The sequence below is a fragment of the Narcine bancroftii genome, chromosome 9, assembly GCF_036971445.1.
Source record: "Narcine bancroftii isolate sNarBan1 chromosome 9, sNarBan1.hap1, whole genome shotgun sequence".
Classification (NCBI taxonomy): domain Eukaryota; kingdom Metazoa; phylum Chordata; class Chondrichthyes; order Torpediniformes; family Narcinidae; genus Narcine; species Narcine bancroftii.
In genome coordinates this window covers 112,130,420-112,418,777 of record NC_091477.1, presented here as the reverse complement: position 1 = coordinate 112,418,777, position 288,358 = coordinate 112,130,420, and the positions used below count along the sequence as shown (strand labels likewise).

The 288,358-nt window shown below is 41.1% G+C and overlaps 3 protein-coding genes across 14 annotated transcripts in view; all 3 read left to right on the top strand.

The window, feature by feature from the left end:
• The window catches only part of xrn1 (5'-3' exoribonuclease 1), a 91,803-nt gene extending 81,778 nt beyond the window's left edge, over positions 1-10,025 (top strand). For 4 of the 6 annotated variants that reach the window (XM_069897361.1, XM_069897362.1, XM_069897360.1 and 1 more), the window contains 5 exons: positions 461-574; positions 704-815; positions 2,291-2,445; positions 3,945-4,258; positions 6,607-7,315. In XM_069897361.1, coding sequence (XP_069753462.1) covers positions 461-574; positions 704-815; positions 2,291-2,445; positions 3,945-4,253 — 690 coding nt within the window. In that variant the 3' untranslated portion in view covers positions 4,254-4,258; positions 6,607-7,315. Of the gene's footprint in view, positions 1-460; positions 575-703; positions 816-2,290; positions 2,446-3,944; positions 4,259-6,606; positions 7,316-7,862; positions 8,097-9,846 lie in introns of those variants that run through there. The other 2 variants (XR_011344344.1, XM_069897359.1) reach the window with 2 other exon arrangements.
• A 2,629-nt stretch (positions 10,026-12,654) lies between these two features.
• gk5 (glycerol kinase 5) lies at positions 12,655-87,854 on the top strand. 2 transcript variants are annotated; one of them, XM_069897356.1, is made up of 16 exons: positions 12,655-13,081; positions 32,594-32,687; positions 39,263-39,338; positions 42,059-42,152; positions 45,336-45,467; positions 52,565-52,640; positions 55,759-55,820; positions 57,169-57,242; positions 58,644-58,704; positions 59,806-59,932; positions 61,372-61,476; positions 67,625-67,719; positions 74,451-74,554; positions 77,806-77,865; positions 79,062-79,195; positions 81,934-87,854. In XM_069897356.1, exons 1-16 carry the CDS (start codon positions 12,953-12,955, stop codon positions 82,089-82,091), a joined length of 1,581 nt encoding a protein of 526 aa, XP_069753457.1. In that variant the 5' UTR covers positions 12,655-12,952; the 3' UTR covers positions 82,092-87,854. The 2 variants fall into 2 exon arrangements, with proteins under 2 accessions (XP_069753457.1, XP_069753458.1); XM_069897357.1 differs by lacking the exon at positions 79,062-79,195 and having other exon boundaries at positions 81,934-82,109.
• Positions 87,855-94,465: 6,611 nt separating this feature from the next.
• Positions 94,466-277,876, top strand: LOC138742653 (transcription factor Dp-2-like). 6 transcript variants are annotated; one of them, XM_069897350.1, is made up of 13 exons: positions 94,466-94,848; positions 124,311-124,423; positions 141,747-141,813; positions 214,001-214,104; positions 222,421-222,542; positions 232,134-232,181; positions 246,049-246,211; positions 251,368-251,511; positions 254,505-254,573; positions 258,365-258,516; positions 261,137-261,303; positions 275,367-275,457; positions 275,772-277,875. In XM_069897350.1, exons 2-13 carry the CDS (start codon positions 124,412-124,414, stop codon positions 275,965-275,967), a joined length of 1,335 nt encoding a protein of 444 aa, XP_069753451.1. In that variant the 5' UTR covers positions 94,466-94,848; positions 124,311-124,411; the 3' UTR covers positions 275,968-277,875. The 6 variants fall into 6 exon arrangements, with proteins under 6 accessions (XP_069753451.1, XP_069753450.1, XP_069753453.1 ...); XM_069897349.1 differs by having other exon boundaries at positions 251,365-251,511; XM_069897352.1 differs by lacking the exon at positions 232,134-232,181 and having other exon boundaries at positions 94,468-94,848; positions 251,365-251,511; positions 275,772-277,872.
• The last annotated feature ends 10,482 nt before the right edge of the window (positions 277,877-288,358 follow it).

The following is a 288,358-nucleotide window of genomic DNA, read 5'->3' as shown; positions in this document are numbered from 1 at the left end:
TTTTAAACAATTGGTTAACTGTGATGCCCAAGTACAATAAAACCCCTCATATGTTGATTGGTAGATGCCGGTTAAGTGAATTTTATGATGGTTTGAGGTTGCGTGATTGGCAAATGGCAAGGAGTGCCAATTTTAAACTTCCGTGTTTTTTTTTAACGTATTTATTTTCCGCTAATTTATTTTGCCAGTTGCTTGAGTTCCAGATAACGGATTTTACTGTAGTAAGTCTTTTCATGTTTTAATATATGTTGTAAACTAAAAGCAAATAGTTTATTTTCCCACTGCTAATTGAAATATTACAGGAAACCAAATGCTTTCAATTAGTGGGAAAAGAAACTTGTATATAAGATGCTTTGTCAGAAAATAAGAAACTTTGATGCCCAACAATATAACAATTTGAAACATGCTTCATGTGTTTTATCATTTCATTTGTGTTAATTATGAAATGTTGTTACTCTAGGGCTTGAAGGTTTGCCAGGTGAAGTTAGCCAATGGTTTGCTTGTGCATGGACCTCAGTGCCACACAGACAGTGAAGCTCAAGAAAAAGCTGCAGCATTTGCATTACAGCGATTGGTATAAGCAACAATTTCCTTTGGCTTATTTGAACAAATATTCCACAAAAAAAAATCCAATCTCTTTAAATGTGGTCATTTTGCTTTCTAATTAAGGATGAATATTTCTGTTTTTTTAAAATTCAATCAGAATGCAACTGGGCATAATACATCCCTTGCTCCGAGCCTGTTTCCTGGGTATCAGCCAATGACAGGAAATGTACCTCCTCGAGCTGTTCCACCATCCTTTAGTCAGGCTTCAGGTAACCAATGCTTGAATTAACTGGTTGTTTCCAGTTGGGTGACTTGATTTTGGATTTGAATAGCCAACATTATTTGAAATATTTACAATCTTTTTGTTTGAAAAATTCATAAGATATTGCACAAATTCACAACTGTTTATCTCTTGACTCATGTTAGGAATTCTTGCTTGCATATGATAATCAGCACATTTTTTTCTTGGACTTTTATGTCTAAATCCCCCTTTTTTTTCCTGCCATACATTAAAGCTTATTTGTGATGTAAAAGGAGAAACTGCTGTCAGCAGAAAAACAAATTACAGATGATGGAATCTTAACCAACATGGAAGTGCTGGGGGATCTCAGTGGGTCAGATAACATCTCTGGGTTGAAATTAAAAGTCAATCTTTTGGGTTAGGACCCTTCATCGGGACTCAAGTGGGAAGTGGCTAAAAGGTAATGAGATGGTAGACAAAAGGTGGAAGAGGTGGAGAGACAGGGAAGAGGAGAGAAACTGTAGGGGGGAGGAAGGTTAGAGTGAAAAGTGAGAATGGGAGTAGATCAAGGAAGGATGGAAAAAAAACCAGATAGAAGTAGGGGTTACTGAAAATTCAGTAAAATTACATTTACGCTATTGAGCTGAACTTTGTCCAGGAGGAATAGGAAGTGTTGTTTCTAGAAGTTATGTTTGGCCTCACCATGGCACTAGATGAGACCAAAGACAGACATTTCAGAGTGAGAATATTGAAGGGAATTGAAATGGTTGGCTATTAGATCCACAGACCAGTTGCAGATGTTCACTGAAACCATCACCAACAGAGCAAAGGTGTTAGAGAGGCTAGAAGCAATATGTCTGTTGCATCTATTGATTTTAAAAAAGATTTTAGATCTATATATATATATATATATATATATGGAGTTAACATTTAAGGTCCAACACCCTTCATTGGAACCTGAAGCATTAGTTCTTGTTTCTCTTTCCACATGTGCTGCCTCACTTGCTGAGTGTTTCCAACATTTTCAGATTTCCATCTGCAGTTTTTGTTTGTGTAGTTTGCATATCATTAAAAAAGTATGCATTTTTTTTAAATTGTTCATTACATGCATCAGTTTATAGAAGGTAACTTTCATGACAGGTTAGGAGATTATGGAGCAAAGCACCAGCAGATGATATGATGCAGACTGTTTCCATTCCCATTGTATTTCTGTCTGCCGTGGTTTGGTACCTGCCATGTTTGATCCAGAGGAAATTTGACCTCTCATTTTTTTCTTGGGAGGGAAGATATAAAATTTTCAAACCATTTGTGTGTGTTGTATTAAATGTGGTAAAGAGAACTGAACCCAGGATTACTGAATTCAAGTGGAAAGTGACAGAGAATGGAATCAGTTGTGTTGAAATTAAGTTGGGAATGTAACAGCAAGAAAACCAAGATAAAATTTGAAATATCTTTGAATGTCAACAAATCTTTAAAATATGTATCTTGTGTATAATTCTTTAGGTGGTATAACGCCTTTGCCTCATGGATATGGTCCTGTGCCTTGGACAAATTTGATTCCTCCCCAGCTGTATAATAACTTTCAGGTCCCATATTCAGGAAATATCTGTCCTGGAGGAGTGCTAATTGGTACTCACAATCAATTTGTTCCTTTACAGGTAAGTGACCTTTAGGTTTAAAAATTAATTCTGATTTCTGGAGAAGGAGCACGCTAGAGGAAGACGTGTTTAGGATCTTGGGAGAAATCAAATCTGAAAGCACACCATTTTTTTTTTTAAAAAACCTGATCTCCCCTAGGTCTGAATCTCTGAGAGCAATGATAAAAGCATCTTGTTGCACTAATATGTGTACAGACAGAATAGGAACACCATGATTGATGGTTCTGCCTAACAAGAAGGAATATCCACCTCGTGATGAAAATGACTTTGGACTGAAAATAGGGTTGATGAAGTATCCAGTTATTTTTAATACATCCATATCCATTCACTGAGCAGGAGTAATTAAAACTCTTGAAGGGAAGGTTGAGAATCACTGCTCAAGACCCAATTGTTACTGAAATATTTTGCTTGAGAAAAATTGTCATTGACCCATTTCCTTTGGAGTTATGAAACCATGCACATAACGAGTCAATTAGGAACGAATAAAACAGTGGTTTACAAACTTTTTCTTTCCATTCATTTACCACCTTAAGCAATCCCTTACTAATCACAGAGCACCTATGGCATAGGGAATACTTAAAAATGGTATGTGAATGGGGGGAAAAAAAGTTGAGAACCACTGATATATAACTTTCACCTTTTCATTTGCTCAATATATTGCAACTTGTTTTCATTTTTGACCTAAAGGCATAATGAACTCTTAACACTTTCCTAAAATTGCACAAAATGATTGAATAGGTTATGTGCTATAATGCCCTACACTTTGCAAATCGTAATTAAGGCTGCTATCACAGGATTATGTATTTTAAAAGGTGTGACGAGTGAATTCTGGACTATTTGCATGTTGGAACATTTACAGTTTATAGTAATTTATAAGAAAGCTGAATTTTACCCATTGGGTCAATTTTAAAAATTCCAAAATAGATTGTAGGAATTCATCTAATATCCTGTTTCTGAAGAGGTTGCTATCCACATAATATTTTGAAATGTGAAATTTGTAGTTTTTTTTTTAAATGAGTTTTCAAAATTTGCACCTTTTCATCCAAGCTGCCTTATCACAATACTAAAATTTAATGTATTATGTTTGCTACCTACATGACTGGGAGGTATTTTTATTTCTCTAGGGGTGTGAAATGTATCTTTTCTGAACATAAATATTTGGTTAGCTTTGTCCTGCAACAATACTCGCATTTCTGACTTGGACCACTCCATGTTCATGTTACTCAGTTTAGCACTTGGGTACAGCACACGTGGCCACTTTCACATTTGTCACTCGATTGAGATCCTGCCAAATGTCATGAAATCTCTTAATTGAGATTTTGCAGAAAATAGCTTGTTGCGTATATTTGTTACATTTATGATGTCATTTACATTAATGGCATTTTTTTTATGATTCTCCCAAATGACAGTTCCCCTTCCTACCAAGACTCCAAAATATGATTTTGTTTTTTCTGTTGTGAACATTACATGGTATTATATGCATTTTTCTTATTTACAAGGTCACAAAGAGGAGGACAGCCTTTAATAAGACATATGATGAAAAGGAATTCTGTCCTTCTGTTCAGCAAAAGCTGAGTCAACCGGCAAGTAAAATGGAGTGTTCTAACACATCACATGGGTCTCCTAGTACCAGCACCTCAAGGAACTTCATTCAGCCCAGCCAAACACCTCTTGAGCCCCAGGGTAAAAGAGTTGTACAGACTGCCATTCAACCTCAAGGGCAGCAACAGCTAGTAACAGGTTCCTCTGGTAAACGCAAGCAAAGAAAAATTGCAGTCAATTTTGGAGCTCCTCGGTTCCCCCAGTAATTAAGGTGAATCCAATTAGGCTTTTCTGAAATTTTTTTTAACATTATTGAATGTTTCCATTTTCTTCATGTTCATTCAATGATGTGCTTTCATAAATGCTAATTAATATTGTCATTAAGCTTCAATTATTTTCCTTAAAAGCTGATGGCTTCATGGATTCTCTTGCCTTTATTTCGGACATTTAAAAATTAACCTGTCTTTTTGGAATTCTCCCATCCATCACTCAAATTTAAATCAAATCACTGAAATGCAACTAATGCAAAAATCCATTTGCATGATTAAATCCTTCAGCTGTGATCAGTTTCCAGTATAGTCCATAAAGCACTGAAGTTTCTGTTGTTTTGAACTATATTTATTTCCTCTTTTCAGTATCTACTGTGATTTCAAATTATGAGACTTATTTGAAATCTAGAAATAATGGATTTTTATCATTATCTGTATCCATCAGCTCAATTAAATACTTTGTAAGACTTTTTTAAAGATTTAAATCATACCATGAACTATATTCTACTTTTTAAATGAATGATCTCATACTTTCAGTGCTAGGATGGAGACTTGGCAGAATGCCTGTTTGTAATATTACTTGTATCAATGATTAATTGACTGGGTGTGGGGAGGAACAGCAGATGAATCATTTGCCACCCATTATGTGCCATTCCTGATATTAAGTTCTGCTGAAATGACTGGAATTGAACTGGGTGGATTTTTTTTAACCAGGCAACCAATTACCTTTCAGCTCTGTTGCATTCCTAGCCATGTTTGGTTTCCTGTCACTGGACTTTTCACATTGAGGTCAAAATGGAGGAGAGTGACTTGTGAATGATCTTGTCTTGAGAGGAAGTTTTGCTCACAGAAGCAAAAATCATTAAAATCACTTTAAATTGGGATTAAGAGCAAAGTATAGAAAAAAAAACATAATTGTTTTTCATTTATATATACAGGCAATATCAGTTATCCACAATACCTTATTAAAATCATTATCCAGAAATGGAATTTTTACTTCTGAGCAATGTTATATTTTCACAAATTCTTGCATGGCCTTTATGCTGGACATGAATCGGGCACAATGAAAATAGAACTCCCAAATTGCAAAACGATTGACATCATATGGCTTTCCCTAATATAGCCTTGAGCAACCTCACAATTAAGTTAAAATATTCACTATGTTTATCACATTGGATGTTTTCCCCTATAAATGTACAGAATAAAATTTTCATTCCAACTAAACCTGTCAGTAATAAGGAGGAGTTTTGCCAAATTTTATAAATTTTTGAGGATTAATATTTGTTCATTACATAAATTGTGGTGCTACTAAATTATTCAACATTTAATGCAAATAGGTTGTTGGCTGGTAGAAAACTAATAGAAATTTGAACCTTGCATCTTTATACTCTGTACCTTGATTTGGAAGATTTAGTTTGTTACTAATTCATTTCTTTATGGGCATGGTGTTCTGGCTCAAACTGGCTCGTGTGTACAGTGTTCTTAACTCTGAAGACTTTTATAGCCCTTTGCCTCAGCAAATTATTTTTTTACAAAAAAAACTCAGATTTTGAACAAATTTCTGTCAGCACCATTTGTTCATTCAAGGTGCCTTGCCATTTGGCGTGGCCAATCGGCATGACCGATCCAGTCTCTCCATCCATCATGGTCTCTGACCCTCTGAATTGCAGTTGTTGCTTCCCCTGTTTATAACATCAATAATTATAACAGAAACTGGCCACATTATTAGGGCATGAGTTCACGATTCCCAGTGAATGACTAAACTATTAGCTTATTAAACCAAGTGCTTAATTTTTATTTTGTCAAGTATCTATTGCACCATTATTCATTTTATGTTCAAAGAAAAGTTTCTCAAGCTGAGTTTTGTTTTGCAAAGCATAAAAATTGTATCCTTGATGCCACCAAGAGCCTTTTTATGTTTGTGTCTGTGGTTTTTTTTCTATAACTATATCAGTGAAGGCTGTACTGGATCTGAATGCTGAAAAATATTGATCCATGCTCACATGGTATGCTTTAATACATTTTCTTAATATTTGGCTTGCTTCTTTTGCATCTTGTCTCATATATGAGCACTATCACCTAGTTTTCTGTTCAACCCAATGGTTGCACATGGGAGAAATTAAGAAATTCAATAATTATGATAAAAATGTAAATACTTCATTGGTGTTTGATATAACCTGAAGCTTTATTTTAATACTCATTTCTTCAAATCTGCTAAAAGTCCTGTGTAATTAGAAATTTTAGATTGGAGAAACATGGTTTGAACTTGTAAAATGTTATAGTAACATCTAATCAAATTGGTCAAATACTGTGATTGAATGCTTGTAAAAATTGGTTCATCTTTCTCAAGGTACTCCTTATCAATTTTTAATGTCACCCGAAGTCCTATAGTTTGTCCACATCTGCCCATGGTTTGTGAATCGCCATCAACAGTTTGAGGAAGAGCTGCCTCCCCGAAATGCACAATCGCAGCAACATGTGTGACCTTGCTTAATTTTATAAATCTCATGTAAATTTTAAATTTATACAATGCAGTCATTTATGTCCATAGTACAGTTGTAGCAAAAGCTTGATATGTACATGTACAGCAATGTATTTTATACGAGTTAGAAAAAAAGAAAATCAGCTTCTGGTGTAGATGTTGTAGAAGGGTTTAAAGATTGTTTTATAGAAACCAGAAAAATCTGAAATTGCTGCCTGATTTCAAGGTTCCTATTCTTATACCTTCATTTTAGATACAACAACCATTTTATCAACAAGTGACACAGACATTTTAATGTTAATCAGTGTTAAAATTGTATTTCTTTTGAGTGCTCTTGATGCTTCATTAAAGGTTTCCCATGTGGATCAGACTGATTTTAAAATTGTACAGTGAAAGAAAGGTGATGGCAGCATATTCATCACACATTAATAAATGTGGACTTTTTAACATTTTGTGTATTAAACAATGGAGCAGTGACTGGTTAATAAAACAGTTGAATTCAATGTTGCACTTTCTGCTCTGTAAAGGCGAGCTCAATATTGACAAATAAAGCATTTGTAACAAGTGTTTAAAATGACATGCTGATTTTATTTTTGTTCAAAGAAGGAAAAAATCAACTTTCTTTCAATCTTTTGTCCAGTTATTCAATTTTATGTTCTGAAAAATCATTGCACTGCAGATTTAGCTATAAGTTCAGTTATTCTCAACCTTTTTTTGCACTCGCATACCACCTTAAGTAATCCCTTAGTAACCGAAGAGCACCTATGGCAACCTATGCCATAGTTGCTCTGTGGTTAGTATGGGATTACTTATGGTGGTGTATGAGTGGAATTTAAAAAAAAGATTGAACATGACTATTGAATTGTTTAGTGTGTACCAAAGTTCAGTAAAAGGCCTTGTTTTGCATGTTATCCAAACAAGTCGACATAAATTGTGTATTAAGTACAAGCAGGTAGCGCAATAATAAAACAAATGTGCAGGAATAATGTTACAAAGTAAAGGGTATGGAGAAAATGTGCAGTTCAAACAATGCAAGGGGATCTGTGACCAATGAGAGGTCCATTTAAAAGTCTAATTACAGGAAGAATCTGTCCTTGAATCTGGAGATTCACTTTTTTTTTCAGGCTTGAGTATTATGGAAGGGAGGTGTTAAGAAGATAGTGTGAGCGGAATGGATCTTGATGCTGAGACAGTGGGAGCCATGGACGGAGCTGAGGGAGGGGAGATTCATTTGCGTGATGGCCTGACCTATTCCCATCTCTGCAATTTATTGTGGTCTTGTGCACCATCAAACCCCAAAATGCCACTGTTCTGCCGTTTTCTTTCCACTGAATAACTGAAAACAAAAATATTAAAAGGTGAGTACACCATCTGCTATCTTTTTCAGCAACTCCTGTAGGTGGGATAAATCGGGACGTGAAAGCATTAATATAATCTACTCTCTTGAGGGACTGATCTCGGGTGATGTATTATGGATTTAAGAAAAATGCTAATTTGGGGGGGGAAAAAATCCTTGATGACACTTCTTGCATAGATAAGGTAGGTGATCAGTCTTTTTTTCCTCAAGGTGGAAATGTCATATAATTGTAGACAAGGAATTAAAGTGAGACGGGAATAGATTTGTACAGCCAGTTTTTTCTTAGTGGTGCATGTTTGAATAATTTTTCAGGGCAGTTTAAGAGGCATTTAGTCACTCATGAGCATCGAAGAGGAAGATGATGTTCATTGTCATTCACAAGTATGATGTAAATATGCACTGAAATATAAAACATCTACAGGCAGGTAGGATTTGTTTAGATAAGCATGTTCAGTGCAGACATTGAAGGCCTGTTGTATTGAGCTTTTCAGTTTTAAAAAGCTTGATAGATTTTTGGAAACAGTTCATTGATCAAGTAGGATTGTGACAGAGTATATAGATAAGTTTTTTGGAGATACATTGGGAAAGGTTTGTTAAAGTAGGTTACTTACAAACACTTTAAAACATCTTATTTGAAATACTGGAGCTCTGTTGTACAAAAAGGCAAAAGATGAAAGATCTTGTCAGAGCAGCAGATTGTCTGGAGCTGTTCTAAGAGGGTCGTGTGGTTTGGCAAGCAGAGAAAGTCAAACAGGCTTTCTCTCAGAGAGAGACTCACAGAGATCACTTTTACAGAAGGGTTGTGAGTTCTTAATTCAGCCTGGTCAAAGCCCTTGTGGGTCATGCAAGAGGAGAGGATTGGCTACCTAGTGTTTCATTTGGAAAAAGGGAAACAAAAAGGAATTCTGTGGTGACCTGAAAGAAAGAGGTTATCATCTGGTGAACTCTGAAGGTGGCAAGTTTCATCAGCTGGACACTGGAGTGGCTGATTAAAAAGGAATCCATTGTCGGTGTCCTGGAACAAGAAATCTCTCTCTCTGTAAACCGACAAGAACCTTCCTGAGCAGTAACCATTTACCTTTCAAGCACCAAAGCCTGGTGAACTTTATACATGTTAAATTCTGTACCCAGTATAAGAATTGCCTGCAAACAGTGAATTTGGAAGAATGAGAAGTGAGATTGGACTGTGAACCAAAGAACTTTTCTGAACTTACACACACCTTACATACACTTGTGCTTAGAATTAGAAGGGGGTTAAGTTGGGTTAGTTAAGTCAATAGTGATAAGTTAGTGTGATTCTCTTTTAATATTTAAAGATAATTAAAAGCAACTTTTGTTTAAGTAACCATTTGTCTTGCTGAATATCTATTGCTGCTGGGTTTATGGGTCCTCTGGGCTCGTAACAAGATAAATGCACATCAGGTATGGGAAACTTTTAGAAGTATTGCCCCTGCTTCTGTTGCTCAAATTACATGTATTGCTGATACTATTTTAAACATGGTTCTCTTGTCAACATCTATTGAAAAATAAAATCTCGCACGTGAAAATGAGTGGTCATGAGATCATCAGTATTCAATCCCCAGTTGAATATCGAAATTTCATATGTAATTTCTGCCTCCATTCTCCTAAATTTAAAAGTCATGAATATAGATGATTTATTCCTTCTGAGGTTTACCAAAATTATAGCTTTTGCAAACTTGCTGTTCAAGAATTGGAAATTACAATAATTTTACAATAATTCTCTTCTAAAGGAATGTGAATCTTTGAAATTCTCTACAGCAGCAGCAAGTGCAGGGTCTGCATAAAAAGGAAGAAGGAGAATTTGTGAAACACAAGAACTGGCACTGGAGAGATAAAGGTTGGAGAAGATAAGCCTGTATAAAGGTTGGAGAAGATAAGCCTGTATAAGGGTTGGAGAAGATAAGCCTGGACTATGTTGAATGGGGGGGGGGGGGCATGCGGTAAAGGGGCTGAATAACCTCCGGTCCTGTTTGTGTTCTGAGTTCATGGCATTTAGTACTTTGTGCCCATGGTTGCTATACTTTTCAAGGCTGAACTTTTGGGTCAACTTGTTTGTTTAAATTCTCTTTTTCTGTGTAGTTCTCAATTTTTTCTATTGCACAACTTTCAATATTTTAAATAACGATAGGTGCAGCCTGTATGAAATTGCACAACCTTTATGGGCAGGACATGGCATTTTTATTTAAAAAAAACCAAAAATATACTTTATTCACAATAAATTATTGATGAAGAAAACCATTTAAAATGTTTGATGCAGTGGAGAAGGCCAATGAACGCAAGAAACTGAGGGATGCTGAGCTTGCAGCTGATGTGCAGCAACGTGGCTGGAAGACAAGGGTCCAGTCGGTTGAAGTCGGCTGCAGAGGATTTGTAGCCACATCAACATAAAACCTACTCCAGGAGATGGAAGTACGAGGAAAGATACACCGACAAGCAGTCAAAGATCTATCCAGAGTTGCTGAAAAGGGAGCCAGTGCCTCTGGATGAGGAGAAAGGATTCCACCTGGGCTCCCAAGTGAGTTAATTGCATCTAAGGGGTGAGCCTGGGACACCGGAATTCACTGCTGAACCCTCCAGAGGTGCCGTGGGTCTATCAGCGAAACACTGAGGAAGAAGGGCAGCCACCTGATAACCCAGACGATGCCACCACTCACTTGGTTACCTCGCAGAGTCTGGGCAGCAAGTCTCAGGAGTGTCATAAGGGATATTAACATCTAATCCTACTAACATATACATTCTCATCAATGTACATTGTTATCTCAAAACACATTATCACCAATGTGGCACCATATCGTTGCCATTAGATGTACCTTGTCTAAAAAAAATTATAAAGAAAAACGTTCAAGTCTTTTTACACTTGTTACGAGCCCAGAGGACCCCAAAACCCAGCAGTAATAGATATTCACCAAGACAAATGGTTACTTAAACAAAAGTTGTTTTTAATTATCTTTAAACATGAAAACAGAATCTAACTCTAACTTGACCCCCTTCTAATTCTAACCGCATGTGTACGTAATGTGTAGAAAAGTTCTTTGGTTCACAGTCCAATCTCACTTCTCGTTTCACTAAGTTCACTGGTTGCACGCAATTCTTATACTGTGCACAGAATTTAACCTGTATAAAGTTCACCAAGCTTTTGTGCTTGAAAGGTAAATGGTTACCGCTCAGGAAGGTTCTTGTCGGTTTTCAGAGAGCGATATTTGTTGTTCCGGGACATCCACAACTGATGTACATCTATAAGTCACCTCAGTGTCTTGCTGATTAAACTTGCCACGTCAGGGTTCTCCTGATGATAACCTCTTTATTTCAGATCACTAGAGTTCCTTTCTGTTTCACTTATTCCAAGTGAAACATTAGACAGCCTGTCCTCTCCTCTTGCATGAACCACAATGGCTTTGACCAGGCCATCTTTCAAAATGGGGCTTTCCACAAGCTTGATCTGGCTGTACACTGTCGAAGTGATCTGTGTGTGTGTGTGTGTGTGTGTCTATCTCTCTCTGAGAGAAAGCGTGTTTTATTTCACTCTGTGCTTGCAAAAGCACATGAGCCTTTCACAACAGTAAGCTCTCTCCCAGACAGCTCTTTCATCTGTTGCTTTTTGCATTAGTAAAGTCTCTTGAGCCCTCTCCAAAAGTTCTTGCAAAAGCTGCGGAGCCAACATGTCCAGCATAAGCAGAGCTCCAGTAGCTCAAATAAGATCTGTTTTAAAGTATGTGACCCACTCTAACAAACCTTTCCAATTTTATCTCCAAAAAGAACATATCCCTATACTCATGTCAGTCAATGTCATCAAGGTAAATCATCAGGGGGATAGACAAGGTGAAGTCTGATTACTTGTTCGCAATGATGGGGGAGACGAGGACTAGAGGGCATAGTTTAAGAATACAGGGTAGGCCCTTTAGGACGGAGATGAGAAAGCATTTTTTTACCCAGAGAAATGTGAATCTGCGGAATGCTCTGCCCCAGAGGGTGGTAGAGGCGGATTCGCTGACTACGTTCAAAAGAGAGTTAGATAAGACTCTTGTGGGTAACAGAGTTAAGGGTTATGGGGATAAGGCTGGAAAAGGGGTACTGATGGTAATGATCAGCCATGATCTAAAATGGTGGTGCTGGCCCGACGGGCCAAATGGCCTACTCCAGCTCCTATTGTCTACATTTGGTAAAACTTAACCCCTCGGTTAAGTGAAAAAAACCCACAAATGCTGGAGAAACTCAGCCTCCACGTGGCAAAGATGAAGGTAGATCCAGAAACGTGGGTGATGGAGCTTCACCTTTGCTACATGAAGGCACTGTTTGACCTGCTGAGTTTCTCCAGCATTTGTGGGGGTGTTTTTCCTTTGGATGGACACTGTTACATTTGGGTTCTCTCCCCTTTGCCGCCACCGTGGCTCCTTGTTTCTCCCCTGTCGGTGAGATCAGGGGCTTCCCCGGTTCTTGCGCTCGCTCGCAGGCGTGGAGTTCGCGGGGGCGGGAGGCTGCGTGTCGCCGCCCACGTCCCGCTCCGAAGCCTCCTCCCCCTTTAAGAAAGGTTGCTCGGTGACGCGGGCGGGTCAGTTGGACGCGGGGTCCGCGAACTCAGCACGTCGCCCCTCTCCCGGAGCCTTCCCGTTGATTCACCGGACAGTGGGAGGGAGGGGGGGGGGGAGGAAAAGCCCCCACCGTGAGGGGCGCCGCTCCCAAGACCCAGCCGAAGTTTGTCGCTTGATCTTCCCCAATTCTCACTTGGTTCCCCCCCCCCACCCCCACTCGGTGGTTATTTCCCCTCCGACAGCGGCGACATGGCTCGGCGACCCCCCGCCCAGTGAGTCCCCCCCACCCCCCCTACAAGGCGCGGCCATGGGATCGGCTAGGAACGGGTGGCGGCGCCGGGACACCTACATCGTGGCCGTCGATGTGGGTTCCACGTCCGTCCGGTGCTGCGTGTACGATCGAGCTGCCAAAATCAAGGGTTCCAGCAGTAAACCGGTAAGACCCCCAGGCTGGGGTGGGGGAGGGGGTGGGGGAGGGGGAGGGGGTGGGGGTGGGGGTGGGGGAGGGGGTGGGGGTGGGGGTGGGGGAGGGGGTGGGGGTGGGGGTGGGGGTGGGGGAGGGGGTGGGGGTGGGGGGCAGCTCGCTGCCTGTCCCTCATTGCACGGGTTGCCGGGGGCTAAGCAAAGTTGGATTGCGTGCTCCAAGCAGGTCGCCCCGACCTCCTCTCAGTCGCGTTATAGCGGGGCCGGTTTCTCTGTCCTTCTCTTGATTGGATTCTGTCTAGTTCCTGTTTCCAACACTTGAACGCTCTTTATGGCCCATCCCGCATGAATGAAGCGCAGAGCCCGACTCTGATGGCAATGCAGTGAGACCCTCTGGAGCTGCTTTCAGTGCAGTGCTTCTCAACCCCCCCCCCACTTGCATTGCACTTATGCTCTGGTCATGCTCCTGTGAGGAGGGGTGGGGGAAACAAAAGGTTGAGATCCACTGCTTCAGAGAGGGCTATTGTCCAAGAGCTTCCTAGATTTAGACCCAGTGTCAGTAAAGGGATGGCAGAGCAGTTCCAAATCTTGTACTTTTTGCATTTGTGTTCTTGGGCGTTGTCAGGATGGTTGAATACCATGGAAGTCGAAAGCCCCTTTCACTCTCAAATCGGCCGTCCAGTGTCCTGGGATAGGAATGGGGTAGGGTTTGGCCTTTCACACCAGACCGCTCCTAACCGGGACACTGGACGCGTTCACGCTTGCAAGGGTCCGTCCTGCCTTTAATCGGAAGTGCCGGCATGACGCAGCACACGAAAGAGAGAAGCGATTGCCCCTTTCCACGCTTGCCCGATCTCGACGCCGGTGTCCGCCGGCGCCAGGGATGGTGCTAAGGGTCGAGGCCGGCGATCCTCGGCATGAGATGGCGTCAACTGACGCCGTCATTGAGCAGATTTTGCTTTCACACTTGCCACTTTAAAGGCTGATTGGCGTTCGATTCCTGGGATCGCGGTCAAGTGTGAAACGGGCTCTCGATGCAGCCCTGGAGAAGGGAGAGGAAGGGATGTGGGTAGTGGATTTAGATATCAGTCAAATATTTTGCTTTATTCTCATGATGTTGATCATCAGAATTCATTATTTTGAACAAGTCATGAAAGGTATTTTGTGGCAGTATCACAGCATTGATATAAACCACCTTACAAAATCTATAAATATTGTGCAAGAAAAAGAAATCGAAGTAAGGTGGTGTCTGTGGTTCATTGTTCATTCAGGAACCTGATGGAGGAGGGGAAGAAAGTGCCGCTGAGTACTCATCTTCAGACTCCTGTTCCTTTTTCCTGATGGTAGCAGAGTGAAGCAGGCATGACGTAGGTGGTGGGGTCCTCAAGGATAGAGGCTGCTTTCGAAAAGCACCGCCTCTTGTAGATGTCGATGAAGTGAAGACTGGTGGCCTTGATGTTGCAGGCTGAGTTAATAATTCTGGCGTTTATTCTTGTCCTGAGAGTTGGCACCTCCATACTAGACAGCGATGCAACTAGCCAGAATGCTCTCCACGGTCCACCTGTAGAAATTTTCGAGAGTCTTTGGTGTCACACCAGTTCTCCTCAAACTCCCCACAAAGTATAGCTAGCTGTTGGCGAGCCCTCGTTGTGATTGCATCAAAACGGAGGCTTCAGGACAGATCCTCAGAGATGTTGACACCCAGGAATTTGAAGTTCTTGACCCTATCCACGGCTGACCCCTCGATGAGGACTGGTTCGTGTTCTCCACGATCATCTTGAGTTGTTGTTGTAACACCACTCAACTAGCCGACCTATCTCCCTCACTTCCTCATTGGTGTGAACTCGTCCAGGTGAACGGATTGTTCACCTGGTGTGGTTTGAACATTTTTTGCCGTGCTGGAGGTGAATTCAGTTGCCACAGGGTATCTGGCATTTTACCTGCTTTTTTAGTCTCTGTATTAGTTAAATCAGGTTATTGTAGTGAAACTGTAGAAAAATAGAAGGTTATGAGGTAGAGAAGGTTTAGTTTTTTGTGTAGGTTTATGTAGGTCAGCACCACATCTTGGGCTGAAAGGCCTGTACTATGCTGTAAAGTTCCATGTAAAAATCTTTTTTTGTGTGACCTGGGCATTTAAAAAAAATTGTTGCTCTCGGATGCCATTTTGGCTTAAATGTTGACAGGCGACCACATGGTAAAAAGCAAAGTAATGAGATTAATTGTGGCAATGGTAAAACTGGATTAAGAGGAAAATCATTCATTCCCAGTGGCTTTCTGCCATTCCAAGAATCACTCAGTCCACAGCCAAGCCTGGGTGGTGCTCCCTTAGCCTGGTGCTGCATACGAGTCTGTGGTTCATTGCGACTCTCCACTATGTTTTTGGGAAATGACTTGGAGATGTTTGTGACACTGATGTCGAGGGGAAGTGTCTAGATTTTACTTCTTGAAAATGCTCCTTCTGTACTGGCTCTAAACAGCGTGTAGGAATGGTCTGGCTTATTTTTTGAGGATCTGTGAAGTGGAATTGATAGGTATATAAAATTATGAGGGGTAGAGCTAGAGTAAATGCAAGCAAGCTTTCAACTGAGGTTATGGGTTAAGAGTAAACCATTTAAGGGGAATATTGAGTGAGTTTCTTAACGCAGAAGTGGTGAGATCGTGGAATCAGCTGAAGTGAATGTAGGCTCAATTTTGACATTTTTAATTTAGACATGCGGCCATTTCAGCCCATGAGCCCGTGCAGCCCAATTACACTCCATTAACCTATACCCCTGGTACGTTTTGAATGGTGTGTGGTCATTTAGTGACAAACTAAACTCACCAGTCATTGTAATTGAGTTAAGACCAACTGCCTTACTCAACTCTGATGCGAGTTTTTTAAACACCTGCACTCCCTGCGGCTTTTGTGACGCTCGGGCCGGATATGGCATCATCTCTGACGATTCACTGCAAGCGCAGTACTCCAAGGCTTCCTGTTCTTGCCTACTTGAATCTCCATGAGCCAGTTCACTGTTTAGCGCGGTTCAGACCACTACAGGCCCACCTCCCCCAAAGAATTGATGTTAGAAGGTGATGATCCCATTTTGTATACCCCATCCACCTGCTTAGGTGGGCAACCGCTCTGTGGTGTACATGCAACCGTCACTGGTTGCCGCAAGTCCACATGTGCTGGCTTGAGGTGGTCAATTGTGATTGTCTCTTACTTCCCTCCCCTGTCCACTACACACGTTACGCTGTTGTACCGAGCACTCTGAATGGGTGCTGAAGAGGGGTACGATGCATATCTCTTGTATGAATACATATTCACAGTCCTTGAGGACCTTTGGGATATACAAATGGTTGTACCATGCCTTGAGGTAGGAACAGGAGCCAATGTGCTGACTTTCTCACGCAGCCATGTTAGGAATGCTGTGGGTGAATCTGTCTGTCCTCTTTCCGCTGGCATGAACACCCCTGGTACAGTAAGCGGCGCGCCATACACCAGCTCAGCAGAAGACGTGGCCAGATCCTCTTTTGGTGCCGTATGAATGCCCAGCATCACACAAGGCAACTCACCCATCCAATCAGGGCCTTTTGAGGCGCGCCATGAGGGCTGACCTCAAATGGGGGTAGAATCTCCACTAGGCTGTTGGATTGTTGATGGTATGCCTCAGTGTGATGCAACTGCCTGCCGAGTATCTGGGCTGGTGCCGTCCACAACGTTGATGAGAATTGTGGCATCCTATCTGAGGTTATGTTCACCGGCAACCCAAATTGAGCCACCCAGTTCACAATAAAGGCTTTGGCGCACAATGTGGTGGAGGTGTCTGAGACTGAAACAGCTTCCAGACACCTCATAAACTTATCGACCATTGTCTGAAGGTATCTGGCACGTCGCGATGGTGGTAGTGGTCCCACGATGTATGGTCGTGCATGGTCAAAACGCATATGTACCAGGGGAAAAGAATGGAGCGGTGCTTTTACATGCCGCTGTGTTTTTGAGGTCTGACATTGAACACAAGTTCTGGTCCAGTGTGCAACCTGTTTCCTTAGGCCGTTGCATACAAATTTTCCTGCTACTAGTTGCGTGGTGGTTTGAATGGAAGAGTGTGCCAGGCCATGTATCACAGCAAATACTTGATGTCTCCAAGTGTGACAGAGTATATAGATATGTTTTTGGGAAAATTGGGAAAGGTTTATTAGAGTAGGTTACTTACAAACTCTTTAAAACTGATTTTATTTGAAATACAAGGGCTCTGCTAATGCAAGCTTTTGCAAGGGCTTTGGAGAGTGCCCAAGAGACTTCACTAATGGATTGTTGTTTACAAAAGGCAACAGATGAAAGATCTTGTCGGAGCTGCCTTCTGTCTGGAGTAGAGCTTGCTGTTCTAAGAGGGTCATGTGGTTTTGCAAGCAGAGAGAGTCAAACAGGCTTTCTCTCAGAGAGAGTGAGAGAGACACACACACACACCAATTCTGCAGTGTTACAGGCAGTAACAGAAGCTGGGACTGGGACAGGACAAGCTGGCAAGCTTGTGAAAAGCCCCATTTGGAAGACGGCCTGGTCAAAGCCCTTATGGTTCATGCTGTCTAATGTTTCACTTGGAATAAGAGAAACAAAAAGGCACTCTGTGGTGACCTGAAAGAAAGAGGTTATCATCTAGAGAACCCTGAAGGGGCAAGTTTCGTTAGCAAGACACTGAATTGGCTGATGGAAGTACATCAGTTGTGGTTGTCCTGGAACAACAAATCTCTCTCTCTGAAAACCAACAAGAACCTTCCTGAGCAGTAACCATTTATCTTTCAAGCACTAAAGCCTGGTGAATTTTATAAATGTTAAATTCTGTGCACAGTATAAGAATTGCCTGCAACCAGTGAACTTGGAGGAATGAAAAGTGAGATTGAACTGTGAATCAAAGAACCTTTCTGAACTTACACACACATTACATACACATGCGCTTAGAATTAGAAGGGGGTTACGTTAGGTTAGTTAAGTCAATAGTGATATGTTAAAGTGTGATTCTGTTTTCATGTTTAAAGATAATTAAAAGCAACTTTTGTTTAAGTAACCTTCTGGGCTCGTAACAATAGGAATAAACATACTCCTGATTGTGATGAGCTGTTTGCATTAACAAAGCTGGAGCAAATAAATTATCGTGTGCTGAAAGAGGAAAAATGTATAGTTTGGGTGTTATTAATTACAAAAGAGTCTGGAAAAACAACCAACTGAAAAACCTCACAAAGATAAGCGTATACAGAGCCGTTGTCATACCCACACTCCTGTTCGGCTCCGAATCATGGGTCCTCTACCGGCACCACCTATGGCCCCTAGAACGCTTCCACCAGCGTTGTCTCCGCTCCATCCTCAACATCCATTGGAGCGCTTACACCCCTAACGTCGAAGTACTCGAGATGGCAGAGGTCGACAGCATCGAGTCCACGCTGCTGAAGATCCAGCTGCGCTGGATGGGTCACGTCTCCAGAATGGAGGACCATCGCCTTCCCAAGATCGTGTTATATGGCGAGCTCTCCACTGGCCACCGTGACAGAGGTGCACCAAAGAAAAGGTACAAGGACTGCCTAAAGAAATCTCTTGGTGCCTGCCACATTGACCACCGCCAGTGGGCTGATAACGCCTCAAACCGTGCATCTTGGCGCCTCACAGTTTGGCGGGCAGCAACCTCCTTTGAAGAAGACCGCAGAGCTCACCTCACTGACAAAAGGCAAAGGAGGAAAAACCCAACACCCAACCCCAACCAACCAATTTTCCCTTGCAACCGCTGCAATCGTGTCTGCCTGTCCCGCATCGGACTTGTCAGCCACAAACGAGTCTGCAGCTGACGTGGACTTTTTACCCCCTCCATAAATCTTTGTCCGCGAAGCCAAGCCAAAGAAGAAAGAATGACTAAAGTTGTCTGTTCTGATGAGTAGGGTAAATAGTTGATCTCATTTGCTTTCAGTACTTTGAATGCCAAATTTAAGTTGCCTTCAAATGACTAACATACTTCTGATTATAGCGGCTGATGGACTATGTGATGCCATCTGTGGAATGCTGCATTGGAAATGATGTATTTTGGATCTAGCGTTTGATTGTCACCTCATGATGGGAGCAATGTACAAACTTTGAAGAGGCTGCACAGGAGATTTACCAGAATGCTGCTAGGATAAGAGAATATGACGATAGGTTAGGCAAACTTGGGCTTTTATTTTTGGAGCAACAGAGGATACAATGCGATTTAAGTATCTGGCACTGATGGGGATTGGTAGATGTTGCATAAGTGTATTATCCAGTTGCCTGAGACCTAGTTTTACAATGATTAACTAATACTCCTGCATCAAGAATAAGCTTCAAATGACAAAATAAAGACACTATGCAGGTTATGAACGTCTGACTTACGGACAACCTGTACTTACGAATTGTTCCCCAACTCACGAACACATTATGCCAATGCATGAATACCTCACGAATGCCCCTTCTGGTGCAAGATATCGATGGAACAAGACTTAATCATGATTTTTTTTCTTTGCATGGAAAGGTCAAATATAAACTATATACTAAGTGTTTGTACTAAATACGATGACTAACTAGCGCTAAATAAGAACCATTCTAACTTGCGTACAAATTTGACTAAAGGACAGACTTAGGAACAGAATTCATTCATAACCTGGGGACTGTCTGTACTATACTCAAACGGATCAAACTTAACTTACATGAATATATAAACTTTGAAGCATGTTTCTTTATTTTCAGTCACATTCTTTGAAAACATTTAGCCATCATTGCTGACACACTACAATATTTCAAAGAACCTCTGCCCTCGGAATGTTTTTTTTGCCTTGACCTCAGAACAGGCCAGATTAAATGTTTTTATTCAAGAGCGTTCTCAGTGAAATATGGAGAAATGTTCAGGATGCTTCGTGCTCTTGGCATTATGTTTTTAGGATTTTCAGCACCTGCTGTCTTTTTGCTCCCAGTTTGATTGATTGTTCCATCTTACAGGTGTCAAGGCTCATGATAGACTAATCCAGGTGGATTTATTGGGTCATCCCTGGAGCTCACCTAACCCTGCTGGTCTTTGAGCACACAGCTACACTCAATCCAATTTTATTCTCTACATTTGGCACGAAGTGCCAGTGATCGAGACCGGGGTTCGAATCCTGTGCTCTCTGTAGGGAATTGGTACGTTCTTCCTGTGTCTGCGTTGGTTTTCCCCAGGGGCTCCGGTTTTTGCCCACTGTTTGAAACGTACTAGGGGTGTAGGTTAATTGGGTATAAATTGGGCAGCATGGACTCATGGGCCAAAATGGCCTGTTACCATACTTTATGTCTAAATTATTTTTAAAAAATTCATCATCTCCACTCCACCCCATCCCCCAGATTCTACTATTCACTAAAAGACTTGGCTTTTAACCCGCCAGATGTCTTTGAGGGACGAAGGAACCCTACTCATTCTCAGGGAAAGCATGCAAATTCCACCCAGACTACACTCGAGGTTGGGGCCGAACCCAGGACCCTTGAGCTGTGAAGAACTACACTACTCTGACCTGTGCAGATTGTAAACTTCCAGCAAAAGCAACAGATCTTTGAACATCATCTCATCCAAGTTCCTTCCAAATTGCAATTTTCTGACAATTAATTGCATTGCTGTTCCTTCATTGTTACCAGGTCAAAATTCTGGAGCCCTCTCAATCAGCATGGCCAACACACAGAGGCCAACACACAGACTGAGAGTTCAGGACCATGCCAGTGTCAGCTAAAGGGCAATTGGACAAGACAGATAAATGCTGATCTTGCTTGTGCGATGCCCACCATTGGTGAACAAATTTTTAAAGCCACTCTATTCTTTCAAAACTAGTTCTAAGCATCCAGAGAGATGGGCCTCAGTCAGGAATAATGTTGGATTGTGTAAAATAACAAATTTAATGTTGACGCTGGCATCAGAAAGGCAAACTATAGATCCAATTGAAATCTAAAGGAAAACTGAAAGAACCTCAGGGTGAAGGTTGCTTCTTTAATTTGAGCATAATCAGGAGTACAAAGTCCAAACTGTTGGAAGCCATTATTTACCAATGCTCTCTCTTTGGCTTGGCTTCGCGGACGAAGATTTATGGAGGGGGGTAAAAAGTCCACGTCAGCTGCAGGCTCGTTTGTGGCTGACAAGTCCGATGCGGGACAGGCAGACACGATTGCAGCGGTTGCAAGGGAAAATTGGTTGGTTGGGGTTGGGTGTTGGGTTTTTCCTCCTTTGCCTTTTGTCAGTGAGGTGGGCTCTGCGGTCTTCTTCAAAGGAGGTTGCTGCCCGCCAAACTGTGAGGCGCCAAGATGCACGGTTTGAGGCGTTATCAGCCCACTGGCGGTGGTCAATGTGGCAGGCACCAAGAGATTTCTTTAGGCAGTCCTTGTACCTTTTCTTTGGTGCACCTCTGTCACGGTGGCCGGTGGAGAGCTCGCCATATAACACGATCTTGGGAAGGCGATGGTCCTCCATTCTGGAGACGTGACCCATCCAGCGCAGCTGGATCTTCAGCAGCATGGACTCGATGCTGTCGACCTCTGCCATCTCGAGTACTTCGATGTTAGGGGTGTAAGCACTCCAATGGATGTTGAGGATGGAGCGGAGACAACGCTGGTGGAAGCGTTCTAGGAGCCGTAGGTGGTGCCGGTAGAGGACCCATGATTCGGAGCCGAACAGGAGTGTGGGTATCACAACGGCTCTGTATACGCTTATCTTTGTGAGGTTTTTCAGTTGGTTGTTTTTCCAGACTCTTTTGTGTAGTCTTCCAAAGGCACTATTTGCCTTGGCGAGTCTGTTGTCTATCTCATTGTCGATCCTTGCATCTGATGAAATGGTGCAGCCGAGATAGGTAAACTGGTTGACCGTTTTGAGTTTTGTGTGCCCGATGGAGATGTGGGGGGGCTGGTAGTCATGGTGGGGAGCTGGCTGATGGAGGACCTCAGTTTTCTTCAGGCCTGGAAGTTACCAATGCTACTTTGCATACAAATCACATGCTTTGAAATAGTGTGAATCCTACTTTTCAACCAAGAAGCAATATGCGATTCATTTCTGTTGGTGGAACTGGTTTGCAAAATGAGCATTTTTAATATTAGCATTGGAAACTTTCCCTTTTCAATATCCAGGCCCATTTTGGAGCCTTATCCCAAGCCATGCAGGGTTAATGCAGTGCTGTCAGCAAGCCCTGAAAATTTCATTCAGCTCGTGTTCAAAACCAATTCCATCTTAAAACCATAATATGCTGATTAGCAATAAAAAGTTTTGAAAATGTAAAAGATTTTAGACCTTTGGGTCCAGGAACGATGAGGAGCTGTAACACAGTGTATCATTGATTAGTCACTGTAAATAATGCTGTGCATTCAACGTAAGTACAGGGAGGAATGTTTTCCTTCAATCTTGTTCATCTGGAGAAAATTGGAAAACGGAAAGGAAAGAATTAATACGATTCTGCCTTTTATAAGAGAATTTGAAAAGTTACATTAATATAACATCAATCATTTGCTTCAGCTAATCCTAAAAATTGGAATTGTGACATTGAATAATTAGTTATATGTTGGATGGTCGGTTGGAAAAATCACTTCAACTTCCACATAGGTTGCTTGAATCTTCCAGCATTTAATACATGTGTATAATAAATTACATTCATTCGAATAGATGTAAAAATCTTTGCAATGTAATGTGGAGCTCTCCACTGTTTTGAAAGATAATTGGAATTCCTCTTGGACCTGTTACGAAACGAGGTTGAAATTCTGCTCCCACGGGAATTTTGCTAAGAGAATAATAACCCTATTCATCAATGTGAAGCTGTTTGGAATTTTTGATCCAGATTGGGGGCATCTTGAAACAGTTCCAGTTGTGTGAGGGATCAAGGTTAATAATTTGGTCAAGGCCCTTGCTGCTTGGTTCCAGTTGTCAAGTGGTAAGAATTTATAACCTTTTCATAATACTGACAAGTGACAGCTTATGAAAGCCTAAACACATTGCCTACTTAAAGATTTCACAGCGATTCATTGTTATTAATATTCTCTGAAACTATGTAAATGTTAAGCTGATTTACAATTTTTGATGAATTCCTGGAGGCATGAAGAGCTAAAATTTGTAATGCTGAATTCATGGCTTCCTAAAAGCCAGAAGTCCCACTGTTTCTCGGCTTTACTCAACACTATACCCAGCATTGCTCAGGTTATTGTGGCTGGAATTCATGATTTCGTTTGTTTCCATGCAGTCAGATTTTATAATGCTCCTTGTGAATGAAATAAAATCTAGCTTAAATACATAATTAGGAAGACTGTAACTGTATATAATAAAATTATCTAAAGTATACATTTATTTGAAGTGCTTCAGAATACATTATATTTCTTCTTTTGAAACTGTTGTAAAAATGGATAGAATATTTTTAGCTCCAGCAGTGAAGCAAACAGCGTATGGCTGAGCATGAGAAAAGCTTTGTGTTTCAAGATTAAGGCCAACAATTGATGGAGATGGTTTTTGAGCCTTGTTCAGAGCAAAACAAAGCTGCACATAGATCAGATGGCTTCGTATCTGAGGGATGAAGATATTTTCCTCAACATTGTCACTTATTATCATAGCCCCAATTACACTTAAGCCATTTTTGAATTGATGATCTTGTCGGAGCATTGGATTAGTGGATCCAGATTCCTGAGTAGCATCACTGGAGGTCCTCCTTTTAGTTCAAGATTAGATGACGTCATGTATCGAGGATTTTTATGACCAACGGCAGCTTACGTCATTTGAACAGCTAGGGAATAATTAGGATTTGTCCAATCAAACTTTCTTCAGTTCTTTATTGAGGGATAATTTGGGACTGTCTACGGCCCTGCTCCTGTGTAGTGACATGGAGATTCTAATTTGGAAGGGGAATATGTGCACGCTCATTGCTATGGTAAGCCGTGCATACACGCAAGTTAAGGGGAAAGGTGGGAGACAAACTTGGCACAACAATCCACAATCAGTGCTGGTCAGACTTGTGTCTCGACAGTAATTTTTTATTTTTCACCCAGTGAACCTTAACAATCAAAATATGTACAGACGTTTCTCATTAAATATACACAATGGCATTTTCCCCCTTTTCCCCCCCCCCCCTTCCCTCACTCCCCCCTTCCCACCTGTCTTGGGTAAACTTGTACCTCTCACTTTGTTTGTTTTAGATTGGACACAGTGTTCGAGCTACCAAAAGAAAATAGACACACACACCGAGAGAAGTTCAGTTTATACAAGTCTTTATTACTAAACCTAAAGCCGAAGTCACACTACAATATGCAAGCCCTTCCCAATTGTACTTAAGAATGCCTGGACTAGTCCCAACTGCCGAAGCGAGGCAACGACTGCACACTTGTAGTAGGTCGTCGGGGCGCCGGTAGCAGCTTCTCCACCTCCCTCGACCGGGACGTTAGCTGGACTCTTGAAGTTCTTCTTGTTGCTGAGAGATGTTACCACCTCTTGGAGATTCTCAAACTTCAGCAGTGGGACCATGGCTTATATTTCCCAAAAGTTGTTTACTTCAGATCTTATCTCTTTTTGAACAAATGATTTAATTATCTTCAAGGTCTCCTGACAGTCTGCGACCAACAAAAGAAAACTGCAACTGGATAATAACTACGGATTCATATGCATCCCCTGGGCCCCATAGTGTAAATTAGATAATGTCTTCTGATTCATCTGCATCCTGGGCCCCAGGTGGAATTTAGGTTAAATTATGCATCCTGGGCCTCATGGTGTAAATTAAGATGATGTCTACTGAATTCTAAAAACAACCAGGTTCTCAGCCTTGCAGAAGCAAAGGCTGCAAAAGTAAAAAACACGGTTTAAATCTTCCATTACACCATCCCCCTCCAAAGCCAATAAATATTCAACATATACAATACAATAAAACCATAAAATAATGTCTTCACACAAAGGAAAAAACAAACCAGAAAAATATGTCATCTACTTTTATACACTAAATCAAATAGTTTTATCTATTAACATTTTAGGGTATGGAGGTCCAGGGCAAGCCCTCTCTGTTATGTTCCATGTATGGTTCCCAAATTTGAACAATGTGACTTTATTTTTTAAATTGTATGTTATTTTTTCCAATGGAATATATTTATTCATTTCCATGTACCATTGCTGTACTCTCAGGCTCTCTTCCATTTTCCAAGTTGACATTATACATTTTTTTGCTATCATAATAAATCCTTTTTGTGCTTTATCCAATTTCAGGCCTAATTCTTTACTTCTTATGTTACTTAAAAGGAAGATCACTGGATTTTTTGTAATGTTATTTTTTGTGATTTTATTTATTATCTGATTTAGTTCTTCCCAAAATGTATTCGCTTTTGTCCATGCCCAAATTGCATGTATTGTTGTTCCCATTTCCTTCTTACAGCGAAAGCACCTATCTGATAATAAAATTCTTTTAATTTTTGGGGCGTGATATATAACCTGTTTAACCAATTATACTGTATCATGCGTAACCCTGTGTTTATTGTATTCTTCATAGTTCCAGGACATAACTTTTCCCATGTTTCATTTTTTATCTTTATGTTTAAATCCTTTTCCCACTTTTGTTTAGGATTATAGGTTATTTCATCATTTTCCTTATCTTGCAGCTTAATGTACATATTCGTAATAAATCTTTTAATTATCATTGTGTCTGTCATCACATATTCAAAGCTGCTTCCTTCTGGTAATCTCAATCTGTTTCCCAATTTATCCTCTAAATGAGCTTTCAGTTGATGATATGCAAACATAGTGCCATGAGTTATTCCATATTTATACTTCAACTGTTCAAATGTTAATAAATTATTTCCCAAAAAACAATTTTCTATTCTTTTGATTCCTTTTCTCTCCCATTCTCTAAAGGAAAGGTTGTCTATTGTAAAAGGGATTAGTGGATTTTGTGTCAATAACAATTTTAGTATTTGGTAATTCATTTTTTTCCTTTCTAAGTAGATCTTCCATATATTAAGTAAATGATGCAATTCTCGTGAGCTTTTATATTGCACCAGCTTTTCATCCCATTTACAAAGTATTTGTTCTGGTACTTTCTCCACTATTTTATCTAGTTCTCTCTTAGTCCAGTCTGGTTTTTCCCTTGTCTGGTAAAAATCTGATAAATACTTTAATTGTGCGGCTCTATAATAATTTCTGAAGTGTGGTAACTGCAAACCACCTTGGTTATACCTCTTTGCTAATTTATCTAATACTACCCTCAGTTTCCCCCCTTTCCACAAGAATTTCCTTATTATTCTCTTTAGTTTATTAAAGACTTTCTCTGTTAAGGGAATTGGTAACGTTTGAAATAAGTTTTGTATCCTTGGGAACACATTCATTTTAATGCAGTTCACCCTCCCTATCAACGTTAGCGGTAATTCTTTCCAATGATCTAAATCTTCCTGCAATTTCTTTATTAGTGGCTGATAATTTAGTTTGTACAAGTGGCTTAAGTTATTATCTAACCTGATCCCTAGGTATCGGATTGCTTGTGTTTGCCATTTAAATGATGATTCTTTTTTAAATTCTGTATAATCTGCGTTACTCATTGACATCACCACTTTTCTTTGTGTTGATCTTGTACCCCGATATTTCTCCATATTCCTTCAATTTCTTATGTAATTCTTTTACTGATACCTCTGGTTCTGTTAGGTATGCTATGATGTAATCTGCAAATAAACTGATTTTATATTCCTTCTCCTTTATTTTAATCCCTTTTATTTTGTTTTCTATTCTTATCAGCTCTGCCAATGGTTCTTTTGCTAAGACAAACAATAAGGGTGATAGTGGACATCCCTGTCTAGTTGATCTACTTAATTTGAATTGGTTCGATACATATCCATTTACTGTTACCTTCGCCAGTGGTCCATTATAAAATGCTTTAATCCAATTAATATATTTTTCTGGGAGATTGAACTTCTGTTACACCTTAAATAAGTAGTTCCACTCTAACCTGACAAAAGCTTCTTCTGTGTCTAAAGCAACAGCCACCATTGGTTCCTTATTTCCTTGAGCTGCATGAATTAGATTAATACATTTACAGACATTATCCACTGTTCGTCTTTTCTTAATAAATCCAGTTTTACTATTTTAGGTACTCAATCGGCCAATCTGTTTGCTAATAATTTTGCTACTTATTTAAGGTGTTACAGAAGTTCAATCTCCCAGAAAAAAATATTAATTGGATTAAAGCATTTTGTAATGGACCACTGGTGAAGGTAACAGTAAATGGATATGTATTGAACCAATTCAAATTAATCTGAGTTAAGTAGAGATATTGGTCTATATGATGCTGGTGTTAATGGATCATTTCCCGTCTTTGGTATTACTGTAATTATTGCTGTCTTACATGAATCTGGCAAGTTTTGTGTTTCTTCCATCTGGTTCATTACTTCCAGGAGAGGAGGAATTAATAACTCTTTAAATGTTTTATAAAATTCTATTGGAAATCCGTTCTCTCCTGGCGTTTTATTGTTCAGCAGCTTTTTTAATATATCCTGTAGTTCCTCTGTTTCAAATGGTTTTATAAATTTGTTTTGTTCCTCTTCTTGCAATTTCGGCAGTTCAATTTTAGCTTAAAAACTCTTCTATTTTGTCATCTTTCCCCTCGTTCTCAGTTTGGTCTAATTGTTCATAAGATTCCTTAAAGTTTTCATTAATCTCCGTTGGGTTATATGTGATTTGTTTGTCCTTTTTCCTTGATGCCAATACAGTTCTTTTAGCTTCTTCTGTTTTAAGTTGCCAGGCCAATATTTTATGTGTTTTTTCTCCCAGTTCATAATACTTTTGTTTTGTTTTCATTATGTTCTTCTCCACCTCGTACATTTGTAATGTTTCGTATTTTATTTTTTTGTCCATCAGTTCTCTCTTTTTCTTTATATCGTACCTTTTCACTAGTTCCTTTTCTATGCATGCTATCTCCCTTTCCAACTGCTCTATTTCCCGATTGTAATCCTTTTTCATCTTAGTTACTTACATAACTTATTATTTGTCCTCTAATGTAAGCTTTCATTGCGTCCCTTAGTATAAATTTATTTTTCACCGATTCTGTGTTTATTTCAAAATATGTTTTAATTTGGCGTTCAATAAACTCTCTAAATTCCTGCCTTTTAAGTAGCATGGAGTTTAGCCTCCATCTATATGTTTTTGGTGGGATGTCCTCCAGTTCTATTGCTAATTACAGGGGTGAATGATCTGAAAGTGGTCTAGCTTTATACTCAATTTATACTCGAATAATATGAATATTCCTTCTCTTTTGGATGCTGTCTCCTACATATATCCATAAGTTTCATTTCCTGCATTGATTTAACCATAAATTTGGCTACTTTATTCTTTTTGCTTGTCTTTTGTCCAGTCCTAACCAACAATGGATCCAAATTAAGGTTAAAATCCCCTCCTATCAATATATTTCCTTGTGTGTCTGCAATCTTCAAAAAAAAATTCTGTGTATATCTGACACTTTATCATTACATACCTCCCTGCTGGATCTATTATTCCCTCCTCTATTTTGATTGGTACATTTTTATTGATTTATATAGCTACACCTCTGGCTTTTGAATTATAGGATGCTGCCGCTACGTGTCCTACCCAGTCTCTCTTTAATTTGTTATGTTCCACTTCAGTTAGATGCGTTTCCTGCACAAATGCTATATCTATTTTTTCTTTTTACAGTAAATTTATTAGCCTCTTCCTTTTAATTTGGTTATGTATTCCATTAATGTTTATAGTCATATAGTTCAACGTGGCTATCTTATATCTTGTTTACACCTCTTTTCCACTTCCTCACCACCTCCATCCCCCTTTTTCCCTTTTTTATCTTTTAGTTTTCCCTTTTTAAACTCAATGTATGACAACACATTTAAAACATAAAATATTCCAACAATTCCCACACCCAATAACACCTTAACCCCAAATGCACCCCTCTTCTCTGAGTTGCCCTTTATCCCTTGCTGGGCAGCCATAACTTCCCTTTCCATTTGGTTTGCGATCTTGCTCACAAGCGTCAACTGATTTCGCAGTGACAGTTATTCTCGACCCCCCGCCCCCCGAAAACATTTTTTTTATATACATATAGCAAAGCTCTCTCTTTTCTCCCCCTTCCTTCCTTCCTTCCCTTCTCTTTTCCATCTTTAGTTCTTTACATATACATTATTTTTACATCTTTATATATACTGTATCGCAGTTCTTCTTTCTTGTTACATCTCTTCTGCTCTTCTTCTGTCCTGCAAACACTCTGCGAATTCTTGTGCTTCCTCCGGATCCAAGAACAGTTTGCTCCCCAGGTATAAATATTTTAAGTACGGCTGGATGTCTTAACATAAATTTATATCCTTTTTTCCATAAAATCTTTTTTCGCTGTATTAAGTTCCTTCCTCTTCTTTAAGAGTTCAAAACTTATGTCTGGGTAAAAAAATATTTTTTTGTCCCTAGTATTCCAACGGCTTATTATCTTCTCTAACTTTGTTCCTTGCCTGCTCCAATATATCTTGTCGTATATCTTAAAAATTTTACTAAGATGGATCTTGGTTTTTGATGTGTCTGCGGTTTCGGTGCTAGTGCTCTGTGTGCCCTTTCTATTTCCATTTCTTCCTGCATTTCTGTCATTCCCAGGACCTTCGGGATCCATCCTTTCATAAATTCCTTCATGTCTGTGCCGCCTTCATCCTCCTTCAGGCCCACTATTTTTATTTTGTTTCGCCTACTGCAGTTTTCTGAGATAACAATTCTTGTGTCTCTTTAATTTTTTTTGTCACTTTCTTCCAATCTTTCTGTTAAATCATTTACTTCCAATTCTACAGCTGTTTCCCGCTTCTCCACGTTTTCTACTCTTTTCCCTATTTCTGTCATGGCCAGTTCTAAAATTTGCATTTTGTCTTCTACTCTTTTCATCTTTCTTTTAATCGCACTAAATTCTCATGATAACCAATCTTTTAATAATCTCATTTGTTCTTCAATAAAGGCTTTATCTATAATCTGTCCATCTGTTTCCCTGTGAAGATCTTGGTCGTCTTCTTCTTCTGTGTCAGTACCTGTGCTTGTGTCTTCTTCTCTTCTTTGTATCTGTGTCTCTTTTTTCCTGATGAATTACTTCTATGTCTTTTTCTGGCCTCCTCTTGCTGTTGATCTTCCTTTCGTGGGCTGTCTGTCTGACCTGCTGTTGATTCTCTTGATGTCTGTCACCCCTCTGTCGTTCTTCTTTGTCCAGCTCCTCACTCCTTTCCTCTCCATTGTTTTTATCCTCCAGCTGAGCGCCCTGATGCCGGGCGTCCCTCAGCTGTTCGTGTTGTACCTGCCCGCTCCTTGGCTGAGCCCCCCTCCCTCCAGTGTTCACTTTTTCCTTTGATAGTGCACTGTGCACTTTTGTTTGGCTCCAAGAGCCATTTTTGGAGTCCACTGGTTGGGAAGTCGCGACTTCGCAGGGCACTCACCAACCTTGGCGATCAGCTGCTCTTCACCACTGCAGGTCCCTGCTCCTTCGTGCAGGTAAGGCCTTCTTCTTTCTTCTTCGGTGATTTTTCTTTTTTTCCCGTTGTTCTTACTTTTTCTTTCTTGGGTGCCATCTTCTTGTTCTTCTCTGTAACTTGATCTTCTATTTCTTGAGTTTTTTATCCTATGACCCTTGTCTTTTCCAAACTTTTTTTCTTTTTTTTTCTGGAGAGGGCTGGTTCAACCCAACCGGCCACTACTCCATCACGTAACTCCCCGTGTCTAGACAGCATGACAGCAGTTGTTATACAGATTGGTGCAATATAATTTCCTGTATCAACTGTACCTCACCACAAAAATTACATAAATCTAAATCAGAAATTTTGGAAATGTGTTTTAGGTGTGGAGAGTGGAACCTTTATCCATTCAACCTGGTTGTGTACAAAGGTGAGATCCTTCTGGGAGGACCTGGGGAACATTCTGAAAAAAAAATTACAAAGGTGGATTTTCCACAGGATTTGGAATTGTACCTTCTAGGAAACATGGACATGAGGTTTGAATTGTCTACATACCAAACTTAGTTTGTGATGGTCACCTTGTCAGTAGCCAGGAAGTATATAAAGGTCACATGGAAGTCCGACTCACAACTATATTACATGATGGAATATGGAAATTCAGAGTTGTATTCCCCTGGGGAAAATCATCTACAATTTAAGGAGGAAATATGGCACATTTGTTAGGATGTGGCAACCCTATCTGCATCACATTGGTACGCAGATATAATTATACCCCTTGTGAATAAAGGAAATGCAACAATCCGTGCCAGTAGTGAAATGATTGAAATCAATGAAGTGGGCCTTATCTTTTTTATTTTGGGTTTCTTTGGGTTTTTCTTAAGTTCCTTTAAGGTTTTGTGACTTTACCGATATTTGGTTCTTTATGTTTGTTTAATTTATATAATCTTTTGCTGTATTGGGGTACGGAAGGGAGGGGAGAGGGGTAGGGGGAAGAAAATAAGACTGTTGTATACTATTGATGAAAGAGATTGGGTTGTTTGTATGAGTCTTTGAAGATCAAAAATAAAATGTTAAAAAAATTAGATGATATCACACCAAACAGCTATAAAAATTCAAATGTAATCTCTCATACAGCCAATAGATTTGTATTGGGCAAAAGATATGGGAAACTCCTAAAGAAGGTGCTTGTAGCTGCAGTGCTTTTGTGGTTTTAGTCCACTTGACTTTCTGGTCCATGATTTCCCTGGAATGTGGATTAATGAAGGATGGGAGCACATCTTCGTAAATAGACTCACTGGGATTGGCCATAAGATGCTTATTCCTTGAAGAAGGGCTCAGGCCCGAAATGTCAGCAATTTATCTTTGTGTTTTTATGGATGCTGAATGACTGACTGACTTCCAACATTTTGGTGTGTTTTTACAATCACAGTGTCGTGTTTCACTCCACATGCCTGATAATCTGTGAGTACAGTTGAACTGTACATAATCATCCATTTACACCCTCATTTCTTCTGATGGAAAGAAAGTCATTGGAGAAGCAGCTGGGACATTGCCCTGAGGAGATCCTCAGTGCAGCAAACGGGAAGTCTGCAGATACTGGAGAACTAGAGCAATGCACAAGATTGCTGGAGGAACTCAGCAGGTCATGCCACATCTATGGACATCCATACTGCCATTTTGGACCTGAGCCCATCTTAAAGATCCCTGAAGATTGACTTCCCAAAACAGTCCTCTATGAATGTGTGGTGGCTCCTACAATGCTTTCTCCTTTATGGTCATTGACAAGCCTTACTTGGGTTTTTTTTGTTGTCACTCTTAGTTAAATGCCACGTGTACACCAAGAGCACTTATGTTCACCTTACCTGCGGAATTTAGTTCTTGGTTCCCAAATTGGCAATTGTATCTGGAACTGAATGGTTGGTTCTGTCAGAACTCTGAGTTTGTCATTGAAACTAATAACACTGTCACAAACACATTGGCACCTATGGATTTAAGCTAACTCTAGTTAGCTAACCTGAAATAATTAGTCGGACAAACTGCTACATGCTGACAATATTTTCTCATTTTTATGATTGCCAATTATTTTTCAAACAGATAAAAATGTTGTATCCCAAACCTGGTTGGGTTGAAGTCGATCCTGAAACAATATTTGAACAGTTTGTTGGTGTCGTGAAAGAGGCAGTGGAAGGTAAGGGAATGATTTTAATCAAATAGTCTTTGAGGTTAGTTATAAAGAACTCAGTCTTTGCAAAATTTCCTCTGCTCTTCAATTTACTTCTATGATATTCCCAACCCTTGAATAAAATAAATCCTCTAAACTTAATGGCTTGCTAGCCTGTTTTAAGGTACAATTAAAAGCAAACTATATGGCTAGATCTTGACTCAAGTTGCCCACATTTTGGACAAGGGAATGTTTCCTCCACTGTAGGATATTTGTGAGTCAGATAGAATTTCACAATTGTCTTGTGACATTGGGTTTTATTTCAATTATTTTTACTACTTCAATTTAAATTTTTCAGCCTCCATGGTAAGTTTTAAATTCATAAGAAATAAAAGCAGGAGTAGACCATCCAGCTCTGCCATTCAATGAGATCATGGCTGATCTGATGATAGGCTCATCTCTACCTACCTGCTTCCCCACCCCCCCCCCCCCCCCCACACCCAATAATCCCTTAACTCCCCAATCTTGTCTTAAATATACATACTGAGGCAGCCTCCACTATTTCAATCGGCAGTGAATTCCATAGATTCATCACCCTTTCGGAAAAGCAGTTCCTCCTCATCTCCATTCAAAGTCTACTACCCTGTACTCGAGACTGTCCCCTAGTTTAGACTCCCCCGCCAATGGGAACTTGCCTATTTCTATCTTATCTCTGCTTTTCATAATTTTATAAATTTCTACAAGATCTCATTTTTCTAAATTCTAGCGAGCACTGCTTCAGTCAACTCAGTATCTCCTCATAGGCTAGCCCCCTTATGTCTGGAATCAACCTGGTGAACCTCTTCTGGACTGCATCCAAAACCAGTACATCCTTCCTCACGTAAGGAGACCAGAACTGCATGCAGTACTCCAGAAAGCATCCTCACCACCATAACCTTCCTACCCCTAAATTCAATCCCTCTACCAGTTGTTAGGTAAAAACATCATGAGCTGGGAATGTAGAGGGAGTCACCCAGTGCTGGGCCGTAACAAGATGCAGTTGTGACCTTGTACTCTCAAGATAAGAGTGGGGATGACAAATTGATGTGCAGGAGGCTAGCAGAGAGGGACAGCAACAGTTTATTCATTGGACAATGTCATGGTATGATAATTTACTAAGTACGTATCCTAAGGTATATAAAAAAACACCACTTGCTGATAATGGCAGAATGCGCCTTCTCCAACTAACATTGTTAGTTGCAAGTGTTACAATCCGGCAATAAAGAACAAAGAACCTTGATTTCGACTCAGTCTGGTGTTTGACTCACTCATTCATGAACAAAGCAGACCTAACACAGTGAAAGCCAACATTCCATTTGCCTTCTTGATAGCCTGCTGAACCTGCAAACCAACTTCCTGCGATTCACGCACAAGCATTCCCAAGTCCTTCGACACAGCAGCATGCTGCAATTGCTTGCCATTTCCATAATAATCCAATTTTCCATTTTTTCTTCCAAAGTGGATAAAATTACATTTCCAACATTCTACTCCGTCTACCAGACCCTCGCCAACTCACTTAACCTATCTGTATCTCTCTGCAGACTCTCCGTATCCTCTGCACAATTTGCTTGTCCACTCAATTTAGTGACATCAGCAAACTTGGATACATTGCCCTCTGTCTCCTCTTCCAGATCATTAATGTATATTGTGAACAGATGCGGACCCAGCACCGACTCCTATACACCACTGATTGTCAACCAGAAAAACGCCCCTGTAGCCCAACGCTCTGGTTTTTGTTGGTTAACCAATCATCTAACATCACCCCACCCCCTAACTCTATGCATCTTAATTTTACGCACAAGTCTTATGCAGTACCTTATCGAAAGCTTTCTGGAATCCAAGTAAACAATGTCCATCTGCTCCTCTCTATCTTCTGTGCTCGTTATGTCCTCAAACTCCAGTAACTTAATTAAACAGGACCTGGCTTTGTATTATTTGTAAATATTGCTATTTCTTCTTTAATGATAGCTTCAAGCATTTTCCCAACCACAGATGTTAAACTAACTGGCTTATAATAAGTTCCTGCCTTTTTAAAAAATTCATGTCACACTGTAGTGTGTCAAGCAATGATGCAGACTTGTTTTTCAATCTTAATGCACACTGGCTTGGGAGAGGCTCCCTTTTATTCTGACATCTGCATCTGGCCATTTTCCCTTCTGGCCTGTGCAAGGTCAGGAGCTCACTGTGTGAAAGAACCTTGGATCAGATTCCTTGTTCAACTCTATTGGACAGTCTGCTGAAATCTGGATTTAACCATCTGGTGAGATTGAGCTAACAAGCATGACTTGTTACCTCATCTGCATATTCTAAAGGTTCCAAAGATTCAAAGGTGCCTTTTATTGTCAGGTAATAATATTTTTTTTCTGAAATAAGGTCTGTGTTTTAGGTTATATTGAAGTAATGTCAAAATAATCACGAAAGGCCTGATTCTTCAACTTTCACTGCATTTATTGTGCAATTGGTGTGCACAGATTTCACACGATCTTCCAATTGCAATTACAGAAAGCAAAACCCCAGGATCATGAAGAACCTACTTTATGGTTCAATGCTGCAGTTCAAGTGACTCCAAAAATAAAAAGTTTCATAATTATTTCATGAAATCATTTCTTGAAGCTGTTCTTTTAGAAAGACAAAATACATGTGCTTTTGGGAGGAAAAATCTGGAAGATTTTAGACCTTGTTGGGGGAAAAAACACTCCTGATTCTGGAAATCTGGACTGAAAATACAAACTGTTCTTGAAAGCTTGTTGGGCCTAATCCAAAGGGATTCTGCTAATTGCCACCAGTTTTTGCTTGTTCATGCTTGCCTTGGATGGATGCAGGGGACTGGCTGATCTGCCCTATGCACCTGGGGAAGCATCAGGTGAGCAGTACCAAGATCTTGAGCCATGTACTGGCGAGGGCTCACCACTCCCCTGTTTCTGCCTACATCGCGCACCAGTGATGTCCCTGGCAGGTTTTCAGAGGAGGTAAAGTTGCCCTTCTTTCAAATATTTTTACATGCATTTATTTAATAAGTGATCTTGAAGGAAAGTGAGTTCTCCAGTTGCTTTTGAGACTGCAACATGACAAGCTGGCAGGCTTGTTGAAAATCTCATTTTGAAGACGGGTTGTGAGTTCTGAGTTCAACCTGTTGAAAACCATTGTAGTCCTTTAAAGAGGAAATGGCCGGCTAGAGTGTTTATCCTGAAATGAGGGAAACAAGAGGAACTCTGGTGACCTGGAAGAAGAGGTTATCATTTGGAAAACCCACGATGGGGCAGGTTTCTTCGGCAAGACACTGAAGAGGCTGATCGGAGGATATCTGTTTGTGTCTGTCCAAGCAACAAATATCTCTCTGAAATCCACAAGAACCTTCCTGAGCAGTAACCAATTACCTTGAAACACCAGAGACTGGTGAAAATTCATAAATGTTCAATTCTGTGCACAGTATAAGAATTTCCTGATACTGGTGAACTTGTACTTAAAGCAAAGAACTTTCCTGAACATATACACATCACATACACATGTGCTTAGAATTAGAAGGGAATTAAATTAATAGTAATGTTAAAGTTTGATCCTGTTATTATGTTTAAAATAAAATTAAAAGCAACTTTTAAGTTGCCATTTGCCTTGGTGAATTTCTATTGCTACTGGGTTTTGGGGTCCTCTGGGCTCGTAACATCACTGATTATCTTTCAACACAGTCAATTGTTTTTAAGATTGTATTTGTTGATTCAAATTATGGAACAGTTCTCTGGTTAAGAATTTAATGACATTGTATGGAGAATTTTTCTCTCATTTCAAGATAAGCATAAAGGACTCAGTTTTATCAAACAAAAATACAGTATTAGCTTTCATTTCCAATTCTAGTTGCAAGTTAAAGAAAGAAATGTTAATGATGTATTGTGGAAACTCAATATAGGAGTTATTCTTGTGCAAATAAAGAACTTAAGCAAGTTATTGTAAACTACTGCTATATCATCTTAATTCCATACAGGTTTTTACCAGCTAAACAGCTTCATGACAAAAGCTTACAAAATATCCTAGTTTCCTGATGTTTTAACTTGGGCTCAGTGAGTGTTGTTATGAGCCCAGAGGACCCATAAACCCAGATGCATCCACCAAGACAAATTGTTACTTAAACAAAAGTTGCTTTTAATTATCTTTAAACATGAAAATAGAATCAAACTTTAACTTATCTTTATTGACTTACTTAACCCCCTTCTAATTCTAAGCGCATGTGTATGTAATGTGTGTGTAAGTTAAGAAAAGTTATTTGGTTCACAGTCCAATCTCACTTCTCATTCCTCCAAGTTCACTGGTTGTAGGCAATTCTTATACTGTGCACAGAATTTAACATTTATAAAGTTCACCAGGCTTTGGTTCTTGAAAGGTAAATGGTTACCGCTCAGGAAGGTTCTTGTCGGTTTTCAGAGAGAGATTTGTTGTTCCAGGACATCAGTCACCTCAGTGAGTGTCTTGTTGACGAAACTTGCCCCTTCAGGGTTCTCCAGATGATAAACTCTTTCTTTCAGGTCACCACAGAGTTCCTTTTGTTTCCTTTATTCCAAGGGAAACATTAGACAGCCAGTCCTCTCTTGCATGAACCACAAGGGATTTGACAAGGCCGTATATGGTTATATGATTATATGAAATCAAGCACTAACAACCCATTTTCCACGTGGGGTTTTCCACAAGCTTACCAGCTTGTCCTATTCCAGTCACTGTAGCACTGTAGAAGTGATTTCTCTCTCCCTCTCTCTCTCTTATCAGCTCCACACTTTTACAAGAGCTTTGAAGTGCGCTCAGGAGACTTCACTAATGGATTGTGGTTTACAAAAGGCAACAGATAAAAGATCTTGTTGGAGCAGCAGATTGTCTGGAAGAGAACTTGTTGTTCTTAGAGGGTCATGTGGTTTTACAAGCAGAGAGAGTCAAACAGGCTTCCTCTCAGAGAGTCACAGAGATCACTTCCATAGTGTTACAACCAGCAGAAGTAGCTGGGACTGGAACAGGACAAGCTGGAAAGCTTGTGGAAAGCCATATGGAAGACAGCCTGGTTAAAGCCCTTGTGGTTCATGCAAGAGGAGTGATCTTTAGTTCATTCGCACATTGTCATTCTCTTCTGGAAAGTTTTGGATAAAGAAGGTGGAATGCATTTGCAGAAGTTTATTTTCAATATTTGCCACTTTCCCTTTCCTCATTGAAGGAATATTTTATTTGTAAATCATGGAAAATCAATTCGACTCTCAACAGACCAAACAACATCAATGGAAAGGGAAACAGTATCAACGTTTCAAATCAAAGACATCATCAGAACTGGAAAGTCCCAAGTTTTAAGTTAGAGTTTGGGAAAGAATGGATAGAACAAAGGGAATATTTCTGATAGAGCTATGTGTGGGTGGTTGTTGTCATCATTTATTGAAGCTCTGGTAAATAGAGGGCAGTCAGGGTGAAAGAACAAATAAAGTGAAATGTCAAAACACTGAAACGCAGACTTCTACGAGATTAGTTTTGACCAGTGAGTCAGGGGAGCTAGTTCAGAAAGAAAAATATCAGTATTGCAGGTGAACAATCATACAGCAGATCTGGATAGATCTGATACAGGCAAAGTAAGTTACCTGAAGAGGTAGATTTCACCATTGGAAGCCTGGAGCATGCCTAGACAGTAGAGAAGTGCTGATCTAGATCCACGTTGTTCCTTGTAACAGTATTATAAGCACTGGTCACTTTAATTTTCCCATTAAGACCTCTAGGGCCTCCAGCACTGTTATCCCGATTTCAATTCTGACTAAGGGCGTTCAACTTGAATTGTTTCTTCTGTTCATCTTTTCAGATTTATCGTCAGAGTACATACTTTTATGTGACATACAACCCTAAGATTCTTTTTACTGTGAGCAAGGCAGAATGATCACTCACTGGCAGTGTAAACAAAAAACCCTGACTCAGCGTACACATATAAAGAAATGTTTAAAAAAAATAACTGTACAATTCAGAGAAAAAAAATCAATAGAGTCCAAAAGTGCAAGTCTTTAAACAAGTCCCTGATTGAGTTTGTTGTTGAGGAGTCTGTTGGTGGAGGAGTAGCAGCCGTTCCTGAATCTGGTGGTCTGAGTCATGGAACCTATACCACTTTCCTGATGGTAGCAGTAAGAACAGAGCGTGTGCTGGATGGTGTGGATCCTTGATGATTGCTGCTGCTCTCCGACAGCAGCATTCCCTGTAGATGTTCTCGATGGTGGGGATGATTTTACCCATGACTACCTTTTGATTGGCTTTGCACTCAGGGGCACAGATGCAACCTGAGTGTGTCCAATGACTTGTTTTTATTACAGATTTCCAGCGTACCTTGTTTTGATTTTTCTCAAATTAGGACTAACACAGATTGCTTACTTGGCGTTAGATTCCAGAGGAAGAGCTTTCTGTAACAGAGCATTTTACTCTGAAACTCTTTTTGCCCTCCTATGCCCAAAAACATTGGTCTCTGCATTGAAGATCTACAGCTTCTGTTGAGCTTTATATCAAAATTTTAATCCTGTTTCAACTTGCAATACTGAATCGTGTTTACTTTTTATTTCTAGCCTCAAAATTGCACATGAAACAGATAGCGGCAATGGGCATTTCAACGCAGAGAGCAACGTTTGTTACTTGGGACAAGTAAGTGAAGAGAATAATGTTCCTATTGTAAGTTTAGGATACTCTTGGGTATCTAGCTTCAGACCCGCAGTTACAATGTTTTGGAAAAAAAATTAGCTGGCTGAGTTTTTGTGATGGTTATGGAATGAAGGGAACAAAAAAGTTTCAAGGCAGGCCTTTTTTAAATATTTTAGACAATTTCCTGACATCTTTCCAAATAAAGTTCTTTCTAGCCCAAAAATAATTTGTGGAACACTTTTAAAAACAGTGATTACTTAGCTTTTTAAAATCTTGCATGTGGCAAAACAGTAACATCTTCAGGCTTCAACATTGTACAGAGTTCAAGAGAAACATTTGGGAGGCGTTGGAATTTGAGATGAATCCACACGAAAGAGGCTGGTTGTAAATGATGCTATGGGAAGAAATGAAATGGATTTCATTCAATTGTCTAAGTGAATGTTTAGAAAAGTTTGATTTACAGTACTACTTACTTTAATTCCTTCTGTGTCTCATTGTAATATTTTGGAGCCATAGATCGTTGCAGCACAGAAACCGGCCCCTTCGGCCCTTCTAGTCTGTGCCAAACTATTATGATGCACCCCAGCCCATAGTCCTCCAAACCCTCCCATCCATTGACCTGTCCAAATTCTTCTTAAATGTTAAAATTGAGCCCACATTCACCACTGCAGCTGGTAGCTCGTTCCACACTCCCACCACTCTCTTTGTGAAGTTCCCCTTGTATTCCCCCCTAAACTTTTCCCCTTTCACCCTTAACCCATGCCCTCTGGTTTGTATCTCACCTAGCCTCAGTGGAAAAAAGCCTACCTACATTTACTCTGTCTAACCCCCTCATAATTTTAAATACCTCAATCAGATCTCCCCTCATTCTCTGATGCTCCAGGGAATAAAGTCCTAAACTGTTTAACCTTTCCCTGCAACCCAGTTCCTTAAGTCTAGTTGTCTGGGCAACATCCTAGTTAATCTCTGCACTGTTTCAATCTTATTGATATCAATGTGATAATTTTGGATTTATTCACTCAATAGTGACATATGATGACAGCAGCTGTGGAGGCCGTGGGGAAACTGCATGATTCTTCCAGATTACATTGTTAATTCCCGTAATGCATACTTCTGACCCAGAAGTTGCTTTTGATTGGCATCTCCATATCACCTTTATAATTTAATTCTTGGGCAGGCCAATAGTGAGCATGTTTTGCCATTCAGTTTGATGATGATTGACCTATTCCTGAGTCTGGCTCCATTCCTCTCACCGAAGAATGGCCTCGGAAATGTCCAAATATCTCCATTCTCTTGAGGGAAGAGAAGCTCAGTTTTCTGTCTTCTTTTGTGTGAAGAAATGCTCAGTTTAATGGAAGCGTAGTACTAAATATAAACGTGCTCCACATTCGTGATTCCCTTGCCAGAAGAACTTGCTCTTCTCTGTGGATTCTGTTTCTTTTCTGCATTTTAAATGCCCCAAGATTCCCCCCCCCCACCACCGCGCTCAAAGCAACACATGCCAGATTCATGTAGCTTCTCTGTACGCTCTGGTTTTGGTTTGTTTCAATGTTGTAAAATGATCCTGCCCAATGGAAGTTAAATAACACATGCCATTTATGCACCTCCTTTTCATGGAATCAAACCAGCTAAATTTGCTGCCCTTTGCAAATTCTTTTTGGAATTCTGTGAACTGTTGCATAAGCAGATTAGCAGAAGAGGAAAAAACTAGTTAATATACTTTCTGCCCAAAGAAAATGGTTTGTTAGTTACAATGTAGCATTACTTCAAATTGTACAGCAAAATATTTAACCTTTTGCACAACAGATGGTCAGACTTGCAGCTGACTTTTCAAGGGTAATAGGCTAACCTTCAGTTGTCTATGGGACTGTCAGTATAAGTATCTGCCAAAGTTGCACAGTGGGATTTGACCTTTACTGTGTACCAACTAAGTAGGCAATGTGCAGGCCTGGGTACTTCCTTATGTTATCTTCCTAAAGGAGGGTGCAAAGCTTATGCTTGAGTTTTACTGTTGGTGATGTGTACATTTTGGATGGGTTTTTTTTCAGCCCAGCCTGCATATTTAACAAATGATTATATTTCTTCATATATGCATGCATATATGGAAGAACATAAAACATTACAGTTGTGCCAACCTTTATAAACCTACTCAACAATCTAAACCTTCCCTACCTTACAACCATCTTGCCTGCAACTGGAACATGGGGTCCACATACCTTGTGTTGGAATTAATGATGTTGTGCTTTCTATTTACCACCATTAAGATGTGAGTGCTAAATCTTTCCAGTTCATTCCAGAAAGATACAGCCTTACTGTTATAAACTGTTATATTTCGGCCCACAAATCCGTGCCACCCAATTGACCTGTACTCCTGTACTTATTTCTTCCCTGTCTAATATTTTTTCCCTAACCCCCCCTCCTTTCTAGTAGTTTCTTTCTGTCTCTTTTTTAAAATTTTAATTTTAGATAAGACAGCACAGGAACAGGCCATTTCGGCCCACAAATCCGTGCCACCCAATTGACCTACAATCCCTGGTACGTTTCAAACAGTGGTTGGAAACCAGAGACCCCAGGGGAAAACCCACGCAGACACGGGGAGAAAGGACAAACCCCTTACAGACATCTCTCACACCATCTGTCCTGTCACCTCTGGGACTCTCTCTTAGTTTCTGTTGTAAGAATTGCATTCGCTTTACAATTCCCATGTTCTGTCTCTGTTACAGGAGAACAGGAAAACCTTTTCATAACTTTATCTGCTGGCAAGACCTTCGAGCAGTTGACCTTGTCAGATCGTGGAACTCATCATTTATATTTTGGGTAATGCAGTCAAAGTTTAATCTCTGGGAGTTTATGGATATGTTTGCTCTTTTTTGCCAGTCATAATCAAGAACATTAGAAAAAGCCACATCAGATGCTGAAACTCTCTCTAAGTCGATAATATTTTGCTTGCATAAAATTGTACAGGATGTAATTTTGATGTTTAAATAGTATAAAAGTTATTGCACACCCCATGACTTTAGATAGAAATTAGTCAAACTCTGGCTTCAAGTTGCTTCTTTTGGCTCTCCAGAATTTTACAGCAGTGGCATCGAGATCCTGTGGTAACTCCTCAAGTGAATAATGGAGAGAGCTGGCGAGCTGCTTTGTGATGTAGGTGCATTACATGTTGGCCACCAGGAAATAAAGGTCTAATCTGCGCACAGTGTGCAGTATCCAAAGTCAGAGGCCTGATGATGTAGACCCGAAATATTGACTATCCCTTTGTCTCCATAGCAGCTGCATCGCCCGCTGAGTTCATCCAGCAGGTTTTTCTTTTTCTGTCTCTCAGTGTTTCTTCATGCTGGGATGTTGTATATAAGGATAGAGCCCCTGATGACCAAGCTCCAACTAGGATCAGGCCCACATGATGTACCCCTGCTGTACTCCTCATGTGTCATGATTACTACCACTACTAGCCTAAAGCTGTGATGAATGTTTGCCGCCTTGAGCCCTCTAATAAACTGGTGTTACTACCATGTCCTTTCACTGGTGGTCTATTCTACTATGGTGACTGGGCTACAAGTCATGGGAGCTAAGGTTCTGGCCATGGACCACTTTGATGGCTTGCTGACAGCTTGTGATGTCAACATTCCTTTCTATGGTTTCTAAATGGCCTCCTGATGACCAGTTGGGCCAAAAAAGTCAGTTTGAGTGCCTGAGACCCAGTGATAAGTATGGGGGAGGGTGAAGGCAGCACAGAGATCAGATGCCTCTGTAACGGAGTGTTGCTGACCTCACTGGAATGGACAGGCGCTACTGCTGCAATTTGCTGCCAGCCAGCAAACCTTCAGGCTAGCTTTGGCATGCTTCTGTTTATTGTACACAATGTGGGTTCTCGACTCTACGTTATGAACTGAAAGGAAAGGCTGATTTGTGGCTGACCAATGAGAAGGAGATAAGATTGCTGAAGAGTCATGGTAGAAGTATCCAAGGCATTAGTGCCATGGTGCATCTTTCCCATATCCGTCTGCCAATCTCTAGGTGCATTGTGTGAGGGGTGATGTTATTACGGTCCTGATTGATGAGATATTTTACTAGGACTTCCTATGCAATTTATACTTACCTACCTAAACCCTTCATTGGATGAAAGCCAATTCCATCAGCTAGCAAGAAAATAAATATTTTTTAAAAATCTTATCAGCTGGTTTCTGCCAATTTAAGAATGTTTTGACCACTATAAAATAAGAGATGTTTGATGCATAGAATGAGCAAACGCAGAGACACTATGTTGTCTCACCTGCTGGCATTTTAGTCTCCTTGAGTTTTCTACCAAATTTTAATCTTGTATTGTGTTTTACTTTACACTTTTTTCACGGAAGTTTCTGAACCATTTTAAGCCTTTATCAGTTAGTTGCACCTAAGGAGAGCTACAGCTCAAGTCACTCTCATCAAGTTATTTTTGTACACTGTTGTCTTTCATGTACCCAGTAATGCCGGCTCTCATTCCTTTTGCCCCATTTTCTCCTTATTCACTCTCTTTCACAGGTAGATAGAGCCATAAAGAAAGTTTTTCATGCGTTGACCTTAGTAAATCAAAGTATTGAGTACAGGAATTGAGAGGTTATGTTAAAAGTGCGTATGACATTGGAGATCCCAAATTCGGAGTATTGTGAGCAGTTTTAGTCACTTACCGACTGGAAAAATATCAAGTAGATTGAAAGAGTGCAGAGAAAATTTACAAGGATGTTGTCAGGGCTTGATTTATAGGGAAAGGTTGAATAGATTAGAACTTTATTTCCTGGTGGGTTGGAGAACGAGGGGAGATTTGATAGGGATGTATAAAATTATGAGGAACTGAGTTAGGGTAAATGCAAACAGGCTTTTTCCACTGATACAAGAACTAGAGGACAGGGGTAAGGGTGAGAGGTGAAATGTTTAAGGGGGACATTATAGGTAACTTCTTCACTCAGATGTTGGTGAGTGTGTGGAATGATATGCCAGTAGAAGTGGTGGATGCAGGTTTGATCACATTGGAGAAAAATTTGGATTGGTATGTGGTGGGAGGGCTACGATGGGAGTGTTGTTGGCTGATGGTCATTAAGGCAGGTTGCTACCCTCTTCTTGATTGATTGACGCCTGTTTGAAACAGGTGGGTAACACACCCTGCTGGAGTGAAATATTGAAGACACCCGTGAATAAATACGTTGGTAAATCGATCAACACAGATTTTTAATACTCGGCCAGGTACTCCATCCAGGCCGGATGTTTTCCTCCAATTCACTCTCCTGAACACAGCGTGCAAGGGATGTGGTGGTGAGGAGGGGTAGTTCTTCACTGCTACTGTCCTCAAATTGGGCGCAGAAGGCATTGAGCTTCTCTGGGAGCAAAGGTTTTCTGTTTGTCACCAGATTTAGATCTGTAGCAGGTTATGGCATTTCGGCTCACTGGATGCAAGTTGATGGGACGAGGCAGAAAATAGTTTGGCATGAACAAGATGGGCCAAAGGACCTGTTTCTATGCCGCAGTGTTTTATGGAAGATCCCATTTTATTATTTCAGCTTAGTGCGGGATTGAAATTTGCTTGTTTTCCTTCTCTGATGAGACATATTCCTACGTTTTATAATAATGAGACCCCATCATTCTCTTTTTTTGATAATTCCTCCAGCAGGTAAAAGAATTTTTGGAGAGACATGTAGGACTCGATCCGGAAAGTTCCTGATTATGATTATCCTTCAGCAAAATGTTGCATCAGATCGAACTGTAGCATTGGTCTGCATCAAAATTGCATAAAAATAGGAGGGAGGGAGGGAAGGGAGGGGGGAAAAGGGGAGAAAATGACACTGTGTATATTCAAGAGGGAAATGTCTGTGTGTAGTTTGGTCAGTATGGTTCATAGTGTGAAAAATAAATTTTAAAAAATTTTAAATTGCATAAAATTTATCAAGACATTTGACCTTGACTCTGAATTGGGCATTTTTTTTTCAGAATAATTGAATTTTTCTCTGCTTTTTTTTTGTGCAGTTAATTCATCAGTTCAGCTCCTTGCTCCATTCTTTCTCCAGACAGAAACGCTTCTTAGCTGCAAGTGTGATCCAGTTCTCCACTCAGCACGTGTCCCTTCGTTTAGCCTGGGTCCTCCAAAATATCAAACAGGTAAGAAATGATGACTTTGGAAGTTTATTTGTTCTAAGAGGACTGAAAACATTTGTTCCATATGCAGATTGGTTTCTTCCATACTTCAACTGACCACATAATATTTGTGTTGCGTGAAGTGAAAGGAAAACAAAGCTTTCACTCTGAGAGTAACGACTGGGTTGTAATTCCAGAACAAACAGATGTATAGGAAATCATTCTTTTTGAACTTGTAAGAAGGAAGAAAACATGAACATATGTTTTTTTTTATTAAAAAGATTCTTCCCTGGACCCCTGAAATGAACTGTGGTTGCCAGTGAGAATGGCTGTGCTAAACCAGTCATCACGGTCAGGTATTAATGTAAAGAGCTTTCATTTCTGTCATCGTTGGGATGTTTTGAAGGTCATTCCTTCCAAAGCATCAGATCGGAGCAAGAGTCAGCCATTCAATCTCTCATGCTTGTTCTGCCATTCACTGACATGTGAATAGTATTTTACATGTTGGTTTTCTGCACAAGTCCTATTCCTTTTTCCATTTTCCATCAAAAATCCCATTAAATTCTCTTGAAAATACGGAACATTCACAGCTTCAGATAGGGAATTTCAAATCTTCACTGCTTGTCCCGTGATGAAGATTCTTTTTACCTTTAGTCCTGAATAGTTGCTCCCTTGTTTTAAGACATTCTCCCTGGTACTTGGTAACAAGCCAGGAAAAATGTGTATTCAAAATATGGGAGAACAGGCATCGTCTACTTAACTTCACCTCTCCCAGCCCTCCAACCCAGAAATAATCTGGTGAAGCTTCATTACCCTTCCTCAAAGACAAGAGTGTTCTTGCTTATATTTTGCTCTCATATCTTTTGAATGATCTTAATGGCTTCCTTTTACAGTTCAAATGGATTGCATTCTGCACTAAAAGTGTCAAGAAAACCCTGCCCAAATAGCACCAGCATGTAACCTGCCATACCAGAGGTCTCAGCACACTCTCACTGCTACACCAAGAAAAGGAAGGCCTTCCGTTCCTTCCCGAGGCCACATTTTGGCAAGTCGGATCTCCTGGCTGTGCTCCTTCTGCCTTCATACAGGCAGAGCCCAAAGAGGAGGCTCTGGAGATCAGGACAGCTAGAAGGTGGTCACAGGAGGCTTAAGAACGGTTACAAGACTTCTTCGAGTTAGCAGATTGGGTGGTATTCAAGGGCTTGGCTGAGGATCTGAATGATTACACTGGGGCTGCCACAGACTTTTGTTGTAGATGAGTGTGTCCCCACCAAGCCCTGGATGAACAATGAAATCTGGAATCTGTTGAGAGCCAGATCACAGGCATTAAGTCTGGAAATCCAGATCAATATAGAAGGTGAGGTATGACCTGAGAAAAGCTATCTTCCGGGCGAATACTGGATGAAAATGAAAACAACAAGGGACACCTGACAGCTGTGGCAGAGCCAAAATGCCATAACCTGCTACAGATCTAAATCTGGTGACAAACAGAAAACCTTTGCTCCCAGAGAAGCTCAATGCCTTCTGCGCCCAATTTGACGACACTAGCAGTGAAGAACTACCCCTCTTCACCACCACATCCCTTGCACACTGTGTTCAGGAGAGTGAATTGGAGGAAAACATCCGGCCTGGATGGAGTACCTGGCCGAGTATTAAAAATCTGTGTTGACCGATTTACCAATGTATTCACGGGTGTCTTCAATATTTCACTCCAGCAGGGTGTGTTACCCACCTGTTTCAAACAGGCGTCAATCAATCAAGAAGAGGGTAGTAACCTGCCTTAATGACCATCAGCCAACAACACTCGCATCAGTAGTGATGAAATGTTTTGAAAGGCTGGTGATAAAACATATCAGTTCCAGTTGGCCTATTGTAGTCACAGGTCTATGGTGGATCCCATGTCACTGACTCTACACAAAGCCCTGGAACACTTGGACAGTAAAGATGCGCACATCAGGATGTTCTATATCGACCACAGTTTGGCATTTAACACTGTCATCCCCTCAAAACTGATCAGCAAACTCCAAGACCTGGGACTCAACACCCCACTGTGTAATTGGATCATGGATTTCCTTAACTCCAGACCATAATCAGTGAAGAATGGCAAGAACGTCACCTCCACAGTCTCCATCAATACTGGAGAGCAGCAGGGCTGTGTTTTTTGCCCCTGCTCTACTCACTTTAGACCTATGATTGTGTGGCTCAGTACGACAATAACACCATCTCCAAATTTGCCGACGATACCACTGTAGTGGGTTGTATAAGAAAGTTGATGTGTCAACCTACAGGAGGGATATTGAAAACTTGGCCGAATGGTGCACCATCAACAACCTTGCACTCAATGTCACCAAGAATCTAAGGAGCTGATTGTTGACTTCAGGAAGGGAAAGCTGGAGGTGTACAATCCAGTGATCATTGGGGGATCTGCAAGGGAGAGTGTGAGCAAATTTAAGTTCTTGGGAGTCTCTATCTCGGAGTATCTTTCGAGGACCTAACACACTAAAGATATCGTGAAGAAAGCACATCAGTGCCTCTACTCCCTCAGGGGTTTACGGAGGTTTAGTATGACACCAGAAACCCTGGCAAATTTCTGCAGATGTGTGGTGGAGAAGTGTGCTGATCGGCTGCATCACAGTCTGGTATGGGGACACCAGTACCCCTGAGCATAAAGCCCTGCAAAAGGTAATGGTCGCAGCCCAGGACATCACAGGCAAAACCCTCCGCACTATGGAGAACATCTACAGGGAACGCTGCAGTCAGAGAACAACAGCAATCTTCAAGGATCCTCACCACCCACACAACACCGCTCTGTTCTTGGTACTTACATCAGGAAAGAGGTATAGAGTTGCACCATCAGGTTCAGGAACAGCTGCTTCATCATCAGACTCCTCAACAAACTCAATCAGAGACCCATTTAAGGGCTCTTACTTATGCACTTTATTTTTTTATTCTCTCTGTATTGTACAGTCAGATTGTTTTAATTCGTTATCTTGTTTACATGTGTACGTTGAGTACAGTTTTTTGCGGCACTACCTATAAGTGGTAATTCTGCCTCACCTGCAGGATAAAGAATCTCAGGGTTGTATGTGATGTCATGTATGTACTCTGACAATAAATCGGAAATGTGCAACAAAGATCTGAACGTGACTGATGTACGTGCCAATGCTATGTCCCAACATTTATGGTGCCCTAAAATAAGGGAATTACGTATATAAAAAGAAAGTGCTGTAATTTGGGATCAAACCAAAATGTATACATTTAATGAAATCTGGAATGTTTACTTCAATCTCATGTGAATGATTTGATTGCAAATTTAAAACTGTGGAGCACAGGGACAAATATAGGGGGAAAAAATGTCTTTGTCCCAAACATTAAAATACATTTAGGAAGATCGTGGACTGTTCTTGTAATAGTAAAGACTTCAAAACTTCCAACGCTTCAATGATTGCATTGGCGCTAATTCCTGCACTCCAACAGAGCTTGAACATTTCATTGTCCTTGCTGCCCATGTCAACCCTACTGTGGTTATTTCCTGTGTATGATAGTTGACATCTGTGTATGTGGCCGATCTTGTAACTCGTGTTCAAAAGCGCACAAGCTCTTCAATATCTTTATCATTAACATTAACGGTAGTCACATTTACTTCGTGATTTCACGCCACAGTTCAAACTCTTGGTGAAATTAAAAATAGGTGCACGACAATCTGTAGACACTGGGGTTGAAGTATGTTAGGTCTGCTTTGTTCAAGAATGAGTGAGTCAGACACCAGACTGAGTCAAAATAAAGGTTCTTTATTACCGGATTGTAATACTTACAACTAACAGTGTTAGTTGGAGAAGGTGCATTCTCCCGATATCAGCAAGTGGTGTTTTTTTATACCCCAGGATACGCACTTAGTAAATGATCATACCATTACACTGTCCAATGAATAAGCTGTTGCTATCCTTCTCTGTTAGTCTGCTGCTCATCATTCTTGTTAGTGCCAAGCTTATCTTGAGTGTACAAGGTCACATCTGCATTCTGTTACTCCTTAGTACTGGGTGACTCCTTCTCCGGTCCCATCTCATGATGTTTTTACCTTACAAGTAGAAACACAAAACGCTGGAGAAACTGTTGATCAGTGTCCTTTATGTAGCAAAGGTAAAAAAGACATAACCGGCACATGTAGGTGCAAACCGCAATGCATGTAGGTTTCTCTGCTTGTCGGAATTTGTGAATGGGTGTGTATCTCTGCTGCCAGAAAATGTTACTACTGCTGAGTTGCGTGCAAAGGAATCCTGTGAGAGTGGAACAAAATCATTCATTCAAGCAATTTTCTTTCCCCACTGGAATCTTGAAATGACCTCTTTTATAACCATTGAATGATCAAGCTTCCAAAAATATAAAACTGTGATTTGAGACAATCAAAAAATCTTCATGCAAATCATCGAGGGCATTTAAGGATTTGCCTCTGGGGTGGAGGATTTTTACACATGTTTACACGTTTCCTAACATTATATGGGCATGACTGGGAAGGCATTTATTTTCCATCCTTGATCATATCTTCACCACAGAGTAGTTTTATTGGCCAAAACCCAACTGGCGGAAGTTCACACCTTGACGAAGGGCTCAGGCCTGGTTCCTGTTCCTCTGGAATCAGTGTGACCATGAGTTTCTCCAGCACATTTGTGTATTGCACTCGACCCCAGCATCTGCAGTTTTGTTTAACTGGCTAACGTTTTCCATCTGTGAGGAACACTAGTGAACCAGATGGACTTCTATAATCTTCCATTTGTTTTATTGCGATCATGATGTTGAGCTTTCATTGTTGAATTTAAATTCGCGGTTGCCCTGTAGGATTTAAACTTGAATCCCTGGATTCACCTGGACAATAGACAAGGAGTTATTATTCCACTGTTCCCCAAATAAGTCCAGATGTACAGAGATGTATAACCAACATTTCGGGCCTGAGCCCTTCGTCAAGGTACGAGCTAAAAGCAGCCAGATGCCTGAATAAAATGGTAGGGAAGCAGGGGCGGGGAGGAGCATGAGCCAACAGCCAGAAGGCAAAAGGTGGACATGGTCAGGAGAGCTGGAGATGCCTTTGTGATGTCCTGGCTCATTCTTTCAGTTTCACCCACTCCCCTTCTCATCACACCTGCTCAGAGCATCACAGGAGTACAACACCCGCTCTTTCATCTCTCTCTCTCCAGGATCCTAAACTCTCCCAGATGAAGCTTGCATATTACTTCCCGTTTAGCAGTCAGGGTTCACAGTCTGCTGTCCTCGCAGGGATGAAATCGATTGCAAGTTATGTGATCAACGCCACCCTGAATATCCAGTGGTCCTTTTACTCTAATTGTCCATCCCTGCCCCTCTGTTTTTAGTCTCTGGTCTGCTGCAGCAAAGCCTAGTATCTGAGGAACAGCCTCTCCTTGCACTTTTTAGCTCTTGGGTGTGGCAAGATGGTGTAGAACAAAGACGTGGGATCGGTTTCTCCCTCGCAGGACTAATTAATGCCCGAATTGTAAAGACTATTTAAAAGTTTAAAAAGTCTATTAGACAAAGTATTAAGTGTTGGGGTTGCAAAAAATGAAGAAAGGAACAGGTCGGAAGCAAAAGAAAGTTATTAAAGTTGTGGGAAAAAGTGAAAAATCTGGGCCTACCGAACAAAAAGACCACCAGGATCAATTAAGTATGGAACCCAAATCCCAGAGGACATCTCCAGAGGAACTTGGAAGAAGATCGACCTCTCCGAGGATCCAGTCGACGAAAGATGGCGCCGACGTCAGTCAGGATGTCCGCAGGCGCAATGTGGTTAGCCTGGCCAGGGGTGGCGAGTCAAGCGGGGATGCGCTGGGGTACGGGCGGAATAGCGCTGCCGGCAGCGTCCTGACGTGCGCTGACGTGCCAGCGAGTGCATGTTATCACGCAACGGGCCCTATGGGTGTGTGCCCGACGTTGCATTTCCACGAAGTGTTGGACCAGTTCCATGATGCGGGGGGGACCTGCTCCATGTCAGGCTGAGGAGGTCGGCCCGACGTGGACTGGGGTCCAGACCACAGCAGGGTGGCCAGAGAGGATGTTTTAAAACCAGAAGATGAAGACCAAGTTGAATATTTGGATGAAGAGGACCAGGAATTGTTGCTGATGGCAGCTGAAGCAATGGAAGGTAGGCCCAGAACTACAAAGGAGGCTTCTCCTTTTAAATCTGTCACTTCATCTACACTTTGGGTTCGAGCCATTGGCCACAGCAGCCAATGTTTGAAGAGTTAACAAACCAGAATGAAAATATTATGACCTATATAAACACTGGCTTTCATAATATTGATGAACAATTTGTTGAAGTGAAAGGCAAAATATCTGATGTGTGTGGAGAAATCGCTGCTATGAAAGGGGATCTTAATAAATGTTTGCTTGCAGTGGTCGAACTCCCATTTTAAAAAGTTGTCAAACCTGCTGTGCTTACATACCTCCCTCTATACGGGTGCTGTGCATTCCAGTGTGTTTTTATATGTTCCATTTCAGGTTTCCACCTCTGCAGTGTTTTGTTCCCACAGTATTTTGTATCTTACAGTTTGAATGTTGTCCTTTTTATTTTTCTCTTATTTCCTCTTTCATTTTCGTTAATCTCCTAGTTAAAACCGCTGACAGATTACGCAGGATTAATAAGTCTTTGCCACCCTCTTGCAGCTATTACTGCCATCACATATCATTCTACCTCTCCTTGTCACCTGATCATACATATTCTGGTTTGTACTCTCCACCCTGCCCCTTCTCTACAATTAAAAATTTGGGTGCTCTCAGTTTTGATTAAAATCTATTGGCCTGAAAAATTGTCCTCTTTCTGGTTACATTTGCACTGCCTGAACTGCAGACTATTTATGGCATTCATTGTTCATTTAACTTTATCATTTAACTTTCAATTCCTATCATTTGTTTTGCATCCAATGTTTTTATGGGATTATGCAACCTAGTTGAGGATCTCTTGTATTAATCCATTGTGGTTTGGGATCATTTTGGTGAAATGCATTTTGACATGATGCGGGCCTGTTGAGTTTATTTATCAATGCAGGACCAATGGTTCTTTTCCTGAGGCTCTGATATTTCTAAATAATTCTACTGAAGATGTTTCCTTGCAGGTTCAAAAGGCTGTAGCTGAAGACAACTGCTACTTTGGCACTATTGACACATGGTTGCTGTACAAACTGACAAAAGGTAAGGCTGGCCTTGAAGACTAAATGTTGGGTTCATCAAAAGAACTTTGAAGCCTTAATTCAAAACTTTAATGGATTAAAGCTAATTGTTCTAAATTATGAATTGAAAGCATTTTGTTGCTCTGCACAGAAGCAACACCTTTAATTGAGCTTCACGTGTCTTGGAAAAGTGTTTGCCTGTGTTGAAGCCTTCTGATTGGCTCATTTCTCTAAGCTTAATGAACCAAAAACTTAAAAACTAAGTGCTTACAATACTTCATTATAGTAAAGCAACAACAATATTTTATCTAACTCTTTAGAAATTCTAGTGCTTCGACATCTGATACACTGGGGTTCCAATTTCTATGATCTCTACAACTGAGATGGAAATGTTATTGTCATACAGTGTAACATCTTTCAATAAAAAGCAAGCTCAAAGAGTGTTGAGGTATTAATAGAAATAATATCTAATAATCCTCAAAACCTGCTGGTCCAGTACCATCAAAGACTTGAATGTCTCAGATTATTAGTTTTACAGTATTTGCCAGAGCTCCAAAGATTATTTAGAGAAGGCTGGGCAGTGGAGCTGTTGTAATGGTTCGTGTAGATCCCACAGGTTAAGAACAAGACCAAGGTCGAGGTACAAAACACATATTTACTTTGGGGATGCAGATGGAGCAACAGGGTCAAAATGCTAAATGAACCTAAACATACACACACAATACACTTCAGATAACGAGAGAGAAACCGACAAAAACTGGGGAAATGATTCATATACATACAATCATCAGTCAGAATCAAGGTGATACTACGTGCTCCCACCCCTTGACTGGTATAGACACGGCTCTAACTACTTAACCTCTGGACTCGCCTCAACCCAGTGTGAAAGGTGATACTCGCGAGCCATGAGGGGGTCTAAAAGAGACCGAACAAAGGGGAACACGGTCCTTTATAGCCCTGCAGCAGGTATTTTGGGGGGGGCAATTACTCTGGGCAGGCTGGACCCCATTGGCTGCTGTGGCCAATGGCTCGAACCCAAGTGCAGGGGTCAGCTTAGATGATTCACCTGGGTGAAGGTCAGGGCTGACTGTCTGGACTCCAGCACCTAGTAATTTAAATGGGCCAATGACGAGGGGCACCTTGATGGCTTGGGGTGAATCTGACTTTGATTGGCATGCGATGCCTCCTCAATAGGAGGGCAGCACCGCCACCATACGGTGGCCACAACCTCTCCATTACGATTATCTAATAATCCTCAAAACCTGCTGGTCTAGCACCATCAAAGACTTGAATGTCTCAGTTTATTAGTTTTACTGTATTTGCTAGATTACCGGGAGAAGGCCAGGCAGTGGAGCTGAGTGGGAAAATAGATCAGCTCATGATAAAATGGCAGGAGAGTCTCGATGGGCTGAATGACCTATTTCTGCTCCTATGTCTTAATGGTGTAGCCAATAAAAGTCCCTTGGTAGAGAAAAGAATTCCACAAATGGAAGATGCTAGATGGCCCAGCATTTCAATGTGTCTGTGAATGTCACATCCCGTCAGCCGTTCATTGAGAGAAGTTGTTAGACACGTCTGATTTTTCCGCTTGGCACCTTGAAGAGGCTGAATGGATTAAAAGACTGAACATGTAACAGAAAAACATTGTTGGAGCTGGTGACCAGTAACACTTTTGCACCATTCCTTTTTATTATTTCACCCAGATACTTAACTGGAGTATTATGCAGTTTTGGTCCTAATCAAAATGTATTTGAAGTATCTACCTTCCATTTTTAAACTATATTCTACATTTGTGGCCATCGAGGCTGGCTGTTAAAATTAAGATTTTTTTTATATGCCCCCGGTTAAAGTTTGATGTGAAGACCATCTGCAGATTCCAGACCAAGTTCCCCGATCTGTAGGTCATCGTTCCTTTATCTTTCCAAGTCAGAGTCCTGGAACTCCCCATCAAAATGTTTAAGCAGGTCGGCTGCATCATCTCAAGGGCAATTAGGTGTAAGTGCTTAAGCCACCATTGCCAGGTCCGATAAGGTGTACAGCCAAATCCTATCCAGTAGTCATTCACGTAACAACATTCTGATGTGACCGAATAGCGAATCGTGTATTTAATCTTTTTTTTAAACATCATGATGAGTGAATATGGTGAGGGTGATGGTTTGGCTAATATCTTGGAGTTTCTTTAGATATGATATTTGGAATGTTTAATCATCAAAGCATAATGTTAAACTGTATAACCAAGTTAAAATACAAATTGGATAGACTCGTGATTGTACAATACAATGCTGTGGTCAGAACACAGCATGAACACTATATCCAGTTGTGATTGTTGAGAAGTACACGAGGCCTTTAATTTTGGAGATAATTGGCTGCCTTGTGTAGAGATAAAACGTAAATGCCACGAGAGAGCTGCTACTTCATAGTTCCAAAGAGCTCTTGTTCAAATTGGCCTCAGGTGCAGTCCATGAGAAGTTTACACATTCTTTTTGTGATTGATGGGATTTCTGCCATGAGCTCTGGCTTCCTCCCTCATTCGAATGACCTGCTGGTCTGGTATTTGGTTGGTGTTTATTATTCCTTTTTGTGTGGGTTAACAACCCAAAATAAATCTGATTTGTTGTTAGGGAGAGAGAAAATTAAGTTGCAGGGGTAAGCAAAATAAGGAAAGAGGGAAGCGAACCATTGATTATTCACTGCTGGGAACCAATTTGGACCAGATGAGCTGGAAAGGCCTCTGTTGTCATAGGTGCTTGAATTGCCATGGCAAAGAAGACTATGGTAAACGGACTAGTCCAGTAGATGGGTCATTGATGGACATCATGAACATGGTGGGCTTGTATGTTTTTAAGCAAGCAATGAGAACTGCAGCCTAGAAAAATAGCAAATGAGAATTGAACTCAAGATGGTATTAAAGGTAGGAATGGGAAAGCTTCATCTAGAACGGAAATCTAGTCAAACACTGCTTCAGAGTGTTCCCAGCTGGAATAAGAAAAGTAATGAATGCAAATATTCTGGGAACAAAAAGAGAATTGAAAACAGAAATGTATGAATGAAGATCATCTCCTAATTACCTTTGTTTAGGCTTGAGTATTTCACTTATCTGTATTTGCTTTCCGTTAACTGGGTTGTCTTTTTAAATGTAGGTGCTGTATTTGCGACAGACTACTCGAATGCAAGCACAACAGCAATGTTTGATCCATATCAGGTATTTTAATTCTGAATTTAAAATCCTGGTTATCTAAGATTTTATTTTGGATATGATTAGGATTTTTCAACAATATGGTACACTTAAAAAATGTCGTAAATGTTGTTACAAGCCCAGAGAATCCCAAAACCCAGCAGCAATAGATACTCACCAAGACACATGGTTATGAAAACAAAAGTTGCTTTTAATTATCTTTAAACATGAAAACAGAATCACACTTTTACTTAACTAACCTAACTTCTAATTCTCAGCGCACATGTATGTAATGTGTAAGTTAAGTTCTTTGGTTCACAGTTTAATCTCACTTCTCATTCCTCCAAGTTCACTGGTTGTAGGCAATTCTTGTACTGTGCACAGAATTTAACATGTATAAAGTTCACCAGGTTTTGGTGCTTGAAAGGTAAATGGTTACTGCTCAGGAAGGTTCTTGTTGGTTTTGAGAGAGAGATGTGTTGTTCCAGACATCCACAACTGAAGTACTTCCACTTCAGTGTCTTGCTGACAAAACTTCATCCTTCAGGGTTCTCTAGATGATAACCTCTTTCTTTCAGGTCACCACAGAGTTCCTTTTTGTTTCCCTTATTCCAAGTGAAGCATTAGACAGCCAGTCCTCTCCACTTGCATGAACCACAGAGCTTTGACCAGGCCGTCTTCCAAAATGGGGCTTTCCACAAGCTTGTCAGGTTGTCCTGTTCCAGTCCCAGCTGCTATTACTGGCTGTATCATTGTCAAAGTGATCTGTGTGTGTGTGCCTCTCTCTCTCTCAATTGCTGCTTTCAGGTGCCTAGGGGGAAGCACTTAGAATTGGACAATATACCTCCCTGAGGTGGGTTGAGTAAGGGCTCCTTGGGGATGGGTTTTCCGCTTTTAGGTGACCTCCCAACAGCCACATTCGGGTATTTTAGGCAGCTTTACATTCAGGTATTCTGGCCACCTGAAAGCGGCTACTGAGAGAAAAAGCATGTTTGACTCTCTCTGTTTGCAAAACCACATGACCCTCTTAGAACAGCAAGCTCTCTTCCAGATAGCAGCAGCTCTGACATGCTCTTTCATCTGTTGCCTTTTGTAAACAACAATCCCATTAGTGAAGTCTCTTGAGCAGTCTCTAAAGCTTTTTCAAAGGTGTTGAGGCCCCGACATGTCTAGCATTAGCAGAACTCCAGTATTTTAAATAAGATCTGATTTAAAGTGTTCGTATGTAACCTACTCTAACAAACCTTTCCCAATTTATCTCCCAAAAACATATCTATATACTCTGTCACAATATGACATGTATAAAAGTCTTTATTTTAAATAAAGCCCAATTTGTAGCATCAAGTTAGCTGTGATTCATGTTTTATCATTTCAGTTGTGCTGGAGTGGATTAATTTCAAATTTTCTCTCTTTGCCTGTGTCTATTCTCCCTCCGGTGAAGGATACCAGGTAAGAATCTTGATTGGTTTCTGTATCATGTTCTTTGCCCTCTACAGTACAGTAAAAATGGTTGTGGACACAAGATAAACCTCAGACACTGGAATCTGGAGCAGCAAACAATCTGCTGGAGGACCTCAACAGATCGAGCAGCATCAGTAGAAGAAAAGGATTGTCAGCGTTTCAGGCTGCAGCCCTTCATCAAGTCTTCAAATCTTGAAGAAAGGTTGGGTCTAAAACATTGACAATTCTCTTTCTCCCACTGATGCTGCTCGATCTGTTGAGATCCTCCAGCAGATTGTACTTGCTGCAGTATAAACAGTTGCTTACCATGGAATGAATGATGGAAACAGGTCTGAAACTTGGACCTTTGGACAATGCCTTCCAGGAATCTGTGACCAAAGAATGAAAGATCTCCTGAATCATGATTCACCAAGTAATAAGGATCAAAGTGTAATTATGGCGATTCTAAATACTGTGACGTGCCACTTAAGAACTTCGGATGTGTCTCGTTAAGTTTTATTGAATTTTCCTTGTTGGATTTGTAAATGAGAATGTATGAAGCTAGAATTCCTTTTTAAAATAGATCATAATCAGGCACATTTATTATTGAGCAATGAGGTATTTGACCTTGGCATTCTGATGTGTGTGAAAATGTTTTATTTTACCATTTTTATGAAGAAAAAGTAGGTAGTTTAGGGAAATTATGTATGAGGTTGATCTTTAGGCCACACTGTTCTGCATTGTGAATTGCATAAACTAAACAGTACACCTTTAGAATGTCTTTTAGGATTAATTTTATATTCTGACATTTGGTCTCTTCTCAATATTGATATCCTGAGACTATTTGCTTGCATCCCCCATGTTGTAAATTTGTTTAGTTATGACACTTTGAACTCGTAATTAAAATATTGTAAGGTCCTCTCTTGGAATGATTCAGAAGCTGATTTACAGTAGGAACTTAGTCTGACATGATCCCCAGTTGCTATTCTGATTATTAAAGTCTGCTGATACCACCATGCTTTTGATTTTTGCACGTTGCTCGAAGGTCAGCATGTTGCTGTAACTCTTGCTTTTTGAAGATGTAGAGAATATCCCCAGTTACATATTTGTGTCCTCTTTGTTTATGAACTTGCAATCAATTCATTTTGGCCTTGTCTGCTCAAGGACAGACCATCTTTCCAACATTTTTCTTCTGATCACCCCACCTTTTTACTCCATCGAACCTTGTAACCATTCGCTTTCTCACCACTTTTTGCCCACTTTCTGTTACTGCCTCAACATCCATTTCCCACATTGGCATCATTTTTAATCAATGAAAATTATGCTACTTCGATGAAAAGGCTCCCCACAGTTTGACATTCAAACATTTGCATAATGTAATTCAGTGACTTAATGTACTTTTGCTTTTAGTAACAATTTTGGTGAAACCGATCGAAGTATATTTGGCACACCTATTCCAATAATGGCCTTGGTGAGTACTGATGTATATTTAATAGTCAAACAATTTCCTTATTGGCTATGGTGTCCTAGCATATTTTCTAATTATCAAAAAAATAATATTCTGATTGCTTGGATCGATAATTATGTATTCAAATCAATATAACTGCCCTATTACAGATTCTATGTAGTTATTACAATCAACCTCAAGTTAACAAATTTATTCAATATATTGCATTGTAACTTTTTAAATTGTTTAAAAATATCAGTGAGAAACGTTGACTCCTTTAGTTTCCACGTTATGGTAATCTGATAATTTGTAGAGATTTTTAAATTGTTTAAAAATATCAGTGAGAAACGTTGACTCCTTTAGTTTCCACGTTATGGTAATCTGATAATTTGTAGAGATTCTGTTGTTCAGTTTTTTTTCTTGACTGTGATACTCTTGTCTATTTTGAGTACTGCCATGTCCATGTCACTGAATGCCTTCAGAAGTTACTTTCTGAGCTTCCAGACACCCCCGCACCTCCCTCCATCTACCCATTATCCCTTTCCCCATCTGGTTCCAGCCTCTTTTGCATCTCTGGTTTAATGTCGATCCTTCAGTCCTGAAGGAACCTGTTGCCTCCACAGACGATGCTTGGCCCAGCATTCTGCTTCTAGTCTGAACCACCAGCTTATTTTGTATCTTTTCTGACACATTGAATGGGAGGGTGAGGAGGTGATTGGTTGATGAGAAAAAAATCAGAAATTACCCTGGAAACAAATTCTATCCTTGTGGTTCTTGTAAATGGAATGGAAATGAATGATTTCTGCAGAGTGAAGATTGGGAACTGTGACATCGAAACTTGATCTTTGGTCGCCATGCAAATTGATGAAGTGATGGCTCCCAATCAAACATGGCTCCATTTGAATGGCGTAGTTTAGTTTAATGGAACTGTATGTGCAGATGCAAGCAAACGGGCATCTGATTATTTGCGAGCATTTAGTGGAGAAAACCAAACTTTAATTTCTTCCATGTGCCGTAGTGTACATCAAGGAAGATAAGAGCATTGCGAAAAACTGAAGGTGTAGTTGCAGAAAGCAGATGTAGCATAAGAGTAGGCATGTTAAATATTGTTTTGTCCCTTTCCAGGCAGCAGATCAACAAGCAGGCATGTTTGGGGAATGCTGCTTTGAACCAGGAGATGTGAAGCTCACTATGGGAACGGGCACTTTCATGTCCATCAATACTGGAACCAAACCTCATACTTCTGTAACAGGTACATTAAACGTTCTTCATTGCTACTGCAGACTAGAAGATCTTCATTAAAAGTTGTGCAACAGTTGCATGGAGAGATCCATACATAGTCTGAAGTCCAGTCCATGTCAATATTCTCAGTAGTCTGGGGTATCTTGGACTGCACACGTGCAAGAATCTATCACCTCATAGATGCTCCATGCACAGAACATGTCATTTCCTAAGGAGCAAAATAGGCAAGCTGCTGGAGAAATTCAGCAGGTCGAGTGGCTTCGGTTGGAATCCTGCAACTGTTGAAACATCAACAGTGCTTATTCTCCCACTGATGCTGTTCAACCCATTAACTTTTTTTTGCTCCAGATTCCAGCATCTGCAGTCTCTCATGTGCCTTCAACCCTGGTACAAGCGATTATTCTGCAAGATTCAAGTCAAATGGAATGGTTAGTCCAGAGATTATTTTGTACAATAAAACTCCCAGTACCTGGCACGTATGGGGATTAGTAGATGCTGGATAAGTGAATTCTCTGGTTGCCTGAGATTGCATGTTGTGCAATTGGTGAACTAATGGTGAGGCGTGCTGATTTTAAACTTCCATGTTTTTTTACCTATTTACTTTGAGTGATGGATTATTTTTGGCGGGAGGGTGGGGGCGGGGCACCAGTTCCTGGAGACCTGCTGGTTATTTGAATTCCGGATAACAGGTGTTTTACTGTATTTGTTTTGATGACAATGCCTTCTGTAGCTTCCTAGGCATTTTCCTTTCCTCTTAACTTTTGGTACTCTCTGCATAATGGTTGACAGAGCTCTCAGCCACATGTTCCATTCACCATATCTTTTCTCTCATCCTGAATGGTTCCGCACCTTCACCGTCAGAGGATCATCCCTTTGTAGTTTGCGCGATCGTAAATGGGATGTCATCTCCAGGTGCATTTCCTCCTCCCCTTTCTTTCCAACATTTCAAGAACAGTTCTATTCATAACATTCTAAAATATCCAGGATCGGAATTGACCTGTTGGATGCTTTGATTATTCTGTTTTCCGCAATTGAAGTAGGGGTGGCACAGGTAGCGTAGGGGGTCTGCATGGTTAATCTGCGTGGCTAGTGTGGCGGTTAGCGCACCGTGAATACAACGCTAGCGGCAAATACATTTGCACTCTTCCTCCTTCAAACTCCCGGGCTGAATTTGAAACTCAGACCTACGACTGAGAAAAGTGGGATGTGAGTGGAAAGAAAAAAGGTTGAGAACCACAGATCTAGCAAGTCTTTAATCCTGAATGATCATATCCAATGGTTGCCTTCACTCAAACAGTTAGCCGCTATGATTAGACATTCAGCAGACCTCAAGAATTCTTCTTGAGATTTCTCACAAATGGTTCTGAGAACTTGGGGTTGGTGACAATCTTCGTTCAACATGGAGCACCAGATTACTGATGGGCTGAAGCTCTACTTTTATCATTGCAGGAATTTATCCATTGGTTGGCTGGAAAATTGGATCTGAAGTAACTTACGTTGCAGAAGGAAGTGCTGCTGATACGGGTAAAGTGATCCAATGGGCACAACAGTTAGGTAAGGACCTGCATGGCTGCGACGTATGGGTTTTTCTCTATGGAGTGCAAAGAGGATGTTTTCTTTAAATTTGATATGTTCTCATTGTGATAGTTTTTAATATTTGAAATTGGCTGTTTAACCAATATGTATTGGATCATAGTTATTTTAAAATAAGATTATTCTTTTTGCTTCGATTTCAATTGTTTGGTTTTGTGGATTTTTTCATCCAAGATGAGGTACAGAATGTGCATGCAAGGAAATGTAGCTTTTTCCATTCGTAATTTCCCAGATTTTTCAACCAACGTTAGATTCATATTAGCTTTTGTAATATTTACCAAAAATGGGAGCCTTCTCCACAGCCGCAACATTTGAATTATGTTTTATGTATAATCAGGTTTGTACGTGTGACATTTTATTTCTGCACCAGTTCCTCTGGATAGCAATGTCATTGATAATTGGTATAAACAAATCCGTGACACCCAAATTGAACGACAACCCCCGGTACATTTTGAACAGTGGGAGGAAACCCACGCAGACACAGGGAGAATGCACAATCTCTTCACAGACAGCAGGGGATTCAAATTCCGATCGTTATGGCTGAACTCGTGTTGAGCGAACCACCCTGCCAACCGTCCTGCCCTGCTATGCTAACCAGGCCAATTTCTTTTGCCACAAAATGCAAATGCATTGATGTTTTATGACTTGACTCATTTGAAGTGCTGTCTGCTTACTAATCCCTCAAAGGTGTTTTTTTTTTTTTTTGCAACAAATTCGAATTCCCTCTCAAATATTATTTGCGCTTTTATTTTTCATACCAGAATGTGCCACTTCATATTCTTAAAATTTAGCACACATTTTTATTCACATTCCATCATCCATTGCAGAAGTTATTTTGTTCTCAAAATTATGTGACAATTCCAAACTTATGATCTGTAACCTGAACATATTTTTTGTATTCCATTCGCACTCAACAGATGAGGTCTCAAAACAGAACCATTTGTAACTGCTGCAAGACTGTCCTCCCTCTTGCTCTTTCAACCTGTTTTTAGTTTTTGTTTTCTAGGCATTCACCTCTTTTGATATTTTCCACAACCTTGTGCTTTCCAAAAGCTCACAAACACCAAACTTCATTTTGCCTGTTCATTTTATCTGCAACTTATTTAAAGACATCTTTCCAAGTTCATTTGGCATGGTTTCTGAAATTCCATATGCTGATTTTAGTTTTTTCTCATTCTGGTGCTTGATTGTTTCTTCTTTGGAAAACTGTTTTTCTTGTAATTATATGGGTTACTTGTTCTCTCCAAACCTTCTATCATGTAACATTGAACTTTGTAATGACCAGAACATAGAGCAGTATAGGCCCTTCGGCCACGATGGGTGTACTCACAAATCTAAACCTTCCCTAGCTCGTAACCCTCTATATTTCTTGCACCCTTAATCCTGTTTGAGTCTTTTAAAATGTCCCTATTATACCAGCCTCCACCACTACCACCCCTAGCATCTCTTTTCATGTATCCATCACTCTGCATTTTTTTAAAAAATACTTACCCCTGACGTCTCCCTAAACTTTCCGGCTATCATTTTGTACTGATGTCCTCTGGTACTTGCTTCCCCCATCCAGGGGAAAAAAAGGACTATCTCACATGTCTATGCCTCTCATAATCTTGTAGACCTCTATTAAGTTACCTCTCCTCCTCCTTCACTCCATAGAGAAAAGCCCTATCTCTGTTAACCTTGCCTCGAAAGACATATTCTTCAATTCAGGCAGCATCCTGCACCCTCTCCAAAGCTTCCACATCCTTTCTGTCATGAGGTGAGCAGAACTGAACACAATACACCAAGTGTGATCCAACTAGAGCAGTGGTTCTCAACATTTTTCTTTCCACATATTTCTTTCTTTCTTTGGCTTGGCTTCGCGGACGAAGATTTATAGAGGGGTAATGTCCACGTCAGCTGCAGGCTCGTTTGTGGTTGAAAAGTCCGATGCGGGACAGGCAGACACGGTTGCAGCGGTTGCAAGGGAAAATTGGTTGGTTGGGGTTGGGTGTTGGGTTTTTCCTCCTTTGTCTTTTGTCAGTGAGGTGGGCTCTGCAGTCTCCTTCAAAGGAGGTTGCTGCCTGCCGAACTGTGAGGCGCCAAGATGCGCGGTTTGAGGCGATATCAGCCCACTGGCGGTGGTCAATGTGGCAGGCACCAAGAGATTTCTTTAAGCAGTCCTTGTACCTCTTCTTTGGTGCACCTCTGTCTCGGTGGCCAGTTGAGGCGCCATATAACACGATCTTGGGAAGGCGATGGTCCTCCATTCTGGAGACATGACCTACCCAGCGCAGATGGATCTTCAGCAGCGTGGATTCGATGCTGTTTGCCTCTACCATCTCGAGTACTTCGATGTTGGTGATGAAGTCGCTCCAATGAATGTTGAGGATGGAGCGGAGACAACGCTGGTGGAAGCGTTCTAGGAGCCGTAGGTGATAGGACCCATGATTCGGAGCAGAACAGGAGTGTGGGTATGACAACGGCTCTGTATACGCTAATCTTTGTGAGTTTTTTCAGTTGGCTGTTTTTCCAGACTCTTTTGTGTAGTCTTCCAAAGGCGCTATTTGCCTTGGCGAGTCTGTTGTCTATCTCGTTGTCGATCCTTGCATCCGATGAAATGGTGCAGCCGAGATAGGTAAACTGGTTGACCGTTTTGAGTTCAGTGTGCCCGATGGAGATGTGGGGGGGCTGGTGGTCATGGTGGGGAGCTGGCTGATGGAGGACCTCAGTTTTCTTCAGGCTGACTTCCAGGCCAAACATTTTGGCAGTTTCCGCAAAACAGGACGTCAAGCGCTGAAGAGCTGGCTCTGAATGGGAAACTAAAGCGGCATCATCTGCAAAGAGTTCACAGACGAGTAGGTCTTGTGTCTGGTGTGAGCTTGCAGGTGCCTCAGATTGAAGAGACTGCCATCCGTGCGGTACCGGATGTAAACAGCGTCTTCATTGTTGAGGTCGTTCATGGCTTGTTTCAGCATCATGCTGAAGAAGATTGAAAAGAGGGTTGGTGCGAGAACGCAGCCTTGCTTCACGCCATTGCTAATGGAGAAGGGTTCATAGAGCTCATTGCTGTATCTGACCCGACCTTGTTAGTTTTCGTGCAGTTGGATAACCATGTTGAGGAACTTTGGGGGGCATCCGAGGCGCTCTAGTATTTGCCAAAGCCCTTTCCTACTCACCGTGTCGAAGGCTTTGGTGAGGTCAACAAAGGTGATGTAGAGTCCTTTGTTTTGTTCTCTGCACTTTTCTTGGAGCTGTCTGAGGGCAAAGACCATGTCAGTAGTTCCTCTGTTTGTGCAAAAGCCGCACTGTGATTCTGGGAGAACATTTTCGGCGACACTAGGTATTAATCTATTTAGGAGAATCCTAGCGAAGATTTTGCCTGCAATGGAGAGTAGCGTGATTCCCCTGTAGTTTGAGCAGTCTGATTTCTTGCCTTTGTTTTTGTACAGGGTGATGATGATGGCATCACGAATGTCCTGAGGCAGCTTTCCTTGGTCCCAGCAGAGCTTGAAAAACTCATGCAGTTTGGCATGCAAAGTTTTGCCGCCAGCCTTCCAGACCTCTGGGGGGATTCCATCCATACCTGTTGCTTTGCCACTTTTCAGTTGTTCAATTGCCTTATATGTCTCTTCCTGCGTGAGGACCTCATCCAGCTCGAGCCTTAAGGGCTGTTGAGTGAGTTGGAGCAGGGCGGATTCTTGGACTGAGCGGTTGGCACTGAAAAGAGATTGGAAGTGTTCTGACCATCGGTTGAGGATGGAGATCTTGTCACTGAGGAGGACTTTGCCGTCTGAGCTGCGCAGCGGGTTTTAGACTTGGGGTGAGGGGCTGGACACAGCCTTTCTTTGGCTTGGCTTCGCGGACGAAGATTTATGGAGGGGGTAAAAGTCCACGTCAGCTGCAGGCTCGTTTGTGGCTGACAAGTCCGATGCGGGACAGGCAGACACGGTTGCAGCGGCTGCAGGGGAAAATTGGTTGGTTGGGGTTGGGTGTTGGGTTTTTCCTCCTTTGCCTTTTGTCAGTGAGGTGGGCTCTGCGGTCTTCTTCAAAGGAGGTTGCTGCCCGCCAAACTGTGAGGCGCCAAGATGCACGGTTTGAGGCGATATCAGCCCACTGGCGGTGGTCAATGTGGCAGGCACCAAGAGATTTCTTTAGGCAGTCCTTGTACCTTTTCTTTGGGTCACGTCTCCAGACTGGAGGACCATCGCCTTCCCAAGATCGTGTTATATGGCGAGCTCTCCACTGGCCACACAGCCTTTAGAGCCTCGTAAAAACCCCTGGTTGCTAATGTCTGCGCTGAGCTGGGTTCGTTTGGCGAGGCTGGTCCACCACTCATTTTGGATCTCCCAGAGTTTGCGCTGAAGATGGCTGCATGTGCGACGGAAGGCTCATTTCTTTTCAGGCCAGGACGGCTTTGCAAGGTGAGCCTGGTGGGCAGCTCGCTTCTTTGCCAGCAGCTCCTGGATTTCCTGGTTGTTTTCGTCGAAACAGTCCTTGTTTTTCCTGGAGGAGAAGCCCAGTATCTCTTCAGTGGATTGCAGTATGGCAGTCTTCAGCTGATCCCAGAGGGTTTCAGGGGATGAGTCCGTGAGGCGGATTGCATCCTCGAGCTTTGCTTTGAGGTTTGCCTGGAAGTTTTCTTCGTCTGACTCTAAGTTTCCAACATTGAACCTCTTTCTGGGGGCTTTACTGTTCCTGGACTTTGGCTTGAAGTGAAGGTTGAGCTTGCAGCGAACAAGCCGGTGGTCAGTGTGGCATTCCGCGCTGGGCATGACCCCGGTGTGGAGCACATCTCGTTTGTCTCTTTCTCGCACCAGGACGTAGTCCAGGAGGTGCCAGTGTTTGGATCGGGGATGCATCCGGGTATACCACTTTAAGTAATCCCTATGCCATCGGTGCTCTGTGATTAGTAAGGGATTGCTTAAGGTGGTTTGTGAGTGGGAAGGGAAGGTTGAGAATCACTGCTCTAGACCCAATTGTTACTGAAATATTTTGCTTGAGAAAAATTATCATTGGTCCATTTCCTTTGGAGTTATTAAACCATGCACGAGTCAATTAGGTACAATTAAAACAGTGGCTTTCAAACTTTTTCTTTCCAAGCATATACCACCTTAAGCAATCCCTTACTAATCACAGAGCACCAATGGCATAGGGAATACTTAAGTGGTATGTGAATGAAAAGAAAATGGTTGAGAACCACTGAACTAGAGCTTTATGGAGCTGCAACATGACCTCATAACTTTTAAACTCGATCCTCCGACTAATGAAGGCCAACATGACATAAGCCACCTTGACTTTGCAGCAACCTTGAGAGATGTATGAATTTGGACCCCAAGGTCCTTCTGTTCTTCCACACTGTTAGGATCCTGCTATTAGTCATGTACTCTACCTTCAAGTTTGACCTTTCAAAATGCATTACTTTACAATTATTCAGATTGAACTCCACCTACCACTTCTCTGCCCAACTCTCCTGCCCAGTCTATATCCTGTTATAACCTATGATAAACTGCACCATCCATCGCACCTCCAACTTTCGTATCATCTGCAAACTTGCTGTCCTATCCCTCTGCTTCTTCATCCATGTCATTTATAAAAATCACAGAGCATGTGTCGCAGATCAGATCCCTGTGAAACTCTACCAGCTACCAATCTCCAAGTAGAGTATGTTCCATCCACTACTAACCTCTGCCTCTTCTCCCATTTTTTTCAATCAAGGTTGTTCAATGTATCCTGGCAGCCACTTTCCCTTCCTTTACTTTGGTTAATTTCACTATTTATTGTATCTTGTTTGCAGTCATTTCACAATATGTTCCCTCCCCAATATTCTGGGAAAGAGAGCAAACTATTCACCTCTTCCACATTGTCCTATCAGTTGGTTAGACCTGATTGATCTATACCTCAGGTTTCATTTACTTGGCTCCATCTCCTGTGATGACATTTACAAAAAACCATCACAGCCTTGAAAAGGGAAGTTCTCCTGACATCCTTGATCTTTCAGTAAGTCTTGCAATTTTTGTTTTTGAGATTATTCAGCCTAAAAGAAGCATCTTTTCCCATATCTATGGTCTGGATTTGAGACTGGATGAATAGGCCTGGTGTGCTATCTCATCTCATCCTCTCATTGTCCCAGGATTTTTCTCCGATGTTGATGAAACCGGAAAGATGGCACAGGAAGTCCAAAATTCAGATGGCGTATTCTTTGTCCCATCGTTCAGTGGATTGCAGGTAAATCTGCACACGAGTTGTCCTCTTCGTACTGCACTCACTCCAAAATGTTGGTAACTAACTTGGTGCAATTAATGACTCAAGGAGGCTGTGTTTAATTGTGTGAATGTACCACAGTGGGTTTTGGAAGTTAGTAACTGAAGGGAAATTAATTAGATTTATACACATCAAAACACTGTAGTTGCTCTGCATCTTTCATTGTTCCTCTGTAACACCAACAATATTTTTTATTTTTGAATCTGCTCCAAAGACCACATTTTTCTTTTCACTTTGCATTTTTATATGAATTCCACTGTTTTTTCTTTGCCGATTTTCCTGCACTTTGGGCATTCTCTAGCCTAGTAATATTTGAACTATCCAGCTTGCTTATGGGATTTAAGTTCTTTTCCTCACTTCTGCAGATCCCTGTTAGATTAGAAACGTTTCCCCATACAGATTCAGTTTTGATAGGAAGGGACCAGTAAGAAAAGGCTTGGTAATAAATGCTGTATCGTGACCTCCTACTAAAATATTTGGGGATTATTTCCCCAGAAGATGTATTGAATACGCTAACAATAAACTGGTGCTCAAAGCAAAGCCAAAGGTCAGTTTGGTTAGCATGATGTAAGTAATCAAGATTGAGCTTATTTCCCCATCGCTTGAAATTGTTTGAATATTCATTATCACAATTCTGATCTTTTTGGTGTGGGATTTTAGACATGGAGTTACAGTAATATTTTGATTAAGATTTTTGATTCATCCAAATGTCTAGAACACAGAGCAAGTCAGAGAAAGAATGAAATGTTAAAGTTCATCAATCTGTTCAGCAGGATTGCCCATCCTATAAAGCTGTAGTTTTCAACCTGTTTCTTTTCACTCGCATACCACTTTAAGTAATCCCTATGCTGTAGATGCTCTGTGATTAGTAAGGGTAGGTGAGTGGGAGGAAAAGGTTGAGAACCCCTGTTCTTGACCCAATTGTTACTGAAGTATTTTGCTTGAGAAAAATTGTCATTGGCCCATTTCCTTTGGAGTTATGAAACTGCGCACAAAACGAGTCAATGAGGGACGATTAAAACAGTGGTTTTCAAACTTTTTTTTTCCACTCGCATACCACCTTAAGTCATCCCTTACTAATCACAGCACCTATGGAATAGGGATGACTTAAGATGGTATGTGAGTGGAAAGAAAAAGTTTGAAAACCACTGTCCTAAAGTGTTGTTGTAGAATTGTGAACTCCACATCCCTGTTTAAATGAGACAGTCATCACTTTCTCACCTTCATTCAAGATATTGGAATTCCTTATTGAACACTATTACTGGAGCAGAAAATCAGAAAGTCTCCAGCAGTTCAGAGTAACTCAGGATGGCCAATATTCATTGTCACGTTGGTGTTACCTGCATTCCGCGAGCATCGTATCGTAGGTCCAACAAATTATAAAGTAGTTGAATATTTGTGATGGGTTAACACCAGTTAAAATCATGGTTGATGCATTTTTTTTAAATGATGGGTTTTATTTTGTTCTTTATTTTTAAAATTCTCATCCCTTCAAACTGGAAGGAAATGGATTCTGAATTTGAAATGTACAATACAAGGTCATTTCTGCCTTAATGTGCTGACGCAGTGTCAACGAAATACTTTTTAGTGAAGTATGACCATACTTTCTAATCTGCTATGCAAATGCACAAATGAGTGTCTAAATTAAGGTCAAAATACATTATCCCTGCAAAAATGTATAAACACCATCCAGACCTCATGATTTGTGATTACAATTCATTTTGTATCAGTATTTTCCTTCAGAAAGCAAGTCCTACATTGGAAAATCAAAAGGAAGATGATCTGATGGGCATTCCTATTCACTTTCATTTTGAGGCATTTTGGGAGCTGCCAACGCATTGCAAGATTACACTGAAAGCCAGTTGATTCTTTATAATACAAATGCAATGCTGGAGAAACTCAGCTGGTTTAACAGTGAACTTTATACAGCAAAGATAAAGATATGTAACCAACGTTTTGGGCTTGAGCCCTTCAAGTTAGCCGTGCACCTGCCTACATTTTACTCATGCCTTGATGAAGGGTAATGATGCTGATTTTGCAATTAGCAGTGAGATAAATTGCACTTAACAATGATGTCCAAAGTATTCTTCAGAGCACAAATCTCCTCTTTTACGGTACAAGTGTGGAACTTGATGGCAACTGGAGGGGATGTGTCGTATTCAGTGACAAGGCAAACTTTAGGAGGGTTTATCAACTGATCAGATTTCTCACAGATGACAAAGCAAACAGTAAAAAAAAACAAATTACATTTAAATATCGAGCAGAAACAAGTAAAAATTGGGATTTTATATAGGAGAAACTCTGAAGCAAAACACAAACCTTTGAACGAAATTATTTTAATCAAATTCTGAATTTTGCTTAAACTGCTTTTAATTCTTTCTCTAATATTATCACTTTGAAAGTGAACATCCTTGAAGGTACCAGTAGCCTTAAGCCATGAATGTGCACAATTGAATCAATTTGCTGTTTGGGGCTATTATAATCATCCAATTTAGTGTTCATGTGTATGTAGATCATGGAGGGACAGGATGTATGTAGGACTCAGAATCAAACTATTTTTGGAGGAGTCACGTGATGGAGTAGTGGCCGGTAGGGTAAAACCAGCCCTCTTCAGAAAAAAAGAAGAAAAGACAAAGTTCAACAAATATAAAATATAAGAAATAAAAGATAAAGTTGCAGAGAAGAGAAAGAAGATGGCACCTAAGAAGGAAAAAGTAAAAACAATGCGGAAAAAAGAAAAGTCACCAGAAAAGAAAGAAGACCTTACCTGCAGGAAGGAACAGGGAGCTCTGGTGGCGAAGAACACCCGTTCTCCTCAGAAGAGGTTGGTGTCGGCCCTGCGGAGTCGCAAACCCCCGACCGGTGGACTGCAAAAATGGCTCTCTGAGCCAAACAAAAGTGTGTAACTGTGCATGCGCGAGGAGTTGCGCATGAACAGTGCGCAATCTAAGGTAAAAGAAAACACCGACGGGTGGGGTGCTCAGCCGAGGAGCGGCGCGACCAGCTGAGGGATGCCCGACACTAGGGCTTTCAGCTGGAAGATAAGGAAGGCGGCAGGAGAGGGAGTGAAGTATCAGGTGAGAAAGAAAGTCGATGGGGTGAACTGCAAGAGGAGCAGCAGCAGGAGAGCGGATGAGCAGCTCAGAAGGAGAGGACCAACAGCAAGAAGAGGCCCAGCAAGAAGAGGCCCAACAAAATGATATAAGCAACTCATCAGGAAAATCAGAAGAGACACAGATACAAAGAAGAGAAGAAGACACAGAAGAAGAGGAAGAAGTAGACCAAGATCTTCACAGAGAAATAGACGGTAAAACAGAATATAGATAAAGTTTTTTTTTGAAGAACAAATGAAAGCATTAAAAGAATGGTTGTCATTAGAATTTAGTGCAATTAAAAGAAAAGTGAAAAGAACAGAAGATAAAATGCAAAGATTAGAACTAGTCATGACAGAAATAGGGAAAAGAGTAGAAAATGTGGAAGAATGAGAAACGGCTGTAGAAATGGAAGTAAACGACTTAAGAGGAAAATTGGAAGAAAGTGACAAAAAAAATTAAAGAGACACAAGAGTTGTTAGCTCAGAAAATTGATATGTTGGAAAATTATAGTAGGCGAAACAACATAAAAATAGTGGGCCTGAAGGAAGAAGAAGGCACAGATATGAAGGAATTTATAAAAGAATGGATCCCAAAGGTCCTGGGAATGACAGAAATGCAGGAAGGAATGGAAATAGAAAGGGCACAGAACACTAGCTACGAAACCGCAGACCATCTTCGCTGTAAGAAAGAAACGGGAACAACAGTACATGCAATTTGGGCATGTGAGAAAGTGGAAAAGTTTTGGGAAGATCTAAATCAGGTATTAAATAAAATCACAAAAAGCAACATACCAAAAAATCCAGAGATCTTTCTTCTACTAAGTAATACAAGAAGTAAAGAATTAGGTCTCAAATTGGATGACGCACAAAAAAGATTTATTATGATAGCCTCAGCTGTAGCAAAAAAAGGTATAATGTCAACCTGGAAATCAGAAGAGAGCCTGAGAGTACAGCAATGGTACATAGAAATGAATAAATGTATTCCATTGGAAAAAATAACGTATAATTTAAAAAATAACCTCACAGCATTCGAACAAATTTGGGAACCGTACATGGAACACAACAGAGAAGTCCTACCGCGGACCTCCACCCCCTAAAATGACAGAAGGAGAAGAAGACGAAATGAACTGACCCAGTATGTAAAAGTAGATGACACAAATTTCTTGTTTATTTTCATTGTGTGATGACATTGTTTAATGGGTTTAATGTATCATATATGTTGAACATTGAGTGAGTGGGAGGGGGGGTGAAGAAGGGAGGGGGGAAAAGGGGAGAAAATGACACTCTGTATATTCAAGAGGGAAATGTTTGTGTGTATTTTGGTCAGTATGGTTCATAGTGTGAAAAATAAAAAAAATTTAAAAAATCAAGATCCATCTTAGTAAAATTTTTGAGATATATGACAAGAGAAAATATACTGGAGCAGGCAAGGAGTACAATTAGAGAAGATAATAAACTATTGGAATACAAGGGTCAAAAAATATTTTTTTACCCAGACATAAGTTTTGAACTCTTAAAAAAGAGGAAGGAGTTTAATACAGCAAAATCGATTCTATGGAAAAAAAGGTTATAAATTCTTGTTAAGACATCCAGCTGTGCTTAAAATATTTATCCTGGGGAGCAAAACAGACTGTTGTCGGATCCGGAGGAAGCACAAGAATTTGCAGAACACTTACAGGACAGAAGGAGAGATGAAGAGATGTAACAAGAATGAAGAACAGCGAAAAAATATATATAAAGATGTTAAAACAATGTATATGTAAAGAACTAAAGCAGGGAAAAGAGAAGGGAAGGAAGGAAGGGGAAAAAAAGAGAGCTTTGTTATATGTGTTTTAAAAAAAAAGTTTTTTGTGGGGGGGAGAGAATAACCGTCACTGCGAAATCAGTGTGCGGATTGCAATCCAAATGGAAAGGGGAGTTGTGGTTGCCTGGCAAGGGATAAGGGGCAACTCAGAGGGGGGGGGCATTTGAGGTTAAGGTACTATTGGATGTGGGAGTTGTTGGAGTATTTTGTGATTTAAATGTGTTGTCATACTTTGAGTTTAAAAACGGAAAACTGGATGAAAATGGGGAAAAAGGGGATTGTGGTGGTGAGGAAGCGGAAATGAGGTGTAAACAAGATATGAGATTGCCACGTTAAACTATATGACTATAAACATTAATGGAATACATAACCAAATTAAAACGAAGAGGCTATTAAATTTCCTGAAAAAAGAAAAAAATAGATATAGCATTTGTGCAGGAAACGCATCGAACTGAAATGGAATATAAATTAAAGAGAGTCTGGGTAGGGCACGTAGCGGCAGCATCATATAATTCAAAAGCTAGAGGTGTAGCTATTCTTCTTTCTTTGGCTTGGCTTCGCGGACGGAGATTTATAGAGGGGTGTGTCCACGTCTGCTGCAGGCTCATTGGTGACTGACAAGTCCGATGCGGGACAGGCAGGCACGGTTGCAAGGGAAAATTGGTTGGTTGGGGTTGGGTGTTGGGTTTTTCCTCCTTTGTCTTTTGTCAGTGAGGTGGGCTCTGCGGTCTTCTTCAAAGGAGGTTGCTGCCCGCCGAACTGTGAGGTGCCAAGATGCACGGTTGGAGGTGATATCAGCCCACTGGCAGTGGTCAATGTGGCAGGCACCAAGAGATTTCTTTAAGCAGTCCTTGTACCTCTTTGGTGCACCTCTGTCTCGGTGGCCAGTGGAGAGCTCGCCATAGAACACGATATTGGGAAGGCGATGGTCCTCCATTCTGGAGACGTGACCCACCCAGCGCTGTTGGGTCTTCAGCAGCGTGGATTTGATGCTTGCAGACTCTGCCAGCTCGAGTACTTCGATGTTGGTGATGAAGTCATTCCAATGAATGTTGAGGATGGAGCGGAGACAGCGCTGATGGAAGTGTTCTAGGAGCCGTAGGTGATGCCGGTAGAGGACCCATGATTCGGAGTCGAACAGGAGTGTGGGTATGACAACGGCTCTGTATACGTTAATCTTTGTGAGGTTTTTCAGTTGGTTGTTTTTCCACACTTTTGTGTAGTCTTCCAAAGGTGCTATTTGCCTTGGCGAGTCTGTTGTCTATCTCTTTGTCGATCCTTGCATCAGATGGTGCAGCCGAGATAGGTAAACTGGTTGACCGTTTTGAGTTCAGTGTGCCCGATGGAGATGTGGGGGGGCTGGTGGTCATGGTGGGGAGCTGGCTGATGGAGGACCTCAGTTTTCTTCAGGCTGACTTCCAGGCCAAACATTTTGGCAGTTTCCGCAAAACAGGACGTCAAGCACTGAAGAGCTGGCTCTGAATGGGCAACTAAAGCAGCATCCTCTGCAAAGGGTAGTTCACGGACAAGTTGCTCTTGTGTCTTGGTGTGAGCTTGCAGGTGCCTCAGATTGAAGAGACTGCCATCCGTGCGGTACCAGATGTAAACACCATCTTCATTGTTGAGGTCTTTATTGGCTTGTTTCAGCGTCATGCTGAAGAAGATAGTAAAGAGGGTTGGTGCGAGGACGCAGCCTTGCTTCACGCCGTTATCAATGGAGAAGGGTTCGGAGAGCTTATTGCTGTATGACGTTGAGCTCGGTATTCTCATTGCTATGATGTGTTTTATTTTGGTCAGGCTCCTTTGAATGATCCTTATGCATGTGCATCATTTATGGGACTGAAGCCTTCAACGACCAAAGTTCATCTTGTTCGAGCAATATTGGAATCTATAGCCTTCAGGTGCGTATAAAAGGAAGCCAAATTTATGTTCATTTAAACCCTTCTGTGAGAGTAAAAGTACTTTTCTGTTCAAATAATAAGTTACTTGGCTAAAATTAAAAAGGAATATATAGAGGCAAATCAATTAGAACAGGATATAGGTAAATTAGAAAAAGATCTACAAAATAATCCTTAGGAAGAAAAGAAAAATGCAATGAATTAATAAAAAATACTTCAATATAACACTATCCAGACATTTATAACAGAAAAATTAATTCAAAGAACTAAACAGATATTATGAATTAGAAGAAAGAACTCAAAAGTTTTTGCATGGCAATTGAAAGCCGAACAGACATCTAGAGACATTAATGTAGTTAAAAAATCTTCGGGGACTATTACATATAAACCACAAGGGAATGTTATTCTGGATTATATCATTCTGAATCAGTGCATGATGAAAATAAGATTGTTAAGTTTTTATCTCAAATTGCTCTACTTAGTCTGAATGAAGGGGAATGAAAGATGTGAATGTAGTATTTACATCAAGTGAAATTAGCGAGGCAATGAGTTCAATGCAAAATAATAAATCTCCAGGAGAAGATGTATTTCCAGTGGAAATTTACAGGAAATTTAAAGATCTTTTAATACCGTAGGAACATAGGAAGTAGGAACAGGAGTAGGCCAAAAATGGCCCTTCGAGCCTGCTCCGCCATTCAATAAGATCATGGCTGATCTAACTCCACCTACCTGCCTTTTCCCCGTATCCCCTAATTCCTCTATCATGTTAAAATTTATCTAACCGAATTTTAAATATGTTTAATGAAGCAGTCTCAACCACTTCCCTGGTTAGAGAATTTAAATTATGCTATGAAGGTACGATCTCTGCCGGAATCCTATTTAATGGCAATTATTACTAATCCCAAAAAATATCCATGAAACCAGCATCTTATAGACCAATTTCATTATTAAATGTTGATTATAAAATATTAGCTAAAACATTAGCAAATAGATTCCAAAATATTTACTGAAATTAATACATATGGATCAAACTGGATAAGTTAATGGTCGGAAATCTGCATATAATGTAGCGAGGCTCCTTAGTTTAATACATTTGGGTTAAAAAAGGTGAGACCTGAGTGTGGCATTCACTTTGGATGCTGAAAATACATTTGACAGATTAGAATGGGATTTCCTCTTTAAAGTTTTAGAGAAATGTAAATTTGGTTGAATGTTTATTGATTGGGTTAGAATGATATATTAAAAAAACCTATTGCAAAGGTCATGTCAAATAGACAGATTTCTACATCTTTTGAATTAATGAGATCAAGTAAACAAGGTTGCCCATTGTCACCAACTTTATTTGTTTTAACAATACAACCATTAACTAAATTAATAAGATGAGATTAAAAGACTGTGGTTATTAAGGTGAAACAAGAAGAATATAAAGTAAATTTATTGCAGATGATGTTTTGATTTATTTAGTAGATCCTTTAAATTCTATGCAACAACTTAAAATTAGAATAAAGTAATATGGAGATATATTGGGATATAAAATAAATTGGGAGAAGAGTGAAATCATGTCTTTAGTTAATGGAGGTTATCAGAAATGTAAGGAAGTCATTGAATCTAGGTGGCCAGATCTTAGAATAAAATATTTAGGTATTCACGTTCAATCAGATTTGAGAAAAAAAAAACTTAAATTGAATTATTTATTTATTAAATAAGATTTGGGAAAAATGGAATATGCTACCTATTACTTTGATGGATAGAGTAAATTGTGTTAAGATAAATGTTTTTTCTCGAATACAATATAATCAATTCCAATTCCTCGAAAAAAAATTTAAGGAATTTAATATTTGTGTTAGAAAATGTTTATGGAAAGGAAAAATGGCTAGGGTTTCTTTGAAGAAATTGATGTGGAAATACAATTTAGGAAGTTTACAGATCCCCAATTTTATGAATTATTATGAAGCAACACAGTTGAGATTTATTAATGTAATGTATAAGTTAAATAAAGCTCCAGCTTTATAGAATTTGATAAAATAGGAGAAATAGATCCACAACATTTGATTTATAAATTGAATGCAAGATTATTAATAGCAAATAAACACTCATGCTGAAAGATTTGATTGAACTTTGCAATAAAATTGATAAAGAGATTGGAGGAGAGGTTTAATGTCTGGAAGAACACCTTTATTTCAAAAGAGAATTATTCCATTTTCTATGGAAAATTAATTTCTTAAAATTTGGCAAAATTATGGTATTAAGAAAATTAAAGATTGATTTGAAGCCAGGAAATTGATTACTTTTAGAAGAATGAAGGAAAAATTTGAGATATTAGAACATTCAAAATTTTGCTATTATCAATTTGAGAGATTTTTTTGTCAAATGTTTGGCCAAGATTCAGTATTACCAGCAAAGACAGACGTAGAATTATTATTAAGTGCTGGGATGTAAAGAAATTTATTTCAGAGATGTATAAATTATTACAAAAGAAGTCTCAAAAAGGAGTTCATAAATCAAGACATAAATGGGAGGTAGATTTAAATAAGTAAATAGATGAACGTAAATTGATTCAGATATGCAGAGAGAGTAAAAAAAAGTACAATAAATGTGAGATATCGGTTTGTTCAATATAATTTTATTCATCAGTTATATTTAACACCACAAAAGTTACATAATATGTGTTATATTTATTCAGGTTTATGTTTTAGATGTGGACAAGAAGTTAGTACATTTTTGCATTCGACTTAGTAGTGTTCCACAATTAAACCTTTTTGGCTTGATTTGGGTAATTTATTAGAACGAATAACGAGTTAGATTCCCACAGGATCAGTTTTTATTGGCAGATGTTAGAGGAATTAAACCTAAATTAAATTTGAATATATATTAACTAAAAAATTTTTAAATTGCTTTGGCAATGGCTAGAAAATGTATTGCCATATCTTGGAAATCCAATATTGACTTGGGAATGAAGAGATGGCATGCAGAAGTTCGGAGTTGTATATCATGAGAAAATTACTAAAATTTAAGAGATAAATATTTTTTGTAAATATAGAGCCCATATTTACAAACTGTTGGTATTAAAATTTAAATGAATCTTGAACATTTCCTTTCTCCTATGGGTCCCACATGTATTTGGATTAAGTTTGAAATATTGTGATATGTTTAAGTGGTTTTATATTAAATAAAACATTTTTTAAAAAGTATAATGTTACATTTTCTCTCATGCATTTCAGTATTCAGTGATATTTATAACATTTCTTCTACAGGAACAAACAACTCCATGATACAATGCTGCGAGAGATCAACGTTCCGATTAAATGTATTAGGTACACTCCATTTCAATGTCAGAACACTTCATGCATTTTTGCATAATTATATGCATTTTATAATGAACTTGAGAAAAGATGTGAAGTTTGGAATGCAGCTTCTGCAAGGAGTCAAGCAAGCAAATGGCATGTTGGCCTTTCTTGTAAGAGTTTTTGAATACAGGAGCAGGGAAATTCTTGCTGCAGTAGTGTAGGGCTTTAGTGAAGCCACATCTCATGTATTGGGTACAGTTTTGGCCTCCTTATCTGAAGGAGAGCATTCTTGCTCTTGAGGGTGTGCAGTGCAGGTTCACCAAACTGAATATAGTTAAACAAGTAGGTTTGCAGATGCTGCGATTGTAGTGCAATACAAACAAAAAAAAAAATGCTGGAGAAACTCAGCAGGTCAATGCGGCATCTATAGGAAGTAAAGGGTAACCACTGTTTCAGGCGTGAACCCTTTGTCAAGTTATGAGCTAGGCTGATTCCTTGGATGGATTTGTGTAAAGTCAGGATAGACTTGTGTTATACTCAATGAAATTTAGCAGAATGTGAGGGGATCACATTGAAACATATAAGATTCTGACCAGACTGGACAAATTAAATGAAGGAAGAATGTTCCTGCTTTTGGGGAAGTCGAGATCAAGGGGTCAAAATCTAAGAATGGGCTATGTTCAGCCATTCCCAACAGGGGCCACCGCACATTTAAGGGCTGCCACCAACCAAAATCATAAAATATTTTTTGTTATTGGTATTGGAGAACAATGGGGGGGGTGGTGGGGAAACAACTAAAGTTGACTGCTTCACAGGGAAGGAGCAGAGTCCAAAGGAGGCTATAGCCAAAACAAAATGTTGAGAATGGCTGGTTTAGGGGTGAGAAGAGGAGAAACTTTTTCATAGAGCAGTGAATTTGTGCAACTTCCGACCACAGAAAGTTTTTGAGGCTTATTTGTTAGATGGTTTCAAAAAGGAGTCAGAGGTGGCCCTAGTCGCCAAAGGGATCAAGGTTTCTGGAGAGAAAGCAGGAATAAGGTTCTGCAGTTGTGTGCTTATGGAGACTTTTTTCCATGTTTCTATGAACTTGCTAAAATTGGGAAACCATTAAGGAAAATTTCCAGCTTTAATAATGCCATGTATGATTTCTATTTAATTTTTTCATGATAAATGGGGTGAATCTTAATGTTCTTTTTGGAGATGAGCTGTTTGATTGTTTTCAGGGCAGATGGTGGGATATGCAAGAACGATTTTATCATGCAACTTACTGCAGATCTGCTTCTCTGTGAAATCGAGAAGCCAAAGAGTGTGGACATGTCCTGCCTCGGGGCAGCTTTTTTAGCTGGTCTTGCAATTGGTACGTCAAAAATCCTGAGCTTTGATATTCTATTTCTTTTTATGTTAACTATTATTTTTGCAGATCAAACTTATTTATCAAAGTATCCACTGTTAAGTGCTTTGAACAGGAAAGGTTTTAACTAATGCTGCAGTCCTGATAACTTGACAATGTCAATGTTCAAATTTATTGTCTGAGTAGATTCATGGCATCACATACAACCCTGAGCTTTTTTTCTGCAGGCCAGGTTTATTCATTTCTATACCGGTAACTGTGAACTGTACTCAAACAATCTGACTCTGCAAATGCAGACGTAGGTATAAATGCAACACAGTAATAAATAACAAGGCAAATGCGAGTCCTTAACCCTAAGGACTCTGGCCATTTTTAACCTTTCATAATATATACTGTATTCCGGACTGGGTCCATGGGTAAACCTTTACAGTACGAACAGCAGTGCGAACCACCTGATGGTTGGGTATAAAACCAGGACACTGAATATATGCGCTTGTTGGTATAGCCAACGCTCTGTGGTCTGGCAACTCACGTGGTCTGGCATGTTTGAATCTGCTGCCATTAGTACAAATTCCTCACAGACAGTGCGGGACTCGAACCCCAGTACCGATCACAGGTAGTGTGCTAACCACTACGCTCTCCATGCCACTCCACAGTATTATTTCCTGTTATAAGCTTTTATCTTCCTTTGATATGTTTGCTTAGGGGTCAATTTCTGTTTTCCAACATTCTCTCTGGTCTGCCAAGTCCCAACGTCGCCAGATTACAGTACAACCTGTCGTCCTGCAAAACCAGGACTTGGAGTCCAAAGGGTTAAATTAATCTCTGAGTCTATTGTTCGAGTCTGATAGTTGAGGGGTAGCAAATATTCCTGAATCTGGAAGTACGAGTCCTGTGGCACCTGTACTTCCTCTTTAAAGCAGCAGCTAGAACAGAGCATGTCCTGGGTGTTGTGGATAATTGCTGCTTCTCTCCAATGACAATGTTCCATATAGATATTCTTGATGAAGGAGAGAGTTTTGCCTGTGATGTGTTGAGCTGAGTCCACTAACTTTTGCAGGATATGTTTTGCTCAGATATATTGGAAACTAGATACCAGGCCATGGTGCAACCAGTCAGTATCCTTTCCTCAACACATCTGTAGAAGTTTGACAAGGTCTCCGACGATGTACCGAACCTCCACAGATTCCTGAGTTGCTGCCATGCTTTCTTCAGAATAACATTTATATGATGGGTTCAGAACACGTCCTCTGCGATAATAACACCCAGGAAGTTAAAGTTGCTCACTCTCTCCACCTTAGATTCCTTAACGATTATTGGATCATATGCCTCTGGTTTTCCTTTCCTAAAGTCTACAATCAGCTCCTTGGACTTGTTGACATTGAGTGAGAGGTTGTTGTTAGTACATCATTCACCCAAGTTTTCAATCTCCTTCCTCGTGCTCTGACTCATTGACCCCTTTTGTACAGCCCACTACTGTGACATTATCGACGAATGTATTTGGTGGTGGTGTATTTGGCCACACAGTCATTTAGAGCAGGGGGTTAAGTACCTATCCTTGTAGTGCTCTCTTGGTGATGGAGATTATGGAGGAGATGTTTTTGCCAATCAGAACTGACTGGCATTTAGAGGTGAGGAAATCCAGGATGCAATTGCACAATTGTGGCCTATGTCTAGGAGTTTACTAATTAATTTTGGGGGTTGATGGTATTGAATGCTGAGCTGCAATAAATGAAGACTATCCTGACATATGCATCTTTGCTGTCTGCAAGTTGCAGGGTTCATTCACTAATGAAATGTATGCAGTACAAGAACTGAGTGGATCAAGTGTTTGACTTCAGTGCATTGTTTTACCAGATACTGCTGTCCTGTTAAGGGTTAGGGTGGCACAGTTGGTGTAGCAGTTAGTGCAATGCCTTTACAGCACCGGTGATTGGGACCGGACCAGGGTTCAAATCCTGCTCTGTCAGTAAGAAGTTTGTACATTCTCCCTGTGTCTGCTTGGGTTTTCTCCAGGGGCTCCAGTTTCCTCCCACCATTCAAAAATGTACAGGGGTGTAGGTCAATGGGGTGTAAATTGGGTGGCCCGGACTCGTAGGGCCAAATTGGCCTGTTACCGTGCTGAATGTCTACATTTTTTTTCAAAGGTTGACTGTCTTCAATAAAGTGCTTTGTTGTTGGGTTGGGTTAGGGTTATTTGCTTTTTCATGTAGCCACATCAAAGAGCCTAGAGATAATATAACACCCTTGACAATAAGATGGTAAATAAAGAAAAAGCAAAAATAACTGCAGATGCTGGAACGCTGAAATTAAAAAAAAGTTCTGGAATACTTGGCAGAACAATCATCATCTGTGTGGAAAAAGAGTTAAATTTTAAATTTAATTAAAAAAATATTTGCAGCACGGTAGAAGTTGATTCCGGTCATTTAAACCAGTTACAACCAAATTAACCTACAATCTCTGTACATTTAGAAGAATGGGAGGAAACTGGAGCACCTGAAGGAAATCCACAGAGGCACAGGGAGAAAGTGCAAACTCCTTTCAGACAGCACTGAATTTGAATCCGGATTGCTGGCACATAAACGGCATCTCGCTAACTGTGCCACCCAAAGTTAAAGACTGACTGTGGTGGACAGGGCACATGTGGATCGTGATGTTCTGATGAAAAAGATTGCACAACATTAATGTGATTTAGATTTCTTTTGCAAAATCGGTTTTATTAATATTGTTGAACGCTATTGCAGGATACTGGAATAGCCGAGATGAATTGAAGAAGATTAGAATTGTAGACAAGATCTACAAACCACAAACTTTGCTGCATCACTATAAACCCACAATACAGAACTGGGAATTGGCTGTAAGACGATCCATGCACTGGTACAATAAAACAAAGCAAGAGTGAATTTTTACTTGAATAAAAGAGGTCATTCACGAGTTTTCTTTTGTAAAGATTCCAAATACACTTAACAAAGAGCTTCCCTAGATAAAGCTTGCATTTGGTAAATCTAAGGAGATGGTACTGAATGTCTGTAATTCTGCCTTCAACTTTGTTGAAGAAATTGTTGTGGAAATGCATGCAAGTGTAAAGCCAATTGTACCTGCTACAATAGGCAAAATATTGAAATCTATATTTCATTATTTCCAAATAATTTCAGTATCATCTCATTGTGTTTAAATGGCTCAGTGTGGTGAAGTGCAGCCCAGGTTGGTGAAACCTGTGTGGGAGGGGGTAGGCATTGTTAACTCTCAAGCTTGTGACCATTTGGTGGTTTGGGTTCACATGCACACAATAAAGACCACTTTGAACTTAGCATTCAAAACCTTTACTGGAAACCACCCACTTTTCATGTGGGGGGGGGCTCCTCCTTCACTCCATCGCCCCGTCTGACCCGGAAAAACATAATACTGAAGTCTGCCCCTGTGACATCATCAACAGGTCAAATACCAAACATTACACCACATCCCCCTCACTTTAAGTTCAAAGTTAACCTTAGCTGTGGTTTCTGCTCACTTCAATTAACACGAAAAACGTTCACAATACACATTTCCTTGAACTCTTTTTTCCGTCTCTCATAGGTTAAGTCTCTGTGTTCTTATAACTTCTCTACCTGACCTCATTCTCATGATGGCAGACGTACTCTGGGATTTTGTTGCTAGAGACCTATTTCTGTAGATTCTCGCCCTGAGACTCTGGTGCTGGTATAGACACGAGATGGTGACGATTCCTCCTCAGTGTTCCTTGTGGTCCGCTGACCAGGTACAACTGTGGGCCGTGGTGTATGGATGTCACTGTGCCTTGTGCTCTTGCATCAGAGATCCAAACATGGTCTCCAGGTGACAGCTTTGCAAGGTCGCTTATTCTATGCTGCTTATTGAAATGTTTTGCATTTATCCATCTTTTTTCTCCCTCCATGTGCTGGAATTGTAGCAGGTCTGGGAGAGCCAGCTGCCTCCTCTCTGGAAGTGTAGGCACTGGTGCAAAGGCGCTGTCCCATGAGTAACTGGGCAGGGCTATAGCCGATGCTCAGAGGTGTGGCTCTGTAAGCCAATAAGGCACGATAGGGATCTGGCCTTTTTAAGCAAGTTTTCAACAGTTTGAACAGCACATTCTGCCTCACCATTACTCTGGGGATATTTAGATCTGCTGCTTACGTGCTCAAAGCCATAATCCGCCGCAAAGTCCTTCATTTTGTGTCCAGAGAATTGTGGCCTGTTGATACTTAAGGTCTCTGGAATGCCATGTTGTGCGAAAGTAGATTTCAGATGAATAATTACATCTGTGGACCTTGTTGGATTGAGCTGTGCTATTTCATATCTAGAGAAATAGTCCACCACTAGCAAATAGGTGCTGGTCTGAGAGTGAATAGATCTGCACCTAGTTTTTTTGCCAGGGCCTGTCTGGAAGTTTGGTTGGCATCAGAAGTTCTTTTGAATTTGCCCTTTCCTTAATACATTCTCTGCATTAAGGACAAGCTCACTTATGTGATTGCTTAGACCAGGCCACCCCACTGTCTGACAGGTGCGTACCCTGCACTTTACTACCCCCGATGGCCCTCGTGTATTTTCTCAAGTACATTATTTCTCATGTTAGCAGGAATAACTAATTTTGCGTCCATTATGGACACTTAGAATTTTTCTCTCATGACAGTAGTGTTGAACTAGTCCCTGTAGCTGGTTCCTACCTGGCTAACCCTCAACACAGTATCTATCTGTCGGGAGATTGTCCAGCACAGATTCAATGTAGATATTAGTTTCTTCCATGAGGTCACTGTCGGCACGTGTAGCACCATCTATGAGTGTGGATCGAGAGAGTGTGTCAACTGTCGTGAGGCTTTTTTCAAGTGTGTGTGAGATCGTCTCATCAAGTGCGTCCTGAACCTCTTGTATTCGAGGTGACAGCAAGTTCAAACCCTTACCACCTAGTAGACTCAAGAGGTTTGTGGTCCGTTTCCAGCTTGAAATGTAGTCTAAGGATGAAATCACTAAATCTATCACAGGCCCACGTCAGTGCTGGCACCTCCTTTTCCAGTTGAGCTCTGTGTCTGTCAGCGACCTGGAAGCATAAGCGACTGGTGACCAAATGTCTCCATCCTTTTGTAGCATCACTGCTCCTTGCTCATCAGATGAGGTGTCAGTTGATATTCTCAGTTGCTTGTTAGAGTCGTACAGCTGAAGGACTGGTGCAGATGAGAGCTCACGCTTGAGGCTGCAAAATGTCCTTTGTTGCTCGTGACTCCAGCACCACTGGTTCTTTTTGGACAGCAGGTCTCTCAGTGATTTGTCCTTTTCAGCCAGGTTTGGTATGAACTTCCCTAACTGATTCACCACACCAAGCAAGTCCTTGAGTTCACTTGTGTTCGTTGGCTCTTTCATGTCCTGCACAACTCTTGTTTTATCTGGGTCTGGCCTCATGCCATCAGAAGAGATGATATATCCAAGAAACTTAACCTTCTCTTTTCCCAAACTCACATTTGGACATGTTGAGAGTGACCCCTGTTTTTTCTGCTCCCCCCAGGACAACATTGTCCCCAGCTTTGTGCTGGTCCTTTGTGGTCCCCGAGATGAGAATATTGTCCATGTGACAGACAACCCCTTCCAGATTTGTGGTAACCTCAGTCACCATCCTTTTCTGGAAGTTTTCTAGGGCAGAGGAGATACCAAAAGGCAAGCAGTTAAAATAGTAATGCCCAAATGGCATGATAAAGGTGGTATAGAGAACTGATTCTTTGGACAGGGGAATCTGCCAAAAGCCCATGTTCACATCCAGCTTAGTGAAATACTGTGTACCTGTGAGCATGCCTAAGGTTTGGCCTACCTAAGGGAGGGTAAACTTTACATGCTACACTGACCCATTTAGGGGTGTCAAATCTGCAGACACCCTCTTTGTTCTTTTTTGGGGCTACCACCATGCCACAACACGATTCTTTTGGTTTCTCCACACGGCCTATTACCCCTAGATTTTCCATTCTCTCTAGCTCTCTCTTCACTTTGCCCATGAGTGGCAATGGGACTTGTTGGGGCACTTTAAGAAAAAATGCTTAATATCAGGTTTGAGTTTAATGATATAAGACTTCTGAATCGGCCCAAGTCCCTCACAGAGTTTAGGATATGTATTTCTGACCATCTCTTGGTCTGTGGAGTCAACTCTGGCTACTAGCTTGAGTCTCACTGAGGCTGGTCTGCTCAGTAGTGCCATCTGTAAATCTCTCACCACAAAGACTTCCTCTATGGTGCTCCTCTCTCTGTATCAGTGTGTTTCAGTAGCTGACCCTAGGACCATCAGTTTCACTCCACCCGGACCGTAGAGCAGTTTCTGAGCTTTATCTAGCTTACCCTCTCCGTGTATGACTCTTTTAAATACCTGCTCGGGATTGGCTGTAACGTCAACCCCAGTGTGGATTTTGAAGGTTACCTTACTGCCTCCTATGTTGATGTCAGCCATCCATGGTTTCTCGCTGGAAGCCACCTCTCCTGGAAACAGTCCATCCACGTCCTTCGCAACCTTATTCACTGTGGTGGTTGACCTACAGACTTTTCCCATAATGTCCTTGTTTACCACAATTGTGGCATTCTGCACTCTTGGCTGGGCACTGAAATGCTGAGTGAAAAGGTGATTTACCACATTAGGGCCTTCCCTGCTCTGCACTGTTTTCTTAAATTTTGTTGTCCCTGTGTCGTTCCTTGGCTTTGTATTTGTGCTGTTTTCCCCCTTCATGTGCACTCATTTCTTCTCTCAAGTCAGTCTGTTGCCATTTTATTTCCTCCAGCTGTGAAGTCATTGTGAGGGTGAGGTCTTTATCAAGACCTTGTGAGGGTGAGGTCTTTATCAAGTTGCATCTTCTCTGACAGTGATGGATCTCTAAGACCCACTACTAATCTCTCTCTCAAAAGTTCATCATGTAGATCTCCATACTCACAGTTCTCTGACGGTACATACAATGCTGCGATGAATGAGGCAGTTGTACTCTCTTGACCTGTTCATACATCACGTTTTTCTTTGGAACGAAATGTGTCGAAACCTTACTGCATCAACACTGGCACTGCGCATTCGTTAAATCCAGCCCTCATAAGCATGTCGTCAGCTTTGACCCCCCCCCCCCCCCCCCCCCCAATACTAGTGTATTCACTCCTAATCCACTTCTCCCACTCCAGTGGCTTTGAGAAGTCGGAGGGTTCCGGAGGATTCATGATAAAAGTCGCCATCAGAGGTGCTGAAGTTCCCGGTTGGGGCGACTCCACGTGTCCCGGCTCGTACTCCACGCTGCTTTTTTTTCCAGCAGGATGTTTGTCCTCTGGTCCGTGGCTCAAAGCACCTCCACTTCTGACACCATGTTGTGTTGGGTTCATATACACACAATAAAGACCACTTTGAGCTTAACGTTCAGAACCTTTCCTGAAAACAACCCTGCAGTACACTTTTCATGCGGGGCCTCACCTTCGCTCCATTGCCCATCTGACCTGGAAAAACACAATATTGAAGCCTGCCCCTGTGACATCATCAAAAGGTCAAATGCCAAACGAACAACATTACACCACCGGTGACAGATTTTTGCCTTTCCTCATTGTAGACTCTGTTAAGGAAGAATATTATGAAGCAGCGGGCAGATTTTAAACTTTGAATCCAAGTTTGCATGTCTATTATGAATGTATACCTGATTATAATTCACTGTACTGTGAAGCATTTTAGAACTTGAAAAGATTGCTGAAGGTGTCTTTATCGGACAGCATGTCATGTATGCTTGCAAACTGCTCTGAGTACTTGAGTTTTTTAATATATTCTTCAAATTATAACGTTAACATAATGAAAGTTTACAAATTGCCAATGTGTGCCTTATTTAAACCTTTCACTATACAGATATGATTTTGTCTTTTGGGAAAATATCTTGGATTATAAAATCTTAATAAAATAACTTGCCATAAAACTATTTGGAAAGGAGTAAAAATGCCTAATGTTTATTTCACTGTATTGTATGTTGAAGAACAAAATCATATTTGTAAAGAAATCACATTTTTTAACTAATTAAGTCATCTTAAAACGGTTGAACTCCAGTAACTTACTATGGAAGAAGGCAACTTGTGACGATTATCAATTTTATGGTTTAATTTTTGGGGTTATGAAATCTGTTTGAAGTTGTGACTTAATTTTCTACTCTTGTTCCTGATACACTAACTGAAAACTGTGGCCAGTTGATGACTTTCAGTTCTATTTTGAGTCAGAGCATTCTGTAATTTTTTTTTGCTGTTCCTCGATTTATGCTCCGTATGTAATAATACTTGTGTGTGGCAGCATTACAATAGCGAGTGCTGTTCCTTGGAAGGATTTCGCCTGGACTATTCAAATACCTTTGGAATACTGTGGTTCTGGTTATTCCTTATTGTAAATGATTCTGTCTTAAATTTAAAGTCAGTGCACCCACTCAGGGCTGCTGTCGTGGAACAACTTGAACCAAGTTCAAAACACCAAATACCTTGTCTCTATCTGGCCTCTGGAGAAGAAGTGTGTTTTTTATTTTCTCTTCCTATAGCCCCTGTGCACCATGTATTTCAATAAATGTCAATTAATTTACATATGCCTCAAATGATCAAGTAAAATGTTTATCTAAATTGGTATACAATTTAAGATGAAATTTAAGTTGTAAGATTAAATGGCTCTGACTTGAACAAAGATTTTCTCTTTTCTTTCTTATTGTAATGTTAATTAGATTCAAGAACATAGAACAGTACAGCACAGGAACAGGCCCTTAAGTCCATGTCTGTGCCAAACATGATGTTCAAATCAAATGAAAACTTTGATTGCACTTCAACCTCTTCGTATTCACATGTCTATTGAGAAGTCTCTAAAATGCTACTGTACAAGCTTCTTCCACAACCCAGCCCTGGTAGTCTGTTCTAGGCACCCACCCCTTTTTTTTAAAGAAATTTCCCCACATATCTCTATTAAACTTCGTTGAGCTTGAACAGATCTTCTCCAGAGTGTGACACTTAGAGCCTGTGGAAAAGATTGACAGTCTTCCCCAGTGGTTTGCAACCTTTTTCCACTCATACCACTTTAAGTAATCCCTATGCCATTGGTGCTCTGTGATTAGTAAGGGATTGCTTAAGGTGGTCTGTGAGTGGGAAGGGAAGGTTGAGAATCATTGCTCTAGACCAATTGCTACTGAAATATTTTGCTTGGAGAAAAATTGTCATTGGCCCATTTCCTTTGGAGTTATGAAACTGAACATAACGAGTCAATTAGGTACGATTAAAACAGATTTCCAACTTTTTCTTTCCACCCACATTGAGCAATCCCTTACTAATCACAGAGCACCTATGGCATAGAGAATACTTAAAAGTGGTCTGTGGATTGAGAAAAAGGCTGAGAACCACTGGTCGACCCTATCAATGCCTCATGATTTTATTGACTTCTGTCAGCCTCCAACCCAAGTTTGCCCAAACTTTCCCATTAATCCACACCCTCTAAACAAACCAATGTCTTGGTAAATCTCTCCTGTACCTTTTCCAAAGCCTCCATGTCTTTCATGTAACGGGCAGCCAGAATTGCACACAGTATTTTAAGTTTTGTATAGCTGCAACACAACTTCCTCTCTTTTGAACACACTGAAGGAAAATATGCCATATGTTTTCTTTATCAACATATCTACTTGATCAGCCTCTTTCAAGGACCTATAGACCAGGACACCTAACCCTCTACATATCAATAGTCTTTGAGTCCTTCCATTAAGTTTTTCCATTGCATTTTACTTCCAGAATTGAACACCTCACTCTTGTATGGATTTAACTCCATCTCTATAACTGGCCTGTTGTATTCTTTGATAATCCTAGCATTTGTCGAATTTTGTAAAGGGCTAACCTACCCACCCACTTTTTCATTTGTCTTTTATACATCACAAAGAACAGGGTCCAAATACTAATCTATCCAACTCTCCACTGGTCAGGGCACTCCAGCCTGAATAATGCCCTTCTATACCCTCTGTTTGTTATTTGGGTTTGTGTGGGTTACACAGGTTAAGAATCAGACCAAAGCTGAGGTGCAAAGCACATGTTTAATTTGGGGATGCAAATGGGACAACAGGGTCAATATGCTAGGCAAACCTACATACAATACGCAAGGGGTAAAATGTACACTGGATAATGAGGAAGAAACCAACAAGACTGGGGAAATGACATGAATACTCACATTCAACAGTCAGGATCAAGGTGTTTACATGCCCCCACCCATTGACCAGTATGGCCACGGCTGTTGCTACCTAACCTTAGGACTCACCCTAACCCAGTGCGAAAGGTGATATTTGCGTGCCATGAGGAGTCCAAAGAGGCAGAATGAAGGGGCATATGACCCTTTATAGCTCTGCAGGCAGTACTGGGGTGGGGGGTAGGGGCGGGCAATCACTCGGGGAAGGCTGTGCCCTGTTGGCTGCTGTGGCCAAAGGCTCATAGCCAAGTGCAGGTGCTCAGTAGGGGTCAGCCGAGGTGATTCACCTGGGCCAATTGGGTGAAGGTCAGGGCTGAGTCCAGGCAGGCTGCCTGGACTGCAGCACCTGGTGATTTAGGTGGGCCAATTGCAAGGGTCACCTTGATGGCTTGGGGTGAGTCTTTGACCTTGATTGGCGAGTAGTGTGTCCTCAGAACAGGAGTGCAGCAGCGCCACCAGGTGGTGGACACCTGCCTCTCCATTACACTTGCAGCTGAAAAGATGAAACATTAACAAGTCTCCGGTTCTCTGGGACCTTTCCTGTTGTGAGTAAGGAATGTGATAGCTCTTCATGAACCATCAGGAAATGATGCTACCTACCATTACCATTTATAATGCTGCTGTACAAAAACACTCAATGCAGGGAGCAAGAGTACAAAAAAGGCTTGGATGTATATTTTCTAAATTTAGACATATAGCACTGTAACAGGCCATTTTGGCCCACAGGTCATTTTGGTCTGTGCTACCCAATTAATCTATAACCCCCCACCCCCCCCCCCCCCCCCCCCCCCAGTACATTTTAAATGGTGAGCAGAAACCAGAGCCCCGAGGGAAACCCACATCAACACGGGAAGAATGTAGACAGACAGCAGAATTCAAACCATGGTCCCGATTACTGACACTGTAAAGGTGTTGCACTAACCGCTACGCCAACTGTGCTGCCATAAATACACACACACACTGTTTTGTGATTTTCATTTGCCTTAAAACTATTCAAGGCCAATGTAATTTGAAATGTTGTCAGTGCAGCAACATAAAGCACATGGAAGCAGTTTGCACATTTCAAGTTCCAGTAAATAGCAATGTGATGGTACCCAGATTTGTTTTTAGTGCGCTGTCACCTGATGAATTGGTGTTTCTCATATTAAACGGTATGTGGAAGAGGCATTGAAAGTACTCCTGAACAAGTGTCTATTACCAGGCGTGGGTAGATGGTACTACCACAGACGAACCAAGCAAACTGTTTCAACGTCGGCTTCGGTTGAACTGTGGAAAATTGCTTGGATACTTTTCAACCAAGGGCAGTATGGTTGGCGTACCGGTTTGCGCAATGCCATTACAGTGCCAGCAATTGGGACTGGGGTTCAAATCCCACGCTGTCTGTAAAGAGTTTGTACATTTAACCCGTGTCTGCGTGGGTTTTCACCAGGTGCTCTGGTTTCCTCCCATTATTCGAAATGTACCGGGGGTGTAAATTGGGTGGCACAGACTCGTGGGCTGAAATGGCCTGTGACCATGCTGTATGTCTAAATTTTAAAATAAAGCCACTTAAAGGCAAGTCAGCTCATTACTGTCCAGTCTATTCCTCACCAAAATAAAAGGCATAATTTAACGTGCAATCAACTGACACATCGTCTCATTTCACTTACTTGTTCATTTCCATTTCGGTCTCTGAAGCGACGTCATGACAGCCTTGACCAAGCTCAGACCAAGGAAGAGGTGAAGTGAGAGTGAGCTCTGACATCAAGGTGGTCACGTGATGGAGTAGTGGCTGGTCGGGGAAAACCAGCCCTCCACATAGAAAGTTGGGGGGGAAAAATGGCAGAAAAACAAAGCTGAGGAGTAAAACATAAAAAAAGTTGCAAGATAAACAGTATAAGAAGAACCTGAGGATGGCTCTAAATAAATAAAAGACTACAACAACAAGTAAAGAAGGGGTGAAGAAATAACTGGGGGGAAAAAAGTGAGCAGGGAGCATCTACTGACATTTTTCATACCTTGATGAAGAGCTCAAACCCAAAACGTTGCTGAATTTCTCCAGTATTGTGTTTTTACACCAAACAGGTTGAAGCCAAACAGGTACATTATTTAGAAAGAATAACTCCAATAGGATACATTAAATTTTCCTATGAAAATAGATAATAAATGCAAAAGATCAATGATAAATATTCACTGTTGTAGTAGAGCAAGAAAAAACCCATTTACAATGGTGCAGATGTTGGAGCCTGAAAGGGATGATTTAATGCTGCAATGGGACCTGTCTCCATCACTTCTCTAGACAAAAAAAAGGCTATCCAAAAAAAGTTTCTTTTTCTGAAGTCACTCTTAATTCTCTTTCCCTTTATTTTATACCTTTGGCCACTGCTTTGACTGCTCCACCAATGGGAATGTTTTATAATGAGGTGACCTGAACTAAACATGGTATCATCAAGTGGACTTGTGAATACCCTGAGCTCTTCTTGCTGACTGCCATGGAGAAAGCCATTGCCATGTCCTCTTCCCAGAAGGCAATGTGCTGATCCCCAAAACACAGTGCACATTCCTTGTGTCAAGAGGTCTGATGGATATTGATTTTCTCCCTGCATTAACTTCAAGAAAAATGCAGGAAGTAATGCCTGCCACAATGCATGGCCTAATTTGACCTCACGAAAACCTTTGAATCAATTGCAGGAGACTATGGTCCATCCATCTCACATTTGGTTACCTGCAGAAATTCATCTCCATTTGCACCCAAATTGAGATCCACAACTAACCTAATTGCAGTGTAGGATGATGTCATGCAAGAATGTACCATTGCCCCTGACACGTCTGTCAATCTGTCTAATTTTAATTGTGTACCGACCTCCAATTAGCTTCCTGTTAAAGTGGAGCTAACTTAGAGAACAAATGGGAGACCGGGCAATCCATGTCACCTCCACGTCAAAACTAAGGTCAATAAGCTGTGTGTGCTGATGACACTGATGTACTCTATTGTCCAGTAGCCAAGCTCCAAGCCCTCTGTTACTGAAGAATTGTAAGGAATGCCAAACAAAGTTGTTCTACCAACCTTGCAATGGGTTTGAACACCACTTGACCCCTGACAAAAAGAGCCAGGAAGAGATTCTGGAAAACATGGCCCATATTCTATATCTTCGTCACCGTGTTCAAGGAGGTTCACTGCATTCTCAAGAGCAACTAGGGATGGACCAAAATCAACGGCCTTGCCAACAATGCCCAGATTCCAAAAATGAAAAAAAAAAGGCATATAGAACTGTGAACAGCAAGAGACCATGGATCCCAATGTGGCCTCAACAAACCACCTCCAAACCCACAGAGGAAGTCATCCTGGAATCTGAGCAGATGTCTTAAGAAGGAGATAGTGTGAACAGTTGAGTTCACTTTAAGAAGATAAATTTGTTTGTGTTAGACAACAGAAATCTGAGGACTGTTAAAGTTTAGTCTGAGGAAATATTAGCAAAGATTGGGGTTGTCACCTTCAGAACACATGAAGCTCAGAGCTGTTTCAGTTAGTTTTAATAAATGAGAAGGGACCCGTTATTCTGAACAGAAAAAGGCCATTTCCCTCAGCAAATGCCAATAATTATTGGTGCCCCCCCCCCCTCCACCCCCATGATGCAGTCCACACTTTCCTCTACATCCGTAGAAGTTTGCCAAGGTTTGGATATCATACCAGACATCTGCAAACTCCTGAGAAAGCAGAAGCATAGGTATGCTTTTGAGTGTTGGGTCTTGGAAAGGACCTCTATTCACTAATTTATTAGTCAAGTTTATCATCATCTGATTGCACAAGTACAACCCGATGAAACTGGGTCCTCAGTTTAAAACGTGCAGACGGACAATACAAATGCAGGATAAGTCTTCATATATACAATTTAATAAATAAATACATAACATTGTTTTGGAAATATGACAGTTTTGGATGATTAGTGAAAGTAGTCTCTTTGGTCATTCAGAATTCTCACTGCCCAAGGAAAGAAGCTGCTCCTCAGCCTGGTGGTGCTGGCTCTGATACTCCTTGCCCCTCTTTCCCAACAGGAGTAACTGAAAGATGCTGTGTGTGGGGTGGTCGGGGCCCTCAACAATTTTGCACGATTTTGCAGTCTTCTCAGGAAGTGCAATTGCCGTTGCATCTTCCTGACAAGTGAGGAGATGCCGTGTGTCCACTCTGCGTTAGCGTTCTACTTTATCTAGAAAAGATACATAACCAATGATTCAGGCTTGAGCCCTTCATCGTGGTATGATTCATACATATGGTTCACACCTTGAAGAAGCATTATGTATCTTTATTTTTGCTCATTAAAGTACACTGTTTGACCTGCAAAGTTTCTCCAGCATTGAATCACAGGGTCTGCGGACTTTTGTGATTTATTACTCCTGCATGAATTTTGTTTTTTGAGTGTTAATCAGAATGAACCTGCTTCCAGTCCTACCTCATGCAGTGCATTCATTGCACTCCCACTTCCTGCCATTTCCCTGTGGCACCCTGGCTTTGCCCCGCACCACTTGTGGCCAATTTTTCTGATGGACCCATCACTCCTGTCCGCTCTTTGTGCAGCCCTGCATCCGGTAAGAAGGTGCCAACGCTCAGGACAAGAAAAAGAAACACTCCAGCCAACGGGCACCAGTCTTCACTCCATCGAGGGCGTCTACAAGAGGTGGCATCTTAAGAAAGCAGCCTCTATCTTCAAGGACCCCCACCACCCAGGCTATGCCCTCACATGGGTTGGGGGGGGGGGTGGGAGAAAGGGGACAGGAGGAGCCCAAAGACCAGCACCTGGTGGAAATGGGACACCTTCTTCCCCGCTGCTATCAGATTCCTAATGGACCCCGCCGCACTTTGACCTGGTTTTCCTGCCCTCTTCATTTATTTATTTATTGAGTAGGTTGGCGCTGCCGCCAAACAAGGATTTCGCTACATGTCCCTGACCCCTGACCCCCCCGGCCCTGGGCCTCCGCGCGCCTTCTTTGTATCCATTCGATTCAGAGGACAGCGTCGGGCGCCGGCGGAGCCAATAGGCTGAGAGCTCCGAGGGCAGGGCATCGGAGCGGCCGCCCAATGGGAGGCGGGGGCGCGCGGCGGCCAGGAGGCGGGAGCGCGAGCTTGGATGTTGTCAAGCGGAGCTCCCTCATTTTGGGTTCGTGTCCCCCCCCCCCCCCGGTTAAAAAAGCCCCAGGAAACTCGGGCGCCCGTTTCCCGAACCCCTTGGAACAAAATTCTGAGAGTTGCAAACGTTGGAAAGGAATCTTTTTAAAAGGCAAAAGTTTTGACATCGGAGTTTCTATCCCCCCCCCCACCGTTCATCGAGTTGCCTGAGGGCTGGTGGGGGATTCCCCCCCCCCTTCCCTCCCCACGACCCCCCCCCCACCCCTCTCTCTGCTGGAAGCCTGTCCGTGTGGAGCGGCGGATCGGTGACAGATTGTGCCAGCTGATCGCTGCCAACTTGCCGGAGAGGGGACGATGATGGTGAGTGACTGATGCGGTTCATCTGCTGGGGGCGGGGGGGGGTCCGTGAGGATGGAGGAGGGGGGGGGACCCGGGTCTGTGAGGATGGAGGAGGGGGGGGACCCGGGTCTGTGAGGATGGGGGCGGACCCGGGTGTGTGAGGATGGAGGAGGGGGGGGACCCGGGTGTGTGAGGATGGAGGAGGGGGGTACCCGGGTCTGTGTGGATGGAGGGGGGGGGATCCGGGTCTGTGAGGATGGAGGGGGGGGATCCGGGTCTGTGAGGATGGGGGGGGACCCGGGTCTGTGAGGATGGAGGAGGGGGGGGGGATCCGGGTCTGTGAGGATGGAGGAGGGGGGGGGACCCGGGTCTGTGAGGATGGAGGAGGGGGGGGACCCGGGTCTGTGAGGATGGAGGAGGGGGGGGACCCGGGTCTGTGAGGATGGAGGGGGGGGGATCCGGGTCTATGAGGATGGAGGGGGGGGATCCGGGTCTGTGAGGATGGAGGAGGGGGGGGACCCAGGTCTGTGAGGATGGAGGGGGGGGATCCGGGTCTGTGAGGATGGAGGGGGGGGATCCGGGTCTGTGAGGATGGAGGAGGGGGGGGACCCGGGTCTGTGAGGATGGAGGAGGGGGGGGATCCGGGTCTGTGAGAATGGGGGGGGGACCCGGGTCTGTGAGGATGGAGGGGGGGGGGGACCCGGGTCTGTGAGGATGGGGGGGGGATCCGGGTCCGTGTGGATGGAGGGGGGGACCCGGGTCCGTGAGGATGGAGGGGGGTCCTGGGTCTGTGAGGATGGAGGGGGTGACCCGGGTCCGTGAGGATGGGGGGGGACCCAGGTCCGCAAGGATGGTGGGGGGGACGGGGGGTCCCAGGTCCTCGAGGACGGGGGGGTTGGACAGGGGGACCCGGGTCCGCGAGGAGGCATCATGCAGCCCGCAGGGGAGACGCGAGCCCGCGCGGTTCATGCCGCGAAAGAAACTCAGGTTTTTGCTGGTTCATCCCGATGTGGTTTATTGTTGCCGATAAATGCATTCCTTGCCCTCAATGCCAACCTCTCAAACTTGCCCTAGGGTGAAAATCGCCCCTATTGCTTTTCTTGTTGGGAACAGTCAATCGGTTCATTGCTAAAATAACTACTGTAACCTTGAAAAAACACACACAAATGGTGGAGAAACACAGCAGGTCAAACTGTGCCTTTATGTAGCAAAGGTGAAGCTCCATCACCGACGTTTCCCTTATTAAATATACTTGCAATGCCAGTCCAATTTTGCCTGTATGACATTAACGACACGTTAAAATTTAACTGCTAATATTATAGATCTTGGGCAAAGACAGTACGAAATTATACCAAAAGTGCATAACTTTTGTAGGCATTAAAGGCGTTGGCAGTTGATGTTACAACTTGCTCATTTTCCTAACGTGAAAATAAAAATGCGTTATTTTAAATCTGTGTATTTTAACATTTATTGTTAGCTGGCTGAAGTTCATCTGAGTAAGCTTGCGTTTTACATTGTTTTGCTCATCTTGGGGGTCTTATTTCTTGGCAAGGCAACGAGCTTCTTTGCAGATTGCAGGAGTTTCTCCAAGTTGAGCCTGTTACCATGAGATTAAAAATAAGTTGTTTCTTCTGTCAAAACATTCTGATCAATGTTGACACCGTTTTCAAAACAAAACATAGAATAAAATATCAGAGGGTGTACGGGGTGGGGAGGACCAGTAAGTATGTTAATATGATTATACTTCCTGATTTAATGTCAGTATCACAGTTTTCTGATTCATCTTCAGCAAGATATAGTATGTAAATTCACAGGTGTGTCATTACTCTGGTGGGATTAAGCAAGATCAATTGCCTCATTGGTGCAGGGATAAGAGACCTCGACTTGCTTCTCAGCTTTTGATCACCTTTGGAGTCTGTAGTTGCCAATTTTCAACATGAGGACCAGAGTTGTGCCAATGAAAGGCAAGGAAGGCATTATGAGGCTGAAAAACAAGAATAAAACAGTAAGAGACCACCGTCCAACTGTTTGGAACATCATTAATGTACTGTTAAGCTCAGTAATCACAAAGGGACTGGTTGGCCAAAGAAGTCCCTTTATTGCTGATGACCGGAAAATCCTCATCATAATGAAGAAAAATCCCCAAACCCATCTGCCCGACAGATCAACAAACTCTTCAGGAGGCAGGTTTAATGTGTCAGTGACTACTGGTCCACAGAAGACTTCAAGAACAGAAATACAGAAGCTGCACTGCAAGAGCAAACCACAAGTTAGCCATAGAAGCAGGATGGCCAGATTACAATGTGCCAAGAAGTTTTTAAATGAGCCTATAGAATTCTAGGAAAAAAACTTGTGGACAGATGAGACCAAGATGAACCTGTATCAGTGATGGTAAGAGCAAAATGTGGAGGTGTAAAGAAACTGCCCAAGATCCAAAGTGGTGATGGTGAGATGTTCTAGCCTGGGCACACTTATCTTCATGGATGATGTAACTGCTGCTGGCAGTAGCAAAATGAAAATTGTGAAGTGCATAAAAACATCTCAAGTTCGAGCAAATGCCTTCAAGCTCATTGGATGGCGCTCCATCCTACAGCACGACAATGATCCCAAACGTACTGCTGAAGCAACAAAAGAGTTTTCCAGAGCTAAAAACTGGAAAATTCTTGGATGGCCATCAGTCATCTGATCTAAATCCAATTGAGCATGCTTCCATATGTTGAAGAGAAAACGTCAGGGGACAAGCCCCCGAAACAATCAGGAGCTGAAGATAGCTGTAGTAAAGGCCTGGCAGAGCATCACCGGACAAGATACTTTACATCTGGTGATGTCTCTGAATTGCAGACTTCAAGCAGTCATTGCATTCAAGAGATGTGCAAAAAGCACTCAACATGAGTACTTTAATGTACATGCTGTTGCTTTGTCCCAAACATATCCCTTGATGAAATGCAGGAATTAGGTATAAAAGGTGTTGTAATTTCTACATGGTCAAACCAAAATGTATACAAATAAACTTGAATAGAATCTGGAATGTGTACTTTAATCACAAGTGAATTGTTTGATTACAAATTTAGAACTGTGGAGCACAGGTACAAATTAAGGGAAGAAAAAATGTCTTTGTCCCAAACATGGCAGGCACTGTTTGGGACAAAGTTGGAGACAGCAGGTTCTGTCTCCAACTGTTGATGTCTTTAACCAAAGATGTTAGCTCAGAATTATTCCTATTGGTGCTAAAGATTTTACAAGCTGGGCTAACTCAGCCTAATTTTAAGATTGAAGCTGAAACATTTGTCTTACCTTTGGCCGCTTAGAACATTAAGAGTGGTATTTTGAAGTCAAGTATAATATCTCTGGGTATTTTATGTGCTTGCTGAGTTGGTGTCAGGGTATGGGCATTACAAAACTTTGTACAGAACTAGATAAAATGCTATATTTGAGGTTTATTTAATGGACAATGTCTTTAGGTCAATTGGAAAGGATATACTTACCAATATATTCAGTATACGTTCATTAGGGTTTTTCTCACAAAGCATTTCTTAATGGAAGCTTTAAAAGAACCTTGTGAATAAATTACTTTTCAAGAATTTGGCAGGGGAAAGTAAAGCATACTGTTGGAGCCTCCTGGAGCAAATCATAGTATTTTGATAGGTACTGACTCTCCAAGGGGTTGGTAAGACAATCGAGTTTTATTGACAGCATCTTTCAGCTACTTCTGTTGGGAAAGAGATACAAGATATGGGTAATGCCCATATCCTGACACCAACTCAGCAAGCACATAAAATACCCAGAGATATTATACTTGACTTCAAAATACCACTCTTAATGTTCCAAGCCGCCAAAGTTAAGACAAATGTTCCAGCTTCAATCTTAAAATTAGGCTGAGTTAGCCCAGCTTGTAAAATCAAAACCAGACCACCAGGCTGCGAAACATCTTCTTCCCATGGGCAGTGAGGCTGCTGACCAACTGATGAACTGCTCATACAAGAATATTTATTTCTTTTTACCTATGTATATTGGTACTCCACATGTATTGTTTGTACGTGTTATGTCTGCATGTTTTTGCACTGAGGACTGGAGAAGCTTTTTCATCAGGTTGTATTTGATAATAAACGTAAACTTGGTGCTTACCAGCAGATTGAGTCAGGAGTTGGTTGAAACAACAGGTTACATGGCAAGAAAGGGTACCAGCCACTGGTTCTAAACTTATCAGGTACTTTTATCTTGCAATTTGATGTGTTGACCATCAGTGATTGCTCTGCCAAGAGTTTGAAATTGGAGCCATTCAATATTCATCAAGTGAAACTGCATACATGTTTAAAACCAACTCTTAAGGTGGGGTTCCTTTTGAGATTTAGATATCATAAATTGTTGTAATTTTTTACAACATGAACTTACCCACTGATAACTTTTGCACAGGTTTTAATGGAATAGGCAAGCTTATTCTTATCAATCTCACACGTATGTTGATGCATAGCAAGGAATGCAGTTCAAAGTGATTGTGCCATTGGAAGAATTATATCATGGTGGAAGAACCCATCAGGTTTATGGGGGATCCAAGTCACTACACTGGTTATTATATTTATTTGTGGTGAAGAAAGTGCTTTATTTGACAGGAGAGTAGTGCTAAGTTGGTGCACCACTGGCCCATATATGCTTTGTGGTGCACAAACCTGTCAGCATGAAATTTTACTTTCCTAGTTTATATTTTGTGAGATTACACAAACTAGGATAGTATTTACTCTAATTCTGTCAAATTAGAGGAATAAAAGATGAAATAAAATGTTGATTATGTCATGATCTAACAGGGATATTGGAGGAAAGTTGTTTCGGCTGGTATCTTGGACATATTAAAAATAAAGGCATGCTTTTCAGGACTGAAGTCAGGCTATAGTTCTGCACACAGGGCTATAGACTGTAAATAGCAGTTAATACTAAGTCAGTTAATTTTGAATCCGAGTGTAAGAATTTTATTCAACGTTTCTGAGGGAGATGGGAAAGGGTGGGGGGTAGCTTTGAAAGGCTACAGTCGGACTAAATCGTAAAACAGTCCCCTGTTCCGATATTGCCCTTCAAGTGCCAAAGAAATGTGTATCAGGAAGTTGAAAATGTTAAAAGAACTTTTAACATGTCAAAACAGAACGGTAAAATGCTGGGAGCACTTGACAATTCAAACAGAGATCCCACGCATAGATTTAGAGGGTTGACCATATATTTTAAAATAAATCCATGGAAGATTGGATGCAGTGGAGGGAAGGCCAGGCTGTTTTGCAAACTGTACTTTGCTGATCTTGGACTTAATGATGGCGTTTTGCTCTGGACCAGGTGGCATTCTGGAAATTTGACACATGTTGCCAAAAAACTGATGCTTTACTGTTATCAACTCCCACCTATCTTTCTTGATGGATCCAGTTAATTTGTTGTTGGGAAGTAGACTTACAACTGTAATGGTACCAGTATAATTGAAAAATCTGAATAACTAAACCTAACATATACAGTTACCAGCTGCATAAATGTTGCAGTAACCACTAACTACCTGTTACGGATCATAAGCTGATGCAGCCCAGCTGCGAGTCATTTGTTTTTGAAATTTTTATGCTTCAAAATTTGTGGTTGCAAAAACTAGATACCAACACGATCCTCATTGACCAAGTAAAGCAGATGTTGCCTTAACGTTTTTCTAATGAAAGCTGTCTTAATTTTCCTCATTTTATCCTGTACCTAAACTCCTCAATCAGAGACTAATCATCTCTCCATGTATTGTTAACCATATAACCGTTTACATCATGGAAACAGGCCATGTCGGCCCTTCAAGTCCGTACCGGTTCACTTGAACAACTCCACTAGCTCCCTCCGCAAACTCCTGAGGAAGTAGAGGCTTTCTTCCATGTCTCACATCACAGGTAATGATCAAAAAAAAGATCTATGCAGAAACTGCTTGGGAGAACTAATAAAAGAAAATAAATATGTTTTGTATTTCTTGAACTTTGTATTTTCTTCACTTTATTTCTTCTTTTCTGGAGAGGGCTGGTATCTTTGATCTGAAACCGTAGTCAATGTTGAGTTCATGATTATACAAGGAAAATGTACTGAAGTGGTTTCCCACCACCTTCTTCAGCTGCAGTACTGAAGGATGGGTAACCCTGGCCATTGATCAGCAGATTCATCTGCCCATCTCTGGGTATTCTTCCTGAAGTAGGACTTTTGGACTGACTCTCAAAGATGGAGCTGCACCTTGACACAGGTGTCGGGAGGGGAAAGAAAAATGGGTGGGTGTTGAGAAGAGTGAGCATTTAGCCATCAGCTTTCTATAGCACTATTCATGTACAAGACATTTTAAAACATGAGAACCAATGAAGCACTTTGGCTATTATAACAAAGGATATGTCAGTCCACATAAAGCATGCTCCACAAACAAGAACTCAAATATATTAGAATATATTTTGGATTTCAGATTTATTGTCAGAGTACAAATATGACATCACATTGTGAGCCTTTTTCTGCGGGCAAGGCAGAATTACTACTTATTGGTAGTGTAAAAAAAGTACACAATGTACACATGTAAACAAATAAAGAGCTGTAAACAGGTAATGAATGTAAACAAACTGTGTAATACTGAGAGAATTTTTTAAAAAATCAATAAAGTGCACAAGTAAGAGTCCTTAAATGAGTCCCTGATTGAGTTTGTTGTTGAGGAGTCTGATGGTGGAGGGGTTCCTGAACCTGGTGGTGCGAGTCTTGTGGCACCTATACCTCTTTCCTAATGGCAGCAGTGAGAACAGAGTGTGTGCTGGGTGGTGTGGATCCTTGATGATTGCTACTGCTCTCCAATGGCAATGTTCTCTGTAGATGTTCTTGACGGTGGAGAGGGTTTTGACTGTGATGACCTGGGCTGTGCCCACTACCTTTGGAGGGCTTTATGCTCAGGGGCATTGATATCCCCATACCAGACCATGATGCACCCGGTCAGCACACTATCCGTCACACCTCTGTAGAAATTTGCCAGGGTTTCTGGCGTCATACCAAACCTCCGCAAACTCCTGAGGAAGTAAAGGTGTTGATGTGCTTTCTTCACGATGCCATGAGTATGTTGAGTGCAGGAAAGATCCTTTGAGATAGTGACCCCACCTCTGAACCCCCAGTGATCACTGGATCGTATACCTCTGCATTTCCCTTCCTGGTCAACAATCAGCTCCTTGGTTCTGGTGACATTGAATTCAAGGTTCTTGTTGTGCACCATTCAGCAAAGTTTTAATTCTCACTTCTGTATGCTGATTCTTCACCTTTGTTTATACAACTCACTACCATGGTGTTGTCAGCAAATTCACAAGATATTTAAAAAAATGTTAGTTATATCGCCAATATACATTGGCTAAGGATTTGAGGACAAAGAATGTGTTCTCTTCAAAATCATGGCTTGGAATAATTTAAGTCCATCAGTGAGGGGAAGTTGGACTTCAGTCGTATGTCAGTTTCTGGTTATAAATCACCACCAAAACCCAGCCTGTCTAACTCAGTACTGCACTGCACGACCAGCCGAGATTTTATGCTCAAGCTTCTGGAACAAAACATGAACCAGAAATCTGAATCTGAATTTATTGTAATAAAAAGAAATCTGTTGTTTTCGGCAGCATTACTAGTGCAAATATTGCTATAAAATTCAATTTAAATATGAATAAATTTGCAAAAGATAAGAGAAAGTGAGATAGTGTCTGGGGTTCATTGTTCATCCAGGAATCTGATGGCAGCGGGGCAGAACCTGTCCTTGTGCTTCTGAGTGCTCGTCTTTGGGCTCCTATCCTTCTTTCCCAATGGTAGCAGAGTGAATAGGGTATGGCCTGGGTGGTGGGGGCTTTTTTCTTAACTGACTGATATCTGTGATGGCACTGGCCTAGTTCACAACTTTCTACAGTCTTTTTCTATCCTGTACATTGGCTCCTCTACACAAGATCCTGATGCAACCAGTCAGAATGCTCGCCACAGTACACCTGTAGAAATTTGCCAGAGTTGACAGAAATAAGAATACTACCAACTAGGTGCCATGAGATAAAAGTAAGTCCATTACTATTGCTGGTTGCCAAATGTTAGTGGTTGTATGGTAGCACTAGGTTGGGATTTGGTAAGGAGCTTTGAAGTGGGTTTCATTAAGGACGTAAGCATCGGAAATGCTTTAGATGTGACACCAGTCACGTAGGTCAACAGTAGAACCCGTTCCTGGCATGGATGTTGTCGAACAGAACCGGATGAGTTTTTGAGGATTCATGCAAAGTTGGTGTGCAGATGAGTGTGCATGAAGAAGGTCGAGCAAGTTCAATGGACTAGGTAAATGGAAGTCGATGATTAGTTCCTTAGATCTGCGTGTGGAAGTGAGAGGGAATGAATGTCAATGCACAAGTTCGAGACTTGGAAGGGTGATGGATAGTTAGGACTTTAAAGTGAGAGAACAAAGAGAACAGGCTGTTCTAGGGTCAAGGTGAATGAACAGCCAGCCATTGGATGCTGCAGCCCATTTGGCTGAGCCTCTCTCCAATGGACGTAAAAGATTCCAAAGCTCAATTTGGAAAGGAAGGATTGAGGTGTTGTCTGCACTGAGCAAAGTTGCATTCACTTCAGGCACAACATGTCTTCAGATAGGTCAGCATCGACTCGATATGTCAACACTCTTGTGTCTATATATTTAGGCTCTATTTTCCCTCTCACGTTCCAATAATTTCTAGTTAATCTCCTCTACCTTCGTGATGATCTGCTTGGTTTCATAAAAACATGTCTTCTCGATTGACCGATTCAAATCAGACTGGCAGCTGTCAATCTAGGGTGGGGCCCTGGATACCTCTCTCATTTCTTGAGTGACTGGGAAGACTGATACACACTAACCAAAGGCTTTGGTAAATCAGCTGAGCTGATTGTACTGGGATCAATGTTATCTGAACTGCCTCAGAAACTGTTCCATCTCATCATTGAATTGTAAACCCTCTCCATCATGAAGCAACATTGGGCCTTCTTTCTGGCAGTTTTCAGCCTGTTGGATCTGAACCAACTGATTCCTAATGTTTGCTGTAGCTGTGCCGCTCTATTTATTCTTGAAAACTCCAGTTCAGCGGAGATTGGCTGGTCTTTGTTGATGTTCAGCAGTATTCAAGCCATCAAGAAAAATCACCTATTGCTGAGATGATTGACATGCCCCAACCCAAGAGCTGTCTCTTTACCAGATGCAGAAGCATACATTGGATACCTAGTCACTTTTTTCAAGAATAGGAGGGAGTATCTTAAGGATCTTCCTGCTATGTAATTTAGTTTAATTTTATTTTTAAATTTAGACATACTCTTCAGCACGGTAACAGGCTCTTCTGGCCCACGAGCCCATGCCGCCCAAATATACCAATTAACCTCCAATCTCTGTACGTTTTTGTAGGGGGGGAAGAAATCCACACAAACAAGAGGTAATGTACAAACTCCTTATAGACAGCACATATTCTGATCTGGTGCTGTGATAGTGTTTCATTATTGTTACTTGGTTTTAACTGGATTCAGGGGCAACACAGAAAAGTGAAAAGTTGAAGATACAATCCATAAGAAAGGAATTTCACAGATAATAGGATGTCAGAGTAGTTTGGGTTTATTGCTAGATCCTGTTAGCCTGTATCGGATTCTTTTTATGCCAAGGAGTATGAACTGATGAGCAATTAAAATCAGGTGAGAAGTGCCCCAGTTGTGGGAACCACAGAGATGTTGGAAAAGAAAATGGTGGTTCGTTGAAACCAGCTTTTCAAGCTGTACAGTGCTCTGGGCCTCCTTTGCACCTGTTTTATTAACTAGACTTAACTGCTTCTAATTTTTAGGCAAGATGTTTTGACCATGACCATTGGCAGTACAATTAATTAACAGCCACTGAGCAAAAATACTAAAGAATGATTCTTAGTTGCAATATTATATCCATCAAGTTACAATGTAGATTTCAGTGGATGGGGGAATTGAGGAAAATGGTAAAATACTTAACAGGCAAAATCTGATTCCATGTTGGGAGTTCTGAAGTGCAGGTTCAATTAAATGTTGATGGGAACAGAATAGTGCAAGTCCAAACTATACAACGATTTACATGTACTCCCGACTTGTGGCCTATGTGACTTGCATCCATCCACACATATAAAATTTATGCAGTTTATGTTATATTTGATGAACTGTAACAGGGATACAGGGGATGTAAGGGCCTGTTATAGTTTGTCAAATATAGCATTTGATTAAAAACTTTGCTTTAAGACTTCAATATTCCATGCGTGCGGGCAAAATTCCAACTTGCATCCATTTCAAGATACAATCAATCCCTAGGTCCCAATTATGTTTGTAAGTTGGGGCGTACCTGTACTTTGATTTTGATTTGCATAGATTTAGTGGAAATACAGAGGTTATTCATCTCATTCTGAAACATAAAGTGAACACAAATGTACTCATAACAAGAGCGTTATAGATCATTTGAACAGTGTAACTGGAAACTTTCAGTCATTGGGAACAACTGATGAGAAATATAAAAATGTGCAATTAAAACTTTAATTCTCCTTCTGGGACGCACATGTTGTTGGCAAGACCAGTATTAATTGCACATCCCTGATAGCTTTAGAGAGGGTCATGGTGAACCACTGCATACCTTCAAGTGAAGGTACTCCCATGGCATGGTTTGGTAGGGCATTCCAGGATATGGATCCATTGGTGATTATGTTCCCAAATCAAGATCGCGTTTGACTTGGAGTGGGGCCTGCAGATGGAGGTGACCCAGGACCTTGGTTACAGAAATTGCTGGTTTAGGAGGTGCTGTGGGGGTAAGTGGATGAGTAACTTCCATGCATTTTGCAGATAGTGCACAATGAAGCCTTTATACACAGATGGTGAATGGAGTGACAATCTAGTGGGCTTCTTTGCCCTGGATGATGCGCTTGTAAATTTTTGGAGTTGCATTTTTCTGGACAAATGAAGAATACCACAGTAAAAACACAATGCTAATTGGAGGAACAACGCTTAATTTTTAGTCTGGGCACTCCAACAGGATGGCATTGACCGGCTTCTCCAGTTTCTGCTAACCCACTACCCGTTCTCCATCCTTTCCCATTCCCTCTGTCTTTTCTCCAGCTCTCCACCTCTCTCCATTCACAGAGCCTTTGTTTGCTGGTGTGCCCTCTCTCTCTTAACCACTTGTTTACCTCCTGCCTGTGGGACTGTGTTCCTTCCCCCCACCCCCCCCCCCCCCCGCCTATCACCCCCACCATTTTGTTCGGTCGCCTGCCTAAATTTGGCTTATAGATTGATGAAGGGCTCAAGCCTGAAAAGTTGGTTATATAAAGTACACTGTGTGAACTGCTGAGTTTCTCCAGCATTTTGTTTTTACTTCAACCACAGTGTTTGTAGACTTGCGTGTTTTCCATCATGCTCCAGACTTGTGCCTTGTGGAAAAACCTTGGGGTGTCCGGAGGTGAATTTCTTGATACTGTATACCCACTTTCTGATTTGCTTTTGCAACTATAACATCTGTATGTCTGGTCAGTTTGAGCTTTAGATCTCCAAGGTATTGATTTGGAAATATGAGTTAGCGGTTCGACTTTTTCTTGTTGAAGATGATCATTGCCCGGTTCTTTTGTGATTGAAGATCCACTCCTTTCAACTTTGAGCACTTCCGAGTTTTGTTCAACAGGGAGGATGCTAAGTGGTATTTAATGATAATAAATTTATAGATATTTGCATTGTGCACTGTACATTTGCACTAAAATTCTTACATGTTACAGCCGAACAAAAGTCTATTTGTTTTTTTTTTAAAAACTAAAATAGTCTTCGTAATTGAAGTAAACAAGAGGCAATAAATACATTAGGTTATCCTAATGCCAAAAAGAATGATTTTTTTTTAAAAAGTGCAGAGGTGTTGGTAGAGTTATTGATTTGTATAACAAGGGGAGATTCAAGATTCTGATCGCTGTTGGAAAGAGATTGGTCCTGAACCTATAGATGCTGGTCTTCAGGCTCCTGTACCTTCTGGTCAAAGGTTGCAGTGAGAAGAGGCTGTGACCTAAGTCACTGGTGCACTAACTGCTACCTGATGGTGCTGCACATTTTTCTTTACAAACAGCTTTTCAATTGTTCAGTCTTCAGCACTGAAGAATATCAGTTAGAAAATGCAGAAGTGCAAGGTTCATTAATCTGTTCAATGTGAGTGCATACGAGGTATTCACAAAAATTTTGCATTTGACTAGTCAGCAGTTTCTATTGGACAACACCAACTCCCTTTAAGTGCAACCATTAAATCTGAAAAATAATGGAAAATATTTATTCACTCTGGAAGCCAATAGAAAACAACAGTTTGCCAGTGTTTTATCTAGAGGGAGCTTGCATTTGCTATCAGCTCGATCACAGAAGTCAGGAAATTCTTGGACTTTCTGCCAAGCTTGCATTTTGTCCCACTCCAAGAAATCACACGTCTGCTAAGTATTATTTTCACCCTTACCTACTTTAGAGGCTCAAAGGAACGTTTTTCTAACACGCTTTTTGAACCTGAGGGCATGATATTAAAATAGAGTTAATAAATAAAATGCCAGTATCTGTTTTTGAAGCAACCCTTGAAACAAATAACAAACTTCTGCTAAGATGCAGACACCAAAAGACGTGCAAAAATCACATTTTCCCGGAGAAAAGGCAACATTCTAAATATTGAATTTTTTCCCCCTTGAACAGAAGTATACAATAAATATGTAAGTAACAAAAAGAAATCCCAGGACACCAATTTATTAATTGGTGTAGTCTTTTTAAATCAAAGGTGATTAGTTCAAAACACTGTAAATTGCATTTTGTTTTCTTGGTAAAATTATTTCTGACTTAATTAGGGATGGACAGCAGTTTGAAAGAAATTGAATGGTTGTTTGAAAAAGAGAGTGCTGGAAGTGGGATTTGATTATGCAGAGCGAGGGCAAACACAGGTGAATGGTCCAGTATTTTCTTTGGTTTTGCAGACTTGCTATGAATAGACCTAATAGGGAAAAGTACACCTCAACAACATTTCACTTTTAAGATAGTCTTTAGAACATTTTGCCACCTAGGTGATGCATTTTGAAGGGCAAACCAGAAAGCTGAGAACAAACTTAATAGTCAATTACTTAAGAGTGTGGATAAACAGAGGGATCTTTGGGGTCCAAATCCATACATTCCTCAAGGTTGCTATACTGGTTGATGGGATAGTCAAGAAGGCCTATGGAATGCTGGGCTTCATTAATAAGGGGATTGAGTTCAAGAGCAGTGGGTTCATGTTGCGACTCTACAGATCTCTGGTTAGACTACACTTGGAGTATTGTGTTCAGTTCTGGTCACCTCATTATAGGAAGGATGTGGAAGCTCTAGAGAGGGGGCAGAGGAGATTTACCAAGATGTTATCTGGATTGAAAAATAAGTCTTATAAGGCAAGGTTAGCAGAGCTGGAACTTTGGAGGGTAGAAGGATGAGAGGAAACTCAATAGAGGTCTACATGATTATGAGAGACATAGATAGGGTGGACAGCCGGTGCCTGTTTACCAGGGCAGAAATAGCAAACACCAGAGGACATGTGCACAAAGTGAAGGGGGGAAGATTAGGAGAGACATCAGGTGTAAGTTTTTAAGCAGAGAGTTGTGGATGCCTGGAATGCCTTGCTGGGGATGGTGGTGGAGGCTCTTAGGCATGTGGATGTAAGAAAAATAGAGGGTTACGGGAGGGTTTCGTACTTTCTTTTAAGAAATATATGGGTCAGCACAACATCAAGGGCTGAAGGGCCTGCAGTAGCATTGCATTCTGCACAATCGAGATCCATGGTTTCCTGCCTTGCCTCTTTCTCACTGGCACCATTACAAAGGTGTGGGGCTGGGGGGGTGGGAGGAAAGAATGGTAAGAGGACTTTGGATTAGTGAGTGTGCAGAATGGGCTCAAATGTAAAAGAAAAAGTTGGTTTAGGACAAGGGTGAAAGTAATAAATTCTTATCAATTGTACAGGTAAATTTCTTACCTGTACAAATGTATTGCAAACATAACATTGGACTCTTTCTTAATGGGATGCCATTTTCACTTCTGATTGGGGCGTGAGCGAGTGAGAGAAATGTGGGGGGGGGGGGGGGGTTAATAATGGTTCCTCAAGTAAGTGAAAGATTTTAGGATAACTGTTTATGGAAAAAAATCACTCTTGTACAAAACATCTGGTAACTAATAATCCTAATTAGAGGAGGATGATGCCTAAGGTTGGTTGGCTAATTATCTATATTGTGGATTTATCCCAAATGATCAGTGCATATGCTTGGAGGTTTGTGCCAATCTCCATCAGCACCGTGGCACCATAGGGTTGTAAAACTTGCCCACTGCTCGACTTTATACCTGTGACTGTGTTTGAATGCATTTCTATTCCAAGCGGATACCCTTCATTCTGAAGTGGTGGCCTCTTGTCCTCTACTCTTCCACTATGGGAAATACTCTGTCCATACCTTTCAACATTCAATATGCTTCAATGAGATCCTCCCTCATTCTCCTAAATTCCAAATGATGTCAAGTAGTCCTCGTATGATAACCCTTTAATTCCCAGAATTAACCCTTTCCAACTATACATTATGTCCATATAAATTATATATGATATACATCTGGATTGGTATCATATCATAAAGAAGTAATAATACATGGGCTCCTATTCCAATCCAAACATATAGTGAATAGTAAAAAAGAAAAGGAAAGGAAAAAGTAAAGAAAAATGGTTGATCATAAAGATTTAACCCCATCCACCAACCAAGGTTGAAATTGGTATTCAAGCAGACTTGAAATCAAGCAATGGCTTCTGAAGATCCAACAAAATGTGCGCATTTACTGCATCCCCTTACCTTGATCATTTCAATTATGAAAGTAAGCTATAAATGGACCCTGTGTAATCAAAAGAGATCTTAATCTTCCTATCATTATGTCTGATTTTTTTTTTCTAAACCTGAAAATGATGTAACCATTGTCTATGGGTAGGTAGAAAGTCCTCTTTCCATTTAAGCAATATCCCTCTTCTACCCAGTAATATAGAAAATGCTAAGACCTGTTTTTGGTTAGACATTAAATATATGTTTACATCAATAGAGAAGCCAAATATTCCAATAAATGGACATAGTTCTAGATTGATCCCAAAAAAAATGGCTGAAAATGTTCAGAAAATAACTGTCCAATATTCTGCAAATTTGGGTCAAAACCAAAACATATGTATCAAAGAGGCTTCAAATCTTTTACATTTGTCACACAATGAGTTGATATCTGGGTAGATTTGAACAAGTTCAACTTTAGAAAAGTGTACTCTATGCACTACTTTAAATTGAATCAAACTATGCCTAGCACATAGAGATGAGTCATGGATAAGAGCCAAAATTGAAATCCAGTCTTCTTTTGAAATAGACATATCAAGATCATTCTCCCATTTAGTTTGATCCGAATTAAAGAGACTGTTTTTAAATGCAATATTTTCTAATATAAGGCTAATATTGTACCTGTACAAATTGTAATTCAAAAAGTTCATCTATGAAATTCAGATCTGGGAGATATGGAAATACTGGAAATTTAGAATGAATAAAATGTCTCATTTGATATTATCCAAAAAAGTGTCTGTTTGGCAGATTAAATTTCATCATCAATTGTTGTAAAGATGCAAAATAAAATCCTAAGTTGACTCCAAATCTTCAATCTGTGTCTCATCATCCTCACTGGGTCAATACATAATAAATTGATTGTTTTAGCTAATATTTACACTCCAAGTGTAAATGAACAAGCATTTTTTCAAAACTGATATGATGGTGGACAGTCATTTTGGAATAGAGAGAGGTAAAGGTGAGCCCAATATTGCCCGTCAGGGAATACTCATAACGGATTTCAATTCTGTTTCCATCCAATTGGGGCAGTCGTCTTTAATAACAAACTGTAAGAACAATAACATATTCCTTATGTTCATTGCCCAATAATAAAATCTAAAATTAGGTAACGACTGTCCACCATCATATCAGTTTTGAAAAAATGCTTGTTCATCTACACTTGGAGTGTAAATATTAGCTAAAACAATCAATTTATTATGTATTGACCCAGTGAGGATGATATAGCACCACATTCTACATATGTTGCTATTATGGAGTAGAAATGGGAAATTTGTTGAATTAAAATGGAGACACCCTGATTTTAGCTTCTGAAAATTAATGGTAACATTACCCTGCCCATTTAAACATTAGTCTATCTTTATCTGCCTTTTTTAATGTGTTTTTCTTGAAAGAAAGTAATATCTGCCTTTAAATGTTTATTATGAGCAAGTACCCTTCTCCTTTTTGTTAGTCCATTCAGTCCATAGAATAGAACAAAATAAATGGATGTATTAGGACATTTAATCTTTACTCCAGAGACTGGAACTGCAAATCATTGCTGCAAAACAAAAGATGAAAAAGAAAATTGTTAATAACAACTTTGAACCTTGAAAAACCAAGCAAATCCCTCCCCTCTTTGAAGGTCACTGAACGAAAATGTGACTGGCTCAAAAAAATCTGATGCCAACCCCTTTACTTCCACTCTTATTGTTACTGCTCTATATTAAACATTTATTTCTTCCCTATAATAAGACCAAAGATATCAAAACCTGCTAGTGTCTAAAAAATATTCAAATTCTCCTTTGCATATGTCCAATTATCTAGTAACAGTTAGTCTGTAAAATATCACTTTTAACATGTAACATTCAATGTTAAAATATATAAATATTTTCAAGAGAAAAATATTTGAACAACAAAACCATCTATCGCTAGTGAACAACTTCATATAAAATAGTTTCACATTACTTTTAAATATAAGCAAATATATCTCCTGAAAGTAAAACGAACGAAAAAGCACTGGTGCATGTGCCCAGAGAAATCAATGATTGGTAAAACCGACAGAAATAATAACGTTCAGAGCAGCAAAAGATATCTTCTACTGCTATAAATGTATAATTGATTAAATATGTAAATTAAAAATATTTCCCAGATATGGTCATTTGCCTTATACAAACATGTTACTTCAGAAGACCAAAGAAAGTGAGAGAAAATAAATATCTTCTCTTTTTGAATTGAAATTAGCCAGTTTCACGTATCAAAAGTTCACTCATTTTGGCGTTGACGGTTGCACAGCAGTCTCTCGTTTCACAAATTTCCAAACCTTTTCGGGTGTATGTAGAAATATCTTCTGATCTCCTTGGCTAATCCTCAATTTTGCTGGATAGAAGAAGACATGTTTGAAATTGTTTTTATACAGCTCCGCCATAACCTCATTGTAGGCCTTGTGCTGAGCAACTACTTCTGGGCAGTAATCCTCCACAAGTCTAATATATAGACCTTGAAAAGTTAGATTTGTGTTCATGTGCGGTTCTCAAGATTAGCTCCTATTTTTTCATAACGACGGAAGTGTAATGTAACTGCTCTAGGATATTCCGAAGCATTCTATAAAGATAAGGAGTGGTGTGCCCTTTCCAGCTCAAAATCATTTCCAACCACTTCAACTCCAAACCATTCAGTAACTCTGTAAAAAAATTTTTTATCAGTGTTTACCCTTTTCAACATCCTCCTTCAGACTTAAAATACAAATATTATTTCAATGACTCTGTTCTTCCAGTGTCAACACTCGACCTTTTAACTTTTTGTTATCAGCAATCAAAGCTTTATTTTGTTGTTCAAGTTTATGCAACCTAATTATTTCATCGTGATGCCATCAGCTTCCAATGCAGTCAAATGTTCTTCTATTTGTGATAGTGAGTCCAAAACTGTATCGAGTTTCTTTTCAATTTCTTTGGCCCACATTTTCAAAGCTTTGTTAATATCCATTGACCGCTTTCCAATAATTTTGGTAGCCATTTCAAACGTCAGAGGAGTGTCCTCTTCAAGCTCAGTTTTTCTTCCTCCATTTCTTCCCCCTCCTCCTCACTTTCTTTCAGGTTTTTAAATTTAGGTACTTTGGCTATTTTAGGCATGAGAGATCTTCTAGTAGTAATTGATGGTCTTAAAAAATAAAAACTTAAACCAGTTTGGTTAATTCAAAGCAAGTAGAAACATAAACAAATTAGTCAGAGCTCACAACCACACCTCTTCACAGCATCGGGTCGCCAGAGGAAGTCTCAGTACATCTTTTCCGAAATGAGAAGCCTAAAACTACTTGCAATACTCCAATTAAGGTCTCAGCAGTGCCTTATAAAGTCTCAATATCACATTGCTCTTGGAAAGAATGCCAGATTCGTAGATAGAATGAAAGCCTTTTTATCTAATAAAATCATTTAATTGCATTTCTGCCATATTGGAATTTAGTTAATGAGAACATGATTTTTAAAAAATAGCAATCATGAGTGCATTGCATGTATATCGCAAATAAGTAGGTTAATGCTCACGCACCATTGACTAGTTCCAATGCAGTTTCTTGAGTGGCTGTAAAGCATCCAGATAAAAAAATAAACAGGTAAATATTAGAAATGAGTAGGCAATAAGAAATCACTTGGATTAGACATAAGAAAAAGGGAAAGCTTCAATACAAACTGACCTTCTCTTTTTTGGATGTCCCCTCAAAGTGATTTCCCATTGATAATCTTGGTCAGAGAAGTGCTTGAATCGAAATTAGGAAAGATAAAGTTAATTTTGTGCTGATCTGTCGTTCGGGTTTATGGACTTGGTAAAGATATTTTGATTGGAAACCCAAAATTTTGCTGATGCCAAAAACACAAAATTGCTAATCTTCATGCGTCAAAGAATATTAATAGTAGATGTTATACTACTAATGATCCATTTCCTTTTCCTGCAAGCCCGCATTTTTTTGTTGCCAAATGCTACTTTATCTTATATGTTCTAAATTAGTTTTGGAGTATGTTTTTAAGCAGAAATGGAAATTGGCCAGTTGTCTCTGTCTGTCAAAGGAAGTAGTGAATGAGAAGTGCATTCTGTAATCACGAGCAACTGTTGCATTGGAATGTGAGAGTCTTTCTTTTTAAAAAATTTTTTAAAAGTTCTTGGTGTGAATAAAGCTGTGCTGAGGTCATTGGAAGCTGATATGGATGTTCTTTGTTCAGTAGTGGAACTGAAGCATCGCCTGTAGCTTAATGAGCAATGACAACAGGTGGCATGCTGCTGTCAGACACTAGAAACCAAAGGTAACGGCCACAAGGGGTTGCATATTACTTGGTGACGAGATCTGCCTTCATATTTCAATTGTCCTTTGAAATATAAAGTCCGCTGATGCAGATATTTTTGAACGAGCAGCATTTCCTCTAAAAGCATTCTGCAAGAAACTGCTTTCGGGTCCTTGTTTTTCTTCAACTCATTTTCATTTTAATCATTACAGGTTGTGATGTCTATGACTAATACTTCTTGCTGTGCACTTATAAAAGTCCGCATCCAAATGCAGGCAAGATTGTTATAGCATTTATTTTATTTCTGGGTGAATAAACAATTTTTTTTTTGCTAGTTTTAGAGATAGGAGTGGTTAGAGGAAAATAGCAGAAAGTGCTTTTAAGATACAAAGTACTTCATTTTCCCTACATTGTCAATTAATTACTTTCTGCGTGTCATGCCATTAATTATTCCCCTAGTTTTGATCGGAAGCCAATTTTCTGAAAATCTGTGGCACTCAGGAACTGGTCATTGAGAGGTAGCCAGGGAAACGCGAGTTGGTGCCTTTTGATGTATTCATACTCCTCATTAGAAAAATACCTCTCCCGTGTTTGGTTTCTTTTTGACACTGGCGGCTGTGTCCAAGGTAATGCTGCAGAAGCCCTTGTTGCCATCCAGTCACAATTATACAAAACACAGTCGTATGCATGCCGGAATTGTCTAACATTTTTTTTTTGTTTTTACCGAGTTTCAGGCATGAAAAATACAAGAAATTGCAGATGCTTGGAATCTTGAGCAAAAAGAAGCTAGAGACTCAGCATGTCAGGCAGTATCCATGGAGAGTCAAAATTTCCAGAGGTCAGGAGCCTTTTTGTCTCAAAAGGATTCCAACCCAAAAAGTTGACAATTTTTTTTCTCTTTGGATGCTGCTTGATAGGTCAAATCACACCAGCTTCTCATTGTTTGCTCATGTGATACAGTGTAGTATCAGGTTATTTACCATCAACATTGGATTGAGAAAACCCATGGAACCAAGAGGATTATATTCATTTATCCCAGTTTGAAACAGAACCATAGAAACCACAGGACAGAAACTGGCCCCTTTGGCCCTTCTAGTCTGTGCCAAACCATTTTTTTTTGCCTAGTCCCACTGACCTGCACCCAATTTATAACTCTCAATACATCTCCCATCCATGGACCTGTCCAAATTCTTCTTAAATGTTAAAATTGAGCCCACATTCACCACTTCAGTTGGCAGCTCGTTCCACACCCCCATCATGATTTGTGTGAAGAAGTTCCCCTTAAATTCCCCCTAAACATTTCCCTTTCACCCTTAATCCATGACCTCTGGTTTGTATCTCACCTCCCCTCAAAGGAATAAAGCCTATCTACATTTACTCTGTCTAACCCCCTCAGAATTTTAAATATCTCTATCAAATCTCCCCGCATTATTCTACACTTCAGAGAATAAGACCTTCTTAACCTTTCCCTGTAACTCAGTTCCTGAAGTCTGGGCAACAACCTAGTAAATCGTCTCTGCATTCTTTCAATCTTATTGATATCTTTCTTGTAGTTAGGTGACCAAAACAAAGAAGATTGAAATAAATCTACATTTTGTTACAGGCTGAAGTTAGGTTCTTTTGAATAAATTCTAAAGGAAAGCATAAAATACGACTTTAAGTTGCATCATTTCCCTGTGTTTACAAAGTTTTCTCCAATTGCAAAGGGAGATCATTGGAAATACAGTGCAGATCTTCAGAAGATCCCCACTAAGCTCAATTTTGAAATCCAGGCAATCCCCTGCAGATTTTCAGCTCAGTAATTTTGATTTGCGTTTTGTTGAAACTACATTCTATACACATTTAGAAGCCTCTGATGCACCCTAATAATGCAGCCATGTTTGAAGAATCATTGATTTGTAAATCAACATTCATTATTTGAGCCCACTCCCTTCACAAGGCTAGATCTCATATTCCAGCTTCATTGACCATCTGCTCAAGTTTTTTTTTTGATTCAGGAAAGATAATGGCAGATGGCGAGGTCAGAAGGTTCATGTTCCTCTGTTACACAGTGTGTTCTGTTCATAAAAATGTGTGGTGATTGTCTATTGCTCCCAGCACCTCGTGAGGTTATGAGAACAGCCGCAATTCTCGGGCTGTCTGCTGTAGATCAAATCTTCCGGGTCATTGGAAATAACTCGATTTGTTTGCTAATGGCCCATCACGAGCAGAACAATAGGGACCATGAATGAATAAATGCCGATTGTGCACTCCAATATTGAATACCGCTTGGTACTGTATCATCTAACATGAGCTTTGTTTTCTGTGCAGAGTTCTACATTCTGCAGAGTAGCTGAACGAGATTTAGGACCATGTCTGTGGCTATATTATTGTTTATGTTCTGAGGCTCTAATTTCTAGCATTTGCAGTCTCTATTGGGTATGTATACTGAGACTAAAATGCAAATGGAATCTCAAATTAACAGACGAACTTGGCTGTTTAGTGTACAATTTGCAGAACATTTCAAACAAGTTTAGACAACAGTGTACTGACTGGCTGTATCACGGCCTGGTATGGGGACACCAATACCCCAGAGCGTAAAGCCCTGGAGAAGTTAGTGGACAAATCCCAGGACATTACGGGTAAACATTCCCCACCATCAAGAACATCTCCAAGAAACGCTGCCATCAGAGAGTAGCAGCAATCATCAAGGATCCACATCATCCAGCACATGCTCTATTCTCACTGCAATCATCAGGAAAGAGGTGTGGCTGCCTCAAGATTTTGCACCACCAGGTTCAGGAACAACTGCTCCCCCTCCAGCATCAGACTCCTCAATGACAAACTCAATCAGGGACTTATTTAAGGACTCTTACTTTTGCACTTTATTGGGTTTTCTTCTCTTTGCACAGTCAGTTTGTTTACATCTCTTTATTTGTTTACATGTCTACGTTTTTTTTGCACTGCCAGTTAGTGGTAATTCTGCCTCGGCCGCAGGAAAAAGAATCTCAGGGTTGTGTGTGATGTCATGTATGTACTCTGACAATAAATCTGAATCTCAATTTTATAAATTTGAGGGCTCATTTGATGTAAGATATTATCATGTGTATTAATATATCATTGGTCACAAATTTCATGGAATATGAATAACAGCACACAAGATAATGATTTATTGTCTAAAGAAAAACCTATCCTGGGGAGGAATCACTTGATGGAGTAGTGGCCAGTAGGAGAATACCAGCCCTCTCCAGAAAAGAAGGAAAAAAGTGAGGAAAAAACAAAGCCCCAGTCACACAAATCACAACAAATAAAAAATAAAGGTGTGGAGAAAATGGCACCAAAGAAAGAAAAGCCAAAAATAATGGGAAGAAAAGAAGAAAGAAAGACGCCGGAAGAGAAAGGTGAAGGCCTAGTATGAAGAAGCAGAGACCCGCCGTGGAAAGAGGAGCCCACTCCCTGAAGTCAGTGGAGACCCTGCAGGGTTGTGACCCATCGAATGCAGGACTGCAAAGATGGCTCACGGAGCCAAACAGAGGTGCGCAACCGCACGTGCATGAGGAATCGCGCATGCGCGGTGCGCATGACAAAGACATCACCGATGGGAAGGGGGACCAGCTGTGGAGTGGAACTCTACAGCACGAACAGCTGAGAGAGATCCGACAGCAGGGCTCCCAGCGGGAAGATACAGAAAATAATGGGAACGGGAGGGGTGAGAATGAAAAAACGAAACCAGAGACACAACAGATGACCAGCCCAGAAGAAGAGGACCAACATCAAGACACCATTAAAAAAATACCCAACAAACTGAGACAAGCAGCTCAACAAGAAAGTCAAAAGAGACACAGACACAAGGAAGAGAAGATACAAACCCTAGAGCAGACACAGAAGAAGAAGGAGAACATCAAGCTCTGCACAGAAGGTAAAATGAATGGACAGTACATAGATTTTTTTAAAAATTTCAAGAACAGATGGAAGCATTAACAGAATGGCTGACACGAGAATTTAGTGAAATAAACATTAAAATGAAAAGTACAGAAGAAAAAGTGAGTAGAATAGAGCTGGTCATAACAGAAATAGGGAAAAGATTAGAAAATGTGGAAGAACGAGAAACAGCCGTAGAAATGGAAGTGAACGACTTAAAAAGAAAATTGGGATAAAAAAATGAAAGAAACACAGGAGTTGTTAGCTCAGAAGATGGATATAATGGAAAACTATAATAGGAGAAACTATATAAAGATAGTGAGCCTTAAGGAAGATGAAGAAGACAAAGATATATGCAGGAAGGAATGGAAATAGAAAGGGCACACAGAACATTAGCCCCGAAACCACAGTCACAACAAAAACCAAGATCCATTTTAGTAAAATTCCTGAGATATGCGACAAGAGAAAATATATTGCAGAAGGCAATGAAAAAAATGAGAGAAGACAAAAAAAATCCACTGGAATACAAAGGTTAAAAAAAATTTTTCTACCCAGACAGAAGTTTAATACAGCAAAATCGATCCTATGGAAGAAAGGCTATAAATTTATTTTAAGATATCCAGCAGTGCTTAAAATAGTTATCCCGGGGCCGCAAAACAGATTGATCTCGGATCTGGAGAAACCATGAGAATTTGCAGAACGCCTGCAAGACAGAACGAGAGATGAAGAGATGTAACAAGAACAAAGAATGACGACAAACTTCATATAAAGAAGAAAAATAATGTATAAGTAAGAACTAAGGAGGGGAAGAAAAGGGAAGAAAGGAAGTAAGGGGGGGAAAAGAGGGTGAGCTTTGTTATACGTGAAGATAAAAGTCTTTTCTGGAGGGGGTTGGGTTGGAGAGAATAACAGTCACTGCGAAATCAGTTGACGCTTGCGAGCGGGTTCGCAATCCAAATGGAGAGGGGAGTTGTGGTTGCCCTGCAAGGGACAAGGGGCAACTCAGAGAGTGGGGGAAGGACATTTGGGGTTAAAGGAATTCTAGATGTGGGAATAGTGGAAATATTTTATGTTTTAGAAGTGTTGTCTTACAGTGCGTTCAAAAAAAACCAGAAATGGATATGGGGGAAAGGTGGTGGTGAGGAAGCAGAAATGAGAGGTAAACAAAGTATGAAATGGCCATGTTGAACTATATGACTATAAATATTAATGGAATACATAACCAAATCAAAAGGAAGAGGCTGTTAAATTTACTGAAGAAAGAAAAAATTGATATAGCATTTGTGCAGGGAACACATCTAACTGAAGTGGAACATAATAAATTAAGGAGAGACGGGTAGGGCACGTAACGGCAGCATCATATAATTCAAAAGCCAGAGGAGTAGCTATATTAATCAATAAAAATGTACCAATCAAAATAGAGGAGAAAATAATAGATCCAGCAGGGAGGTATGTAATGATAAAGTGTCAGATATATTCAGAATTTTGGAATTTGCTCAATGTATATGCACCTAATGAAGAGGATCAAAAATGTATGCAAGTTATCTTTTTGAAGATTGTAGATTCACAGGGGAATATACTGATAGGAGGGGACTTTAACCTTAATTTGGACTCAAAGATGGATAAAACTGGAAAAAAGACTAGCAGAAAGAACAAAGTAACCAAATTTATGGTTAAATCGATGCAGGAAATGCAACCTTTGGATATATGGAGGAGACAACACCCAAAGGAGAAGGAATACTCATATTATTCGAGTAGACATAAAACATACTCAAGGATTGACCTGTTCCTGTTGTCAACCCACATCCAAGGGAGAGTTAGAAAAACGGAATATAAAGCTAGATTGTTATCAGATCACTCACCCCTGTTATTAACAATAGAGTTGGAGGACATCCCACTGAGAACGTTTAGATGGAGATTAAACTCCAAGCTACTTAAAAGACAGGATTTTAGAGAATTAATTGAGCGACAAATTAAAATGTACTTTGAAATAAATACGGAATCAGTGAAAGATAAATTTATACTATGGGGTGCAACGAAAGCTTTCATCAGAGGGCAGATAATAAGTTACGTAACTAAGATGAAGAAGGACTACACTCGGGAAATAGAACAGCTGGAAAGGGAAATAGCAGGTACAGAAAAAGAATTAGCAACAAGGGAAGATACAACAAAAAGAAGAGAATTGGCAGACAAAAAAATAAAATATGAAACACTACAAATGTACAAGGTGGAGAAGAACATAATGAGGACAAAGCAGAAGTATTATGAGCTAGGAGAAAAAAACGCACAAAATACTAGCTTGGCAGCTTAAAACAGAACAAACTAAAAAAACGGTATGGGCATCAAGGAAAAAGGACAAACAGATTACATATAACCCAACGGAGATCAATGAAAACTTCAAGGAATTCTACGAGCAATTATATCGAACTGAGAACGAAGGGAAAGAAGACAAAATAGATGAGTTTCTAGCTAAAATTGAACTACCGAAATTGCAAGTAGAGGAGCAAAACAAATTGATAAAATCATTTGCAATAGAGGAAATACAGGATATATTAAAAAAAAACTACCGAACAATAAAACACTAGGAGAGGATGGACTCCCAATAGAATTCTATAAAACATTTAAAGACTTATTAATTCCTCATTTCCTGGAAATAATGAACCAGATTGAAGAAACACAAAACATGCCAGATTCATGCAAAACAGCAATAATTACAGTAATACCAAAGAAGGGGAAAGATCCACTAACACCAGCATCATATAGACCAATATCTCTACTCAACTCAGATTATAAGATAATAGCTAAACTATTAGCAAACAGATTGGCCTACTGTGTACCAAAAATAGTAAAACTAGATCAAACTGGATTTATTAAGAAAAGATGAACAATGGACAATGTCTAAGGCGGTTGCCTTAGACGCAGAGAAAGCCTTTGACAGAGTAGAATGGAATTATTTATTCAAAGTACTACAGAGGTTCAACCTACCAGAGAAATATATTAATTAGATTAAAGCATTATATAAGGGACCATTGGCGAAGGTGACAGTAAATGGTTATTATCAAACCAATTTAAATTAAGCAGGTCAACTAGGCAGGGATGTCCAATATCTCCCTCACTGTTCGTTAGCTATAGAACTGATAAGAACAGAAAATAAAATAAGAGGGATAAAAATAAAAGAGAAGGAATATAAAATCAGTCTATTTGCAGATGTATACTTAACAGAACCAGAATTATCAATAAAAGAATTACATAAGAAATTGAAGGAATATGGAGAAGTATCGGGGTACAAGTTCAACGCAAATAAAAGTGAAGCGATGCCAATGAATAATGTGGATTTCACAAAGTTTTTAAGAAAGAATTACCATTTAAATGGCAAACACAAGCAATCCGATACCTAGGTATTTAACTAGATAATAATCTAGGCCATCTATACAAATTAAATTATCAGCCATTAATGAAGAAATTAGAAGATGACTTAGATCATTGGAAAGATTTATTACTAACACTGATGGGAAGGGTAAATTGCATTAAAATGAATATCTTCCCAAGGATACAATACCTATTTCAATCGTTACCAATTCACTTAACAGAGAAATTCTTCAATGAGCTAAAGAAAATAATAAGGAAATTCTTATGGAAAGGGGGGAAACTGAGGATAGCACTAGATAAATTAACAGAATGGTACAAACAAAGGGGCTTACAGCTACCAAACTTTAAGAATTATTATAGAGCAGCACAATTAAGATACCTATCAGATTTTTATCAAACAAGGGAAAAACCAGATTGGACCAGATTAGAGGTAGATAAAATAGGGGAGAAGGTACCAGAACATATACTATATAAGTGGGATGAAAAGCTGGTGCAACATAGGAATTCACCAGTACTGCACTATCTGCTCAACATTTGGAAGAAGATTCACGTAGAAAGGAAAAAAACAAATTATCAACTACCAAAATTAATATTGACGCAAAATCAACTAATCCCTTTCACAATAGATAACCTTTCCTTGAGAGAATGGGAGAGAAAAGGGATCAAAAGAATAGAAATATATTTTTTGAGAAATAATTTATTTTTTGAACAAATGAAGTACAAATATGGTATAACTCATGGTACAATGTTTGCATACCACCAACTGAAAACCTACTTGAAGGACAAATTGGGAAGCAGGTTGAGGTTACCAGAGGAAGCAGCTTTGAATATGTGATTACAGACACAATAATAATTAAAAGATTTATAACAAACATGTACATCAAACTGCAAGGGAAAGAGAACGATGAAATAAGCTATAAACCCAAACAAAAGTGGGAACAAGATCTAAACATAAAGATAAAGAATGAAACTTGGGAAAAGCTATGCTCCGGAACTATGAGAAATACAATAAACATGAGGTTATGCATGATACAATATAATTGGTTACACAGGCTATACACCACGCCCCAAAAGTTAAATAAATGGGACCCAACAGTATCAGATAGATGTTTTTGCTGTAAGAAGGAAACGGGAACAACAGTACATGCAATCTGGGCATGTGAGAAAGTGGAAAAGTTTTGGGAAGATCTAAATCAGGTATTAAATAAAATCACAAAAAGCAACATACCAAAAAATCCAGAGATCTTTCTTCTAAGTAATATAAGAAGTGAAGAACTTGGCCTCGATTTGGATGAAGCACAAAAAACATTTATTATGATAGCTTTAGCTGTAGCAAAAAAATGTATAATGTCAACCTGGAAATCAGAAGATACCCTGAAAGTACAGCAATGGTACATAGAAATGAATAAATGTATTCCATTGGAAAAAATAACATATAATTTAAGAAATAACATCACAGTATTCGAACAAATTTGGGAACCATACATGGAACACAACAGAGAGGTCCTACCGCGGACCTCCACCACCTAAAATGACAGAATGAAAAGAAGACGAAATGAACTGAAAGTTTCTTGTTTACTCTCATTGTGTGATGACTTTGTTTAATGGGTTTAATGTATTGTATATGTTGAACGTTTAGGAGGGAAGGGAAGGGCGAAAAAGGGGAGAAAATGACACTGTGTATATTCAAGAGGGAAATGTTTATGTGTATTTTAGTCAATGTGGTTCATGGTGTGAAAAATAAAAAATTTTAAGAAAAAAGAAAAACCTATCCTTCTACCATCTTACTGAAGCCCCAGATTTTCAAAGCCTCAAGCAGATTTGCAAACTGTTAATAATTTCTATTGCAGTAAAAGTTGAAGCAAAACAATTATTTCATCTATGCAAATAAATAAATAAATGTTGTTTCATGAATATGAGAGTTTTGGATAGTGAGTTTGAGCAGGTCCTTTGATCGTTCAGCGTTCTCACTGCCCGTGGGAAGAAGCTGTTCCTCAACTGGTGGTGCTAGCTCTGATCCATCTGTATCTCTTTGCCGACAGGAGGAGTTGAAAGATGCTGTGTGCAGGGTGGAAGAGGTCCTTAATGATTTTGAGCACCCTCTTCAAACGATGATCTCAGTAGATCACGTCACTTGGGTTGGGGGCGGGGGGGGGGGATTTATTTCAGAGTCTTCCTGTCAGACTCCAGAGAGGATGTATATCAAAGAATTTCATAACTGACTATGAATTGCCCATAATAAGAATGGGTTAGTCATATATGAATATAGCATCTTTGTATGATAACTGGTTGCTTGACTGGTTGAGAAATTGGAGCATAAGCATGAAAATATTTCGGCACTCAATAAGTAATCTACAGAGTTCATCAAAACTGTCCTGCATTTGGGTTTTGAACTGCTGTGTGCTAATATTTAATGTAGTTTAATCAGGACAGTGAAAACTTCCTTCATGGTTGACTGTTTCCTCTCTCCGAGGTACTTGATCTTTACTAACCTCAGTGCATCCCATTGAGTATTAAACCTCAGCAGTTTGCGCAGCACTGTTGCTGTGACCAGGGTTTGAATCCCGCGCTGACTGTAAGGAGTTTGTCCTTTCTCCCCGTGTCTGCGTGGGTTTCCTCTGGGTACTCCAGCTTTCTCCCTTCATTCAAAAATGTACCGAGGTTGTAGATAAATTGGGTGTAATTAGCTGACACTTGGCTCGTGGGCTGAAAGGGCCTGTTACTTGCCGTATGTCTAAATTTTTTTAATTTAATTTTTTTTAAATTGCAATTATAGTGATTTTTTTTATCCATCAGCAAAAAATGCTAACACCAATGCTTTATTCTCGAATTATGCCATAACATGAATTTTATTTCTACTGACTTATTCATAGACACAAGTTTGACTACTGAGCAGGAATTCCTTCCTACATCACCTTGTCTCTCTACCTGTCTTTTCTTTATGTAAAAGACTGATCACACTAAATTTCTGTTTTAGTTATGATTCATGCCAAGCTGATAATACCCCGAACGTTTTTGACCCAAAGCCATTAATTTGGTTTCACTGTTGTACTGGTTATTAAAGCAGAACCTTGTCTCCCAACAGGATATTCCCATGGTGTAAAAGAAGTCACGTGTTAACGTGTGTTTGCGGCTGAGGGTCTTGGAGAAATTTGGATCCAGAGCACCCGGTTTGGTGCAGGTACAATGGCAAAACATGTAAGTAACAGCCTATCTATTGTAAGGTAAAACATCATGAGATGGGACCGGAGAAGGAGTCACCCAGTACTAAGGAGTAACAGAATGCATCATTGTACTTACAAGATAAGAGAGACATTGATGGATTGAGAGGCAGGAAGCTAGCAGGGAAAGGATAGCAACAGTTTAAGAGAGACATTGATGGATTGAGAGGCAGGAAGCTAGCAGGGAAAGGATAGCAACAGTTTTAGTCATTGGACAAGTAATGATATGATGTTCTAAGCATGTATCCAAGGGTATAAAAAATCACCATTTTGCTGATAACGGCAGAATGCATTCTCCGACTAACTTTGTTAGTCGCAAGTGTTACAATCCGGTAATAAAGAACAAAGAACCCTGATTTCGACTCAGCCTGGTGTTTGTCTCACTCATTCATGAACAAAGCAGACCTAACACTATACAGTGGGATCTTGGTCAGATGAAGGTGTGACAGGATAGTTAATTAACCAGCTCCTTGGACATTTTGCCTTGTGTGGCCAAAAACATTTCTCTGCTGTGATGGTGATGTTTCTCGTGTGAAGTCATGTGGCAACATTTTTGCAACAGATACTTGTTAAAATGTAACTTCCTGAATTAAGTTTCCAATTCTTTGTGTTCAGCTGTGGCAGCAATTCAAATTTTGTTTTACCTTACTACTCTTGGCCAATGAGAATTGCACAAACTTCTCCCAGTCATGTCAGAGCAGAAGAAGGTGCATCGGCCTAGATTTTACAGTCTCATCAGGTTGCCTAAAATTTTTTGCATTAAATATAAACCTCCCCACTCTCCACATCACTCATAACCTCATGAGCAAACCCACAGTTAAGGGTGGTGCTGTTGCAGTCTGGCACTCCGACTTCTACCTTTCCGTGGCCAGATGACAGCTCTCAGACACCTCTTCTTACTTACCCTTGAACAGGTCCCCACCAAAAAGGATAGCAAGGATAAAGATACATAACCAAAGTTTCATGCTTGACCCCTTCATCAAAGTATGATATATCATTGAGGCGCCTGCAAGCTCACACCAAGACACAAGAGCAACTTGTCCGTGAACTACTCTTTGTGGACGATGCCGCTTTAGTTGCCCATTCAGAGCCAGCTCTTCAGCGCTTGACGTCCTGTTTTGCGGAAACTGCCAAAATGTTTGGCCTGGAAGTCAGCCTGAAGAAAACTGAGGTCCTCCATCAGCCAGCCCCCCCACATCTCCATTGGAAACACAGAACTCAAAACGGTCAACCAGTTTACCTATCTCGGCTGCACCATTTCATCGGATGCAAGGATTGACAACGAGATAGACAACAGACTCGCCAAGGCAAATAGCGCCTTTGGAAGACTACACAAAAGAGTCTGGAAAAACAACCAACTGAAAAACCTCACAAAGATAAGCGTATACAGAGCCGTTGTCATACCCACACTCCTGTTCGGCTCTGAATAATGGGTCCTCTACCGGCATCACCTACGGCTCCTAGAACACTTCCACCAGCGTTGTCTCCGCTCCATCCTCAACATTCATTGGAGCGACTTCATCCCTAACATCGAAGATGGCGGAGGCCGACAGCATCGAATCCACGCTGCTGAAGATCCAACTGCGCTGGGTAGGTCACGTCACCAGAATGGAGGACCATCGCCTTCCCAAGATCGTGTTATATGGCGAGCTCTCCACTGGCCATCGTGACAGAGGTGCACCAAAGAAGAGGTACAAGAACTGCCTAAAGAAATCTCTTGGTGCCTGCCCCATTGACCACCGCTAGTGGGCTGATATCGCCTCCAACCGTGCATCTTGGCACCTCACAGTTCGGCGGGCAGCAACCTCCTTTGAAGAAGACCGCAGAGCCCACCTCACTGACAAAAGACAAAGGAGGAAAAACCCAACACCCAACCCCAACCAACCAATTTTCCCTCAACCGCTTCAACCGTGTCTGCATGTCCCGCATCGGACTTGTCAGCCACAAACGAGCCTGCAGCTGATGTGGACATTACCCCTCCATAAATCTTTGTCCGCGAAGCCAAGCCAAATAAAGAAAAATAAAGTACATTGTTTGACCTGCTGAGTTACTCCAGCATTGTGGTTTTACTTTAACCACAGTGTCTGCAGACTTTAATGTTTTCCTTATTTGTTATGTTATTGTTATTATTTTAAGTCAGATGTAAAGTTTACCTGAAATCCAGCCTTCAGCTTTTGATGTTATAATACTCCCAATTAAAATGAAAAACGTCTGAATCATTTATGTAAACTTGGTTAATGTGCCAATGCATAGAACATTTGAGATGAATTCTTTCTATCTGATAGCTTTACACATCAGGAATTGTTTCTTGAATCAGAGCCACACATAAAACTGCAACAGATGACCTCTAAAGAAAAAGGGGTAAATTTGAAAAAATTAAAATAAGATTTAAATTTCTGTAGTGTCTTTTACATTCCTTTCAAAACATCCCTGAGTATTTAACACTTCCTTCCCCCAATCAATCCACTTCTGTATAATGTTTCCTGGATCCATTTCTGTCAGGTTAGCCCTGGTATCATCATTTGGTGAGTAAAGCATAGTCCTATATCAATATTCTTCTTGCTATCTTCTTAATTCTAATGACCAGTTTTGTTTTACATTTAGCAATGGAATAAAGTAACCCCCTAAATCTCCTCTATCCCCTACTTGGTATTTCTCTCAGATCATCAACTGGGTGGGATTGGTGATAATTGTTCCAAATCTGAATTTCTATCTGACTTCATGGCAGTAAGGAGAATGAAAAATTTCAATCTATGCACTTTCAATAACTAATCCAAGCTGTAACCAGGCATTCCTTTACTTGCTCTCATCAGTATTTATGTGAAATTATTTGAATTAAACATTACTTGTTTTTTTAATAGTGAGAATGGTGAAGTTCTCATCTTATTAAGCTTTTAATGAAAGTGTGCAGAATGATTAGTGGTAATTTCTTGAGATTGGAGGTGTAGTCATTATTAGTTGCCTGTAGAAAGGTTGGTCATGCAATTAACACAGAAGAATGTATTTCTGGTGCTTGTTGCAAAGGAAAAGTAAAAACACAATTCTGGAGAAACTCAGCAGATCAAACAATGGCAAAGATAAAGTTACATAACCAACATTAAGGGCTTGAACCCTTCATCAAGGTATGGAAAAATGTTGGTAGGCGCCTGAACAAAATGGTGGGGGGGGGGGGGAGAGGGTAGGAGGAGGAGGAGGAGCACAGACCCAAAGGCAGGAATTAATAGGTGGATAAGGGAGGGACAGAACAGCAGCAAGCAGGGTGAGGAGGATTGGCTTTGTGAATAGAGAGGGAAGGGCAGTGGCGCACTTAGGGAAAGTAGCAACTATGGCAAGTACTGAAACACGCCCCCTACCCCATTAAAATTTACTTACTTGAACCATCCCTCACAACATCACGCCATCCACTTCACCTTTCCTACCTGTGCTCGCTGCTGTAGAACCCTAACATGGTGTTGGATATATTGAGATGTTGGAAAATAAACGACACCTTAAAAAACACAGCAGTCATTTCAATTAAGAAAACCCTCTGCCTACTTCAAAGGCCAGCATTCGCTGAATGAAATCAGGGAGTGGTATTCCCTGGGGTGGAGTGGAGTGGCCAAAATTAAAGGTGCTGAGTGGCTGTCACTGTCCCCACGGGCGTCCTCTCTTCCTTTCGGTGGAAAGGTGACTCTTGGTGCCGAGTACCTGGTGGGAGAGAAACAGGAAGATGCCAAAGCCCATGCTCACACTTATCCTTCAGCGCACACTTTCCTCAACCCTGGGTCCAACAGGGGGATGCGGAAAGTTCGGATTTGGGTGTCAGGAGCTCCGGTGCAAGCTAAGGGAAGGGTTCAGACCGGAGTTGGGCACCGCGAGCTCCAATGACTCCCAACGCTTGACTCCAAACCTTCCCCTCAGTGGTTGTAGTAAAAGTATTAATACTAGTTATTCTCTTGTTGGTCTGAAAAGTATTTTGTTTGAAATAAATCAGACAAGGGGAGTTGGGGGAGTTGGGGCTTGGTGTGGGGTGGAGGTGAATAATTTCCAGACTCTGCTGGTGTGTGCGGGCCATAAATTTACTGTTTTTACATCATCATTAAAGGAGAATTGGTGCTGGATCCCTCAGCCCTCAGAGAATGCTCAATGCTGGCTATAATAGGAAGTCCACATCAGAATGTGTGCAGATTTCTGTGGTGAGCGAGGATTTCGGCAGCGAAGGGGATGCTGAACTGGAGCCTCTGAAGCACAGATGGGTCAAGAGAACCAACACTGAGTGGCAGAGGGTGTCAACAATTCTTATAGTCAATGAGCAACCTGCTCCTAAACAGCACATATGAGCTTGTTTTTAATCTTCTACTAGGATTGGTGGGTGAGGTCAGTGGCGCTCCTCTCTCCCTTTCAAGTGGCGCTCAGGGCACGAGCCCTGGCTGGCATATCCTAGATACCAAGCGGATGGAGAGTTAAGAGAAAGAAGACAAGGGGAAAGGGAAGGGAGGGAGAATAGAGAGAAGGCTCGCAGAAAATGGAGAAGTTGAGGTTAATGCAGTCTGGTTGGAAAGCGCCCGGACAGATAATCTTTTATTTTGAATAATTTATTTATACATTTTAAACCACAATATTAATTACATTTCATTAAATTCATAAATTATTTCAGGAAGTAATATATCTGGTATTTAAGGAAAAATCACCCTCCCCTCCCCACAAAACCCCTAGAAAGAAAAAGAAAAGAAAGAGCTACTGGAGAATGCCAAGGGAATAAAGCATTTATATCATAAAGTCTAATATTGGAGGTTACCAAGAAGTGAGGTCTTCAGAGTTTATCAAATGTACAAACCACATTTTGTAAATATGGGTGCCATATTTTCCAAAACAAATGGTATTTATTTAATAAACTATAAGTAATCTTCTCTTATGGCATACAACTATGAAGTTCTGCATTCCATCTTTCCATACCTAAATCCATATCTGACTTCCATGATATTGCTATGCATTTCTAAAGCAATATGCGCAAATTCAATTTGATACATAGTTAATTTTAATTTAGGTCTTATTACCTTAATGTTACTCAATAATAATAACATCGATCCTGTGGGAACTTGACCCCCATAATCCGTTCCAAAAAATTATCAACTTCCAACCAAAAATATCTCACTTTAGGACACTGTCAAGTAGAATGCAAAATTTCCAATCTCGGATCCACACCTAAAACATCAATCTGATATAGCAGGATTTAGCCTATTTAATGTTTGTGGAGTCAAATATAACTGATGCAAAAAAATTATATTGAACTAACCTATATCTAACATTTATAATTTTTATCACGTTCTTACATAGCTCCATCCAGTCTTCCTCATCTATTCAAATCCACTTTCCATCTTAATCTTGATTTATGGACCCCTATTTTGGGGGATTTCCTTTGAACTAAATTATACATTACAGAAATAAATTTATTTACATTACTATTACAAATCAATAATGGCAATTCATTCTAACTAGATAACGTCAAACTCAGACCTCTTTTACCAGACAAAATGGCTTTAACTTGATAGTAACAGAAAAAGTTATTAGGTACATTAAATTTATTCAACTGTTATAAATTTGCCAGTCTCAAAACAATTCTCTATCTTCTTTATACCCATCTGCATCCAAGTCTTCAAAAATTGATTATCCGTTGAAAATAGAATGTCAATTTTGACAGAGGGACATTTTTCGAGATACTAAACCTTTCATAGCTATTTCATCATCAATTTTCTTCCATAATTCAATCAGATGTTTCAAAATAGGAGTTTCCCTATTTGCTACCCACAATTTAAAATTCCATTGATAGATAAAATCCTGTAAATTTATTTCTCCCATCTTACTAAATTCTATATTGACCTAAGCAGGGATTTTATCTAAACTAAACAGCACATTAATAAATCTTAATTGAGCAGCTTTGTAGTAATTCTTAAAATGGGGAAGTTGTAAGCTCCCTAGTTCAAACTTCCAAGTGACCCAGACAGATAATCAAGTATTGTTCCTCCAATTTGCAGTTGGTCTCGGTGGGATAGGACCTAAAGCTATGAACAAACATGTGAGTATGGGAGTGGGACGCAGAATTTCAATTTTTCAAAATGGCAATAATTTCAATTCTGCGTTCCACTCCCACACGCGCAAGTCTGTCATGTACGATCCCACCAAGACCACCCACAAACTGGAAGAACAATACTTGATTATCTGTCTGGGAACTCTTCAACCAGATGGCATTAACATCAACTTCTCCAGTTTCTGCTAGCCTACTCTCTGTTCTCCTTCCCTTCTCTTTCCCTTTGTCTTCTTTCCTCCAGCTCTCCTTCCACAGAGCCATCCCTCCTCCCCTTGCTTGCTGTTATGCCCTGCCTCCCTATTATCTCCTGCTTTTGGGACCTTGCTCCTCCCGCACTCCTCTTCCACTAGTATTTCGTTTGGGCTCCTGCCAACATTTTGTTCATTCCTTGATGAAAGGCTCAAGCTCGAAATGTTGGTTATCTTTGCTCTATAAACTGTTGGACCAGCTGAGTTTCTCCATCATTGTGTTTTTACTTCAACCACAGTGTCTGCAGACCTTCGTGTTTTACTTCTGCAATGGAGAGATAATTTGCTAAAGGAAGTACCCAATATTGGCCTTTCAGAGTTTGAGTATGTTCATCTCACAACATAAATAGAATTGTAGAATATAGAATTTCATATTTAGATAAAACCAGATGTTTCCTTCATTATGATTGTTTTATGTTTAAGAAATGTGGGTGTTACAAATTAGATTTTCATTTTTGTAAAAATTTCAAAAATATTATTCATATTTGCAGACACATGATGCTGCACTTTAATGTGCCACCATTCTCCATTCAAGCTGAATGATTCTATTTTTGTTTTCCCTTTGCAAATATTCCATCAGTGATTTAAATTCTAGGAGATTTCATAAGGCTTCCAGGTTGAGTGTGCAGTTCCAATCAGGCCTGAAACAAAAACATTTGCTCACAAGGTTTTTTTTTGTGGACAGTCCAGTTTTAGGCAGACAAAGAGGGTGTTTTTAATGGGTTGTAGTCTTCCAGCAGCAGTTTTTTTTTACTGTGTGTGTGTCATAGATTGTGCAACAATTTATAATAGAATCTTGACAAAAACAGCTGATTCTCTTTCCAGATCTTGGCAAATGTGCATTTAAGAAATAGATAGATGATAATTTCATAAGTCACCATAGATATTTCAAGGGGAGAAATGTGGTGCCGATGATATTCTGGCTGTGCATGAAAAATCAGGCAATGAGACTCTTCTAGCAAGATCTTAGTGCTTGTTTGAATGGTCTGGTGATGAGGCATTCTACAAATGTCCTGAGTGAAACACGAAAGTCTGCAGAAGCTGTCATCGTGGTAAAAACACTCAGGAATGCTGATGGAACTCAGCCAGTCTCGTAGCGTCCATAGGTAAAGCTGTATTCTCGACATTTCGGGCCTGAGCCCTTCTTCAATGTGCAGACCACACTGGCTGATTGCTTCATGGTCAAACCTATCCTCCTGCACAAGCATTTCTATACAAGGGACATGTGGTACAGCAGTAGTGTAAAAGAATGTCTGTGGCAAGATGGCAAGTCTCATCTTCACAACTAAATCAGATGCATAGTGTGACTTAGTATTTGCAAGTCCTAGGTCTGTGGACGGTTTGATTCGACCACAAGTAGAGGAAGTCAGGAAGAGGGCGGTGCTTGTAAGATGAATGTGATCTGTAATGTATTGTTTCTATGTTTTCAACTTTCTAACAATCAGATCATGGACATTTGTAAATGCTGTAAATGGCCTTTGACTAGGAGTAGCCAGAAGAATGCCAGAGTGCACCATGGGCAATCCGTCAGGTTCCCTCAGCTGCGGCCTACTCATTGCATACAGACCATGCTATCTCATTGAATAGCAGCAGCAGCACTGGCGTGGTGTTGGGGACAAATGTAAAATCTTCGTCCGCGAAGCCAAGCCAAAGAAGAAATGTAGTCAGAGAATTATACTGCGTGGAAACAGCCCATTTGGCCCAACTTGCCGACTAAGGCACTAATCTGAGCAAATACCTTTCGCCTATAACCCTCCAAACCCTTGCAATCCATGTACTTGTCTAAATGTCTTTTCAACATTGCAACTGTGCTCACTTCTCCAGCTTCCTTTGACAGCTCTTTCCACAGACCCTACATCCTCTCTCTCTCTAGTCCCTATAAACCTTTTCTATCTCCCCTTACAACTATGCCCTCTAGTTTTAGACTCCCATGCCTTAGGAAAAAGACTATGAACATTTATCTGTTCTATGCCCCTCATGATTTTATATGCCTCCTATAAGGCAACCCCTCAGCTTCCTATGCTCCAGGGGAAACCACCGCAACCTATCCAGCCTCTCCTTTTTACTTGAATCATCTAGTCCCAGCAACATCCATGTGAATCTTTAAATTTTTTTAAAAAATTCAAATTAAATGGTAACAGGCCCTTCTGGCCCATGAGCCCATGACACACAAATATACCAATCAACCTACAACCCCCTTATGCTTTGAAGTGGGGAGAAAACTGGAGCACCTGGAGGAAACCCATGCAGACATGGGGAGAACGTGCAAACTCCTTACAAACAGCACTGGATTTGAACTCTAGTCGGTGGCACTGTTTCTACGCTAACCATGCCACCCTAATTAGACATACAGCATGGTAACAGGCCCTTCTGCCCCACAAGCCCATGGTGCCCAAATACACCAATCAACATAAAAGTCCCATATGTTTTGAAAGGTGGGAGGAAACCAGAGCACTCGAGGAAACCCACGCAGACACTGAAATATATTAATTCTTTACAGGCAGCGCCGGATTCGAACTCTAGTTGCTGGAGCTGTAATAGTGTTGTGGTTGACCTTTCTCTGCAATTTCCAGCCTAATAACATCCAGCCAATAGTTGGGCAACTAGAACTGTACACAGCACTCCAAAAGTGGCCTCACCAAATCTGTACAGCTGTAACATGACTTTCAACTCTTGCACTCTTTGGTCTGAGCGAAGGCAAGCATGCTGAACATCTTCTTCACCACCATGCATTTGGGTATCATGACATTTATCCTGAAATCCAGCATTATGCAGTCCAATTGTTAAATCTGCTGTTGTGTTCTACATTTAGCTCGAGTTCGGCGGGCAGCAACCTCCTTTGAAGAAGACCGCAGAGCCCACCTCACTGACAAAAGAGGGAAAACCCAACCCCAACCCACCAATTTTCCCTTGCAACCGCTGCGACCGAGCCTGCCTGTCCCGCATCGGACTTGTCAGCCACCAACGAGCCTGCAGCAGACGTGGACATTACCCCTCCATAAATCTTCGTCCGTGAAGCCAAGCCAAAGAAAGAAAGGGCAAATGTATAATTGCAGTATTTTTGCCCTGAGCTCTCAGAACCTTGCATATGCATTAAACATAAACTTTACTCCTTAATTCTAGATTTATCCATGAGGGGAAAGAACATCTTTTCAGCATTACCCTTCAATAGTCCTCTGAATCCTATAGTAGAAAGCTCACCTTCATTCTTCTAACCTCAAATCACTTGTCTCACAATCCCTTCATCCCAGAAAATGAATCTTTGAATTGGGTCCTGAAGTGAGTTACAGTTGCAACTCTGATTATCTGAAATGTTCGGGACTGGGCCTATTTTGGATATTTTTGGATAACTGGTCATTTTTTTAAAAACAGCCCAACAGCAACAGCAAATCACTTGTAACAGTGTTTAAACAACATCAAACAACGAAGGAAGGCTTTTTATGCATGAAATAATGTTTAATTCTCACCAATTTTCAACCTATGTCAGTTCTGCTCCGAAAAAATTTCGGATAACTGAGGATTTCTGATTGTTTCGGATGTCCTCATTTATCCGAAATTTTTTGGAGGTGAAATGACATCATTTTTGGGTCCGAAAAAATTTCAGATAACTGAGGATTTCTGATAGTTTCGGATGTCCTCATTTATCCGAAATTTTTTGGAGGTGAAATGACATCATTTTTGGGTCCAAAAAAATTTCAGATAACTGAGGATTTCTGATTGTTTCGGATGTCCTCATTTATCCGAAATTTTTTGGAGGTGAAATGACATCATTTTTGGGTCCAAAAAAATTTCAGATAACTGAGGATTTCTGATAGTTTCGGATGTCCTCATTTATCCGAAATTTTTTGGAGGTGAAATGACATCATTTTTGGGTCCAAAAAAATTTCAGATAACTGAGGATTTCTGATTGTTTCGGATGTCCTCATTTATCCGAAATTTTTTGGAGGTGAAATGACATCATTTTTGGGTCCAAAAAAATTTCAGATAACTGAGGATTTCTGATTGTTTCGGATGTCCTCATTTATCCGAAATTTTTTGGAGGTGAAATGACATCATTTTTGGGTCCAAAAAAATTTCAGATAACTGAGGATTTCTGATTGTTTCGGATGTCCTCAGTTATCCGAAATTTTTTGGAGGTGAAATGACATCATTTTTGGGTCCAAAAAAATTTCAGATAACTGAGGATTTCTGATTGTTTCGGATGTCCTCATTTATCCGAAATTTTTTGGAGGTGAAATGACATCATTTTTGGGTCCAAAAAAATTTCAGATAACTGAGGATTTCTGATTGTTTCGGATGTCCTCATTTATCCGAAATTTTTTGGAGGTGAAATGACATCATTTTTGGGTCCAAAAAAATTTCAGATAACTGAGGATTTCTGATTGTTTCGGATGTCCTCATTTATCCGAAATTTTTTGGAGGTGAAATGACATCATTTTTGGGTCCAAAAAAATTTCAGATAACTGAGGATTTCTGATTGTTTCGGATGTCCTCATTTATCCGAAATTTTTTGGAGGTGAAATGACATCATTTTTGGGTCCAAAAAAATTTCAGATAACTGAGGATTTCTGATTGTTTCGGATGTCCTCATTTATCCGAAATTTTTTGGAGGTGAAATGACATCATTTTTGGGTCCAAAAAAATTTCAGATAACTGAGGATTTCTGATTGTTTCGGATGTCCTCATTTATCCGAAATTTTTTGGAGGTGAAATGACATCATTTTTGGGTCCAAAAAAATTTCAGATAACTGAGGATTTCTGATTGTTTCGGATGTCCTCATTTATCCGAAATTTTTTGGAGGTGAAATGACATCATTTTTGGGTCCAAAAAAATTTCAGATAACTGAGGATTTCTGATTGTTTCGGATGTCCTCAGTTATCCGAAATTTTTTTGAGGTGAAATGACATCACTTTTGGGTCCAAAAAAATTTCAGATAACTGAGGATTTCTGATTGTTTCGGATGTCCTCAGTTATCCGAAATTTTTTGGAGGTGAAATGACATCATTTTTGGGTCCAAAAAAATTTCAGATAACTGAGGATTTCTGATTGTTTCGGATGTCCTCATTTATCCGAAATTTTTTGGAGGTGAAATGACATCATTTTTGGGTCCAAAAAAATTTCAGATAACTGAGGATTTCTGATTGTTTCGGATGTCCTCAGTTATCCGAAATTTTTTTGAGGTGAAATGACATCACTTTTGGGTCCAAAAAAATTTCAGATAACTGAGGATTTCTGATTGTTTCGGATGTCCTCATTTATCCGAAATTTTTTGGAGGTGAAATGACATCATTTTTGGGTCCAAAAAAATTTCAGATAACTGAGGATTTCTGATAGTTTCGGATGTCCTCATTTATCCGAAATTTTTTGGAGGTGAAATGACATCATTTTTGGGTCCAAAAAAATTTCAGATAACTGAGGATTTCTGATTGTTTCGGATGTCCTCATTTATCCGAAATTTTTTGGAGGTGAAATGACATCATTTTTGGGTCCAAAAAAATTTCAGATAACTGAGGATTTCTGATTGTTTCGGATGTCCTCAGTTATCCGAAATTTTTTTGAGGTGAAATGACATCACTTTTGGGTCCAAAAAAATTTCAGATAACTGAGGATTTCTGATTGTTTCGGATGTCCTCAGTTATCCGAAATTTTTTGGAGGTGAAATGACATCATTTTTGGGTCCAAAAAAATTTCAGATAACTGAGGATTTCTGATTGTTTCGGATGTCCTCATTTATCCGAAATTTTTTGGAGGTGAAATGACATCATTTTTGGGTCCAAAAAAATTTCAGATAACTGAGGATTTCTGATTGTTTCGGATGTCCTCAGTTATCCGAAATTTTTTTGAGGTGAAATGACATCACTTTTGGGTCCAAAAAAATTTCAGATAACTGAGGATTTCTGATTGTTTCGGATGTCCTCAGTTATCCGAAATTTTTTGGAGGTGAAATGACATCATTTTTGGGTCCAAAAAAATTTCAGATAACTGAGGATTTCTGATTGTTTCGGATGTCCTCAGTTATCCGAAATTTTTTGGAGGTGAAATGACATCATTTTTGGGTCCAAAAAAATTTCAGATAACTGAGGATTTCTGATTGTTTCGGATGTCCTCATTTATCCGAAATTTTTTGGAGGTGAAATGACATCATTTTTGGGTCCAAAAAAATTTCAGATAACTGAGGATTTCTGATTGTTTCGGATGTCCTCATTTATCCGAAATTTTTTGGAGGTGAAATGACATCATTTTTGGGTCCAAAAAAATTTCAGATAACTGAGGATTTCTGATTGTTTCGGATGTCCTCAGTTATCCGAAATTTTTTTGAGGTGAAATGACATCACTTTTGGGTCCAAAAAAATTTCAGATAACTGAGGATTTCTGATTGTTTCGGATGTCCTCATTTATCCGAAATTTTTTGGAGGTGAAATGACATCATTTTTGGGTCCAAAAAAATTTCAGATAACTGAGGATTTCTGATAGTTTCGGATGTCCTCATTTATCCGAAATTTTTTGGAGGTGAAATGACATCATTTTTGGGTCCAAAAAAATTTCAGATAACTGAGGATTTCTGATTGTTTCGGATGTCCTCATTTATCCGAAATTTTTTGGAGGTGAAATGACATCATTTTTGGGTCCAAAAAAATTTCAGATAACTGAGGATTTCTGATTGTTTCGGATGTCCTCAGTTATCCGAAATTTTTTTGAGGTGAAATGACATCACTTTTGGGTCCAAAAAAATTTCAGATAACTGAGGATTTCTGATTGTTTCGGATGTCCTCAGTTATCCGAAATTTTTTGGAGGTGAAATGACATCATTTTTGGGTCCAAAAAAATTTCAGATAACTGAGGATTTCTGATTGTTTCGGATGTCCTCATTTATCCGAAATTTTTTGGAGGTGAAATGACATCATTTTTGGGTCCAAAAAAATTTCAGATAACTGAGGATTTCTGATTGTTTCGGATGTCCTCAGTTATCCGAAATTTTTTTGAGGTGAAATGACATCACTTTTGGGTCCAAAAAAATTTCAGATAACTGAGGATTTCTGATTGTTTCGGATGTCCTCATTTATCCGAAATTTTTTGGAGGTGAAATGACATCATTTTTGGGTCCAAAAAAATTTCAGATAACTGAGGATTTCTGATTGTTTCGGATGTCCTCATTTATCCGAAATTTTTTGGAGGTGAAATGACATCATTTTTGGGTCCAAAAAAATTTCAGATAACTGAGGATTTCTGATTGTTTCGGATGTCCTCAGTTATCCGAAATTTTTTTGAGGTGAAATGACATCACTTTTGGGTCCAAAAAAATTTCAGATAACTGAGGATTTCTGATTGTTTCGGATGTCCTCAGTTATCCGAAATTTTTTGGAGGTGAAATGACATCATTTTTGGGTCCAAAAAAATTTCAGATAACTGAGGATTTCTGATTGTTTCGGATGTCCTCATTTATCCGAAATTTTTTGGAGGTGAAATGACATCATTTTTGGGTCCAAAAAAATTTCAGATAACTGAGGATTTCTGATTGTTTCGGATGTCCTCAGTTATCCGAAATTTTTTTGAGGTGAAATGACATCACTTTTGGGTCCAAAAAAATTTCAGATAACTGAGGATTTCTGATTGTTTCGGATGTCCTCATTTATCCGAAATTTTTTGGAGGTGAAATGACATCATTTTTGGGTCCAAAAAAATTTCAGATAACTGAGGATTTCTGATAGTTTCGGATGTCCTCATTTATCCGAAATTTTTTGGAGGTGAAATGACATCATTTTTGGGTCCAAAAAAATTTCAGATAACTGAGGATTTCTGATTGTTTCGGATGTCCTCATTTATCCGAAATTTTTTGGAGGTGAAATGACATCATTTTTGGGTCCAAAAAAATTTCAGATAACTGAGGATTTCTGATTGTTTCGGATGTCCTCAGTTATCCGAAATTTTTTTGAGGTGAAATGACATCACTTTTGGGTCCAAAAAAATTTCAGATAACTGAGGATTTCTGATTGTTTCGGATGTCCTCAGTTATCCGAAATTTTTTGGAGGTGAAATGACATCATTTTTGGGTCCAAAAAAATTTCAGATAACTGAGGATTTCTGATTGTTTCGGATGTCCTCATTTATCCGAAATTTTTTGGAGGTGAAATGACATCATTTTTGGGTCCAAAAAAATTTCAGATAACTGAGGATTTCTGATTGTTTCGGATGTCCTCAGTTATCCGAAATTTTTTTGAGGTGAAATGACATCACTTTTGGGTCCAAAAAAATTTCAGATAACTGAGGATTTCTGATTGTTTCGGATGTCCTCAGTTATCCGAAATTTTTTGGAGGTGAAATGACATCATTTTTGGGTCCAAAAAAATTTCAGATAACTGAGGATTTCTGATTGTTTCGGATGTCCTCATTTATCCGAAATTTTTTGGAGGTGAAATGACATCATTTTTGGGTCCAAAAAAATTTCAGATAACTGAGGATTTCTGATTGTTTCGGATGTCCTCATTTATCCGAAATTTTTTGGAGGTGAAATGACATCATTTTTGGGTCCAAAAAAATTTCAGATAACTGAGGATTTCTGATTGTTTCGGATGTCCTCATTTATCCGAAATTTTTTGGAGGTGAAATGACATCATTTTTGGGTCCAAAAAAATTTCAGATAACTGAGGATTTCTGATTGTTTCGGATGTCCTCATTTATCCGAAATTTTTTGGAGGTGAAATGACATCATTTTTGGGTCCAAAAAAATTTCAGATAACTGAGGATTTCTGATTGTTTCGGATGTCCTCATTTATCCGAAATTTTTTGGAGGTGAAATGACATCATTTTTGGGTCCAAAAAAATTTCAGATAACTGAGGATTTCTGATTGTTTCGGATGTCCTCATTTATCCGAAATTTTTTGGAGGTGAAATGACATCATTTTTGGGTCCAAAAAAATTTCAGATAACTGAGGATTTCTGATTGTTTCGGATGTCCTCATTTATCCGAAATTTTTTGGAGGTGAAATGACATCATTTTTGGGTCCAAAAAAATTTCAGATAACTGAGGATTTCTGATTGTTTCGGATGTCCTCATTTATCCGAAATTTTTTGGAGGTGAAATGACATCATTTTTGGGTCCAAAAAAATTTCAGATAACTGAGGATTTCTGATAGTTTCGGATGTCCTCATTTATCCGAAATTTTTTGGAGGTGAAATGACATCATTTTTGGGTCCAAAAAAATTTCAGATAACTGAGGATTTCTGATTGTTTCGGATGTCCTCATTTATCCGAAATTTTTTGGAGGTGAAATGACATCATTTTTGGGTCCAAAAAAATTTCAGATAACTGAGGATTTCTGATTGTTTCGGATGTCCTCATTTATCCGAAATTTTTTGGAGGTGAAATGACATCATTTTTGGGTCCAAAAAAATTTCAGATAACTGAGGATTTCTGATTGTTTCGGATGTCCTCATTTATCCGAAATTTTTTGGAGGTGAAATGACATCATTTTTGGGTCCAAAAAAATTTCAGATAACTGAGGATTTCTGATAGTTTCGGATGTCCTCATTTATCCGAAATTTTTTGGAGGTGAAATGACATCATTTTTGGGTCCAAAAAAATTTCAGATAACTGAGGATTTCTGATTGTTTCGGATGTCCTCATTTATCCGAAATTTTTTGGAGGTGAAATGACATCATTTTTGGGTCCAAAAAAATTTCAGATAACTGAGGATTTCTGATTGTTTCGGATGTCCTCATTTATCCGAAATTTTTTGGAGGTGAAATGACATCATTTTTGGGTCCAAAAAAATTTCAGATAACTGAGGATTTCTGATTGTTTCGGATGTCCTCATTTATCCGAAATTTTTTGGAGGTGAAATGACATCATTTTTGGGTCCAAAAAAATTTCAGATAACTGAGGATTTCTGATTGTTTCGGATGTCCTCATTTATCCGAAATTTTTTGGAGGTGAAATGACATCATTTTTGGGTCCAAAAAAATTTCAGATAACTGAGGATTTCTGATTGTTTCGGATGTCCTCATTTATCCGAAATTTTTTGGAGGTGAAATGACATCATTTTTGGGTCCAAAAAAATTTCAGATAACTGAGGATTTCTGATAGTTTCGGATGTCCTCATTTATCCGAAATTTTTTGGAGGTGAAATGACATCATTTTTGGGTCCAAAAAAATTTCAGATAACTGAGGATTTCTGATTGTTTCGGATGTCCTCAGTTATCCGAAATTTTTTTGAGATGAAATGACATCACTTTTGGGTCCAAAAAAATGTCAGATTACTGAGGATTTTGGATAATCCAAGTTGTACTGTACATCCCTCCTTAAACAAGGAGACCAAAATTGTGTGGAGCACTCTAAGTAATCTGTGATTCTCCAGGATTATTTGTCACAATATTTAAGTATTCCAGTGTCATGGTATGCCTCATGCTGTTCCCTGCAAAGTGTGTGTTGTTTTTGTTATAGGTGCTGTTTAAGTGTATGTTGTTGATGTAGGCACTCCCTACAATACATCTTAAATTATGAACCATGGGATATTCTTTATTGGAATCTAATAATTATTCATTAGGCACTTTTACACAGCCACTGAACATCAGAAAATTTTTGGAAAATTTCTGCTCCGGTGGCAGTGTAAAAATGTCGGGATGGAATTTTTAATGCAAATTCCATCCTGTAATTTTTCCACTTTACCCCACACATTTTTACAGAGTGACTGCCGTGTAAATTGACCGCAGCCACTCTGTAAGAAACACGCCTAATGAATACGACGTTCCCCTCCGACAAACTCCGCAACACAGAAAGGCCGTGTGAAAGTGTCCTAAGAGTACCTCTGTGTAAATGACCACATCAGGACACAACGGAGGTAAGTATGCTGATTTTTTTCGGAATAAATCCGAAGTTTCTGTGTAAAAATGCCCATTGACTTAGATAAAAATTCTACTGACGAAACGTAAATAATTTGTGAACTATTCTTACTGTAAACTATTCTATTCTTCACTTTTTCTTTAGGTTGCAATAATAAACACAAGTGAGGACCTGAAAGAATATATAGACCAGAATCTTTTTTCAGTAAAAGGTGAGTAGAAAAGATCAATTTGTGTCAATTTAATTTGAAAATCATATCAGTTGTTTGTATGAATCAATCAAAATTTTAATTTGAATTACCATATGCAAGTCTGGCTTCAGCTGAAGTGTTTAAGGGTTTTTTGAACCCGGAACTGTTTCCGAATTTACTTCTTAGAAATAATGCCTTCACTTGAGTTTGCATTTGGAAGCTTGATGAGAATTGGATTATATTATGGCAGCACAGTGGTTCCAATGACTTGGGTTTCATTCTGACCTCTGTCGTGTTAGTATGTTCTCCTTGAGACAGTTAGTGATGGCATTACATTCAGCAGGTATACCGACTAAAAGTGAGCCAAATGGCCTCCTTTTCTCTCATCATTAACAACGGAAGTGAAGTTTAGGTGTAAGTATGAAGTTTAATACAATCACACCTCAGAGGCTGGTGGATAAACTGTCGTCGCTGGGACTGAACACCCTTCTCTGCAACCAGATTCTGGACTTCTTAATGGAAAGACCACAGTCTGGGTCAGCAACAAAACCTTAAGCCCCATCACTCTGAGCACTGGTGCACCTCAGGACTATGTGCTCAGCTTGTTATTGTTCATACTTCTGATCCGTGACTGCACAGCCAGATGCAATTCCAACAGAATTGTCAGAATTGCGGATGATATAATAGGAGGTGCCCTCATCAGCAACAACTTTAAGAATAATTACAGAAAAGTGATTGAAAATCTCCTAAGATGGTGTGAGAGCAACAATTTGAGTCTCAGTGTGGACAAGACGAAGGAGATGATTGTGGACTTAAGAAGGATGAAGGTCAGCCATTCTCCACTAAAAAAAATGGAGAGAGAAGAGCACAAAGTTCCCTGGCGTCCATTTCAGTGACGATCTATCCATGACTTCTGACACCTCATTTGTCAGGAAGGCACAGCAGCGCCTACATTTCCTAAGGTTACTGGCCCCCGTCTTGACAACCTTTTACAGGACTAAAAGTGTCCTCTTCCTAGACACCTTATTCTGGCCAGCTGCCTGCTCTGAACCTTTTTACCTCCAATTGCCGCCGAGACATCAACCTTTTCAACTTTACTTCCACCTTCTCGTATTCCAACCTCATCCTTCAGAAAACACTTCCCTCTGCAACAATCCCAACCTCAGCATCAACTTCACAACTACTTTGACTATACTTCCTCACACACTGTCCCCTCCAAGGATTCTATCCCCTTCTCCCAATTTCTCCGTCTCCGCCGTATCTGTTCCCAAGATGAGGTCTTCCAGTCCAGAGCTTCTGAAATGTCTGCCTTCTTCCACAAAAGTGGCTTCCCATCTACCACTATCAACCCAGCCCTCACCCGCATCTCCTCCATTTCCTGCTCATCTGCCTTTACCCCCTCTGCCTCCAGAAGCAACAAACATAGAATCCCCCTCATCCTCACCTACCACCCCACCAGCCTCTGCATCCAACACTTTATCTGCTGGGATTTCAACACTTACTACAGGATCCCACCACAGATGCATTTTTCCTTTTCCACCCCTCTTGGCCTTCCACAGGGACCGCTACCTCCATGATTCCCTTGTGTACTCATCTCTCCCCAGCACCTTCCCCTGTGGTTGCTTGCATGAGGTACAACATTTACACTCACATCTCCTCCCTCACCACAGTCCAGGTCCCCAAACAGGCCTTTCACATGAAGCAACCCTTTACTTGTACATCCAGAGGACTTACTGCATCCGTGCTCCTTTTGTCGCATTCTCTATATCAGAGATCGGTTGCAGATTGGGAGATGGCTTCGCTGCGCAAGCTCCTCTCTGTTTGCAACCTCCCAGTGGCCAACCATTTCAATTCGGAGTCACACTCACACGCTAACATCTGTCCATCGTCTTCTGTACTATCCCACCCAGACCACCCACAAATTGGAGGAACACCTTATTTTCTGTCTTGGCATTCTCCAGCCAGATGGCATTAGCATTGACTTTACTGCTTTCTTCTAAACTTGCTTGCCTTTTCTTTCCCCTCTCGCTTTCCAGTTCATCCATCCACTCAGCCATCCCTCCTTCCCCTCATTGCTGCTGTCCCCTCCCTCCTTTCTCCACCTATCATCTCCTATTTTGCCTCTCCCCCGACCCCCACTCTTTTGTTCGGACACCTGCGGCATTTTCTTATACTTTGATGAAGTGGTCAAGCTTGAAATGTTGGTTCTGTATCTTTACCTTTGCTACATAAAGGACCCAGTTTGACCTGCTGAGCTTCTCCAGAATTTTGTCTTTTTACAAATGAGAGTCCTGTATGGCTGAATTATTCTGTGGTAGGGGGGCTGCATCAGACTGGAAGACTATACAGAGGAACATTAAAACAGCCAAGAGGATCACTACGATCTCCCTTTCCTCTCCAGCCATTGACTGGGAGTGTTGTCCAAATAGAACTCAAGTAATTATAGAAGACCCTTTCCATCCAGCGCACCGTAACTTCAACCCATTACCAAGAAAATCAGGACTGCCAGCCTGGAGAATAGCTTCTTCCCACAGGCCATGAGATTGATGAACAGTATCCTGTAACTGTGAAAATCATCTCAAATATTTATATTTTGTTTGATTATTTATGAGATCAGTATGTACTGTGTATTGTCTGTTTTGCACGTGCACCGTGGACTGGAGAGATGCTGTTTGGTCAGGTTGTATATGCACAATCGGATGATAATAAGCTTGAACTCAAAGTGAAATTCATCATGTTTCGTGATGAATTACTGTTAGCTTAACAGTTACTCTCTTCACTGTTTTTGCTCGAGGAGTCAGAGGTGTATATGTTCAAGACTCAGAACATGAAATCTAACATAAAGCAGAAAATCACACAAAAAAAATCAATTAACACATTACATGAAACTAGGGCCAACTCTTAAGAACAAATGGTGTGATGCGTTTTTGATCTACACTCTTCATTGGAATCTTTGGTGTCTTTAGCCCCTTTTACACAGCCTCTCAAGGTGGGAATATTGTGCCTTTATTGCACCACGTCATTCTATGTAAAATGTACGAACACAGATTGAGGGGGGGGGGAGTCATTGTAGTCCCGCCTTTAAGCTGGCAGTGGAGGAAGTCACAGCACAGAATCACATTATGCCGGCGTTGTTTGGTTCAGTGTGTGAAAAAAAGAAAATCCAGCTTAATGGCAGTATTGTGGGATCTGATTCTGTGCCACATCTGACCTTGTGCAGAGTCTGGGAGCCAGTTTCCCTTCGAATGACATTGGGGAATCACAGCAAGACTGGACTCTGCTGGTTGATGCCAAAGCTCTACTAAGTCCCAGATTATCTGTTTCCCAATGCATGCATGGAAATCTGGGACTGACTCTGATCTCATCAGATGGCTATGAGCAGTCCCATTCAGAATTGCCTGCAAATCAGTACATTTTAGCCCATTTAATTATGCATAATATAGGAATTCCAAGGGTGAAGTTTTAATCCATATGCATTTCATTCCTCTGAAGATGAGAAGGGAAGGTGATTGAAAGAAACACCATGACTTTTTATGGCATCTGAAACATGATAACATTAATGAAAAAAGGCAAGTTGGGAGATACACTATTTAGAGAATTGCAGATTAAAATCAGTACCAGAGAGATGTTCCCTAATGATTGGAGATGGAGAAAAAACATTATGGTGAAAGGAATGAACTTGTGCAAATAGATGAATATATTTTAAAAAAGCAACTTGTGTATGTATGCCCTTTTCATAATATCAGTGTTCTTTGAAGCTTTACAATCAATGAAAGTTAGTAACTGTTGAATTATGGAGAAACAGCAGGCAAATTGAATATTCAAAATTCAAAAATAGTGTCATATTGCATGAAATTGTTTTTGTCTACTGTAACGTAGGCAGATTCGCCATCGGCACAAATTGCCTGAAGCGTCTCTTACAGTGAGAGAAAGAGAAAAAACAGAGAGTTCCCCCAGAGTCACCGTGTGTCCATGGATATGCCTCCAGCTTTCCCGCAGCCCACAGAGTCCAGTCCAGACCATCGGCACCCAAGCTCCAGATTCAAACCTCTGATATGATTAGGAATCCTTCAACACCATTGGCACTCTCTCGCATCCTGGTTCTGATATCCGGTACCCCTTCAGCCAGTTTTGAGCCAGTCTCCAGCAGTCCGCAGCCTGGCGCAAGTCCCTTGATCATAGTATCCATCACCCTGCAGCCTCCATGGATTCTTCACCTTGAGTCACCAGCAGGCCCACTGGCTGTATGGGTCTTTCAGCTGCAGGACCCTTCACTGGTCCACTGCTGTGGTAACCAACCTATGAGTCATCTCCTCTGCTTCTTCTCAAGGCGGTGGGAGAGGGTATGGGGGGGGGGGAAGGGTTAGTCTCCCCATTTTCTGATGCCCGGCACAAGTCCTCCATTTCCCTGGAGTCTGCAACCCCTCATGGCTGCTCCCGATCATAGGTGCCGCCATCTTGGGTTCAGAACCCACAGTCGCGAGATTTTAAAACAAAACTACCCCGGCGATTTTGATGGGCTGTTCAAAGCCTGTACAGAGCTGTCACCAGTTGGACTGAGTGGCTGGATCCTACGGGAGCACTGTGTTTCCACTCTCCACAGGTCCACACCAGTGGCTGCGCTGCCATTTTTTAAAGCGCAGAATATAACAGTGGGCAGATAATTTGTTCTTTAAGAGATAAACACTGAAAGAAATTGTACTTTTCTTTAAAAAATACCTTTGGTTTATCATCTTTCTATTGACATTGAGCCATACATATTGACACTAAAACATCCTGAAAACAAAACGGCAAAGAAATGAGAAGTAGAAGAGAAGAACCATTTATCAGGCACAAACATGATGAACCAGGTTTCCTGCTTCATGTGATAGCTTCTGAGAAAAACTATATTAGTAACATGAACACCATATGGTTGGCATGACTTGGGTTACTGTGGTGAAGTTGTATGTTAAAAGAAGCTGAAAAGGACCTGGAAAACAAGACATTGCCTACAGAAATCTTAATTTTCCTAGAAAGTATTAAATGAACATGTAACTCAACATCCAGGACTTAGTCATGAATTGCAAAGTGCAAGTATCTGTTGCTTAAGTTCAACTGTGGGCATTAGTAATTGATAAAGTATGATATTTCCTCATGTTGCGTCCAGTGGGATACTAATAAAACAATCACTTTATGCTGAATTAAGAACCCCCCACATTGGGGTAGGAAAGGTGGAAGATGAGTCATCTTTAGGAATTCAGTTGAATGTGGAAGCCAGTCAACCTTTTCAGCCTCTAATGGCAGTTTTGGTAATCCATTATCTGAGCCAGTCAGCTTTATACTATTCGAATACATGGTTTAAGTAACACATTTAAGCCTGGAGAGGTAGATTTGTTTTTACGATTGGACTTCTTTCAAGTCACTTCAGATAAAGTAGAAGGCAATGATCCGTTTGGGGGTGAGGCTGCTCAATAAACAGAAGTGTACCAGTGCTTTACTTTGACAGGCTGTCAGAATCAGAAATTATTGTTATGAACACGTGTCACAAAATTTGTTGTTTTATGGCAGCATTATTGTGCATTGCAGGTACAAAAATTGCTATAAATTAAATTTCTGTAAAAACACTATTTATAAAAAAAAGGGAAAAAGAAGAGAAAAAAGTGAGGTTATGTCTGAGGCTCATTGTCTATTCAGAAAGCTGATGGCAGAGAGAAAGAAACTGTTTATATACCAATGGGTGTTCATCTTCAGGCTCCTGTACCTCCTTACTAATGGTAAGGAGAGGAGAGGGAGTGGCCTGGTTGGTGAGGATCCTTGAGGATAGAGGCTGCTTTCCTGAGATGCCGCCTCTTGTCGATGGCCTTAATGGAGTGATGACTAAAGCGTATGATGGCGCTGACCAGGTTCACAACTCTTAGTAGCTATCTCCTCCGTACCAGACATTGATGCTGTGTTATTTTATATCGTTAAAACTCCAGCAATAAGCATATTGGAAGTCTTTAAGTCTTGCCTTTACCAAGTTCTGTGCATGTTGTTTAGATCCTTGTAAGAACAACAAATTCTGGAGGAAGCAATGGAGGCAGATGCAATTACAACATTTAAGAGACTTTTAGATAGGGATGTGGACAGGAATGTTTAGAGGGATGTGGCCAAGAGTTTGCCATAATTTTGCTTTCCAGTAGATTCCTGAGCCCAGATATCATTCGACACCATTTTTTAAAATTGCCTAGAATAAGTTTAAACCAGGTTTTTTTTAAATTTGCATATGGTAAATGTACAGTATTTTTTAATGACATTATGTGGGCAGAATCAAGACTACTATATAAAAAAAATGATGAAAGCTAACTGTGCATTGAACAGAAGGGTTGTAGTGGATGATGCTGCTCTGCCAAATCTCAGGTGATCAACCTCTCACTGTTCAACTGAATTGTTGGTTATCAGATTCATGAATAAAAAAGCATAATAAAATAAGGAAATTAACTCAGACTCACCACAGTTAACTAGTATGTCCCAAGGCTCCTTTACTTTTTCTCTCCTTTGCTGGAGAGAAACAATGTATGTAATTAAGCACATAGAAGATGTCTCTTGAAAATAAGTATTCACACCATGAAATTTAAATTGCTCAGTTGCTTCTGTTATTTGGCTCAATATTGCTTCCAGTTTGCTTGCAGCCAGATCTCTCAAATTCTGTAGTGAAAAGATGAAAAACCAGTTAATTTGTCTTTGGCAGTTTTTATTTTGAAAGGAAAACATTTGACACAGACTGGAGCAAGTTTGCTGTTAACTTAGCCTATCTGCCATGTGTAAAGGAACGATTCCCTCAATGCCAGCTCCTCTCTGGGGCTCTGTCCGAGTGCAGCGAAAGTCTGATCAGCTCGCACTGTTAGGACTTTGTTAATACTGGGCTCAGAGAATTTCCAGCATGTTGTTTTATTTGCATCACCCCAAAGCACATTGCTCTGATCAAGTCATCAGCCCCACTGCAGGCCTCCTCTAGCTGATTACCCTGTTCTGGAGCCTCTGATATCGATACAAGACCACATAGTTGGTGTGGGATAAGTATTGGTTCACACTCAAACCCTAACTGTCCAATGCCTCCATTAATTTTAAAGTCCTGAATTAAGACACCTCACTGAGTATTGTCTGCAAACACCACATTGTTGTCCAGATTGTGGATCTAGATGACAAGCTACTCTGGTCCCAGCACCGATCCCTGCAGCGCACCACTAGTCACAGGCCTCCAGTCTGAGAAGGTATTGTCCATGGCCACTCACTGGCTTCTCCCGCACAGCCAATGTTTTTGAATATTTTAATATGAGATTTCACATCCATAGTACAGAGAACCTATGGATAGATGTTAAAATTCTCAAAGATCTTTCTTTGGCTTGGCGGATGAAGATTTATGGAGGGGGTAAAAGTCCACGTCAGCTGCAGGCTCGTTTGTGGCTGACAAGTCCGATGCGGGACAGGCAGACACGGTTGCAGCGGTTGCAAGGGAAAATTGGTGGGTTGGGTTTGGGTGTTGGGTTTTTCCTCCTTTGTCTTTTACACTACACTTAAAATCATAAATGCCTGAAGAGGGCGCACAAAATCAGTGAACCGGTGTGGACTTGAAAGGCCAACATGGCCTGTTTCCGCTCCGTAAATGGTTATATGGTTCTATGGTTATTGTTGATTTGACACTAAACCATCTTGGTAATTATTGCCTATGATATTAGGTGTTTTCATACCGCAGGCAAGCAGTGTCCCTACTTTGTCCCGGAGAAATTTCTAGGAATTCAGGATCTTCCAGGCCTTTCACACTGTGGTCCAAATTCCTGGGAATTTGCCCTCCCCTGCAATTTAGGGGGAGTCCTCCCCCAACTGCTTATGCATTATGTGCTCACCAGAGAGAGAGTAATTTTCCCCCTCCATCCGTCGATTGCCCACCTGCTCCTTCCCTGCTTGTCCATTGGTCTCTCGCCTGCCTGCTCCCTCCCTCCTGGCCGTCAGTCAGTTGTTCGCCTGCCTGCTCCCTCCCTCCTGGCCGACTGTTGGTCGCTCACCTGCCCACCCCATCCTTTGGGGCTGTTTTGGCACGTTACGATGGTGGCACAATTCGGGATAAATGGCAGACTTCATTTCCCATAATCCCTCGCGCAAATCAAACTGCTTTGGGAAATACAGCTGCATGAGGGATTATGGTTAATGAGGATGGCCATTCATCCTGCATTGTGCTGCCGTCGCGATGGTCCGAAGCGGCCCGCTGTTGTCAGGCGGTAAGCATATTTTAATTTTAAATTTAATTGCCTACGTGACACAGAATGCAAGCGCTGACGTCACAAGGCTTTCCTGCTTGGCCATTTGGCTCTTCACACCGCAGGGAGAGGGTGGTCCAGGAAAATTTCCCGGGGAAGTTCCATTTTACATTGTGGTGCGAAACAGCATATTGTGTACCATGTGAGATTTAATACTGCCTGGGCTGATATCTGAGAAATTTACTTCTGATTTTCTTTTTCAATCTTTTTATTAACATTTCATAATATAAGCAGCACAAGGCTGCCCCTGCCCCGACGTCCCGCGGTGGCTGCCCCTGCCCTGACATCCTGTGCCGGCCACCCCGCATCTGATCCACGACTCGGCTGTAACGTGGTAATGAAACCTTGGACTCCACCTACCGCGTTCTAACGAGGTTTTACTGTACTAAATTTGAAGAAATGTGGAAACCATTTATTGATCACTTTCATGAGATATAACTGGTGTTATTCTATGAATTAACTCTTCCTTTCCAGACTTTGATTCATTCTATGCAAATAAACACTTCTCAATTTTGTTTTATCAAATGATTACTTACAGTGCCCTCCATAATGTTTGGGGCAAAGACATTTTTTTTTCCTTTATTTGGTCCTGTGTATAAAAAGTGCTGTAATTTCTACATAGTCAGACCAAAATATATACAAATACCATTTAATAAAATCTGGAATGTTTACTTTAATCACGTGAATTATTTGATTACTAATTTAAAACTGTGGAGCACAGGGACAAATGAAGTAAAAATATCTTTGTCTCAAACGTTATGGAGGGCACTGTATTTGGATACTTTTAGCCAGCAAGAACAGATCCCTGTTTTATTACAGAAAGGTTTGCAAGATTAGATTAAATTGTATTTTCTTTATTTTAATACGTTTTGAGCAAATGTTTTAATATCTTGACTGCTATTTTTTTTCTGCCCAGTGTATAAGGAGTTCTGATATTCTAGCCATCATTCATTCCTCAGTCACCACAGTAAAACTCCAATAATCCAGCATTCTCATGACTTTGGGGTCAAACTATTGGAGAGCCAGCTCTCCAGCGCATGACGTCCTGTTTTGCGGAGACTGCCAAAATGTTTGGCCTGGAAGTCAGCCTGAAGAAAACTGAGGACTTCCATCAGCCAGCTCCCCACCATGACTACCAGCCCCCCCACATCTCCATTGGAAACACAGAACTCAAAACGGTCAACCAGTTTACCTATCTCGGCTGCACCATTTCATCTGATGCAAGGATCGACAAAGAGATAGACAACAGACTCACCAAGGCAAATAGCTCCTTTGGAAGACTACACAAAAGTGTCTGGAAAAACAACCACCTGAAGAAACACACAAAGATCAGCGTGTATAGAGCCGTTGTCATACCCACGCTCCTGTTTGGCTCCGAATCATGGGTCCTCTACCGGCATCACCTACGACTCCTAGAACACTTCCATCAGCGCTGTCTCCGCTCCATCCTCAACATTCATTGGAGTGACTTCATCACCAACATCGAAGTACTCGAGCTGGCAGAGTCCACAAGCATCGAATCCACGCTGCTGAAGATAAAACTGCGCTGGGTGGGTCACGTCTCCAGAATGGAGGTCCATTGCCTTCCCAAGATCGTGTTATATGGTGAGCTCTCCACTGGCCACCATGATAGAGGTGCACCAAAGAAGAGGTACAAGGACTGCCTAAAGAAATCTCTTGGTGCCTGCCCCATTGACCACCACTAGTGGGCTGATATCGCCTCAAACCGTGCATCTTTGCGCCTCACAGTTCGGCGGGCAGCAACCTCCTTTGAAGAAGACCGCAGAGCCCACCTCACTGACAAAAGACAAAGGAGGAAAAACCCAACACCCAACCCCAACCAACCAATTTTCTCTTGCAACCACTGCAACTGTGCCTGCCTGTCCCGCATCGGACTTGTCAGTCACCAACGAGCCTGCAGCAGACGTGGACATACCCCTCCATAAATCTTCATCCGCGAAACCAAGCCAAAGAAAGATTGGATGTTACTTTTTGTTACCGTGCACATATTGGCAAAAAACAAATATATGCTGGAGAAACTCAGCGGGTCAGCATGTTTATGTTTCACTGTTTTTAGATGTTGCAGAATAATATAATAATTGAACCCAAATCCATGGAATTTGGTGAAATGCAACTTTTAAGATTCACTTTTTAGGTTCGAGTTTGTTTAACAAGCTAAAACCAACTCCATCGCCAGCCATACAGCGACCTACATTCTGGATCCCTGCTCTGACGGCAAACCTACCCACTGTTCCTTACCTCGTAGGCACAAGCCATTCTCACAATAATGTACGGCTAACCTGGCGAGTGCTCTGATACAGTGACTTGGAGTTCTAGCGAGTGAGCCAGACCAAACCATCAGGACTTTTGAAGAATCAAATACTGGATTATTCTCAGGATACACTTCCCAGTCTTTTTCTTTTTTTAGATTAGGTAGGGTTTTATATAATAAAAAAAGTCCTTTTTTCCTTGAAGAATTCTGTTTGAGGAGTTGAGAATATATTCATTAACTGTGGTGTAATACAATCTATTATATAATATGATGTCATGTCGTGATATTTTTTCCCTTTTTGATTATATACTCAATCTCCTCGTATTATTTGCCTATAATATGATTAATAAAAAGAAAGGATTCAGGATTATTAGAATTTTACTTGTAAGCTTGTGTTCATTTCATTACCCTGGACAAAAGAAGGATAGTGATATCTATCATTTTTTAATAATTTTTTAATTTATTGCTTCACTACAAACTTAGGAGATATCTAACAACGTGGGCTTACCTGAGCACATGTGGGTTTTTTCATCATTTCATCCCTTCCCTCATCCCTTTCTCTCTTAGAGAAAAGCCTTAATTTTGATGACTGTCCTGCCTCATTCCACTGGAAACTGGGTACATTAAGCAGGTTGGGCAGCAACTGAGCGGTGAAGAGATGTTAAAGTTTCAAGATGACTTTTCTACAGAAATGAGGAACTTGGAAATCTGAAAGTCTGCAGATGCTGTGATTGTAGTCAAAACACAGAAACGCTGGAGGAACTCAGCAGGTCTCGCAGCGTCCATAAGAGGTAAAGATATATTACCGAGCTTTCCTCAAGACTTAGGCCTGAATTGTCAGTAATAATATCTTAATTTCCTATGGACGCTGCGAGACCGATGAGTTCCTCCAGCAGAACTTGGAAATCAAGCATGTTTTAAGTTTCAGAAAAGTGGATGGTGCAGGAAGAATGAAGGGTCTGATCAAGAAAAACAGTGGGAGTGGTGCTGTCTAATTGAAGGTTGTGATCATGTGATCTGTCAAGAGGAAATGCAAATAGAAGGAGGTAAATTAAGGATTGACAGAAGAGCTGAAACTGTGGATATAACAAACTGGAAAGGGTATTGTTATCTGAAATTCTTGACTTTAGTGTTGAGTCCTGAGGGCTGAAATGTGACATGTGGCTCAATGTGACTGCTCAATAAGCTTCAGAAAAGTGCAAAAGGGCATGTCTGAGAGTGTGAAATTGAATTGGAAAATTAACGCAATAGACCTCTGAAAATTTATAGTCACCCTTCCAAACTGAACAGAAATGCTCTGCAAAGCAGTCATTACATCTGCATGTAGAGCAGTTGTCAGGTCACTTGTCTGAGTGTTACTGCTACTTGTCGTTGGGCGGGCGGGAACTAAACTGGCTCCACCACCAGACTTGCCTGGTGCAGAGGGTGGCTAGAACCCATGCAGGATGAAACGCAAGACCTGTCAAAGGATGGACAAACCCTCTTGCAGGGTCAACGGCCATCTAGCAAACACGTGCCGTGAAGCGCAGAAAGGGCGTCCCTTGCATCAAAGCTCAGTCTGGCCATTCACTGCAACAGAACGTTCCCCAGCCGTCTTGGACCTCACCACGCCACTGGATCCAGGAGTGGATGTCAAGTGGGTGGGTCTGGACCTGTGCCACCCCATCTCACCTAATTCCATTCACACACGCACTCTTCCTTTCTTAGGAGTGGGGTTGCTAAAGATTGCCCCCCTTTTTTTAATGCATCTTCCTCTATCACCAACCCTCTGAACCCACAGGCTTATCCTCATTCTCCTGGAGTTTCATCTACAAAATCATCTATTGCCTTGTTCTTCAGGCATCAGTGTAATTTATAGTGTGGAATAACCAGACTACCGTTAGCTCCTCACTAAAACTTCTATCGACCGCATTATCTTAAATATTTTAGTATTTCTCGGTAAATTAGATAAGAAGTCAAGTTTATTGTCATTGATTGCACAAGTACAACCCAACAAAACACCCTTCTCTGGTCCTCGATACAAAACATGCAGACACACAACCAGGCGTTACAGACAACAATAGTATGAGAGTCTCGGATGGTAAGTGTGAGGAATTCTTTTGGTCATTCAGCATTCTGACTGCTGAGGTAAGAAGCTGTTCCTCAGCCTGGTGGTGCTGGCTCTGATCCTCCTGTATTCCTTCCCTCAAGTAGAGCAACAATGAAAATCCACCTGATTTTTGCTAAATGTCAACCTTGATCGTGTTTAGTAGTCTCATGTGAAGGATATGCTGCTTTTTAAAATGTGGCAAGTCTGTGAGAAACTGGCAGGTTCTGTCTTTTGTGACCATATTAGTCAGGAGACTTGTTTGCTCTCTATATTTACTAAACCAGAAACTGAGCTTTGATGGATGCACAGGAAAAGTCTCCATCTGGATTTTTTTGATCTTTCATTTTTTTTTTGCAAGTCTTTTCAATCTAATAATATCCTCCCCCCTACATCACTCACACTTGTGTGTCAGGAAGCTCCACAGCTTGGGAGCACATTGAGAAAATAGGCTACAAGATATCTCTCAACTAAGTTAGTAAAATCATTCTTGTCCCTTGTAAAATTAGTTTCTTTGTTTTGCAACTGTTGTTAAAAAGTTGCTTGCAGCTCCAAAACATCCACTGAAAGGAACAAATTCTGATTACTGTGTGAGGAAATCTTTGCCATGTGTTTAGACTGCACATCTGTTAAAAAAAAAATGATGCACGCTCTTTCTTTCCACCCCAGAAATAATGTGAAGCTCTTGGACAAGTTTTGCTTTGTGAATGTGAGTTTTTCTTGGTCAACAAGTTAATGTTTGCCAGTAAAAAAAATTTTAAGTTACTAGTTAGAAATGTTACTCGAGTTAAATGCTTTCAGAATCTTTGATACAGTTCTTATATGGAGAAAACCGTTTTGTTGCAGATACAAGCACATTAGCAAAGTGTTGCAGTGGGTATGACCTAGCGACAGCATTTTGTTGAGTTTCTGAATTGGTCAGCAATGCAGACCAATCAGTGCACTGACGCAGATGAGTAATTTAGCTTCATCATTTGCTGCTGAGCTGATAGGTGGCAATTGGAGCACATAAACGAATATAATTTTTATTTGTGTGGAGTCTGCCCTCAAAAGTTATAGAATTTGACAGGACATTAAAATGCTCTTCAGATTAAGTGAGTTATGATCAAAGGAAGTGCAGGAGGTACAAATACAATGCTGGAGTAAGTCAGCTGGTCTATAGCAAAGATAAAGATAAATAATTGACATTTCGTGCTTGAAGGTCTGAAAAATTGCAGGCAGGCACCTGAACAAAATGGTAGGGGGAGGTGCATGGTCCCAAAGACAGGAGGTAATAGGTGGATAAGGGAGGCAGGGCACAGCAGCAAGCAGGGGGAGGAGGGATGGCTCTGGATAGAGAGGGAAGCAGGTGGAGAGCTGGAGGAAAGAAGGGAAAGGGAAGGGAGGGAGAATAGAGAGTCGGCTAACAGAAACCAGAGAAGACAATGTTAATGCCATCCAGTTGGAGAATGCCCAGACACAAAATTAAGCGTTGCTCCTTCAATTTTCAGGTGGTCTTGGTGGGATAGTGCAATGAAAGATGTTCAAGATAAATGAACTGTGTAAGAGTCGTGTGTGTGAGAATCTGTACAGCAGTGACCATTTTGAGAGATGGATGAAGAAATCAGCAGTTAGTTTTACATTAATGTTTATTCCTGCCTTCTTTTGCTTGACAAGTTAAATCAATTATTGTGTGTACAAAGTATAATTTCCAGATTCATCTCCATAACAACATTCGCACTGATTGAAAAATGAACTAAATTGAGACAAATTCATTAACTTGGGGATGATGTTCTCACAAGAAAATAAATGGCAGCCAGAAAAGGGAAACACTATACACCCAAATGCAATTTTGAGGTTAACTCTTAAATGGTAGAAAACGTTGAAGGAAAATAATCTACAGAGGGTTGTTAACTTGGCCTGCGACATCATGGGCATCAGCCTTCACTTCATTGAGGACATCTACAAGAGGCGGTGTCTTAAGTATACAGTCTCTTTCCTCAAGGACCCTCACCACCCAGGCCATGCCCTCTTCACCCTGCTAGCATCAGGAAAAGGTACAAAAAGCCGAGCACTCAGTGGCACAAGGATTCCTGAATGAACAATGAACCACAGACTCTGCCTCACTTTGACTTTTTTCTTGCACAATTTGTTGGTTTATTTTGTAAGGTGGCTTACAGAAATGTTTGCACTGTGGTGCTGCTACAAAACAACGAATTTGTTCATGACAATAAATTCTGATTTATTTATAGGCCACCAATAGTTGTAATGTTGGGCACAGCATAGCTCAGCAAATTAGAGGTGCATGTAATGCAGCAGTAATGTGAGTTTAATCTTTATTTTGACTAAAGAAGTTAAATTGGTGTTAGGAAGACCTTTATAATGAGAAGATTTGAATATGGGGGTGAAGATATTTTAATGTAATTATGTAGAGCCTTGGCGAGGCCACTCTATTTGTGTGATTGGTCAACTGTCGTCCTCCTGAAGTCTGTATTCTCCACTATACATTAATGGTTTCATTGTGGAGAGTAATGACGTTCCATGGCATGCATATAAATGATGACCTTATCCTGAACTCACAACGCCTCACTTGTCAGGAAGGCGCATCAGCACCTACACCTCCTACAGAAGCTGAGGAGACCAAGGTTATTGGTCCCCATCGTTTACAGGAGCCCATTTGACAATGGCCTAATTAGCTGCATTATTCTTTGGTTTCTTTCTTTGGCTTGGCTTCGCGGACGAAGATTTATGGAGGGGGTAAAAAGTCCACGTCAGCTGCAGGCTCGTTTGTGGCTGACAAGTCCGATGCGGGACAGGCAGACACGATTGCAGCGGTTGCAAGGGAAAATTGGTTGGTTGGGGTTGGGTGTTGGGTTTTTCCTCCTTTGCCTTTTGTCAGTGAGGTGGGCTCTGCGGTCTTCTTCAAAGGAGGTTGCTGCCCGCCAAACTGTGAGGCGCCAAGATGCACGGTTTGAGGCGTTATCAGCCCACTGGCGGTGGTCAATGTGGCAGGCACCAAGAGATTTCTTTAGGCAGTCCTTGTACCTTTTCTTTGGTGCACCTCTGTCACGGTGGCCAGTGGAGAGCTCGCCATATAACACGATCTTGGGAAGGCGATGGTCCTCCATTCTGGAGACGTGACCCATCCAGCGCAGCTGGATCTTCATAAGCGTGGACTCGATGCTGTCGACCTCTGCCATCTCGAGTACTTCGACGTTAGGGGTGTAAGCGCTCCAATGGATGTTGAGGATGGAGCGGAGACAACGCTGGTGGAAGCGTTCTAGGAGCCGTAGGTGGTGCCGGTAGAGGACCCATGATTCGGAGCCGAACAGGAGTGTGGGTATGACAACGGCTCTGTATACGCTTATCTTTGTGAGGTTTTTCAGTTGGTTGTTTTCCAGACTCTTTTGTGTAGTCTTCCAAAGGCGCTATTTGCCTTGGCGAGTCTGTTGTCTATCTCATTGTCGATCCTTGCATCTGATGAAATGGTGCAGCCGAGATAGGTAAACTGGTTGACCGTTTTGAGTTTTGTGTGCCCGATGGAGATGTGGGGGGGCTGGTAGTCATGGTGGGGAGCTGGCTGATGGAGGACCTCAGTTTTCTTCAGGCTGACTTCCAGGCCAAACATTTTGGCAGTTTCCGCAAAGCAGGACGTCAAGCGCTGAAGAGCTGGCTCTGAATGGGCAACTAAAGCGGCATCATCTGCAAAGAGTAGTTCACGGACAAGTTTCGCTTGTGTCTTGGTGTGAGCTTGCAGGCGCCTCAGATTGAAGAGACTGCCATCCGTGCGGTACCGGATGTAAACAGCGTCTTCATTGTTGGGGTCTTTCATGGCTTGGTTCAGCATCATGCTGAAGAAGATTGAAAAGAGGGTTGGTGCCAGAACACAGCCTTGCTTCACGCCATTGTTAATGGTACAGTAGCTGTAAAGTATCAGTCCGGATGGAAGTCTATGCAGAGGATCATTAAAACAGCTGAGAGGATTACTGGGTCTCCCTTTCTTCTAGACAAGAATTACTGGGACTCAAGGAATTATAGAAGACCCTTTTCATCCAGTGCAGAGCATCTGTAACCACTGTCATCAAGAAAGCGGTCAGGAGCACCAAAAGAAGGTCTGCCAGCCTGGGGAATAGCTTCTTCCCAGAGGTGGTGAGATTGATGAACAGTATCCTGTAACCGTGAAAGTCAGCCTAAATATTTTTACCTATTATTTTGAATATTTATGTAATCGATATGCACAGTGTATTGTGTGTGTTTTTGTGCTTGCACCATGGTCTGGGAGAGACACTGTCAGGCTCTATATGTACAATCAAGATGATAATAAACTTGAACTAACAGTATCATCTACTGCTCTTTACTTTAAAAACAATTATTTGCCAAAGAGGGTACAACAGATGTTTCCTAGACCTTTTCTAGGTATGATAAGTAGACTCAGCCTGTATTTCCAAGAATTTGGAATGAGGGGGTCACATCAAAATTTGTGAAATTCTTGGTGGGCTCAATTGGCTGGAATAGTGGGTAACCGTGGGGAAAAGATTGGGAAATGAGGCGAACAGTGGTGAATTGGTGGAAAACTCCTGGGGTACAGTGGGGAACAGGTGTGGAACAGACTCTCCCAGCCTGGAAAAAAACCATCTCAGAATAAAAGATTGGTTGTTTAGGACTGAGGTTGGGTGGGGGGGGGGGGTGGTGGGTGGGGGGCGGGTGGGGGGAGGTTTATAACACAGAGAAGGGTGAATTCAAGATTCTTTTATTGTCATTTAATAAAACAGATGTAATATTACATTAAATTGTCTTTAGTCTTCCATAAGACACACAAAGATTCAAAAGTAGCAGAAATTGCCTGGCACCCGTGACAGGCAGAGAAAGAGAAGCAAAAGACAGTTCCCACCCCCAAGTCACTGTGTGTCCATGGATTTGCCTCCAGTGCTCTCTCAGCCACACAGCATTCAGTCCAAACCATCGGCAACTCTGCATTCCATTGGGATACCCGATACCCCTTCAGCCGGTCTCGAGCTGGTCTCCAGCAGCCCGCACCCTGGTGCGAGTACTTTGACTGCAGTAATCCACAATCTGCAGCCTGCATGGGTTCCCGCCTCGAGTCACTAGCAGGCCGCTACCTGTGTGTTCTTCACCCACAGAGCCCCTCACTGGTCTGCGGCCATAGTCACCATCCCATAGGGTCATCTCTGTTTCTCTTTCTCAAACGTGGGGGAAATCTTGCTGTTTTCTGGTGCTCTGCACTAGTTCTTCGGGGAAGCAAAGTCTGTAACCCCCCCCCTTAAGGCCGCTACTGAACTCAGGCGCTTCCATCTTGGGCCCAGACTTCATGATCGCAGGATTTTAAAATAAAGCCTGTACGGATGAGTCAGTAGTTGGACTAGATAGTAGAACCCTGTGGAGGAGTGATGTGTGTCCACTCTCCGCAGGTCCACACCAGCGGAAATGGTGCCTTTTTTTTAATATTTGGAATTCTGTACTCTGGAGGGTTGTGGAGGCTGTGTGTTCATACACACAAAAATTGTTAGATTTCGGGATACCAAGACACACGGGGTTAGTTCAAGAAGTCAGAAGATCAGCCATGACAAATGGCAAAGGGCCAAATAACCTTCCTTTATTTTTCTTTTGTTCCTATGGCCATACAAAATGATTAAATGCATGAAACAGCTGGAAGGCTACTTACAGGTGTAAATCAGGGCTCATGCCTGTTTGAGGACCTCTCCTTGCAATCCCAAGTACAGATGTATGGTGCATATACACACACACACACACACACACACACACACACACACACACACACTCACAGAGTGACTCTGTTTTGCTTTTACTGTAAGGAGTGCTGTGCCACACTAATGGCAACTGCCTTACGGCAGGCAGAAAGCTATTTTGTGAGGTATATATTCTGTCTTTGGTTTGGCTTGGCTTCGCGGACGAAGATTTATGGAGGGGTAATGTCCATGTCAGCTGCAGGCTCATTTGTGGCTGACAAGTACGATGCGGGACAGGCAGACACGGTTGCAGCGGTTGCAAGGGAAAATTGGTTGGTTGGGGTTGGGTGTTGGGTTTTTCCTCCTTTGTCTTTCTGTACTATTACACGACAAGAAAAAAATTACATGAGAATGAAGGAATCTTGAATAATAGAGGGAGGCCAACTGAATATTCTGGTTTGTACAACTTGTACCACTCTAAGCAATATTATTATTTCTGCTGTTTTCTTGAACTTGATAACTCAAGTGCAGTTGAGTGCTGCAGTGGCAATCTCATTGAGAAATTTTTTTCAAAATGTTGTAAGCTGGTCATGTGCATATCCCCACTGAAAATTCTTCCACCTCTGGCTCCTCTCAGTTGTGACCATGTCCTTAAACATGGTGACACCAAAATAGACCATCATGAACTGGAAACATTAATGGAGGGTGTCACCATGTATGGATAGCTGTTTTCTGGAGGAGATGGAGAAAATGCAATATACCTCTGAACTAAGTTTAAACCATTAACCCTCTGGACTCTGGCCATATTTAACCTTTCATGATATATCCTCAGGTCTGGATCCATAGGTAAACTACTGTATGAACACCAGTACGGTGGTTGGATATCAAACCAGTCCTGGAAAACGGGGACAGGGAGTATATGTGCTTGTCGGTAGTCCATGAAAACAGGGACATAGAGTCCAAAAGGTTAAATAGTAATTTCAATGACTAAGGCATATTAAAGTAAATGGTGTCAAGCGACCAATAGGGGAAAAATGATTCACAGGATTTGCAAGATAAAATGTGCTCAGATGTGTAGTTAAATCAGTTTGATTTTATCTTTTTATTGCTTGTTTAAGGTAGGGAATGTTCAATTTTTTTTGTTGCCGATTCCTATTTTGTATAAAGTTTTCTAAAGAAGATCAGGTCAAGAAGGTTTCTGCCTCCACTGCCCTTTCAAGTAATGAATTCCAGATCCTCACCATTTTTTGGTTATTAATTCAAGTTCAAGTTAATTGTCACATGAATCAAGGTGCAGTGAGAAATTTTGTTTCATCAGTCCAGTTAGTCAACACATAAAGAATACAGCAAAGAAAATGCATTACAGAAGTGCAGAGTTATATGGGGAAATCAGTTAGTACAGTGCAAAGACAGCATCATTTTATTAGTGTGAGGTTCCACAGTGGGAAAAAGCTTTTTCTTGAACCTGGTGGTGTTTGATCTCATAGTCGCATATTTTCTTCCCAGTGGAAGGAGAATGTGGCCAGAGTGAGATAAGTCTTTTAATATGGTGCCAGCTTTTCTGAGGCAGCAGGAGGTATAGATGGGGTTGATGGAGGGGTGTATGATGACCTGAACTATCTTCACAACTCTGCAATTTCTCACAGTCTTGGGTGGACCAAGTCCCATATAGGATGCTGTCAATGTGCATCTCATGTTGAGAGACAAAGGTGACACGCCAGATTTCCTCAGGCTGTTGTGACGTTGAGATGATGATGTGCTATCATGGTCATCGTGTCAACATGGGCGGTCCAGGATAGATCATTGGAGATCTTTACTCCTCAGAAATTATAGAGGATTTCTATATCCACTTCAGAGCTGTTGATGTAGACCAGGGAGTGAGTTTTGCCATTTTTCTGGAGGACTCTGACCAGCTCCTTCATCTTGATGACATAAGAGGATGTTGTCCTGGCATTGAGCCACCAGTCTTTTTTTCATTTCTAAATTGTGGTTCATTTTATGTGTTATTTTACATAGAACTTATGTAACTGGGGTACTCAGACAGAGTGAATACAGTGCAGCGTGCTTTAATGACCGTGGATGTGGTCATGTCGGGGCAGGGGATGGCAAATGGGAAATGTGAGTACTCGTCCACGATGCTCAGGAAGTAGATGTTTCAATTTGTGAAAGGGAGTGCCCCTTGAAGTCCATGCTGAGACATTTAAAAGGGTGAATGGCCTTGATGAGTTGGGCTCTCTCTGGTCTGTAAAATTGCCACACAGACCAGGTAATTGTGAGTCAGTTCTCTGTCTTCCTCCACTGAGTAGGGGAGGTTACAGGCCCTCACAAAATAGTAGAGCCTTGTGATTCCTGGGTGGTAGAGACTATCATGGAGGCAATTGACGCACCCTGGCATAGATTCTCCTGGGCATCGGGTGGCTCATTGAGCTTGCCCAGCCAGTACAAGATCTCATAATTGTCATTTTTTATTTTACCCCGCTGTTTATTGTTAAACATAAAAGCGACGTCTCTCTGATCTGTCAGCAGGGTGGATGGTCTGCCGGCCAAGTCGTGCCTCCAATGGCGCATGGCCTGCACTATAGCTTGAGCCTCCTTCTCAATGGTGGTGTGCCTGCATTCGGGGCTTTGGAGGGAGCACGATAAAAATGCCACTGGCCTACCTGCTTGGTTCAGTGTGGCGGGCACAGCAAAGTCAGGGGCATAACTTTCCACTTGAAACGGGATGGATTCATCAATGGCATGCATCCCTGCCTTGGCAATCTCATCCTTGATGCCCTCAAAAGCCTTACGAGCTGCCACCGACAGTGGAAAAATAGTGGTTTTCACTCGGGGTTTAGCCTTGTCTGCATTTTGGGGATCCATTGGGCATAATATGAGAAGACCCCCAGGCACCTTTTTAAAGCCTTGGGGCTCACAGGAAGAGGTAATTCCAGAAGAGGCTGCATGTGCTCAGAGTCGGGGGCGATGTACCCCAGGATTGGCAGCTGCTTGGTGCTAAAACATGCAACTTTTCTTATTATATGTGAGATTGAGGGCCTTTGTGGTGGCCAGGAACCTCTGCAGATTCTCGTTATGTTCCTTCTGGTCATGGCCGCAGATGATGACATTGTCCAGATATGGATACATGTAGTGTCATCCATCCTAAGATTAATTTCCCTTTGGAACACCAACATCCCAGTCATGAGGCCGAATGGGACCCGTAGGAAATGGTAGAGTCAGCCATTGGCCTCAAATGCCATGTACGGCCAGTCTTTTGGGTGAATCAGGATTTGGTGATACACCGATTTGAGGTCTTTGGTAGAGAAGGCCCTAAACTTGGCAATCTCGTTCACCATATCAGCTGTGCGGGGCAAAGGATAGACATCCAGTAAGGTGAACCGGTTGATGGTTTGACTGTAGTCTATCACCATATGGTACTTCTCCCCACTCTTCACCACCACTACCTGTGCCCTCCAGGGACTGTTACTCGGTTCTATTATGCCCTCCCCCAGCAGCCGCTCCACCTCCGTCTTAATGAAATCCCTGACCTCGGGGCTGTACCGCCTGCTCTTAGTGGCCACAGGTTTGCAGTCCAGGGTGAAGTTTTGGAATAGCAGAGGCGGAGGGATCTGGAGGGTGGCCAGTCTGGAGATTTGGAGCCCGGCCTGGTGTTTGGGTGAGTGATTGGGCCTCTTTGGGGGGAAGGGAAGGATCTCTTGGAATTAGTTATTACTGATGCGGGGGGGGGGGGGCACCAAAATGCATCAGCACATCCTTAAGCTGGCCCTGGAAATCTAGCCCCAAAATGACAGGTGCACAGAGGTGGCGCATCACCAGCAATCTGAAGTTCTTATATTTTGTGCCGCTCACTGGTCATGTTGCGGTTATGGTCTTGGAGATTTACGCAGAGAGGGATTTGGAGGCTAGTGCTACCTTGCACTTGACTGGGGATACGTTCAGGGAATAACGTTCAGCTCTGCCCGGGTGTATGAAGCTCTTGGTGCTTCCTGTGTCAAACAGGCAGCCAGTGGTGTGTTCACCATCGACCATCCCAGTTGGTGTGGTCTATTGTAGTCCAGCACGATGGAAGCCAACGTCAGTTCACTGTCCGAATCGCTGCTGCTATGTTAGTGGGTTGGCTGCCTGGGAAATTGTGAAGATGGCCTCCCCCATGGATCGCATGCAGTGGAGTCCGGAAGTGAAGCTGGATGTGACATCTCTCCATGTCATCACGCCCTTGGCCTGGAAGTTCGGTTCTCAGCAACCGGAAATGTCAACCCAAGATGGCGATGCAGGTCGTGGTCCATACACAGCACTGCTAGAGAGGGGCTTAGAATGACATACCCTGGTATAGTGTCCTTTCCTCCAGCAGTTCGCACTACGGGCTAGGCAGTACTTTCACGGGTGTTTGCTTCGGCACCTTGTGTGCTTGGCGAAGGCAGTGGCAGTCAGAGGCCCTGAGTCCCAAGATGGCGCTGCCCATTCTCCCCACCTGGTGACCGATGGCCCGCTGAGTAGGTCACCGCATTTGTTTGAGCAGTCTCCATTGCTCGGGCCATCTGTACCACTTCCTGTAGAGACTGATCACTGTTCTCCAGGAGTCGTTCCCCTATTTGATGGGAGCGGAATCCAGTGACTATAACGTTGTGGATGAGCTCCACCTGGTGGGTCACCCCAGTCACATCCCAGCTCCAGCACGGCCCTCGCGAAATCATTGACCAATTCACGCAGACCCTGGGTGTCAGGAGCCAAGCTGGAAGCGTGCATACATCGCGTTCCTTGGGGCTCCATACTGCTGTCGGAGTAGGGCCATTGCCTCTTCATATTCAGTGCAGTCGTGAATTAATTGGAATACTCAGTGGCCCACCGCTGTGAAGAGTAGGTTGTAACTTTACGGAGGCTTCTGGATCCTTTGGATTGATCTCCAGCTTCTCCAGTTGGATTGCGTGGTCCATGGCACTTTAAAATTCCTGATCAATAAATTGTGGCATGATCAATGACCACTCGCAGACACGAAGTAAGAGTCAAAGACTTTATTGATCAGAAGACCCAGACATGCCTCGACGTGCTGCTGGCTCACGTCCAAGGCAGTTATGAGGGAGGAGACTAGGGCTCTCAGCCTTTATTAGGGGATCTTATGGGGTGGGGCGAAAGGTACAGCAGGTGGGCCAGCCAGCCCATCCCAGTGAGGACATTCCCGGAGTACTGTCTTCCGCCACATGCCTGCAGTTCAGTTTAGACTGCAAGTGATCTGTGAAAATGTTTGGGTTGTGAGGTAAAATTTCGGAACGGGAATTCCCCGTACGATCTTTTTAGACTGCATTCTGGAACATTTGGAATGACTGTGTAAAAAAATATAATTGAGATTGTGCCTGCAACAGTGGCGTTATCTGCAAATTTATAGATGGGAACCAGAGTGGTACATGGATGTGCAGCGAGTATACCAGAGGAATTCTACCTATTAACTTCAATCTGGCTTGTGGTGTAGTCTCGTTGCTGAGGAAAGTCGGTCTTTCCTGTTCATGCAGACTTGCCTCTCATAATTATGCATGCCTTGATTAAAATCTTTCAATTTTTTCAAATAAAATAACCTTAATTTTTTCAGACTTTTGTTCTAAAAATTGCTCTCATCCTGGGCGAGTTATATAACAAGAATATTTCTATTCAGCAAACATGCATTCCTACTGGTTTCCTGATTGTGGACCGAACATCTGGGCTCACCATTGGTTATCAGCTGCCAATAACGTGCAATAAAATAAGTCGAGGAAGATGCATATTGATTCCTTTTGAATGAACCTTTGAGCTTGCACTAATTGCCACGTTTGCTAATTCTTTGTTAAATATGGTGTGGAGTCCACTCAGTAGTTTTTGCATAGTGTGTCACTCATGTTGTTTGTTGCAGCTTTGCTCATTTTCTCATGTTTTGCATATTTTTCTCAGTATGTTGTTGCCAACCATGATATTTAAACAGCTCTAACTAAAGAGACAAATTACATCTTTTGTGATGCATTATTCCTTTTTGAATGGCCCATCTGCCTGATTTCTCATCTCCTTTTGTTCAGCTCAGAGGACTTGCTGTCATTCGTTTAATTCTTGCCTCTCAGATTGTGCTTTTCTTCTTGATAAAGTTCTCAATAACTAAGAAAGAAATGTTTGTCAATTAGAAAAGTGAATCTTCGTCTGTTTTAATTTTTAAGCCCATTGGTGGGGGGGGGGGGGGGGGGAGGAGTACATCGTGTCATTTTTTGCACCAGATTCCAACATCTCGTCTCCTTTGTGATTGTTGGAAAATCCCCATTGTACTTGTAAGTAAAAATTGAAGCATTGGAATGCGCAGCAAATAAACTAGTTGAACAAGAAAGTCTGCAGAAGCTGTAATTGTGGTGCAATGCACAAAAATGCTGGAGAAACTCAGCAGGTCACAGCGCGCCTATAGGAAGTAAAGGGTAACCAACGTTTCGAGCCTGAGCCCTTCAACAAGGTATGAACAAAAAGCAGACAGGCACCTGAGTAAAAAGGTAGGAGAGGCGAGGAGGGAGGAAGGGATAGGAGAGGAGTACAGGCTAACAGGTAAGAGGTCTTAGGTGGATAGGGATGGGAGGGTAGAAGAGAAAAAAGCTAAAAAGTTATAGGGGAGGGGTAGCTGTCTGAATGGAGAGAAGGGGTGGGAACTTGAGGAAATTGAAAGAGGGATAGGGAGGGGTTTGACAGAAACTGGAGAAGTCGATTTTGATGCTGTCTTGTTGGAGAGTGGTTGTTCCTCCAATTTGCAGGTAGCCCGGTTTTGACAGTGCAATATGCCATAGTTGGTGTGGAAATTAATGTGGAATTAAAATGGTTGGCCACTGGGATATCAAAATTCTAAAGATCCAATTTATTGACATGTAATAAAAACAGCATCATATTACACAAAGTTGCCTTGCAGCAGACAGATTGGCCATTGGCAGAAATTGCCCTGAAGTGTCTCTTAAAGTCAGAGAAAGAGAAGCAGAAGGGTCACCCCCAGAGTCACGGAGTGTCTGTGAATTCGCCTCCAGTGCTGCTTCAGCCTCTCAGCCACACAGTCCAGTCCAAAACATCAGCAACCCAAGCTCCAGATCTGAACCTCTGAGACGATTAGGAAGCCTTCAGTGCCCTCAGCGCCCTCTCGCATCTCGCAACTGATCCCTGTTATTGCAATGGACAGAGTGAAGGTATTCAATGAAACGATCTCCCAGTCTGTGTCCAGTCTCTCCAATGTAGAGGAGGCCACAACGGGAGCACCAGGTACAGTAGATGAGTCCTGCCAATTCACGTGAGGCATTTCTTCACTTGGAAGGACTGTTTGTGGCCTTGAATGGTGGTGAGGGAGGAAGGGAAGAGGTGTGGGTGGAGGTGTAGCATTTCTTGCAGTCACAAGGATAGGTGCCAAGTAGGCAATAGGTAGGAAGGGATGAGTGGAATGAGGGGGTCCTGGAGGGAGCAATCCCTATGGAAACTGGGGAGGAGATAAAGTGTTTGGTGATGGGATCACATTGTAGGTGATGGAAAATGCAGAGGACAGATAACATGTTGGATATGGAGGCTGGTGTGGTGGTAGTTGAGAACAAGGAGAATTCTGTCCTTATTGCAATTCTGGTGGAGCCAGGACAGATGTGCGAAAAATGGAGGAGATGTGGGGAAGGGCTGAATTGATGGCAGTTTTTTGAAGGAGGATACATTTTTTGAGGAAAGAGGCCATACATCTCAGATGTTCTAGAATGGAAGACCTCATCCTGGGAGCAATTGCGACAGAAACAAAGGAATTTGGAGAAAGGAATAGAATCCTTACAGGGTGTGAAGAGGTAACTGTGGGAGATGGTAGATTTATGGAAAATATTTGTAGAGTTTGTCTCCTGAGATGCTAGAGATGGTAATAAACTATAATGATATTTGCCTCCAAATGGATCTGATCATATTGAATGGCGGAGCAGGTTCGATGGGCCATTTTTGGCCTACTCCTGTTCCTACTTCCTATGTTCCTATGTAAACTGTAGAAACTAGGAATGATTGCTCTCTTAATTTTTGTTTATATTTAAATATTCAATAAAAAAAATTAGTGGAGGAGAATATCGTCTTCTTTTAAATTATGAGATACAGGACAGTAACGGGACCTTCCAGCTCACAAGCCTAAGCTGCTCATATGCTCCTGTGACTACGTCGCTGCATCAGTGCTTCATACCAGCTTTATTATGTGAGCTACACAACCCATGTAGACTACACGAGGAAGAACCATGCACTGAACTTTTACAGCATCCCTTCACTTCAGTGACATTAGATGAGTTCGATTAGATTGATGGTTCACAAGTATAAAGGTAAAGGCTCCATTATTGACACATAATACTACATTTAGAATGTAACATACATGAACTTCTTTAACTTTTGTCTACTGTAAGGCAGACAGAGAGAGAATCACCAGTTCCTAGGCAGTCTCCCCTCCAAGAACTGACCAGTCCTGTGCCTACTTAGCTTCTGAACTCAGACAATCCCAGGCATATGCAGGCTAACATTTATTAGATGGTGAATTTACTAGAGGAAGAGGAAAATGCTGACAATTCCAAATTTATCAAGGATGAATTTCTATGTTGTCTAAAAAGCCTGCTCATTTGAAAATGTTTCAGCCCCTCTGTCCAGCCTTTTGATTCTGCATCGATGACATGGATTGATAACAATCCAGGAATCAGAATCTTTTTCCTGGGGGGTGGGAGAGATGGGGCCTTACAGGTTTGTGTGCAGCTGCATCAGGATTTATTGCATATTCCAGTTCAGAACTTTTACAATGTGAACCCAGTGTAGAGCCCATCGAAAGAACCAAAGACATGTTGATCCAAACCAAGGCTTTTATTAACTAAAAGAGTGGAGCATATCACAAGTAGGCTGACCAGTCCAGAATGACCTGGTCTGGCTAGGAGCAATCCTTTAAGACCTGCCAGTAGGTGGCAAGGCTTTTATTAACTAAAAGACTGGAGCATATCACAAGTAGGCCGACCAGTCCAGAATGACCTGGTCTGTCTAGGAGCAATCCTTTAAGACCTGCCAGTAGGTGGCAAGGCTTTTATTAACTAAAAGACTGAAGCATATCACAAGTAGGCTGACCAGTCCAGAATGACCTGGTCTGGCTAGGAGCAATCCTTTAAGACCTGCCAGTAGGTGGCAAGGCTTTTATTAACTAAAAGACTGGAGCATATCACAAGTAGGCCGACCAGTCCAGAATGACCTGGTCTGGTTAGGAGCGATCCTTTAAGACCTGCCAGTAGGTGGCAAGGCTTTTATTAACTAAAAGACTGGAGCATATCACAAGTAGGCCGACCAGTCCAGAATGACCTGGTCTGGCTAGGAGCAATCCTTTAAGACCTGCCAGTAGGTGGCAAGGCTTTTATTAACTAAAAGACTGGAGCATATCACAAGTAGGCCGACCAGTCCAGAATGACCTGGTCTGGCTAGGAGCAATCCTTTAAGACCTGCCAGTAGGTGGCAAGGCTTTTATTAACTAAAAGACTGAAGCATATCACAAGTAGGCCGACCAGTCCAGAATGACCTGGTCTGTCTAGGAGCAATCCTTTAAGACCTGCCAGTAGGTGGCAAGGCTTTTATTAACTAAAAGACTGGAGCATATCACAAGTAGGCCGACCAGTCCAGAATGACCTGGTCTGGCTAGGAGCGATCCTTTAAGACCTGCCAGTAGGTGGCAAGGCTTTTATTAACTAAAAGACTGGAGCATATCACAAGTAGGCCGACCAGTCCAGAATGACCTGGTCTGGCTAGGAGCAATCCTTTAAGACCTGCCAGTAGGTGGCAAGGCTTTTATTAACTAAAAGACTGGAGCATATCACAAATAGGTCGACCAGTCCAGAATGGCCTGGTCTGGCTAGGAGCAATCCTTTAAGACCTGCCAGTAGGTGGCAAGGCTTTTATTAACTAAAAGACTGAAGCATATCACAAGTAGGCCGACCAGTCCAGAATGACCTGGTCTGGCTAGGAGCAATCCTTTAAGACCTGCCAGTAGGTGGCAAGGCTTTTATTAACTAAAAGACTGGAGCATATCACAAGTAGGCCGACCAGTCCAGAATGACCTGGTCTGGCTAGGAGCGATCCTTTAAGACCTGCCAGTAGGTGGCAAGGCTTTTATTAACTAAAAGACTGGAGCATATCACAAGTAGGCCGACCAGTCCAGAATGACCTGGTCTGGCTAGGAGCAATCCTTTAAGACCTGCCAGTAGGTGGCAAGGCTTTTATTAACTAAAAGACTGGAGCATATCACAAATAGGTCGACCAGTCCAGAATGGCCTGGTCTGGCTAGGAGCAATCCTTTAAGACCTGCCAGTAGGTGGCAAGGCTTTTATTAACTAAAAGACTGAAGCATATCACAAGTAGGCCGACCAGTCCAGAATGACCTGGTCTGGCTAGGAGCAATCCTTTAAGACCTGCCAGTAGGTGGCAAGGCTTTTATTAACTAAAAGACTGGAGCATATCACAAGTAGGCCGACCAGTCCAGAATGACCTGGTCTGGCTAGGAGCGATCCTTTAAGACCTGCCAGTAGGTGGCAAGGCTTTTATTAACTAAAAGACTGGAGCATATCACAAGTAGGCCGACCAGTCCAGAATGACCTGGTCTGGCTAGGAGCAATCCTTTAAGACCTGCCAGTAGGTGGCAAGGCTTTTATTAACTAAAAGACTGGAGCATATCACAAATAGGTCGACCAGTCCAGAATGGCCTGGTCTGGCTAGGAGCAATCCTTTAAGACCTGCCAGTAGGTGGCAAGGCTTTTATTAACTAAAAGACTGAAGCATATCACAAGTAGGCCGACCAGTCCAGAATGACCTGGTCTGGCTAGGAGCAATCCTTTAAGACCTGCCAGTAGGTGGCAAGGCTTTTATTAACTAAAAGACTGGAGCATATCACAAGTAGGCCGACCAGTCCAGAATGACCTGGTCTGGCTAGGAGCAATCCTTTAAGACCTGCCAGTAGGTGTGGCTACACTCTCAGCCAATCACAGTCATCCTACACTACCATCTGTACATAGAATCTGTACTATCACACCCACTGCCATGGAAAGCAACTTATGCTCAATTAATCACAGACACTACCTCATTTTCTCTTCCCTTGCAGGAACTTATTTATTTTTAATGTAATTTATTGCAATATTTGCACTGCAATGCTACCGCAAAACAACAAATTTTGTGACATGTTGAAGGCAATAAAGTCTGATTCTCAAGTGTATAAAAAAGCAAGAGGCCATGGGTGTAAGGTAAGAGGTAGGTGTTTAAAAGAGGATTTGAGGGGTAGGTTTTTATTTACAGAAACCAAAATACAAAGCACTGATTTGGGATCAGAGGTCCAAGATGGCGGCACAGTAGCAGCCCATAGCGGCCTTTGCAGACTTGGTACTACTGTAACTTTTTAAGTAAGGCACTGTGCATAACTTTTAATTGGAAAGAGATGGATTGTAGAGTACCAAGAGACATTGCTGCAATATGGAAATCGCCAAGAAACAACAAACCTTCGAGAAGAAGCTGCAAAGTTGTGTGGCCTCGACTACTGTGAAGACCAATCCTTTGGTGTAGGGACTGAGCCTCTGTAGTGGGGATGTGGCCTTCAGTTTTCAGCATCACAGTAAGGACCGAGCCTCTGCTATGGGCACAAGGCCTCCAATCCTCAGTACTGCTTTGTGGTGGTCCACCACCGGCCTACTGCAGGGGGCAACCTCTGTACCTGCAGGAATGTACCACCACCGGCCTACTGCAGGGGGCAACCTCTGTACCTGCAGGAGTGCACCACCACCGGCCTACCACAGGGGGCAACCTCTGTACCTGCAGGAGTGTACCACCACTGGCCTACTGCAGGGGGCAACCTCTGTACCTGCAGGAGTGCACCACTGGCCTACTGCAGGGGGCAACCTCTGTACCTGCAGGAATGTACCACCACTGGCCTACTGCAGGGGGCAACCTCTGTACCTGCAGGAGTGCACCACTGGCCTACTGCAGGGGGCAACCTCTGTACCTGCAGGAGTGTACCACCGGCCTACCGCAGGGGGCAACCTCTGTACCTGCAGGAGTGCACCACTGGCCTACTGCAGGGGGCAAGCTCTGTACTTGCAGAAGTGTAAGGGGACAGGACAACACCTAGCCGGCTGCCAATCAGTCGGCCTGAATGGATCAAGCTCCACCCGGTCGGGTGTTAATCACCCTCCGGGATATAAGCCTGTGCCGGCCTCCCGGGTCCTCACACTGAGTTGCTGCAGCCACAGCCAGCCTGGCTCTGTGGAAGATTTTGTGGATTAAAGCCTGTTGTTCAGTCTTTACCTTGTGTGTGTCTGATTCTGTCTAACAGCACACCACGTGCTTGTTGCTGGTAGCCGAGATGGGGACGTCGTGCTGCATTCTGCGGAAGGTGTGTTGTGATGTCCGAAGCAGTGGTGTTGTGTGCCTGGTTCAGGGCTCCTGGAGGTTGTGGTGTCTTGGAACGCAGAGCCCTTTGGTGGATGGTGTTGAGGCTCCTATGGATTGTGAACTGTGTGACAGTTTCTGCATTTAGCTATCAGACTTTTAAAATCTAGAGTCTAGTAGAATTCCTGCAAGTTTGGTCCATGATGGCGGAGCGGCAGCTTCGGTCCTGGTGGTGGTATTTTTACTCAACCTAACAGACTTTTAAGATCCAGAGTCTATTATATTGTAGATTGTTTCTACTGTGCCTATGGTCTAGATTTTCTTTTGTCAATTATCGTTGCACTATTTTTTAATTCACTCTATGTAGCTTTGTCTTGCATAGAAATAGTGTTATCTTGTATTGTCTAATGCTGTTTTGTGTAGTCTCGTGTGGCTTAAAGGTAACACCATGGTTTTTGAAAAAACGTCTAGTTTTTTAACTGCAATTTTAAAATGACAAATAAAGGCAAATTTGAACTTGAGGGAAAGCTTGTGTTTTTTACACAGTGGTTAATATTTGAGGAGGTAATGGAGTCAGATATAATTATGTTTAAGCTACATTTAGTCAGGCTCTTAATTAGGCAAGGCAGAGAAGACTATGGATCTAGAGTTGGCAAATGGGGTTAATGAGATGAGCAAAAAGGTCACCATGGAAGTGGTGGGCCAAAGAGCCTGTTTCAATGCTCCATGAACTCTATTTGTCTAATATATGCAGAACACGAGGGCCAGCCTCTTTCTTGTAATATTAGTTGATTGCAACTTCACTTGACCACAGTGCACATCAGAGCTTTGGTATGTCACCAAAGGCTTGCAAATTTTTACAGGTGTACTGTGGAGAGCATTCTGTTTGCATCACTGTCTGGTACAGTGCACAGGACAAGAGAAAAGAGAACTTTGAATTCGCCCTGTGCTATCATGGGAACCATCTTCACTCCCTCTAGGACGGGGGTGTCAAACTCAAATTCACGGAGGGCCAAAATTAAAAACTTGGACTAAGTCGTGGGCCAAACTAAATATTTATTGAAAATTTTCAACAACATCTGCATGTTTTCTCTTCTTTCAACATATCTAATGTTAAACTTTTTTTAATTAAAATAAAAGTTTAATAATAGTTTTGGTTAAACTCTTTCCAGAAGAAACATTAACAAATGAGAAATAAAATATTCAATAAATAATATTTCTCCATAGCCTTTAAGCTCCTTTTCAATGTATTTTTTTTCACAAGCCAACAAGTCAAAAAAATAACAACTTGCTTCAATGAAAATCCAATCTTTCAACTATGAACAGTCCAAAGTTGACCAAAGAAAATATTAATCCAAGCTTAGCTTGCTCCACTGTGATTTACTCTGATGCACCTGGGTCTAAACCAGATACTTGGCATCTCTTTTTGATGCAAGTTCATCAATCTCTGGGGTCAGAGTTTGCCTCCCACCTGTCTTGAAAGGTCCTGTTTTCTGTCTTTCGTTTGGCCATTTTTCGTAAAGGGTTTATTACATGTGAGTTAGGCGACAGGTTACAGATGCTAAGGAAAGTAAAGAGAGGAGGTGGGGGCGATTAGCGGGTTGACAGGCCGGTGCCAATGCATTTGCAAAGCATTCTGGGATTTGTAGTATTAGCTGTGCATGTGCTATACTGGCGTGGCGGCCAGTGGGCCAGCTCTAATACATATCTGATATGATCTTGCGGGCCAAATATAATTATATCACAGGCCAAATTTGGCCCGCGGGCCTGAGTTTGACATGTGTGCTCTAGGACATCTAGATATAGACATGACATACATATAGCACGATAACAGGTCATTTGCTGCCCATGAGTTCGTGCCGCCCAATATACATCCCATTAACCTACACCACCCCGGTACGTTTTTAGATTGGTGGGAGGAAACCGGAGTCCGTGGGGAAAACCCACGCAGACGCGGGGAGAACATACAAACTCCTTACAGACAGCACGGGACTCGAACCCCAGTCCGGACACAATCTCTGGGACTGTAAAGGCAATGTGCTAACTGGTACACCAACTGTGCCGCCCCTATCAACAAAGGTGGTGTCTTAAGAAAGCAGCCTCTATCCTCAAGGACTCTCACCACCCAGGCCATGTACTCTTCATTCTGCTATCATCAAGAAGGTAGTTCCGGAGCCTGAAGGCAAACACCCAGTAGCACAAGGACAGCTTTTTCCCCACTTCCATCAGATTTCGGAATGAACAATGAATCACTGTAGCACAAATAAAAACTCTCATGACTGGAAGGAGAACATATGCTTTTATTAGCTTATAACTGAAGGTAGGGTCTTACAGTGGTCTTCAGAAGAGCTCATGTTTTAGGCAGAAAACCAGGGTTATATATTGGATAGATGGGGGCGGAGCCAGCCATCAGTATAACACACCACCAGTGAATCTCGGTTCACTGCATTCACCCCTTCCTGCAGAATGTAGGGTCTGTGGATGAAGACAGAGAACATTGATTCAGGAAAAAAAATTTGAAAAAATATACAAATTTCAGCAGTCTGGGGTCTGGAGACCCTGGTGGAGTGACTAAGCATGGGAGGGCCTTGGGTCACCTGTTTCCCCATGCGAGGGAGGAGTGGCAGATGGGGCTCCGGTTCTACAGTGGAGGGGGGATGCACTTTCCTCCTGAACCGGATTCCCTGAGGCCCTAACTGGGAGTGGTGAGAATGAGCTCCGCAGCTCCTAGGGCCCTTGAGGCAACGAATCCTCTGTTCTGACGGGTGCCAGGTCCCTGATGGAGATGGTATCCTCCCTGCCATCTGGGTACTCCACATAGGCATATGTGGGATTGGCGTGAAGCAGTTCCACCCTTTCTACCTTCTCTTGAAGTTGAATAGGAGCTTGTGAGAAGTAGTGTTGGTTGCTGTACATAGTAGGGACCGGATGGAATGGTGCGCCATAGGAAAAACTTCCTGCCAGTGTGAGTCTGGGAGGCCTCTTGACTTACGGGTCAGTTTGACAGCCTTCCAGACCATGGTGTTTTCCTTTTCAAAATGCCCGTTCCCCTGGGGGTTGTAGCTAGTAGTCCTGCTGGGTGCGATGCTCCTCGCCAGCAGGTACTGACGTAGCTCTTTGCTCATAAAAGATGAGCCCTGGTTGCTATGTATATAGTTGGGGTTCCCAAACAGGGTGAAAATGGAGTCTAGGGCCTTTATGACTGATGATGTGGACGTGTCTGGACATGGAATGGTGAACGTGAAGCGGGACTACTCATCAATGACAGAGAGGAAGAAAGTGTTCCCATTCGTGGAGGGGAGAGGTCCCTTAAAATTGACAGCTGAAGGGCCTGGAAAACTTAATCAGGTGCACCTTTGCGGGGCGGTAGAAGTGTGGCTTACACTCCGTGCAGACCTGGTCATTTCCCCAACATCTTCCATGGAGTAGGGCAGATTGTGTGCCTTGACAAAATGAGCCATGCAGGTAACCCTTGGGTGGTGGAGATCATTACGCAGAGACCACAGTTGACCAGTGTGTGCAGAGGCACAGCTTCTTCTGGATAGGATAACTGGAGGGTCATTAAGGGCTCCTAACCAATAGACAATGTCATAATTGTAGGTGGAGAGCTCGATCCTCCACCTAGCAATTTTGTCATTTTTGATTTTGCCCCTCTTGATGTTATTAAACATAAATGCGACAGAATGCTGGTCAGTGAGGACTGTACATTTTCTACCAGCCTGGCCTCGCTAGGACCTCATTTTTCGACTTCAGATACCAAGCCTTCAAAGCCTCAATGGCAGCGTCATTTGTAGAGCAGTCTCTGATGCCTGTGTACCCTTTCGTTCCTACTCTGGAAATTAGTGTGGACCTCCTGAGTTCATTGGTGTGGAAGACGTCTCTGGTCGCATTCAGGTAGGCCTGAAAGTTGTCTAGCCAGTACGTGAACTCCTCAGCCGTGTTGGAGGACAGAGGGTCTATTAGCAACGTACCTGGCTTGGGCAGTGCTTCCTTAGGGAATAAGCTAATAAAAATGGAGCTCAAATAAAGGCTCTCACGACTGGAAGGAGAACCTAAGCTTTTATTAGCCTAATTAAGGATAGGGTCTTCAGAAGGGCTCAGGATTTAGGGAGGAAACCAAAGTTATATATGGGTAGATGGGGGCGGAGCCAACCATCAGTATAACCACCACCTGTGAATCTCAGTTCACTGCACTCACTTTATCTAATTTTCTTGCGCTATATAATTTATATCAATATTTCCACTGTAATGCTTCTGCAAAAAAAAAAAAAAATTTGTGACATGTTCATGACAATAAATTCTGATTCTGATCTTTCTTCTGATGCGAAACACAAAGCTGCACTTGATTTGGGAACTGGAGGGTGGAGACCCTATTTCCCTGATAGTCCCTGATAGTCACCATGGAATGTTCTTTCCAAGAAATCTAAATGGTAGAGTAGGCCACAAAGAAGTATTTAATATGACACAAAGGTGGCCATTCTGCCCATCATGCCTATGCCAGTTTCCAATGGACCAGCCCAAACAGTCCCCCTCTTTGTTGTGCTGTAACTTATTCTTTCCCATATGCTATTAAACACCCCTTTGATTCTTATGTCATTTATCTTCGTCAAGGGGTAATTTAGAGAAGCGAGTTAACCTACCAATATGTCTTTGGCATTGGGGAGGGGGTGGAACCTGATCAACTGGCAGAAATGCATACAGTAGAGGAAAGTTCAAACACACCTAAAAAAACACGACCTCAGCTGCAGCAACCTGGACGTCATCCTTTGAGGTGGCAGCTCTACTGCAATATAACCCTATCAGTCAGTAATGGACACCTTGCTGAAAGGCAACATTAACCACTGTATAATATTGTATTGGTGAGTTCATTTCATTGAGTAATATTAATTTCATGTTTTTTGTATTGGGAATTCAATAATTTTGTTGTGGTTGCCAGGTTTTGGTTGGCCATTGGAATTATTTCTTCTCTTGATTTAATAAATATTACCATTATATACTTAGCACAAAGGTTGAGGTTGATGCTCTATCCAAGTACGTTTTGAAGAACAGGCAAGTCAATCTTGTTGCCCTGGCCAAGACTGATACCTATTTCTTTGAAGCAAAGCTGAACTTGGTCATTGCTGGTAGCTAAGAGATCTTGCTATACCTAAATTGGTTGTATTAATTCCTGGATCACTTCAGATGCATTTTATGGTGGAGCACTTTGAAATATTCTGAAAGGGGTGTGAAAGCCGGTGTAGATTATTTCCTCAAATTTATTTTCAGATTCTTTTATTGATGAACCAGGGACAGTCTTAAGATTCATAGGATTTTTTTTTTGTTTTATTTTAATTATGGTTACAATGTTTCATTAATGATATTTAAAATGAGAACTTGCAGCTTGATTTGATTTTTCATGAGTCTGTGATTGGTTAAACAACAATCTATGTCATTCCCGAACCTTATGCCGAATCCTCTGGTTTTTCAAAGCAGTCATATCTTTCATTAACTTCTTATAGATTTCCTGTATTCATGTAACATTTATATTTCTTCCATTGTGTAATATCTTTTCCATTTTTATGAAAATTTATTTTTACCTATTGGGTTTCATTTCAAGGTTTTCTATTGTAAATGGTTAAGAAAAACAAAATAAGTTTTGACAAAGTAGCTGTAGACTGAGTAGGAAAAAAAAACACTGGTAATTTTTTGTTCATGCAAAAAGCAGGTTTTATGATATTTCATTTTAGGAACAGTGAAGTGTTGCGTTCCTCAACAGTTTTTCTTGGAGAAAGTCTTGAATGCAGGTCTAAGTTACCCGTTTCCAGCTTAAACACAAATACAGAGTAAATTAAAGTCCAAGTTACCCGTTTCCAGCTTAAACACAAATACAGAGTAAATTAAAGTCCAAGTTACCCGTTTCCAGCTTAAACACAAATACAGAGTAAATTAAAGTCCAAGTTACCCGTTTCCAGCTTAAACACAAATACAGAGCAAATTAAAGTCCAAGTTACCTGTTTCCAGCTTAAACACAAATACAGAGTAAATTAAAGTCTAAGTTACCTGTTTCCAGCTTAAACGCAAATACAGAGTAAATTAAAGTCCAAGTTACCTGTTTCCAGCTTAAACACAAATACAGAGTAAATTAAAGTCCAAGTTACCTGTTTGCAGCTTAAACACAAATACAGAGTAAATTAAAGTCCAAGTTACCTGTTTCCAGCTTAAACACAAATACAGAGTAAATTAAAGTCCAAGTTACCTGTTTGCAGCTTAAACACAAATACAGAGTAAATTAAAGTCCAAGTTACCTGTTTCCAGCTTAAACACAAATACAGAGTAAATTAAAGTCCAAGTTACCTGTTTCCAGCTTAAACACAAATACAGAGTAAATTAAAGTCCAAGTTACCTGTTTCCAGCTTAAACACAAATACAGAGTAAATTAAAGTCCAAGTTACCTGTTTGCAGCTTAAACACAAATACAGAGTAAATTAAAGTGTAAGTTACCTGTTTGCAGCTTAAACACAAATACAGAGTAAATTAAAGTCCAAGTTACCTGTTTGCAGCTTAAACACAAATACAGAGTAAATTAAAGTCCAAGTTACCTGTTTGCAGCTAAAACACAAATACAGAGTAAATTAAAGTCCAAGTTACCTGTTTGCAGCTTAAACACAAATACAGAGTAAATTAAAGTGTAAGTTACCTGTTTCCAGCTTAAACACAAATACAGAGTAAATTAAAGTCCAAGTTACCTGTTTGCAGCTTAAACACAAATACAGAGTAAATTAAAGTGTAAGTTACCTGTTTCCAGCTTAAACACAAATACAGAGTAAATTAAAGTCCAAGTTACCTGTTTGCAGCTTAAACACAAATACAGAGTAAATTAAAGTCCAAGTTACCTGTTTCCAGCTTAAACACAAATACAGAGTAAATTAAAGTCCAAGTTACCTGTTTGCAGCTTAAACACAAATACAGAGTAAATTAAAGTCCAAGTTACCTGTTTCCATCTTAAACACAAATACAGAGTAAATTAAAGTCCAAGTTACCTGTTTGCAGCTTAAACACAAATACAGAGTAAATTAAAGTGTAAGTTACCTGTTTCCAGCTTAAACACAAATACAGAGTAAATTAAAGTGTAAGTTACCTGTTTCCAGCTTAAACACAAATACAGAGTTGCCCTGCACTGCTGAGTATCCTATGCTATGTAGACAGACCTAAATAGTTGATGTAAGAATCACAGATTTGCCTCTTTCTATTTCCTTCTTGATTGTTGACCTTTCCCAGAGAGCACTGCAGATTCATTGAGCAACGCAGTTTTTAACACATTAGTCTATTTTTGATAATGCCCACAGATCTATAGGAAGTGTTTCAGCCTGTGCGATTGGGACAGCTTGTGGTTGATTGCTAGAGTCTGGTACAGGCTTAAGTTTCCATTGAATGTTAACAAAGACTGTGGAGGGTTCTGTTGGTACTGCAGTGGGAGCATGCTTTCTGAGAACAGGTAAAAAAAGAGAGACCTTCTGTAATCTACAGCTGCGGCAGCCTTCTTCATGTAATCACTGCATCTCTTTTGTTGGACGCCGCGATCCTGGAGTTAAAAATAGCACATTGTCCCAATTGCAAAGCATAAAGGAAGTTTCAGTAAAGCAAAGTGCATAGTGGGGGGAGGGGGGAGGGGCAAAGTTAAAGGTTGGTCCTCAGAAAAAAAATTACAAGTGAAAATTACTTTCATCAGCTGAATAGAGTACTTTTGTGTCTTCCTAATTATTTGTTTGTTTCTGCACTTAAATGTTCTTTTTAATTGATTTTTGGAAGCCCATGTGTGCATGGCATGAAACTGGTGTGGGTAACAAAGATGCAATGTGTAAAATACACAAGTTTCTGTTTCTATATGTTGTACATCCTTTAACGAAAATATATTAAATGCTTTAAATGTGGTAGTATTCATTGTCCCCAGAATTTTGTAACTTAAGAGATGCTAATGCCACGAAATGGGAGTTGGTGGTCAGCTGTATTCTAATGAAGTTGGGTCATTGTTTGTTCTAAAAGACTGGGGCATTCCAGTACTTACAAATCTGCTGGAGGAACTCAGCGGGTCAAACAGCATCAGAGAGGGGGGGGGGAAAAAAAGAATGGTTGATATTTCTGTCTGGAGTTCTCTGTTAAGACCTCCTGCACATTGTGTTTAACTTGATGGGTCAGATTCTGCAATCTCCTGTGTGATTTCCAGTGCTTTTTTTTGGTTTAGTTTCAGACTATGCATGCATGTTATGTATCTTTTTCTAACTACCACCTGGCCATTAGTTCCGCAAATAAAATATTTGTTGGTTCTCCTCTCTCTTCCACCTGATCTTTTTTGTACTGGGTAAATCTGTGCCCAATGTAGTGTCAATAATTTGATCGTGGAGGAAGCAGTTGCTTAGAGTTGGTCTGCTTACCAGTGAATCTCAACTTTTTTTTCCCCCCCACTCACATACCACTTTAAGTAATCCCTTATGAACCACAGAACACCTGTGGCATCCAATGGTTAGTAAGGGATTAAGGTGATAAATGAGTGGGGAAAAAAAGATTGAGAACCACTGGCTTAGATGATCTAGGTATGATCATTTAGTACAGCAAAAAAGTTAATCCTCCCAAATTGGAGATATTCATACGTATATTACGTAGCTTTACTATAATTTTTAAATTCTTTACTTTTGCTGTTAAACAGGAAAGTCTGCAGATGCTGTGATTGTAGTGCAATATACATAGAAGTGCTTCGACACAAAATGTTGGTTATATACCTTTGCTTCTTTTGGATATTTCATGTTTCTGAATGGTTAATATTCTGTTTGCACTCTCTCCAACCAGGTGGCATTAACATCGACTTCCTCTAGTTTCTGTTGGGCCCTTCCCTTGCCTCTGTCTCTTTCCCTATCCCTCTGTCTACATTCCACCTTTCTCCCCATTCAGAGAGCTACCCCTTTCACTTCTCAGCTTTTTTTTCCCCCTCTTCTACCTTCCCACCTATGTACACCTCTGACCTGTTGGCCTGTGCTCCTCCCCCTGCCTTTTTTATTCAGGCGGCTGCCTGCTTTCTGCTCATACCTTGACAAAGGGCTCAGGCCTAAATCGCTGGTTATGCCTTTACTTTGTATGGGTGCTGTGTGACCTGCTGAGTTTCTCCAGCATGTTTGTTTTGTATGCTTTAAAACTGCTATATTAGATGTTCAAAATTTAAAAAAAAAATGAGTCCTGTCTTCTGTTGACTTTTTTAAAGTCTTTCATATTTTTCATATTTTCTCATTTTCTTCTTTCCCTCTCCAATACCAAACTTGTATCAAAGCAGAATTCTTTCTCTAAAATTTCTGTTCCTGTAAGTCAGAACTTCAAACAGGAACATTTTAAAAAAATGGGAGAAGAACTGCAGACTTGGGCAAAGCCCTGATTCATTGCCTAAGCGCCTACTTGTCTGTGGTTCAAATGATCTTCTAATAGCTGTGATTGTTGGTTGTTAAGAGTCCAGTCCAGTTTTGGATGTTTTGATTTATTTGCTAATTTACTTCAAATTGTTTTCTGTATTGAACCTAGTAATGTTGTTTACCAAAAATCTGCCGCCCCCCCACCCCCCCATCTGTGGCCTATAAAAGGCCAAACGTCTCTTGTTCTTGCTTCTGCTTGCTGCATACTGACCCCTGCTGGAAAGTGTGAATGTTGGTTAAGAACAAGCCCTGTTACCATCTTTCCAGTTGAATAGCCTGACAGAACATATCTCAAGCTGGGACAAAAAGAGGGGAATATTTTTAAAAATTACATCGTTTGAAATCATCACTTGGAAATAAGGTGGTCCCCTACTTATGACCTATGCAATTTATGACCATCCATTTTTAAAAATCTATAAATTTTAAAAAAGAAAATGTAAATATAAAAATTACACATCAAGTCTTGGGATCCAGGGGCTGTTTACTTTGGCAGTGGCCACAGGCTGGGAGGGCGCTGAGACTCCGATGCCGCTGAATGTGTTCTATTTTCAGGACACTAAGGCTGTGGAGGACCTGGTGGAGGTGGAGGAGATGAGGTGGACAAAGGGTCTTTCCAGTGCCGAGTAGACTGGGCCGTGGACAAAGTGCTGCGGCTCCAGTTTAAGAACATGTCAGCCTGGATTATCATACCTCTGACTTGCATCCATTTCAAGATCCGACCATTCGGTCAGAACAGAACTTGGACTTGTGTTGGGGACTATCTGTAATTACAAACATTGTGTAAGCAGATATTGACACCAATTATCATTCGTCACAAAGTATAATTTGTGTTGTAAATGGAAACATTAAAATATATTTTATTTTTTTTAAATGTGGGTGCAGCAGAAATTTACCAGGACTAAAAATGCAGTGCTGAGGGGGGGGGGGGGGGGGCTCAGCAGGTCAAACAGTGTCCTTTATGTAGCAAAGGTAAAGATACAAAATCGACATTTCAGACTTGAGCCCTTCATCGAAGTAGGAGAAAATGTCAGCAGGCTTTGGAAAATGAGTCTTGTGAGGCAAGGTTAGCAAAGCTAGAGCTGTTCTCTTTGGAGTGAAGAAGGATGAGAGGAGATTTAATAGAGGTCTACAAGATTCTGAGAGGCATTGATAAGATGGACAGACAATGCCTATTTTCCCAGGGCAGGTGTTGCAAATACCAGAAGACTTCTGTACAAAGTGAAGGGAGGAAAGTTTATGGGGAGACATTAGAGCAGAGGTTCTCAACCTTTTTCTTTCCACTCACATACCACTCACATGCCATAGGTGCTCTGTGATTAGTAAGGGATTGCTTAAGGTGAGATGTGAGTGGAAAGAAAAAGGTTGAGAACCACTGCATTAGGGGTGAGTTTTATTTTACACAGAGTTGTAGGTGCCTGGAATGCATTGCCAGAGGTAGTGGTGGAGGCTGGAACAATAGGTGTTCATCGACAGGCACATGATAAATAGAGGGTTACGAGATAGGAAGGGTTTATTTTTTTGGTAGGTATATATGAGCTGGTACAAGATTGTGGGCTGAAGGCGCCTGTACTGTGCTGTAGTGTCCTATGTTATCTGTGTCCCATTTGCTCTTCTCTCCAGAAAATGTTTTTGACCATTTTAAAGACCTTTTTTCCTCTACATAGGAAATTGTTATTTCAAGATAAATTACACTTTATTTTTTTCCCCACTGTTGTTTTATCTTGTTTTATTATTCTAAATGTTTTGCTGGAAGTAATAAATAAAGTAGACACTTGTGAAATTATATCATGGACACTTGTTTTTGAGTGTTTTATGTTGGTGCAGTCCATTCAGTTATTTGATCTTATGAAAGTTTATGATCTTAAGAAATAGGCCTCAATGGAAAGCTCTTCATGCGTCAATTTTCTATGTAGTAGAGTTTTTAATGCTAACAGAATTTTACAACATAGTAAATAGTGGAAAAAAAACAGCAGATGGAAGTAAATGATCCTCTGCTAATATCTCCTCATGTGCTAAGGTATCTCCTAAGGTACAAGGACTGCCTAAAGAAAGCTCTTGGTGCCTGCCACATTGACCACCGCCAGTGTGCTGATCTCGCCTCAAACCACGCATCTTGACGCCTCACAGTTTGGCGGGCAGCAACCTCCTTTGAAGAAGACCGCAGAGCCCACCTCACATGACAAAAGGCAAAGGAGGAAAAACCCAACACCCAACCCCAACCCACCAATTTTCCCCTGCAACCGCTGCGACTGTGTCTGCCTGTCCCGCATCGGACTTGTCAGTCACAAACGAGCCTGCAGCTGACGTGGACTTTACCCCTCCGTAAATCTTTGTCCGCGAAGCCAAGCCAAAGAGAGAAGAAGCATATGTCATATCTTTGTCATGTACTGTAGTTAATTTCTGCTGCTTCTCTCTGTAAAGAATCAGTTTGGTTGGGATGCTCTCAGGAAAGTTGAGGTTCGTCCCCATTGTGGACTTGCCAGGCATCTTGTGCAATACTTTCAATGTCATGTTGCAATTTAACAAAATCTGACTTTTACCTATCTGCTCAAGTGGGTGAAGTTGTCTCCATCGGATGCTTGTCTCAACACTGATTAATGAAGTGGCAGGTTTTCATAATTGCATAATTAATTGTCAGATATCTTGAAATTGTAGCATTTGTTTGGAACCAGTTTCCAAATGTATTAAAATGATTTGGCCCTTCTGTTAGCTGGCACCATTTTATTTGAACCAAAATCTTTGGGTAAATGCAATCATGTGTGACTGTTCATAATCTGTATGCTTAAATTTCCCATCACTGGGGCTGTTTGCTCGATACTCTTGCTATTGACAGGCTTATTGGGACAGGTGGTGCCTTTCTTGCTTCCTGGGGCATTCCAGAAAAGGCAGCTGCCGTGGATTTCCGACCATCGCCAATTCACGCTCACCACTTGCACTGGCTTTAAAGCTGCAGTCTTCAGTACTTCCAGCACTACACTCGGGAAGTGTTCCTCCTGGGGAGTCGTGCAGCTCAGAGATGGACCCTTCGGCCTGCAAAGACCCATCTATACAAGTTCCATTTTCCTGCACTTGGCCTGTAGTCTTTAGTGCCTTGGTGATTCGAGTCCTTGTCCACATACTGAGATTACCTGTCTCCTTCACCCATTCCTGCATGAAAGGATTCTGCTTTGGAGTACCTCTAAATCTCTTATGCCTTACTGTAAATCTTTGCCCTTTGCCCACCTTGCTTTCTACCTTCACACTTAAGGGCGTGTGCTCCTTCTAAAAATGTTCCTATTTTTTGACCAACTAGATGGGGCAAGGGATCTTAGTTTAAACTATTCATTATGCATTGGAATTCAGGAGAATAAGACTTGATCTGATTGAAACCAGATTTTGAAGGACATTGGCAAGGTGGATACTGAAAAAATGCTTCCCCTTGTGAGGATATCTCGAACTAAGGAGCTCAATTTCAGAGAGAGGGAGATGAAGAATATTTCCTTCCAGAACCATTGGAATATTGGGAATTGCCTACTTGGGTAATTGTTTAGGCTGTTCATGGAATATATTGAAGACCCAAGTATTGGACATGTTGTGAACAGTGAGGAAATCTTTCAAAGCCTCCAGAGGGATCTGGATCAGCTAGAAAAATGGCAGATAAAATTTAATGCAGAAACATGTGAGGAGTTGTATTTAAATGATAAACCAAGGTAAAACATGCATGGTAAACGGTAGGGTAGAACAGAGGGATCTGGTAATACGGGTACATAATTCCCTGAAAGCAGCATCAGAAGTAGATCAGGTTGTAAAGAGAGATTTTGGCATATAGGCCTTTATACATCAAAGTATTGAATACAGGAGTTGGGATGTTATGGTAAAGTTGTATAGGACATTAGTGAGGCCAAATTTGGAGTATTGTGTGCCGTTTTGGTCATCCTGCGCAGGAAACATATCAATAAGATTCAACGAGTACATAGAAGATGTACACGGATGTTGCCAGGACTTTAGGAATTGAGTTACAGAGAAAGGTTAAACAGGTTAAGACTTTATTCCTTGGAATGCAGAAGAATGAGGGGAGATTTGATACAGGTATTTAAAATCGAGGGATAGAGACAGAGTAAATGCAAGTAGACTTTTTTCTCTGAGATTACGTGAGACACAAACCAGCGGACATGGGTTAAGGGTGAAAGGTTTACTTTATTTAATCATTTCACTGATTAATTTCTGGAATGCCTTCAAGGTGTGCTGCTTCACTTTGGGGGAAAAATAATTATCCTGAGAAGAGTTGTTTATAATTCCAAAACTACTCGCCCAGTGTTAGCAGCATGTCTCCAAAATTTACAGATGTTCAGTCTCATCATCCAAAGCATGATCAGCTTTTTAAAAAATTTAGACATTCAGAACAGTAATGGGCCTTTTTGGCCTATGAACCAAATTAATCTACAACCCCTGGTACATTTTAAAGGGTTGGAAACCCATGCAGACACAGGGAGAACGTACAAACTCCTTACTAGACAGCGCTGGATTCAAACCCCAGTCGCTGGCTCTGTAACAGCATCACGCTATCTGCTACACCAACCACGCCACCCTTGAAAATTTGAAAAGAGAAAGCATGGGATGCAAATAACTAATTGAATTAGTTACTGTGTATCATCCAGGCCAAATGGTTGGCAAGTATAATCCTGCAAGAACCAACTTTCATTATTTTGTTTTCAGAGGAATGATTTCAGAGATTTGTTTCCAAATCGTGAACAGTTTTTCCATATCCCAGGCCATACTGCAATAAGCTGGGAACAATCCACACCTAGTTAAGAACTGGGGTGGTCTTTGGCATTATTTATCTGGTGTGCCCTACCATTCATCACTGCCAGACTGGGCATGCAACCTTGTTCCTATTGAGTCATGCATCATTTCCCATGATGCTAACATCTGATTTTTTTTTATGTTGAGTCTATTTTTTCCTTCCCCTTACATCTTAGATCATGCATAATGTTCTTGCATTCTGCTCTGCTCTCCTTCCCCAATTGAAAGGTTAAAAAAAGAAAGGAAGCTAGACTTTACATGAAGTACATTTGAAATCAGTGGTCTGATCAGCGAGTTAAGGTTAAATGTGTTTCTATTCCCTCCCTCCTCACTCAAAAATCATAATCGGAATTTTAATAGAATCTCTAGATTAGACACTGCCTGCGGGGAAAGAAAAAGAGCTAATCTTTCAGGTTGATGATTTTTCACCACATGTCTACATGGTCTCTTCTCAAATGTTTCATAAGAAGGATGGCTCACCGTGTGTATCTCAATTATTTCCAAGATGGAGGGCAAGTGAAAAGAAAGAATCCTAAATTGAAAAGGTGGATTTATGACCAGCGTAAATGGGGACCTCGTGCATGGGGTTGTTCTGTTCTAGGTGTGTAGCCACCGTTGCTGAACCTCTTGATGGAAGAGGTGAAGAGATGCAGTGGAGAAATAAAAGGATACAATCACAGAGTGGTTAACTTACTAGAATAATACCAAGAGTAGATACATCAAATACTTCCATAACTTCTGGGTAATTTTAATGAGCGCCAAATTAAGCATTAGTAAAGATGTGCTTGAAACTTCTGGATTGCAGTAAAAACATTTTATGACTGTCCTGCAGAAAAATAACATCTTACGTGAGGCTCCATTCTTGACATGTGGGATCTCTTGCACTGTCCTTTAAAATTGCCCAGAAGGCCAATGAATTTAAGGCCGTGTTGAATTCAAAATGATGTTTAGAACAGTGGAAAGGGCTTTTATTTTCTGTACTGGACTATAAATGCACAAAGCATTCCAAGAGGATTTCATTCAACTTGCTTTCCTGGCAAGTTCAAGTTCAGGTTTATTATTAAATTACACAATAAAGCCTGTTATCCAGAATTCAACCAACCATCAGTCTCATGCAGTGGGCAAAAAAAATTGCAAAAAATAAATGAGTAAAAGAAATGGATTTAAAATTGGCACACCTCCCCTCCAGTTCACCATTCACGAAGCAGGCAATCTCGTGCAACTGGAAAATTCACTTATCTGGTATCTACCAATCGCCATAGGTTCTGGATACTGGGGTTTTGCTGTGTGGTACAATGAGAAGAATTGATTTTGTGAATGGTCCAGCAAGCAAGCTCTTGCATGCAAGAGCACTTTACAACTTGTAGTGTTGCAGTGAAAAGGTCAGTTAGTATGTACCAAGGCAGCAGGGGAACACACCAGTGAGGTTAATTCGGGAGTCTGACGGGGAAAAATCTGTCTCTGAACCTGTCGTTGCACCATTTCATACTCTTCAACCTTCTCCACGATCTGGAGGAGGGAGAAGAGAGTACCAGGGTGGGGGGGGTTCTTCAGTATGTTGGCTGCTTTTGCCTTATTATTATTATTTCATTTGTTTCCCCAAGGCACCTTGAATGCTCAAGAAGTATGAATTCTTTGAGTGTTCGTTGTGCTGCTTTTGATAACGGATAATCATTGCTGGGTGAAATGTCCATGCATCCTGCATAAAAATAAATGATGATTATATCACCGAAGGGGAGTGCTTTTTCCATTTAGCCCATGCTAGTATTTTGGACACAGACATCTGCTCTTTCTCTTTGTCCTTAATAAAATGTTAATACAGTCAACTTTGATAAAACAATCTGCCAATATGTCGTAAATGCACTGTTTGGAAGGATGAGGAGAGTAGGTCTATTCTTAATTTTTGAAAGGAAATTTGACAAATGAAGGAAGGAAAATAACAGAGCTCTAAGTGAAACCCAGGGATTACATTTGATGGCTTTTATTGGGTTAGTAGAGACATGATGGGCTGAATGTCTGAATGAGCAGATATATCCATGAATTGAGACCTTTTGTGTGCTATGCTTTTCATGGGTATTCCTTTTTCATGATCACTTTCTGTGCAATATGGCTAAATGTACCCCTCTCCTTAGCAGTGCCAAGATGAAAAATAAATCTTGCCATTAAACCCCAGTTGGTCAAAAGATGAACCTTCGGAATAGCCCATGTTCAATATGAAATTGGAACGATCAAAACAACAGGATAGTCTGGCCTGGAGGATTAAGATGGGAGCGCTACACCCCAGATATCTGCAAAACAGGAGATGACTTGTGATAACCCTTATGCAAAAAGATCTAGCAAAGGAAGACAACTTTTGTTCTGTATGATAAGGTGTTAAGGAGAACAGAAGAAATTGGCCAGACAAGACAGAATAATGATTGGAAATATCTGGGGTAGGAATTGATTTCAAAACAATAGGATGGTCTGATCTTGAGGATTTAAGATAAGAGGTCTACACCCGAGATAAACTGTAGAATAGGAAAAATTGCTGGTGATATACTTTATTAAAAAATCTAGCAAAGGAAGCCAACTTTTGTTCTGTATGGTAATTTGGATCTATATAAACTGAGCAGACTGGACAATAGGGGTCAGACTTGGGGAATAGCTCACTGTGGAGGTGACCTCCACAGTGACCCAGAGCTCGACTAAGCTTTATTCTTGTGCTGTGTAATAAACTGATTGTTACACCGAAGAAAAAAAAAATAAAATATGAAATTGGAACAAAAACCCATATTTTCAAGCTTCCATTTATATTTGAGACAAAAATTTATTTTTCTCTCTGCTTATTCTACCTACCTTTACTTGAAATGAACTCCAACAGTAGATCATGTAGCACCTTTGTTATAATCTCAACTTCATATCCAAATATTGGTTTATTCTTGAAGCCAGTCATTTGCCGAGAGAAGAAAAACAATATTCGAGAAATTTCAATGGTGTATGAACTAGGCATGATTAGGAAAATATTTCAGATATTCCTCAACTGATGAGGAAACTTAAAAATGCATAGTCTGCATTTGCAAAGGTAATGGAGTCCTGCTCAGATTCCTCATCCTGAAATGTTAACTTTCCTTCCTTTTTAAGTTCTGCCAACTCCACTGAATATTCTAGCATTTTCAGTGAACACTGATTAAACCCCATTTTGAAATTGTATATGGGTATTTTGGCAAAATGGGACGATGGAGCTAAATGTTCAGTACTATATTGACAATAATTGCTGCCTCAGTCTTCCTGAGAAGGCAGGTGGGCAAGGCTATCATACCCGCTACATGAGCTCCATTGAGAGCGTCCTGCCCAGCTGCATCACAGGGTGGGATGGTTGCTGTTGAGCATTGGATCACAGTTCAATCCACAGAACCATAAAAGTGGCAGAGAGGATCACTGGGGGTCTTCTTCCCCTCCATTGAGATGATCTACCGGGATCATTGTCTGAAGAGATGGCACAAAATTGTTGAGGACCCCTACCACTCCTCATACATCTTTCAGCTACTCCCATCGGGAAAGAACCACCAGGCTGAGAAACTCTTTCCACGGGCATTGAGGCTGTTGAACGACAGAATGAACTGCTCATACAAACCCTCCTACTATTTATTAAGCAATATTTATTTAGTTTTACATATGTATATATGCACTGCATATGTATGTATCATTTGTCGGTATGTGTGTTATGTCTGGATATATGTTTGCATGTTTATAACTGAAGATCAGGGAATGCTTTATCATTGGGTTGTAATTGACAGTTTGTGATAGTAAACTTGTTATTTTAACAACTGTAGAATAATGGATTACTAACACCTTAAACCAGGGATGTACAAAGTGGTCAATATCGACCCTCTGGGGTCAATGGGATTAGCTAAGGGGTCAATAAGTGCCAGGGGGTCAATTGAAATTTTACAGTGGAAAGCAGGGGTGGATCAACAGAAAATAGTGCCTATGGGAGTGGTGCCACCCTCTCGCGAGAGCGGACCTTGGTAGGCCACCATGTTGTATTTGGCTTCAGCCTTTGAATAACTTGAGAGTGAATTGGGGGGGGGGGTGGGCAGACTGAGCGTAGAAGAAAGATGTGTGTTCTTTGTAACTTTGGTAGCACCGCCACCTCTTTTCTCTTCCCCATCCCCCAGTCTAGTGCCGGGGTTCCATGGCCTGAGGGTTAATGAGGAATCAAGTATTCCATGAAGGGGGTCGATGGTCTAAAGGTTTGGGGACCCCTTCCTTAAACCAAGACATTTTCTTATGGCAGTCAATCTCTGCTCTGCCCATTGCTGTTTTTCTGAAATAAATTATGGTCATGCAGTGTTCCAAGGAGGTAAAGATATATTATTGATGTTTGGGGCCTGAGGCCTTCTTCAGTGTATTTGCAAAAAGCAAGCAGGTGCCTGAATAAAAAAGGCTGGGGGAGAAGGGAAGAAAGGGCAGGGGGAGGAGCACAGGCCGAGAGATAATTGGACGTGGATACAAGAACAGGAGAGGAAAGGTGAGAATTGATCAGGGGAGGGGGTGACTGTGAGTGCAGAGCTGGAGAAGAGGAAAAGAAAGAGGCAGAGCTACAGGGAAGGAGAAATAGTGATTGGGGAAGGGGAGAGATGGGGGGTGGTGGTGGACGGAGTGCTAATGGAAACCAGAGAAGTAGATGTTAATGCCATCTGGTTGGATGATGCCCAGATGGAAGATGAGGTGTTGTTCCTCCAATTTGTGACTGATCTCAGTCTGGCAGTGCATGAGATCATGGACAGCATGTGAATGGGGAGGGGAATTGTAATGAGTTTCACTGAAAAAAATCCTGCTGTTGTGGCGGACAGAGCTGAACAAAACGATCTCCCAGTCCGTGTCCAGCCTCTCCAATGTAAAGGAAACCACAACGAGGGCACTAGAAGCAGTAGATAACTCCCGCAGATTCACAAGTGGAAGGACTGTTTGGGACCGAATGGTGGTGAGGGAGAAGGTGTGGGCACTTCCTGCCGGGTTAGGTGTCAAAGGGTGATTGGTGAGAAGGGAGGAATGGACAAGGGAGCACAGTCATGATGGGTTGGCTCACTTTTTCTAAGCCCAAACTGCTAAATACATCAGCACACACTGTTCAGCTATCTTAAAGCTTTTATTAATTGATAACAGAGCCACTCCTCACAATGTTGTTATTATTTATGCCTCTTCTACTAACTGTGGAAGTGAAATTAACAGCCTATATTTTAAATGTTAGTTCCCAACCTTTAGTCCTGTGATCTCTCTGTAAAGCCCCTCAGTGACAGAAAGTAATCTAGGGCGGCTCGCTTTGTGTAATCATTTAGCACGATGCCAGCGACTGGGACCAGACCTGCACTGTCTGTAAGGAGTTTGCATGTTCTCCCCATGTCTGCGTGGGTTTTTCCAGGGGGGTGTAGGCATGATGCCTTTACAGCACCAGCGACTGGGACCAGACCTGCACTGTCTGTAAGAAGTTTGCATGTTCTCCCCATGTCTGCGTGGGTTTTTCCAGGGGGGTGCAGGCATGATGCCTTTACAGCTCCAGCGACTGGGACCAGACCTGCACTGTCTGTAAGGAGTTTGCATGTTCTCCCCATGTCTGCGTGGGTTTTTCCAGGGGGGTGCAGGCATGATGCCTTTACAGCTCCAGCGACTGGGACCAGACCTGCACTGTCTGTAAGGAGTTTGCATGTTCTCCCCATGTCTGCATGGGTTTTTCCAGGGGGGGGTTGTAGGCATGATGCCTTTACAGTTCCAGCGACTGGGACCAGACCTGCACTGTCTGTAAGGAGTTTACGTGTTCTCCCCATGTCTGCGTGGGTTTATCCGGGGGGGGGGGTGTAGGCATGATGCCTTTACAGCTCCAGCGACTGGGGCCAGACCTGCACTGTCTGTAAGGAGTTTGCATGTTCTCCCCATGTCTGCGTGGGTTTTTCCAAGGAGGATGTAGGCATGATGCCTTTACAGCACCAGGGACTGGGGCCAGACCTGCACTGTCTGTAAGGAGTTTGCATGTTCTCCCCATGTCTGCGTGGGTTTTTCCAGGGGGGTGTAGGCATGATGCCTTTACAGCACCAGCGACTGAGGCCAGACCTGCACTGTCTGTAAGGAGTTTGCGTGTTCTCCCCATGTCTGCGTGGGTTTTTCCGGGGGGGTGTAGGCATGATGCCTTTACAGCTCCAGCGACTGGGACCAGACCTGCACTGTCTGTAAGGAGTTTGCATGTTCTCCCCATGTCTGCATGGGTTTTTCCGGGGGGGGTTGTAGGCATGATGCCTTTACAGTTCCAGCGACTGGGACCAGACCTGCACTGTCTGTAAGGAGTTTACGTGTTCTCCCCATGTCTGCGTGGGTTTATCCGGGGGGGGGGGTGTAGGCATGATGCCTTTACAGCTCCAGCGACTGGGGCCAGACCTGCACTGTCTGTAAGGAGTTTGCATGTTCTCCCCATGTCTGCGTGGGTTTTTCCAAGGGGGATGTAGGCATGATGCCTTTACAGCACCAGGGACTGGGGCCAGACCTGCACTGTCTGTAAGGAGTTTGCATGTTCTCCCCATGTCTGCGTGGGTTTTTCCAGGGGGGTGTAGGCATGATGCCTTTACAGCACCAGCGACTGAGGCCAGACCTGCACTGTCTGTAAGGAGTTTGCGTGTTCTCCCCATGTCTGCGTGGGTTTTTCCGGGGGGGTGTAGGCATGATGCCTTTACAGCTCCAGCGACTGGGACCAGACCTGCACTGTCTGTAAGGAGTTTGCATGTTCTCCCCATGTCTGCGTGGGTTTTTCCAGGGGGGATGTAGGCATGATGCCTTTACAGCACCAGGGACTGGGGCCAGACCTGCACTGTCTGTAAGGAGTTTGCATGTTCTCCCAATGTCTGCGTGGGTTTTTCCAGTGGGGGTGTAGGCATGATGCCTTTACAGCACCTGCGACTGAGGCCAGACCTGCACTGTCTGTAAGGAGTTTGCGTGTTCTCCCCATGTCTGCGTGGGTTTTTCCGGGGGGGGTGTAGGCATGATGCCTTTACAGCTCCAGCGACTGGGACCAGACCTGCACTGTCTGTAAGGAGTTTGCATGTTCTCCCCATGTCTGCGTGGGTTTTTCCAGGGGGGTGTAGGCATGATGCCTTTACAGCTCCAGCGACTGGGACCAGACCTGCACTGTCTGTAAGGAGTTTGCATGTTCTCCCCATGTCTGCATGGGTTTTTCCGGGGGGGGGGTGTAGGCATGATGCCTTTACAGCTCCAGCGACTGGGACCAGACCTGCACTGTCTGTAAGGAGTTTACGTGTTCTCCCCATGTCTGCGTCGGTTTTTCCGGGGGGGGGGGGTGTAGGCATGATGCCTTTACAGCTCCAGCGACTGGGGCCAGACCTGCACTGTCTGTAAGGAGTTTGCATGTTCTCCCCATGTCTGCGTGGGTTTTTCCAGGGGTGTGTAGGCATGATGCCTTTACAGCACCAGCGACTGAGGCCAGACCTGCACTGTCTGTAAGGAGTTTGCGTGTTCTCCCCATGTCTGCGTGGGTTTTTCCGGGGGGGTGTAGGCATGATGCCTTTACAGCACCAGGGACTGGGGCCAGACCTGCATTGTCTGTAAGGAGTTTGCGTGTTCTCCACATGTCTGCGTGGGTTTTTCCGGGGGGGTGTAGGCATGATGCCTTTACAGCTCCAGCGACTGGGGCCAGACCTGCACTTTCTGTAAGGAGTTTGCATGTTCTCCCCATGTCTGCGTGGGTTTTTCCAGGGGGGTGTAGGCATGATGCCTTTACAGCTCCAGCTACTAGGACCAGACCTGCACTGTCTGTAAGGAGTTTGCATGTTCTCCCCATGTCTGCGTGGGTTTTTCCAGGGGGGTGTAGGCATGATGCCTTTACAGCACCAGCAACTGAGGCCAGACCTGCGCTGTCTGTAAGGAGTTTGCGTGTTCTCCCCATGTCTGCGTGGGTTTTTCCGGGGGGGGTGTAGGCTTGATGCCTTTACAGCACCAGGGACTGGGGCCAGACCTGCACTGTCTGTAAGGAGTTTGCGTGTTCTCCCCAAGTCTGCGTGGGTTTTTCCAGGGGGGTGTAGGCATGATGCCTTTACAGCTCCAGCGACTGGGACCAGACCTGCACTGTCTGTAAGGAGTTTGCATGTTCTCCCCATGTCTGCGTGGGTTTTTCCGGGGGGGTGTAGGCATGATGCCTTTACAGCACCAGCGACTGGGACCAGACCTGCACTGTCTGTAAGAAGTTTGCATGTTCTCCCCATGTCTGCGTGGGTTTTTCCAGGGGGGTGTAGGCATGATGCCTTTACAGCTCCAGCGACTGGGACCAGACCTGCACTGTCTGTAAGGAGTTTGCATGTTCTCCCCATGTCTGCGTGGGTTTTTCCGGTGGGGTGTAGGTTAATTGGGTGGCACAGACTTGTAGGGCTGAAATGGCCTGTTACAGTGCTGTATGTTTAAATTTAAAATCTTCATCTTTCAATAACTTTAACTGAGTCTATCATATTGGTCTATAATCTTTGATCTAACAAAACGAATAAGCCTATTGTTTCAGCTCTTTGCATTTATTAATACTGCAGTAAATATGCACGCCTCAATAGGTTTCCAGGGTGTGAAGAGTACTAATGCTGCATTTGGTTTATCATAACTGTGGCCTGACTGAGGTTGTGTAAAGCCTTGACAATGTTGACTTGCTTGGGTGTGTCAGTAATCTGTAGAATAAGATTGGTTTCATTTTTGTTTCCAGCTATTTTCTTCTGGAAGGTATTGCAGAATGCTAAAACTTAAAGTGATTAGAACAGGCTGAGAAACAACAGTTGCATTACAGGGAAAACATGGTCATGGCATCACAATATGTTTGTAACAGACGGACAGCAGATTAAAGATCCTAACAGTTCACAGTAATTTAGGGTTGTACTCAGCAAGTGAATGAGCGGAGCATTCCAAGAGGTTCCTATATTCAACTTCCTAGCTGTGCCAAATCAGTAGATCTACTTTCAAGATTCAACATTTGGCCCAGTGTAATAGCTCTGCAAGGATTGAAAAATCAAGAAAAGTTTTGCAGAGAAATGTTCCATAGGATCAGCATTCAGAAAATTAAATGCAATTTGGTAGTATAATCATTCCCAGAATGAAGATTGGAGATATTCTAGGTCCCCTCCTGCTGCAGTTGTCACAGACCATTTAAAATTGGAACCGGGCCAGATAGCATTCAAACTTCCAAGAGAAAAGCTTGGAGAAATTCGGGTTAGAAATTAAGGATGAGAAAAGTGAATAGAGCTGAAGACCTGGCCCTAATATTGAAGTCCATAAATTTAAAGTGCCTTTTATTTCACAAGAATCGTGAACAATTAGATTATGAGCAAAGTGGGGTGTGTAAACAGCTACTGATGAAGATTGATATCTCAATCTACCTGCTCTTTCTGCAGCTGGCTGCACTGCACACCTCATTTGCACCTCAAGGGCTCAAAGTACTGGTGTCTTTTGTCCCAGTTTTTCATTGGGGACATTCAGCCAATCTGTTAAACGGAACTAAGTCTGGAATGAATTGAAAAGATGTTGGGTACAGTAAAAGTCCTAAAATCCGGGTTCTTGGGCAGTACTTTTAAATTCAATTTTCAGGAGTATAAAAAAGAAATGAACAGATACATTTTTATAGTTATTAACAAAACATTTTTTTCATAAGAAATATAAAATACAAAGAACAATTATTTGTTCATTTTCGCGAATTCTGTGCATCTGACACTTACACATGCATGTGAAAGGCCTCTAAATTAAAAAAGCTTGACAGTTTTCGAGAAGTCAGGATTCTTGGGTGGTCTGGATTTCAGGCATCTGGATTTTTGGACTTTACTGTATACAAGAGCAAGTGAGGAGATTCTGAAAAAAAACCAGACCATGCTGTCGACATGCAGAATTGTTTCTTGTTATCATTAGGACCGTTTTGAGAGTTCTGTTGAAGACACTTGTTTCTGGTTCTTGAATGGTTTTCTGGTTCTTGAATCTGCACTGCATATTTTGCTTTTAGATTCCTGTGTAAGGTTCAACTGGAAGTTTTATTCTTCAAGCTTGAGATTTTGACAGGCTTTGGAGCAGACTGGAGAAAATATTTCTGAAATAGAAAAATTAAATTTTGTAGATAGAATTATTTATCCTTCCTGATTGGAGCAAAGCCTAGTTTGATCATTCCCCAGGAAAGCATTGTACCAAGTGAGCATCTTGAAAGTATCATCACCATGTGGGGAGATGGTGCTGAGCAAGACTCTTGTCACAAGAATCCAAAGTACCAGACACAAAGCATTAGTTTAGTTTTGTGCAGTTAAAAATTGCAATTGTTGCTACCCAGCAAAATGTAGCTTTGACTGAAATGGGAGGGAAAAAAAATCTTCTGTTCTTGGAAGTAAGTTACAGCAAGCTGGTCCCACATATCATCAATCCGCACCAATTCAGTACCAGTTGCCATTATGCAAGGAAAATTTTACCTTTTTTTTCCCCCCTCCTGCTCTCTGACTTGCTTTGTAAAACATTCACAATGGAAAACTGTTGATCGGTTTACAAGGGGAATAAAATCCAACACAAGTCTTGACACTGCATGGTGAAGCCAATCAAATACCCTGTAAATGGTCATGTGGAGAAAATTCATATTCTGCATATCTAAAGCAAAACCCACAAAATGCTGGAAATACTCGGCAGATCAGGCTGTATCTGTGAGAAGCAAATCGGAACTAATGTTTCACATCAAAGACCATTCATTCAAATTATTCTGATAAAGAGTCTTTCCACGTATGCAGCTTGACCTGGGTATTTGTACATTTTCTGTTTTTATTTTACCTACAATGGAATTGTAGTTTTAAAAAAAAAAGAGCTGGTACTCAGTTTGGCACTGAGACACAGTCCACATCCAAACTAATTTTAGTACCTCACATTAGCAAGGTACCATCTCCAGCTGTCGGACACTTTAAATGTATTCTTGTATTTCCATTTTGAAGGCAATTTGTGTCTTGAAGTTTATTGTGGAAGGGATTGAGGTTTTGGAACAGCATAGATTTTGAAATGTGGTACCAAAAGAAGATTTTTTAATTGAAACTCATGGGCAATCCACACAGGCTGTGAGTTGCTGGCAATTGCAGTCGAGAGATTCGCACCAGGCTGCCGCAGACTGCTGGAGACTGGCTGAAGGGGTATCAGAACTGGGATGCGAGAGGGTGGTGGGAGTGTCGGAGAATCGGATCTGGAGCTCAGGCTACTAATTATTTGGACTGGACTCTGGCTGCAGGTGCTGCAGAAGCGCTGGTTGAGAATCCATGGACTGTTGGTGACTCGAAGGGGATTTTTTTGATTCTCTTTCTCTGACTGTAAGAGGTGCCTCAGGCAACTTCTGCTGATGGCAAATCTGTCTGCCTTACAGCAGATGAAAACAAATTCCATGTAATATTGTATTACATGACAATAAATTTAATCTTGAATCTGAGAATTTCTTCTGGTTACATAGCAAACATGAGAGCTGATTGGTTAACAGCTAGACTTCGATGTTTCCAGGAACTGATTTGCTCTTTCTTGATAAATCTGAACTCATTGCATGACCCCAGCACCCCCTGCCCTCTAAACAGAAATGACCTTTTCAGTGGCCGCAAGTGACTGTGTTGGAAACTAATTATTTTCATGAAAACGAATGCAAAACAAGAGTGCCCTATACTTGTGACAGTAGGGAGTCATCGAGATATTGGATCTGCAGGGCCTTTGTGGTTTCCATCTGATAGATAATAGGAAAGGAATTTCTACAATTTTTCTGGAATTTCATTTGCATCTAATTAATGATGTCAATTGCTTTGAGTATTTCTAATGAAATGGGAATTGTTAGATCAAAGAGACTTCAATGGCATGCTAAAAAAAAAGCCTTGTATATGAAATTGACATGAGAGATGAGATGTGTTTATAACTTTTATGTTAAGAACATGGGAAAAAGAAGGAACAGGAGGCCATTTTAGTTCTACAAGATCAGAGCAGATTGAGTGTTGTCAATTGGGTTCTGATGAGGTAGCTCTAGCCTGAAACATTGGTATGTATTTTTTACCTTTGTTATATGAAGAACACTGCTTGATTTGCTGAGTTTCTCCAGCTTTCTTGTTTTTACCATTTTAGCTCAGCACCACTTCATCATTCTAAACCCATGATTTGCCTTAACATTGAGAAATTTACATTGAGGAGGGATGTGGCGTGATTGCGTAAGTGGGAGACATGAAGGTACACCTCCTATGGGAGAATTAATTATTAACTGACATAAAACCATTATTTTCAAATTTCGAAAGTTATTAAGCTTTGGGAACCTACCTGCAAATTTTTCAATATGGCTTGAAAGAAGGAGAAGGCCCAGATAATTAAGAAAACTGCTGCAAAGGAGGTGGAAAAAATCTGAAGAAACCGGGCCTACCTTGATGTTGGAGTCTCCTCCTCCTTGGTCGACTCGAGCTGCAATGGCCTGAGTACAAGTGACACTGGCACTAATTCTCTGCGAGCCGGAGAAGATGGTGCTGGAGTCCAGAAGAGAACAATCAATCTGCAGCTTCTTCAAGATCAATCGCGCATATGTGAAAGTCCGCACATGCACAGGACTGAACAAGCTATTTCCCTGTGAGGAACAACTGAATCGACTAAAGCTGCTGTCATCAGTGTTGCCTTACAGCTCAGCCTCTTGTGGAGGCAGAGTCTGAACCACATGAGAGTAATTTAGAAGAACAAGAAGAAGAACAAGACAGAGGAGGAGGATGAAGAAGAAGAGGAATAGAATATGAAGATCAAGAAGCCCAATTGGTAGAAAGTATTGAAGCTATGAAGGTTAAGATTCCTGAAGCTAGAAGTCAAGACATAAGCAGCAAGTGCAAATTTCTATATTGAATCAATTGCAATTATTCAGTAAGAAGATTGATAGGCAATTAAGACATGATGCTAAAACACAATTTGAATATGTTAAAGGAGAAATGGAAAATATTAAGGAAGAAATGAAAAAATATATTAGGGTGTTGATAAAGTTCAAGTTCAGAAAATTGAAGAGAATGTGCAAGAGTATAGTGAAGTGGAACAATTACAGTTAATAAAATGGAAGGCTATTACGGCATGGGATGTGGAGAAAAAATAACTTTTGCATAAAATTGTTTATTAGAAAATCATAGCTACAGAAATAATGACTATTGTTGGGCTGGTTGAAGATTTTGAATTCTCTAATCCCACACAATTTTTTCAAAAATGGATTCCAGAAGTTCTGGGTCTTGAGAATTTTCCAAATTGAATTGGATAGAGCACATAGGGCCAATAGAAAGAAGCCATTACCAGGACAATCCCCATGTTCTATTTTGATTAGATATTTGTTGTCAGGATCAAGAAGCAATATTGAGAGTGGCTGACCAGCTACCTGAAAATATAAGGGCCCATTAATAGTGGCTCAAAGGAGAGTGTTTTTCTATGCAGATTTAAGTATGACGGTAGTGAAAAGAAGGAGTTTAATCCTGCCAAATCAGTTTTGTGGGAAAAAAAAGATGCAACTTCTCTTTTTGATGCATGCTGCAGGAAAAGTATTGAAGCAAGAAAAAGTGGAAGAATTCAATGATGATCAAGTGAATAGAGAACTTCAAGAGACTGCTTATTATCTACAAATGAACTCCTTATTAAATTTAGGTAGGGATTGTTCTTACCGGTGGGTCTGAGGTCTTAGTACTTCTTCTGCAATCATGCACCACCTTATGGCGAAGGCCACTTCCTGTACAATAGTGGGGGGTAGCACTGGCTTTTTTTTCTGCGGTATTCTTTTAATTTGGGGGTGTTTTTCATTTTTTTCCTTTTTTTATTCAATTTTCGTTTCTCTTTTTAGACAGAGATGTCAAGTGCGATTGATAGTTTTATCATGCTGGGGGTCCAAGGTGAGGGGCAAGGGGAGTTCTGAATTTTTTTATGAAATAGAAAAATGGCTGATAGCAGGATATTAAATTTTGTTAGTTCTAATATAAATGGGCTTGATAACATGATTAAGAGGAAAAGGATGTTAGCTGATGTAATAAAAATGAAAGTTGATAATGGTTTTTTTTTGAAAGAGACTCATTTAACAGAGAAGGGACATTAGAAATTAAAAAGAGATTGGATAGCCTCAACATTTAATTCTAAAGCAAGAGGAGTTGTGATATTGATTAAGAAAATTTTACCTGTTAAAATTCAAAAAATGGTTATGGATCCTGTGGGGAGATTTGTTTTGATACATTTTTAATTTTATTCTGAACTGTGGATACTTATGAATATTTATGCACCAAATGTGGATGATGAAAGTTTTATTCAAAATACTTTTATGTATTTAGCTGAAGCTCGTGTGAAGGTGAAGGTTTTGATAGGAAGGTATTTTAATTGTCGTGATCCATGTTGGATAAGTCAGTAAGATCAGTTGTAAAAGCAAAAGCGGCAAAGATGATTTTGAATTAATTGAAAGATTTGAATTTGATAGATATTTGGACGAGATTAAATCCGAAGGAAAGGGACTATTATTTTATTCACATAGACATGATTCATATTCGAGAATAGATTTGTTTTTAACATCAGTGCAATTGCAAGAAAGAATTATGCTTTCAGGGTGAGGCTAGGATTCTATCTGATCATTCTCTACTTTTGATTAAATGTTTGGTTCCTGAGAAAGAAAAAATCGGTTTAAAGGTGGAGATTCAATTCTACATTGCTGAAGAGAGTAGATTTTTGTGATTTTTATAAGGAACCAGATTCAGAATTTTTTTTAGAAATAAATTCTAATTCATTTGACAATCAGACTTTGAAGGTGTATTTACAAGGTCAGATGATAAGTTATACAGCAAAAATTAAGAAAGATTATATGAAAATAGATCTAAAAGTAAATGGGAAGTGGATACTGGTTTTATTTTTTCCGAAGATGATTGGTTAGATATTTGTTATGATAGGTAGCTAGATTGATAAATGCCCGTTATGCAATGATTAACTATAATTTTTTTATCAATAATATTTAACACCTGAAAAATTTAAAAAGTATGGTTTTCATGAATCAGACGTGTTTTAGATGTGGTGATACCGTTGGAACTTTTTTTCATGCCGTTTGGTCATGTATACATATACAATCTTTTTGGAAGAAAATTCAATCGTTTTTAGAATAGCTGTATAAGATTAAAATAGTTTTAGATCCAACAATATTTTTATTGGATAGTTTGCAACCTTTGAAAGGCTTGGGATTAGATAAGTTTCAGCTTGCTTTTGTATATTTAGCTTTATCTATAGCAAAAAAATGTATTGCGAGTATGTGGAAAGATACAAATATGATTGATATTAATAGATGGCTTAATGAGATGAAATATTGTTTAATAATGGAAAAAAATACGTATGTTTCATGTGATAATAATTTTTTATTAGTAAGTGGTCGTAACATTCAGAATATTTATATTTCAATTTACATTGATTAGATCTTAATATGTATATTTAATTTTTCTTTAAATTTTTTTTCTTTATGGCTCTCCTTAGGAGACTTGGCTGAGAGTTACCTTCCTCTTTTTTTATATATATATATATATATCTTCTTTTCTTTGGCTTGGCTTCGCGGACGAAGATTTATGGAGGGGGTAAAAAGTCCACGTCAGCTGCAGACTCGTTTGTGGCTGACCAGTCCGATGCGGGACAGGCAGACACGATTGCAGCGGTTGCAAGGGAAAATTGGTTGGTTGGGGTTGGGTGTTGGGTTTTTCCTCCTTTGCCTTTTGTCAGTGAGGTGGGCTCTGCGGTCTTCTTCAAAGGAGGCTGCTGCCCGCCAAACTGTGAGGCGCCAAGATGCACGGTTTGAGGCGTTATCAGCCCACTGGCGGTGGTCAATGTGGCAGGCACCAAGAGATTTCTTTAGGCAGTCCTTGTACCTTTTCTTTGGTGCACCTCTGTCACGGTGGCCAGTGGAGAGCTCGCCATATAATACGATCTTGGGAAGGCGATGGTCCTCCATTCTGGAGACGTGACCCATCCAGCGCAGCTGGATCTTCAGCAGCGTGGACTCGATGCTGTCGACCTCTGCCATCTCGAGTACCTATATATATATAAAAAATAACGTTCATGTTTACAATTAATTGTTGGAAATGTCATATTATTTGTTTTTGAACGAATAAATAAAGTTTTTAAAAAAATTATATGAAAGAGGTTGACCAATTGGAAAAGGAAATAGAAGGTTTGAAAAAAGATTTACAAAGAAGGGCTTCTGAAGAGAATGCTCTTAGTCCATTAATCTTTTGCTCCAACTGGTTTAATGCATAGATTTACTTTGTTTGAAGATGCTCATGAGAAAACCAGAGGCTTCTGTTCTGTTCACTCCAACAAGGGAGAAGTTTAGAGTGCAAGGGAATGCTCTCCACTTCTTCCCCTCTTCTTGCCTCTCTGTCTTATAGGGACTGCTCCCTCCTTGGCTCCCTCGTACACTCGTCTCTCCCCACCATTCCCTCGCCCCCTCTTCCCCTGTAGCTGCAGGAGGTGCAACACTTACGCCTATATCTCCTCTCCCCCACCCCATTTCTTCCTCCTGCCCCCCTCACCATGGTCTGGAGCCCCAAACAGTCCTTTCAAGTGAAGCAACACAATTGTGTATCCGCAGCACTTATTTACTGCATCCGACGCTCCCTTCGTGGTCTTCTCGACGTCGGAGAGACTGGGCACAGATTGGGAGATCACTTCACTGAGCACCTTCTCTCCATCTGCATCAGTGGCATAGACCTCCTAGTAGCTATCCATTTCGGTTCTGTGTCACACTCCCACACTCACATGTCTTGTCTATGGCCTTGTGTACAAAACCGCCCACAAATTGGAGAACAACACCTGGGCATTCTCCAACCAGATGGCATTAACATCCACTTTTTTGGTTTTTGTCAACCCGTTCTCCTATCCCCCCACCCCCCTTCCCTTCCCCTTTCCAGTTTTCCCTCCTTTCTAGCCATCCCTCCTCCCCTTGATCACTGCTGTCCCCTCCCAATTTATCACCTGTCTTTGAAACCCCCCCGCTCTTTTGTTTGGACACCTGCCGACATTTTTCCATATCTTGATGAAGGGCTCAAGCTCAAAACATCAGTTATGCATTTTTTTACCTTTGCTATATAAGGGACACTGTTTGACCTGCTGAGTTTCTCCAGCTTTTGGGTATCTACTAATGCTCTCCACTTGCGTGGCTGCATACAGCTCTAACAGACAACAAGCTCATTGCCTTCCAGGACATAGCCCGCTTGATTGATTGCTCAGCTGCCCGATTATTACTAGTGCACCATCTGAAAAGTGTAGTTTGATAGCCTACATTCACACCAACCCATGACCTTGTACATCAAGAAAGGTAAAGGCAGTGAATTTAAGAAATGCCAACGCCAGCAAGGCATCCTCCATCCCGAAATGTGTTATCATTTGCACCTTCATTATCCTAAATCCTGGGATTTCCTGTCCAACAGTGTTAGGGAGTATCTGCATCAGAAGAACTGCATTGATTCAAAAGGCAGCTCATTGCCACCCTCAGAAACAGGTAGGTAAGGCAGTAATGGTGAACTAATCACAAGTGCCCACATCCTGAAAAAGAAGAACAGGAAGAGATTACTGCAGAACTTCAGACTGAAATCATTTCCTTTATTGCCATTTCCTCTCCGTATTCTGGGCCTGTGATTAACTCACATCACAAGGTTGTATACAGTTTCTTGATTCTTCACTAATCTTTTGGGTGGAAAGCATTATTAGAGGCCTTCTGGATCTTTCTATGGGCATCATACAATGCCTATTCTTGCTGTCGAACAATTTACTTTAAAAAATATAGCATTAGATTAGTTACAAATCCATGGTTGCTTTCTTTGATCATCTCATCCAATGCTTAGTCACCACCTGTGGTGATGAATGCCAGTGAAGTGTTTGCAGTAATCTGCAGTTGGCAGATAGCTTACCAACAGTTTGACCCCTAAGGTCATTTAATTCCTTACTCTTTTGAAATTTGCCATCTTGGATTGAAAATCTTTTTAGATTTGGTTGGTTTGCAGATGCAGCAGGCTCTAGAGAAGGCAAATGGAATGTTGGCCTTCATTACTAGAGGAATTTAGGAGCAGGGAGGTTATGCTGCAACGGTACAAGGTACTGGTGGGGCTGTAAGCACAGTATTGTGTGTAGTTCTGGTCTCCTCCCTTGAGGAAGGATGTACTGTCTTTGGAGGTGGTGCAGAGAAGGTTCCCCAGACTGATTCCTCGCATGAGGGGGTTAGCCTATGAGGATGGATTGAGTTGTCTGGGGCTGTACTTGCTGGAATTTAGAATAATGAGAGGGGATCCTATAAATTTGTATAAAATTATGAAAGGCCTAGATAAGATGGAGGTAGGTAAGTTGTTTCCATTGGTGAGGAAGACCAGAACTAGGGAACATAGTTGAGGGAACCCTCAAGATTCAGGGTTGTAGATTTAGGACATTGATGAGGACAAATTGCTTTTCTCAGAGTGGTGAATCTGGAATTTCCTCCCCATTGAAGCTGTGGAGGTGACCTCAGTAAATCTATTTAAGACAAGGTTGGATAGACTTTTACATAGTAGGGGAATTAAGGGATATGGGGGGGGGGGGGTTGGAAAGGGCAAGGTAGGTGGAGGTAAATCTATCAGCCTTGATCTCATTGAATGGGAAAGCAGGTTTGATGGGCTGGATGGCCGACTCGTGCTCCTATTTCTTCTGTTCTCTTTGTGTCAGCTTTTAACTGATTCTGACTAATTTGCTCTCTGCTAAATTTAGCTTGGTCTCTCTTACTCATGAATACATCCCGCTCCCTCGTCAGGTCATAATTTACATGATTGTAGAATTTTGTCCCAAATGCAATCTTGAAAAGAATCGTCTTTGGTGAATTGCATGGACCTATTTCTCCCATCCGATGCAAGTTAGAATCTTAAATTTAAGGACTTTTGCTTTGGGGTCTGATTCCCCAATTTGTACATGTTCGTATTTTCACATAACAACACTTATTGGGCTGGTCATGTTATGCTCAGCCCACATTATGTGACTATCGCCTATAATTTAATGGTATTGTAAAGTGGAGTTGAAGCCCTTCTGCCCCATGTTCTCCTCGTATCTGCATGGGTTTCTTTTGGGTATTTGGGCAGAATGGGCTTGTGGGCCAGAAGGGCCTGTTTCCATGCTGTATGCCTGCATTTAATTTAAAACCTACCAAATCTGTACGTTTTGGACCATGGGAGGAAACTGGAGCATCCGGGGATAACCCACGGAGGTCACGGGGAAAACATACGCCAGATTCTAACCTGGATTGCTAACAGTGCTGGCCTGTGGTCACAAGACCTTTATAGCTGTGCTTCTTTCAACCACCTCAGGGCCTCGCTACTATAGCAGTTCTGTAAGGTGGAACAGGCCACAAGCACCAAGAGAAGGCCTTGATCAAAACCACCTACAGCCAGGGGACGTCACGTGATGATGTAGCTAGGACGTAAAATCAGGCTCTCCCCAAAAAAAAGTTTTAAAAAGAAAAGAGCTTGTACTAAAACTCATTTAAAAGATTGTTAATAATCTAGAAAAAATAATTAAGATGCCTCCAAAAGAGGATAAAGACCTTGAAGAAATAACAGAGAGTGCAAGAAAAAGCTGGGGCCTGAAGTGAAGACTTCACTTGGCACGAAGAGAGCCTCCAGGTTGGCCTCCCAGCGGTCGGCAGCGCCTCGTGCACGTGCATTCGAAAGGGGAAGGTCCCGACTGCGCATGCATGAGGAGTCGCGCGTGAATGGGTGGCCTTGGAAGAAATGTTCAAAGGCTCTTCCAAACAGGCTATGAAGACATTGGGAATAACTTTGGAGGAGGAAGAAATTGAAGAGAAAGATGAAGAAGATGACCCAAGCTTAGAAGAATCAATCGAAGAAGAAGAAAGGGTAGGAAAGAGAATTTAAAAACACTGTTAAAATGATTATGGAAGAGTTAAAATTAATAAGACAAGATATTAAGAGGTCAGAGTTAAAGGTCAACAGTGTGTGAAATGCAGAGAAATCGTCAAGGAATGGAAGAAAAAGTTCAAAATATTAATATGGAGTCTCAAATTGTTTAAGAAAGAGTAAACAAAATGTCACAGCCTCCATCATCTTTCAATGATGTGAAAGTAGATTCATAAGAGAATTTCAGCCAAAGAAATAATGTTAAGATTATAAGCCTGAAAGAAGGGGGTGAAGGTTTTAAACAACTTTTACAACGTTGGATCCCAGAGTCTTTTTGGCAAAACATTTTTTCAAGGAGACATTGAAATAGAAAGGACCCATAGAGCTCCAAGGCCTAAACTTTCACCAGGTCAGAAACCAAGACCTATTTTGGTGAAATTTCTCTGATGTCAGGTAAGAGAAAAAAAAAATCTAAAACGGGAAGCTAAGGAAAGAAAACTTCCACTGGAGTTTGGTGGATATAAGATTTTTTTTTTCACCCTGATATAAGTTTTGAATTCTTTTGGAGAGAAGAAAGGGATGCCCATTATTGCAAGCTCTGCATTAGTAATCGAACCATTGGCTGAATTAATCAGAACAGATTTTGATATTAAAGGTCTTAAAATAGGTGAAAGGGAATGCAAAATAAGTTTATTCGCAGAGGATGTGATTATATACTTAACAGACCCGGTGTCTTCACTAGATAAATTATATACCCGACTAAAACAATATGGAGCAGTTTCAGGTTACAAGATCAAATGGGGGGGGGGGGGGGGGAGTGAAACTATGCCTCTTTATAAAACACAATGTAAACAAAATGTACAATTTAAATAGCCCGAAAATTAACTAAAGTATTTGGGAATAGGAATTGAGAAAGATTTTAAAAATTTATTTAAAATTAATTATGGCCCTGTAGCGGCAGCTACACGGCTCCTGCAATAACACACACACAACCAGACGGGTTGAGCTCAGTGACCAGACTGGTTTATTGGAGGCTGCTGGGCTGCACTTATACTCCTAGCCCGGATCTGGCTGAGAACCGCGCAGAAGGGTGCCGACATCACCCGGGCGTCACGTGGTCCCCCAGCATGGGTTTCTGAGCCCCATGCTGGAAGGGAAACCTCTGATGGCACCATTTTGGCTGGCTGCCCTGCTGCGTGGCTTACAAGTGGGGCCGGTTCACCTGTCTTGTGGTGAGCCACCACGTAGCCCCACCCCCCCCCCCCAGAACTGGCACCAAAATCCTTTTTCGCCAGGCAGCCTCACTTCTTGGGCTGGGCAATGACCACTTGCTCGGTGGGATCGAGGTGTGCGTGAACATCGAGCCAGAATGCTGTACAGCCCCTCATACGGTCGCTGCAGAGGTGCTGCGGTCGGAACCCACTGAACGAAAACTTACTCCGCGGAAAGCAGTTCGCCGGGAACGTGAGACGGGCGGGTGCCATGCCTGGGCGGCGGTGGGGATTCGAACAAGTCCAAGCGTGCCCTGAGGTGCGGAGGTAGTTCGTGCGGCGACGGCTGGGGATTGTGAGGTGCGTTGATGAACTCACCAGGAAGTGCTAGTGGTGCATTGTAGACCAGCTCAGCTGATGATGCCTGCAGATCTTCCTTGGGAGTGGAGGGATGCCCAGGAGCACCCAAGGCAGTTCGTCCACCCAGACGGGACCGGTGAGGCGGGCCGTGAGCGCTGACTTAAGACATTCGACCAGTCCATTGGCCTGTGGGTGATAGGCCGTGGTGCAGTGTATCTGGATCCCCAACCTGTTGGCGATTTGTGCTCAGAGCGCAGATGTGAACTGAGCACCCCAATCGCTGGTGAGGTGATCCGGGATGCCGAACTGGGCAACCCAACCATGCAACAGTGCTCGGGAACAGGAGTTGGTGGAGGTGTCTGGCATCGGGATCCCCTCGGGCCAGCAAGTGGTGTGGTCCACCACCGTAAACAGGTAACGGTTGCCCCGGGAAACAGGTAAGGGCCCGACGATGTCTACATAAATGTGGCTAAACCGTTCTCTGATGTGCTTGAACTCCTGTAAGGACACCCTGGTGTGCCTGTGCACCTTGGATGTCTGGCAATGAGTCCATGCTCTGGCCCAGCCCGTGATCTGCTTCTGCAGCCCATGCCATACAAACCGTTCTGCCGCCATCCGGACCATGGACCTGATGGACGGATGTGAAAGGTCGTGGATGTGACAGAAGACCTTCCTGCGCCACTGCTGTGGAACCACTGGCTGCGGGGCGCCCAAGGAGATATCGCACAGGATGGTGCCTTCGCTGCTCGGAGTCGGGAGGTCTCAGAACCGCAGGCCCATGATGGCGGTCTTGAAGGCCCTCGTCTCCTCATCAGATTCCTGGTCCCAGGCAAGCTGGTCGAAGTTGAGGACGGGCGTCAGCACGCAGATGGCCGGTCGTGAGAGTGCATCGGCAACCACATTGTCCTTCCCCGCCTTGTGCTGAATGTCGGTGGTAAACTCCGACATAAAGGAGAGGTGACGCTGCTGGTGGGCTGACCAGGAATCCTTTGCCATTGCGAGCGCCTAGGTGAGGGGTATGTGGTTGGTGAAGATGGTAAATGTCCTCCCCTCCAAAAAATAGCAGAAATGCCACACCACCAGGTACATGCCCAGTAACTCGCGGTTGAAGGCACTATACTTGCATTCCGGCGGGCAGAGCAGGCGGCTGAAGAATGCCAACGGTTTCCGATGTCCATTCACCTGCTGCTCCAGGACGCCACCAATGACTGTGGCAGAGGCATCGACAGAGAGTGCCATATGCAGGTCGGTGTGCAGATGGGCGAGCATGGTGGCCTTCGCGAGGGCACCTTTGGTGGTCTCAAATGCGGTGCAGGCTTATGGGTTCCAAGAGAGCGTCTTGTGTTTGGCCGTGATGAGGGCGGATAGTGACTGCATGATGCATGCAGCTCCCGGGATGAAGCGGTTGTAAAAGTTGACCATAACCGCGAACTCCTGCAGCCCCTTGAGGCTGTCCGGGCGTGGGAACTCCCTGATAGCAGTAACCTTTGTAGCGGCGGGCGTGGCTCCTTCGGCCGTCGATGGTATGGCCCAGGAACTGCATGGACTCTTTCCTGAACTGACACTTGGCCGGGTTGATGGTAAGGCCGAAGTCGGCCAGCCGGGAGAAAAGGGCATGTAGATGGTCCTTGTGCTGCGCCCAGTCTTTGCTGGCGACAAGGGACAAGACTGTGAATCTCCACGCGAAATTCCATTGGCCGATCTGGAAATGGACTGTCTTGTCTCCATATATCCGGATTGCCGTGTGTTGGCCGCATGGAGGGGAGGTCCACGAGGTCCATTCCTGGATTCGATGTCTGTGGCCAGGCTGACGCTGATCTGGGCTCCAGTGTCAATGAGGAACCGCTGGCCGCTGACTGAGTCCTGCAGGTAGAGCAGGCTGTGCCTTTGGCCAGCTGCCTTTGCCATTAACAGTGGCCGGCTTGGTCGTTTCCCTGGAATGAGCAGGGCTGACGACACTTCCGGACTTTGGCTCCCCAGTGCTGGTGGTAGAAGCAGAGGCCTGGAGCGGATGCTGTGGCCTTGGTTATGCTCTTGGGGGCCCCTCTCGGGGCTGGGTACTCTATCGCAGCGCAAGGAGCGGGCTTGGTGTGGTCGTGCCTCGTGTCCTGCTGGACCACTGAGCCCTCCGGGAATTGTGCGAGCCATAGCAAAATAGAAAAAGAATCTCAGAGTTGTAAGTGATGTCATGTATGTACTCTGACAATGAATATGAAATCTGAAAGCCTTTCACTTCCCAGATGTCCCTTTCACTTCCTAGATGTCCCTTTCACTTCCCAGATGTCCCTTTCACTTCCCAGATGTCCCTTTCACTTCCCAGATGTCCCTTTTACTTGCCAACAGGTTTGTGTCTTTGCTTCTGGCCAGTATGCATTTGTACACACTATATATACAGGAAAGGCCTTTGGCAAATACTAGAGCGCCTCGGATGCCCCCCAAAGTAACTCAACATGGTTATCCAACTGCACGAAAACCAACAAGGTCGGGTCAGATACAGCAATGAGCTCTCAGAAACCTTCTCCATTAACAATGGCGTGAAGCAAGGCTGCGTTCTCGCACCAACCCTCTTTTCAATCTTCTTCAACATGATGCTGAAACAAGCCATGAACGACCTCAACAATGAAGATGCTGTTTACATCCGGTACCGCACGGATGGCAGTCACTTCAATCTGAGGCGCCTGCAAACTCACACCAAGACACAAGAGCAACTCGTCCGTGAACTACTCTTTGCAGACGATGCCGCTTTAGTTGCCCATTCAGAGCCAGCTCTTCAGCGCTTGATGTCCTGTTTTGCGGAAACTGCCAAAATGTTTGTCCTGGAAGTCCGCCTGAAGAAAACTGAGGTCCTCCATCTGCCAGCTCCCCACCATGACTACCAGCCCCCCCCACATCTCCATCGGGCACACAAAACTCAAATTGGTCAACCAGTTTACCTATCTCGGCTGCACTATTTCATCGGATGCAAGGATCGACAACGAGATAGACCACAGACTCGCCAAGGCAAATAACGCCTTTGGAAGACTACACAAGAGAGTCTGGAAAAACAACCAACTGAAAAACCTCACAAAGATTAGCGTATACAGAGCCGTTGTCATGACCACACTCCTGTTCGGCTCCGAATCATGGGTCCTCTACCGGCATCACCTACGGCTCCTAGAACGCTTCCACCAGCGTTGTCTCCGCTCCATCCTCAACATTCATTGGAGCGACTTCATCCCTAACATCGAAGTACTCGAGATGGCAGAGGCCGACAGCATCGAATCCACGCTGCTGAAGATCCAACTGCGCTGGGCAGGTCACGTCTCCAGAATGGAGGTCCATCGCCTTCCCAAGATTGTGTTATATGGCGAGCTCTCCACTGGCCACCGTGACAGAGGTGCACCAAAGAAGAGGTACAAGAACTGCCTAAAGAAATCTCTTGGTGCCTGCCTCATTGACCACCGCCAGTGGGCTGATATCACATCAAACCGTGCATCTTGGAGCCTCACAGTTCGGCGGGCAGCAACCTCCTTTGAAGAAGACTGCAGAGCCCACCTCACTGACAAAAGACAAAGGAGGAAAAACCCAACACCCAACCCCAACCAACCAATTTCCCCCTGCAACCGTGTCTGCCTGTCCCGCATCGGACTTTTCAGCCACAAACGAGCCTGCAGCTGACGTCGACGTTACCCCTCCATAAATCTTCGTCCGCGAAGCCAAGCCAAAGATATACTTCAATAAAAAGAAAGACTTTGAGTACACGCGCGTGTGTGTGTGTCTACTTAAGTGTGCATACTAACTAAGCAGCAGAGCTGGTGTCTAATTCTCAAGGACCTCCTTAGTTTTTTTAAAATTTTGGCATACATCATGATAACAGGCCATGTCACCCCAAAGTCCTTGCCGCCTAATTTACACCCCATTAATCTACATCCCCCAGTACATGTTTTTTGAACAGCGGGTGGAAACTGGAGCCCTCGGAGAAAATCTACGCAGACATGGGAAGAAGGTGCAAACTCCTTACTGACAGTGCGGAACTTGAACCCCTATCTGGCCCCAATTGTTGGCACAGTAAAGGCATGGCACTAAACCACTATGTAAAAGGTGCCGCTTTAAGACATGTATACCACAGAGCATCCATGGGAAGTAAAGGGTAATCTATGTTTGGGTCCAAGGCAGGTAAACCAGACTAGAAATGTTGGTTATCCTTTTCTTCCTGTGGATGCTGCAAGACCTGCTGAGTTTCTCCAGTACATTTGTGTACTGTACTCAATCCCAGTTGACACGCTTGTTTAACTCAATTGGATCAAGATGTCACTTTGTTGCTACCATGTAACGGCCTTCCCCCATTTTTAAAGAATTAATGACCATCATCCTCAGAACTGGATTTCCTCCTCATGAGCTGGTGTGATTGTTAGAAGTGCCTTGACTTGACCCAGAAATTTCAAGATGATGATTCTTGTCCAGAGAGCGGCCCTGCGTTCCTGGGCGATTCACAGTGTGGGTCAGCTGAATTGCATTTCACTTCTATTTCAAGGAACTGCATATTTAAGGGGCACGTTTGTACTTGCCAATATCTGACTACAGTAAAACTCCTGTTATCCACAATTCAGCAACCAGGAAAAAAGTTGCAGAAAATAAATAGGTAAAAAATATGGAAGTTTAAAATTGGAGCGCCTCATTGCTCTGCTCGCCAAACCATGTTACACGCCATCTCAAGCAACTGGAAAATTCATTTGTCTGGCATCTACAAATGCCTATAGGTACTGGATATCAGGGTTTTTACTGTATTTGTTCTCAAAATTGTTAGGTCTGCTTTGTTCATGAATGAGTGAGTCAGACACCAGACTGAGTCGAAATCAAGGTTCTTTGTTCTTTATTGCCGGATTGTAACACTTGCAACTAACAGTGTTAGTTGGAGAAGGCGCATTCTCCCGATATCAGCAAGTGGTGTTTTTTTTATACCTCAGGATACGTACTTAGTAAATTATCATACCATGACATTGTCCAATGAATAAACTGTTGCTATCCCTCTCTGCTAGCCTCCTGCACATCAATTTGTCATCCCCACTCTTATCTTGAGAGTACAAGGTCACAACTGCATCTTGTTACGGCCCAGCACTGGGTGACTCCCTCTACATTCCCAGCTCATGATGTTTTTACCTAACAATATAGGAGCCTTGCTCTTTGGCTCTATTTATTACCTGCCTAAAATTACCTTAGAATTGCCGGGTCCAGCAAAGAGTCAGCAATATTGGTGAGTCTGACCAACAATAGTTCCTTACAGTTAAACTACTGATTTAATGTAAAGACCAGTCTGGGACACTAATTGCCAAAAAATGAGTCTTTACACAGGGGTGGCCAACCTTTTAATTTTAAATTTAGACACACAGCATGATAACAGGCCATTTCGGCCCGCAAGTCCATGCTACCCAATTAACCTACACCCCAGTATGCACTCGTGGGCCAAAGTGGCCTGTTACCATGCTGAATGCCTAAATTAAAAATTAAAAGGTTGGCCACCCCTGTATTAAACCATTTGTTTCTTACCTGAGATCAACTTTTCATTCCAAATTGATGGAATTAATTGGTTACATATGGCTCATGTGTTGGAAAAGAAAGAGTTTGGGATTTTTGGTGCTTTTCGCCTCCTGGGGGGCTGAGGTGGCTCTTGCTATCCTCAAAAGACCAAAGCTCTGGTATCCAGTCATTTCCAGCTCTCGTCACAGGTGAAGAGACCTGTCTCATGAGAGTTTGATGTGCGTGTTTTCCCGGTAAGGAATGCTTTGTTTTTAAACAGATCTTGTAGTTTAATTAGTAGTTTAATTGTTGGTTTGGTTGTTTCCAGATAGTATATCCATGGTCGCAGCATCTGTTTCCAACATCGTCTCTCAAACCAAGATCTTACCAAAAACCTTAGGCCTAGTAAACGTGAATGTTGCACCCCAAATGGTGAGTATAGAATACCTGCACTCTTCAGTGGTTTTTTGACCTTTTCAACAGACATCAGCCTGGCATAATCCACCCATATCTTCATTTTCTCTGACTGCATTGTACAGAGCATTTATTTCCTTTAATTTCAAATGGGAGTACAAAAAGATATTTGACATCGAAATCTATGGAGGGGCTTTGCTGAGTCAAATATCATCTGTGATGTTATATCCTAATATACTATGTATATTCAATTCAAAAGTCTACCTTTTGATCTTGCAATTTTAACATCAAATTGGAAATTGCTGTAGAAAATTACTATACATTTGACCTTCAATCCCAGACCACCCTCCTTGCTGAAGATCACTCCTAGGTATTTTCTCTGCCACGACAGAGAAAGACAACACATTAATGTGAAAATAGTTGTGATGCATAACTACTGTGCTGACAGGATTCTAGGAAGAAGTCTTGTGCCTCGGCAGAGTTTGTGGTGAAGCTGGTACCACAGGATTTGGTATGGAGTTCTAGGATATAGAGCCAGCTATAAAGACTGTTTCTGAGTCATTCTGTGCACCTACTACAGCTGTCCCTGCTGGCCAAAGTCAGGAGTGGTGTGGTGATCCGATTTGGAAGGGTATTAGTGAATTATAATTTCAAATGAGGTCAAAGATGGAATTGGAAGGGGTGGGGTAGGTGATTCTTTACACCTTGTTTGGAGAGGACATGTTTTGCAATATGCATGAACTCTTTAGTGAGAGAGACCTAGTGTCCAAGGATCTAGTTTCCCTCTGTCTTTCCTCCAGCTCTCTGTCCTTTCCCCTTCTATTCACAGAGCCATCCCTCCTCCCTCTGCTTGCTGGTGTGCCCTCCCTCCCTCATCCACCTATTACCTCCTTCCTTTGTGCTCCTCTCCTAACCCCCACTATTTGTTCAAATGCCTGCCTACATTTTTTCATACCTTGATGAAGGGCTCAACCCCAAAACGTTGGTTCCGTATCTCACCTTGATGAAGGGCTCAACCCCAAAACGTTGGTTCTGTATCTTTGCTATATAAAGTATACTGTTTGACCTGCTGAGTTTCTCCAGCATTGTGTTTACTAGGAACAAAATTTCGTTGGATTCATCCACAATAATATTTTGAATGGTGTGTGGTTCATTCACAACAATTAAGCCAGACAAAGACCTTACATGGGGTGATTTGTTATCAAATCAGGAAAAGATCCATTCCAAAGATTGTTGAGGTTAGGCCCTCCCACAGGGTTAATTGAGGGAGGTGTTGTTTCTGATTGTTGTTTGGAGAGTTGTGTAATTGGTAAAGAGAATCCTCAAAGAGGCCTCAGAGAATAGATGTAGGGGGTTATCTGAAAAGAGTTTGAACTGGGAGTAATTGAGGACTGAGATTTAATGGGGATGCAATGTGAGCCTTATTCATGATTCAGAAAAGAGTAATCAAGACAGACAAATGTTGATGAAAGTGGGGATGAAAAAACTTGATTACAAAATAGATAACCTGCTAGCATGTTTTAAAAAAAAATGCAGAGAACTGTGTAATCTGATGACATAATTAGAATTGACAATTGGCCCATCTCCAATAAAGCCATTTTTTGCAGGAGGCTAACTTAAAGCAAAATTTCTGTTTGGACTTTAAATAGTAGGTTAAGTTACTATTGTCCTCCGGTTCATGAAGGCACACTCTCACCTGCTGAGGTTACATTGGAATAGCCGTGTGTGATCAGGCCTTCCAGTCAAATACAAGAACATTAGAAATAAGAGCAGGAGTTAGGCCATCTGCTTTCCAGAAATCTGAATGCAGCACAGCAACTTATTCCTTTACCTATTCTGCTGCTCACGTCCTCAAAAAAAACTGCAGCCTATTAATCATACATGCTTTTCTTGTTTCAATCTATATTGGGCAAGTCAATATTTCAAGCTGAGACCCCTTTCTCATAAAAGTCCTAAGGCAAAACATGGACTGTCCATTTCTCTCCACCGATGCGTCCTGATCTATTGAGCCCCACCAGCTTCATTTTTTCCTGCCACTGATGGTATACATTTCATGTGCTGATATAATATAGCCAACTTCCATTTGATTATTTTCTTCCTTGCATTATTTTCAATCTCACCGAAAATGATTAAGTGACAACCTTAGGTTTTGTTGTTTTAGACAAAGCTGAAGTTCAGGTCTTTCCCAACAGGTGGCAGTGAAACATCGTTTGGGCATTGACAAGCATTCACAGTCGTTCAAGGTTAAACGTAGAAAAAATAACCGTCTTCATCCAGCTCTCGAGCGATGTTTTTCTCTGAGCTGTTTTAACATTTTGGTCACTTCGTTAGATAGGTTTCATATTTTGTTGTACATGCTGGAAAGGTTTAGTAATTAGCTGGATTTAATTAGTTTCTTTAAACTTGCATTTAATATATTCCTGATTGAATATTTTTAAGTTCAAACTGCTATCTAAATTGCCGGCACCATTGGATTGAGAATTGCATGAGGACAGAGTGGTGAACAGGCCCAGTACTTTCTGGAAGGTGGAAGGATTTGAGCAAGACTTTTGGCTGAGGGCCACAAAGAAGCAGACAAAGTGCAAGGAAATGCTTTCTTGGACGATGCTTCCAGGGTCGTAACTAAGCAGTAAAGCTTTGTTTGTTACACGTAGCTGTGTGTTTTGTTCTGGCTCTCCTGTTTCTTTCTGATCTTGCACCATCTCCTTTGCTCAAATTTGTTTTCTGAGGCCTTCAAAATGGCAACCAAAAAGGGCTTGTGTTAACTGAAAGCTGCTAAAAAATAAAAGGGCATCTTTAACTCTTTGGACTGCACGTCCCTGTTTTCAGGGACTGCAAGCAAGCGCATGTACTCCGTGTTCCGATTTTCAAGGACTACCATCAAGCTGATATACTTGTGTCCTCATTTCCCAGAACTGGTTTTGCACCCAACCTCCAGCTGGTTCGTGCTGGTGTTTGTACTATAGTTTACTCACGGACCCCGTCTGGAATATACATTATGAAAGATTAAAAATGGCCAGAGTCCAAAGGTTGATATTAAATTATTGACAGACCACTTCATCCCCGGCATATGGTACTTCTCTCAGGAAATTCTGCTTTGGCCCTCCCTGCTGCTCTGCAGCGGACGTTTAGACTGAGGTAAAGCACTAACACTTGCACATCATCATAAAACCTGAGAAGGCTTTAACAGATTTTAAGTATGCTTCATAAATGCCTTTCACATTATTTGTTGACATAGTTTGGTTTTTTGAAATTGAGTCTTGTGTCCAGTGGGCAATGAAATTAACTACTTTAAGCATACCCTCAGTATTCAGTTTAATTCTTGAGTTTTTAATGAAATTAATTCAGTTTAATTCTTGAGTTTTTAATCAGTGCATTAACTGTCCTAGATTTCTTATTAACCTTGTGGCGTGAGCATATCTGTCAGGATGGAGTGTGGGTTTATGTTGGTCTGAACAACTTGCTGCTCTGGTCACTGACCATAACGTTGGACACTGTTTGTGGACTTTAATCACTTCGTTAACTTAAATGAAAATTCATTGAATTTATTTCTACAGATGCAACTGAGTTACAGGGAAAGGTTAAACAGGTTAGGACTTTATTCCCTGGAGTATGGAAGAATGAGGGGAGATTTAATCGAGGTATGCAAAATTATGAGAGGGATACATGGAGTAAATGCAACTAGGCTTTTTCCACTGAGGTAACCAGAAGACATGGGTTAAGGGTGAAAGGGGTAAAGTTAGGGAAACATTTGGCAAAAACCTCTTCACACACAGAGAGTATTGAGTGTACGTAACAAGCTGCCAGCTGAAGTGAAGAATGTGGGCTCCCTGGTTCTCACCTTCTGACCCTCCAGCCTCTGCATTCAATAGACCACCCAAAATGTCCATCAAAATTCTTGACATATTCCCTCCTTCCGTTAAGCATTTTTGAAGGACTCTTTCTTTCAGTTTTGACATCTAGAAAGCCTCTGGATGTGATTCAACATTTCTGTCTGCAAGACGCAAAGTTTCTGATGTAAGACCTTGTATTATACCAATAAAGCCTGAGATTTCACCTAAAAAAAAGAATGTGGGCTCAATTTAACACCTAAAGAAAATTTGGACAGTTACATGGATGGGATGGGTAAGGAGGGCTGCAGGTTAGTGGGATGATGCAAAATAATAGTTTGGCACAGACTCAAAGTGCCAAAGGGCCTGTTTCCTGTGCTGAAATGTTCTGTGGTTCTATGTGCAGAGAGATGGTTGGTCTTTATTTTTGTAAGCTGAGCATTAATTTTTCAGAACTGGAACATAAATTTGTGCATAAATAAGCCTCAAAATTTGTCACGGCACAAGAACTAGCTGCTTAATAGTAATAAGCTGAGCCAGTTTTGCCCACGGTGATGCTTGTTATTTAAAAGTGATGAGGCTGGATCGAACTAACTCATGATATTTCAGTTAGGTTATGGGATTTTATGATAGAAAAAACTGTGAAACAATTTATGAAATGTGTATTTAAATTGCTGTTTCGTCAGGTTGCACTTGTTTCTTTCAAGAAAGTGAAAATTTAGACATGCAGCATAGAAACGGGCCCTTCCAACCATGAGCCCGTGCCACCCAATTACATCTTGACCCCAGTATGTTTTGTATGGTAGGAAGAAACTGGACCACCCGGAGGAAACCCACGGCAACATGGGTAGAACATACAAGCACCTTGCAGACAATGCTGGATTTGAACCCCAGTTACTGGTGCTGTAATAGCATTGCGTTTAACTGCTGCACTAACCGTGCTGTCCAACATTAAATATTTCTTTAAAAACTTCAACTGCTGTAAATCTAAAACAAAAGCAGAAAGTACTGGGAGCATGTAGCAGATCAGTCCGTGTCTGTGGGGATGAGAAACAGATCTAACATTTCAGGTTGAAGATGGTTAACGTATTAGCTCTGCTTCTCTTCCGCAAACCTGGCCTGAGAGCATCTGCAGCATTTTATGTTTTAATTCGTTTTTTTCCCAAATGTTGGTTTTAATTAATCTTTCAGACATGAAAAAGCGTTTGCGAGTTTGCAGATTTTTGATGCAGACGTAGCAGGGGTTTAAAGATGAATCTTCCAGTGATTTTATAGATGTATGACTATTTCCATTTGGAATGTGGTTTGTCATGTGGCTCCAGTCCATTCTGCTTGAAGCTTCTTCCTGTTGCAGATCACTTGTGTAACCACCAACCTGACAACACTTTATTGCTCTTGGGAGTGATGAGATTTTGTCTCTTCTACTGAAAAGGTACTTTCCTGCAAGGCCACTCATCTTGACTCAAAGCTTTTTAAAATTTATTTAAAATTTTTTAAATTTAGACCTGCAGCATGGTAACAGACCCTTTCGGCCTACCAGCCCATGCCAGCCTATTTGCACCCAATTAACTTACAACCCCGGTACGTTTTTGAAGGGTGGGAGGAAAGCAGAGCACCCGGAGGAAACCTACGCAGACACGGGGGAAAACGTACAAACTCCTTCCAGACAGTGCCAGATTCAAACCCCGTTTGCTGGCGCTGTAACAGTGTTGAATCATCGCTATGCCAACTGTGCCGCCCTCCTGTTCCCCCCCCCTTTGCTCATGTTTTTGAAGACGGCTTGGAAAGCTGTGATTTTTATGAGGACTGAATTTTTCTGTGTTTTGCACAAGCGAAATCATTTGATTCAGTTTCCAGTAACATTTAAAAATTATACAATGCACCCAGTAATTCCATATTCACAGTGGTTTTGTTGAAAGTTTCTCTAATAGATCTCTGCAGTCATTAATTGTAGATATTTCAGAATGTAAAGCAGTGCAGCTGTGCTCCGTACTTAGATACTGGTTTTATTTTTACATTCCAGTAGTCCTCCAGAGCAACCATCTTGTAGGTAGCATGCATTCAATTATACATATTAATATTATGCAGAGAATAAAACGTGCTTCCAAATCTGAAGCTGTAGTCCACTCTTGTTGCACCTTTTGAAGACTCCGAGTGCCACGTTTAATTCACCCAGTTGGATAAGTTGCAGTAGGGTTGTTGAGGTTGATATTTGATCAGATTTTCTAACCCTTCCTTGTTGGAAACAACTACAATTTCATCTTCCATCAGCTCCTGGTTCAATGCATTAGTAGCAATTAAATGCATTTCAAATGTACTTGCTGTTTGGGGATTGGGTCGGCCTGGGTTTCTTGTATTCTCGGGCAGTACTTTTAAAATTCAAATTTATGGAGGAATTAAAGAGATGAACGTACTTTTTGGTTAGATTATTCATAAGCAAATACAGCAGGCTTCATTTATCAAAACAAACCGTTTTAAAGAAAAATAAAGTCAACACTTGACAAAAATGTGAACAATTTTTTTCACTACATAAAAATATGTAATGCTTAAAATTTGAAAATGATCATTGTAAAAATACAATATGCAAATGAATATATTTGTGATAAGATTGATTATCGCTTGTTGCCGTTGTGCATGTACACAAAAGCCTGCTATATTTCAAAAGTTTGAAGGTTTTTGAAACATCCAGATTCTCAGGTGGTCTGGATGTTTGGACTTTTTCTGTAGTTTGCAGTGCTTTATTATTGCTTACCAGGATGCAAAAATGGCCAATATGAGGAACAAATCACCTTCATGCTTTGTTGTAGAGAGCTGTCAGCAGGAGGTGTAGCACACATTGGGAAAAGTATATAGTCAATTTATAGACATATCTCACTGGTAGAGGATATTCTACTGTATATTTGTTTACTTTCTTTGTGGCTTCCCTGTTGATCACAAAACTACATTCTGAACCAATATGTTTTAATTACAATGACTTTTTTTTATTGACTAATCTTCTGTGAACCAGATCCCAATGTTTTCAGGTTAATCCACTGCAAATTGTGGGCCTTGCACTTTTATTAAAAATAAATGAACCACCATTAACAAGGTTAAATAACACAAGCAAAACCCACTCTGCAGGAGGAGCTCAGGGGCTCGAGCAACATCAGTGGGAGGAAAAAGGTTTAAGGATGGTCACTGATGCTCAGCTCCTCCGACAGATTGTATTTTGCTTCAGATTCCAGCATCTGCAGTCTCTGGTGTGTCCTCAGTAAACTAACAAGTAAAAACACGATGCTGGAGGAACTCAGCAGGTCAGACAGTGTACTTTATAGAGCAAAGATCAAGATATACAAGATGAAGGGCTCAAGCCCGAAACGTTGGTTATCTTTGCTATTCAAAGTACGTTGGCTGACCTACTGAGTGTCTACAGCATTGTGCTTTCAATTCCAATCATGGTGTGGGCAGACTTTCGTGTTTCAAGCTAACTCAAGTGCTGGCTTGCCAGAATTAAGATCGTGCCACTGTTTAAAAAAAAACCAGCTGAAATTAGCAAATTGAACTTTAGTCTTTGAGAGGCTAACTAATCTGCAAAAATTGCATGATCGTGTCTAGAACCAGAGGGCAAAATCTTAAAATAGTACATGGCTTACTTAAAAGGTTCCATTTCTTCTGAAAAAGAGTATTAGGGGTGTGAAATTATCCGCAATAGATGCTGAATCATTCAAAGCAATAAGAACTCCTGTCGGGAGTTAAATGTAATGAGGGCCACAGAATGATGATGGGTAAATGGACTTGAGGTTCCAATCAGCCTTGACATAATCGACAAAATGCTGAATGCTGGAATCCTGAGCAGACTTAACACAATTGCTGAAGGTACACAGCAGGCCAGACAGCATCCCTAAAAGAACACAAGAAATAGGAGCAGGAAGAGGCCATCTGACCTGTCGAACTTGCTTCACCATGATCGTCTCATTTCCACCGACCTGCCTTTTCCCCTTGTGTTCCTTAATTCCCCCCACTATGCAAAAATCTAACCAACCTTTTCTTAAATATATTTACTGAGACTTCAATGGGCAGCGAATTCGTCAAATACACCACCCACTGGGAAAAGGAATTCCTCTTCATCTAAATCTACTAGGCTATCTCCCCTAGTTCTGGTCTCCTCCACCAATGGAAACAATTTACCTACAGTTTGAAGATTCAGACATGAAACATTTCTACTTTATTGATGCCTGCCTCACCTGCTAGTTCCTGCAGCAATTGTCTGTCTGATCTTGATATAAATTGAATGACTGAAAGCTTCCTTCTGCAGGATATGAATGTCTATCCCTGGATTTCTCCCTCAAACATCTTGATGATCTGAAGTTGAGAAAAGGGGTTAATATTTTGGGGTCCAGAAGTACGACAGGCTCAATGCAATGGGCAGTGTGCATATTGGAACTTGTACACATTTCTTATGATGAAGCCAATGTATAATTATGTATTTACAACTGCAAATTACTTCTCCCTTTGTGCTTGACAGATTATTAGCACACCACAGCGACTGACAAACACTGGAAGTGTTCTCATCGGAAGTCCTTACACCCCCACACCAACTATGGTTACCCAGAGTCACATAACAGATGCTTCTGGATGGGTTTCAGGGTAAGCTTCCATCTTCTAACAGGCATATGGCAATGTGAATAAAGCCATTGGTAGATTCCCCAAGTAAATGTTTGTTTGTCAAACCTCTTTTGTCCATTCATATGCTTTTATATGACCCAAAGTTTCTGATCTGCTTAGCCAAAGTGTTTTGATATTAAAATGTTGGTCAGAGAGGAAGACATTTTGATACAGATATCTGAAGCTCATTAATCATGAGAGGGAAATCGTTAAGAAAATGAACGCTTTCTTTTATCATTGCTGTGGATGCACCGAACGTCACTTTTTTTTAAAGAAAATTTCAGATCCACTTAACACAATTAAAAAAAAAAAAAAAAAAATCGCAATATTGTTCTTCCCATTGCTAACTTCCACCAAATCCAAACCTTCATTGGAAAGCAAATACTCTAGGAATAATGTTGTTCACTCGAAATTACACCTGGATCACATGGTTGTTTGTGGTAAATGTACTTTACCCACTGCAATGTTATTTGTGAGAAATATTTTGCATATGATAAAGGTGAAAATATTTCCCATGTATTGGTTTCCATGATAAATCTGTTTCCTTTCATTAGCCAAAGAAGTAAAACACAATGATTAAAACCATACACTCTTTATTATCTATCACAAAATAAGCCATATAATTGGAGCAGACAAGCTGTGGAAAAAGTTAGAATTGAAATCATGAGCTCGAAGACTGCATTATTTACTCATCCAGATTGCATTTAAGCAGTGCCCTATCGACATGGTAAGAAGGCAGGAAACTGGCAAGATTCATTCATGGAATTTTCTTGTGTGAAAGGATCGAGTAGGGAAACCTTTCACTCGGCTCAGAAGAGGGGAAATTTAGTTGAAGCATACGAAATTCTTCAGCGGGATCAATGTAAATCCGAAGAGGCTGAAGAAACTGGAATTTAAGATTGTGCAGCAATATCAAGAAGGAGGATCTGTTTTTGGGGCTGAGGTGAGAAATATCTTGACTTGTAGGTTTTTATGTGAACTCTGCCCCAGAGTCTGTGAATAGCCTGTTATTTAGTATCAGCAAGGCCTGGATGAAGAATGAATGTAAGGAATATGGAAATAAAGCAGTAAAGTGATGTTGAAGATGTAGATCCACTAACACCACTTGAATAGTAGAGTAGGTTTGAGAGGGTCCTTTTTTTTTAATGTTCTTTTGGGAACAAACTTATTTGCAGCATGAACAATCATTCACAGTGGAAGTCCTAAAATCCAGATGCCAGAAATCCAGACCCGAGAATCTAGATTCGAAAACTCTCAAACGTTTTAAATTTGCATGGCTTTTGTGAATGTGCTTGCGTGCGTATGCACCACAGATGCACAGCAACATTTTGATTTTTTTTTTCTTTATAACTGCTCGTTTTGATCAATGAAGCATGCTGTACTTGCTAATGAATAAACTTTCAAAATTTACATGTTTATGTCTTTATTCCTCCTTAAATTTGAATTTTAAAAGCACTGCCCGAGAATCCGGTAAATCTGGACCGACCCAATCTCCGAGCAGTCCACATTTTCGGACTTCTATTGTATTAGTGTAAAATTCTATAGATTTACAACTAGCTGCGCGTGAGAATATGGACAATGAACAATAGAGTCTGAGAGTGTACTCCCAAAGACCAGCATGACTTGAGTACCCTTGGATAAATTTGGAATCATTCTACACTGTACAGATGTTGAAAGTTTGGCATCAGTGAGGTTGTGCCATTTTCCAAAAAGTCATTTCAATGACTGAGTGGCAATCCAACATTTTAAGTGAGAAATCTACTTCCCAAATAGCTTACACCAGAAAAGATATTTAAGGAAAATTAAAATACATCTGCTCTGGGAACTCAAAGCTGCCTTCTTGGCTGGGGAAAACATTCTGTTAGTGATATTTAACAAGATGGAATTGGAACATTTACAATGTATGCTAATTTTCCACTCATGGTGTGGATTGGTCACTGGTATTGCTGCTGCTCTCATAAACCTGGTTCTTCCAGGAGTAGTCCAATAAAGAAGTTTCCAATCATTCTTTGTTGCTCAATAATAGGTGGGTGTCACCTGGAGCACAGTTAGGTAAGACTAACTGTGTTTTGATTCTTTGCTGACATAAGGCAGCAGGAGAGGTGAAGGCAACTAACTCCTTACAGGTTCTCCTACCTAGGATAAAACGAGGGGTGGGCAAACACTGGGATTCCTGCAGTCTCACAAAGACCAACAATAGGTACTTTTAAGCAGAGCAAACACTCCGACTGTAAAGGCAGAGGTTATTCGCCCTTATGCCTAAATACTGACCTCTCTGAATGCGTCATGGCAGTTCTGAGGCACCGATTCCAGCTCTTCTCGTGCCCATGCTCAAACAGTGCAGAGACGGCCACAGTCCGCCGACTGACCTGAATGTAGAGTTGCTGCAAGTAGATGGTTAGGGGTGGGCTGATGATGTCATCAGCCTGAGACGCTGGAGCGGGAATTTAAAAACACCTACAGTGTGCATGGCAGGAAGGCATTGCAGGTATGTTCCCATTTAGGAATAGCTTTGAGAACTTAGAGCAGCAGTGAACAAATAATGGCTTCTAATTGGAGAGATGTAGAGATTAGATTGCTTATTGACCCCGTGTCTCCAGAAGCCCAGAAAAGGGAGCTCTCCGGGACAGTGAAGATTGCCCTACCTTTGAATGACTGGCCAGACCACTTTCAGCATGTGGACACAGCCACAGTAAAGGCAAGGTAGTCACCAAGCTCAAGACCCTGAAGAAGTTGTTTCAGGCTGTGCTAGATCGCAACAGGAGGAGTGGCAGCGGATGTTTAGACTGGCAGTACTTTGATCAATGCCAACAGCATTGAATGTGGTTTAGACGAGGTGTGGATTGTTCACTTTGAGTCAGTACATAACAAAAACAGTTAATATTTGTTCTTTGAATAATTGCATCCTGATATTATAATAGAATTGTTGCTTATGCCACAGGCAGAAACAGTTCTATCACTTGAAAAATTGTCAGCATACCATTATCCATCTGAGGGCCTAAACTTCACATCTATAAAATTAGTTTTTTGGTGGCAGAGAAATGATTTGGCAGCAGTCACGTCCTGGTTTATCATTTAAAAAAAAAGCTCTTGCACGTTATTCAGCGAGGCAAAACGTTTTCAGCAGGGAGAACAGCAAATAATAAAAAAAATGAAGTTAATTTTAAATTGATGTTCAGGATTGATTGCATAGAAAAGTCTGCAAAAAGTGTTCCCTGTAGGGGATCAGGGTGGCCCGAGCAACCATTTTTGGATTTTTCAGTCTTCACTGTGCAGTTGCAAGCTCTTTAATTAGACAGTTTCACAAGGGAATGGTCAGCAAGTGTCCTCAACTCCATTGTCATTATCGTTTTAGATTTGAGGCATTACATTACCAGTCCTTGAGCTCTCTACCACACTTTACCACATTAGTAGCTTCACTTACTGGGAATATTTGCAAACAGCAAAATTTTGATATTGTTAGAATGTTTTAAGGTCAATTTTATTTAAGTTTTATTGCAGACAGTACACAACAAAAAAAAAGTTTTCCTTTTGATACATCAGAAACTTCAGTTTGCAATCATGAAGTTTGACTTCATGTGAAGCAGTTTTGTCTTGTTTGGATAAAGCTAATAATATGTATATACATGATCTCGCTATTATTGATAAATCTATTTGAGTATGACCATGCCTGTCTTTGGCTTGGCTTCGCGGACGAAGATTTATGGAGGGGGTAAAAAGTCCACGTCAGCTGTCCATGCCTGTAGTATCGAAGTAAAGGATGTATTGCCTTACCATATACTTTTCAGTTTTGGAGTGTTAAGTTCTTCCTTGCTATTTTTTTAATGAAATCTTAGCTGTGTTCAAGACAGAAATGACTAGAAATGTACACATTACTGACCTTGTTAAATTTTTTTTAACTTGATTTGACACATGTAAAATGTGGTTTAGCCATTACAAAGACCTAGGTTTAAATTTATTTATTCATCTTTAACTGTATTTTATTTGCTGAGGGGGTGCTGCAGGAGTCGGTTAGAATTGCTGCTTCTGGGTGGTTATTTAGTCAGGTCCATGGTTTTATCAAAATGTGAGAATGGGACCACGCTATGAGATGCCTGTGCTCAAACAGTGCAGAGACGGCCACACTCCACCTTCTCTCAGGAAGGTTGGATACTGGAGTTTGCTAGCTCTGCTAGAAGTAAACTGGCTTGAATCATTTTCAGCAAAATGTGGACATGGAAAGTCTGGCCTTATTTTTTAATCATTAAGCAGTGTCTTCTAATCTGGCTTTTTATTAGAATCGAGTATTATTACGCAGACATGTTCCAGTCCTGACTGGCCAAAATATGTTTGCTGCTCAGTAACTGGACACTAGAAGGCTTGCTTTCTGTGCAATGTGCAGCTCAAATAGGGAGGGGTTACAGAGGCTTTAATCGCTGGAGAATTCCTGCTGGTATGTTTCAAAATTTGAAATAGTAAAACTTTATTGTAGCAGGTTTTTTTCTGAGAATAGCAGACGATGGATTAATTCTGAGCTGTCATGCAGTGTAATAATTCTTCATTTTTGTTGCATTGTTGGCTTTCAAAGACCGAGCTGGTACAGCTTTAATAATCTTGCATCTGATGTGTTTGGTGTGACTCAGTCTACACAGGGCCTCACTGGGTTTGGTGCAGGTGTAGAAAATATTCCAGTCTAAAGCACTGGTGTCCCTTATTTTAGCCTCACAATTCTCTCCGTCTCTCATGCATGCAAATGCACACACGTTTGCATAAAGCTTTAGACAAAATACTTTGATAACAGCTATTTTTAGGAGCTTCATGTGTGATGGTCTATGCAATAATTTTCTGTTGTACAATATTCCATTATTGGCTATGCCACAAAGATACGAGCTGGATAAAATGCACTGCTAAGTGACCTCGGAGGTTTCTGATATGTTTGCAGAGTCCCTCTGGTACCTCCTCATTTGCCATCTGAGAAAGGAATAGGATTAGAAAGGAAAGTGAGCTGAAAGGTTGAGGATAATTTTAGCTATCTGGTTCACTTTGTGCTATGAGTGTTGATAGCTAGATTATTAGACTTGTGTCAGCTGTAACTATTAGTAGCATTCTTCCCTTTTAACTAGATCAGTGGTTCTCAACCTTTTTCGCTCACATACTGTATGGTAGGTGCTCTGTGATTAGTAAGGGATTAAAGGTGGCTCGTGAGTGGAAAGAAAAAGGTTGAGAACCACTAAACTAGATGGTAGTGACTTTAGTCACAACTCCAGCCGAGACTCACGTGCAAATGTGTAGATTAAATACTTGTCCTGCATATGTATTCGTCTGTATGTGTGTTGAGTCTGATTGTATGTCTGTGTGTTTTCCATTGAGGTCCAGAGAACACTGTTTTGTCAGGTGGTACTTGTACAAGCAGATAACAATAAACTTGAGAACAAAATAATCTGATGATGTACGTCTGCTGTGCTGTGGATAAGCCACATTGTGGGACGTGCTATATTTCAGATCAAACTTTAAACCGTCAGTTGTATAAAAGATCCTGGGGATCTATTTTGCAAATGACTCAGATAAACATTGGCCCATGAAATGAGAATAAATGCCTGAGATTTATGGAGGGGGTAAAAAGTCCACCCTACAAGTAGCAGTCAAAATGATCAAATGTATTGTGTTTATAAATATTTATAAAAAGATAAACATTGGCCCATGAAATGAGAATAAATGCCTGAGATTTATGGAGGGGGTAAAAAGTCCACCCTACAAGTAGCAGTCAAAATGATCAAATGTATTGTGTTTATAAATATTTATAAAAAGATAAACATTGGCCCATGAAATGAGAATAAATGCCTGAGATTTATGGAGGGGGTAAAAAGTCCACCCTACAAGTAGCAGTCAAAATGATCAAATGTATTGTGTTTATAAATATTTATAAAAAGATAAACATTGGCCCATGAAGTGAGAATAAATGCCTTTTTATAAATATTTATAAACACAATACATTTGATCATTTTGACTGCTACTTGTAGGGTGGACTTTTTACCCCCTCCATAAATCTTCGTCCGCGAAGCCAAGCCAAAGAAAGAAAGAGCTTTGGAACCTCGTAGCAATAGCACTTTGGGATTTCAGTGACATTTGGGGAATTTATAGAGGAGATTGAATTCATAAATTATCTTTACATGCAGATGATCTTTTAGTATATATTTCAGATCCTGAGAAATCTATTCCTTCAATGTTGTCTTTGCTTTCCCAATTTGGTAGATTGTCTGGATATAAATTGAATCTTTATAAGAGCAAATTATTCCCAATAAACATGCATGTGCCTGCTTATAATCACTGATCTTTTTACCTATCTTGGGGTTAAAATCACCAAAACATTTAAAGATCTTTTGATCGATTGTGAAACAATCTCTTTCTAAATGGTCTCCATTGGCTTCATCTTTAATAGGTTGTATTAATGGCTATTAAGATGATAAGATTATCTAACTTTTTGTATTTATTTCAAGCAGACCCAGTTTTTAATTCCAAAATCCTTTCTTGATAATATTGACTCAAAAATATCTTGTATTTGGAATAAAAATAATGCCAGATTGAGTAAATTCATATTCAGAAATTTAAAAAAAAAAAGATGGTGGTCTGGCTTTACCTAATCTTAGACTCTATTATTGGGCAGTTAACATCTTCTGGATCCACTTTTCTGATAAATTTAAACTCCCTCATTGGGTAGATTTGGAATTGAATTCCATGCAGAGGTATTCAGTAACCTCTTTATTGGAAGCAGCTCTTTTTATGCTTTCCAAGATTAGTAGACATACCTTCACCCCAATACTTAAACATACATTACGGATTTGTTTTCAATTTCAGAAGTTCTTTGACTTGAAATATTTTATTTTATCCAGCACCATTTCTCTTAATTATTTTTTTCAACTGTCTATAATTGATCAAGCCTTCTCTTTTTGGAAAGTTAAAGGAATAGTCTCTTTTTCAGATTTGTTTATAGATGGTAGTTCAATGTCTTTTGAACAGTTATCCAATAAATATAATATACCTAAGTGACATCTTTTCAGATACTTCCAAATTAGAAATTTTCTGAATACTTTACTGCATAACTTGCCAATGTTGTACCAACCAGATTTGATTGATACTTTTTTCATTTGAACCCTTCTCATAAAGCTTTAATAGGTAACATTTTTAATGTTATTAAGATTGCAATCAAATTCTAATGACAATATTGAAAGGGACTAGGAAGAGGAACTTGAGATTTCAGACATCACATACAACTCTTGAGATTCTTTTTTCTTGCCAGCATGGCAGAATTGCCATGAATTGGTAGTGCAAAAATTAACTGCACACAGTGTGAACATGTAAACAATCAAAAGAACTGAAAACAGATAACAAATTCAAACAAACTGACTATGCAATACAGGGAGAGCAAAGAAAATCAATAAAGTGCACGAGTAAGAATCCTTAAATTAGTCTTTGGTTGACTTTGTTAATGAAGAATTTGATGGTAGAGGGGTAGCAGCTGTACCTGAGCCTGGTGGTGTGAGTCTTGTGATACCTCTTCTGATGGCAGCAGTGAGAACAGAGCATGTGCTGGGCCTTTGATAATTACTGCCGCTCTCCGGCAGCAGTGTACCCTGTAGATGTACTCAAAAATGGGGTGGGTTTTGCCTGTAATGTCCTGGGTTGTGTCCGCTACCTTTTGGATGGCTTTATGTGTAGTGGTGTTGGTGTTCCCATACCAGACTGTGATGCAGCCAGTCAGCATACTTGCCACCACATGTATAGAAATTTGCCAGGGTTTCTGATGTCATTACAAACCTCTAGGAACTCCTGAGGAAGTAGAGATGCTGTTGTGCCATTGGTGTATTGTGGCCAGCAAAGATCCTCTGAGATGATAACTCCCAAGAACCTAAATGTGCTCACCCTCTCCACCTCTGATTTTCCCCCAATGATCGCTGGATTCAGTTAACATCTTCCAGAGGAATCATGGGAGAAGATTTTTGGATTGGTTAATGCCTCTTAAATATGTGCTCGTCATTCTGAGATCCACTTTAAGATGGTACATCAGGCTCATAAGTCAAAAGACAAAGTGGCCCGTATTTTTTCTAACGTTAGACCTGTTTGTGATAGATGTAAATTAGAAATGTCTTCTCTAACTCGTATGTTTTGGTCATGCCCTCTGTTGGAGAGGTATTGGATAGATATTTTTAAGACTGTCAGCTATACTGCATATTAGTTTGCAACCTAACCCATTAACTGTTATCTTTGGAATTATTGTTCCAGAAGTGGGATGAGTTCCTACTTCCACACATCATGTTGTAGCCTTTTCTGCATTGTTGGCTGGAAGAGCTATTTTATTTAAATGGAAAGATTCTAATCTACCTACTTTGACTCGATGGTTCTCTCAAATTATGTCATGTTTAAGTTCAGAAAAAGTTAGGAGTTGGATATTTGATAGTTCTGTTAAATTTGAAGAGACTGGTGACCTTTTATAAATGATTTCCACATGACTTAGTACAATTATTTTCCATTCTGGACTATATTTAATTTTATTTCTTTTCTCTTTGTTGGTTAAGACCGGACAGTTAATTTTTATTAATAAATTCTCAGGATAGGCTGCCCCATTTTTTTTTCTTAGATTAGATGGGGTTTTATATATTTTTTTTATTTTTTAAGATTTCAGTTTGAGGAAATTAGGACATATTCTCTAATTGTGGTGTAATGCAATATGTTATATGATGTCATGGGTTCATCATGAGCCATGTGCAATATTTGCCAAGGGAAAATACTGGTCTTTGCTCCAATAATGAGGTAAAATCATTAATATTTCCAGATTTTAAACTGCAAATGGATAATAAAGAGAGATAAAGAAAAAATGGAACTACCAGTTGATTCCTTTTTTTAATAGAATTGATTGATCAGGCTCATGAGCTAAAAATGGCAGATAGCAGAGCAGGGATGCCATTCTTAGATGATTTTGTTCCTGCTCTTCACTCTCGAGCTTCCTAAAATTTACAGTAAACTATTTGCCTAACAGTTCAATCAATTAATTAGTACTAAATTAAATATTGTAAAATTCCCATTATCCCAGAATTCAAGCAATCGACAGCCTCAAAAAAATTTGCAGAAAATAAATCAGTAAAAAATATGGGTTTAACATTGGCGCTCCTCATAGTTAATTCACTAATCATGCAACACGTGATCTCAAGTAACCGGCAAATACACTTATCTGGCATCTACCAATCCCCATAGGTGCCGGATACCAGGGGTTTCACTGTACATATTTCTTACTTTTTATACAAGGGTGGTTCATTCATTCCCTTTCATCTGAACAAATAGTGTAAGATATTTTAAATTCCCCAAATTAAGTAATCCAGAAACCTCATTTAATTTATTTCTGAAAGCTCTGTGGATTCTCGGATATGGATATGTTAATATTATAGAAACCAGACATGCTTATCTGCTGAATTGTAAACCCTGGTAAATCCTCTGCTATTTTTAGCATACAGTGGTGTATTTCAGGCTATTTTTAAAAATTCTATTATTAAAGCTATCTCTTATTCCTTAAATTTCGAATTGGCTTTCTCTTCCTTGCAGGAGCAAAAAACGTACTCATGAGTTTATTGAATCTCATTTTTCAGACAAGTAAGTACATATTGGCATTTTAAATATTCTTCTTAAGATTTCCTTTTATTATATCTTTTTTTTTTGAAGAGGAAGCAGTAACTTGTGCATGATGGTGCCTTGTGATTTATTTTCTGCGACTAAAAATAGCTTTTCCTTCAGAGGACGGTAACCTGATTGCACATCAGCGCGGTGTGTCTTGTCAGGGAACAAGTCTCTGGAGAATAGAGCATCTGCACTTTTCTATCGCGCAGGCTCTGCTCATTTTCATTGCAGGGGTTTTCCTGCAAAATAAACTGCAGTGCCCAGCTCAGCTTGGAAAAGGTGTCCATGTTTAGACTTGTCAACCTTTTGAAGGCATTACATGCACTGTGAATTTTACCACTGTCTCAAATTTAACATGTATATGCTTGTCTAGGTTTAAATGTTACCGAGTTGCTGAAATAGGTTTTTGCTTTTAAAAATAAATATCTAATTAGTGTACCATGTCAGTAATTATGGTCAAGTTTTAATTTGTGTGCAGCCTATTTAACCAAATTTGAGAAAAGCCATATTTAGCGATTTTTTTTTATAAATCATTTTCACTCTAAACATCAAATAGGTAGTTTTACTTCATCGTATAATTTATAATGGGAGCTGGGGTGGGAGATTCAGCCCTGCAAGTTTGGCCCACCATACATACTATATTATCAAGGCTGTGACCTCATTTCCTCTTTCAAGCTAACCCTTAATTCCCTGATCTTTCGGAAATGTGTTGACTTCAGATGTCCTCCATAGTTCAACCTCCATAACCATTTGGAGTGGAGTTTCCTGAGATTCACCATCCTCTGGAAAAACCAGTTCTAGAGCAAATCTTGTTTTTAATGTCCATCCCTAATTTTGTAGCCCTGTAGCTTTTGTCCAAGATATCCCACTACCTTGTTATGTCCCCTATGGATGTAATATGTTTCAATAAGACATCCCCAAAGAATAAAGATCCAATTTATATGGCCACATCTGAGGATCTTTTGTCTTGGGGATTTGTCTAGTGAATTCTCTTTTGGACAGCTTCCAATGCTGTTACGGCCTTTACTAATAAGGGGACCAAAACTGTGTGATCTCACCAGTACCCTGTATAATTGTAATAAGATTTTCCCATTTCTAAACTGCAGCCCTCTTGTAACAAAGCTCAATATTTCATTTCCATTTTAATCACTTGCTCCACTTGCTTCTAACATTTTGCAATTCACACACACAAGTGCCTGGATTCATCTATCCCAGAGGTTCTCAACCTTTTTTCCACTCACATACCATCTAAGTAATCCCTTACTAACCTCAGAACACCCTATGGTATATGATGCCATTGGTGCTCTGTGGTATGTGAGTGGAAAGAAAAAAGGGTGAGAACCTCTGCTCTGTATCATAAACAAAACAAAAAACGCTGGTTGTACTAACTAGGTTAAGGCTGCATTTGTGGGAAGATGAGTAGAATTTAACACTTCAGGTGGAAGACTCTCCATCAAAACTGGAATTGAGAGAAAATGAGCTTATTGAGCAGGAAGGAAATTGGGGAAAAAATGCTTCTGATAAAGATAAAACAGGGGGCATAAATTGCAGATATGATTATCTGGTCAAAGAATGCACTGGAGTGGTTAGGAAGCAAGAACATAGACAAAATAATGTAGGAGCTGTAAAGTGCAGAACATTAAGATGTAGCCAATAGGTAAGACTGAGCCTGTCCTTCATGAGAATAAAACAGGAGAGCGGACAAACAAGTGGAACCAATATCTGAAACATCACATGTTGCCATGAAAACAATTTTGGTATAACATGATGAACTCCAGCTTAAACTGATGTTGCACATAAATGTGTTAAGTCTGGAAATAAAGTTTATTTGTTTTAATTTTGTCTTCATGCTTTTTTTCTCTATTACATTCAGACCTCCTGAGATGGCTTTGTAGCTAATGCAATTGCGTTGTCTTCATTGCATACAAATTCTAATGAAGTTGCTGGGTTTAATTTCCCTTAGCAATATGTTTCTGTTTCAGCCACTAGTCTTTTTAATCCATCTGTTTTGCTTTGCAAACAATTGCCAAGATTAAATTAACATGATATGCGTTGTCTTTAGCCAGTCACCATTTTGACTGACTAATGTCTCCTTCTGTGAGTAGAATCTTATTAACCATTAATATCATTGAAGCTGAAGTCCTAATTCATTATGATGACACAGTAGATACCCCAAGGGGTTGTACTCAGCAGTACCACGTGTTATGGCAATCCAACAAATCCCTTGGGGCAGTCACAGATACAATTAAGTTTTCACTTTTCTTTCTATTAATAATAACTCCCAGACTAACTTTATTTTCCCTTTGAAATGAATCATGTTTCCTGGAGATATATTCACAAGATTACAAGATGTAGGAGCAGAGATAGGCCCATTGTTCCACCATTCTAATCATGAGCTAGCTGATCCACCCTCCCACTCAGTGCCACTTCCCTGCTTTCTCCCCATAACCCTTGATGCCCTGACTAATCAAATACCTGTCAATCTCTGTCTTAAATACAGCCAACGACCTCGCTTCCACAACCGCCTGTGGCAACGCGTTCCATAGACTTAATACTTCTGACTAAAGAAAATTTTCCGCGTCTGTTTTAAATTGATGCCTTTTTATCCTGACGTTATGCCTGCTCATCCTAGAATTCCCATAGTTAGGAAACATCCTTGCAACATCTACTCTGTCCAGGCCTTTTAGCATTTAAAATGCCTCTTTGAGGTCCCCCTCATCCTTTTTATTTATATAAAAAATGGAATGACAGCAAATGCTAATAAGAGTATTTTCACTCCAGAACCTCATAATACTGGGCATCACCATTTCTATTGGAGCCATTCATTAGTTTAATCTGTTAAATAGCAAGATAACCAGAACAAAGTCTCTTTTACAACTGAATGGTTCTCTTTGCACTAAACATCTACTGCAGTCCATGCAATTTGCTATGCAGGGATTTGCAGCTGACTCATTTCTCCAGAATAACTAATTCCTTCATTGCTCTATTTTGTTGTACCCCATGGTGCCAGAGTCTTGGAATGTGATAGTATAAACTTACTTGGTGCAGTGGATTTGTGTTTTTGCATTTTAATGAAACATTTTTTAAAATTCTCAATGATTTTAATCCACGTGCTTTGAACTTCTCATCAATCACCTCATTCTTGGTGACTTTTTTTTAACTCCCCAGCTGCACTGTGATATTGGAGAGTGTAATCTTTGCACTGGGATCCATTTACAGGTTGTATCTCTCATCCGGTGCTCTGTGGTCTGGCAACTCCCATGGTCTGGCATGTTTGAATCTGCCGCCGTTGGTACAAACTCCTTATAGACAGGGAGAGACTTGTACCTCGGTCCTGGTCGCTGGCACTCTAAAGGTGTTGCGTTAACTGCAACGCTAACCATGCCACCCCAGAGTATTATTTCCTGTTTTAAGCTTTGATGTGTTTACATGGTGGGGGAGGGTCCTTTCGGGGTCAATTTCTGTTTTCTGGCATTTTTTTAGGTTCGGCAATGCCCAGATCCCAACGTCGACGAATTAAAGAGGTACAACCTGTATTAAAATTCACATTATGTAAAGAAGGCTTTCCATTCTAGCATTTATTGACCGACTTTAATTTCCCATCAGAGGCTAATGGTGAGTTGTCTTTTTGAACTGTCACATATGTATTGTGAAGGTATTCCAGTTAGGGAGTTCCTGTATTTCCATGAGCAGTGATGAAAAAAATCTTTCAAGTTATGATTGTCTTGTGATTTGGAAGGGGGCTTCCTGGAGATCCTAATTTGAAATGGATTTTTGGGGAAATATCACCGAGCAAAGTCTTCATATTTCAGATCAGTGCAAAATCAGAATGCATAATGGCCAACTTTTGCAGAAGTTGTGATTACGCTTTAAAATAATAACCCAAAATGATGTAAATAGTTTCTTTATTTATCATCAGATTGTACAAGTACAACCTGATGAAACAGCGTTCTCTGGTCCATGGTGCAATACGTTGCAAATGCACATACAGACGTAACATACATACAGACAAATGATACATATGCCCATTATTTGAATCCAAATATTAAAATAAATCAATATTATTTTATTAAATAAATAGTTCAGTCATGGAGGGTTTGTATGAGCAGTTCATTCATTAGTAGTTCAGCAGTCCCACTGCCCGTGGGAAGGAACTGTTTCTCAACCTGGTGGTTCTGGTTCTGATACTCCTGGTATCTCTTCTCTGACAGGGTAGCTGAGAAATGCTGAGTGCAGGGTGGAAGGGGACCCCACTGATTTTGCAAACCCTCTTTAGACAACGATTGGGGGAAGGAGACCCTAGTGATCCTCCCTGTTCCTCTTGTGGTTCTATTGATTGACCACTGATCTAATGCTCTACGGCAGCTGTACCAGATTGTGATGCAACTGGCCATGATGCTCTTGATAGAATTCCTGTAGAACGTTGACAAGATGGTGGCCAGTATCCTTGCCTGCCTCACAAGTGAGGAGATCTCTGAGGAACTTGGTGCTCTCTACTCTCTTTTCTCCTGAGCTATTACTGTATAGGGGAGGGTGGTCAACCCTGGTCCTCCTTAAGTCCACAATCATCTCCTTTGTCTTGTCCATGTTGAGATTCAGATTGTTATTCAGCTTGTTAGTCGTCATCTCTGGAGAGGTAAATAAATCGATGAATTTTGCTTCAGGCCAGAGACCTTTTATCTGACCTGTTCTGATGAAAGGTCATCAGACTGATGCAATAACTCATTTTATCTCACCAGAGGTTTTGCATAACCCTGCTGAATATTTCCAGTGTTTTAATTTGTTTCAGTTCCCTCAACTGTGTTTTTTATTATTATAATGGAGCATATATGAATATCATGCCAACCGAAGTTGTAACTACAGAACTTACTTTTACCTGGATAATCTGTAAATGCCCTATTTACATAGGGAATGATTTTTGCAATCTTTTCAATCATTTTCTTTAAGTGCCTGATTATATCACATTATTTGAATCTGATTTTTGCTCAGCAAGTTAACAGTTCACACTTGTACATCTATACATATTTCAATATTCAGACAGATAAGCAGGTTATCTGCTGTATGTTATGTAATCTGCACTGCATGTGTAATCATTTTGTATGACTTGGAAATGAACCTTTCTTACAATTAAAAAAAATCTTTTTAACAATACATATTTTCCAGATGCAAAATATACTTTTATGTGAAAACCAAAGTGCAGGGATAGAAGTCACAGTTTGCTTTAATGTCCTAAGTTTTGGAGCAATCCTCATTGGAAAATTTTACTGTGATAATGACATTTTTCTATAAATTTCAAACTGCTTTCAAATCATTCAGTTGTGCAGCTAATAGTTGTACAAAATATTGCCTTGTCGCCATTATTTGTAATTGAGAAAATAGGATGAAATTTCTGAGGAAGGAATAATAAAATTATCATTACAAATCTGCATGCTTTGTAGATCGGGGAAGGTTGAATAATGAAAACAACTGAATGGCAAAGTTTTCATTTTACGAGAAGCAGCTCAGAGCCATTATTATTTATAAAGTCAGAATATTGAGTATTAAAGCCATGTCAAAAGGTGAGGCAGGAAGTCAATAATGGCAGCAAACTGAACATTTGTACGTGTTCATTTGACTCTGTTGAGAAAAGTACTTTGAACGATCGAATGCAAAGCAAGATGTAGTCAATGTTCTAATCAACAGGGTGAAAAAAAAGATAGAACAACAAATTCTTCTTTCTCATCTGTCAGTTGTCTTATTTTGGCCATTCAGATTTTTGGTGGATCTGCTCTTATTTTAATTGACAAAATGTCATCAAGACAGAAAATAATGAGAGTCCCAATTCTGCATTAACTTCATTCTACTTGTTATTCTGCATTTGGTGCTATAAAAGTTCATGCCAAAAATCAGAAGCAGACTTAAGAGGGAAATCAGGAGGGCCAAAAGATAAGGAAAATGAGAATCCTAAAAGACTCTAGAATTAACTTGAGCAAAAGAATAACGAGGGAGAATTGATCCTTTTAAAGATCAACCTTGCCATCTTTGTGTGGAGTCACAGGATATGGGTGAGATCTTAAATGAGTATATTTCATCTGCTTTTATCCAGGAGAAAATCATCGAAGCTAGGGAATTCAAGAAAGAGAATAGTGATGTCTTGAAGCAGATCCATATAACAAATAAATGAGATGCTGCCTTGCAGCTCTTAAAAGTGGATAAATTTCTAAAGACTGACCAAGTGTATCTTTAGACATTGTTGGAAAATGGAGAAGAAATTGCTGGGGCCCTGGCAGAGATTTTATATCATTAAGTACAAGGGTGGCATTGGAAGACTGGAGAATGGTTAATATTTTACCCTTATTTAAGAATCACAGACTGATGAGCCTAAAGGTGGGAATATTAGTGGAGGGGATTCGGAGAGACATCTACTTGCTTTTGGAAAGGCAAGCATTTAGTAGTTGATGCCTGGTTCTGATTGGAATTGCTCATATAAATAGGTTGGAGTTAGAAATTAGATTAGTTATGTGTTTTTTTTTTTTGTTTTTTTTTTCCTTTTTATTGATAACATGGATCATCTGTATCTTGTTTATTGTTGTTTACTGTCTATAATTTTAATTTACTTTTACCTGAACTTTATATCATATGTATTTGATATTATTTTCTCAAAAATTGGAAAATGAAAGGCAAGCGTTGATAATCGGCATGGCTTTGTGTGTGGGAAATCGTGTCTCACTTATTTGATTGGGTTTATTGAAGAGGAAATCGAGCAGATTATAAGGACAGCGTGGTAGACATTGTCTACATGGACTTTAGCAAGGCCTTTGACTAGGTCCCTCATTGTAAGCTGGTCTGGAAGGTTGAATTACATGGAATCTAGGGTGAGCTCACTGAAAAAAAATTGGTTTGGTCGTATGAGATATTGGGTGGGTTTTTTCAAAACAGGACATATTCGGTGAAGGGGAGGGACATTGAGGAATGCAGAGGAACAGAGAGATCTTGGAATTTCAGTTTATCATTCTTTGAAAGTGGACTTTCATGTAGATAGGGTGGTGAAGAAGGCTTTTGGCATGCTGGCCTTTATAAATCATAGCATATAATATAGGAGCTGGGAGGTGATGTTGAGACTGTTCAAGGCATTGGTGAGGCCAGGTTTGGAATATCGTGTGCAGTTCTGGTCTCCAAATTATAGGAAGGATATCAATAAGGTAGAGAGGGTGCAAAGAAAATTTACTAAAATGTTGCCTGGATTGCAGTATCTAGAATACTGAGAAATATTGAGTAGACTAGGTCTTTATTCATTGGAGCGTAGAAGGTTGAGGGGGGATTTGATAGAGGCATATAAAATTATGAGGAGAGTCGATGTGAATAGGCTCTTCCCCTTGAGGGTAGGAGAGATTGGAATGAGGAGTCATAAGTTCAGGGTTAGGGGGTAACATGAGAGGAAGCTTCTTCACTCAGAGAATGGTAGCTGAGTGGAATGATCTTCCGGAAGAGGTGGTTGCAAGAGGGTCAGTTTTATCATTTATGAGGAGGATGGATGACTACGTGGTTGTGAGGGGGTTGGAGGGTTCTGGGCAGGGAGCAGTTAGGTGATACTAGTGGAGTTCACTTAAATCAGTGCGGACTAGAAGGGCTGATATGGTCTGTTTCCACACGCTAATTGTTATATATGATATGATTGGCACAGGATGTACGAGGAGAGACTGGACAGGCTGGGACTTCTTTCCCTGGATCCTCGGGGTGACCTTGTAGAGGTTTTTTTACATAAGGAGGAGAGTAGATAGGATGAACAATCACACTTTTTCCCAGGTTAGGGGAGTCTATATCTAGAGCTCATATTGTTAGGGAGAAAGATATGAAAGGGACCTGATGAGCAACTTCTCCCACACAGAGTGTAGTGGAAATGTGAAGTGAGCGGCCAAGAACATATGATAGAAGTAGGTACAATTACAATTTTCTATGATACTTGGATAAGAACTGTATATACTCGTAAAAAGTCAAAATTTGTAGATAATTTTTTTTAATTTAATTTTTTATTTTTCACACCATAAATCACATTAACCATGATACACACTTTTTCCTTTTCACACATATACAGTGCCATTTTCTCCCCCCCCCCCTCCCATCCCACCCTCCCTACATCCCCCCTCCCGTCCATTTAAGGTACAAAATCTAGGATACATTAAACCAGTCAGACAATGTTGTCATTCAATAAAAATACACCAGAAATTCCACTGAGTCCATTCTTTTCATTTCCTTTTCCTTCCGTTAACTTAGGTAGTGATTGTCCCCGGTAGGTTTTCGCTATTGTGTTTCATGTAAGGCTCCCATATTTGTTCGAATATTTCAATATTATTTCTTAAACTATATGTTATTTTTTCTAATGGAATACATTTATTCATTTCTATATACCATTGTTGTATTTTCAAATTATCTTCCAATTTCCAGGTTGACATAATACATTTTTTTGCTACGGCTAGAGCTATCTTAACAAATCTTTTTTGTGCATCCTCCAAATCAATTCCAAATTCTTTGTTTTTTATGTTACTTAGGAAGAAGATCTCTGGATTCTTTGGTATATTGTTTTCTGTTATTTTATTTAATCTCTGATTTAGATCTTCCCAAAATTTTTCTACTTGCTCACATGTCCAGATTGCATGAATTGTTGTTCCCATTTCTTTTTTACATCGAAAACATCTATCAGATACTGTTGGGTCCCATTTATTTAACTTTTGAGGTGTAATGTCTAGCCTGTCTATCCAGTTATATTGTATCATACGTAACCTCGTATTTATTGTATTTCTCATCGTTCCAGAGCATAACTTCTCCCATGTTTCCTTTTTTATCTTTATATTTAAATCTTGTTCCCATTTTTGTTTAGTTTTACCATTTGTTTCCTCATTCTCCTTTTCTTGCAGTTTAATATACATATTTGTTATAAATCTTTTGATTATCATTGTATCTGTAATCACATATTCAAAGTTATTTCCCTCTGGCAAACTCAGACTGCTTCCTAATTTATCCTTCAAGTAGGATCTCAATTGGTAATATGCCAGCGCTGTATCTTGAGTTATATTGTATTTATCTTTCATTTGTTCAAAGGATAATAATCTATTTCCTGAAAAACAATTTTCTATTCTTTTAATCCCTTTTTTCTCCCATTCTCTAAAGGAAAGGTTTAGATAATTTTTAATATTAAATTTATGGGTCAACTTTTGAGGGGTTGGTTGAAATCCACACTAGAATCCAAAATACAATATCAGTAGCAAGTCCAAATGATCTCTTAACCAGTGGTTTTCAAATGTTTTCTTTCCACTCACACACCACCTTAAGCCATCCCTATGACATAGGTGCTTTGTGATTAGTAAGATTTTGCTTAAGGTGGGATGTGAGTAGAAAGAAAAAGTTTAAAAACCACTGTTTTAATCGTACCTCATTGACTCATTATGTGCATGGTTTCAGAACTCCAATGACCATTTTTCTCAAGAAAAATATTTCAGTAACAATTGGTCTAGAGCAGTGGCTCTCAACCTTCCCCCCCCACATCCTTAAGAAATCCCTTACCAATCACAGAGCACCTATGGCACATAAAGTGGTACGTAGGTGGAAAGAAAAAGTTTGTAAACCACTGCTCTAAACGAATAATGGACAAAAACACAATGAATTAATGTAACAATAACAAGTCTGCACATCAAAACACACATCCTACCTACCATGGGGAAGGTTGAGACTGCGGTAAGTATCTGCTTCGTCTGAGGCATCTGGAGTTCTGATGGGCGGGCAGCCAGGGGTTAGGTGATGGGTGAGGCCGAATTGAGAAACTAGAGTCAACTTTTAAAATGGAAAATTCTGAATTTTTGGTCAAAAATAGGAGGTTGACTTTTACAATGTATATATGGTATACGGATAGGACTGGTTTGGAGGATATATAAACCAAATGCAATCAAAGGAGACAAGCGAAGGTAAGTGTCTTGGCTAGCATGGATCCATCGGACTGAACGGAGGCTGAATAACTCTATGGGTGCCTTTGTAACTAAGGATCTTTTTATCACACGCTTAATAATGGACACTGCAATCTGCTTTCTCACCATGTAAATTAGCAAAACAAAATCAACCAATCTGTTTCTCTTTGTGTGAAACCACGTGGGAATATGGCTCATTAGAAATTGTGGGCCATGACGCAAACTACTTGTTCGTTTCATTTTGTCTGTGAAGTACATTGGCGCACTTGCTTGTAACCTGACGTGCATAAATAAAGAGCTCCTCAGTACCAATGAGGAAGGGAACAAGTCAATACTGTGTAACTGTTTGTTTATGTTAAATACATGTATTTATTTTAATTTTAATGCATACCAACTGAGGCAATTGCTGTTGTTATGTTCATAATTTATTTGGCTCACTACAGAAATTTAAATGGCCGATAAAAGGTGTCAAGGTATTTGAAAGAGAATTGACAATCATGAAACTGAAGTGCAGTCATTTTGTATTATGTTATTGAATGGTAACATGGATACAATAAAGTAAAATATATATATTGCTGGAAGATTTCAGTGGAAGAATTAACAGATGTAGAGGCAAAAGAATGGTAGACATTATGGGTCAAGACCTTGGATGAGGACAGTGTGTTGAGAGAAGAAAGCCAGTATGTAGAAGTGAGAGGGTTGGGTGTGACCAAATAAGGGGGGGATGATTGGCAGATGGAGCTGTGGGGGGTGGGGGGGGGCAGAGTTGAGTTGGAGGAACAAAGGACCTTGGATGACAAGTGAGAATAAATAAGGAGATGGGGAGGATTTAGGCAGACGGAACCAGATGGGAAGGGTAGAGGCAAAGACTGGGTAGGTAACAGGTGGAAATAGGTAAGGGAGGGATGATAGGAAGATGGAACCAAATGTGGGAGGGGGAGAAGAACCATGAGGGAAGAAACCCAGGTCAACAATTATGTGGGTGTTATGCAGATGGAATCAGGTGTGGCTGGGTGTTGAGTGTGTTAATGTGGGGTGGGGGGGTGGTTAGAGGATAGTTGGAAGAAGTGGACCAAGGGAAAGAGAAGTAGGGTGCACTGGTGAGTGTGAGAAAGGAACATGGGGTGTGTGTTGACTGAAATTATAAAATTCCACATTCAGACCACTGGCTGCTGAGGTGGTCCACGAGTGGTGTTTATCTAATTTGTGGCAGTGGAGAAACTGAAAAGCATGATATGTTTTATTGTCACATTTACTGAAAAACAGTAAAAAACTTTATTTTGTCTGATGCCCAACCAATCCAACTCGTGCCACAAGTGTGCGGGGTGCTGGACAAAGTGGTGATTCTGTTTGTCTTACGGAAGACAAAAGTTAAAGAATTTCATGAATGTAACATGACAATAATGGAACTTTTATCTTTACCAAGAATGATAACTAATAAATAAATGGACAAACGAATAAGACAGCTGTGTAGGGAGCAGTGTTACAACAGTCAAATAAATAGTGCAGTGATTGGAATAAATAGAGAAAAATACAGTTTTAAAACAAACCCTGGTATCCAGCACCTATGGTGATTGGTAGATGCCAGATAAGTGAATTTTCTAGAGATTCCGTGTTGTGGTGATTGGTGAACTGACAGCTTGGTGGGGGTGCCAATTTATTTTATTTTCCAATTTTTCTTTGCCAGTTGCTTGAATTCCAGATAACGGGGATTTTACTGTGCAACTATGTGAGAACGTATAAGCAGGCCAATGTAAGATTTTTTTCAAGAGCCTGACAACAGTGAGATTAAATCGCAACCATGTAGATCTTCTGCCAGATAGAATGGGGGAGAAGATGGTGGGGTGAGTCCTTTAATATTTTAGAAGCTCTCTTAAGACAGCCAGAGGAACAGACGGAGTTGATGGACGGGAGGTTGTTTTTCCTGATGTTGAGAGCTGTGTTTACCACTTTCTGCAGTTTTATTTGCTGTCTCAGGCAGTGCAGTTCCTGCATCAGACTGAACGGTTTCTGGTCAGGATCCTTTCTTTGGTGTACCATTAAATAGGCCCTGGGAACATGCCAAATGTCATCATACTTCTAAGAAAGTAGAGACTCTGATGTGCTAATTTATTTCTAACATCAATATTGTTAGACCAGGACAGGTTGTTGGTGATCTATGAAGCACTCCATCTTCTCCACCTCAGCACCATTGATATATACTGGGGCATGTACTCCTCTGCATTTCCTGAAATCAGTGACCACCTCCTTCATTTTGCTGACATTGTGGGAGAGGTTGTTATACTCAAACCGTGCCACTCTACTCCTTATCTCTTTCCTATACTCTTTTTCATCCTTGTTTGAAATCTGGCCTGTGCCGCTGATGTTATCTGTAAACGTAAATGGAATTGGACAACTTGATGTGGGAGCGTGAAAGGGAGTTGAAATGATATGAAAACAACTGGGAACTCAAGATGGCCATTATAGATAGAGTAAAAACACACAGAAATGCTGGAACAACTTAACCCGTCTCCCAGCTACTTCCTCCAGCATTTTTCTGTGTGTTTTTACTACAATCAGTTTCTGTAGGTTTTTGTGTTTCACTCCATTGTGGACAGAACTGGAGTTCTGTAAATTGGTTGCTTGGTCTCACCGATGTTCAGTCGGCTAGTTGCATCCAGCAATTTTGTGCAAATTGGAAAGAAGTGTCAGCGATTATTCTAATGTGTTCTCTCACAACCTGCAATTTAGAACATTTGATAAAGCCTTCATGAAATCCAAGATACATTGGCAGAATGGGCAGACTAGTGACAGAGCTATTTTAATGCAGATGAGAGGTAATGCAATTGAAAAGAAAACAAACTTGCTTTTATCTTGCGCCTTTTGCATTCACTGATCGTGCAAAATGCTCAGCAGCCAAATGATTATTTTTAAAGTGCTGTTGCAGTTGTTTTGTATCAAATGCAGGAGGCAATTTCCTCACCACAGGTTCCCAAAAGCTTAGCACATGGGGTATGATCAGCTAATATAGGTTGGATTGGGTTGATTGGGAGGTGAACAGCAGGTAAAAGTAGAATAGCAACAAGACATTGTTTTTCACTGGATGCAGTCTTGCACATGGCTTTGTTGAGCATCTTCGCTTTACTGTAGTAGCCGGGATCTCCCAGTGGCAACCCATTTCAGTTCCCCGGCCCATTCCCATGCCGACATGTCTGTCCCACTGAGATCACCTGCAAATTGGAGGAGCGACACCACCAACCAGACGGCGTTAACATCGACTTAACTGTTTTCCGTTAGACACCCTTGTTCCCTATCCCACGTCTCTTTTCCTCCAGCTTCCCTACCCTAGTCTGTCTATCTCTCTCTCTCTTCCTCTGCTCATCCAGCTCCTACCCCTACTTCCCTTCTTCCTACCCCTACTTCCCTTCTTCTCTTCCCGCCCCCCAACCTTTTCATTCTGACACCTGCCCAATTTTTGTTAATACCTTGGTGAAGGGCTTAGGCCCTTTGGTGATGTATCCCTGCCTCCTCTATGGGCCCTGCAGGAGATGCTGACTTCCTACAGCACTTTTGTGTACTTACTACAATCACAGCATCTGCCGACTTCCTCGTTTCAAGACATTTTTCTCTTCTCTCTGAGCAGGAATTCATTTTACCATGTACTCTGAAGCTTGGTACCTCTGACAATGCAGCACGCCTTCAGCATTCACTGAAACTAGGAACTGATATGTAATTCACTTGAAATAAATACAGAGGCTGAGGAGTGAAAATTTCTTTTTCCTTAAAAGAGCAGAATTAAATGGTGCTTAGAGTTGCAAACGAGTGAAATAGATATACTTTTGACTTCACCCATACTTTTTCTCTGTGGCATACATAAAATAAACCTTAATAGAGTAGTTTAAAAGTTACTGGTATTTTTCTTTCAGTAAACGAAGCAAGAAAGGAGAAAAGAATGGAAAGGGGCTACGACATTTTTCAATGAAAGTGTGTGAGAAGGTGCAACGGAAAGGAACAACTTCCTACAATGAAGTGGCTGATGAGTTGGTGGCCGAGTTCAGCAATTCCAATAACCACATCTCATCGGATTCTGTAAGTGGACACTGAATCAAATCTATTCTGAGCAGATCTATTAATCTCTATGACATTTTTTTAAGTAAAACCTGATAAAGCTCACACAGTGAAGGTATTTGTGATTCCTCCTCATCTTTTAAACCATATATATCTCTTTAAAAACTTTGCTACCTTTTAAATGCATTTGGGTGGCTGAATTTCATGTGTAAGCATTTAATCAGTCTCATTCTGAGTGCCACTGTACAAAGTATTTTTCCCTGAAAATCATAGGACTTTTATTTATTCATTCCAATAATGTGGACATGGTAGGGTAAGCTGCTTTTAATTTTAACTGCGATCCCTATTGATAGGGTGGTGACTTTCTCAACTGCTGAAGTTCTTGAGGAGTGAGTATACCTCCAATGCTGGGAGTTCCAGGATAATGACTTTGCAACGTTAAAAGAATGGCAATATTTTTTCATTTTAGGATGGTGCATGAATTGGAGGGCAATTTCCAGGTGGTATTGCTCCTACAATCTTGCTGCCCTTGTCCTTCCAGCTTGTAAAGATTTGGAAGGTACTGTCTTAGCCTGTGACAGCTCTTGATGGACCAGACCCTGCAGTCTGATTCAACTTCTCTTTCATGTTGGCTCTGAATTATTATTTGCTCAAATATTTATTCTGTTCTTACTTATAAGATGCAATGAAATCTGCATCACCTTTGCTTTTGTATATTATCCTAGTGTTTTGAGAATAGTATTGTTCACTCTATCAATCCTGTCATAGTTTTTGTCCTATTTCCTCTGCTCCAAGGAAAGCAACCCCATGTTCTCGGAAGCAAAATCTCTCCTCCCATGATTTATTTCTGTTAAATCCTTCCATGCATCTTTCCTGACGTGCAAGGACCAAAACTGGATGTAATCATCTTCGTTATTTTTTGCCTTTATTTACGAAGCACAAAATCCTATTTGCTATATAACCTGCTCTGCTACCTTCCTGTTTCCTCTTTGTATAAAAACATTTTCAGAATTTCTTGTAAAAGTGTTATCTTTGATGTAAAAGCTCCTCACTAATCCTGTAATTATTATGTTTTGGAGAGTCGAGACTCAAATTCGTGAGACATTCCTGAGCTGTCTGTGTTACTCTTTCCTAACTAATTCTGGTTAATGAATCTCCAGCAATGGCTTCTGTTTCTAGCATCTTCACTGTGACTTCCGAAGAACTCCAGGACCTGCCCTTGGTTTCCTCCTCATTGGGTTTCCTAAGGGAATTTGGCGCAGCTCCCTTGTTTCTCAACAACCTTTACATTAAAGCATATTTGTTGGGTGTATCACAATGCAGTATGGAAGACAATCGGCTGAAGATTGGAAGAAGCTGCAGAAGGTTATAAATGTAGCTCAGAAAGTCACTCAAGCACCTCTCCCCTCCCTAAACTCCCACTAAATTCCCACTTCCCAGGAAAGACAGCCAACATACTGGAAAACCCATTGTATTCAGGGTGCACTCTCTTCTCTCTTCAGGAAGTGGGCTCAAGACTGTGAAAGCACACACCAACAGGCTGAAAGATGGTGTTTTTTTTTTCCTTGCACCCATAAACAGTGTTTTCATACTGCTCTCGTTTTATTTTCTTTGTAACTGTACACTTTCATTCTACATGTTAGAGCTAAGTTATTAGACTGCTTGCAGAAGAACTCTGCCCAGAGTACTACCATATCTACTCCCCCCACTTTTTTTGGGCCCAAAAATTGGGTGTTTTTATACGACCCATGTAAAAGTCAATCTCCCCCCCCCCCCCCTTATTTTTTGGCCCCAACCGCGGATCCTCACCCCGGCTGTCTGCATATCCAAACTCCTAGCACCCCAGTCGCCTATGCATCCGAGGTCTCGACCATGGTTCTTCGTTCTGGCCAACTGTGCATCTGAGTTCCCAACCGTGGATTCTCGCCCCAGCCCACTGTGCTTCCCAGCCGTTGACTTACCACCCAGTCCTGGTCATCCGAGCGCACCTACATGTTGAATGTCACAGGTCAAAAGTTTGACCCTTATAAAAGTTGACCCTCCCTTTTTTTTTTGGCTCAAAATGTCCAAAAAATTTGACGATTACTTGAGTATATTCGGTATGAACAATGTGTCAAATAAACTTAAATGTTATCTTCTGAACCATGGTATGTGTATCTGGTATGTTCTCAACATTTGGTACCAATTACTCTTGAAACTGCCCATCCCTGTACTCTCATCTACACTCCACTATCATGTGTTATCCAACAACTATTCTGAGATGAGTAATATCTTGCATCAGAATTATAAAGTGAAATTCTGGAGTTATTATTGCATGGGGAGGAACATTCATCCCAGTGAGTTGTGCTGCTTTGTAATGAAGCATTTTCTGCTCTTTGCACAAAGTCTTGTAAATTATTTTCTCAAATATATATTCTCTTCCACTATGAGAACCCCAGTTGATTCAGTTTCCACCATTCCTGGAGAAAGTGAATTTCAAATCACATCTACTGTCTGCATGAAAAATATTTTCCTCGCATCCTGGGATTTAAATGAAAGGAACTATTCTAAACCTGTAATTATTTTCTAGTACAGAACAATCCACTAAACAATGGCCTGGTAAGCCACTCCTGGTTTTTGGAGGTACAGATGTGAGCTTGCATAAAATTCAATATTTGAATTGAATTCTCCTTAATCTGCCTGTATGGCCATCAATCATGTATGATTTGCAGATTATGAGAGAAGATGGATATGTGTTTAACCGGGATGGTGATATATTTATACTGTTTTATGTGTGTTTGAGACATCATGATTCTTGAGCCAGGATTTGCAGCTTGTTCATTTTTCCAATTTCCTCCATCCCAACTTGCCATCAGCACAGTCTCATTTGTTTAATGGCCTTCTGTGCTGCAACTGTTCCACAACTTGCCCTTGCATTGCTTGCCCCTGGCCTGCTCATTTCCACCTCCATTGTTTCACTGGATCCTACATGGTGGGCTGAATGGCCTCCAATTAAATTCTGCAATTTTCCCTGTGTATCTTTTATCTACCATTTTAAATTTGAGCTGTCAAGTCTTGAACTAATGAGAACATCTTGTCTCTACCCGGCCAATTTAACCCAGCACACATTCTTATAGAACTATTAAATCTCCCGTCAACCATCTGAGAAGAATAAGACAAGTATATAGTGAAACCTTATCATGAAATCTCGTTTCTGGAACAATTCTTGTAAATTTTTATGCCCCCTCTGCAGGACATCAAATCATTCCTAAAGGGAGTTGATGCAGTGCTCCCATTTACGGTCTAACAGTGCTTTATAAAGGTTCAAAATAAGCTCCCTGCTTTTAGATGTCACAAGCTCAGTACCATTTCCATTTGCGATCCCCTAATCACTAACTTGAGTTTAATTATTATGTCTTGAAAGTTGATATCATGTTAATCCTAAAATGAGTTTCAATACCCTATTCTCTTTGTCACAAATTCTACCAAGTGTCGCTACTATATCGACATCTACCCTTGTCTTAGCCATTCTATCCACTCTTTAAAAAACCTCATCACTGATGTTGCTGCTTCTTGATTCATTTGTGATGACAGTCAGCCTCTCACCCAAACTCCACTCTTTGCCCATATTATGGGCAACCCACTCTTGGTGTATCTTGGGTGATATCCTCCAGTCACACCTCTTTATTGAGGAATTCACTGGTTAAAAAGATCATCTCAAATTCGTTTACTTATCATCTGACTGTACAAGTGCGACCTGATGAAACGGCAGTCTTTGGTCCTCAATGCAACACACTGCAAACGTACATACAGACATAATACACATACTGACAAAATGATGCATATGCACAGTACTTGTATACAAATATTAAAATAAATATAATTGTTAAATAAATAGTTGATTCATGGAGGTTTTGTATGAGCAGTTCATAAGTCGTTCAACAGTTTCACTGCCTATAGGAAGAAACTGCTCCTCAGCTTGGTGGCTCTAGCTCTGATCCTCCTGAATCTCTTCCTGACAGGAGCAGCTGAAAGATTCTGTGTGCGGGGTGGTAAGAGTCCTCAATGATTTTGTGAGCCCTCTTTTGACATCCCAACGATGGAAGGGAGGGTGACCCCATTGATCCTTTGCTCTTTTGGTCGTATGGATTGACGTCCGATCCAATGCTCTACAGTAAACATACCACACTGTGATGCAGTTGGCCAGGACACTCTTGATAGAACTCCTGTAGAAAGTTGATTGGATGGTGGCTAGTAGCGTTGCCTGCCTCAGTTCTCTCAGGAAGTGCAATCATCGTTGCGCCTTCCTGACAAGTGAGAAGTTTTATGTCAGGATAGGTCACTTCTTAAGAGGACAGTGAGGAACTTGACACTCTCTACTTTCTCCACTACCGAATTATTAATGCGAGGTGGAGGGCAGTTGACCTGGTCCTCTTGAAGTTCACAATGATCATCTTCATTTTGTCCATACTGATACTCCGGTTGTTCAAGATATTCCATCTCTCCTCTGGTGTGTGTCTCCTTGTTGCTGATTTGGCCAACTACCGTTGTGCCATCTGCAAATGATGACTCTGTTGGAGCTGGAATTGGCGTTGTGGTCATGGGTTGGTCACGTGAACAGGACCGGGCTAAGCGCACAGCCCTGAGGGGTGCCAGTGCTCTGCGCTAGTGCTCAACGTTCTGTGCCAACCCAGAGAAGCTGTGGTGTTTAAATTAGGAAGTCCAGAATCCAATTACAAAAGAGGGAGGTTGAGTCCCAGCAAGGACAACTTCACTGCGAGCTAATGGGGAATGATTGTGTTAAACGCCAACCTGAAGTCAGAGGTGTTGTTCTTCAGATGAAACAGGACGGTGCGGAGGGACAAGGCTGTAGCATATCTGCAGTAATGTAGGTTTATTTTCTGTTTGCCTTCCACTGCTAAAGGCAGAGCTGCTAAGAAGACTTTGCCATGCAGTGCATTGAACTTGATTGATGAATTAAACTCAAATAATATTGCCCACTACTTCAATTTCAATGAAACTGCTGGTTTAAAGAGGAAAAAAAAACTATTTCTGATTGAAGTGCTATCAATGTTATAAAAGGTTGAAATATGGTGCAACATAAAACCATGAAACCATTTGTTCTTGCTTTTCCAAATTTCTTGTAGAATTCTTTAATGATCTGAGCTGGTTTGTTTCTCCACACTCTTTTTCAGCAGGTATATGATCAGAAGAACATTCGGCGTCGTGTTTACGATGCACTAAATGTGCTGATGGCTATGAACATAATTTCAAAGGCGAAGAAAGAAATTCGATGGATTGGGCTTCCCACAAATTCTGCTCAGGAATTCCAGAATCTTGAGGTGGGGTGAAATGAATTGGACTGAAGTGTAATCTTGTATGTATCAGAAATATCACTGTGTGGTTTAGCCTGAGCAAATCAGACTGTACTGCTTCAATAATTGAACCAAACCAGCCTCATAATATCTTAAGAGGGCCAAACAAGCTGTCTTCTTGTTTTTTTTTCTCTCTCTCTCTCCTTTTGTTTCTTTTTGGTTCATACCAAGTAAAAGTCGATCCTGAGTAAAAGTTGACCCCCCACTTTTTGAGCTCAATATTGCACATTGTCTTTATATCTCGTGTAAAAGTTCCCCTATTTTTGGCCTTGACCGTCCATTCATCCAAGCTGCTGACGCCCTGAATGTGGACTTAGTCCCTGATTCCAGCCATCCGAGCTCCCAAAGCCTTGAATGATGCAGGTTCTTACCATGGTCAAAAGTATGATCTTTGTAAAAGTCAACTTCGCCAAATTTAAACCAAAAATTTGGACCCTGAAGCTCGATGATTACATGAGTATATACTGTATTCAGTATTATTGTATCCAGCTAGCTAAGTGAGTAGTACTTGAGCTCAAGTTTCACTTCAGTGTTCAAAACTGACTGTTTAAAGAGTCATCTAATGAGATAAGATTCTTGCCTCCTCCCATATCTTAAAGATTTAGAAGGTTCCATCCTGCAGAATGTTCTCATGGTCAAGATTCAATATTCTTGTCATGCACATGAAATACATCATTTGTTTTTCTTTATTTGCCTTGTAAAGGCACACAAACAGGCTCCACCAGTCCTGCATCTATATCAAGAGATGTTAGCTGCCACCTCCTGTGATGTCATCACTTCCTGTCTGTTCCAGCAACATGCCCGAGTTCCAAGTCCCTCCGAGACCCCTGGTTCTGAACTCCTGATACGATCAGAAATCTGTCAGCGCCCAAGGCGCTGATCACCATTGGAACCCTCACCAATCCAGATCCTGATACCTGGATCCCACAAGCAGATTACCTGCAGCATGGTGTAAGTCTCTCAGCCTGGTACACTGCTTTGGTCCTCTGCCTCATAGGGTCCTCTCCCAGGCTTCTTTTTCTCACTGGCTGGGTGTTCATCTGTTTCTGATGCCCTGTGCCGCTACTCCCAGGTACCCTCAAGTCTCATGGTCTCAGCTGCTGCCCATCATACTCAATCTGAGTTTCAGAATCAGAATTTACTATCATGAACAAGTGTTGAAATTCAATGATTGTGGCAGCATTATTAGTGCAGGCATTCATATTATAACCATCTTACAACATTGCTAAAAATTAAAAATTAAGATAATGGTGCACAAAAAGTAAGGCAGTGTCTTTAGTTCGTTCAGGAATCTGATGGCAGCAGGGAAGAAGCTGTCCTTGTGCCGTTGAGTGCTCGTCTTTAGGCTCCTGAACCTTTTTCCCAATGGTAGCAGAGTGAAGAGGGCCTGGCCTGGGTGGTGAGGATCTTTGAGGATCGAGGCTGCTTTTTGAAGACACTGCCTTGTGTCGATGTCCTCAATAATCAAGAGGATTCCAAAGGCATGGGCGTGTCCCCAACTTAAACATGTTACTGAGACAAATAGATGGTGAAAGATGTTGGATTTTGTCTTGATGCACGGGTCAGGCCTCAAAGTGACCACCAATTCTGCTTGACTGCTGAGTTCCTCCAGCACATTGTTCTTTGCTCCAAGGTGAGCTCAGAATAGAAAGGCTTGTATGCTGGATGATGTTCAGATTAGGGAAGAGGAAATAAACATGCAGACTCAACCAGTGCAGTGATGACCTCAAAAGGCTAGCACTAAAAATAAAATCTTAAGGCTCTGCAAATATCATTCATCTTCTCTCTGTACCTGCTTGGTTTAGTTTCTCCCATTTCACTTGCCAGTATCTTAGATAAAAGTCCAGCAGCAATCATTTGTTTGAAATTCAGTTTCTGTTTTAATTTGCTGTTCTTACTGATGACATAAAACTAAATGGGAACGTGAGTAATGATTAGAATGCAAAGAGGCTCCACAGAGCCGTGGACAAGTTGAATGAGTGGGCCCGAGGCAAAGGAAGTGCCAAGCACCAAAATGTGAAGTTATGGGGCTGGGTTTTTTAAAAAATTCTGATTACCTTTGAGATTGGGAAAGCTGGTGTTCGATGTTGAATTAATGTTTTACCATCTTGGGTAAGATGGCAAGGTGTGGAGCAATGTTTGCCAGCATTTATCAAGAACACTTTATTGATCACTAGAGCGTTAATATTCTTTGGAGCTTCGCTTTTGCTGCCCATTTCACTGGTCTATAAGCCAGACTTCATATACTTTGGAAAAATACTCTCAAAATGCACGTGGGGAAGAGATACAGGAATATTAGAGCCAGCACCACCTGGCTGAGGATCAGCTTCTTCCCAAGGGCAGTGAGAATGTTGAGCGACCAAATAAATTGCTCCGAGACTCTCATTTTCATGAAGCAATATTTATTTATTTATTTGTATATATGAAATGCTTGTCCTACATATGTTGTTTGTGGATATGTGTTATGTCTGGCTGTTTGCTTTTTGTTTTGCACAGAGGACCAGAGAACGCCGTTTCATCGGGTTGTACTTGTACAATCAGATGACAATAAACTTGACTTGAAAACACCACTGATGGTGGAAATCTGAAATAAAAACTGAAAATGCTCAGCAAGTCGAGTGATACTTGTGAAGAAAGAAACAAAGTTGAAGATTTGGATCAAAGATTCTAATTAAATCGCATCAATTTGAGACATTCCCTGGGTTGCATTTTCCCACAGATGTCTTCCCACATTTTCTGTTGCCCCCTTTAATCTGTACATTGCACCTTCCTCATCAAGTTGCGCTGTTGCCAAATTTCAGGCGGTTCTGAGCCTTCGGGTGCAGTTACAAGGGCTAGAGCCAGTGAGTTTACAATATTACAGTGTCTATTCCATTGGTGTTTTCACTCCATCCGTTTGGAATAGGTCCAAAATAAGGTCATGTGTCATTTTGTGTTCATGGCAACTGTCCAATTTTCAGGTGGAGAAACAGAGGCGAATAGAACGAATCAAACAAAAGAGGGCTCAACTAGAAGAATTAATTCTGCAGGTAACAAACGTCTCCATAGAAAATCTGCTTGGAAGTTTGCTTGATTAATTAAATTGATGCGGCTTGTGTGCATAATTAAGCCTTTAAACCCTTAAACCAGAGTAAAGATGAAGAGGGTAAATTAACGAAGCCAGGATATTGTGAATTGGTGTGTATCAGATGAAGTTGAGCTTGAAGGAATAATGCTTGAACATGGAAATAAAATGAAACAAATTCGACAATTACCACAGAACAGTTATATATACTCATATCTCTCATTTGTAGCCTGTTAAAAATAGGATTACAACTATCTATTGAAAGACAAATCCACTAATGTACGTACATTAATAATATGGAGATTGTAAGTTATGTTTCCTTGGCCCATTCACCAGGTTTACTATTCATATTCTTAACACTGCACAGCATGTTCCTTGGCTGAGAGTGTGAGTAGAGGACTCTGTCTTATGTCATTGTTACTTTTGGACCACCCTTGAGAAAATTTTCTAAATTTACAAATTATGTCTAACTATTCCCCTGAGCTCTTCCATCTTCCTTCTCACACTGAAACTGTCTCCAGATTTACTCCTCAAATTTCAAACATGCTGGTTTAATACTGAACTTTATTACCCGTCTAAAAAACAACAATCCACTTGTTACCTCCAATATTCCCTTTAATGGGTTTTTACAATTCTCCCTCAGTGAAGTACTAAAAAAAAAAAGTTTTTGTGAAAGGCGCTGTACATCAGAGATAACATGGACACAGCAGTTAGCCCTGCTCCCTCAGGGTTCCAGAGAATCTGGTTCCATCCTGATCTTAATGCTGTTTGTTTGGAATTTGCATCTTCCCATCAGCAAGGGTGGCATAGCGGTTAACACAAAGCTGTTACAGAGCCAGAAACCCAGGTTCGAATCTGGCCCTGTCTTTATGGAGTTTGTATGTTCGCCCTGTGTCTGCGTGGGTTTCATCCAAGTGCTCTGGTTTCCTCCCACCCTCTAAAATATATCATGGGTTGTAGGTTCATTGGATGTAATTGGGCGGCATGGGCTCGTAGGCAGAAATTATCTATTACCATACTGTATACACACATCTGGGTTCCACTGAGGTGTCTGGTTTCTTCCTAGATCCCAAAGACCTGCCTGGTGGCTTAAATCGTCAAATGTAAAATACCCCTAGTTATAGGTAAATGCAAAAGAATCACTTGGAACTTGATGGGCATTTCGGAAAGAGCAAGTTGTTGATCTAAAGGGGCAATGGGACTGATGGAAATGCTCAGTCTGAAGCTATATTGCACTCAGTGGGGCTAATGGCATATACCTACATTTGAATGTCTAAATATTTTAATTCGACTGTTTTTTTATGATAAAGAAATTTACGCAGTTCAAGTTACTACTGTAATTATTTTTGAAATGGGCATCAGCACGGTAACAGGCCCTTTCGTCCCATGAGCCCCGCCGCCCAATTACACCCAAATGACCTACAATCCCGGTACATTTTGAACAGTAGGAGGAAACTGGAGCATCCAGAGGAAACCCACGCAGACATGGGAAGAACATACAAACTCCTTACAGCCAGCGCGGGATTCAAACCCCAGTGCCAATCGCTGACACTGTATCAGTGTTGCGCTGAATTCTATGCTAACCTTGCCACCCTTTGAAAGGCAATGCCTGGTTTCTAGGTGGTGTCCTCTCATTGGTCCATTTCACAGCCAATCCAAATGAGAATCAGAATTTATTGTCATGAAGTCACAAAATTTGGTGAATTCTGCAATAAACAGAAATTAATTTTTCTCCTTCAGCTTCTTTGCCAGCTTATGTTTGTGAACCAATCTGGTGGTGCATGACAACAACAAAAAATTGGCCGAGCAGCTTTTTCAACTTTTGCTTTGTCCTGCATTTTCAACATTAAATATTGGTTGGTTAAATGATAACTATATTTTACCCCTGGTTTACATGAGGGGTAAGAAAATTTAATGGGTTGGGTGAGGTGTTAATGACCATGTTAAAGAAAACTAAGTTGAAGCAACTGAAAGAGGAATGGGATTTCCCTGAGAGCTGGTGTAGGTATGATGAGCTTTCTGTGCCATTGAGAAATATGGAATGTTGTATTCAAAATTCCTGGCTAATGATGCCCTCTATTTAATCATAAATGTTGGACAAATTTTTGTCATTTCGATCAAGGGTAGAAAAAAGTCTAATATTCAAGATTCCTTTATTTCATAGAATAATAAAGATATAATAGTCATGGATATGCATCAACTTTTGCCTGTCGTAAAGGCAGACAAAAAGTGTCATTAAATTTGCCCGATTTCCCCCAGAAAGTGAAGCAAAAGGCAGTCCAGGGATTTGCCTCCAGAGCTCCAGCAGACGCACAGACCAATCCATTGACGACCTGAGCTCCAGATCCAAACCTCTGAATCAGTCAGGAATCCTGGTTCTGATACCTAGTTCCCAAGAGCCAGTCTCTAGTAAGCTGCAGCCACTGTGAGTCCTTCGACCGCAAGTTGCAGTCTGTATGGGTCCATCAGTCACTGAGCCCCTCACTGGTCCACTGAATGGGGTCACCTTCCAGTAGGGGGGTCTCCCAGGTTCCTCCTTTTCGTCCTGACAGGCAAACTTTATGTGGAGTATAATTAGGGTGGCATGGTTGACGTAGCAGTTAGTGCAATGCCTTTACAGCACCAACGATCGGGGCCAGGGTTCGGATTCCGTGCTGTCTGTAAGGCGTTTGTACATTCTCCCCTTGTCTGCATGGGTTTTCCCTCGGGTCTCTGGTTTCCTCCCACCATTCAAAACTTACCGGGTTTGTGGGTTAATTGGGTGGCACAGACTCATGGGAATGGCCTGTTACCATGGTGTAAGTCTAAATTAAATAATTGGATTGTGGGATGATTTGAGGAGGAGTGGCAGAAGCCGACCTATGCATGTTTTATTTGACAATTATATTAGGCAGAAGCCAAATAGCCTGAATATGCCTGAGATTGTCTGATCTCAGAAGATAAGCAAGCTCAGGCCTGGTCAGATCTTGGAAGGGGGACTGCCTCGGAACACCAGGTGCTGTAGGTTTCTGTGAGGGGCGCTGGACAAAATGGCAATTCTTTTGTCTGCTTTACAGTAGATAAACGTTAAAGAATTTCATGTATGTAACATTCTAAATGTAGTATTACGTGACAATAATGGATCCTTTACCTTTATATTTTGAAAACAAGATACAGACTAGGCGAGGGAGTAGACCAATAACCTTAAATAATATGTATTGAATCATTCCATGATTTGTCATTCACAAAGAAGTTTCTGACTTTTTGATACTTCTCTTGCTTCACCATCCAGTTTTTTTTTAAATCACTTCATGGATGAATTAGATGACAGACTTGGCTAAAAAAAAACGAATCACTCTTTGTTGCACAGTCTTAATTTATTTAAATATAAACCAATGGCGTCATAAAAGTGAGATGTTGGAAGATCAACATCCTGGCACAAAGTACTTTTAATTGATTGGCTACATAATAAACCACTAGTTCCCAGTGTCATTCTAATTAATGCTTTTCAAGCATCAGTGTGTGACTGTTCACTGGGCGATGTTTGTAATTACACAATTGTTGAGCTACCTGCATTCATTCCTCCCTTTTTGATCTACTGCAGTAATTATTTTGTGTGATTTCCTTTTGGTTTTTAATGTTTTTATTCTGGTCTTATTTTTATTTTAAATATTCCAATTTGATTTTGTTTTAAATCTTACACCACTCCATGCTTTTTAATTTATTTTTCAGACGTGATGAGAAATTAAAGCTTTATTTCCCTCCTGTTTCTTAAAGCAAATAGCATTCAAAAATCTAGTACAGAGGAACCGACAATTGGAACAAGAGACACAGAGCCCCCCTGCACCAAACTCCACTATTCAGTTGCCTTTCATCATAGTCAACACGAGCAAAAAGACCGTCATCGATTGCAGCATCTCCAGCGATAAGTGAGTACCTTGTACCGAAACAAGGGGCATTCATGGGAAGTTCATTTTAACCTACTTAATGCTCAGTCTGTTTATTCTTCTTAACTTTGCTTTCATGCCACATTATTTGAGATGTGTCACAGCATAATGGATTTCCTGTTCAGGTTATCATTGTGTTCTTCCCTTAATTCAGATGTCACTGCAAAACTACGTGTTCAGCTGAAAAGAGAAAGTTTTCTATAATGTTGACATGCGTCCAATTTCCACAGAACATTCTATCATATCCCTCTGTAATGTACTACTCTCATTTTTTAATTTAGATATACAGCACACTAGCAGGCCCTTTTGGCCCACGAGCCCATGCCACCCAATTGACCTACTGCCCCCGGTACATGTTTGAATGGACAGATGAAACCCACGCAGACACAGGGAGAACATAGAGGCAGCAACAGTTGCTGGCACCATAACAGCGTTGCATTAACTGCTATGCCACCCATAATTTCTACATTTTGTTTTGATTGGCCAAAAAAAATTTCTGATTTGAAAGTAATTCCTATTAGAAGCCATTTTTAAGCAAGAGTGAAAGATAATAATGGCAAAATTGTTGGTTACTTTGGAAAGTGGTTGGATTCAGAATAATAAAAACAAAGAGAATAGGCTGAGGAGACAAAGATGAGTCACAAGATGCTGGGATGTTGAGCAAAAAAAATGGAGGAACTCAGCAGGTTGAGCAGCATCAGTGGATGGAGAGCAATTTGATGGTTTTGATGCTCAGTTTCAACCCAAAATTGATAATTTCATCACCCTGCCCCACCCCCAACTGCTTGAAACACTGCATTCCCACAGTAGATTGTGTTTTTGCACAGTCAAAGGACGTGCTGAAAGGTATTGATGCAAAATGTATGTTTCTGGTGTATTTGTATATTTTTACCTTTAAAGATGAAACGACTTTGCACATTTGATTATTTATGGAACATTCGGGTCTCCTTTTGCCTCACTGCATGATGTCAGACAAAAAAACCAAGTTTCTGCTCTCATGGAACTTCCTTGAGGTCAACAGAATGGTTGCTGTGATGATCTTCTCATTTTTGTACTCTATTGAGTTGTTGACAGAATTTTATTAAACTTAGTCATCAGATGCTGTCAAGTTACCCAGTGCTGATTAGTTTACAACCAGAATGGTTGACATAAATAACAACACGGACAGAAAAAGCTCATCTGCTCCACTCCTGTTTCCTGGAGCATCGTGATTAGCAATCTCCTACCTCTTGTCTGGGATCCGTTTACCTTTGTCATCCCAGAATTTAAACTCCTGGTGAGTTTTTTTTTAAAAAGAGCTATACAATAAATAACTCTGGGTAAAATTCTACTCCAAACCTCTCCAGTGATCAAACCAATGCAAATGAGAAGATTGACTACATTTTGTACTTGGTAATGCTCTTGTCACCTTAGACTAAATATGACTAAAGACATATTTCAACCTCAATCTGATATTCTATATTTAATTTTTTAAAATTCAAAGATGCAGCAGGGCCACAGTCCCTTCAGACTCGCGAGTCTGCGCCACCCATATGACCAATTAAATTTGCCATTCTCAACATTTTTTCGGCAACTTCCCCCAGCCTCCCTTAATTCTGCTCAAAGTTTATGGTCCCCCTTCCCTGCGAAGTAGTCAAGTTGTGGTTTCTTCCATACTTCTCACCTACTGACTATATAAAAATATAAAAAATATTGGTGTTATGTGAGGAACAAAAAACAAGGCTTATACTGAAATGTACTGTGTCCCCTGAGTAGGGGTGGGGGGGGGGGGGGGGCAGTAGGACTCCCATTGAGAATTGCTGAATTAAACGAATCCTCTACGTCTTTGGAATGTGAAAGGAAACCGGAGCACCCCAAGGAAACCCAAGCAGACACAGGGAGAACATACAAACTCCTTATGGACAATGCAAGATTTGAACCCAGGTCACTGGCACAGTAGTAGCGTTGTGCTAAACCCAACACTAACTGTGCCACCCCTCTTACATTTTGCATTATAAAACACAAATGATTGTGAAAATGTAATTTGTGGGAATTTGTAACTAATTGTGCAGTTTTGGTCACCTTACTACAGGAAATTTATCAATAATATTGAAGGAGTGCACTGAAGATTTATTAGGATGTTGCGGGACTTCAGGAACTGAGTTACAGGGAAAGGTTAAACAGATCAGAACTATATTCCCTGGACTGTAGAAGAATAAGGGAGATTTGATAGAGGTATACAAAATTATGAGGGGTATCGATATAGTAAATGCAAGTAGGCTTTTTCCACTGACATTAGGTGAGATGCAAACCAGAGGACTTGGGTAAAGGGTGAAAGGGGATAAGTTTGGGGGGAACATGAGGGGAAACTTCACACAGAGAGTGGTCGGAGTGTGGATCGAGTTGCCAGCTGAAGAGGTGAATGCGGGTTAAATTTTCACATTTAAGAATTTGGGCAGGTACGTGGATGGGAAGGGTATGGAGGGCAATGGACTGGGTGCAGGTCAGTGGAACTAGGCAGAAAAATAATTTGGCACAGACTAGAAGGGTGAAGGGGCTGTTTCTGTGCTGCAATGTTCGATGATCCTAATTGCTCTGTGTTTTGATTTTCAAATTATATCAGGTTCGAATATCTATTCAACTTTGACAACACCTTTGAGATTCATGACGATATTGAAGTCCTGAAACGTATGGGAATGTCGTTTGGCTTGGAATCTGGCAAATGCACTCCAGAAAATTTGAAAACTGCAAACTCATTGGTGTCTAAAGTTTTTCAGCCTTACGTTACAGGTTAGTAACAGGAGGGGAAGATTTTAATGCATGTTATATACTTTATAGTCCCATCTTAAGAACCATCCTAGTGCATAGTTTGAATAGCTTTAAGCAAAAGAGCTGTTAATTTTTAAACAATATGTTTAATTTGTTTTAATAGTTTTACTGATATTTTGCACTTCACCTTGTGTTAGCAAAAATATTTGAATTCATGGACAACACATTCATGGAACAATCCCCATCATCCAGCTGAATTGGAGGTGTGGGAATGCAGTGAGTCACACATGTCTGGATTCATTTTTATCTATCAAAACAAGAGAATCACCTGAAATGACCTCTCTTCCTACTTCAAGGAAGAGATTCTGTTCCAGATGTGTCTTTCCAATTTCTCATGTGCATGATGCATTCAGTAATATGATCCATTGAAAGCCATATATATCATTCTGCTCTATTCCCCAGCATCTTTCTCTCTATGTCTGCTATCTATAAATTATCAGATTACCTGTTTGACATATTGAGTGAATAGAAATTCTTTCCAATTAACTATCAGGAAAACCAAAACCATTGGCTCCCATCACAGTCTCAGTTCTCTATCCAATGACATTTGATGCTCTTCTTGGCATCTGTCTGAAACTGATCCAGATTGTTTATGAACAGAATCATATTTTCTTTCAACATAGGTTTTGGAGCATATTATCTGGGTCATCTCCAGAATAGCCCTTTCCCATTCCCATTAACTCATCGCAAGTGGATTTGACTATTTCATCCAACTTTTGGTTGGCTTCCCATGTTCTATTCTCTGCAAGCTTAAGGTCATCCTGAAGTGCCAGTTGATGAAGTAGACAAAGACGATGTGGTCAAACAATAATCATGGCTTTTATTAGCAGAAACTCATGGTACAATAATGAAAGACGATAGGTGCATATACAGTTATATCCAAGGGGAGTGTCCTTAACAGTAGAGATAATGCACAGCCAATGTTAGTACAGCAAGGCTCACCAGAGGGGAGACAGGCAACTTGGCAGACATCCACCACAGTCTCCCCCCGGCAGAAGAAGGGTTAAAATCAAAAGGACGGCTGCTAGGAAAGACTGAAGCAAGCGATACATGGAAACCATGTTTGTCCTTGAGATACTCTTAACAGCCAAAATACGCCAGTATGATGTTTTATGAATATGTCAGTCTATCAGGTGGTTTATGAATTCTGGTGCTTTGTCTCAAAACAGGTGGTTTCTTTGCAACCTTGGGAACTGGTACAGGTCCTGGGTCTGTAGTCCTGGGAAGGACTGGCTTCTGGACTGCTCCAGAATCGCCAGAGTGAGGCAGTGGAGCCTCAGTATGGCCATCTGAAAGCTTACTGGGGTCACAGGCTGGGGGGGTGAGTTCAACTTCTCAGGCTCACTCTGAGTTGGGGTGCGAGGAAGGGCCGAACCATGCAAGGCCAGATCTCTTAGGGGTACAGTGTCAGTACTCCCGTCTGGGAATTTAACATGAGTGTAGTTGGGGTTTGTATGCAGCTTCAATAATAGCCTGGGCTTCTTTTTCAATGGCAGGATGTTTGAGTTCAGGTCCGTGTAACATGCAGGAGAAGAATGCCACAGGTCTGCCCTTTTGATTAAGGGTTCCTGCCAAGGCACAATCTGAAGCATCAGTTTCCACTTGGAATGGGACATCCTCGTCAATGGACGAGAGTGCAGCTTTGGCAATATCAGCTTTATTTCTCTCGAAAGCCTTAAGGCCATTGGAGAGAGAGGAAAAGATTTAGTGTCAAACAGAGGGTGTGCCTTCGTGGCATAGTCCCAAACCCATTTGCAGTAGTAGGAAAAGAATCTCATACTCTTCTTGGGGGGGGGGGGGGGGGTGGATTTCGCCCTTGTGGACAATGTAGCCCAGAATGGGTAGCGCTGTGTCATCGTTGAACACACATTTGCCCTCGTTAAATGTAAGGTTGAGTTCTTTGGCTGTTGCTAAAAATTTCTTTTAAGTTGTTGTCGTGCTCAGCCTGTGTTTTCCCACAGATAGTGACATTATCCAGATAGGGAAACGTACCCTGTAACTCATACGTCCTAACAATCTTAACCATTTCCCTCTGAAACACTGACACACCATTAGTGACTCCAAAAGGTACCTTTCTAAACTGGTATAACCCCCCCCCATCAGCCTCAAAGGCTGTATAGGGTCGTTCCATTTTTTTTAAAATGGGGATTTGGTGGTAAGCTGCTTTGAGGTCGATAGTGGAGTACACTTTGTATTGCGTGATCTGATTAATCATTTCATTGATGCGTGGCAGGGGGTAGGCATCCAGGTTAGTGTAATGGTTGATTGTCTGGCTGTAGTCAATAGCCAGTCATTTTTTAGTGTGATTTTTCACAACTACCACCTGGGCTCGCTATGGACTCTTTCTTACTGGGTTCAATTACTCCCTCTTTAAACAATCTCTGGGTCTCAGCTTTGATAAACTCATGATCCTCTTTGCTGTAAGAACGCCTCCTCGTGGCAATCGGCGACACTCAGGGGATAAATCACTGAAAAGGGAGGGAGCTTTGATCTTTAATGTGGACAGACCGCAATAACTAGTGCAGGGGATGTTAAGTGTGGGTAGTGGGCCACCGAAATTTAACATTACACTGTTCATCTGAGATTGAATATCTAACCCCAGTACCACAGGGGTGCAGAGCTCCAGCATAATAAAGAGCCACACATCAACCAGGCGATATCCCAGCAAATTTAAAGTAACTTTACACTTGCCCCGTACAGTTTTTGTAACTGTACAAGCCATCGATATCTTTCGGTTCGCTGGATATCTCCGCAAATTTAAGGCTCTGGCAACTCTCTCGTGGATGTAGCTGTCAGCACTCCCCGAGTCTATTAGACAATCAAGAGTCTCACCATTCACCTCCCCCTTCATAGTCGACTGTTCCAGTCCATAACATCCCCCAAGCTTTGGAGTCAATTGAGCTATCACAGGGTATCTCACTTGCCGTCACTTGAAGTCGATTCAGCGTGCTCGTCTGAAGATTCCCCCCTTTTCACAGTTGTCTTCCATTCCTGCAGTTCCAGGACGAATTTTCTTGGTGCTTCTCTTCTCCTTCTTATCAGTGGGAGTACTTTTCACCTTGCACGCTTTAGCAAAGTGGCCAAGTTTCCCACAATAGCTGCAGGTAGCAAATTAAGCCAGGCACTTCTGTCTGGGGTGCCAGTTCTTATCACAGAAGATTTTTCAGGAGTTTGCCTTTTTCTTTCCTTCAGGGTTCCAGCGCTCCTGGATGTTTCCTTTTCGGTTTCTAGCATTTCACTGGACCACATGGCACTTCTCAGTGTTTTGGCTAGAGTGACTGCCTGGTCGTAGTTTAAGGGCTCCATCTCCAGCAGCCTCTGTCAGATGTAACTGGAGTCAATCCAGCTTCAAGGCATTGCCTAAAGCATCCAGCTTCAAGGCATTGTGGTGTTGTTGCACATTGACTGCCCTGACATCACATTCATTTGCCAGCGAGTCGTGGGCCAGTGCATAGGCAGCATCACTTTCCCCAGGTTTCTGGCGTCTAGTCAGCAACTGGTGTCGAGCAAGCACCACATTCCGTGGCACTGCACAGTAAGCAATCAGACGTTCCCGGGCTATAGCCAGAGTGGTAGCTCCTTGCGTTACGGTGAAAGGGACCTCACCCAGCAGAGAGTTCAGGTGGTCCCACTGTTATCGCCTCATCGACCACATTGTTTCGAGCCATGGAGTAATCGAAACAAGCAATCCAGTGGTTGAAGATTTCTCTGGCCCTCGGGGCAGACTGGTCGATTATCAACCGCTCTGGCTTGAGAGCTGCATCCATTTCTGCTAATAAAATTGAAGTGCCAGTTGATGAAGTGGACAAAGACGATGTGGTCGAACAATAATCATGGCTTTTATTAGCAGAAACTCATGGTACAATAATGGAAGACAATAGGAGCATATACAGTTATACCCAAGGGGAGTGTCCTTAACAGTAGAGATAATGCACAGCCAATATTAGTACAGCAAGGCTCACCAGAGGGGAGACAGGCAGCTTGGCAGACATTCACCAGACATTCCAAATATAATTTGCACCAAACCCTATTAATACATCTCTCCTCAGTTTTTACTGACTTACATTGGTTACTGGTTAGTGGTGTGTTTATTTTAAAACCCCATTCTCATTTTAACCTCATGGCATTGTGCATCCTTGCATAATCTCCTCCAACCTCGTAACATCCCCACTTATCTGTGATTGGCTGAGTCCTCAAGGTATGAACTAGCCCCTCTTAAACCAGTGATTCTCTTTTCTCCTTCAGGTGAACTCCTCGAATTAATGATCTGGTCCTATTTCCATGTGTGACTTCACTTTCACTCCCGCAAAATGCCTTGGAGACATTAAATGTGTGGGGTGGCTGATGGAAATGAACACTGCCCATTTATATCAGATTGGAGTTTAGTCTTGATAAATAAAATTATAGGAAGGGTGAATCCATCACAGAGAGGTTATGGCTGGTCTTTCGATCTGTCAGCAAATATGATTGTTGAACATCCTCGCAATAAATAGTTCATTATGGAGGGACAAAATTCATCTTAAATGGTGCCGGTTGTTGACTTTTTTTTTAACTAGCAATGGAAGAAGCAGCTTTTCAACCAGAAGGTTGAGTGTAAACCAGATCTTGCAATTATTTAAATCACTTCTTGAGTTGTAATGGGGTCTGTGAAATCTAAAAGATCTACTGGTCATGTGGCCTCATGCCTGTAATCTTTTGTAATTGATTAGTCCAGCCTTCTTGAAAATATCCTTTTTTTTTTTACAAATCTCGCACCCACTTATATTCTTGTATAAGGAAGAAGCTGCTTCCAGTAGCACAGATTTTGCAATAAAAACAACGACACAGTGAGCACTCGCCATCACTAGAGAGTAATAGTATAGGAAATTCCAGGAGGCAACTAAGTGCGAAGATAAGGAAGTTGTTGTGCTGTACCACTTTTTAAAAGAAAGATGGTGCTGTTGGAGCTCCTCCAGCGCTGCCGCTGGTGCGGACCTACGGAGAGCAGGGAGTGGAGACACAACACTCCCCCGTGGGGTCCAGCTGCCCAGTCTGACTACCTTTGGTACCGTACAGGCTTTAAATGGCCTATGAAAGGAGTTGAGGTTGGTTTATTTTAAAATCCTGCGATCACCCAAGATGGCAGCACCTGTGTACAGCAGCTGCCGCGAGGAGTTGCAGGCTCCAGGGAAGTTGAGGACTGGCATGGTAGATGGGAAAAAAATGGGGAGAACACCCCCCTCCCCCCCCCACATCATTTGAGAAGAAGCAGAAGAGACAACCCATGGGACTGTCACCATGGAGGTAGACCATTGAGAGCTCTGAGGCTGAAGAGCACACAGGCAGCAAACTTGCTGACTGGAGGCTAGTTAACTCATGCAGGCTTTGGGCTACTGGCGACTGTGGTCAAGGGGCTCACCCAGGCTGAGGACAGCTGGAGATTGGCTGAAGGGGAACCATCAGAACTGTGATGCAAGAGGGTGCTAAAGGTGCTGGAGTCTTTCTGATCATGTCAAAGGTTTGGATCTAGAGCTCGGGTTGCCGATAATTTGGACTGAAGGCTGTGTGGCTGCAGGAATGCTGGAGGCGTATCCATGGACACTTAATAACTCTATAGGGACTCTGTTTGGCTTCTCTCTGTCTTTCAGGGGCACCAGGTAATTTCTGCTGATGGCGAATCTTTGCCTGCCTTATGGTAGACTAAAGGAAATTTCCTCTAATATCACATTTTCTGTTTTATTGTGTGAGAATAAAAAAAGAATATTGAACCTGCATTCAAATGCAAAGAGTATAGCTACTTAGCAATTGGATAAGCAGTAATTCTTCAAAAAAAAATTTCTCCAGATCTACAAATTTAGTATTCATGATCCCTGAAGTCGCCCAACTAGCTATTTAGGTGGGAGGTCAGTTAAAGGTGGACAACATATGTTAACCTTGCAGTAGCACTGACATCATTCTGTAAATGAATGTAAAATAGGTTAATGCCAAGCAACTTCTCTGGCTAAGCAGATGAACATTTATTTTTGTGAAGTCTCATCTTTGCACATTTTGGTTATATTTTTGATTTTAAAATGGCTTTTTATTTGGACTTGCCATCCTTCTCTCTTTTAAACCCAGTGCCTTTCACTTCCCCTTTGCTTTCATTACAATTGCTTTCATTACAAGATTCATCATTGAATTACATATTCAAATTTGCAACTTATAGCGAGCCTGTTTTCTTTTCCACAGTTCTGACAAGGAGTCTTTGGTCTGAAATGTTAACTCTGTTTCTCTTAGCACAGATGCTACCTAGCATTTTATGTTTTTATTATTGAGTGGTTTATTATAAAATCCAGGCCATTATTTCAGTTGATGTTCCTCTTAAGTGAATGCAGCTTAAAATGATAACATTACTTACAGAAAAATAGTTCTGCATTGGACCTGATGAGATTGGTGAGAAAAATAATTGTCCAAAATTTTTTGCATTTTTAGAAAAATCTTACATCATGGAGTGGATTTCAGAACTCTATAACATTTCAAAATGCTCGGCAACCAGCAAAATTATTGTGTACCGAGTCACTGAAAGTATGACTGTTTATCGGAAAGAATTTCTAGTTACAATGGGTTCTGTATAACTTGTTGTCTACGTCTTAGAAAATCTCATTTTACGCATGTCTAAACATTGAACCCTTATAATTATTCTCCTTTTCCCCAAAAGAACAAGAAATAAAGATACTGCAGCAGTACATTTTGTCACGACACTCACTTCAATAGACATGTGCCTTTAACTGGATCCCATCAATGCTTCAGTGAAAGTTCTTCATAACTTGCCTGACTTATCACTGTGGCAATTATTTTCACTTGAATTCTGATGGCACCCTGTTTTGCCTTTTGTACTGACTTGCAAATTTATCTGATTAATCCAACCCCTTACCCGACATCCTTTCCCTGGCAGGTCACCGCAATGCAATAGTCCTGATTTATGTGTTTCGGCTGGTGAGAGGAGACATAATTATCATCTGCAACGCCTCTCACAGTTAGCTTGTATTGTTAACGTTCCTTATTTTTCACTCAAATTTAATTTTTTTTTATTTGGAGGGGAGCGATTAATGCGTCCCCGAGGATGTAATTGCACACAAGTAAAAGGAAATGCTAAGAAATTCAAAGCTTTGTTGAAAACCCTTTTTGTTTCATTAAAGTAGGGGGTCGAGAAAGAGAGAATATTTAGTTCCAGCAGCTCTGGTGGTTACCATAGCAACACTTGCCAACTCATTCCCAATTGACATTCAAAGACCATTCTCTAAGGTTCTGTTCTTTTCTGAATTTATTATCATTTTTTTTTCAGTGTCAGCTGCAAGCTGGTGGATTCTGATTTTTGCAGTGTTTTTGTCAGATAAATTCATGAAGCTGTTTTAACAAATCTGGGGAGAGAAAAACAGCATAACCCCATGAAACATCATGGGTGAGAAATGGGTCATTCATATCCTGCATGAATATTTTAGGAAGCCTTTATGCATTATGATACCAAGACTGCAGATTAATTAAGATTTAGAGCGATTTTTAAGATGTAAACAGGTTATTCACTGCTGCAAAGGTAAAGCCATCCCCCTCATATGATGGAACTGTTTCCAAGAGAAATAGGTGAAAAAATGCAAAAGCCTCATTGATAATGTTGGCGGTGGGGGGTGGGGGGGGGTGGGGGGGAGGGAATCAGGAGTGTGTCGACAGATGCCCAAATCATAGAGCGGTGCAAGTTTATATAAAGAAATTTTGACCGAATTTTTAAAGTGCCTCCATTTGAGCCCATCGAGCTGTTGTTAGCCATTTGAAACCCTTCTTCTCCAATCCCCTTCTTCTCTCTGTCCATTTCTTTCAATTATTCCTTGCAAGGAGAATACCAATTCCATTTTAATAGTTATTGAAATCTTCTTAGGTGCCCATAAAAGTATTGCAGATTATAAAAACCATTTTGTTTAAACAAGTAAGTCTCCTGATGCTGTGATTATAGTTAATACACAAAAGAGATGGAGAAGCTGAGATGGAGCAGCGTCCGAAGCAGGCAAAGATATGTGAACAACATTCCGGGCCTGAGCTCTTTGTCACTGTATGAGATAAAAGTAGGCAGGCGCCTGAATGAAAAGGTGGGGGGAGGAGGGAAGAAAGGACAGTTGGAGCCAACTGCCAAATCAAGTTTATTGTCATCTGATGGAACAAGTACAACCTGATGAAACAGCGTTACCCGGTCCTCGGGGCAAAACATACAAAAGGCCATGTGGACATTGTGGCCGCCTTGAGATCGGAGACTGGATGCAGACAGGGAAATCGCTTTGCTGAGGACCTTCGCTCATTCAGCAGCAATGATGGGGATCTCCCTGTGGCCAACCATTTCAATTCCACACTCCAGTCCCACACCGACATGCCCTCATGTACTGCCAAACCGAGGCTACCTGTAAATTAGAGGAGTAATACCTGATATTCCGTCTGGGCACTCTGCAACTAGATGGCATTGACCTTTGACTTCTGTTAGCCCACTCCCTCTCATCCCTATCCTTTTCTCCTTTAGCTCTCCATCCTCTTCACTCTCCATTAGAAAGCTATTCCCCTCCTCATCACTTCTCCGCTTTTTTCTCATGCCTTCCCTCCCATGACCTCTTGCCTGTGCCTTGTGCTCCTCCCCCTACCATTTTATTTAGGTCCCTGCCTCCATTTGGCTCATACCTTGATGAAGGGCTCAGGCCCAAAATGTTGTTTCTGTAACTTTATCTTTGCTGTACAGTGTAAAGAGTGCCATGTGGCTTGCCGAGTTTCTCCTGCAATTTGTGTAAACAGATCTCCTTCTAAACTATTTTTATTTTATATACTATCCCAGAAATCAATATACCTTCAGCAAAATTAGAAATTTATTGTCATCTGATTGTACAAGTACAATCTGACAGAACAGTGTTCTATGGTCCTCAGTACAAAACAAGCAGACACATAGCTAGGCATAACGCACATACAGACAAACGATACAGATGCAGGACAAGTATTTCTACATATAAATATCATTTAGGAAATATGAGAGTCTCGGATGCTTACTGTGAGAAGTTCGTTTGGATGTTGAGAATTCTCACTGCCGGTGGGAAGAAGCTGTTCCTCAGCCTGGAGGTGCTGGCTGTGACACTCCTGTATCTCTTCCCCTACAGGTGCAGCTGAAAGATGTTGTGTGCGGGGTGAAAGGGGACCTCATTGATTTTGTGCATTCTCTTCAGACGATGATCCCGATAGATCACCTCATGGGGAGAGGGGGGAGGAGGAAGACCCCAGTGATCTTCTCTGTCACTCTTATGGTCCTGTGGATTGATTTTGATCTATTTCGCTGATGTAGCCGGCTAGGTCACTCAATAGAGCTCCTATAGAAGGTTGACATAATGGCAGCTGGTAGCCTTGTCTGCTTTAGTCTTCTCAGGAAGTGCATGTGCTGTTGTGCCTTCCTAACAAGGGAGGAGATGTTGAGCTAATTCAATATTTAAGCACAAAGGATATCTGGAATAATTAGGAGTAGACGATATGTAGACAAAAAGGTCAATTATTACCTGTAGCATCAACATCAGCTGTGTGAAAATGGTATTGAGTGTTGCTGGCTGATATATAACTGGTTAGAATTTATACAGAATTGCTGACAAGGCTTCACTGTGTATGTTGGCTTTATTTGTGATAAAGTGAGTCAGTGTTTTTGTGAAGCCATGATTCACCAGTGTGAGGGCACTTGCTGGAGGTTGAGGTTCAATTGTTCACCACAGAATGTGAGTGGAAATCAGAATGTGAATCATCCCTCCTGATTGTCTAGAGCTATCAGTGTGTTCCTGCTTATTAGGGTTTACGAGATGACCGTACCATGTCTACATTACCTCTTTAAAAACTGGGATTATATTTTACTGTTCAAATCTTGTCCTGAGATTTGGCACCTCCATATCAGGCTTAGTACTTCCTCTTTATGGTCCGATTATCTTGAACCCAGTGACATGAATTCAAAGGATTGGCAATACAGGGTAATGTGTCCTCTGTGGGTTCTGGAAACGCTGGAAGAAATTTGAGGTGAATGGTTAAGGGGCATGAACTAAAGGCACTTTGTGAACTTTTGTTGGCTCTTCGAAATTTTTTTTTTGTAGCTCTTTATATTGTCAAATAAGTGCCAGCTGGAATTGGGAGAAGGTAACCAGTCTGGTGCCAATGGGTATATTGTGTCATTCATGTATTTGCCAAAGAACCTTCAGTATGTGGCTCTGTTGATGAGGGCTTCAAATATTTGTGCCAGAAATTTAAGCGTTCTGTCGGAAAGACCTGAATTGTACTTTTCAATCATTTTAGAGCCAATTCATGTTCATGAAAATTTGCAATTCTGGCAGAAAGTGACCTAACTTTTAGTACATTTTAAAAAAATTATATATGCAATTTGCAAGCTGATTATTGTTTCAGTTGAAGACTGCTTTGCACTCTTCAGGATTGGAGTTATGATACATGTATGTTTCCCCAACTGCTTGCCTCAGTAAATGCTCATGGAGGCTGGACGTGGTGATGGCACTCTAGCTCTGAAGTTGGAGTCTCAGTAGCTCCTTTCACCCTGATGGCAGTGGGGAAGAAGCTGTCCTTGTGCTGTTGAGTGCTCATCTATAGACTCTTGTACCTTTTTCCCGATGGTAGCAGGGTGAAGAGGGCATAGTCTGGGAGGTGGGGGGTCTTTGCTTTTTTTTTTAAAGACACCGCCTTATGTATGTAGATGTCCTCGATGGAGTGAAGTCTGGTGCCTGCGATATTGCAGGCCGACTTAACAACCCACTGGAGTTTATTCTTGTCCTGAGATTTGGCGCCTCCATATCAGGCTTAGAACTTCCAAAATGTATCATCTAACTTTTCTTTTAAATGTTTTAATTATTTTTTTTAGAGATGCCCACTAGCCTGTGCAGCCCAAATGCACCAATTAACCTACAAACCCCATATGTTTTTGGAGGGTGGGAGGAAACCAGAGCACCCCAAGCAAATCCATGCAATCGTGGGGAGAACACACAGACTCCTTGCAGACAACGTCACATTCCAACCTGGGTCTCTGTCACTGTAATAGCTAACAGCTAATAGCTAACAGTAACTGCTAATAGCTAACAGCTAATAGCTAACAGTAACGTGCTAACTGCTGCTCCCCATTTCTCAGGATTAAACCATTTTCCAATTCTTTGCTTATTACTACTTTCTCCTTTACTACTAAAGCTTCTCGATATACAAACACACTGATTATCCCTCCAACATCCATGTCCAAATCATTTCTGTACATTACAAACAGCTAAGGTCACAATCTCTGAGGCACATCACTAATCACAGGTACCCCAAAGCAATTCCCTACCATCACCTCATAGCTCTGATTTTCAAGCCAATTTTGGTTCCAATTGGCCAATGTGCCCCAAATCCCATGGCCCCTAACCTTTTGGACCAGTCTCCCCAGGTGGGACCTGGGGAGAAGTCCATGTGAATTTCATCTGTCCTTCTCAATACACTTTGTTACCTCTTGAAAAAGATTTGATTTGATTGGTCCTCAGGGAACCAATGTTGGCTATTTCTGTTTAGTCCCTTCCTTTCCAGGTGAATGTAATTCCTTCCCAACTTTTGTTGTTGGACTCACAGGTCTATAATTGCCCAGGTTTTCACTGCTATTCTTGAAAAGGAAGGTCTCCAGTCATTTACTTTCTACCAATATGGCCTCATTTGAGGGGCCTTCTATGAGACTCTCCCTCAGAACTGAAGTAATTCATTCCTGGACTAACAGGGCAAAGTCATCTTCTCTTTGACATTCCTCTCTGTTCCACCCTGAAAATTCTGTACCTCGGCCTGCTCAGTTCATTTGCTGTCAACTGTGTCTCAGTGATGGCAACAAAATCATTTTCCCATGTGTCAAATTCCATCTATTACTAGTAAGTAGATTATTATTATTATTAAAATAGATATAATTTAGCATTCTATTCCCCTTGTGTATCCCCCTCTGGTGGTGGGAAGGCAGCCTAGATTTATCACGACTGTCTCAGATTTTCACCTGCAGTATAAATTCTCTATTGAATCTTCTTTGGCTTGGCTTCGCGGACGAAGATTTATGGAGGGGGTAAAAAGTCCACGTCAGCTGCAGGCTCGTTTGTGGCTGACGAGTCCGATGCGGGACAGGCAGACACGATTGCAGCGGTTGCAAGGGAAAATTGGTTGGTTGGGGTTGGGTGTTGGGTTTTTCCTCCTTTGCCTTTTGTCAGTGAGGTGGGCTCTGCGGTCTTCTTCAAAGGAGGTTGCTGCCCGCCAAACTGTGAGGCGCCAAGATGCACGGTTTGAGGCGTTATCAGCCCACTGGCGGTGGTCAATGTGGCAGGCACCAAGAGATTTCTTTAGGCAGTCCTTGTACCTTTTCTTTGGTGCACCTCTGTCACGGTGGCCAGTGGAGAGCTCGCCATATAACAGGATCTTGGGAAGGCGATGGTCCTCCATTCTGGAGACGTGACCCATCCAGCGCAGCTGGATCTTCAGCAGCGTGGACTCGATGCTGTCGACCTCTGCCATCTCGAGTACTTCGACGTTAGGGGTGTAAGCGCTCCAATGGATGTTGAGGATGGAGCGGAGACAACGCTGGTGGAAGCGTTCTAGGAGCCGTAGGTGGTGCCGGTAGAGGACCCATGATTCGGAGCCGAACAGGAGTGTGGGTATGACAACGGCTCTGTATACGCTTATCTTTGTGAGGTTTTTCAGTTGGTTGTTTTTCCAGACTCTTTTGTGTAGTCTTCCAAAGGCGCTATTTGCCTTGGCGAGTCTGTTGTCTATCTCATTGTCGATCCTTGCATCTGATGAAATGGTGCAGCCGAGATAGGTAAACTGGTTGACCGTTTTGAGTTTTGTGTGCCCGATGGAGATGTGGGGGGGCTGGTAGTCATGGTGGGGAGCTGGCTGATGGAGGACCTCAGTTTTCTTCAGGCTGACTTCCAGGCCAAACATTTTGGCAGGACGTCAAGCGCTGAAGAGCTGGCTCTGAATGGGCTCTATTGAATACAGCCTGTTTATATTTGTCGTGGAACCCAGCTCACCCTCATGTTGGCATTGCTGTGGTGGTGGCACTCTTGCCTGTGGCTCAGAAGGTGTACTCCAGAAAAAAATTACCTAATCGTGACTGACTCTATACTTGACCACTTTTTCACTCAGAGGGTAGTCTGAGTCTGGAACAAGCTGCCAAGAGAAACTAGAGAAGGGGTACATTTACAACATTCAAAAGAAATTTGAGCAGATGTATGGACATGAAGACCTTAGAAGGATGTAGATCAAATGCATGGAAATGGGAATGGCTCAGAATCCCAATGTGTTCCAATGGGCAAGTTGAGCCGAAGGGCCTGTTCATCAGGACATGCAGAAAAGGCATTAATGTTGTCCAGGGTGCTATCGATTAGGTGAGACAAAACAAATATACCTCTGTCAACCTCCTCAGCTGGATGTAGAGGTGACCTGAAGAATTCTTGAGCACTCTATTATTCTTTGATGACATTGTGACCTCTGCCACCTTCAAAATTAATTGCAGCAAGTGTACAGGATTACTGCCATCTAGCTCCTCTACAAATCACAGGTCATCCAAATTTGGACTTGTTCTTTACAACAATGGGAAAAGCACAGCAAGCTTGAGAAGAAAAGTCCCCATACATTCAGGTCCTGGGGTGGGTAATAAGGTTTGGCAACCCCACCCCCACCATCTCCATGTTCTAAGATTCAAATAGCAAAAAAAAAAGCCTTCGACCAACACAAATCAAAGTAGATGATCTGGCAATTCACCTCATTGCAACTTCTGGATCTTGTTTGGTTTACATTGCAATATTGACTATACTTTGTAATTCCCCAAAACAATCCAAACAATTCCATTCATCAGCCGATCACAGTGGAAGGAAGTTAAAGACTGCTCGGTGAACCTTTTGCTCATTAGACTCGCATTGATTTTGCAGTGTATCATTGATGTCCAAGCTGGTCTCTATGTGTTTTCCTTGCCGTAGAATTGTGACATGGCTGTTTGTTTCTGATAGAAATGGCAGAAGGATCATCCTGGGTGAACAGTGAAGTGCCTTCAGATCTCATGCAGACGACCTCAACAACTGGCTCAATTTCACAGTCAAGGTAAACAAGTTATGACTGGATTTGCTTTTGAATACGCAATTGAATGCAAAATTAATTAGGACTACTCTTAAACTAATAGAAGTTGCTGGTTAAGATGTTAATCTCTCCTCTCATTGTAAATTATATAAATCTTTCTAAACTCTTGGCAGTCAGTGTTTGCAAATGAACCTATCCATTATTAATACTTCTATTGAAATGGTACACATAAGGCTTCAAGGATGAGCATACAACTCAGCATCCACCTGTAAATCCGGCAAATGATAAACCTATATCCTTACGGTTCTGCATGAGTGTTTTTCACTTTTATCCAACAGTATAAATCCTGGATTTTCACTGGATGCAGAAGTTGCCTTAGCAACCGGACAGTTTCTTGCTCCAGAGAGTCACCACTCAAGCAGTGTTGCATCGCACTTTGAATCACGAGGTGAAACACCATGTTCAATCGATGAAGATGATGAAGACGATGAGGACGACTGCTCTTCACTTGTTGAAGGAGAGAAAGAGTGCTGACATTCTTCTCAAGATGCTCATGTGTGCTTTTTATGAAGCTGTACTATGTTTCACGATCCGCTCTTGTCAACTTTGTGACTGATCCTTGCAGACTGTAAGCTGAGGAGGAGAAAAATAAACAGCATTTCTGTGTGAATGTACAGAAACCCGTGATGCAGCCTCGAGTTTGTTGCCACACGTTATCATGTCCATTTAGAAATGATCCAAAGTTGAGTGGCGACACAGTTCTAATAGCTGCTACCTTTTTTATGTTGTGGTTTGTTTTAAATTCTAATCTTGCCCTTTACCATTTCTATCTTCAGGAAAGCTGCAAGGTAGACAACCTGGTTGTTTCTCTGTTGGCGTTATAAATCATATTGTGCTTGTGTGGAAGCTGTTCGGATTTGGGGTGTGGTGAGGCAAAACCAATTGCTTTAGTTCTTTTCCAATGTTTACATGCTGAGGCGAGCAGAATGATTGGAATCCATTGAGCGATTGGGTTCCTGCCAGAGAGGTACTTGGAGTAAGTAACATGCATTTCCTCTCTCCATAACACGGGTCTGGCCAATTCTAAAGCAAGGAACTTTGATGCTAATGTGTGGTATCTCTTTGGAAGGACATTTTCAAAACAGTAGAGAGTACATTTGGAACGTTTCCAAACCATATAAAGATAATTTTTAATTTGTAGTCTTAAATTCACTTTATGAATAGCTTTTTTTTTAATGTTGAACAAACCAATAGCATTCTTTATCAATGACATCCATCCAGAAACTGAGAACAAGTTTCAAACTCCTGCTTCTCCAGTGGCACTGCCGGTTTATCTGCTGGTGAATAGTTTCTCCTTACCGATTCGAAAGGTACCCAAGTCCATTCGCTAGAATTAGCTCATCATCAAATCGCTGCAGTTGATCTCCAGTCTGAATTGGAGAGAGGATTAGTCAAGCTTCCTTGTCCTGATCACGGTCCAGCAATTTTTATTCAAATGGTCCCGATCGGACATCAGGCGAGAGTAGAATCAGCTCGGAAGTCTTCTTGTCAACGTTCAATTCTTGAGGATCACCTGTGAATGATGATCCCCATGTGGAGGTACCTAAGAATGACTGGGTCCCAGAAGGCTGTGGCAGAATAAGGAAACATTTTCAGGACGAGGGGTAAGGATCACAAAGAGTCTTTTAAAAAAAATCCCTATTACTGTCTTGTGCAGCCTTTGTACATTCTTTTAAAAAAAAATGATGGCAAAAGCTGTCATATTTTTCAGATGTAATTTTTACTTTGCCTCTATAGGAGAATTGGATCAGATAAAATATGGTTCTATCTACTGCACCAGATAGAACAATTCCTGAAATTCTTTGGCCATGGGTTCACACCAATCTCTCCAATCAGAGTCTGTCATCTTGTGCTCTCTTTGAGGGTAAAATTGATTATGGGCAGTTGTGCAAAAGAAGCATCAGCAGTAACGCCCCCCCCCGCCCCCCCCCCCCCCCCCCCCTGTTTTGGGTCCCACGTCCCTTATTGCATTGACTTTCATACATCCTGAGGGCTGTGAAGGGCTGCCAATTTATTGTCTGTTTCGTACCAACATCCAGGACCAATTTCAAACCAATTGTTTTTTTTTGTAAATAGTTAGCCATGTTCTTAATTTTTAATTCAAGTTTTATATCCACTTTGTAGAAATATGTTCTATATATAAATATATATATTAAAAAAAAGAAATCTGTTTCCTGCAAGTGGCATGTTAAGGTATAGCTTTTAGTATGGTTTAAAACAAAGATGTAATTTTTAACTGTGCTGATGAACATACCTGCACGGCCTCAGGTGATGGTGCAGCTACCTGCTTCCTGTTTGATCAGGGCAGAACGTTTCCACAATAAACTAAAGAAAATTGTATTGAAGAACATGGAATAAAATAATTTAAAGAAAATCAAATGGGAGCTGACTGATCTTTCTTTCTGTAAAGTTTTTTGCATATATACCTACAGTAGATGTTGAAAAACTAATTTGGAACACTGCTCTCCTATGAAAAATGTACTCTATCTTCTACAGTATGCACCAGTTAGGCTCATTCTATGTCATTGGCTTCAGCAGCCATATCCAGTAGCTTGCAAGCATTGTGTCGGTAGGTGAGAAGTATAGAAGAGACCAAAATCTGACTGCTTCACAGGGAATGGGGCCTATAAACTTTGAGTGGAGTTTTATTGTTGGGGGGCGGGGGGAAGATGGGATATTTGAAAATAGGTTGAGCATAGCTGCTGTAGATCCTCCTGTCATATGCTCTCACCTCATACACGATTTGTTTGCAAGTGGAACTACCAATCGCCACTGCCCACTTCAGTATTCTTGAGTGAAGTTAACAATAGTGGAATCTGCTCAAAGTTTGAAATGCCTTGCAGTTTTCAGTGTGGTCTAAATGATGTATAATCACAAATATATAAAACCAGTTAAAAGTTATTGAAAATTGCTGACACATAATTCAGTCCATTTTATGGTTTTGAATCAGTTTGATATTTGATGGGAAGACCTGATCAAATGGTCTGTTCCATCCACATAAGCCCATTGTTGCTGAAGTACATTGTTAACCCATTCATTGTACAATCAATTTTACTCACATTGCCAACCATAACAGGGAATGGAAACGGTACTTTCCCCCTCTTTAGTAACAGCTGTTGCTTGTAAACGACTATGCAACTTGTGAAGTTGGGTTCTTTGGTCTTGGGCATCAAAATTGATTGATCCATAAGAAATAGGAGCAGAAATAGGCCATCTGGCCATTGAGTCTGCTCTGCCATGGAATGTGATCATGGCTGACTGATCATAAGCCCATCTCCATCCACCTGCCTTTTCCCCATATCACTTAATTCCCTTACTGTATAGAAATCCATCCAACCTTAAATATATTTACTGAGGTTGCCTCCACTGTTTCAATGGGCAGGGAATTCCATAGATTCACCACTTTCTGGGTAAACCAGTTTCTCCTCTGTGTTAAATATACTTCCCTGAATCTTGAGGCTCTGTCCCCTAGTTCTAATCTCCCCTACGAATAGAAACAACTTGCCTTCCTCTATCTTGTATATGCCTTTCAATTCAATTCAACACAACAGGGAAGATCAGAAATCTATTATGATGCCGAAAATAATCATCCAAATCTGGCATAATTTTTAATCCTAACAATTCAAGGGTATAGGCAAATTTCTTTTTAGTTTGTGATGGGCCCAGAGGACCCCCAAAACCCAGCAGCAATAAAAATTCACCAAGACAAATGGTTACTTCAACAAAAGGTGCTTTTAATTATCTTTAAATATCAAAATGGGGTCAAACCCTAATTTATTACTAGTAACTTATGTTAGGTCTGCTTTGTTCATGAATGAGTGAGACAAACACCAGGCTGAGTCGAAATCAGGGTTCTTTGTTCTTTATTACCGGATTGTAACACTTGCGACTAACAAAGTTAGTCGGAGAATGCATTCTGCCGTTATCAGCAAAATGGTGATTTTTTATACCCTTGGATACATGCTTAGAACATCATCATATCATTACTTGTCCAATGACTAAAACTGTTGCTATCCTTTCCCTGCTAGCTTCCTGCCTCTCAATCCATCAATGTCTCTCTTATCTTGTAAGTACAAGGATGCATTCTGTTACTCCTTAGTACTGGGTGACTCCTTCTCCGGTCCCATCTCATGATGTTTTACCTAACAGGAGTACAAGGACACCTCCCCTTCTTGTTACTGCCCTGTACAGGGTAACTCCCTACACATTCCCAACTCATGATGTTTTACCTTACACTTAATCTAACTAAACCTCCTTCTAATTCTAAGCACAAGTGCATGTAATGTGTGTGTCTAAATTTAGAAAAGTTCTTTGATTCACAGTCTAATCTCACTTCTCATTCCTCCAAGTTCACCAGTATCAGGCAATTTGTATACTGTGCACAGAATTTAACATTTATGAATTTCACCAAGATTTGGTGCTTGAAAGGTAAATGGTTACCACTCAGGAAGGTTCTCGTTGATTTACAGAGAGATTTGTTGCTTGTTGGACACCCACAACTGATTCCTTCCGACCAGCCACTTCATTGTCTTGCTGAAGAAACTTTGCCCCATTCCAGTCCCAGATGCTGCTGAACTGTACAACTCTAGAACTGAATTCTCTCTCTCCCTCTCACAGAGAAAACCTCATGACCCTCATAGAACAGCAAACTGCACTCAGACAGATGTGGCACCGGACCCAATCTTCCAAGTCTGTTCATCTGTTGCCTTCCAAAACAATAATCCATTATGCCACAGCAGGTCCAATTAACATCTTCTTGTCAAGGCCTTTGTAAAGACAGTGGAAACTGTCTTTACAAAGGCACTGGGAGCCTGGACTGTCTGGCTTGAGCAGAGCTCTGGCATTTTAAATGTGATCGATGCATCTTTTTGTACCTTTAAAAAAATTGCCACAATTTATCTTTATATACACAAAAGAGTCTAGAAAAACAACCAACTGAAAAACCTCACAAAGATAAGCGTATACAGAGCCGTTGTCATACCCACACTCCTGTTCGGCTCCGAATCATGGGTCCTCTACCGGCATCACCTACAGCTCCTAGAACACTTCCACCAGCGTTGTCTCCGCTCCATCCTCAACATTCATTGGAGCGCTTTCATCCCTAACGTAGAAGTACTCGAGATGGCAGAGGTCGACAGCATCGAGTCCACGCTGCTGAAGATCCAGCTGCGCTGGGTGGGTCACGTCTCCAGAATGGAGGACCATCGCCTTCCCAAGATAGTGTTATATGGCGAGCTCTCCACTGGCCACCGTGACAGAGGTGCACCAAAGAAAAGGTACAAGGACTGCCTAAAGAAATCTCTTGGTGCCTGCCACATTGACCACTGCCAGTGGGCTGATATCGCCTCAAACCGTGCATCTTGGCGCCTCACAGTTCGGCGGGCAGCAACCTCCTTTGAAGAAGAATGCAGAGCCCACCTCACTGACAAAAGGCAAAGGAGGAAAAACCCAACACCCAACCCCAACTGTGTCTGCCTGTCCTGCATCGGACTTGTCAGCCACAAACGAGCCTGCAGCTGACATGGACATTTACCCCCTCCATAAATCTTCGTCCGCGAAGCCAAGCCAAAGACAATATAAAATGTAACATAATCTGTCACAAGTTCCACACTTGATTTTCTTGATATCCATTATCTCCAAGGTGTGGTTTTGGACCACTGCAACCATCATCATAAGGGCACTGGCACAGACTGCTTTGGATAGTCTTTCCCAGAATCTGGTATGGAAGATTCCAACTTGTGTGGTTTCCCACAACAACACTTGAATTTTGAACAGGATACTTCATCATCTTCCTCAAAACTCCAGTAAAACCCAATAAACTGCTGTGTGAATCTTGTTCTTTTAAGCACTTTGCTTAGGTTCTACCTCTGCCTTTGTAAATGTATTAATCTATACTTTCTATGTTTAATGTGTTGAACTTTGTGTAGCTGGCAAGCAAGCACTTCATGCATCTGGTCATTGCATATGATAAACTTATTAACGTACGTCACAACAGTCTGCAACTTTTCAACATCATGGGTACTGATGATATCACAGCATTCGCAGGGGTGAATATTCGTTCAGTTTTCCATTACCACCTTTGTATAATGGCAGTCTAGGGCTTTGCCTTATTTTATGGTATAAGCTAGCCTTACCCTGCAAACCAGCATCTGTGATGGATGACACCGGATAACAAATTTTTTCAAAGGGTTTGCTTCCTGAAAAAAAAAGGGGATTACGATAGACAACTTTTTTTTTTTATATAATTTTTTTATTTTTCACACTATGAACCATATCAACCAAAATATGTACAAATGTTTCTCATTAAATATATACACAGTGGCATTTTCTCCCTTTTTTCCCCTCCTTTCCCTCCCTCCCCTCTTCCCACCCCCCTCCAAAACCCATAAATGTTCAACATATCCAATAAAACCATAAAACAATATCTTCACACAAAGGAAAATGAACAGAAAAATGTGTCATCTATTTATTACACACTGAATCAAGTTGTTTTGTCTTCTTATCATTTTAGGGGATGGAGGTCCGAGGCAAGCTCTCTCTTATGTTCCGTGTATGGTTCCCAAATTTGTTCAAACAATGTGCCTTATTTTTTTAATTATATGTTATTTTTTCCAATGGAATACATTTATTCATTTCCATGTACCATTGCTGTACTCTCAGGCTCTCTTCCATTTTCCAAGTTGACATTATATATTTTTTTGCTACTGCTAAGGCTATCATAATAAATCTTTTTTGCTCTTTATCCAATTTGAGGCCTAATTCTTCTTATGTTACTTAAAAGAAAGATAGAAAGATCTCTGGATTTTTTGGTATGTTATTTTTTGTGATTTTATTTATTATCTGATTTAGTTCTTCCCAAAACGTATTCACTTTCTCACATGCCCAAGTTGCATGTAATGTTCCCATTTCCTTCTTACAGCAAAAACATCTATCTGATAATGTTGAATCCCATTCTTTTAATTTTTGAGGATATATACCCTGTGTAACCAATTATACTGTATCATACGTAACCTTGTGTTTATTGTATTCTTCATAGTTCCAGAACATAACTTTTCCCATGCTTCATTTTTTTATCTTTATGTTTAAATCCTTTTCCCACTTTTGTTTAGGTTTACAGCTTATTTCATCATTTTCCTTATCTTGCAGCTTAATGTACATGTTCATTATAAATCTTTTAATTATCCTTGTGTCTGTAATCACATATTCAAAGCTGCTTCCTTCAGGTAATCTCAAGCTGTTTCCCAATTTATCCTTTAAATAAGCTTTCAATTGATGATATGTAAATATAGTGCCATGAGTTACTCCATATTTGTACTTCAACTGTTCAAATGTTAATAAATTATTTCCCAAAAAACAATTTTCTAATTCTTTTGATTCCTTTTCTCTCCTATTCTCTAAAGGAAAGGTTATCTATTGTAAAAGGGATTAGTGGATTTTGCATCAATAATAATTTTGGTATTTGGTAATTTGTTTTTTTCCTTTCTAAGTGGATCTTCCATATATTAAGTAAATGATGCAATACTGGTGAGTTTTTATATTGCACCAGCTTTTCATCCCACTTATAAAGTATATGTTCCGGTTCCTTCTCCCCTATTTTATCTAGTTCTATCTTAGTCCAGTCTGGTTTTTCCCTTGTCTGGTAAAAATCTGATAAATACTTTAATTGTGCGGCTCTATAATAATTTCTGAAGTTTGGTAACTGCAAACCACCTTGGTTATACCTCTTTGCTAATTTATCTAATACTACCCTCAGTTTCCCCCCTTTCCACAAGAATTTCCTTATTCATCAAGGAAAAAGGTCAAACAAATTACATAAAACTTCAGATGTTGGAAATCCAAAAGATAAAACAGAAGGACATTTAAACTATTTGGTAAGTCAGATGGCATCAGAAGGAAGAGAAAGAAATGATGCTTTGAGACAAGGACCTTGATCTGAAGTACTAATTGTTGCATTCCCTGTTATTGTCATGTAATAGTACAAAATGTAATATTAAACAAAATTGCTTTTTGCCTGCCATAAGGCAGACAAAGAGTTGCCATTAGTGTTCCCTGGTGCCCTTTACAGTAAGAGAAAGAGAAGCAAAAGAGAGTCCCTTAAGAGTCAACTGAGTGTCTGTAGATTTGCCTCCAGCGTTTCTGCAGCTGCAAAGACTCCAAACAATCGTCAACATGAGTTCCAGATCTAAACCGCTGATGCGATCAGCTCCTGAGTTCCTTCAGGAGCCCTTCTTGCCCTCAGCACCCTCTCGAGTCCTGGTTCCAATACCTGGTTGCCGTGAATCAGTCTCCAGCTGCCTGCAGCCCGTGCAGAACTTCCCACTTCTTGGCCTGCAGCCTTTGCGAGTTCTTCAGCCCCTGAGCTCTTTGTTGCATGGCCACCGTCCCTAAGGGTCGTCTCCTCTGCGTCTTCTTTTCAGGTTGGTGGGGGAAGAGTGTTAGTACTCCTGCCCAATATTAATTTAACAATAGAAATTTCCCACTATTTCATCCCCGAACAGCCCACTGATTTTCCAAATTTGGAACTAAAATATTGAATGTACATATTGTATCTTTTTAGCAGTTACAAATACCCCCGTACCACCTAATGCAGCAAAGTGATAAATTGTGGTAGAATTACAAATGTCATGCGTTACAGAACACTGACATCCTGTTGTTTCTTTGCCTTCCCCTCCACAATCAGACTCCTAATCAACAGACTCGATTATAGACTAATTTAAAGACAACATTATTTATTACTGAATATTTTTTCTGTGTTGCAGTTGGTTTGTTTAAATTTCTCTTCTGTATATGTATTTTTTTTTCTCATGTAAGATTATAATTACTGATAAGTAGAAATTCTACCTGGCCCACAGGAAAAAGAATCTCAAGATTGTATGTGCTGTCATGTATGCACTCTGACGATAATAACTGACTTTGAGATGCTGGTCTGTATCCACTATTGAGAAACTCAATATCCAACACTTCAAATTAAGATAAATGCTCTCTATACCCTCCGCACCCCTCCCCAAACTTCCATTTAATTCTGACAAAACTATGCCTTTCCTTCACCTCGACAGTTTCAGAAGCATTGTCCAGAAGTTATTTGGTTGAAATTAGAAACAGGAACTTGCTATATTTTCCTTTTCCCAACTTAGTACATGCCATGGGCAAAGCTTTTTTTTTTTTCCCTCTTTTGCTATTCCCTCTAACACTTCCAAATCTCTGCATGCTGGCATTTGGCTCTCATCAAATTGACATTGAAGCCATTTACTTCCCGCACTGAAGCCACAAGATTACTTACCGAAGTATTATTCCCTATATATATCCCCCTTGTAGGGGAGCCATCTCTCTCCCATCACCTCATTTTTTTTTCTCCTGTGCCCTCCCGCCCTTATCGTCCTAATACCTCTTGTCTGTGGGCCTCTGCTCCTCCCTCCCCTCTCCCTACCCCACCATTTTCAGGCACCTGCTGCTTTTAGCTCATACATTGAAGAAGGACCCAGGCCTGAACCGTTGGTTACATAACGTTAACTTGGCTGCATAAACAAGGCTGCTTGACTTGCCGAGTTTCTCCAGCATTTTTGAGTAAATTAACAAAGTTTGACTTCTCTTTCCAACATTTTTATTGAGTTTTTTATATATATATATATACCACCTCACTGACAAAAGGCAAAGGAGGAAAAGCCCAACACCCAACCCCAACCCACCAATTTTCCCCTGCAGCCGCTGCAACCGTGTCTGCCTGTCCCGCATCGGACTTGTCAGCCACAAACGAGCCTGCAGCTGACGTGGACTTTTACCCCCTCCATAAATCTTCGTCCGCCAAGCCAAAGAAAAGATATATATATATGCTCATACATAGGTAGTAACAAGAATATAAATCCAACAAAATAAGCGTATATTAACAAATAGCTGTAAACAACCTATGAAAGAGATGAAAAAACAAAATGTATATAAAACAAAAGTTATTCTAATAATCTAACTCTTCCCTTGTGAAGTTATGAATAAACATAAATGTTCCTTTAATGCTTGAAAGAAAGGGCAACCAAACTGTTGAATGGGATCCAATAATCTTATAAATTCTGAAAATAATTAAGGAAAGGAGCCCATAAATTTAGAAAATTAAGATTCATTACATTAGTAGAGCATCTAATTTTTTTTCCAGAGCCAAACATGCATCATATTTTATGACTTCTGAACATCTTTGAATTGAAATCCATCAGCTTTCCCAGTCATGTAGAAGCAGTTTATGCATCCTTAACTACTTGTGACAACTATCCATGCCTCTTGTAGGAAAAGTCTATTACTACAGAGTTGGATTTCAATTTATGCCTTGTGGAGGAGGGAGAAACCACAAGGGTGGTGTTCTGGTCTAATGTCCTCGATAATTTTAATGAAGAACAGTGGTGGAATCATTTTTGAATATCTCGGGATATTTTCAACTTCATAATCGAGCTCCTCGAGCCAGAAGGAAGCCGCAGGAGGACAAATGACAGAAAGCTTGGAGAACCTCGTCTCAGACTTGCCATTGCTTTGTGGTGGTATGCCACCCCATGTGACTATTGATCCATCCGTTATATTTTTGGTGTGGGTGTCTCCACTGTGTGCACAGTGGTGCACCAAGCTACTGTCACGTTGAGGGCGACCCTCATAAAATGGTTCATTGACCCACTGAGTGGAGCTTGCCTTCAGGAGACAATCAACGGGTTTGCAGAAAGGGAATATCCAATGTATGCTGGGGCCAACGATGCCATACACATCATTGTCCCACATGATGATGCAGCAGCCTATTACAATCGGAATGGATGGCACTCTGTTGTTCTTCAAACTGTTGTTGATTACAACTGCTGGTAAGGATCGTGGCCTGTCTTCACCAATGAGTGGTTTCCATATGTCAATCAAAGCATTGTGCTTTTATGCTTTCAGCTTCACAGATGTGTATGTGGGTTGGCCTGGTCGCATTCATGATGCTCGAGTTTTAGCCAACTAGCCTGTTTACAGGAAGGCTGAGGATGCAGGCAGATACCTCTTCCCATGTGAAGTCAGTCAATGTGCCCCACTGTACAATGATGTTCGTGTAGCTCAACCAATGAAATATGTTTCCTTGCAACATGTACACAAAAAGGTCACATTGTGTAGATAGGCCAAAAATGGTTTAATTTTATATATATAGATATATAGACATCTATATATCTATATATATATCTGTATAGACCTAAGGAGGGGCTGACTAGGGGTCAGATTAGATTCTTGCATGGTTCAATGGCCACAGGAAGACATTGGTGAACTGGCTGGTTGTGCTGTCAGAGGTTGTATGAGATACTTATACATCTGCATTGCTCTACCCACAGGTATCCAAGACCATTATCGGAGTGTAAATCCCTACACATTTGATCAGGGACCCCTCCTACCCACTCAGGAATTAGCTGATGAAGGGGTTCACAAACCACTATGCTCTCGATCAACGGAAGTGAAACTTCAACTACCATCTGAACTTGGCATGGATGGTGGTCGAGAATGCTTTTGGACGTCTCAAAGGTTTCTGGAGGTGCTTGGCCAAATGATTTGATATTCATACTGGATTTGTTTCTGACGTTGTTGTTGCTTGTTGTGACCTGCTTAATATATATATATTTGAGATTAACAAGGAGCTCTTCTTGCCGGAGTGAATGACTGAGGGAGCAGATCTTCCTGAGCCAGGTAGAGTTCCTTATTGGGGTGCAACAGCGCTGGGCCACCAGGCTATCTGTGAGGCTATTTATGTCCGTTCTGAGAATGCATCCAGCAAATAAATAAGCTTTTTAAAAAATATTTTAAAATTTTTCCATAAATATATTTAATACAATCTTTAAACTTTTATACTCTTCAAATATATTTAATGTTTACAAAAAATTCTCCCATTCCCCCTTCCCTCACCCCGCCCACCTATGGCAAAAAATATAATGTCAGAGGTCTCATTTTTCAAAATTCTTTTTCGAGGGATATCATATCTTTACGTACATTGAAGGGTCAAATTTGTAATCAGACCCCTATACAATTTGTACAGTTGCCATATCTTAATGAACGTATCATATTCTTTAAGTTGTAAGTAATTTTCTCCATAGCCCATCAAACAATAAGAAGGGGAGAGTCAGATTTCCAAGTGATTGCGATACACTTCTTAGCCACAGCCAAAGCTACTTTTACAAAGCAAATTTGAAATGTAGTCAGTTTGTAGTTCATGTCCATAAGGTTACCCAGAAAGTGCAGCTCTGGGTCGCATGGAAAGGTCATTCCTGTTACTCTTGTCAGTGTTTCAGCGATATCATGCCAGCCAGAATGGTCTTATCTTTGCACACAACAGGTCGAATGTAAAAAGGTTCCTATTTCAAAAGGACATTTCAAATACTTCAGATTTTGGTTGATGTAGTTTTTGTGGTGTGAGATATAATTGATGTAGAAAATTGTATTGAACTAATCCACATCTCGCATTGATGTCATAATATCCAAACTCCAATTAGACCAACACCCCTATGGTTTTATAACACCTAGATCCAACTCCCACCTGTCTCTTGACCTTTGTAAGCCTGTCTTATCACTTTTGCCTTGGAGAACATGATACATCCTAGTTATAAATTTGGGTGCCATCTTCAATGCCATCTGTGATTCTGCTGACAACTGTGGTGTCATCTGCAAATTTGTTGATGGCATTTGAACTGTGGCCGCTCACACAGTCATGGGTGTAGAGTTGAGAAGGCTTCTGATATGTTGGCTTTCATTAGTCATGGGATTGAGTTGTAAATTTGTAGCTCTATAAAACTCTGGTTAGACCACACTTGGAATATTGTGTTCAGTTCTGGAAGCTGTGGAGAGGGTGCAGAGGAGATATATCAACATGTTGCCTGGA

Excerpts from the sequence above, each read along its gene's own strand:
- gk5 (XM_069897356.1), top strand. The coding sequence starts at position 12,953 with ATGGGATCGGCTAGGAACGGGTGGCGGCGCCGGGACACCTACATCGTG. Across the intron at positions 61,477-67,624 it reads CCAATGGGCACAACAGTTAG|GATTTTTCTCCGATGTTGAT; the intron begins GTAAGGACCTGC and ends TCATTGTCCCAG. Across the intron at positions 77,866-79,061 it reads GTTCCGATTAAATGTATTAG|GGCAGATGGTGGGATATGCA; the intron begins GTACACTCCATT and ends GATTGTTTTCAG.
- LOC138742653 (XM_069897349.1), top strand. Across the intron at positions 222,543-232,133 it reads GCTTCTGGATGGGTTTCAGG|GAGCAAAAAACGTACTCATG; the intron begins GTAAGCTTCCAT and ends TCTTCCTTGCAG. Across the intron at positions 261,304-275,366 it reads TTTTCAGCCTTACGTTACAG|AAATGGCAGAAGGATCATCC; the intron begins GTTAGTAACAGG and ends TGTTTCTGATAG.